Raw genomic sequence first — 279,151 nt, forward strand, 5'->3', positions numbered from 1 at the left:
CTGGAGAGCTACTGGGGCGGCTGGTTTTCGTTTCAACCAATCTCTCAGTTGATGTAAAGACACCTATAAACCCTGCTGGATAGGGGATCTCCAGGACCAGGGTTGGAGATCCCTGCTCTATACTGTACTGGAATTACATTGTAACTGCAGTTAGACTGTACTGAATTACATTGTAACTGCAGTTAGACTGTACTGGAATTACATTGTAACTGCAGTTAGACTGTACTGAATTACATTGTAACTGCAGTTAGACTGTAGTGAATTACATTGTAACTGCAGTTAGACTGTACTGGAATTACATTGTAACTGCAGTTAGACTGTACTGAATTACATTGCAACTTCAGTTAGACTGTAGTGAATTACATTGTAACTGCAGTTAGACTGTACTGGAATTACATTGTAACTGCAGTTAGACTGTACTGAATTACATTGTAACTGCAGTTAGACTGTACTGGAATTACATTGTAACTGCAGTTAGACTGTACTGAATTACATTGCAACTTCAGTTAGACTGTAGTGAATTACATTGTAACTGCAGTTAGACTGTACTGGAATTACATTGTAACTGCAGTTAGACTGTACTGAATTACATTGTAAATGCAGTTAGGGTGTACTGAATTACATTGTAACTGCAGTTAGACTGTACTGAATTACAATGTAACTGCAGTTAGACTGTACTGAATTACATTGTAACTGCAGTTAGGGTGGACTGAATTACATTGTAACTGCAGTTAGACTGGACTGAATTACACTGTAAATGCAGTTAGGGTGTACTGAATTACATTGTAACTGCAGTTAGGGTGGACTGAATTACATTGTAACTGCAGTTAGACTGTACTGAATTACATTGTAACTGCAGTTAGACTGTACTGGAATTACATTGTAACTGCAGTTAGACTGTACTGAATTACATTGTAACTGCAGTTAGGGTGTACTGGAATTACAGTGCAGGGATGGAAATAAGACTCCTATTGCACAGCAGTGTCACCTATTTCAGCATACAAGGTAAATTACCTTGTATGTTGGAGTGATATAAAAGTTTGTAAGCATTATTCAGAATGAACCCCCCTTGCTTACACTTGTTACTGCACTTTTGTTTGAATATAATAAGTGTTTGATGGTGTGAAAGGGTAGCGTTGCCGCCGCGTCTGACTGGCGGTAGGAATGACGATACGGAGGTGGAAGATTGCAGCTCAGCTGCTCCCAGTCCTCTCCCTCAACTAACCAGGGAGCTTTGTCCCAGCTCCTGATTCATATACACTGGGGCTAATAAAGCTTGTAGTAAAACCTGGAGTGGGTGAAACTGCTATGCAATAGGAGTTTTATTGTCATCTCTGCAATCTAATTGTAGTCCGACTGTAGTTACAATGTAGTTCCAGTACAGTGCAGTCTACTGATATTAAATTGCAGTTACAATGCAGGGATTCAAATAAGACTTCTGTTTCAAATCAAAAACACAGCTGTGCTATCACAGTGCAGAGGCAGGGAGCAGGGAGCACAACCTGCTGATCCCAGTCCTTTCCCTAAACCCTCGTCCTGGGGGACCCCTGTGTCTTATGGTTTTTGTTCCAGCTGAGCCCTCAATTACTGTACTTAATCGAGCCCTTAATTGAAGTAATAATTTGCTTAATTAGACCTTTTTAATTGTTTTCAAGTTATAAGTTTTTATAGGTAACTTTAAATCTGCAACTATTTAAGAGCTGAAAACAATTAAAAAGGTCTAATTAAACAAATTATTAGTTCAGTTGAGTAACTGAGTGCTCAGCTGGAATGAAAACCAGAAGACACCCTGCCCTAAACTAACCATGGAGCGGTCTCCCAGCTCCTCTTTCATACCATGGGACTGGGCATAATTTATCATCAATTAATCAGTTAAGAGCTGGCCACATTCTGAAACAAACATTATTTACAGGTGCAGGGCTTCATATATTTACATGAGAGTTTTCTAAGGGTTTATTGTAGCTGGTGCAAGTAGGCAAGGTCTGTCCTGGGGAGAAGCAATGTGGGGACTTGTAAGTATAAAGCTTAGGTGTTTTTCTCAGTGAGGGTGAGAGAGGGGTCAGGTTGGGGTTATTGAGACCTGCTGGCTTTTCCTGTTGAATCAAGCTGGTAGTGAAACCTGGAATTAAACTATTGTGCAACAGGTGTTTTTTTGCCATCCCTGCAATGTAATTCTAGCACAGTCCAGTCTAACTGCAGTTACGATGTAATTCCAGTACATTCTAGTCTAGTGATAATAAACTAGTTACAATGCAGGGATGGAAAAAAAGACAGTTTGATCCATTCCTTATTTCACTATGAGTTTAATACGACACACCTGAACTTGCTACCTGTACACACTGAGGCTGATCAAGCTCCTAGTAAAACCTAGAATGGGTGAAACTGCTGTGCAACAGGAGTCTTATTACAATCTCTGCACTAGAATGATTTAGTTAGCACCATGTATTTTAATAGGGGGGTGGTGGGGGGGGCAGGATCACCTTCTTTTGATTTCACTGCTTTTGCCTGTCAAGGTATACAAACCCTGTTCTTTCTTTTAAGAAATTCTGGTTGAAAAATTCAGGCACACAATGATTTGAGATGCTTTAAAAAGCTTTATTGCATAATAGGCTTTGCAAGTCCAAACTGCGATACAGTGTAGAACCTCACACACACACACACACACACACACACACATATACACGAGTACATGACATGGTTAGCTACAGTGCACAGGTCTGAAACGTGCCGCTTCGAAAGAAAGGAAAGGAAACCCCCGCAACTGACAATTTATTGGATACAAAAAGAACATTAAAAAAACAAAGTGTTTTAACTTAGCATTGCCTTCATCCAAGCTGAAATGTGACGGGGGGGGGGGGGGGGGTTAACCAATAAAGTATTTTTTAATATACTGGATTGCTTTTTTTAAATGTTGTTATAGCTTTTCTGAACCAATCAGAATTACAGAATGCTAAGACAAAAAACATTATAAATCCTCTGAAAATTTAGATGCTGCATTACGTATATATACCTGGATTCTGCCGAGTCAACACCCTGGGGAAAACAAATTGCTCAGCAGAGATTATAAAAAACAATGCATGGGGTAGTGTGAGATAAATGAGAATTGAATGCCCCCATGGCCTTCGCCCTCTGGGTTAATGTAACATCCCGCCCCTCGGGTGGGCATTCTCATATCACACACTACCCCGTGCATTATTCTGTATATATTATATTTGTAAAAGAAAAAATATATATAATAAATAAAATCGAGTAAATGAAGACAGATTGCATTAATGAAATATAATATAAAACAGGGTTTAACGGTTGAATTAAAATGAATCTAAATCCAATCGTACCGATTTGTTCAGTTCAGTTCCGTTCCATTGTAAGGCCACGCAGCCATTTAAGGCTGATAACTTGGACTGCAGTCACCATGTCGTTGTTAATAGCCTAGTGATCTTTGAAACTGATTTTACAATGCAGGGCAAAACCTTTAAGTCAAGCAGACGAATATTTCAGCTACTGGTGGTTTCGAGTGTCTTGAAGCTATGAATTAAACATTGTAATCTAGGGCTGGTTTCACATATTATGATTGCATTATGGCTGGTTTCACACATTCTGATTAGCATTACCGATGGTTTCGCAGAGCCTTACCTAATAAATGTGCACACTACTGTATCATGTAAAGAAAGTATCGTGACTCATCGATAACGTGGTGTATTCTTACTCCTCCTATTCTACCACTGCAGGACTATTTATTTATTTATTTCCAACAAGCAGAAACGGTAAAAGCGCTGTTATCATCCTCCGTCGCCCCTCTTGTCTTCAGCCTCGATGGTGAAATTTGCAGACGAAACCCTGCGGAGTAGAGCAGCTCAGGTCGTTCCACTGCAAGGGATCTGCAGGGGAACAAGTCAAAGCACAGCTAGCTCTGGAACAAGTCAAAGCACAGCTAGCTCTGGAACAAGTCAAAGCACAGCTAGCTCTGGAACAAGTCAAAGCACAGCTAGCTCTGGAACAAGTCAAAGCACAGCTAGCTCTGGAACAAGTCAAAGCACAGCTAGCTCTGGAACAAGTCAAAGCACAGCTAGCTCTGGAACAAGTCAAAGCACAGCTAGCTCTGGAACAAGTCAAAGCACAGCTAGCTCTGGAACAAGTCAAAGCACAGCTAGCTCTGGGACAAGTCAAAGCACAGCTAGCTCTGGAACAAGTCAAAGCACAGCTAGCTCTGGAACAAGTCAAAGCACAGCTAGCTCTGGAACAAGTCAATGCACAGCTAGCTCTGGAACAAGTCAAAGCTCAGCTAGCTCTGGAACAAGTCAAAGCACAGCTAGCTCTGGGACAAGTCAAAGCACAGCTAGCTCTGGAACAAGTTACTGAAGAAATCTTTTCACAACTCATTTGAAATACTGGTTAAATCAAACTGTCCAATAGAATATGATTAAGGCTGTATTTGTTTCACCGTTGTCACGGATATCATGATTTCCATGTAATATGTTGTTCCCTGTGAAAATTCCCATTTCCAAAAGAATAGTGTACATATAATAAAATGATATCACTTAAAAATAAATACAGGAAACGCTTGCCTTATACACTACCTGTTAGACTGCTTCTAGGAACCTGGCAGCCGGTTTAGTTTGCTTCCTTCCAGTAAATGATTGAACACACACTGCACAGAGCTGCACGATTTCTTTAAAACGTCTTCAATAAAAAAAGACACCAGCTGCATCAAAAATCTGAAATATTTCTGCTAAAGATTTGCTCTGTCCAGTCCAAGGTGACATTTCACATGTCTATTGTTATTTTTACATGCATTTATGTTTTTTATTTTGTTTGATAATTCACTGATGGTGAAAACAGAATGCCTTTAAAAGGTGGATATAAAATCTGAAATATTTTACAATTTTGCATTTATTGTTTTCAGGTAAGCCTTTAAGTATTTAGGAACATTTGTTGTATAATAACACTAAAGAGAAAATGATCAAAAAGTTATTTTTCTGCTTTAATAAATATTATGTTTAATTGTGAAATATCTTGAATGACCTATTTTTAGACCATGAAATAAGCGATTTTTTTACATCCCTAAATATGGTATATTATAATATTCTATGTGGTGCTGTGCAGGGATGGAAATAAGACTTCTATTGCATCACACCCATATAGAAAGAAAGTATATTTTAAATATATTTAAGGAATTTTATTATTCATATTTTCATACTACAAAAAGCTGCCCATTTTGGTGTATGAAATATATGGATCATATAATTCCTTATATATATTTTCTTTGGCCAGTTTCACTATGAGCTTGATTAGTCACAGTGTGTATAGGTCACAAGCTCAGGTGTGTCTTATTAAACTCTTAGTGAAACCAGGAATGGATCAAACCGCTATGCAATGGGAGTATTATTTCCATCTCTGCTTCAGTCCACAAGAGGTCAGTGTGGCTAACTTCGAATAAAGTATTGTAAACATCATAGACCCACTAAATTATGTATATGGCCTCCGAAGGCTTTTAGAAAAACAAATCTGCATTCAATACTGGAACATTTAAAGACACTGAGAAAAACTTCTAGTCGTTTCTAATTGAAATTACACTGAAAACAAGGAGAAAGACTTCTAGTCGAAACATTTGCCATTGAAATTACATTGAAGATACTGAGAAAGACTTCTAGTAGAAATGTTTGTCATTGAATTTATACTAAATACAACGAGAAAGACTTCTAGTGGAAATATTTGTCATTGAATTTACACTGAAGACGCCGAGAAAGACTTCTATTGGAAACATCTGCCATTGAATTTACATTGAAGATGCTGAGAAAGACTTCTGGTGGAAACGTTTGTCATTAATTTTATTAAGCTTCTTTTAGTATTTCGAAATTCAGCACTATTGAGTGTTCAGTAGTTGTGGATGCCCTCTAGAAGCCAACAGGACTTTAGAATCTTGAAAGTCACTTTAAACTGCGACATAAAAGGACAGACACCAGGGGGCGCCTGGCTTCAGAAAGACACTCACTGTATTCGGTGAAATGAACACAATCCTCGTTGCTGTGCCAGTTGTCAGGCTGGTGTGCTGCCCAGTAATTATAATCCCATTTTGTCCCATCAGACCATATGAAGAGGCTAGTCTGAGAAAAGAAAAGACAAATCAGATCAACATTCAAAGAATAACCAGGGATGGAAATAAGATCCCATTCACGCTGCTGGGCCGCCCCATATTTAGGTCTGCAACCCTGTTCACATTTGCGTTTTTAAGGCGCCTTTGCGCGTTCACATATGTGACTGAAAAGCAGGCCTGAAATGTGGCTAACTGCTTGTTTTTTTTATGGAATGATAGCCTGCACTCAGAATGGAAGAGCTACCGGGACATACAGTAATCTTTTTGCAGCAGATGTTCCTTATTAATATTTTTTTTCAATGCAGCACAGTAGCAATGTTATGGTATATATTAAAAAAAAAAACATATTAAATATTTTGACTTACTGTTATGGTGTGTAACAGGGTGACAGTCTGAGCTTACCCACACACACAATCACATTATTCTCTTAAGAACACAGAGGTATTTTGAACGCGGTGAACAGCAAGTTGCTAGTGTTGACACGTATAAATATTTATTTTTGTAATGGATACTTCACTCAGATTGCAAATCACTATCAGGTTGTACACAATGACTGACAGTCGCAAGTCAAAGTCACGATTGATCACATAATTTACATCTGTGAAGGCTGGCCCTGGTCCAGGATTGCAGGGCTTCATCGAAACGGTGGCCTCAATCTATGCCGGCCCTGGGCTGCCTTTTCTTTTTTTGGAGCGTTCACAGCTCTGGGCTGCCTTAAATCACAAGTGTGAATGGGGTCTAATACCACTCTCACACAAATGCTGCTACTGAGCCGTCTCAGATACGTTAAAAAAAATATTTAAAATACCCATTCAAACAGCACGAAATTGCGCAATCTATACTGGTATAATACCGTCATAACCCTTTCACAAAGCCAAAGAGATCATGTGAGTACAACTTTCAAACCTGTCAGTCAACAGATCGTTTTCATGACAACGGCAACGGAAACTAAAGCAGAACAACATGGGTAAGCTACTTGAAAAACAAAAGGAATGTTACATAGGCCTATATATATATATCAATTTCTTATCTTTTAATTATTATTATTTTACTTCTTAGCAGACGCCCTTATCCAGGGTGACTTACAATTGTTACAAGATATCACATTATTATTAATCAGTGGTGCTGGAGAACTGTATACTTCCCTGATCTCACTTTGTCCTCTCTATTAATCATATGTATATATATATATATATATATATATATATATATATATATATATATATATATATATATATAATGTGGAAAATTGAAATACAAATATTTAAGTGAGGATGCATTATTATTATTTTCATTCAGCCGTCTGATACCAACTGCAGTGTATTAAACGTTGTAGGCTTGTCGACCATCAAAAAAAAAAAAAAAGTTCTACCTACTGCATATACTGTCAACAGCTACAGAAAATTGCAGATGCGTTGTTTAAATGTTTATATACATTAACTGGATTTGCGCAGGGTCTGTGCCCCCAGATTCTACTGCACAGCTCAAAGTGCCGCATCTGTTCAGTAGCTGCCACTATTGTAAAGTTAACAATTTTTTAACTTCTTCAGGTCTCCAATTACTATCTCGTTTTTGATCAGCCATTGTATTTTAATGCAGTCACCTGGGATTTTAATCCACGGCCACTATAGTGCTTCAGTGCCGTCTTAGCCTTTCACACAGGAGTTGTGATGCTTCAGTGACGGCATAAAATATGACGGCTCTGTGATGGTAAAGGCAATTCACACAGACCAAAATGCCGCATCGCTGCCGGTTCTGAGCCGTCATAACTCGTCTGTGTGAAAGGGGCTAAAGACTCCTACTGCATAGCAGTTACACCCATTCCAGGTTTTATTATGAGCTTGATTAGCTCCAGTGTGTACAGGTAACAAGCTCAGGTGTGTCTTGTTAAACTCATAGTGAAACCAGGAAGGGATCAAACTGCTAGGTAATGAGAGTCTTATTTCCATCAGGATAAGGCATTGAAACAGGGAGCTTCCTTTAAAAATGAAAAAGAAAAACATGAGTGTGCGATATCGTATTTCTTTTAAAAACTTTTAAAATTGAGACCTAGAGGTGGAGGCAATCTAATCCCAGTCCAGTCTAACTGCAATTACAATGTAATCCTGGTCCAGTCTAACTGCAGTTACAGTGTAATCCCGGTCCAGTCTAACTGCAGTTACAGTGTAATCCCAGTCCAGTCTAACTGCAGTTGCAGTGTATATCCCGGTCCAGTCTAACTGCAGTTACAATGTAATCCCGGTCCAGTCTAACTGCAGTTACAACGTAATCCCGGTCCAGTCTAACTGCAGTTACAATGTAATCCCAGTCCAGTCTAACTGCAGTTACAGTGTAATCCCGGTCCAGTCTAACTGCAGTTACAATGTAATCCCAGTCCAGTCCAACTGCAGTTACAATGTAATCCCAGTCCAGTCCAACTGCAGTTACAATGTAATCCCGGTCCAGTCTAACTGCAGTTACAATGTAATCCCGGTCCAGTCTAACTGCAGTTACAATGTAATTCCAGTCCAGTCTAACTGCAGTTACAATGTAATCCCAGTCCAGTCTAACTGCAGTTACAGTGTAATCCCAGTCCAGTTTAACTGCAGTTACAATGTAATTCCAGTCCAGTCTCACTGCAGTTACAGTGTAATCCCAGTCCAGTCTCACTGCAGTTACAGTGTAATCCCAGTCCAGTCTAGTCTAGTGATATTAAATTGCAATTACAAAGCAGGGATGGAAAGAAGACTCCTGTTGCATAGCAGTTTGATGCATTCCTGGTTTCACTATGAGTTTAATAAGACACACCTGAGCTTGCTACCTATAGAGCTAATGAAGCTCATAGAAAAACCTGGAATGGGTGAAACTGCTATGCAACAGGAGTCTTATTTCCATCCCAGAGATCTCTGTAGCTGACAGAAATGCAAAAGGATTTGTGGAATTACTCTGCTAGCTACAGTTGGTTTTAGTGGCCCATTGTCCTATCACAGTTTTAACTGCTCTTGCCCATTGTCCTATCACAGTTTTGACTGCTCTTGCCCATTGTCCTATCACAGTTTTGACTGCTATTGCCCATTGTCCTATCACAGTTTTGACTGCTCTTGCCCATTGTCCTATCACAGTTTTGACTGCTCTTGCCCATTGTCCTATCACAGTTTTGACTGCTCTTGCCCATTGTCCTATCACAGTTTTGACTGCTACTGCCCATTGTCCTATCACAGTTTTGACTGCTCTTGCCCATTGTCCTATCACAGTTTTGACTGCTCTTGCCCATTGTCCTATCACAGATTTGACTGCTCTTGCCCATTGTCCTATCACAGTTTTCACTGCTATTGCCCATTGTCCTATTACAGTTTTGACTGCTCTTGCCCATTGTCCTATCACAGTTTTGACTGCTCTTGCCCATTGTCCTATCACAGTTTTGACGGCTCTTGCCCATTGTCCTATCACAGTTTTGACTGCTATTGCCCATTGTCCTATCACAGTTTTGACTGCTCTTGCCCATTGTCCTATCACAGTTTTGACTGCTCTTGCCCATTGTCCTATCACAGTTTTGACTGCTCTTGCCCATTGTCCTATCACAGTTTTGACTGCTCTTGCCCATTGTCCTGTCACAGTTTTGACTGCTCTTGCCCATTGTCCTATCACAGTTTTGACTGCTATTGCCCATTGTCCTATCACAGTTTTGACTGCTCTTGCCCATTGTCCTATCACAGTTTTGACTGCTCTTGCCCATTGTCCTATCACAGTTTTGACTGCTCTTGCCCATTGTCCTATCACAGTTTTGACGGCTCTTGCCCATTGTCCTATCACAGTTTTGACTGCTCTTGCCCATTGTCCTATCACAGTTTTGACTGCTCTTGCCCATTGTCCTATCACAGTTTTGACTGCTCTTGCCCATTGTCCTATCACAGTTTTGACTGCTATTGCCCATTGTCCTATCACAGTTTTGACTGCTCTTGCCCATTGTCCTATCACAGTTTTGACTGCTCTTGCCCATTGTCCTATCACAGTTTTGACTGCTCTTGCCCATTGTCCTATCACAGTTTTGACGGCTCTTGCCCATTGTCCTATCACAGTTTTGACTGCTCTTGCCCATTGTCCTATCACAGTTTTGACTGCTCTTGCCCATTGTCCTATCACAGTTTTGACTGCTATTGCCCATTGTCCTATCACAGTTTTGACTGCTATTGCCCATTGTCCTATCACAGTTTTCACTGCTCTTGCCCATTGTCCTATCACAGTTTTGACTGCTGTTGAAGTAAGTCTTGGGATTTGTATTTTGTTGTTTTTTTAGAACGGGCAGGAGTGAGCCCAGTTTGGGTTTCCGTGACCTTTACCTTGGGAAACCTGAGCCCCCCAATCCAGCCACTCGGGTTTGTGGGGTTCCCTTGCCGCACAAGATTAAAGACCAAGTTGTTCTCCCTTGAACTGTGGATTGAAGCCAGGTGTCCTCCACACCCTCGACTTCTGCAAAACTCCTACAGATAGAAGAAAAAACAGAGGAACTGAGCTTCCCAAAACATTTTGGCAAATTCATATTACATGAAAGTAATTCAGAAATAAAAACACAGCTATGTCTGAAAGTGTCTGTAATGCAAACATTTAGTATGACCACTCTTAGCATCAATAACAGCTTTTTCATCTTTTTGGTGTTGTATCTATGCACTTTCTCAAAATCTCTGGTGTAAAGACGACTCAAGCCATGTTAAACCACTTTCTGCTTTAATTAGGCATCTTAAACAACCTCTAAAAAGTCTCCTGCATTTTACCACTTGTGGCTCTGTGTTCCTTTTCTCTTCCCATTTGAAATGAATTGCATGTTTTGCTTATTAAAGTCATCAATATAATAAGACAGTCAATGATTTGTCTATTTTGACAATTTACCAGGGCGTTGGTTTGATTTCTGCACAATGAATCAAAACTACATAAGCAATGGGGTGTTCTAATAAATGTGCACACTACTCTATACATATATTATTATTATTATTATTATTATTATTATTATTATTATTATTATTAGCTGATTTAGCAGACAATTTCATACAGAGATACTTACAGGGACTAGGGGGTGAACTATGCATCACAACTGCTGCTGCAGAGTCGCTTACAATAGGACCTTGGTTTTACGTGTCAAAGTGATTTGCTCAGGGTCACACCGTAAGTCAGTGGCTGAGGTGGGATTACAAGCCCTTGAATTTAACCACACATATATTATATTTTCATAAACATATAATATAAATAGAATAATTGCTGGCTCAGTGTATATATATATATATATATATATATATATATATATATATATATATATACAGTACTGTGCAAAAGTTTTAGGCAGGTGTGAAAAAATGCTCTAAAGTAAGAATGCTTTCAAAAATAGACATGTTAATAGTTTATATTTATCAATTAACAAAATGCAAAGTGAGTGAACAAGAAAAATCTACATCAAATCAATATTTGGTGTGACCACCCTTTGCCTTCAAAACAGCATCAATTCTTCTAGGTACACTTGCACACAGTTTTTGAAGGAACTTGGCAGGTAGGTTAGCCCAAACATCTTGGAGAACTAACCACAGTTCTTCTGTGGATTTAGGCAGCCTCAATTGCTTCTCTCTCTTCATGTAATCCCAGACAGACTCGATGATGTTGAGATCAGGGCTCTGTGGGGGCCATACCATCACTTCCAGGACTCCTTGTTCTTCTTTACGCTGAAGATAGTTCTTAATGACTTTCGCTGTATGTTTGGGGTCGTTGTCATGCTGCAGAATAAATTTGGGGCCAATCAGATGCCTCCCCGATGGTATTGCATGATGGATAAGTATCTGCCTGTACTTCTCAGCATTGAGGAGACCATTCATTCTGACCAAATCCCCAACTCCATTTGCAGAAATGCAGCCCCAAACTTGCAAGGAACCTCCACCATGCTTCACTGTTGCCTGCAGACACTCATTCGTGTACCGCTCTCCAACCTTCGGCGAACAAACTGCCTTCTGCTACAGCCAAATATTTCAAATTTTGACTCATCAGTCCAGAGCACCTGCTGCCATTTTTCTGCACCCCAGTTCCTGTGTTTTCGTGCATAGTTGAGTCGCTTGGCCTTGTTTCCACGTCGGAGGTATGGCTTTTTGGCCGCAAGTCTTCCATGAAGGCCACTTCTGACCAGACTTCTCCGGACAGTAGATGGGTGTACCAGGGTCCCACTGTTTTCTGCCAATTCTGAGCTGATGGCACTGCTGGACATCTTCCGATTGTGAAGGGAAGTAAGCATGATGTGTCTTTCATCTGCTGCAGTAAGTTTCCTTGGCCGACCACTGCGTCTACGGTCCTCAACGTTGCCCGTTTCTTTGTGCTTCTTCAAAAGAGCTTGGACAGCACATCTGGAAACCCCTGTCTGCCTTGAAATTTCTGCCTGGGAGAGACCTTGCTGATGCAGTAGAACTACCTTGTGTCTTGTTGCTGTGCTCAGTCTTGCCATGGTGTATGACTTTTGAAAGTAAACTGTCTTCAGCAACCTCACCTTGTTAGCTGAGTTTGGCTGTTCCTCACCCAGTTTTATTCCACCTACACAGCTGTTTCTGTTTCAGTTAATGATTGTTTTTCAACCTACATATTGAATTGATGATCATTAGCACCTGTTTGGTATAATTGTTTAATCATACACCTGACTATATGCCTACAAAATCCCTGACTGTGTGCAAGTGTACCTAGAAGAATTGATGCTGTTTTGAAGGCAAAGGGTGGTCACACCAAATATGAATTTGATTTAGATTTTTCTTCTGTTCACTCACTTTGCATTTAGTTAATTGATAAATATAATCTATTAACATGTCTATTTTTGATAGCATTATTACTTTACAGCATTTTTTCACACCTGCCTAAAACTTTTGCACAGTACTGTATATATATATGTATACAGTGCCATCAAAAAGTATTTGCCCTGTCTGATTTTCTTCATTTTTGCACATTTTTCACATTGTATTTGGTCAGATTTTTTGGTGGGTTGTAGTAGTATATAGAGGGAGTCTGAGAGAAAAAATGACACCAAAGTTTGGTGCTTCTTTAATTTGTATGGTGTGCAAGGTAATCAAACATGCAATCTTCAGGTGTGAAAAAGTTATTGCCCCCCCCCCCCCCCCCCCCAGTTAACTCAACCCAATTAAAGGGATAATTAGGGTCAGCTGTTTGAGAACTTTGGTTAACAACCAGGCCTGATTTGGGCCAGCCATGCCCAATATAAATCTGACTAACTTTGGCCCTTACCATCAGAGTGAAGTTGTCAGCACACAGGTTCTAGAGGCACATCATGCCACGAACAAAAGAAATTCCTGAAGACCTCCGGAAAAAAGTTGTTGATGCCTATCAGTCTGGAAAGGGTTACAAAGCCATTTCTAAGGCTCTGGAGCTCCACCAAACCACAGTCAGAGCCATATTGTCCAAATGGAGAAAGTTTGGGACAGTTGTGAATCTTCCCATCAGTGGCCGTCCTCCAAAATCTCTCCAAGAGCAAGGCGTAAAATCGTCCAGGAAGTCACAAAAAACCCTAGAACAACATCCAGGGATCTGCAGGCCTCTCTCACCTCGGCTAAGGTCAGTGTTCATGACTCCACCATCAGAAAGACACTGGGCAAAAATGGGATTCATGGCAGAGTAGCAAGGCAGAAACCATTGCTCACTAAGAAGAACATGAATGCTTGTCTCAAGTTTGCCAGAAAGCACCTGAATGATCCTCAAGAGTTCTGGAACAATGTTCTATAGACTGATGAGTCAAAAGTGGAACTTTCTGGCCGACATGGGCCCCGTTATGTCTGGTGAAAACCAAACACTGCATTCCACAGTAAGAACCTCATATCAACAGTCAAGCATGGTGGTGGTAGTGTCATGGTTTGGGGATGCTTTGCTGCATATGGACCTGGACGTCTTGCCATCATTGAAGGAACCATGAATTCTGCTCTGTATCAGAGAATTCTACAGGAGAATGTCAGGCCATCCGTCCGTGAGATGAAGCTGAAGCACAGCTTCGTCATGCAGCAAGACAATGATCCGAAACACACAAGCAAGTCTACATCAGAATGGTTGAAGAACAAGAAATTTAAAGTTTTGGAATGGCCTTGTCAAAGTCCAGACCTAAACCCCATTGAGATGTTGTGGCAGGACCTGAAACGAGCAGTTCATACTCGAAAACCTACAAATGTCACTGAGTTGAAGCAGTTCTGCATGGAGGAGTGGGACAAAATTCCTCCACGGCGCTGTGAGAGACTAATCAATAAATACAGGAAGCGTTTGGTTGCAGTTATTGCTGCTAAAGGTGGCGTAACCAGTTATTGAGTCTAAGGGGGCGATTACTTTTTCACACAGGGGCATTGGTTGTTGCATAACTTTCTTTAATAAATAAATAAAATATGTATCAGATTCTTGTGTTATTTGTTCACTCAGGGTCCCTTTTATCTAATATTAGGTTTTGGTTGAAGATTTGATAACATTCAGTGTCAAAAATATGCAAAAATGCAGAAAATCAGACAGGTGGCAAATACTTTTTTTCACGGCACTGTGTGTATGTGTATATATATATATATATATACACACACATCAACGTTTGATATATATATATATGGATTGATGTTCACTATATATGGATTGATGATTGTTGGTATCAATGTTTGATATATATGTATTGACTTCAAGCAGGCACATTGTTAGTAAGATCAGCGGGGTCCTGATACTTACTTTTGTAATACATGTAGCCTAACATTCATTTACCAAAGCGCTATTAAAATTGTATATTTTTTAAAATGAAAAAATAATAAATAATTAATATATACCGGTATATTATTTCGAATTAGGCTTTCCGTTGGACTACTAAGGGGCTTTTGACTTTACCTGCTAATCTGTAATGAATAATAGGAGAGTTGCGTACAGTATTTGTGAACCGCTGCATAGCGTCAAAAATAAAGAAATATATACACACCCTTAAAAAGTAGACGGAAGAAGGAGAATAACAATTTTACCTTAGTTTGACGACTTATATCTCATTGTGTATAAGAAGTATGTACGTTTTTTTTTTCACATTTGATGTAAGAAAGTTTCAAACTTTTGGTACTGGTACAGATGGTAATTCTAAGTGATTTAGTTTTGCCGCTGCAACATGGTAAAAACAGCTAAACTCTTTGAGCTGTACAGAGAATTTAGGTAGTTTCAAACAAGTTTTTCTAACTTGTACGAGGAACTACCGTTCCTCTCAATAATATATATATATATATATATATATATATATATATATATATATATATATATATATATATATATATAAAGCAAGCCTGCAAATTGAGACAATTCAGTTTGTTTAAACAATAATTATTTATTATTCATACATTTATCCAAAAAAAAGTTTTTTAGAACTTTTTAGTTGCAAACTTTCAGTCATGTTAACGCTGTGTAATAGATTTTCTGCTTATGCATAACCACTGTTTGTCTGCTTGGAGCTTTCCAATTCTTTTCTTTTTTTAATTACTGCTTTTATTATTATTATTATTATTATTATTATTATTATTATTATTGCGTGTGTGCATTTTCATATTATACTGTTATTTAAATCTGTTAAATGGTCTGATTGCAGTAGATGTGTGTGTAATATGCTATACTAATGTATTGTGTGTTTTTTTTCTGCTATATACTGTACAGTGCTTTGAGATTCTGATGTATAGAAAGCGCTATATAAATGCAAATAAATACAATAAATAAATAAATCATCTGTGTTTCGTGGTCCTTTATTTCAGGTACCGGTAATAATAAACAGGACTGCATACATGCCATATAGTAATATCCATTTTTAACTGCAGTTTTAACAAAACCCTACGTATGGATTTTGGGAAATAATGATTCTATATTACTGTACATTTGAATATTATTTGCTTTGTTTACAGAATACCAGTGATCTGCCTTGCACTTGTCTGTGGGACAATCAGAAAAAAATCCCTTAAAATCTAACCCTGTTCCACACCTCACTGTGTGTTTTATTACAGTGTGCTGTGCTTTTACTGTGGGAAACTTGTATAAGGGTTACTTTACCATACCATGCTTTACAATACCTCTCTCTACTTTGCAATGCTTCCCTATGCTTTACCGTACCTCTCTGTGCTTTACAATGCTTCCCTATGCTTTTCCATACCTCTCTGTGCTTTACAATACTTCCCTATGTTTTACCATACCTCTCTCTGCTTTACAATGCTTCCCTATGCTTTACCATACCTCTCTGTGCTTTACAATGCTTCCCTATGCTTTACCATACTTCTCTGTGCTTTGCAATGCTTCCCTATGCTTTACCATACCTCTCTGTGCTTTACAATGCTTCCCTATGCTTTACCATACTTCTCTGTGCTTTGCAATGCTTCCCTATGCTTTACCATGCTTTCACTGTGCTTTATTACACTTTTTTAGTGTGGGAAACCTTGAGGGTTGGTTTACCGTGGCGCAGTGTACATATTTTTCAAATTACAAAACTGCATTGCAGAATGTTCTTTTATTACAAAAATGCATTGCAGAATGTTCTCTTATTACAAAAATGTACTGCAGAATGTTCTCCTGTTAAAAAAATGCATCGCAGAATGTTCTCCTGTTACAAAAATGCATCGCAGAATGTTCTCTGACACTAAATACAAGCAGGAAACTTAACTGTATGTTTTACACATTAACACCAAACCCATGCGGGTGTCTAACAGGTTTTCTTGTTTGTTTCACAGCTTTGTAGATGTGAGCTCATTAGCATATCCTGTTTTAAAAAATTGTTTGGTTTAAATATATATATATATATATATATATATATATATATATATATATATATATATATATATATATATATACAGTACTGTGCAAAAGTTTTAGGCAGGTGTGAAAAAATGCTGTAAAGTAAGTGCTTTCAAAAATAGACATGTTAATAGATTATATTTATCAATTAACTAAATGCAAAGTGAGTGAACAGAAGAAAAATCTAAATCAAATCCATATTTGGTGTGACCACCCTTTGCCTTCAAAACAGCATCAATTCTTCTAGGTACACTTGCACGCAGTCAGGGATTTTGTAGGCATATAGTCAGGTGTATGATTAAACAATTATACCAAACAGGTGCTAATGATCATCAATTCAATATGTAGGTTGAAACACAATCATTAACTGAAACAGAAACAGCTGTGTAAGGAATAAAACTGGGTGAGGAACAGCCAAACTCAGCTAACAAGGTGAGGTTGCTGAAGACAGTTTACTTTCAAAAGTCATACACCATGGCAAGACTGAGCACAGCAACAAGACACAAGGTAGTTCTACTGCATCAGCAAGGTCTCTCCCAGGCAGAAATTTCAAGGCAGACAGGGGTTTCCAGATGTGCTGTCCAAGCTCTTTTGAAGAAGCACAAAGAAACGGGCAACGTTGAGGACCGTAGACGCAGTGGTCGTCCAAGGAAACTTACTGCAGCAGATGAAAGACACATCATGCTTACTTCCCTTCACAATCGGAAGATGTCCAGCAGTGCCATCAGCTCAGAATTGGCAGAAAACAGTGGGACCCTGGTACACCCATCTACTGTCCGGAGAAGTCTGGTCAGAAGTGGCCTTCATGGAAGACTTGCGGCCAAAAAGCCATACCTCCGACGTGGAAACAAGGCCAAGCGACTCAACTATGCACGAAAACACAGGAACTGGGGTGCAGAAAAATGGCAGCAGGTGCTCTGGACTGATGAGTCAAAATTTGAAATATTTGGCTGTAGCAGAAGGCAGTTTGTTCGCCGAAGGTTGGAGAGCGGTACACGAATGAGTGTCTGCAGGCAACAGTGAAGCATGGTGGAGGTTCCTTGCAAGTTTGGGGCTGCATTTCTGCAAATGGAGTTGGGGATTTGGTCAGAATTAATGGTCTCCTCAATGCTGAGAAGTACAGGCAGATACTTATCCATCATGCAATACCATCAGGGAGGCATCTGATTGGCCCCAAATTTATTCTGCAGCATGACAACGACCCCAAACATACAGCGAAAGTCATTAAGAACTATCTTCAGCGTAAAGAAAAACAAGGAGTCCTGGAAGTGGTGGTATGGCCCCCACAGAGCCCTGATCTCAACATCATCGAGTCTGTCTGGGATTACATGAAGAGAGAGAAGCAACTGAGGCTGCCTAAATCCACAGAAGAACTGTGGTTAGTTCTCCAAGATGTTTGGGCCAACCTACCTGCCGAGTTCCTTCAAAAACTGTGTGCAAGTGTACCTAGAAGAATTGATGCTGTTTTGAAGACAAAGGGTGATCACACCAAGTACTGATTTGATGTAGATTTTTCTTCTGTTCACTCACTTTGCATTTTGTTAATTGATAAATATAAACTATTAACATGTCTATTTTTGAAAGCATTCTTACTTTACAGCATTTTTTCACACCTGCCTAAAACTTTTGCACAGTACTGTATATATATTATATATATATATATATATATATATATATATATATATATATATATATATATATATATATATATATACTGTATATGCTGCATAAATTATCTATTAATTTCTGCAAACTCATCTTACATGAAACTAATTCGGAAATAGAAACACAGCTCTGTCTGAAAGTGTCTTTCATGCTAATATTTAGTATGACCACTCTTTGCATCAATAACGTTAGGTTACCTACCATAACCCTGGTTCCCTGAAAGAGAAGACGACCACCAACATTATGTATGGGATATTCCCTGCCTTTGAGGTAGGTAATGCTGAGCTCTCTATATCAGAGCTTCCTGAAGTCCCCATTCCTGTGATGACGCACTCGGTCCCGCCTACCAAGGGTATAAAACCGTCACTCACCGGAAGATGTCCCTCTTTTTCCGCCGAACCCGTGAGGGCGACCGAAGCGACCTCATGGTTGGTGGTCGTCTTCTCTTTCAGGGAAACAGGGTTACGGTAGGTAACCTAACGTTCCCTTTCAAATCGAAGACGACCACCAACATTATGTATGGGATATATACCAGAGCCGTCGCGAGGGAGAAGGAATGGCAGCATATGAGGGACGCACAACACTGTCTAACCCAGAGGATCTACCACATTAATGCGGTAGAATCTGGTGAAAGTATGCGGCATAGCCCAGCTAGCCGCAGTACAAATATCAGACATCGAAGCACCCTTAAAAAGAGCCCAAGATGTAGCCAACCCTCTAGTTGAATGTGCAGCTACTGTACCATGTGGGTTGACCGGAGGGTTGTGGGTTCAATCCCCAGTGGGGGACACTGCTGCTGTACCCTTGAGCAAGGTACTTTACCTAGATGGCTCCAGTAAAAACCCAACTGTAAAAATGGGTAATTGTATGTAAAATAATGTGATATCTGTATAATGTGAAATAATGTATAATGTGATATCTTGTAACAATTGTAAGTCGCCCTGGATAAGGGTGTCTGCTAAGAAATAAATAATAAAAAAATAATAAACCAGCACCATTATATGCGGTCGACACCCTGTCCGCAATCCAGTGTGACAGACGCTGCTTAGAGATGGGCTGTCCAATAGTCCGTGTACCATAACAAACAAAAAGCCGGTCTGATTTACGCACATAATGCACATAATGCCTCAATGCCCGCACTGGGCAGAGGAAGTTTAGCCTCTCATCCTCGGATGAAGTAAATGGAGGCGGATGAAAAGACTCCAGTTCCACAGATTGGTTAATATGAAAATCTGTGATCACCTTGGGGAGGAAAGCGGGGTTGGTGAGCAGCGAAATTCTGCTTCCATCCTACCACACACGCATGCAGGAGCTGTGCACGGACAGCTTAGCAGAGGTGATAGCTAAAAGGAAGGCTGTCTTCATAGACAGGTACTTCAGCTCTATGGAGTCTAAGGGCTCAAACGGGGCCTTTGTAAGAGCCTCCAGTACAATGTTAAGGCTCCACTCGAGAAGAACAGTCCTCCTAGGAGGATGTAATCTCCGTGTGCCTTTAAGAAAGCGCGTAGCTGGCAGCAACGGTATAGGAGGAAAAGCGTACAAAAACGCTTTGGGCCAAACGTGCGCTAGGGCATCTACGCCGAGTGGACCGCCTAAGCGATGGAGGGAGTACCATAGGGGGCAATGTGTCATCTCTGCCGAAGCGAACAGATCGACCTGCGCCTTCCCGAACCGTTCGCAAATGCGCTCCACCTTCTGAGGGTGGAGATGCCACTCTTACGGATGCGGACCTCTCCTGGAGAGGAGATCCACTGCCAAGTTCGCCGCTCCCGGAATGTGCGTCGCCCGCAGGGACAGCAGGTTGGCCTGGGCCCATACTAATAGCCTGAAAGCTATGCGATGCAACCCCGGGGACCGAAGGCCTCCCTGGTTGTTGATATACGCTGCTACTGTTGTGCTGTCCGTCCGGATCAATACATGTGTGCCGCTCAGCACTGGAAGAAAGTGCTGGAGAGCAAGGAACACCGCCTGCAATTCCAACATGTTTACGTGCAGGGGTGCCCAGCGTTCCGACCAGGATCCGCGGACTCCCCTGCCCACAAAGCACAGATACTTCCTGTGCTCTGGACGAATGGGAATATGAAAGTATTCGTCTCGTAAGTCCACAGTTGTGAACCAGTCGCCCGGCCGGACAGACTGGAGGATGTGACGGTGTGTCAGCATTCAGAGCCTCAGATCTAAGATGGGGCGAACCCCTCCATCTCTTTTGGGTACCTTCCTGGAAGAAGGGGTCTACTCGACGAATGGCTTGCTTGCACAGCAAGGCAGCCACTTCTTCCTGAAGTACAAAGGCCTGCAAGGGGTCTGTCACGAAGGTGCTTATGACACCTCGAAAGGGAGGAGGTCCCGAGCGAAACTGAAGCGCATAGCCGGTTTGCACGGTAGCGAGCACCCAGGCATCTGTGGTGCAAGCGCGCCAGTACTGCAGCTGTTGTGCCGAAAAGGGGGTCTGAAGCCGCCAGCCTTCAGGGGCCCTGCTGGGGCTGCTGAGGCTGGGGCTGAGCAGTTTGGGGTGAGCGCGTAGTGTGCTGGCCCTGAAGACGACCTCTGAGACGCTGGTATGTGGATCGACCGCGACCTGCGTTCCCTCTACCTGCCGGTTGGGCTTGGTTACCTTGAAGGCGATGCCTTAGGTCACCCCGCGGAGCTGTGGGGACTGGAACTGTTCTGGTGACAGTTCGAGTCTGGGGAGCCCACCAACAGCCTGACCTACTCCACACCGGAGCGCGGGGAGGGAGCAGCGCAGCCACCTGACGGGAAGCCTCCCGTTCCCGAAGAGATTTCTGTAGAATCTCTTCCACAGCTGGCCCAAACGTATGTCCCGGGTATATGGGCGCATCCAGCAGCGCAATTTTATCTGCATCAGGGACCCTGGCTTGTGACAGCCCCAGCTGTCTACGCGCCACAATTAAGCCCGCCAGGCTTCAGCCCAGGGCTTGCCCCTGCAGACCGGAGATCTGCAGCAGTGTATCGGACAGGAGACGCAGCTCTGAGGCCACCAGCTCCACTCCATCCAAATACGCGGTCAGCACACTCGCTGTGTTAGCCAAGCGGGTTGCCTGCGCCTCTGCTTTGTACGCTCGCTTTAAATGCGTCCATTTCACCCTGCACTGAGGGTTAGGACACATCGGGTCTCTAGCAAGCCCCCCCACCGGCGGGGCCCTCACCAGGGCCGCGATGGTGGAGTCTACCGGGGGAAACCCCGCCTGGCTGAGCTTATCTGCTCCCTCCAAGGATGAGAGAGGTGGAGCCTGCTTGGAGACGCTAGGAGCCGAAGCTGGTCTATCCCAGGAGGAGCGTACTTCCTCCACAAAGTCTGGGAAGGCTGGGAAACACTGCGGGCGGGGAGCCAGCACCTGCGTCCGGAACATGGAACGGCGCGGCTGTGCCGCCGGTGTCCAGGGAACCGACAGGAACGCTGCAGCACGTTCCAGGAGAGCCGAGACCGAGCTTGGCAACGGGGTGGTATTGGCTTCTGACACACACTCAGAGCTGGGTTCCTCCTTTGTAAGGGTGTCCCCCACCTGCATGTCGGAGGAGAACGAAGCTGCATCACCGGAGGCCGTTATGGACAGCGTCTCCTCCTGTGCCAGCTGAGGCGCCCACCCCCTTTGCACTCTCTGCAGGGAGGGGGGATATGGCGCCTGAGGCTACAGTGGGGCCTGGACAGGGGCCGCTGCTGTGGCCTGCTTTGATAGTAGCTCCAGGACCTGGGCCATCTGAGCCTTCAGGTCCATAATGTCCCTCGCCTGCTTTGAACGCTTCACCTGCTTCGCGGCCGGAGACGGGGAGCGGTTACACTGCGCATTCGGAATGCTAGGCGGGGAACCTAAGGCCGCTGACGACCCCGCCGCGTACGACGCAGAGCTCTCCTTTCTGCCAGACGAGCCTCTTTCACCCTAGGCTGAAAGGCCTCGCAGATGCTACAAGCCATGTCCCTCTCGAGGGCCATTGTTGCATGCGGGACACCCAAGCACCGCACGCAGAGGGTATGATTATCCTCTTGTGGGATGTTGGTGTTACAGGCCGTACAGGCATGGAACCCCAGCATGGGTCTGTTCTTGTGCATAGTCCCCCTTTTTTTATATATATGGGGACTAGTGCGCAACAGACTACGCCTGCACTGCGGCACCACGAGGTATGCGCTAGTAGCTCAGTGCCTACTAAACGAGAGCAACGTGCACAGCACTGCTTGCCTCAAACGTTCCAAACGCCGTGGGCAGTGGGAGTGTAGACTGCATACCCTGCACGCTGTGCGTAACTTTGACTAGGAAGGAGTAACGAACACCTGCGCACTATGTGCGCTGTGAATATCGCTCTGCGTACACTGCATACTGGGGCACACACCAAGTACCATGTTACGCTATACTCCTACTCTGGCGTTGAATAATACGCAGCCTGCGTTGCGCACTTGCGCATCCAAGAGAGAATCAGGCTATGCATGCGCCGCGGTACCGCAGCACCGGAGAGGACGCTACGCAAAGTGCGTACCCAGACCGCGTGGTCAACACACACACCTGGTCAGAGTGGAGCGTATACCAGGGGGGGACAGAGGCCGAAGCCGCGGAGGGTGAAGTTTTTTGTTCAGCAAAAATTAACACTTTTTACAATAAGGAAGGAAAGAGAGAGAGAGTACACCAAACGCACACAAACCGACTCACCGCAGCGGTCAGGTTCGGCCGGCGGCTCCGCTCGGCCTCATTAGTGTGTCTAACGATACTGATTAGGCTGCAGAAGTGTGACTTTTTGGTTATTGGAATCAATAAAGGAAACGTGTTCAGTTCTACTTCAATCCTTGCTGTGTGCACTCCTTCACACCGGCATATATGCTTAATTAAGATTTCTTAGAACCGTTTTCTGGAAAAGAAAGTTGTGGTGGAAAAACCTGACAACCCCTGAACACTTCAGCTTACAGAAAATCATATGGAGTTGGTACTAGGAAGCAAGGATAGGGCATCTAAAGAAAATTAAAATGCCTCAATGAGTAATGAAGAATTTGAGGACTAAGGAGCATGGCCACACACTTAACAGACCCCAATTAGCTCTAATCTTCGATTGCCTTACCTAACATTAGCGACTGGTTTCACAGACCCCCGATTTAGGACTAATCTTGGACTATTCAGTGTTCATTTAGATTAATAATCAAAGGAAAAAGTCCTAATTGAGAGTCTGTGAAACCAGCCGATAAAGATTTATTTTTTTTAATTTGAAAAAAATAATAATAACTCTAAAAAAGGATTACTATTATTTATTTCTTAGCAGACGCCCTTATCCAGGGCGACTTACAATTGTTACAAGATATCACATTATTTTTACATACAATTACCCATTTATACAGTTGGGTTTTTACTGGAGCAATCTAGGTAAAGTACCTTACGCAAGGGTACAGCAGCAGTGTCCCCCACCTGGGATTGAACCCACTACCCTCCGGTCAAGAGTTCTGAGCCCTAAACACTACTCCACACAAGTATGCCTTAAACTGAACAAGTCACAGCATACAGCATAAAAGTTCCCCACAGTAAAAGCACAGCAAAGTGTAATAAAGCACAGTGAATGCATGGCTAAGCGCAGGGAAACATTGTAAAGCACAGAGAGGTCTGGTAAAGCACAGGGAAGCATTGTATCAGAAGAGAGGTATATTAAAGCATAGGGTATGGTAAATGCAAGCATGAGATAAGCAATAGGAAAACTGTAAAGTTACCTTGCAGTTTACTGCGGCAAACTTTTATAAGGGCATTTACAGTGTGGAAAGCAGATGCATCTTTAAAAACATGGTAAACTGTGGTAGATGTGCAGCATATCCAGAGGGAATACTGCAGAATTTATATAAAGATCTAGAAATGCCCTTACCTGAAAATTCAAATGCAGTCAATCAGTCTTTCACTCCAACCGAATGACAATCGATGGCTAAAGCAGTGCTGTCTTTATATACCCTCCCAGCTCTGCACAGCAGCAGAGGGGGGCTTGTGAGTGTTTACAGCAGGCTTTAGCAGTTTGACAGGTAAGCTATGTGTGGTTAAAAGGCTTCCTGTAGGCTTCAGTAGAAAAGAAGCAAAGATACTCTTTATACAGACTCAAAAGAACAGGGGTCTAGCTTGTGTTGCTTTGGGGGCGGGACATTTGTTATCTCTGTCTAAATAAAAATACACATAAATAATAAACATGTGCAGTAGTGAGCACATTGATTCACTGACACGGGAGACAGAAATGGTAGTTGACAACACCACACAGGTGCTCGGTTTTATTATTTTCTTTTTGTACTCTGGTGAGGTGTACTGATTTCTTTGAGCCCGTAGAGGGCGCTTGTGGTCCGTGGTCTGGCTACCAGCTATGGTATCCAGAACCAACGGGGAATACCACTGCAGGGTACTCAGCTACAGTCCGGCACTCGCAGGTGCTCACAAATTATAAAAACGAAAAAGGCAAAAAGAAACAGGGAAAATAAAACACAGTAAGGAAAAACTACAAAATAAATGTGCTGCACTTCGCAGCGTGAATCTCCCCAGTCGCCGCTACCCGTACGACCCGGGACTCCGTCCTACACTCTGCTGTCTCACTGTACAACAATACTGGGGCTGCCCAACGATCCCCCACTTTTCCCTTTCTTTCTTTAAAATTATTTTCTTTGATTTTTCTTTCCGGGCATTTGTTATCCTCCCGTCTTTCGGTAGTCAAAGCGAGACCGCCTTGCTCGCTGTTCCAGTTTAAAGGGGCAGATCTGAGGAAACAACAGAGTGTTACTTTATAGGTTAGCAATCCCATTAAAGTCCGCCTCCCAGCCACTCGGAGAGGGGAAAAGCACACACACCCTCTTCCCCACCTCTCCGTGTCACCGCCATGACTGGCAGGCAGACCCCACGGGACTGCCGCCCCCTTCCTGCAGCATCGTGCATGCGTCAGACGGCCAGTCCAGGTCTCTCCCTGTTACACATCCTCCCCCTCAGAATGGCACCACCGGTCCATTCGAAATCCTACACCCCCATGCCTTCCCGAGAGAAAAAATCAGCATTTAGATGGAGCTTTCCTGCTCGGTGGACAACCCTGAAGGCATAGGGCTGCAGGGCCAAGTACCACCGCGTGATTCTGGCATTGTTATTTTTCATCCGGTGAAGCCATGCCAAGGGGGCATGATCTGTCACCAGGGTGAAGTGTCGCCCCAGGAGGTAGTACCAGAGTGACTCGACTGCCCATTTTACCGCGAGACACTCCTTCTCGATGGTACTATAGTTCTTTTCACGGGGAAGGAGCTTCCTGCTGATATACAGGACCGGGTGCTCGCTTCCCCGCACCTCCTGAGACAACACTGCCCCGAGACCTGTCTCTGACGCATCCGTCTGCAGGGTGAACCTCTTGCTGAAATCAGGACTGCACAGCACTGGCTTGCTACACAGCCTCCGCTTCAGAGCGAGAAAGGCCCTCTGGCACGGCTCCGTCCACTGAACCGTATTTGGGGCAGCCTTCCGGGTGAGGTCTGTCAAGGGCGTAGCGAGCGTGGCGAAGTTCGGAATGAACTTCCTATAATAGCCCGCTAGTCCCAAGAAAGAGCGCACCTGGGTTTTGGTCGTAGGGACCGGCCAGTCAGCCAAGGCTTTCACCTTAGCAATCAGCGGTCTGATCTGGCCGCCCCCTACTCGATACCCCAAATACTCCGACTCACTCTTCCCAATGGCACATTTCTTTGGGTTAGCAGTGAGCCCAGCCTCCCGCAAGGATTGCAATACCGCCGCTACCTTACACAGATGACTCGGCCAATCCTCACTGTGGATAACCACGTCATCTATGTAAGCAGCGGCGTACTGCTGATGGGGCCGCAAAATGCGATCCATCATCCGCTGGAAAGTGGCTGGTGCTCTGTGCAACCCAAAGGGCATGGTCCTAAATTGGTATAACCCGAAGGGAGTCGAAAACGCCGTCCTCTCTCTGGATTCCGGGGTCAGGGGTATCTGCCAGTACCCCTTCGTTAAATCCAGTGTCGTCATAAAATGAGCCGTGCCTAGACGCTCCAGCAATTCATCTACCCGGGGCATGGGATAAGCGTCAAACCTCGATTTCTCATTAACTCGCCTGAAGTCAATACAAAATCGTGTGGACCCGTCTGGCTTATCCACTAAAACAATCGGACTGTTCCAGTCACTTTGGGACTCCTCTATTACCCCCAGTCTGAGCATTTCGTCAATTTCCGTTTTTATTACCTGTCTTTTGCGCTCAGGTATGCGGTACGGCCTCTGGCGAACTAGCGCCCCCGGCTCAGTCTCAATGTGATGGTGGGCTACTCGAGTCTGCCCCGGGACGGGAGAAAACACATCAGGAAATTCCGTCACAAGTGCCCGAGCCTGACATTTCTGTGTTGGTGTCAGATTTTCTGCAATCTGTACCGACCCTGTTTTCGCCACCACAGAAAGATCAGGTCCCAGGTCTGTGACGTCATCTGCCTGCGCCACTACCAATGCCTCCGGTTGCAGCCAGGGCTTCAAGAGGTTTATATGATAAATGTGTTTCTCTCTCCGTCGCTCCGGCTGGCAGATCTCATAGTCCACCTTCCCAATCCGGCGTGTAACCTCAAAGGGTCCTTGCCACTTAGCCAGAAGTTTCGACTCAGAACTGGGTAATAATAGAAGTACTTTATCCCCCGGCTGAAATGTGCACAACCAGGCTCCTCGGTTGTATTGCGTCTCCTGTCTGTGCTGAGCCTGCTGCAAATTGTCATGCGCCCATTTTCCCACAGACTCAAGACGTTTGCGCAGGTCCAACACATACCGGACTGTATTAGTCGAATTGTCCTGCTGTTCCTCCCACATCTCTCTGACCAGATCGAGCACACCCCGGGGTCTTCGCCCATACAGCAGCTCGAATGGCGAAAAACCCGTGGAAGCCTGGGGTACCTCTCTGATCGCAAAGAGAAGGGGAGGAATCAGCTGGTCCCAGTAACGCACATCACTATTAATAAATCTGCGCAACATGTTCTTAAGGGTTTTATTAAAGCGCTCCACAAGACCATCGGTCTGAGGATGAAACACCGAGGTCCTAATGGTCTTAATCCCCAAAAGTTTACATGTTCCGCGGATTAGTCGGGACATAAAGTTGGTGCCTTGGTCGGTTAGTATTTCTTTGGGAATCCCCACTCGGGAAAAGACCTTCACAAGCTCGTTGGCAACAGATTTGGCTGAGGCAGAGCGAAGGGGAATGGCCTCGGGATAACGCGTGGCGTAATCCAGAATGACCAATAGGTGTGTGTATCCCGCCGCACTCCTCTCCAGCGGCCCAACCAAATCCATTCCAATACGCTCAAACGGAGCTTCCACTAGGGGCAACGGCACCAGTGGGGCTCGTGGGACGGCTCTAGGACTAGCCTTCTGACACTCCCCACAACGTTCGCAAAAACGTCTGACGTCACCATCCAGCCCCATCCAGTAGAACCGTGACACAAGCCTTGCTTTAGTCTTATCCCTGCCCAAATGACCAGACAAAGGAATAGCGTGAGCCAGCCGCAGTAAATCCTCCTTAAAGGGATGAGGAATCAGCAACTGGTGACGCACTTCCCCGGTCTGGGGCAATTTGTCAACACGGTACAGGAGGTCTCGAGCGATTTCAAAGTGAGGGTACGTGGCGGCGCGTCTGGGCTCGACCACCCGACCATTAACCACCGCTGCTTGGTCAAAGAGCCTGCCCAGCACGTCGTCACGCCCTTGCTCGAGTCGGAAGTCACGGGAACGAGCTAAAAAATCAGCTCCCATGGCTTCCAGCTCGGGATCAGGTCGGTCCTGAGCGGAGGCAGCCAAACCAGACCCCTGCGCTGGCTCCGCGGTCTCCCCCCCAGACTCTTCACCAATCGCCCCCACCTGAAACTTCTCAAACCCCTTCCACTGCCAGCCCTCATTCTTAGCAGCCCGGCGCTCCCGTTTAGTTTTACAGGGTTTAAATTTATGACAAAACCACTCCGGGTCGCGAAAGGGAAAGATCTCTCCAATTACTTCCTCTTTCTTAGCCAATAGGGAGGACGGGGCCGTCAGGGCAGCCAACCAACTCTTGAATTGCCCACAGTCCCGTCCCAGAACTACCGGGACCGGCAATCGAGGACACAACCCCACCTGCACCTGTGTCATCTGCTGGCCAATTTTCATCGTTATGCTAACCTTAGGATAAGAGCGTACATCCCCATGAATACATTTAATATGCACCCGACCCAATATTTGTTTATGCCCCGGTGAGATTAGGCTATCCTGTATTAGGGACTGACCACACCCTGAATCCAGGAGCGCCTGGGTTTGTGTACCATCCACGGTTACAGGAATAACAAAACCCGTCTGCTGGAGTGATTGAGGTAATTGAACATGCTTACCTGGTTGGCTGAGGTCACATTCCATCACGGGGCAGTCCCGCGCGATGTGGCCCACCTCCCTGCACGTCCAACACCTTGGTGGGCTGGTTTCTCGCCCCGACGCTTCAACAAGGGGTGGAAACACTGGAGCCATCAAAGGGGCTCGACGGTAAGGTGGCCGCGCGAGACCCCGGTCCGACACCGCGGCAGCCCGTGGGTAACCCCACCCTGCCCCAGTTCCCGGGCCGGGAGCTCCCGCTGACACCCCCCCGTCCAAATACCTGTCTACCCCTTCCCCCCAGTCCCTTCGCCTTCTCCGGGGCCAGTGGAGGGGGTGATACAGCAATTGTACTCCTTCCAGGCAGTCTTGCTGGCGTTGGCTCTGCTGCCTGGTACTGTTCCGCCAACTCGACCGCCCGATCTAGAGTGGCAGGTGCCTGCCGTTGCACCCACAGCTGAGGTGCCGGTGCCAAGCACTCCAGGAAGCGCTCCACCACGATCACCTCCACTAACCTGGCTTTGGTGCTCGCGTCCGGGTTCAGCCAGCCCATGGCGTAATCCTTCAAACGATGCGCGATCATTCTGGGATGCTCCTCTGCTGAGAACTGTTCCTCCCGGAACTTTCGCCGGTACCCCTCTGGGGTAGCCCCCACGCGGTTAAGGATGGCCGCTTTCAGCACGGGGTAGTCCATCATCCTCTCAGGGGATAGCGTTCTCGCTGCTGCCTGTGCCTCTCCCGTCAGCTGGGGCAAGAGGTAGCTGGCCCACTGTGCCTGAGCCCACCCGGCCGAGGTCGCCATGGCCTCAAACATCTCCAGGTAGGCTTCGGGTTTATCCTCGGCTGCCATCTTTGTGGGTCTCTGTAACCTGGGGTCAGGACCTGCCGGTCGAGCAGCCCCCTGCACCGCAGCAGTTAGGGTCTGGCGCAGGAGGTCCATCATGGCCGCAAATTGGACGGCATCCATTTCTTCTCCGTTGGTGGGTGCACTGCTTTGTTTGGGCAGTGCCAGTGATCCCACTTCTGACACCACGTGTGGGAGGGTGCGGGTATTCACTGACACGGGAGACAGAAATGGTAGTTGACAACACCACACAGGTGCTCGGTTTTATTATTTTCTTTTTGTACTCTGGTGAGGTGTACTGATTTCTTTGAGCCCGTAGAGGGCGCTTGTGGTCCGTGGTCTGGCTACCAGCTATGGTATCCAGAACCAACGGGGAATACCACGGCAGGGTACTCAGCTACAGTCCGGCACTCGCAGGTGCTCACAAATTATAAAAACGAAAAAGGCAAAAAGAAACAGGGAAAATAAAACACAGTAAGGAAAAACTACAAAATAAATGTGCTGCACTTCGCAGCGTGAATCTCCCCAGTCGCCGCTACCCGTACGACCCGGGACTCCGTCCTACACTCTGCTGTCTCACTGTACAACAATACTGGGGCTGCCCAACGATCCCCCACTTTTCCCTTTCTTTCTTTAAAATTATTTTCTTTGATTTTTCTTTCCGGGCGTTTGTTATCCTCCCGTCTTTCGGTAGTCAAAGCGAGACCGCCTTGCTCGCTGTTCCAGTTTAAAGGGGCAGATCTGAGGAAACAACAGAGTGTTACTTTATAGGTTAGCAATCCCATTAAAGTCCGCCTCCCAGCCACTCGGAGAGGGGAAAAGCACACACACCCTCTTCCCCACCTCTCCGTGTCACCGCCATGACTGGCAGGCAGACCCCACGGGACTGCCGCCCCCTTCCTGCAGCATCGTGCATGCGTCAGACGGCCAGTCCAGGTCTCTCCCTGTTACAATGTGTCATTTACTGTGCTTTGTACACAAAAACATTTATTCATACAGAAATCATTCATTTTTGCAAACTCATCTGACATGAGTCTGACAGTGTCTTTAATGCTCATATTTAGTCTGGTCTCCTTTGGCATCAATAACAGCTTGACATCTTTTTGGCATTGTGTCTGTGCACTTTCTCAAAATCTCTGGTGTAATTTGATGTTAGACCACTTGCTGCTTTGAATTAGGCATCTTAAACAACGTCTAAAATTTCTCCTGCATTTTCCCATTTGTGGCTCTGTGTTCCTTTTTTCTTCCTATTTGAAATTAATTGCATGTGTGGCATATTAAAGTCATCAATATAATTAGACAGTTAATGCCTCTGACAGTTTTTCAGGATTTTTCAGTTCCTGTGGTTGGATTTTATGATCTTTTATAAGGGTTACCTTATACCTCGCCGTGCTTTACAAACCTTACATATGCTTTCCCTGTATATATATATATATATATATATATATATATATATATATATATATATATATATTTTAGCTCAAAGATGTAACATAGCAGGCAGGGGGTTAAAATCCTCCCTGCGTAAGACATGTGTGCAGGCACATTTTTGTTAGTTTGTTTTATTGCTTAATTAGTTTTGTTAATTATTGTATTGGTGATTATCCCCTGCACCTGGTGATTATTATTAAATTAGACCCAGGTGCAGGGTATAAAAGAGAAGCAGTCAGTCTGCTCAGGGCTGCTGAGGAGAAGGAGGCAGAAGGGGTGCTTTGCTTCCAAGCAGTCGTGACAAGGACAGTAAAAGTGTAAGTTTACAGAACGGAGTGTTTTGTTGTTGGGCAGGTAAACGGCTTAGCCGTCTTGCGGGTTAGTTTAGGTTCCTGTTTGTGTATTAGTTATTTGCTCAAAAAAAGAGCTAGGTGTTTATTTTGTTTATTTTGATTTTGTGTTTGGTGAATTAAAAATAGCGCATCCGTGCTTTAAAAACTCCATTCCTGTGTCCTGGGTCTGTGCTTTTAAAGGGGCAACGAACCCGAGTGGGTGCGGTTCATTTACTATATATATATATATATACAGTGCCTATAGAAAGTCTACACACCCTTTCATTTTTTTTCACCTTTTGTTGCCTTATAGCCTGGAATTCAAATGCATTAAAATATATTTTTTTGTCATTTATCTACACATCCTACCCCACAACTTCCAAGTGAAAAAAAATATTCTAGAAATTTGTAGAAAATTAATTAAAAATAAAAACTGAAATAACTTAGTTGGGTAAGTATCCACCCCCCTTGTAATAGCAATCCTAAATTAGCTCAGGTGTAACCAATCGACATCAAAATTACACACCAAGTTAAGTGGCCTCCACCTGTATTAAATTGTAGCGGTTCACATGATTTCAGGATAAATTCAGCAGTTCCTGTAGGTTCCCTCTGCTGGGTAGTGCATTTCAAAGCAAAGACTCAACCATGAGCACTAAGGCCCTTTCAAAAGAACTCCGGGACAAAGTTGTTGAAAGGCACAGATCAGGGGATGGGTATAAAAAAATATCAAAGGCCTTGAATATCCCTTGGAGCACGGTCAAGACAATTATTAAGAAGTGCAAGGTGTATGGCACCACCGAGACCCTGCCTAGATCAGGCCGTCCCTCCAAACTGGATGACCTAGCAAGAAAGAGACTGATCAGAGAGGCTACCAAGAGGCCAATGGCAACTTTGAAAGAGCTACAGGCTTTTATGGCCAAGACTGGTCAAAGTGGGCATGTGACAACAATATCCCAAGCACTCCACAAATCTGGCCTGTATGGTAGGGTGGCAAGAAGGAAGCCATTACTCAAGAAAGCCCACTTTGAATCCCATTTGAAGCATGCAAAAAAACTCAGGAGATTCTGTAGCCATGTGGCAAAAAGTTTTGTGGTCTGACGAAACTAAAATGCAACTTGTTGGCCTAAATGCAAAGCATTCTGTTTGGTGCAAACCCAACATAGCACATCACCCAAAGAACACCATCCTTACTGTGAAGCATGGTGGTGGCAGCATCATGTTATGGGGATGTTTCTCATCGGCAGGGACTGGGGCACTTGTCAGGATAGAAGGGAAAATGAATGGAGCAAAGTACAGAGAAGTCCTTGAGGAAAACCTGCTGCCCTCTGCAAGAAAGCTGAAACTGGGATGGAAGTTCACCTTTCAGCATGACAACAACCCAAAGTACAGAGCCAAAGCTACACTGGAGTGGCTAAGGAAAAAAAAGGTAAATGTCCTTGAGTGGCCCAGTCAGAGCCCTGACCTAAATCCAATTGAAAAGTTGTGGCATGACTTGAAGATTGCTGTCCATCAACGCTCCCCAAGGAACTTGACAGAGCTTGAACAGTTTTGTAAAGAAGAATGGTCAAATATTGCCAAATCTAGGTGTGCAAAGTTGGTAGAGACCTATCCCAACAGACTCACAGCTGTAATTGCTGCCAAAGGTGCTTCCACCAAGTATTAACTCAGGGGGGTGGAGACTTATTGTGACAGTCTGGCTCGCAGTGGTGAGGTTGATGACGTCACGGACCAGGAACTAACTGAAACCAAACAGTGGATGGGCGGGTGAAGCTGAGTGCAATGCACATGCCCCACCTTGTGCGCAGCACACATGGCCTTTTCGGCCACCTCCCCCCTTATTCCCTAAAGTCCCGCTTAGCAGTCCCGGCGCAGGAACAGGGGCAGCAACGGGCCAAAGGTGGCGGCCACGGTGGGATGTCCTCCTCCCACCCAAACAACTGTAGCGTCCTAGTGGACCACGCACAGGCCGGTTCCTCTGGCCAGAACAATTTTGGGGGTGGTCTCCAGACCTGCCCCCCCTTCTTCATGGCTGGCAGCTGCCCTTCACGGGGCTCCAGCCACAGTATTTCCTGCCGCGAAAGTGCGGCTGGGGGAGCTGGTCCCCTGACCCCCCCCCCTTTTCCATGGCTGGCAGCTCCCCTTCATGGGGTTCCAGCCATAGTATTTCCTGCCGTGAAAGTGCGGCTGGGGGAGCTGGTCTCCTGACCTCCCCCCCCTTTTCCGTGGCCGGCAGCTCCCCTTCATGGGGCTCCAGCCACAGTATTTCCTGCCGCCAAAGTGCGGCTGGGGGAGCTGGTATTCTGACCTCCCCCCCCCTTCTTCGTGGCCTGCAGCTGCCCTTCATGGGGCTCCAGCCACAGTATTTCCTGCCGCATGGCAGGACTGGTAGCGACCCCAGGCAAAACAGGACCCTCGGGAGGCGAAGGTAGCAGCTGCAGACCTTTGACAGGCAATGGCAGCAGCAGCGGACCCTCGGGGGGCGATGGCAGCCACAGCGGACCCTCGGGGGGCGATGGCAGCAGCAGCGGACCCACGGGAGGCGACGGCAGCAGCAGCGGACCCTCGGGAGGCGACGGCAGCAGCAGCGGACCCTCGGGAGGCGACGGCAGCAGCAGCAGCGGCAGCGGACCCTCGGGAGGTGAACTCGGGAGGGGAGCCCCTGGCCATGGAGGCGGCAGTGGGAGCTCCACTTCTCCCTCGTTCCCTGTAACTGGTGGCTCTACAGGCGATGCGGAGCAACAGGCAGCCCCAGGCGATGCGGAGAAACAGGCATCCTTGGGCGAAGCGAGGCAGGCATCCTTGGGCGAAGCGAGGCAGGCATCCTTGGGCGATGCGAGGCAGGGCAGGAGCAGTCCTTCCCATGACGATGGATGTGGAACCAGCAGGTATTCACCCTCTGCTGGTGGAGCTGGGAGTGGCAAGCAGTTCTCCCACGGCGGCTGAGGCGGAACCAGCAGGCATTCACCCTCTGCTGGTGGAGGTGGCGGAGGCAGAGGCAGCTCTTGCTGCTCTGCTCCTGGCGATGGTGGAGACAGAAGCAGCTCCTGCTGCTCTGTTCCTGCTGGTGGTGTTGGAGACAGAGGCAGCTCCTGCTGCTCTGCTCCTGGTGGTGGTGGAGACAGAGGCAGCTCCTGCTGCTCTGCTCCTGGTGGTGGTGGAGACAGAGGCAGCTCCTGCTGCTCTGCTCCTGGTGGTGGTGGAGACAGAGGCAGCTCCTGCTGCTCTGCTCCTAGTGCTGGAGACGGCAGCAATGGCTCCTCTCCCTCTGGCGTTGGAGATGGCAGCAATGGCTCCTCTCCCTCTGGCGCTGGAGAATGCAGCGATGGCTCCTCTCCCTCTGGCGCTGGAGAAGGCAGCGATGACTCTTCTCCCTCTGGCGCTGGAGAAGGCAGCGATGACTCTTCTCCCTCTGGCGCTGGAGAAGGCAGCGATGACTCTTCTCCCTCTGGCGCTGGAGAAGGCAGCGATGACTCTTCTCCCTCTGGCGCTGGAGAAGGCAGCGATGACTCTTCTCCCTCTGGCGCTGGAGACGGCAGCAATGGCTCCTCTGCCTCTGGCGCTGGATGCACGGGCTCCCCCCCTCTGGGAGATGGATGCACGGGCTCCCCCCCTCTGTGCGATGGATGCATGGGCTCCCCCCCTCTGGGCGATGGATGCACGGGCTCCCCCCCTCTGGGCGCTGGATGCTCGCGCTCCCCCCTTCCGGGCGCTGGATGCTCGCGCTCCCCCCTTCTGGGTGCTGGATGCACGGGCTCCCCCCTTCTGGGACCTGGATGCACGGGCTCCCCCCTTCTGGGCGCTGGATGCTCGCGCTCCCCCCTTCTGGGAGCTGGGTGCTCGGGCTCCCCCCTTCCAGGCGCTGTAGCAGTTCCACCTCCTGCCATGGAGGGGGTTGGTCTGGTGGTTTGTGCCCGACCTTGCCGACGGCAAAGCACCACTCCTCCCTTTGAGGAAGGTGAGGCAGGTTTCCTGATCCACCTGCGGCGATGGTATGGCCTTCAGGTGGATCCACTCCTCTGCAGTCTCCACCTCACCTCGATCAAAGGCCTGCACAAAGAGGGGGTCTTCATATGGGCACACCTCAGGGAGGTGCCCATACTCCAGGCAGGCGAGGTACCACGCAGCCCCTCCTTCCTTTAACTCCCTCTGATGCTCATGCCACCTCTTCATGTATGCATCAACTTTATCCATTTTTTTTTTTTTTTTCAAACACAAAAAACACTATTTGAAAAAGAACAAAAAAAAACGTCCTTTCCTTTCCTGGTCCGGCTGTTGGAGGCGTTGTTTGTCCCACGCAGGACACCATATGTGACAGTCTGGCTCGCAGTGGTGAGGTTGATGACGTCACGGACCAGGAAGTAACTGAAACCAAACAGTGGAAGGGCGGGTGAAGCTGAGTGCAATGGCACTCAGCGTGTTTAATAAACAAAACAAAAGATTTAAACAATGAACAAAACACAAAACAAAAAGGCGCGATGGCCAAACAAATAGAAACAAGTATATTTTTTTAAATATAGCAATTGTTAATTTTATATGTTCTCACGCTCTCTCTCTCCGCTCTCCCGTACTCTCCTCTCTACACTCAACCCCGAGTGCAGAGAGCTGCAGGTTTATATACTCTGGCCGAGGGATTAACTAGTTGTTAATTATCTTATTACCCCTCGGCCAGAGTCTGCACGCGTTTGGTAAGGATGCATGACTGTCAGCTAGTTAAATAAGTAGCTGATCAGCCACGCATCCTCACAGGGTTTTAAATTATAATAATAAAAGACGCAGCGCTTTTATCCGCGCCGCAAACAAAAATACAAATAATAATAAATAGGGGCGGGACACTCCGCCACACTTATCCAATTATGATCTTTCAGTTTTGTATTTTTAATATATAGTTTTTTTCTCAATAAAAACTTTTTTCCCCTTAACAGTGTGGAGTATGGTGTGTAGATAAGTGGAAAAAATCCTCATTTAAATGCATGAAACTCTGAGGCACTGACACAACAAAATGTGAAAAAAGTTCAAGGGGGTGTAGTCTTTCTATAGGCACCGATTATTTATTTATTTATATATATATATATATATATATATATACATATATATATATATATATATATATATATATATACACACAGTTCCGTGAAAAAGTATTTGCCCCCTGTCTGATTTTCTGCATTTTTGCACATTTTTCACATTGTATTTGGTCAGATTTTTTTTGTGGGTTGTACTAGTATATAGAGGGAGTCTGAGAGAAAAAAATGACACCAGGTGGGGTAATCAAACATGCAATCTTCAGATGTGAAAAAGTTATTGCCCCCCCCCCCCAGTTAACTCAACCCAATTAAATGGATAATTAGGGTCTGCTGTTTGAGTACTTTGGTTAACAACCAGGCCTGATTTTGGCCAGCCCTGCCCAATATAAATCTGACTAACTTTGGCCCTTACCATCAGAGTGAAGTTGTCAGCACACAGGTTCTAGAGGCACATCATGCCACGAACAAAAGAAATTCCTGAAGACCTCCGGAAAAAAAGTTGTTGATATCTATCAGTCTGGAAAGGGTTACAAAGCCATTTCTAAGGCTCTGGGGCTCCACCGAACCACAGTCAAAGCCATATTGTCCAAATGGAGAAAGTTGGGGACAGTAGTAAATCTTCCCAGGAGTGGCCATCCTGCCAAATTCCCTACAAAGTCATCCAGGAAGTCACAAAGAACCCTAGAACAACATCCAGGGATCTGCAGGGCTCTCTTGCCTCAGCTAAGGTCAGTGTTCATGACTCCACCATCAGAAAGACACTGGGCAAAATAGGATTCATGGCAGAGTAGCAAGGTGGAAACCATTGCTCATTAAGAAGAACGTGACTGCTCGTCTCAAGTTTGCCAAAAAGCACCTGGATGATCCTCAAGAGGTCTGGAACAATGTTATTATTATTATTATTATTATTATTATTATTATTATTATTATTATTATTATTATTATTTATTTCTTAACAGACGCCCTTATCCAGGGTGACTTACAGTCGTAAACAAATACATTTCAAGAATTACAGTACAAGTAATAATACAATTAAGAGCAAGATAAATAGAATGACTTTGGTTCAAGCAAGTACAAGTGTGACAAAATACAATTCAATAATACAGCAGATAACAGTGTCAGTGATAGTTACATCAGGATATAATTAAATACAAAATACTACTCATGGACAGATGAGTCAAAAGTGGAACTTTTTGGCTGACATGGGCCCCATTATGTCTGGCGGAAACCAAACACTGCATTCCATGGTAAGAACCTCATACCAACAGTCAAGCATGGTGGTGGTAGTGTCATGGTTTGGGAATGCTTTGCTGCATCAGGACCTGGATGCCTTGCCATCATTGAAGGAACCATGAATTCTGCTCTGTATCAGAGAATTCTACAGGAGAATGTCAGGCCATCCGTCCGTGAGATGAAGCTGAAGCACAGCTTCGTCATGCAGCAAGACAATGATCCGAAACACACAAGCAAGTCTACATCAGAATGGTTGAAGAACAAGAAATTTAAAGTTTTAGAATGGCCTAGTCAAAGTCCAGTCCCAAACCCCATTGAAATGTTGTGGCAGGACCTGAAACGAGCAGTTCATGCTCGAAAACCCACAAATGTCACTGTGTTGAAGCAGTTCTGCATGGAGGAGTGGGCCAAAATTCCTCCACGGCGCTGTGAGAGACTAATCAATAACTACAGGAAGTGTTTGGTTGCAGTTATTGCTGCTAAAGGTGGCGTAACCAGTTATTGAGTCTAAGGGGGCGATTACTTTTTCACACGGGGGCATTGGGTGTTGCATAACTTTCTTTACTAAATAAATGAAATATGTATCTCATTTTTGTGTTATTTGTTCATTCAAGGTCCCTTTTATCTAATATTAGGTTTTGGTTGAAGATCTGATAACATTCAGTGTCAAAAATATGATAAAATGCAGAAAATCAGACAGGCAAATACTTTTTCACGGCACTGTAGCTACATATTTATAATTTTATTTTTTAAAAAAAACTAATTTATTTCAGTTCACAATTACATTTAAAAGTAGATGGTGCTGATCAAGCTTGAACTGCACATTTTATTGTGTTGGTTGTATTTCTAATTTCTAAATTATTGCCCCTAGTACATTTTGGTGGTGGTCTCAATGGGTGAATTTCCTGATTAAATAAATACATAAATACATTTTAAACAATTTTATTACAGTTAAGGATAATAAAAACAATAGCATCAGTAATAAAACAAATTTAAATTCAATGGATGTAGTAATTGTAACAATTTAATATGCAATTAAAACTTTTTAGATGTAACGAATGGCTTCATATGCTGGATTAGACTGATAACTAACCTTTTCCTCAAATGCTATCTGAACATCTGGTCCGTTTTGTAACACTACCAGTGAGCACACAGACCAAATTCCACCTCCCTGTGACAAAAATACAGAAGAGGTTTATTGCTCTGCTGGTGTTACAGGCTAATTCTCACCACGGCGTTTTGTGGCATCCTGGTGATATACATGCTTATTTGAAGGAGTGAAAACTGACAAAAAGGCAATATATATATACAGTAGTTCCTCGTACAAGTTAGAAATACTTATTTGAAACTACCGAGAGTCTCTATACAGCTCAAAGAGTTTTGCTGTTTTTACCATGTTGCAGCGGCAAAACTAAATCACTTAGAATTACCATCTGTACCAGTACCAAAAGATTGAAACTTTCCTACATCAAATGTGAAAAAACCGTACATACCTCTTATACACAATGAGATATAAGTCGTCAAACTAAGGTAAAATTGTTATTCTCCTTCAGCTAAATAACTGGACATCTACCAATCATGTGATTTCACATGTTGGTCAACATCAAAATAAACCAGGGAATGCAAGCAGTTTGATATCCACACCGTTTATATTAAACCATTTATTTATATTTTAAAACAGCACATATCGCACAAAAAAAAAATACCGTTGTTTGAACTTGCAACATGAGGTCCTTCAAGAGAACACGGCCTTAGTCTGCGCTGCGCTGTTGTTGAAATGCGTTAATTTTTTAAGCTTAAATCCAAGCCTGACCAGCTTTCGCTGAAAACCTGAAGGTTCTGCTCGAGTAGAAATTTTCCATTTCCTGTTTGAAAATATTCCTCATTTAATTAATAAATAAAGGAAAAATGTATTAGGTAGAAATAAATAAATAATTTAAATCAATGTATAGAGGAATGAATATATTTAGAAATAAATATTTTTAAAGAAATAAATGTAGAAATTAATACATGTTTATATTACAAATGTATTAATAAATAGCAAGCCAGAAAAAATGTCATATTAATTGATTTGGCTGATGCTTTTATCCAGAGCAATTGGCATTTGTATACCTATATAAAAAGTACGTGTTTCATGTCAAAAACAAAAAAAATAGTTATACAACGAGGCACTAGTGATCCTTCACTTACAGCATCTGTGGAGTATTGATTAGAGCACTGTGCTCCTGACTGGAGGGTTGTGAGTTCAATCCCAGGTGGGTGACACGTTGCTGCTTTACCTAGATTGGTCCACTAAGAAACCCAACTGTAAAGGAGTAATTGTATGTACAAAAAAAATAATGTCAGAATTGTAAATTGGCCTGGATAAGGGTGTCTGCTAAGAAATAAAATAATAATTTTCAGGCCTGGTTGGTACTTGGATGGGAGACTGCCTGGCACAACCAGGTACTTTAAACTTTTCTTTGGAGTTTTACTTGTTTACAATAACAAATAGTAGATTAAACAACAAAAATGAACTGATTTACTTTTAATTTATTGATGCCAGCAGCTTTGCTCGCCTTAAATTCCCAGCTTGCTGCGCTCCTCTTAAATAATTCCCACCTCGCTTCGCTCGCCTAAAAAAAAAAAAAAAACCTGGATGACAGATTCCTAATATTGTGAAGGTGGCTCTTTTGATAAATTAATAAGTAATATTAATATTTTGTATATTAACTTTTAAATGTTTGGCCGTGCTGTTTTGAGAATAGGCCTATACAGTGTATATCTTAGTGGTAATATATTTGTTTTAATTCATGGCCTCAAAGGAATCAGTATACTCCCATTTGGCCCCGAGAAAAATATTCTTGATAACACCGTGACCTGCAATGCCTGGACTGTTTTGTTGGATTTGCTATGAAAACAAAAGTTGTTTATCACACTAGGCTATGTTGTGGGAAAGTGTATATTGAAACTGGAGATTCTGTGAAGGCTTCAGGCATTTTCTGGATTCTACCAATTTTATGTCGAGCAGCAACATACAGCAAGTTCAAATATTTCTCACTATTTACTGTGTTTGATTTTATTCTGATATTGCTAGGTTATATTGCTGTAAAACAAGACCATTTTACCAGCAAAGCATGGTGCTAATTTTGCATTTATTATAAGTCTGCATTATTAATGTGCCATATATTTATTGTGAATTTGTGATTGTGTAATCTAGCACTGCAGAAGCGCAAATTATTAGTTGACGGAAAAATGTACCCATTTCTGTCGTTTTCCACATGTTTTACTGCAACGGTGCCAATAAGCACAGCTGGGACATTATCAGATGTTATTCATTTAAAGTACAATTACATTATTTGCTTCTGTAATTACAAGAAGACCCCAAACAGCTTTTCTTTCAGTTTACGGTGTGCACAATTCTACAAACTGACACATGCGCTTTTAGGCATTAATATACTGTATACGTATTTTATTTAGTTCCAATCCGTATACTCTATTGAACCAAAATCATGAAAATACTGTTAATATATCAATGCAACTGCCTTATCGATATAAACAATTTAAACATGTTTAAACAGGAAAGCATGCATAAAAGCTGCAGTTATTTTATCGCTGATCATTAATTCATTTAAAAAAAAAAAAAAAAGCATCAAAGTCCCGGCATGCAGTATATTCGTTGGGCCGGGGGCATTTCAATTTGATGATAATAAGCAGAGCGTGACATTAACAGAAGTGACGTTAAATATGACTGTATTATGGCTGCATCTTCTTTTCTTTTCATACATTTAAACTGTAAAACCACAGAACGTTTGAAACGTTTAATATCTAAATGGCATGTGTGTATAGTACAAAAAAGAATGTGTTTATACGTAATTAGGTGTAACACTGGTGTTTAGTCATTTGAAACTCTAAATAATTGTTAAACGTTATGTGTTTAATCTGTGCCATTTTTATTATTATTATTATTATTAGTTTATTTAGCAGACGCCTTTATCCAAGGCGACTTACAGAGACTAGGGTGTGTGAACTATGCATCAGCTGCAGAGTCACTAACAACTACGTCTCACCTGAAAGACGGAGCACAAGGAGGTGAAGTGACTTGCTCAGGGTCACACTGAGTCAGTGGCTGAGGTGGGATTTGAACTGGGGACCTCCTTTTCTTTAACCACTGCTATACTTTAACGTTTAGATTTTAAACACCAGCCCTGTTATAAACACATATGGATGTTTAAAAAGTGTTACAAATCATAAACACGTCCAAGAGTTTATAAAATAAACGCCACACGGTGTTTAATTCCTAAACACATTTAAAATCATAAACCCAGTGACGTGTTTGAAAAGTGTGACAAATAAGTGTATTACAGTTCAGTTTTACAGTGTAGCTTTTCTACTATTCGTTCTATTATTTCACAAACACAACATTTTACCCAAATGCATGAAGGTCAGACACCTGGTTTTGTTTATTACACACTCTTATCTTAGCCACTGTACTTTCTTCTGTGCTTCAACAATTTTTCTGTTTTCTTGGATTATTTGAAGTATTTTTTTCTTTATATCATAGTTCCCCTACAAGTCTGCAAAACCATTACTTTGTATCCAGACTTGGGGCCAGCAGTGTGGAGTAGTGGTTAGGGCTCCGGACTCTTGACCAGAGAGTCGTGGGTTCAATCCCGGGTGGGGGACACTGCTGTTGTACCCTTGGGCATGGTATTTTACCTAGATCCAGTATAAACAACTGGATACATTGGTAATTGTATGTAAACATAACATTATTGTAACAATTGTAAGTCGCCCTGGATAAGGGTGTCTGCTAAAAAAATAATTAATAATAATTTAAATGCAATCTGCTGAACTATTTGCATTTGACTTGGTATTTGTATATTCTCAAATATAAGAATTTGCATTTGAATTTCAAATCATGGGAAAGCTTCAAAAATATTTCACTTTCAAATGCATTTAAATACTTTTCAATAATAATGCTCATAATAAACTAGAGAGACTTTTCAGGATTGCTGGTAAAATTGATCAACCTGAAAGATGCAAACTAAAGGACACTTTTGAGAGCTTCATGTTTATTAAACGTAACAATCAAAACAAGTAAAAAGAATAAACTGTGCAATGCACACATATATAAATATATACATATATATCATCATTTATGGCAGTTTTTCACAAACCTGGTCCTGGAGACCCACTGTGTCTGTTGTTTGTGTTCCAACTTAGTTCTCAATTATTAAATTGATCCCCCAATTGAACTAACAATTAGTTACTTAATGCAATGTTAGACATAACTTGAAATATCCAACTCTTTTGGCTGCTTTCACAAACCTTGATCATCACAAATCTTGGACTACCTTACCTGAGTTAACATTAGTTAGTCCTAAATTAGTGCTAATTGAGGCCTGTGCAGCCAGCTATTTAAGAGCTAAAAATAATTCAAATGCTCTGATTAGACAAATTATTCGTTCAATTGAGGGTTCAATTAAGTAATTCAGAGGTCAGCTGGAATAAAAACCAGCAAACACTGGGTCCTCAGGACCAAGATTGGGAAACACTGTTTTATGTAACTTGCTTCCTATATTGGTACATACGTGTTAATTTTTGATTACTATATGATTACTGTGTTTATGTTGCTATTATATAAACTGTTCTCCTTGTGCGTCACCTTCGATAAAGGCCTCTGCCAAAGTCATGATAATAACTCAGTCAATTAACATATGTTGTATGGGAAAGTATTTGAAATGCATTTAGCATTTGTCACACATTTGCATTTGTATTTAGTTTGGTAGTAAACGTATCACATTTGCATTTGCATTGAGCAAATTCAGAAATTCAGAATTTAAATCTAAATGCATTTGACCACGTGTTTGTTTATATCACATTATGCTTATGGATACTCGTATAATAATATTAATGATTACAATTTCTTTCATACAGGGGGGCTGAAACACTGGAACCATCATGCCTTTCACCACGAAACGACAAAGAAAACAACAACATAAATACTACATGAACAGGATAGGACAGGATAAGGATCAACAAATATGCAGCCCACTCACAACAACTACAATAACACATCAGAAACCAGAGACACAGACACAACCACAATTTCAGCAATCTCCAGACCGATCACAGCACGTTGAGAGTTACTATGTGCAACTGTCCATGTAGCATCTCCTGGCCAACCACAGCCCGTTGAGGGTTATTATCACGCAACTGTCAATGTAAAATATTCCCAACGAAATTCGAAAGTCCAAAACAGTTTGGGAAGACATTGTGGATGTCAATAAAGTTTATAATGCTTCACGGAAGTTGAAGGAAGTCAATCCTTTTGGGAAACCAAACCAGACAAGACCGTTACAAAGCGACACAATGCCAAGTTTACTGCTGTGCATAAGAGCAAAATTACTGTGGACAACAGGAATTACCAGTTACCTTCCATTATCATACACCAAGGATAGGGTGTTACTTCAGGACACTATGTGTCTGTTCTTGCTGTGGGTGCTACTGGAAAATGGGTGCATGCAAATGATGCACTTATTGAAGTCAAACCATGGCCAAGAAATGCAAAGGACATGTATATGGCCTTTTATGAAGAGATCTAATGTTTAACAAATTTGTGATAACCTTAAAAAAAATACTTATTTTAAAATCATGTTCCCATTGAAACCTATTAGCATCGACTGCACTGGTAATTTTCACATTTCGCGTCCTATTTTGAGGACAGTCAGGTTAGACGTGCTCCAGTAATCAGTCCACTGAACACTCACGCCAGCTATGAATCTCAAACACATAGAAAATAAGAACATAAGGATTTCATCAAGCAGCTTCTTAAAAGTTCCCAGTGTGTCAGCTTCAACAACCTTACTGGGGAGTTTGCTCCAGACTCCCACAATTCTCAATGTAAAAAAGTGCCTCCTATTTTCTGTTTTAAATAGCCCTGTACCTAATTTCCATTTGTGACCCCTGGTCCTTGTTTAATTTTTCAGGTCAAAAAACTCCTGAGGGTCTACATTGTCTACACCTTTTAAAATTTTGAATAGCTGAATCAGATCCCTCCATAGTCTCCTTTGTTCAAGACCAAACAGATTTAGTTCCTTTAGCCTGACTTTGTATGACATGCTTTTCAGACCAGGAATAATTCTGGTTGATCTTCTTTGCACTCTTTCTAGAGCAGCAATGTCTTTTTTGTAGCGGGGTGACCAAAACTGAACACAGTATTCTAGGTGTGGTCTTACTAATGCATTGTATAGTTTTAGCATTACTTCCCTCGATTTAAATTCAACACTTTTCACTATATAGCCAAGCATTCTGTTGGCCTTTTTAATAGCTTTCACCACATTGTCTAGATGAAGATATTATTGTATCGACAAACTTTTTCATAGGTCCCTGTAACAGAGAAAGAATGAGCTTGGTTATAAATCTCCCTCCTGACCTTTGAGGGCGCTGTGTAAAGGGAACAGAGTGCCCCGGACTGGATGGTCTGACAATTCATTCCAGGGAAAGGTGGAAGTCGGCCACCTAGAAAGGGGGTGAAACTACGGTACATCAATTCATCGCTCCAGAAGGGAAGCGATGTGGCAACCGCGGATTGGAGGAGAAACGGTTGCACTCGCTAACCAAGGGGGTACAAAAGGGAACGTGGCTAAGCGATCTGTTCCTTTGTTATGGTTGCGAGCGAACCAAAAGGAGAATAAAAAATGTACCATGAGTGTTTAGTGTTTTGTTTGTTTGTCATGTCTAATTATACTTGTTTCTTCTTGTTAGACGGCTAACACGATCCGGAGCTGTCGCTTAAGGCCAGCACCAAACCCGGACAACACTTCACCACTGTGGCAGATTTCAAAGCAAGTGCAGGCAAATTTACTTGGGACTTTTATGTTTTAAACAAAGCACAGGTTTTTTTTTCCCAAGTCAAAGGAGGCTGAATGACTGAGCAAGCTGCAAAAATGCATTTTAATAATAACAATAAAATAAATATAAGTACTACATTAACCCGTATTTTCCTGGATGTTTAAATCTGTGTTTCTGCCACAGTCACGATTTCAAAGGTAAGTTAAATTTAGCCTTTTTCCTTGGTTGTTTTTCTGAAAGGAGACTCCACCCCCAATTATATACATATTTGCTTCCACATAAATAGCTCTCTCCCCTTTGTTCCCTGTTATTTCTTTTGACCTCCTCCTCCCCTGCCTCCACCTTGCAGGATGCCTTGTCCAGGGGGATGGTGGCCTTGTGTGCCACTTTTTTGCCTGCTGGCTTAGTTATAAATTATTTTCAGATTTTCCTAGTTCAGCTGGTATAGTATGGATCAAAGCATTTCATGTTATTGCACTGTCATAAATATATAATTGTTAATTCAATAATTAATTTATTGTATAATTTAGTGGATGTCTCCTTTCTGAAATGTATAGTACCGTTTTAAATCCTTTCAAACTATAACAATGAGTATTGCATTACTGTGCTGTATCCTTGTATTATTCTCCAGATTGAGGCTGTACACATTTATTAACCACTGGAAACTCATTTTCAGAGTCATTGACTTTTCAGATGTACGAACAACCTCCATTCTCAAGGTGTTCAGAACTATGAGGTTCTACTCTATTTGCAGAATTAACAGTACATTTAGACTTTTGCGCTTAACAAAGTGTAAGTTATCATAACAATATAGGTAAAGAGAAAATTAAAATAACAGGTAGATGCCACTTAAAAAATTGCTCCAAAAAATTACAAAATAGCCTGTCCTCAAATGAGGACAATGGCACTTAATGAGTTAAACCAGACCGACGTGGCAAACTTTGAACCCTTGGTTAATTCCTTTAGGAACTAGTAGTATCATGAATACAAAAAATGAAAAGTGCCCCAGTTGTGTAGCTAGCATGACTATCAACAGGAAAGGTTTTGTATTCTGGTACAAACTACAAGAAAACAAAGTCGAGCCAACAAACATGTCAGCTGTTGGATTTTCAGTGGTTTACCTTATTTGGAAGTGTTCAAAAAGTCTTGAGATGGTGGGTGGAGTTTTTATCATGAATAGGCAGTTTGAAAGTTCCTCATTGATTAGGGTATAAAAAGGCTGGCTTGGAGGCAGCCATGATCTGCTGTCGAGAATCACACTGAAAGAACGTCGGACGGCCCACCCCAGCTAAGAAATACTGTACTGATATTGAAACGTTGGTATCTCCTATGGTTTTACCGCCAGTATTTTATAAGAGATTGGTCTTCAATGGGGAATCAGAAAAAGAACAGCAGATTAATACCGAAGCACCTTTACGAGCGTCCCGTTCAAATTTCAAAATTCAAATCTTCAGATTTCTTTATTTTCCCAGCTCCCTGGAGATATACATCTCAAATTTCAAGGGGGTCCTGGCAAGAGAACGAGGCAAGAAATAATGTTAAAAAATCAATAGCAAAAGAGATATTCAAAACAGGACAAAAATAGATAATACAATAATAATGCAAAAAAAAAACACATTAATACAATTAAAAGCATAAAAAGTAAAACAATTACAATTTACTTGATCCTGATCACAGTCGATATTTACAGGATTTGCGACCCTGAGTTTAGGAACTGTTGATAGTTCCCTTGAGTTAACAGCATCAATTAATTAGCGCACGTCGCCAAGCAATTGTAAGCAGGGTGGAGCTCACCCAGGTGTTGAAGGTGAGTCTTAAAAGAGTTTGTTATAACAGGGAGTCATTTGAATTGATAGAGAAAAGCGTCCATGTTTTGATTGCATTCCTTTTGCAATTATTGTTGAGGATTTCTAGTATATATTTTGACAAATGCATTTGTATAATCTGTCAAAGGCATTTGCAAAGTCTCAGTTGTGCATTTGTATTTAGATGCAACTGAAGTGCATGCATCTATTTGTATTTGCATTTGCGTTGGTAAGATTTGCAGGTATTTGCGTTTGCAGTTAAATGCACTTGAACTCCACTGGCTCCAGTCGGAATCGATTCAGTTCCTTCAACATGCCTTCGTAAAACATTCATTTTAGTCTAGTTGTTTTTTGTTGAGATTCAACAAAACTGAGTTTCTAAACCTAATTTAGTACCAAAGATCATTTTTTAAATGAAAATCCATGTGTGCTATGTGGTTCTTTCAAAACTGCACATGTGAGATCTGTGTAGTGAGAGGTGCAGGACAGGCAAGATTTATAGCATTATCATGTCAGCTACAATATCTTTAACCCTTTGCAGATGGCCCATTATAATTCTGATTGAAAATATACAGTAGAGTGCAAATTTATTAGAATTATATATGTCTATAGGAGGCTGTGTGGTCCAGTGGTTAAAGAAAAGGGCTTATAACCAGGAGGTCCCCGGTTTTATAACCAGGAGGTCCCCGGTTCAAATCCCACCTCAGCCACTGACTCATTGTGTGACCCTGAGCAAGTCACTTAACCTCCTTGTGCTCCATCTTTCGGGTGAGACGTATTTGTAAGTGACTCTGCAGCTGATGCACAGTTCACACACCCTAGTCTCTGTAAGTCGCCTTGGATAAAGGCGTCTGCTAAATAAACAAATAATAATAATATTTAGAACTACATACAAGTACAAAGCTTGTCTGAAATCATATCAAAATTGGCACAACCCCCCCCCCCCCCCCCCCCCCCCCAAGAAATTTACAAAATATTAACCTTAGTGAAATAGTGACAGTAGAAACTTCAGGGATGACACCCCAATGGAAACACCAATAGAGATCCTTTTTTTTATTTGGTGCAGCGTGACGTTGGGGTGAAAGTTGAACTCTGCTCAACATAGCCATAATATTTAGGTTTGCAAAATATGATCTGGAAGTACTGAAACCAAACGTCAATAACCTTTGATTTAATGTCCACTTTTCTCCCAAGCCCTGTGAAGAAGCAAAATGAAGGCTGCTTTTCTTCTTTCTCTGCTTTGCAGTTTGACACTCACCTTGGCTTTCGGTAAGTTACCAGACTTTCAGAGTGAAAAAAAACAGGACACTTATTTGTTTTCTTTAATTCATTACTGCCGTACCAACTCTGGAGCAGTTAATTATAAAGTTACATTTTATTTTGTTATTATTATTATTATTATTATTATTATTATTATTATTATTATTATTATTATAAAGAAAGATTCCATGCATTCTAAATACGGTTGAGCTAGAGGGATATAATCCCTGATATATGCCTTTAGAATCTTTGTAACCGCATCACAAAAACAAACCAAACAAGATCACTCCATCAGCTATTAACAAAATGTTGTTTCAAGTAAATTTCAACCTTTTTAAATAAGGTGTCAATTGAGGAATGGCTAACTCAAAACATCCAGGAAAATACAAGCACCTCTGAGATGATGTAGTCGCTATATTTAATACAGAGAGAAGTACTGTCGGACAAACGAAAAACCTACCATCAGCACAAGTACAAGCAGTGCTAGACATGGGAGCATTACCCAACACTGACTTAACTGAACTGAAATAGAAAGAACTGAATAAAATACCAGAAAACAAAGCTTGGGTAATCAGTGTTTTTCAAGACTGGTTAAAGGAAAATAATACAAACACAAACTTTGAGGAAAAACACTTGCCAGAGTTTAAATTTTTGCAACTGTCAAAAATAAAGGGACAACAGAATATATATATATATATATATATATATATATATATATATAGGACATATTTGTTAATGTGGATTGAAGGAGGAGAAGCATTGGCAGCAGATTCTAAGCAATTCCCCAAACACGATCTTTATAACCAGAGAAAGAAAGATGAATTGTTGTGGTGGGAACAATTCAACTGTCTTCGGCAGTTGATGAGCAAAAGATAAAATTCTCTCGGGTGTGTTTCATAGGCGTCATTTCAGAATGATCCGGGGGTGGGGGCAAAGTTGTGTCAAATAGCACCACTGTCCCAAATAGCATCATGAATGAGAGAACACAGGGCTTTGTCAACACTGTTCTTTTTCTTCAAATAAATTATACAGCATGTGTAATGCAGGTATCTTTAAAAGCACGGCAATGGTTTATAACAAACCCTAAAATGAGTTTCCACTATGTCTCATTTTATGCTGATAATGTGTCTTGGGGGGGGGGGGGGGGGGGGGGGGTCAAAAAGCGGAAAAAATAATGGAAAATAATATAGACCTATGACAAATCTGGGGATGCAAGCCAAGGTCTGTGGGGGGCAACTGCACCCCCACCCCCAGCCACATACCAGCTGATGCGATGATGCGTTTGAACCCTCAGTCCAGCCAAATCAACAGAATCCTGAGAGCGTAAAACTACAGCCTTATAACCCAATCCTTTCTGCAAGAGCCCTGAAATAAGGAGGTAGACTTTTAAAATAACACAAACATTGTTTTTCTCTTTTAGTCTGTGGACCTCTCCCAAAAGAGAAATTTGAGACGTGTGACAGCAAAGGATTGAGCAACTGCACCAAAATCGGACGCTCGTGTTACCAGTACTTCCGAGGGCCTCTGTCTTTTTATTGTGCCAATGTAAGAATCTTGATTCTGTGTGTCTGTCTGTCTGTCTGTCCCTGCAGTCAGCAAATACTACAGTACAGCTTAAGTGTCTGCAAATTTGTTTTAACACAATTTATTTCCCAGCATTATTATTATTATTATTATTATTATTATTATTATTATTATTATTATTATTATTATTATTATTATTAATAGCGATGTAGAGTAGCCAGTGGTTTCATGAAAATTCAAACGTTGAGAAGCACTGCTGTGCTGAATTAGCTTTAAATGTCATTTTGTTATTTTTATTTATTTTTAAAGTTACACTTCTCCTTAGTATTTAATAGTGTTCTGCTCCAGTCATTCTCAATGGTTCTGGGTTCTGTTGCTTCTCCAATATCAAGTTCTTATTTGAAATCTGCCTTTACCCAGCTTTAAGCTGCTTTCAGCTTGTCTGGACAATCCTATCTGCGCTATACAAACCTCATCCCCACCCTTCCATATCTCTCTCTCTCTCTATTTTATATATATATATATATATATATATATATATACAGTATATATATATGTATATATATATACATATATATATATATATATAGAGAGAGAGAGAGAGAGAGAGAGAGAGAGAGAGATAGAGAGAGAGAGAGATGTATATATGTGTGTGTGTGTGTGTGAGTGTGTGTGTGTGTGTGTGTGTGTGTGTGTGTGTGTGTGTGTGTGTGTGTGTGTGTGTTAAGGTAAAAGTTCAAATCTAGTAAATCTTTAGTTTTACCGGTGACTGTCAACATATAACAAGTAATGTGGTAAATGGCTGGAATTCTCAAGAAAGCTATTGCTTGATTAATCCACTGCTGGATGAAGGCATCCCCAAGATTCTTCCACAAAAGCTTGTCTGCTGCGTCCCTCATCCACGTTGCTCCAGCGAGTTTCCTAATTTCATCTTGCCATCTTCCTGGAGGTCTTCTTCTTGGTCTCTTTATATCTCTTGGGATCCAGCGATGGTCTCTTCTTCTTGCTACATGTCCGGCCCACACTGCCATTCCAAGGTTTTCGCTCTTATAATAACATTGCATACTTTGAGCTCTTATCCATTCCTTCCTTTTCCTGTCTCTTCTTGTTATTCCCAGCATGCATCTTTCCATACTCCGTTGAGTCGTTTATCATTTTTGAGTCATTTTTGCATTGAGGGTCCAGGTTTCACATCTGTAAGTTAGCACTGGCAGCACGCATTGGTTGAAGACTTTCCTTGTGAGGCATAAGGGTAGTTTCCCTTTCAGAACCGTGCTTAATCTTCCAAAGGCACTCCAGCCCATTTTTGCTCTTCTGTTGATTTTGCACATTTGGTTCTCCGTTGCCAAAACTAACTGTCTTAAGTATGCGTAGTTATTGACTTCTTCAAGCTTGATCCCATTCATGGGGTTTCCATGCTGGTCAATTTACACATGAAATGGTGATGCGCGTGCACATTTGGGAGAATTACTCGTGTAAATCAGGTTTGTGGATGGAAAAAACAGCCAAAGAGAGGGACAGGTTGAATCTCATTTACATGTGTAAATGACGACAAACACGGGAAAATCCATGCCCAGTTTCTCATGGAAACCTGGATTTCACATGTAAGTGTTAGTGAGCTTGTTTGTTCTTAAGTGACATCACTATAAATATTGCAAGGGAGCAGGTCAGCTGTCACTGTGGATTCCGAGATGGCAGAAAGTAAGTGGCTGCTGCGTGGTTTTATGGTTAGCAGTGGTGTAGTTCACCTTAATGATAATGCGAGCGGCTTTTTTATTATTGTTTTTTGCAGTGTCTGTCCTGTCATGTTGTATATTTCTTGTGGGTTTGTTCTCTGCAAATTCGATTAGTCTGTCGCCCCTCTCGTTCCTGTCGCCATGTCCAACTATGCTGACCGAATTCTCGTCCTCTATTTTGGCGTTGAAGTCACTGATGATGAACTTATATGGCTCTTCCCATTTTTGTGTAATTTTTGTACTTCATAAAAATCTTCAACTTCATCCGAATAGCTTGTTGTTGGTGCATATACTTGGATGACCTGAAGTTCATACTTCCTTGAAACTTTGACTATCAGTCTTGTGGACCTCTCCTCCTGTTCGTCTATCTGTAGTGCCTCGGTAGAAGAGAAGATGTCCACTCGAGTTCTACTAGTCCTTAGTCTTTTCACCGTACTTCGTTTAGTCCTACTATGTCCCACTTGATTCTTCCAAGTTCTTCCAACTCTTGAAGTCTTGCTTCACCTGAAAGAGAGCTGCAGTTGTACGTGGCCAGGGTCAGTGTTCTGTGGCAGCCTAAAATCGTGGTTCTTAGCACCATCTGCCTTCATGCCTAACTGGCCACTGCTTGGGTCGGTGGCAATCCAGCCTCCGGGGAATGAGGGCCATGTTTTTGTCTGTGCTTTCATCATGGGGTGGTTGGCCATAACTCACCACACTGGCCAGGCAGGTTGGTTAGTGCCCCTTCCACTTTGGCTGAGTATGTTACTCAAGCTTTCACAGCATGGTTGAACCTGCCAGAGTCAGGGGACCCCACTGTACTTCATCTTGAGAACTCGTTGCCACCCTCGTGCCACTTTGAGTCAGTGGAAGTTGGACTTTAGGAGGGATTATATAGAAGACATCACACTTTGTGGGATGGTTCAATGCTATGGAACTAATGTTGTCAGGAAACAAAAGGAATGTGTACTTATTTTCAAACTAGGCTCTTTGGAGCCATTTGGAATGAACATTCTATTCTGAGGTCATCATCATCATCATCATCAACATTCTGGAATTTTGTTTAAAAAACTACTTGTTTGTTTTTTATCAACTTCTTAAAGCACTGTTTTTTTGTTTTTTTGTATTCAGCCGATGAAGGACTTGTAGTCCGAAACGTCCTGATAATTGATTATTCTACCTTCTACCTTCTACCTGATTATAAGTATCTGAAATATCCTTTTCTCGGTTTTCTTTTTTCTTATTGATCATTTTGGTACACAGCACTTTTTCTCAAACTATATATATATATATATATATATATATATATATATATATATATATATATATATATATATATATATATATAGGATCTATGCAGGGTCTTGGTGGTGCCATACACCTTGCACTTCTTAATAATCGTCTTGAGCATGCTCCAAGTGATATTCAAGGCCTTTGATATTTTTTTATACCCATCCCCTGATCTGTGCCTTTCAAAAACTTTGTCCCAGAGTTCTTTTGAAAGTGCCTTGGTGTTCATGCTTGAACCTTTGCTTTGAAATGCACTACCCAGCAGAGGGAACCTACAGGAACTGCTGAATTTATCCTGAAACCATGTGAATCACTACAATTTAACACAGGTGTAGGCCAGTTAACTTGGTGTGTGATTTTGAAGGCGATTGGTTACACCTGAGCTAATTTAGGATTGCTATTACAAGGTGGGTGTACACTTATCCAACCAAGCTATTTCAGTTTTTATTTTTAATTAATGTTCTACAAATTTCTAGAATATTTTTTTCACTTGGAAGTTGTGGGGTAGGATGTGTAGATAAATGAAAAAAAAACGATTTTAATGCATTTTAATTCCAGGCTATAAGGCAACAAAAGATGAAAGTTTTGAAAGGGGGTGTAGACTTTCTATAGGCACTGTGTGTGTATGTATGTATATATATATATATATATATATATATATATATATATATATATATATATATATATATATATATATACTGAGCCAGCCATTATTCTATTTATATTATATGTTTCTGAAAATATAATATATGTGTGGTTAAAGTCAAGGGCTTGTAATCCCACCTCAGCCACTGACTCACGGTGTGACCCTGAGCAAATCACTTTGACACGTAAAACCAAGGTCCTATTGTAAACGACTCTGCAGCAGCAGTTGTGATGCATAGTTCACCCCCTAGTCCCTGTAAGTATCTCTGTATGAAATTGTCTGCTAAATCAGCTAATAATAATAATAATAATATTAATAATATATGTATAGAGTAGTGTGCACATTTATTAGAGCACCCCATTGCTTATGTAGTTTTTGATTTGTTGTGCAGAAGTCAAACCAAAGCCCTGGTAAATTGTCAAAATAGACAAATCATTGACTGTGTGATTATATTGATGACTTTAATAAGCCACACATGCAATTCATTTCAAATAGGAAGAGAAAAGGAACACAGAGCCACAAGTGGTAAAATGCAGGAGACTTTTTAGAGGTTGTTTGAGATGCCTAATTAAAGCAGAAAGTGGTTTAACATGGCTTGAGTCGTCTTTACACCAGAGATTTTGAGACAGTGCATAGATACAACACCAAAAAGATGAAAAAGCTGTTATTGATGCTAAGAGTGGTCATACTAAATGTTTGCATTACAAACACTTTCAGACATAGCTGTGTTTTTATTTCTGAATTAGTTTCATGTAATATGAATTTGCCTAAATGTTTTGGGAAGCTCAGATCCTCTGTTTTTTCTTCTATCTGTAGGAGTTTTGCAGAAGTCGAGGGTGTGGAGGACACCTGGCTTCAATCCACAGTTCAAGGGAGAACAACTTGGTCTTTAATCTTGTGCGGCGAGGGAACCCCTCGAACCCGAGAGGCTGGATCGGGGGGCTCAGGTTTCCCAAGGTAAAGGTCACGGAAACCCAAACCGGGCTCACTCCTGCCCGTTCTAAAAAAACAACAAAATACAAATCCCAAGACTTACTTCAATAGCAGTTAAAACTGTGATAGGACAATGGGCAATAGCAGTTAAAACTGTGATAGGACAATGGGCAATAGCAGTTAAAACTGTGATAGGACAATGGGCAATAGCAGTGAAAACTGTGATAGGACAATGGGCAATAGCAGTGAAAACTGTGATAGGACAATGGGCAATAGCAGTGAAAACTGTGATAGGACAATGGGCAATAGCAGTGAAAACTGTGATAGGACAATGGGCAATAGCAGTGAAAACTGTGATAGGACAATGGGCAATAGCAGTGAAAACTGTGATAGGACAATGGGCAATAGCAGTGAAAACTGTGATAGGACAATGGGCAATAGCAGTGAAAACTGTGATAGGACAATGGGCAATAGCAGTGAAAACTGTGATAGGACAATGGGCAATAGCAGTCAAAACTGTGATAGGACAATGGGCCACTAAAACTAACTGTAGCTAGCAGAGTAATTCCACAAATCCTTTTTCACTTCTGTCAGCTACAGAGATCTCGGGGATGGAAATAAGACTCCTGTTGCATAGCAGTTTCACCCATTCCAGGTTTTTCTATGAGCTTCATTAGCTCTATAGGTAGCAAGCTCAGGTGTGTCTTATTAAACTCATAGTGAAACCAGGAATGCATCAAACTGCTATGCAACAAGAGTCTTCTTTCCATCCCTGCTTTTAATTGCAATTTAATATCACTAGACTAGACTGGACTGGGATTACATTTTAACTGCAGTTAGACTGGACAGGGATTACACTGTAACTGCAGTTAGACTGGACCGGGATTACATTGTAACTGCAGTTAGACTGGACCGGGATTACATTGCAACTGCAGTTAGACTGGACTGGGATTAGATTGCCTCCACCTCTAGGTCTCAATTTTAAAAGTTTTTAAAAGAAATATGATATAGCACACTCATGTTTTTCTTTTTCATTTTTCAGCTTTAGGGTAAATGAAGCTCCCTGTTTCAATGCCTTATCCTGATGGAAATAAGACTCTAATTACATAGCAGTTTGATCCCTTCCTGGTTTCACTATGAGTTTAACAAGACACACCTGAGCTTGTTACCTGTACGCACTGGAGCTAATCAAGCTCATAATAAAACCTGGAATGGGTGTAACTGCTATGCAGTAGGAGTCTTTAGCCCCTTTCACACAGACAAGTTATGACGGCTCAGAACCGGCAGTTATGCGGCATTTTGGTCTGTGTGAATTGCCTTTACCATCACAGAGCCGTCATATTTTATGCCGTCACTGAAGCGTCACAACTCCTGTGTGAAAGGCTAAGCCGGCACTGAAGCACTATAGTGGCGGTGGATTAAAATCCCAGTTGACTGCATTAAAATACAATGGCTGATTAAAAACGACCAGCAAGTACAGAAACCAAAACAGTGGATGGGCAGGTGAAGCTGAATGCTATGGCACTCGGCGTATTTATTAAATAATTAAACAAAAACAACAGATTTAAACAAACAACAAAACCAAAAGGCATGTTCGCCAAACAAATAAACAGCAACAAGTATATTTTAAATATAGCCATTGTTTTTTCGCTCGCTCTCCCGTGTTCACCCGTACTCTCCTCTGTACACTCAACCCCCCGCAGCACGGACAGCTGCAGGTTCTTATACTCTGGCCGAGGGGTTAACTAGCTGTTAATTATCTTATTACCCCTCGGCCACAGTCTGCACGCGTTTGGTAAGGATGCGTGACTGTCAGCTAGTTAAATAATCAGTAGCTGATCAGCCACGCATCCTCATGGGTTTTTAAATATACAAACAATAAGAAATACGCGGCGCTGTTATCCGCACCACAAACAATAATACAAATAATAATAAATAAATATATAGGGGCGGGACACTCCGCCACAGAAGCCCAGAGCTGTGAACGCTCCAAAAAAGAAAAGGCAGCCCAGGGCCGGCATAGATTGAGGCCACCGTTTCGATGAAGCCCTGCAATCCTGGACCAGGGCCAGCCTTTACAGATGTAAATTATGTGATCAGTCATGAGTTTGTCTTGTGACTGTCAGTCATTGTGTACAGCCTGATAGTCATTTGCAATCCGAGTGAAGTATCCGTTACAAAAATAAATATTTATATCTGTCAACACTAAATACCTCTGTGTTCTTAAGAGAATAATGTGATTGCGGGTGCGGGTAAGCTCGGACTGTCACCCTTTTACACACCATAACAGTAAGTCAAAATAGTCAATATGTTTTTGTTTTTTTAATATATACCACAAAATTGCTACTGTGCTGCATTGAAGAAAAAAAAATGAATAAGGAACATCTGCTACAAAAGGATTACTGTATGTCCCGGGAGCGCTTCCATTCTGAGTGCAAGCTGTCGCTCCTTTAAAAAACAAAAAAAAAACAGTTAGCCACATCTGATTTGTCTTTTCTCTTCTTTTCTCAGACTAACCTCTTCATATGGTCTGATGGGACAAAATGGAATTATAATTACTGGGCATCAAACCAGCCTGACAACTGGCAAAGCAACGAGGATTGTGTTCATTTCACCGAATACAGTGAGTGTCTTTCTGAAGCCAGGCACCCCCTGGTGTCTGTCCTTTTATGTCGCAGTTTAAAGTGACTTTCAAGATTCTAAAGTCCTGTTGGCTTCTAGAGGGCATCCACAACTACTGAATACGCAATAGTGCTGAATTTCGAATTACTAAAAGAAGCTTAATAAAGTTAATGACAAACATTTCCACCAGAAGTCTTTCTCAGCATCTTCAGTGTAAATTCAGTGGCAGATGTTTCCACTAGAAGTCTCTCAGTGTCTTCAGTGTAAATTCAATAGCAAACGTTTCCACCAGAAGTCTTTCTTTTCTTCTGCAATGTAAATTCAATGACAAATGTTTCCACTAGAAGTCTTTCTCATTGTATTTAGTATAAATTCAGTGACAAACATTTCTACTAGAAGTCTTTCTCAGTATCTTCAATGTAATTTCAATGGCAAATGTTTTGACTAGAAGTCTTTCTCATTGTTTTCAGTGTAATTTCAATGAGAAACGACTAGAAGTGTTTCTCAGTGTCTTCAAATGTTCCGGTATTGAATGTAGATTCGTTTTTCTAAAAGCCTTCAGAGGCCATATAAATAATTTTAGTGGGTCTATGATGCTTACAATACTTTATTCTAAGTTAGCCACACTGACCTCTTGTGGACTGAAGCAGAGATGGAAATAATACTCCCATTGCATAGCGGTTTGATCCATTCCTGGTTTCACTAAGAGTTTAATAAGACACACCTGAGCTTGTGACCTATACACACTGTGGCTAATCAAGCTCATAGTGAAACTGGCCATAGAAAATATATATAAGGAATTATATGATCCATATATTTCATACACCAAAATGGGCAGCTTTTTGTAGTATGAAAATATGAATAATAAAATTCCTTAAATATATTTAAAATATACTTTCTTTCTATATGGGTGTGATGCAATAGAAGTCTTATTTCCATCCCTGCACAGCACCATATAGAATATTATAATATACCATATTTAGGGATGTAAAAAAATCGCTTATTTCATGGTGTAAAAATAGGTCATTCAAGATATTTCACAATTAAACATAATATTTATTAAAGCAGAAAAATAACTTTTTGATCATTTTCTCTTTAGTGTTATTATACAACAAATGTTCCTAAATACTTAAAGGCTTACCTGAAAACAATAAATGCAAAATTGTAAAATATTTCAGATTTTATATCCACCTTTTAAAGGCATTCTGTTTTCACCATCAGTGAATTATCAAACAAAATAAAAAACATAAATGCATGTAAAAATAACAATAGACATGTGAAATGTCCCCTTGGACTGGACAGAGCAAATCTTTAGCAGAAATATTTCAGATTTTTGATGCAGCTGGTGTCTTTTTCATTGAAGACGTTTTATAGAAATCGTGCAGCTCTGTGAAGCGTGTGTTCAATCATTTACTGGAAGGAAGCAAACTAAACCGGCTGCCAGGTTCCTAGAAGCAGTCTAACAGGTAGTGTATAAGGCAAGCGTTTCCTGTATTTATTTTTAAGTGATATCATTTTATTATATGTACACTATTCTTTTGGAAATGGGAATTTTCACAGGGAACATGGAAATCATGATATCCGTGACAACGGTGAAACAAATACAGCCTTAATCATATTCTATAGGTATTGGGCAGTTTGATTTAACCAGTATTTCAAATGAGTTGTGAAAAGATTTCTTCAGTAACTTGTCCCAGAGCTAGCTGTGCTTTGACTTGTTCCAGAGCTAGCTGTGCTTTGACTTGTTCCAGAGCTAGCTGTGCTTTGACTTGTCCCAGAGCTAGCTGTGCTTTGACTTGTTCCCCTGCAGATGTCTCACGCTGGAACGACCTGAGCTGCTCTACTCCGCAGGGTTTCGTCTGCAAATTTCACCATCGAGGCTGAAGACAAGAGGGGCGACGGAGGATGATAACAGCGCTTCTACCGCTTTCTGCTTGTTGGAAATAAATAAATAAATAGTCCTGCAGTGGTAGAATAGGAGGAGTAAGAATACACCACGTTATCGATGAGTCACGATACTTTCTTTACATGATACAGTAGTGTGCACATTTATTAGGTAAGGCTCTGTGAAACCAACCGTAATGCTAATCAGAATGTGTGAAACCAGCCATAATGCAATCATAATATGTGAAACCAGCCCTAATGCTAATCAGAATGTGTGAAACCAGCCCTAGATTACAATGTTTAATTCAGAGCTTCAAGACACTCGAAACCACCAGTAGCTGAAATATTCATCTGCTTGACTTAAAGGTTTTGCCCTGCATTGTAAAATCTGTTTCATAGATCACTAGGCTATTAACAACAAGAGGGTGACTGCAGTCCAAGTTATCAGCCTTAAATGGCTGCATGGCCTTACAATGGAACAGAACTGAACTGAACAAATCGGTACGATGGGATTTAGATTCATTTTAATTCAACCGTTAAACCCTGTTTTATATTATATTTCATTAATGCAATCTGTCTTTATTTACTCGAATTTAATTATTATATATTTTTTTCTTTTACAAATATAATATATACAGAATATATAGAGAATAATGCAGGGGGTAGTGTGTGATATGAGAATGCCCACCCGAGGGGCGGGATGTTACATTAACCCAGAGGGCGAAGGCCGTGGGGGCATTCAATTCTCATTTATCTCACACTACCCCATGCATTGTTTTTTATAATCTCTGCTGAGCAATTTGTTTTCCCCGGGGTGTTGACTCGGCAGAACCCAGGTATATATACGTAATGCAGCATCTAAATTTTCAGAGGATTTATAATGTTTTTTGTCTTAGCATTCTGTAATTCTGATTGGCTCAGAAAAGCTATAACAACATTTAAAAAAAAGCAATCCAGTATATTAAAAAATACTTTATTGGTTAAACCCCCCCCCCCCCCATCACATTTCAGCTTGGATGAAGGCAATGCTAAGTTGAAACACTTTGTTTTTTTAATGTTCTTTTTGTATCCAATAAATTGTCAGTTGCGGGGGTTTCCTTTCCTTTCTTTCGAAGCGGCACGTTTCAGACCTGTGCACTGTAGCTAACCATGTCATGTACTCGTGTATATATGTGTGTGTGTGTGTGTGTGAGGTTCTACACTGTATCGCAGTTTGGACTTGCAAAGCCTATTATGCAATAAAGCTTTTTAAAGCATCTCAAATCATTGTGTGCCTGAATTTTTCAACCAGAATTTCTTAAAAGAAAGAACAGGGTTTGTATTCCTTGACTGGCAAAAGCAGTGAAATCAAAAGAAGGTGATCCTGCCCCCCCCACCACCCCCCTATTAAAATACATGGTGCTAATTAAATCATTCTAGTGCAGGGATGGTAATAAGACTCCTGTTGCACAGCAGTTTCACCCATTCCAGGTTTTACTAGGAGCTTGATCAGCCTCAGTGTGTACAGGTAGCAAGTTCAGGTGTGTCGTATGAAACTCCTAGTGAAATAAGGAATGGATCAAACTGCTGTGATATGCTGTAATCTTTTTTTCCATCCCTGCATTGTAACTAGTTTATTATCACTAGACTAGAATGTACTGGAATTACATCGTAACTGTTTAATGTGATATCTTGTAACAATTGTAAGTCGCGTCTGCTAAGAAATAAATAATAATAATAACTGCAGTTAGACTGGACTGTGCTAGAATTACATTGCAGGGATGGTAAAAAAAACCTCCTTTTGCACAATAGTTTAATTCCAGGTTTCACTACCAGCTTGATTCAACAGGAAAAGCCAGCAGGTCTCAATAACCCTGACCCGACCCCCCTCTCACCCTCACTGAGAAAAACACCTAAGCTTTATACTTACAAGTCCCCACATTGCTTCTCCCCAGGACAGACCTTGCCTACTTGCACCAGCTACAATAAACTCTTAAGAAAACTCTCATGTAAATATCTGAAGCCCTGCACCTGTAAATAATGTTTGTTTCATTCTAATTGTGTATTATTTTGAATTACAGTTTTACAGGGATGCGGTTAACATGTGCAGAATGTGGCCAGCTCTTAACTGATTAATTGATGATAAGTTACGCCCAATCCCATGGTATGAAAGAGGAGCTGGGAGACCGCTCCATGGTTAGTTTAGGGCAGAGTGTCTTCTGGTTTTCATTCCAGCTGAGCACTCAGTTACTTAATTGAACTAATAATTTGTTTAATTAGACCTTTTTAATTGTTTTCAGCTCTTAAATAGTTGCAGATTTAAAGTTACCTATAAAAACTTAGAACTTGAAAACAATTAAAAAGGTCTAATTAAGCAAATTATTAGTTCAATTAAGGGCTCAATTAAGTACAGTAATTGAGGACTCAGCTGGAACAAAAACCATAAGACACTGGTCCCCCAGGACAAGGGTTTAGGGAAAGGACTGGGAGCAACAGGTTGTGCTCCCTGCTTCCTGCCTCTGCACTGTGATAGCACAGCTGTGTTTCTGATTTGAAACAGAAGTCTTATTTGCATCCCTGCATTGTAACTGCAATTTAATATCAGTAGACTACACTGTACTGGAACTACATTGTAACTACAGTCAGACTACAATTAGATTGCAGAGATGACAATAAAACTCCTATTGCATAGCAGTTCCATCCACTCCAGGTTTTACTACAAGCTTGATTAGCCCCAGTGTATATGAATCAGGAGCTGGGATAAAGCTCCCTGGTTAGTTGAGGGAGAGGACTGGGAGCAGCTGAGCTGCAATCTTCCACCTCCGTATCGTCATTCCTACCGCCAGTCAGACGCGGCGGCAACGCTACCCTTTCACACCATCAAACACTTATTATATTCAAACAAAAGTGCAGTAACAAGCGTAAGCAAGGGGAGTTCATTCTGAATAATGCTTACACACTTTTATATCACTCCAACATACAAGGTAATTTACCTTGTATGCTGAAATAGGTGACACTGCTGTGCAATAGGAGTCTTATTTCCATCCCTGCACTGTAATTCCAGTACACCCTAACTGCAGTTACAATGTAATTCAGTACAGTCTAACTGCAGTTACAATGTAATTCAGTACACCCTAACTGCAGTTACAATGTAATTCAGTACAGTCTAACTGCAGTTACAATGTAATTCAGTACACCCTAACTGAAGTTACAATGTAATTCAGTACAGTCTAACTGCAGTTACAATGTAATTCCAGTACACCCTAACTGCATTTACAATGTAATTCAGTACACCCTAACTGCAGTTACAATGTAATTCAGTACAGTCTAACTGCAGTTACAATGTAATTCAGTACAGTCTAACTGCAGATACAATGTAATTCAGTACAGTCTAACTGCAGTTACAATGTAATTCAGTACACCCTAACTGCAGTTACAATGTAATTCAGTACAGTCTAACTGCAGTTACAATGTAATTCCAGTACACCCTAACTGCATTTACAATGTAATTCAGTACACCCTAACTGCAGTTACAATGTAATTCAGTACAGTCTAACTGCAGTTACAATGTAATTCAGTACAGTCTAACTGCAGATACAATGTAATTCAGTACAGTCTAACTGCAGTTACAATGTAATTCCAGTACACCCTAACTGCAATTACAATGTAATTCAGTACACCCTAACTGCAGTTACAATGTAATTCAGTCCAGTCTAACTGCAGGTACAATGTAATTCAGTACAGTCTAACTGCAGTTACAATGTAATTCAGTACACCCTAACTGCAGTTACAATGTAATTCAGTACACCCTAACTGCAGTTACAATGTAATTCAGTCCAGTCTAACTGCAGTTACAATGTAATTCAGTACACCCTAACTGCAGTTACAATGTAATTCAGTACACCATAACTGCAGTTACAATGTAATTCCAGTACACCCTAACTGCAGTTACAATGTAATTCAGTACACCCTAACTGCAGTTACAATGTAATTCAGTACACCCTAACTGCAGTTACAATGTAATTCAGTACACCCTAACTGCATTTACAATGTAATTCAGTCCAGTCTAACTGCAGTTACAATGTAATTCAGTACACCCTAACTGCAGTTACAATGTAATTCAGTACACCCTAACTGCAGTTACAATGTAATTCAGTACACCCTAACTGCATTTACAATGTAATTCAGTCCAGTCTAACTGCAGTTACAATGTAATTCAGTACTCCCTAACTGCATTTACAATGTAATTCAGTACACCCTAACTGCAGTTACAATGTAATTCCAGTACACCCTAACTGCAGTTACAATGTAATTCAGTCCAGTCTAACTGTAGTTACAATGTAATTCAGTACACCCTAACTGCAGTTACAATGTAATTCAGTCCACCCTAACTGCATTTACAATGTAATTCAGTACAGTCTAACTGCAGATACAATGTAATTCAGTCCAGTCTAACTGCAGTTACAATGTAATTCAGTACACCATAACTGCAGTTACAATGTAATTCCAGTACAGCCTAACTGCAGTTACAATGTAATTCAGTACACCCTAACTGCATTTACAATGTAATTCAGTCCAGTCTAACTGCAGTTACAATGTAATTCAGTACTCCCTAACTGCATTTACAATGTAATTCAGTACACCCTAACTGCAGTTACAATGTAATTCCAGTACACCCTAACTGCAGTTACAATGTAATTCAGTACACCCTAACTGCAGTTACAATGTAATTCAGTACACCCTAACTGCAGTTACAATGTAATTCAGTACACCCTAACTGCATTTACAATGTAATTCAGTCCAGTCTAACTGCAGTTACAATGTAATTCAGTACTCCCTAACTGCATTTACAATGTAATTCAGTACACCCTAACTGCAGTTACAATGTAATTCAGTACACCCTAACTGCAGTTACAATGTAATTCCAGTCCAGTCCAACTACAGTTACAATGTAATTTAGTACAGTCTAACTGCAGTTACAATGTAATTCAGTACACCCTAACTGCATTTACAATGTAATTCAGTCCAGTCTAACTGCAGTTACAATGTAATTCAGTACACCCTAACTGCAGTTACAATGTAATTCCAGTCCAGTCTAACTGCAGTTACAATGTAATTCCAGTACAGTCTAACTGCAGTTACAATGTAATTCAGTACAGTCTAACTGCAGTTACAATGTAATTCAGTACAGTCTAACTGCAGTTACAATGTAATTCCAGTACAGTATAGAGCAGGGATCTCCAACCCTGGTCCTGGAGAGCCCCTATCCAGCAGGGTTTATAGGTGTCTTTACATCAACTGAGAGATTGGTTGAAACGAAAACCAGCCGCCCCAGTAGCTCTCCAGGACAAAGGATGGAGACCCCTGGTCTAGTCTAATGATATTAAATTGCAGTTACAACGCAGGGATGAAAATAAGACTCCCATTGCACAGCACTTTGATCCATTCCAGATTTCACTATGAGCTTAATAAAAAAAAAAGTGTCTTGAAAACCAAAACAGTTTCAAACCTACGATGTTGAGGCAAGCTTCTCGCTAAATTCACGCTCGGATTTTATTATAATTTATGTGTAAAGTAAATATAAATGATTTAAAATGTATTTTTAAACAAGAATTCTAGTAGTTGATTAATGAAAGATACGTGGACTAGCTGACACCGATGTATTATTCTACAGTGCATTTTAACAATTGTGCTTCATCTCTGCAATATACAGTAATATAATAATAACAACGAACATGATAAAATGACATGTCTATACACACATTGTGCTGCTTATTTTTTATTAGTAGCCTATTATTTGGACAGTTTCCTACAAAACGGCATGTCTTGCCATTTAGGGACCAGCAAGACATAGAATCGACGTAACGAAACTGCAGTTTTCTCTTTCTCAGGAAGTTTCTGAATGGTGGTTGCAGTCTGCAGCACAACACTAGACCACGCTGTTTACGCTTGTTTGATTTACATTAAAAATGACGTCTTACAATTCAATTTACAGAGGTTTCAAAACGCACTAATGCCGTTTGCCATTGACTCGCCCGCTTGTTTAGAAACACCTAGCAGCGGATGTGATGTAAAGAGGCGCATTGGCCTCAGGTGCTTCCTAGTTCCCTTGCAGTCCCGAAGCATTCTGGGAATTATAGTCCTACAAACCCTCTCACACTACAATTTGTCTCCTCCCCCTTCTCTGCCACACAATCTATATGCAGCATCAGAAGTTCTATTAGGTTAGAAATCAGAGCAGCACTTGTAGGACGCTCAGTCCAACATTACAACATGGAGTTTAACACAGTGTAGTGCATATACTGTTTGACTACTGCAACTCCCTCCTGGCTGGCCTCCCTGTGTCCGCCACCCGTCCGCTCCACCTCATCCAGAACTCCGCTGCTCGCCTGGTGTTCTCTCTGCCTCGCTTCTCCCACGCAACTCCACTGCACAGCTCACTCCACTGGCTCCCGATCACCGCTCGCATCCAGTTCAAGACTCTTGTACTCGCCTACAGATGCCTTGACCAGACTGCACCCAGCTACCTCCAGACCCTCATCTCTCCCTACACCCCCACTCGACCTCTCCACTACTCCAGAAGACTGGCTGTACCTCCTCTACGCTCCCCTGCCTCCAGAGCCCGTTCCTTCTCCGCCCTTACCCCGCAGTGGTGGAATGACCTTCCTACAGATGTCAGGACTGCCCAGTCCCTGACCACCTTCCGGCGCCTCCTCAAGACTCACCTCTTCAGACAGCACCTGTAGAAACTCCTCTTTTCCATCTGGACACTTTATCACTCTTCCTTAAATGCACTTTTTTTTTAAATGCACTCTTATCCGCTCCCTATTTTACTGCATTTAGCCCTGTACTTTAGAGTACTGTAATCTGTCAAGTATCATTTCATCTGTAGTATTTTGTATTTAATTATATCCTGATATAACTATCACTGACACTGTTATCTGCTCCGTTATTGAATCGTATTTTGTCATATACTTGTACTTGCTAGAACCAAAGTGATTGTATTTTATCTTGCTCTTAACTGTATTAATACTTGTACTGTGATTCTTGAAATGTATTTTTGTTTACGACTGTAAGTCGCCCTGGATAAGGGCGTCTGCTAAGAAACAAATAATAATAATATTTGGAGTAGTGGTTAGGGGGGCTCTAGACTCTTGACCGGAGAGTCGTGGGTTCAAATCCCAGGTGGAGACACTGCTGATGCTGTATCCTTGAGCAAGGTACTTTATCCAGATTGCTCCAGTAAAAAAAAAAAAAAAACTGTATAAATGGGTACTGTAAGTCGCTTTGACTAAAAGCATCAGCCAAAATAAATGTAAGTCAATACAAAACAAAATAAAAAATGAATGTCTTGTACTGTACTGGGGATCTGAGCTCCACTGACTGTACTGGGGATCTGAGCTCCATTAACTACAGCACAGTCGAAAGAGCTGTATCTTTGTCTCCCCCTTGTGGAAAAAGCTGGTATGTCAATCTAACCCAGCTCGTCAGTGGAGAGACGGAATGTGAAATGGAGGGAGAAAGACGCAAACTCATAAAGGCGCACATGTCCATAGCAGGTAAGAGATTTTAAAGAAGGGAGGGATCAGTGATCATGTTAATACAGCTAATAAGATGTAAGATAGTGGATTTTAAAGAGAGGGGTCAATGATGATGTTAATTAAGACAATAGGAGGTGAGAGGATTGTTTTGATTGGTGTCTCTGCATTTAGGGTCCAGTTAGTACACTGTGGTCCCATTCTACCAGCCTCTCCCCACTGCAGCTGCACTGTACTACCATTGCCCCCTTAGTGTCAACAGTGAGCTATTTAGACTGTGCTGTAGTTAATGGATCCCAGATCTACAGTACAGTGCAGTTAATGGATATCAGATCCCTAGTACAGTACAGTTAATGTTGTAGCTTGCAGTATGTATGATTTGATGAGTATGATTTAGAGTAAAATGTGGGACCCAATAGAACATGAAGGAGTGGTGTTAGCTACACCCTTCACATATACAGTCACCTCCAAAATTATTGGCACCCTTGATAAAGATGAGCAAAAAAGACTCTATAAAATAAATAATCCCAGTACTGAGCTATAATGTAATTTTCCAACATGTGGAATATATTTGACTTTATTAATGATTCAATGGAATCAACCAAAATTACACATTTCTCAAATTATAAATTTATTTCCAAAAAATGTGTCACAATTATTGGCACCCTTGTTTTCAGTACTTTGTGCACCCTCCCCTTGCAAGGATAATGGCACTGTCTTCTATGTTTAATGAGATTGAAGAACACATTGGGAGGGATCTTAGACCATTCCTCCATACAGAATCTTTCCAGATCCTTGATATCCTTCGGTCTGCACTTATGGACTGCCCTCTTCAATTGAAACCACAGGTTTTCAATGGGGTTCAAGTCCGGAGACTGAGATGGCCATTGCAAAATGTTGGTTTTGTGGTCAATTAACCATTTCTTTGTGGATTTTGATGTGTGCTTGGGGTCATTGTCTTGCTGGAAGATCCACTTGCGGCCAAGTTTCAGCCTCCTGGCAGTGGCAACCAGGTTTTTGGCTAAAATGTCCTGGTACTGGGTAGAGTTCATGATGCCATTGACCTTAACAAGGGCCCCAGGACCAGTGGAAGCAAAACACCCCCATAACATCAAAGATCCACCACCATATTTTACAGTAGGTATGAGGTTCTTTTCTCACACGCATCCTTCTTTCGACGCCAAACCCACCGCTGGTGTGCATGGCAAAAGAGCTCTATTTTCGTCTCATCTGACCATAGCACCTGGTTCCAATCGAAGTGCCAATGCCGTTTAGCAAACTCCAGGTGCTTACGTTTGTTGGTTGCTCTCAATAAAGGATTTTTCTGTCAACCCTTCCAAATACCCTATTGGCGTGGAGGTGGCGTCTAATTGTAGATTTGGAGACTTGGTGACCACAAGATGCAACCAAGTTCTGTAATTCTCCAACTGTGGCCCTTGGATTTCCCTTTGCTTCCCGAACCATCCGCCTCACTGTGTGTGGGGGTAAGATACACTTGCGTCCTCTACCAGGCAAGTTTACCACTGTTCCAGTGGTTTTGAACTTCTTAATTATTGCCCTAATAGTGGTAAGTGGTATATTTAGTTTTTTAGCTATTGTTTTGTACCCATTGCCTGACTTATGAAGGTCAACAACCATTTGTCTCTTTTCATTTGTGAGTTCTTTGCCTTTCCCCATGGTGATGGATGACAAATGGATTTCATATGCGTGTTACCTCATTTTTATACGCCAGTGAAACAGGAAGCCTTGAAAGGCCACAATACAGTTCCTTAAGAATGGGATGAACTTAAAGAAGTAGAATGTTAATGCATATTTAATTTTTTTTTAATTTTATTTATAGGAATATTTAGGGGTGCCAATAATTCTGACACCTATCTTTTTGAGAAAATGTTTTATTATTTATTTCTTAGCAGACGCCCTTATCCAGGGCGACTTACAATTGTTACAAGATATCACATTATACAGATATCACATTATTTTTACATACAATTACCCATTTATACAGTTGGATTTTTACTGGAGCAATCTAGGTAAAATACCTTGCTCAAGGGTACAGCAGCAGGGTCCCCCACTGGGGATTGAACCCACAACCCTCCGGTCAAGAGTCAAGAGCCCTAACCACTACTTCACACTGCTGCCCTATTACTTGTTAATAAAAAAAAACCTTTTTTCTCTGAGCAATTGTATTAGAATAAAAGAATATAGTTTTCCCATATATTTGAGCATAAAATATAGCTCATTACCTGTGTTGTTTATTTTATACAGCCTTTTTTGCTCATCTTTATCAAGGGTGCCTGTATATATTACATGCAGAATGAGACTTGCGTGGTGATTTCTCAGATGTCTTTTGCCTCAGAGTTTTCTTTGTTCTGTTCTCTGACTAAATAAATACCACAGTATATTTGCCATTTTTTCTGTAATTCTAAGTGACAGAGATGAAAAAAAAGATTGTTGAGTGATTTAAATGCTGTTTCAGTTGTATGTTGACATTTTTACCTACAGAAACACTGTTTAGATCATTGTTACTATTAAGGCGTAGTAATATTAATAGATCAGGTAAGTAAGTTGGTCTATGATGTCATAGCCGTGCGGTAAGACAATTATTACCACAGTCATGTGATTTTGTTCAGCCAATCACAGCACTTAATTTATCCAAGCAATTTTATAAGGGAAGCTATATTACAGTACATGGGAAATGTATGAGATGGGATTTTCAAATACAGTGGTTAGTAATGTGAACATCCTGAAGTTAATACATCTGAAAGGTGTTTGAATGAACCCCCTTATTAGACAGACTGGCCAATACAATACAGTACAGTACAATACCATACAATACAATACAATACCATACAATACAATACAATACAATACAATACAATACAATACAATACAATACAATAGCAACAGCAAACATGAGTGCTGCGTAAATAGGAAACAAAGGCATATTTTATTTATTTATTTCAAAAAAACATCATTCCCATTTCATTTATGATGTTATGAAAACTAAGACTCATGCTCACCTGTGATTTACATTCTTCATTTTCCCCAGTCTTTAACATTATTGCAGAGTATCTGTAAGCTGTAAGGTTCAGCAAAGGTTATTGCTGATTAATTCAAAGATCATTAATTGACGTCAGAACTAGATTTAAACAAGAGTACTCAAGTAGAGTATTTTAAAAAAAAAAATCATAAAATGATAATAAAACAGTAGATTACATGCTGAATAATTCAGAGCTGCTTATTGACATTTTTTCTGTTTATGCAAAGCTGACAGCTTAGAAATGGATTTAACAAAGTGTACAAAGAGTATGATTTGAATTTTCATAAATACAAAAAGCAACTCTGTGATAGCGCTGACTGGGTGATACTTCTTGTATCTGGGACACCAGCCTCCTGCTGCTCCCAGGCTCTCTCCAAACAAAGGAATCAACTTCCCCATATACCAAGTGACTATTCTCCGATTAGCAATCAATTAACCAATTGAGTAATGGACTCAGCGTGCTTCAGGTGTGACAGGTGATACTCTACATTCTCTCTTGAAAGGGTTTTGCAGCCATCAGCATTTGAGCAAACGCCTCCAACAGCAGAGTTCCTTTTATTTGGTTAATTTTCTCCCCCTCGAAGTAGTTTGAAACCACAAGGACATTGCACATTGAAATTCTCATCTCCTTTGCTAACATTTCAATCTGAAAGAGAAATGAATAAAGTATTAGTTTAGAAAGAACAGCACATTTCAATGCCTGCTGCATGTGTCGTGTGAAACATGTTGTACTTGATGTCCTCCAGAAATACTCCACTGCGATTTTCATTTTTATTTTGCAGCTTTTCTCTCTCTATATTTCTTTGTTTTATTGCCACACAAACAATCGCTGTTGTATTAAAAATAAACACTTGAACATTTGGGTTGACCCTTGACCCATCCAAAAAGGATGACCGTTTTCTGGACGTTTGGATTTTACTGCATTTCACCAAAATCAGTTGATGTTTATAAGAAATGATTTTAACTTCATACAGTTATTCTTTCCTGTATCTAGTGTTTACTTGAAAAGAAAATCACCCATTTATCAGTTCAGGTCTAGTGCTACTTGGACTCTGGGAAACTAAATCTTCTTGAAGAGCCCTGGATTTTATTAGCGTATGTTACAATCCATGTTGATATTGTTTTGACTCACCTTTTGTTTTATATCTCTTCTCCTGTACAGACTTTTCAAATCCTCAGTCTTCTCAAAAAGTTCATCAACGCATGTAACAAGCAGCTGGCATGGTACTCCTGAAAAGTGATACATTATAAGTGTTTGTGTTATATAGCGTCTAGAGTGATAGTGGATAGAAAAAAAAGATCATGTTTCAGGTCAATCATCTCATTTAACAGACTTGATTAACACTAATCATCAACAACCTAATATTCCTTCACCCCTGTAGGAGGGGTTACCCAAGAAAAATGCTAATCAGGATCACTGAAAACAGGCCTATTTTTTTTTTTTAAATTTAGTGCCCAATTATTTTACCCCTAATTTGGAATCTTCAACTATCATCGTTTCTCCTCACCGAACAGCGATCTCCACCCAGCAGAGCAGATCTGAAGGTTCAGTGGGTATCCTCCTATCCCACAACCAAGCCAACTTCCTTTTCACACCCAGCAAACCGAGAGCGGATATCAGTGAGGTACTGACCTCTGGAGGACAAAGGCTAGCCCTGCAGATCTCTGCCCAGGCTTACCAGCTGTCTGGCCTGTAGAGTTCACTGTGGCTTGATGAGGACAGACAGTCCCTGCTGGTTTATCCCTCCCTAACCCGCTGGGAGCGTCAGATCCAATGCAACGCCCCCTTGGAGTCCCCATCACAGACCGTCTAACTGCGCACAGGCAGGATTTGAACCTGCTCTGTAGGACTCATCCTGCACGCCGTGTGGTACTGCTTTTGCCAGATGAGCCACTCGGGGACTCTCCACCAGACCTATTTAAGCAGTAATGTTCAACGCAGCAGTCATTACCAGCTAGATAATCTACCACAGTGAGCTGAAGGAAGGAGCACTTAACCAAACACAAGGTAAGTTATCTTCAGGTAATGACCACTGCAGAAGATATATTAAAACAATTGTTGGGGAAATGAGAAACTGTGGTGTACTTGTAAGGTGTGGTTTAAGGGTTTTACAGTAGTTTGGTCTGGGTCTGTTTAAAGCGAGTTTTAAGATCCTGTTAGTCTTTACAGGGTGTCTAACTGTGATAACACTTTACATGAAGTGACTCTAATTACTGTGTATTTATGTAGTAGATACTTAGTAGCAATGCATGTGTACTTACATGTATGCATAATATAATCCTAACCCTATCTCATCCTATCATCAACCCTAATCATAACTACACCTTACCCTAACACACCTAACCCGTACCCTTTTCTGATACAATTGTGCACTTGTATCAAGTACATTGTAGTTATGGACACTGTAATTGTGTAAGTACACAGACGTTTATTAGGTAACTACAATGTAAATAAACAAGAGTCACACTTAGAGATGGATTTGCTAAGTGGCACGTACAAATTCTAATTGGCATACAAATTGGGCATGAGCACAGTATTTATTCTATTCTCAACAGGTGAAGATGTTTACCTGGTGGCAGCTGCAGGGATATATAATATATATGAGAGAGAGAAAGCAAGAGAAGGAGGAAAAGAAACAAAACAAAATAAAAAACAAAAAAATTGTATATCGAGCACATAAAGTATATATATATATACACACACACACACGCACACACACACACACACACAGGAATTGGCACACACAATGCTAATGATATATTACCAGTCTCTGTGAGCATTCCAATGAATTCTTTATAAAACTGAATCAAGGCCAGATTTTCAGCGCTGTGAATTGATATAACCAACACAACACAGTGGATTTTGTCTCCTTCCATTGAGCTTTTTGTTTTCAGAATATCGTCAAACTAAAAAATAAAAACAAAAATAAGTTTTAGAAAACAGTTACCATTTCTCAAAAGATACTTAAAATATTACCAAGAAAAGTCAATTTTAAAAGAGATTATTACAATTTTCTTTTTAATGCCTCCAGTTAGTCATCTATATGCATTGAGAAGCCGATTAGCTATTCAGGGACTGAGGTCTATTAAAATGACCTGCTGGGAATAAATGAACTGACTTATTAAGTATGGTTAATTGCTGTGGTTTTAACTCACACAGTTTTAGCAATAGTTTAAGTAATAATAGGGAGAATTACCCCCCCCTCCCAAAAAAAAAGCATGATGCAAAGATACGTGTAAAAAAATCAAGTCCAGCATGCTACATTTGCCATTAAAAAATTAGTTAAGGCTGTTTGAAAGTTGTATCTACTTCTGGCATGAATCTGAATTTTAAAAGGAGCTGAAAGTCACAATATATGGGCAGCAGTGTGGAGTAGTGTTTAGGGCTCTGGACTCTTGACTGGAGGGTCATGGGTTCAATCCCAGGTGGGGGACACTGCTGCTGTACCCTTGAGCAAGGTACTTTACCTAGATTGCTCCAGTAAAAACCCAACTGTATAAATGGGTAATTGTATGTAAAAATAACGTGTAAAAAATAATGTAATTGTATGTAAAAATAATGTGATATCTTGTAACAATTGTAAATTGCCCTGGATAAGGGCGCCTGCTAAGAAATAAATAATAGTAATAATAATAAATGAGCTGAAAGCATTAGTTGTGAATGCATGGTGTGTTTGTTTCTCTGTATGCCACTGTAAATGATGGAAGAGAGAACTGTATTCACTTGCATTGCATCATACTGTGTAAAAATAGTATTCAATGATGTTACAGCTGCTGAGCCACTCAAAGGAGCCAATGCACTTTCAAAATGCTTTCTACAAGTCTTTTACACATCATTGCATTAACATTACTTACATACCTTTGAGCCTTCAGCCACTTCACCATCTATGATCTTTAATATTTTCATGGCATTTTCTGTTTTCTCCAATTCAAATCCTGCTGTATCAAAGATTTTGATCTTCTCAGTGAATTTGTGGCATCTTAGCTGCAAAGAAATTATACAATGCTCATATTTATTATCCTTATGCATTGATATTATGTGCAACTTGCTATAGGTATAGGTAAATTAACACACAAGCCCAGAAAACCCAAATTAACAAAGTGATACAAAACTTGCTCGACTGCACCACCCCCAGGTTAAATATAGAGCAGAAGGAACTCAATCTGGTCTTTTAACATGAAGTACTTAACCACATTCCGACAACTGCAAACACTTTTCAATGAAATAAAAAGTAGTGAGACATGAATTACAAAAGTGCAATTTTTTTTTACAAGTAACAAAAGAATGCATTTAGCATAAACTGTTTTTTTTTGTTTGTTTTCTTTAAAAATCAAACACATATATGGTGGATTATGAGTTACAAATTTAAAAAAAAAAACTGTTATGAGGCTCGCTTCAGAACCATAGACAAAAATGAGTTAGGGACACGTCAGGCACAGATCTCCTATCACCAAAGCAGGGGCGGATCCAGACTGTCATGAAGGGGGGATACCTGATACAAAACATACCGTTAAAGTAAATAATATATTGACATTTTTAATGAAAGAGGAGGGTCCGGACCCCCAGGACCCCCCCCCCCCCCCCCCCATGCAAAGGTGCCTAAATGAAGAAAGAAACACACCGTGCAGCAATCAAACAAAACAGAAAAAACAAACGTTAATACAAGCTAGAAAAATCAGTGATCCAAAGAATCTAAAACGTGACAAATCAAAATGAATAAATCATGCAAACCATACGTAATAAATACCAAAAATAAATGAATAAAAATAAACAAAGCAACACCCTTCACTACAGATCCCCACACCTGCGAGAGAAGGGAAACGTGCGCCCGAAAACTGGACTGGAAACACCTCGGTTTATTCTATGCAGCAATACAGACAAACACTCAGTTTAGCGAGACTTCACTATTTATCGGGTGTTCTCGATTTACAGACCTAAACACAAGCAAGAGCACACAATAGAATTATATATCGCACACATTTTTGAAAAATATACAAAACAAAAATAGAACCCTAGAAAACAGTGTCTGGTACTAATCCTTATTTCCTGGAGGCTTTAGGTCCGGTATCACCACACGTCTTGTCCTGACAACGCAAACCCTCACCTCAGACCTGTCAACTCTCTCTTATTTACCGGGAGTCAGTCCAAGACAGCTCCCAGGACAGACTTTTTCCTGTATTTTACACATAATTTGAAAAGGAATTTTCTTTGATAACAGTTCAAGTTCTAAAATCATGGTGACCGCAGTGCAATACCGGAATATATTTTTCAGGATTTGGGACCCAGGGGATCCCAGTGGCATGCATGCATTCAGGGTGCGAGTGAGCACGGTGCTGGAGCTAGTCATAGTAGTACACGTTACCACTTACAATGGCTTTCTGTGCGACAAGTGCAACTGCTCCGGTTAAAAAACACAAGTATTAACACTAGAACCGCCATAGTTTCTGACTAACTAGAACCGCTGCGCACGTCAATTTGATGTTTACATTTTTAAACAGCTTTGATATGAAAATTAAAGAGAAACTATCGGATAAAACTCAAAAGACTTATTCATGAACATCATATCTAACATTTGCAGAGCAGAAACACCGTATTTAAACATAAAAGGCCCGCTAAATCCTAAAACATCCAATATATCACTCTCCAAAGCTAAAATATAATTCCTATACCTTATAGCAATGCATCAATATAAATGAGATATAAATTCAAACTTGTTCTTACCTTCCACTGTATTAAATGAGTCGGTGTGATTTTCTTGATTATTAAAAAGTTGCCTGGACATATTGTAAGCCTAGTGCACAAAGAAAACCACTTACAGGAGTTTAAAACATCTCTGTACTCCTTAAACGTCTCCCCTGAGTTTAAGAGTGTGCTCAGAGCAATAATAGAGCTCTGTGAAGTTGCCCCCCCCTACAAACAGCACAAACTTTGAGTCATATATCATTCGTTTAAAACAAATGTTTGTGCCACTATAGTTTTTAAGATATTAACAATTATTTTTTTGGGCAGTGACGTCACTCAGCCCCCCTGCAATACCAGAATTGAACCAAACTTTCCTCATTCGTTTGTGCCGGTTTGTGCTGTTGAAACAAATGTTTTTGCTATTATTGTTTCTGAGTTATTAATAATATGCTTTTCGGGCTGACGTCACTCAGCCACCGCCACACAACGTGCTGCAATAAGCGCAGCACCTGCACATTCTGAAGTGAACGCCAGTAAGCCTGGCCAGGCATTCTAGTTCACTGTCAATGCATCTTTTTCAGCTCCATATATTCTTTTTGTTGTTGCCTAGTTTTTTTTAACTCCTTTGCCATGAGGTATAATTCATGTTTTACTATCTTATTATATTAGGGTTAATACGGTAATTTTCTGGCTATGCATGGTTGTATGTGGCCCCGTCTTATCCGTAGTTGGGGGTGGAGATTCCTTTGTTTTGGGAGCATGTTACTGGTAAGGTATAAAAGCACAAAAAAGCCAGGTATGGGGACTCCCTGTTCCTTCTATGGATGACAAACGTAGTTGGTTTCCAAAACCTTATAAAAGTGTTAGCCTGTGTTTTGCGTGCAGCTATTTTTTTTTTTACTTTTTTCCCCTATGTTTTCAGTATGTGTTGGGACTAAGAATAGCGCTGCAAACATGCAGTTATACCAACACGCAGCTCTTGTTTCACGTGCCGTTCTAACAACCCCTCGGTTTGATTTGCTACTTTGTATCACTGTTCAATTGCTATGGACCAAGAATAAGTTTCAACCTTATGAGATTTCCGGTGTGATATGAACTGGAGGAGCTGCACAGCAGATTCACTGTGACCGGGTGAGATCAATCCTTTTTTATTTCTGCTGGATATTGGATATTACAAATATATATTTTTGATTGGCCATTCTGTTTTTGTTTGAAGAGTGGTTTTCTTTTTGTTGTTTTATTGGATATCTTTTTGTTATTTTTTGGGAACTGTATTGGACTTTTTTTTTTTTTTTTGTACTTTTTGCTATAAGACCGGGACTAAAACATTGATGTGCAACTATTTCTGTGTAGATGTAAAGTGCAGCCGTGTAGATTTTTGAATAAGCAGTCTAATTATTTAGAGGCATATCTTTAGTTTGCTTCTGTTTCTGTAGTAATGGTTTGCAATTAACGGTCCTTCTAAACGGTATTATGCATGTAGCTATTAAAACACATGATATATAAATGTATCTTTTCTACCAGCTGCAATGATTGGTTTATTTAACATTGAAATGGTGGTTTGTGCTTGAAAGTTTTCTGATACTGTTTAAGTCCTACTATACTGATTTCTCCATGTACACACATTTCATTACTGCTATATTTGCTAATAGTAGTATCTAATAAACAGATCCTGTTGAAGTTTACTCTCTTGGTTCCTGTGAAATCCTTGTTTTATGCTGTACTGATTTACTTGCTGGGGCCGCAGTATTTGGTGTTTTATCCTCTGTGTCAGTATACTCCTATGACCTAGGTGTTTAGTTATTTTATACTAGGTAAGTTTGTTACAGATTGATAAGTGAGTCTAAATGCTAGTTTGCTAATGACTTCAGCTGCTGTTTGTAGTAATACATTTTCTAAACTGTTTGAGCTGTGGTAGATTGAAATCTATTTTGATAGCGTGTAAACTGGACCAGCTCTAGACCTGCAGGACAGTATAAATTGGCAAACAGTGTCTTAGAACGCCAGCCGTTCTAAGCGCCAGCCAGTCTAAGGGCCACACGTCCAAGGGCAGTCTGAGCTGTGACAGTCTAAGGGCCACATGTCCAAGGGCAGTCTGAGCTGTGACAGTCTAAGGGCCACACGTCCAAGGGCAGTCTGAGCTGTGGCAGTCCGAGCAAGGACCTTTTCCCAATCTCTCCCAATGGCGACTACAGGCCTCATTCCTACTCTGACACCTAACGTCTGGATCCCCTGGACAAAGCGTGCTCACTCTTTCTCCTCTCCTAGAATAAACACTGGTAAGTACCTGCTCCAGATACCGCTACTAACTCCTTCTCCCCTACACTGCCTGCTTTTTCAATTGTCATCCTCTGACTAACAAATCTCTGCTTCTTACTGAACTTGTAACTGATGCTAATCTTGATCTTCTCTGTCTAACTGAAACCCGGCACTCTATAAACGATGTGCACTTACTACATCTAGCCACCCCAAATGGCTATTCTCTCTTTGACAAGCCTCGTCTCACTGGCCAAGGCAGGGGCTGTTATTGCTAAATCTGTGCTCGCTTTCTCAGTTGAGCAATTTGAGCATCTCGTAATCAAGCTCTCCTCTCCCATGTCCGTCACTTATCTACCGTCCACCAGACAATTACGGCTTTTATTGCTGAGTTTTCGGTATTCTTCTCCCTCGTCTGCACTTCTACTGACAAAATCCAACTCCTAGGTGACTTCAACATTCATGTCGACTAGCCTTCTTCACCTCTAGTGACTGACTTCATCAAGCTCCTGGACTGTCTTGGGCTATCTCAATCTGTCAACGTCCGCACTGACATCCGTGGATACACCCTGGATCTGCTCATCACCAGAGGACTTAACCTCTCCAATCTCTCCATCTCAGATATCTCACGCTGACTATTTCTTAATCAGTTTTAATATTAATCTTAAAGCACCTAAATCCTCTAAAACCCGCAGAATGTGTCTCTTCATACCCTCTAACTGGCACTCTCCCATCCTTGGTTGACAATGTGGTGACCCTCTACAACGCCCCCTTACTCAGATCATTGAAACCATTGCCCCGCTTACAATAAGAACGGTGAGGAAAAATCACACCTGCCCATGGTACAACTGTAAGTCGCCCTGGGTAAGTGCGTCTCCTAAGAAATAAATAAATAATAATACACCCTTGAACTTCGAGTGCTTAAGTCTGCCTGCCGCAAGCTTGAGTGCAAGTGGAGGTCATCTGGATTAACGGTTCACAGAGAGATCTGGACCGACCATCTTGGTAGCTACTGGTGTGCACTCCCTGCTGCCAGGGTGAAGTACTTCTCTGAAATCATAACTATGGGACACAGTAAACCCAATATTCTCTTTAAGACCATTGACCAAATCCTACATCCAGCCACCAACAGATCCATCTCCCATTCATCCTCCTCTCTTACCTGTCATGATTTTGCCTCCTTCTTTCAGAAACAAAATTGACAACATCTATTCTACGCTCTCTTGCCACAAACACAGTTTTGTACTTGACCACCTTGACTTGCCTCCAGTTACCCCTCCTGCTCTCTCCTCCTTCTATCCTCTCTCCATTACTGATGTTTCCGGCCAACTGTTGAAATCAACTACTGCCACATGCCCCTTGGACCCCTGGTAGACTAATCTGGTCTGTCTCTGTGTTTCTGATCTTGCTCCTTCCATTATGCACACTCTCAACCTGTCCCTGGATTCAGACTCAGTTCCTGCTGCCCTCAAGCTTGCCCGAGTAACACCAGTACTCAAACCCTCCCTTGACCCGGCTGTCTTATTTAATTTCCGTCCAATCCTCCTTTTCCCTCCAAAATTCTCGAAAGGGCTGTAGCCAGCCAGCTGATGAAACATCTCATGGATAACAATCTGCTTGAATCTCTGCAGTCTGTCTTCCTGCCGCATCAAGTACTGAAACTGCTGCTTTTGATACTATAGATCATAGCATTCTTCTTGACCGCCTTCAGAAGTATGCTGGTATCTCTGGAACCTGTCTCTCCTGGATGTCATCTTACCTATCTGGACGCATGCAGTTTTCTATGCTGGATGCAGTGGTGATGCAAACCCAGTCATTTGTCTGGCTCTCGGCTTGCATTCAAGACATCGATGCCGGAATGTCTGCCAGTTTTCTTCAGCTCATCAACAGATTGCAGCTAGTTCAGAATGCCACCGCCAGGATCCTTACCAGATGTAAAAAACGTGAACACATTACCCCCCGTCTTGCACAACTGCACTGGCTACCTGTAGGGTTCAGGATTATTTTCAAAATTCTCCTGCTCACATACAATGCCCTTCATCACACAGGTCCAGAGTATCTCTTCAACCTGCTGACCCGCTATGTCCCTGCCCACAAGCTGAGGTCCTCCGACTCTGGCCTGTTTTTTTTATCCACAAGCAAAAGGGCACCACACCATGAAAACACACTTTTAGCTTATTTTACTATATATATATATATATATATATATATATATATATATATATATATATATATATATATATATATATATATATATAAGAACATAAGGAAGTTTACAAACGAGAGGAGGCCATTCAGCCCATCTTGCTCGTTTGGTTATTAGTAGCTTATTGATCCCAGAATCTCATCAAGCAGCTTCTTGAAGGATCCCAGGGTGTCAGCTTCAACAACATTACTGGGGAGTTGGTTCCAGACCCTCACAATTCTCTGTGTAAAAAAGTGCCTCCTATTTTCTGTTCTGAATGCCCCTTTATCTAATCTCCATTTGTGACCCCTGGTCCTTGTTTCTTTTTTCATGTCAAAAAAGTCCCCTGGGTCGACATTGTCTATACCTTTTAGGATTTTGAATGTTTGAATCAGATCACTGCGTAGTCTTCTTTGTTCAAGACTGAATAGATTCAATTCTTTTAGCCTGTCTGCATACGACATGCCTTTTAAACCCGGGATAATTCTGGTTGCTCTTCTTTGCACTCTTTCTAGAACAGCAATATCCTTTTTGTAATGAGGTGACCAGAACTGAACACAATATTCTAGGTGAGGTCTTACTAATGCATTGTAAAGTTTTAACATTACTTCCCTTGATTTAAATTCAACACTTTTCACAATATATCCGAGCATCTTGTTGGCCTTTTTTATAGCTTCCCCACATTGTCTAGATGAAGACATTTCTGAGTCAACATAAACTCCTAGGTCTTTTTCATAGTTCCCTTCTTCAATTTCAGTATCTCCCATATGATATTTATAATGCACATTTTTATTGCCTGTGTGCAGTACCTTACACTTTTCTCTATTAAATGTCATTTGTCATGTGTCTGCCCAGTTCTGAATACTGTCTAGATCATTTTGAATGACCTTTGCTGCTGCAACAGTGTTTGCCACTCCTCCTATTTTTGTGTCGTCTGCAAATTTAACAAGTTTGCTTACTATACCAGAATCGAAATCGTTAATGTATATTAGGAATAGCATATATATATATATATATATATATATATATATATATATATATATATATATATATATATATATATTACACACATACAGTGCCGTGAAAAAGTATTTGCCCCCTGTCTGATTTTCTGCATTTTTGCACATTTATTTGGTCAGATTTTTTGTGGGTTGTAGTAGTATATAGAGGGAGTCTGAGAGAAAATAATGACACCAAAATTTGGTGCTTCTTTTATTTGTTTGGTGTGCAAGGTAATCAAACATGCAATCTTCAGGTGTGAAAGTTATTGCCCCCCTAGTTAACTCAACCCAATTAAAGGGATAATTAGGGTCAGCTGTTTGAGTACTTTGGTTAACAACCAGGCTTGCCCAATATAAATCTGACTCTGATGGTAACTTTGGCCCTTACCATCAGAGTGAAGTTGTCAGCACACAGGTTCTAGAGGCACATCATGCCACGAACAAAAGAAATTCCTGAAGACCTCTGGGGAGATGTTGATGCCCATCAGTCTGGAAACGGTTACAAAGCCATTTTTAAGGCTCGGGCTCCACCGAACCACAGTCAGAGCCACATTGTCCAAATGGAGAAAGTTTGGGATAGTAGTGAATCTTCCCAGGAGTGGCCGTCCTGCGAAAATCTCTCCAAGAACAAGGCGTAAAATCGTCCAGGAAGTCACAAAGAACCCTAGAACAACATCCAGGGATCTGAAGGCCTCTCTCACCTCGGCTAAGGTCAGTGTTCATGTCTCCACCATCAGAAAGACACTGGGCAAAAATGGGATTCATGGCTGAGTAGCAAGGCGGAAACCATTGCTCACTAAGAAGAACATGAATGCTCGTCTCAAGTTTGCCAAAAAGCACCTGGATGATCCTCGAGTTCTGGAACAATGTTCTATGGACAGATGAGTCAAAAGTGGAACTTTTTGGCCGACATGGGCCCCGTTTATGTCTGGCGAAAACCAAACACTGCATTCCACAGTAAGTACCTCATACCAACGGTCAAGCATGGATGGTGATAGTGTCATGGTTTGGGGATGCTTTGCTGCATCAGGACCTGGACGTCTTGCCATCATTGAAGGAACCATGAATTCTGCTCTGTATCTGAGAATTCTACAGGAGAATGTCAGGCCATCCGTCCGTGAGCTGAAGCTGAAGCGCAGCTGGTTCATGCAGCAAGACAATGATCCGAAACACACAAGCAAGTCTACATCAGAATGGTTGAAGAACAAGTAATTTAAAGTTTTGGAATCACCTAGTCAAAGTCCAGACCTAAACCCCATTGAGATGTTGTGGCAGGACCTGAAACTAACAGTTCATGCTCGAAAACCCACAAATGTCACTGAGTTGAAGCAGTTCTGCATGGAGGAGTGGGCCAAAATTCGTCCACGGCGCTGTGAGAGACTAATCAATAACTACAGGAAGCGTTTGGTTGCAGTTATTGCTGCTAAAGGTGGCGTAACCAGTTACTGAGTCTAACGGGGCGATTTACTTTTTCACACGGGGGCATTGGGTGTTGCATAACTTTATTTAATAAATAAATGAAATATGTATCAAGTTGTTGTGTTATTTGTTCACTCAGGGTCCCTTTTATCAAATATTAGGTTTTGGTTGAAGATCTGATAACATTCAGTGTCAAAAATATGCAAAAATGCAGAAAATCAGACGGGGCAAATACTTTTTCACGACACTGTGTGTAATTATATATATATATATATATATACATACAGTACCAGTCAAAAGTTTGAGTACACCTGCTTGAAACCAGGTTTTTCATGATTATCTATGCTTTTAACTGTATAAACTTGTCTATAAACACTTAATATTTCATTATATGATACGTGTACTTATTTAAGCTGATAATCATAAGTGAATTGCATTCAAAAATTTTATTTTTAAATGAAAATGTAAATCTTGTCAATTTCAATGAAATGGTCACCCAAAGCAAGGGGATTTCAGTCTGAAGCCCAAGTCAGTTAAAAGTCTGAAATGTGTATAACACGGTGTTAGAACACTGGCCTAAGTATAAAAGTGTCTTTGTTAGATGTTCTCCGAGTTAACTAGCATGTTACCCAATTAACCTTTTGTCACCAATTATTGTTAACAGGTGAGGGTCCATGATTACTATAAATATAGGTAGCATAGGCACAAGTTTGTCATTCCTGAATGTAAGGAAGCAGAAAATGGCAAAATACGCTCAGTTAAGCAAAGAAAAAAGTCTGTAATTACTTTAAGATATGAAGGTCAATCTTTAAGACAAATCGCAAGAACTTTGCAAGTGTCTGTAACTGCTGTGGCCAAGACCATCAAACGATTTGAAGAAACTGACACTCATGAGGACCGAACAAGGTCAGGCAGGCCAAGGGTGACCTCAGAATCAGAGAACAAGTTCATTCGAGTCATAAGTCTGTGAAACCGGCGATTAACTGCCCCTGAAATACAAGCTCAGCTAAATGCTACTAGAAGTACAGATGTTTCAACATCAACTGTTCAGAGGAGATTGCGTGAAGCTGGCCTAACTGGAAGAATTGCTGCAAAGAAACCATTGTTAAGAGTGCAGAATAAGAGGAAGAGACTTGCCTGGGCCAAAAAACACAGAAACTGGACGTTTGAGGAGTGGAAGTCGGTCTTATGGACCGATGAGTCAAAATTTGAAATATTTGGGTCCAACCGCCGAGTATTTGTAAGACGCAGAGAGGGTGAGCGCATGAGTTCTGCATGTGTGGTTCCCACTGTCAAGCATGGAGGAGGCAGTGTCATGGTCTGGGATTGCTTTGCTGGTGACAGAGTTGGCGATCTTTACCAAGTCCATGGCAAGCTCAACCAGCATGGCTATCATAGCATACTTCAGAGGCATGCCATTCCATCAGGATTACGGCTAGTTGGGCAGTCCTTCATTCTTCAGCAAGATAATGACCCGAAACACACCTCAAAGTTGTGCAAGAACTATCTGGCGAAGAAGGAAAGTGAAGGACAACTCAATCTAATGACCTGGCCTGCCCATTCTCCAGACCTCAATCCCACAGAACTTGTATGGGACGAATTGGACAGAAGAGTCAAAGCAAAGCTACTTCTGGGAGTTGCTGCAGAAGAGCTGGGAAGACATGTCGGGTGATTTCCTGTTGAAACTTGTTAACCGAATGCCTCGTGTTTATGAGGCTGTTATTAAGGGAAAGGGTGGCTATTTTGAGGAATCCAAGATTTAGAGACAATTTTCAATTTTCTTGAACATTGCTTTGATACTCCTTATGTTTTGTTTTGTATATTGTAACACGTGTTTTCATTTTCAAGTATTTACAGAAACATATACAATGTAAAACATTGTCAATTATGAAAAAAACCTAGTTTCCAGCAAGTGTACTCAAACTTTTGACTGGTACTGTATATATGTGTGTGTGTGTATATATATATATATATATATATATATATATATATATATATATATATATATATATATATATATATAAGACAGTGTAGTCTGGGGAGAACACAGAACTACACCTCCCAGAAGGACACAGGCTGAAAAGCCCTAATTTAATTGTTTTATTAGTTATCACCTGCACCTGGCTGTTATTGTAAATTAGAGCCAGGTGCAGGGTATAAAAAGAGAGCAGCCAGTCCCTTCAGGGCTGCTGCTGTGTGGAGGGGCCCGGTTGACTGTAAAATACAAAAGGTACTGCGTGAAACCTTTCAGTTGTGTTTGTGTAAACAGCTTAGCTGTCCGGCTTCGTTAGAGTGAATGTTTAGTTAGTGCTCCGAAGGAGCTAGGTGTTTGTTTTGTTTTATTTATTTTGTATAATTAAAAGTGCGAGTCAGAGCTTAAAATTCAAATTCTGTGTGTTGGGTCGTGATTTGGAAGGGAAAAGAACCTGAGAGAGTCTCTGGGTCACAAAAAAATAAATAAATACATTATATATATATATATATATGCTGTCAATTAATCGCAGTTAATTTATGTGATTTAACTAAAAAACCTAAATGCGTTAATTTTAACGCTTGTTAATCGCAGTCCTGTTTTGATCCTCTTAACTTCCCGTACTTCATTGTCTGCTGCTGCACTGTTGAGTGGACCAAAAGTGTGTAGCTGCAGAACGAAGGCTCCCACAGCATAGCTCTCGCAGGGAGCTCACACAGGGTAGTGCTGCGTGCGCAACTGGGAGCCTTCGTTCTGCAGCAATACCCCTCTCGAGTGGACTCGAGATCACAATGACTAAAATTAAAGGTGAAATAAAGAGAGACGTACCATCAATTTCCATTTGTTCTGTTATTTCTCGACATGTGCCGTACTTTTTATTGTCTTAATAACCACGGACACGGGCATCATAAAGCAATTATATTTTTTGACTTTAATAATTCTCTTGTTTTTTTTGTTTGTTTTAATTTCTGTGGTAATCTCTGCGTGAGCGAGACACTGACAATCTGACAGCCACTACCTTTGACCTTATTTCTGATTGGTCCATTGCGACGCGAACAGAGCGTAGCAAAATACAAATGAAACAAATGTATTTCTATATTTGCTCGCTTCATTCACGCCACTCTCTTTGCTTGCGTTGTGCATTACCTCATTTAAATCGATAGTTTTAATTATTTTTGATTCTCAAGCTCATGTCCGGTGTGCATAGCTCTTAACATGCAAACCCATGCCCATTGACGAGTTTGATTTGGCTTACACTCTGACTTAAGAATGTGTTTGTTAACATTTATGTATTTAGCTAAATCTGGACTTTTTTTTTTGTTATCTATGAAAAAATATGCGATTACATTAAATCCAGGAAAAAAATGACTGTTAAAACATTTTTTTTTTTTTACTTGTTGCCACTGTTCACTGCAGTTTTCAGTGACACACTCACCACTTCAAACATAATTTCTCCGGTTCTACAAGTGTACACAGTTGTGATTCGTGTGAGGTTGTGAGTGTGTTAAGATGGCAAGAACCAAGCAAACAGCTTGTAAGTCCACCGGAGGAAAAGCGCTCAGGAAGCAGCTAGCAACTAAAGCTGCCCAAAAGAGCGCTCCTGCTACTGGCGATGTGAAGAAACCTCATCGATACAGGCCCAGTACTGTGGCTCTGAGAGAGATCCGTCGCTATCAGAAATCTACTGAGCTGCTGATCTGCAAGCTGCCTTTCCAGCGTCTTGTTAGGGAAATCACCCAGGATTAAGACTGATCTGCGCTTCCAGAGTTCCGCTGTTACGGTGCTGCAGAAGGCAAGCAAGGCTTACTTGGTCGGTCTCCCCAAGGATAACAACCTGTGTGCTATTCACGCCAAGAGGGTTACCATCATGCCCAGACATCCAGCTGGCCCGCCGATTCCATAGAGAACACGCTTAAACCTGGTTAAAGAAACTACAAGGAAGCTGTGTGGTCCCGTGGTTAAAGAAAAGGGCTTGTAACCAGGAGGTCCCCGGTTCAAACTCCACCTCAGCCACTGACTCATTGTGTGACCCTGAGCAAGTCACTTAACCTCCTTGTGCTCCGTCTTTCGGGTGAGACATAGTTGTAAGTGCCTCTCAAGCTGATGCATAGTTCACACACCCGAGTCTCTGTAAGTCGCCTTGGATAAAGGCGTCTGCTAAATAAAAACAAATAAAAACAAAGTGATCATCAACGGTTCATTTGAAAGGCAAGAACTTGGCTGTCATTTACATATTTATATAAAATGTTTTATCCTTTTAAAAAATATGTATTTACAGAACTGCCCTTTAGTCATACTTTCGCCCCTGTGTGACTCTCCACGCCCCCAGTTTGCGGAACACTGTCCTAAATGACCAGTTAATGAGGTGACCAGGCCACACAGCGGAATTGAGTAAACTCTCTGTGCTGTGAATACCTGCAGTGTTTCATTCTAAACTGTTTCATAAATAGTCGGAGTGTGGGAAGAAGTGTTTTGTGTTTTGACCGTCATTAAGAAATGTTTGGACCGACAGTTTTGAGTATAGAGTCTACTGCCTTTTAGCCATTACTATTAAGATGTATCAGACGACTATACAACTTGGGAACCTTAACATAAAATATTTTCTAAGGAAGTGTCTAACTATTTTCCACTGGGTCATTCAAGGAAGATAATTGTCAAACTTTTTAATGTCATTCCACTTCATCTCGAGGCATTAATATATATTAGAGGTCGGCACGGGTAAAATAATTTGGGATCAGGTACCCGCCGTGAAATGCCCGTGTACCCGGATCCCTTTCGGGTAATTTTTTTAAAAGGAACAACACATATATTAAGTGCATGATACATATTTAAACACTATATAGTACACATACATTTAGTCCCTTCAGATCTGTAGATTTGTGTAACCTTTTTCAGTACTGGAAACATCGGAATAATAATAATAATAATAATAATAATAATAATAATAATAATAATAATAATATTAAATACCTTCATTGCTCATTTCTTGTAAAGGACGCCAACATATCTGAATTTTGTTCATCGCGGTTTTCTTTTGAAACTTCTCCAATCACAGGAAAATAATTTGTTATTTTCCTCATCTTGATTTAGCCATCTCACTGATGAATCAGTGAAATTGGCGGGGTATGGGATTTGTAGTTTTTAATGTGTGATTAACAGTGGGCAGTGGCCACCAATAAACTACATTCCCAGAGTACATTACGATTTGAGCTATGTGTTATAAGACTGTGCCTTTAAATGGGGGAATTCTGGGTAAAGTGAGGGAGGGGTGTCTGTGTTGTCAGGGAAGTGCTCTGAGTTTTTTCTCTCTCTCTCTCCTGGCCATGCTGTGAGTAAAACACGTGTTGAGCTTGTATTCTCTGGTAATAAACCGCAGATATTTTGTTCTAATTACTACAGTGGTCCTTGTTTGTTGTCATAAGGTGCATCGCTATTATCGTTATGCAAACTGTTTAGGGGTTTACCCCAGAGCTATATAAGTATATAAACTTGGAGTTTATTCTGCTCTGGCCCTTGGGGCTTGTTAGTTTTGCAGGTCCCTAAAGCTGATTACAAGAAGATAATCAGAAAGGTAACACTGGGGGCTCGTCCGGGATCATAGCGTGCATGTTTAAATTGTGTTTGTGTATATTTTTGCACTGCGGGTTTATTATTTGTTGAGTTATTGTGCAGTAAGTTGTTTACTGTTTGTTAAGCATGGATGGAAATTCTGTAGAGAGAAACAATGTGCGGTTTCCAGCAGTTTGGGCTCAGAATGGTTCTTTGCAGTATGTGGGTGCAAATATGAATGTGAATACGAACCCTTTTCTTTCTTCAAAAGCTGAAGTTGTATCTGTGTGTCCTGAGTTGTTTACTGCGGACAGTGTGAGACCAGTTAGTAGTGAACTTACAGTACTGAGTGCTGATTCTGGCATTGCATTAGGAATTAACTCCTCGATGTCTGGTGAGGAAAATACTGCTGTAAATAATGAATACGCTGCTAATGCAAGTACTTTGAATCCATTCAGTGGTTATTCTGTACCACAGCAGCAAAGTCAAGTGTGTACAAATCCATTTATAGCAAACAATCCTTTTGTAAATTATCAAACTGATACAAATCAAGTGTCGGGCTTAGAGAGCAGGCACACTGCTAACCCTCCGGTGAGTGTGGCCTACAGTCACCGCCAATCAACACCATTGCAGGACGGCGAATCATTTTTTGGGCCATACACACCAATAATGCCAGGTCGCCAGCACCATGCTGATTTTGTAGCTAGCAATAGCCATGGTCTGATGTATTCACAGCCGGTTGAGAGAGAGCAGGGTGCAGGCCGGTGTTATTTTGAGGGGTCTTTTTGTGATAATCGGAGGAAGCAATCACGCAATAGGATACGCAGGCAGGTGCATTTTGAGACATCGCCCAGCAGTAGCGATAGTGAGTGCTCGACCCACAAGGAAAGAATTCCTACTCTGCGGCCTGGACAGTTTGATGGCTCGGGATCGTGGAGAGATTTTCTCCGCCGTTTTGAAAATTGTGCAAAGGCCAATCACTGGTCAGAAAGAACCATGTCTGTACAGCTTAAGTATTGTCTGGTTGGGGCAACAGGTTGCATCGTGCACAAAAACCCCAGATCTGATCAGTGGGATTACAAGCGAATGGTTTCAGAGCTGGAAGCTGCTTATGGTCCTCTTTCTGATCATGCTGCAGCTCTTGGGATAGAATTGCGGCAAAGAATCCGGCAACCTGGGGAACCACTACATGTTCTCAGAGATTATATTTATGAGAAAGTGTCCATTGTGTATGCTGATCGTTCTGAAATTGACCAAGATGCTATTGGTGTTGAGGTTTTCACTAATGCTCTAGGTGATGCAGGACTTGTACAAAAGTTGTTAGAAAAACGACCACACAATCTGGCTAAGGCTTATGAAATAGCTCACAGGTTCGAAACGACCAGAAAGGCTGCTAAGAGTGTTACTCAACTAATGCAGTTAGGTGAGAGGGGCAAATTTGAGCGCAGAGCAAGGACTGTGGCTTTGAAAGATTTCTCTGAGGAGGAAACAATAGACAGTGAACAAAGTGAACCTAACTCGAGGGCCTTGCACCATGGTCAACCACCAAAACCTTTGCCTAGGAAACCTGAGATTAGCAATGCAGAATATAAAAAGAAAAATTCCACTGTAAAGAAAAAGAACTGGACTGAGATAATTTGCCACAATTGTTCAGGGGTGGGGCACATGTATCGGGAATGCCCTTCACCGAAGAGAATTGGTAAACAGCAAACAGCAGGGATTGTGCCAGGTAGCTCAGAACAACATCCTAGGCCAAGTGGTAATGTCCTCATAGTTAAGGGACAGGGGCCAGAAATGTGTATTCATGTTCTGATTTACGACATGGAAGTTCGTGCTCTTTTAGACAGTGGTGCACGGAGAAACATTCTGCCTCTCCAGTACTACCACACCATACCCAGTGATTTACAGCCTCCCCTTCAACAGTCAAGAGTGAAATCCCTGCAAGGCATCAGTCATGCCCAGGTGTTAGTGTTGGGGGAAGTAAACCTGCCTATTCAGGTTGGAACTCAGTCAGTAAGTGTCAATTTCTTGGTTGCCGATGTTGCGGAGAGTACTGAAGCAATATTAGGACACCCATTTTTGGAGCAGTCTAAGGCACGTTTGGATTTTGGCGAGCAGAGAATCATCTTGTTTGGCGAAATGGTGTCTTATTTTGACCCAAACCACAAACCCAGGGTGCATGTAGTTCGCATTGCACGTACAGCAGTTCTTGAGTCAGGACGAGAATACATTGTGCCTGGTAGTGTTCATTATCGCAGCCCGTTCGCAGGTCAAGCTGTTTTGAGCCCCACCAGGGGGTTTGTTGAGAAGCACCGGGTATTGGTAGCCCGAGTCTTGGTTGACACACGGTATGCACAAGGGAAAGTCCCTGTGAGAGTATATAACCCGGGAACTGTGGCCGTCACTGTGAAGCGGGGAGCTGTAGCAGGCTTGTTGCAGCCAGCAGATTTGGTGTCCACTGTTACGTCCACAGAAGTGCCAAGCATTTGTACTGCTCAGCGGCAATGCCAGAACAAACCTTATGCCGTACCTGCCCACTTGAATGCACTGTTTACAGAGAGCTCTAAAGAATTAGAAGACTCAGAACAATTAGAGCTGGCTCAGTTACTCCAAGCATATACTGATGTCTTTTCCACAGGACCTGGAGACTTGGGCCGCACCAGTCTTGTGCAGCATGATATTCAGACGGGGGTGGGGCCACCTGTGAAGCAACAACCACGTCGCATGGCCAGAGGAAAGCAGCAAGATGCAGATTCCCAGATTGAGCAAAGCCTAGAGGCTGGCCTGGCACGCAAAAGCAATAGCAGCTGGGCCTCACCAATAGTAATGGTGCGTAAAAAGGATCAAACATTTCGACTGTGTGTCGATTACCGAGCCTTAAATGAGCGCACAGTTAAGGATGCATATCCACTGCCACGTATCCAGGACACCTTAGATACACTGTCTAATGCCAAGTGGTTCTCCACTTTAGATTTGGCATCAGGGTACTGGCAGGTGGAACTGACCCCGAGAGCACGGAAAGCAGCCGCCTTCTGCAGCCGGAAAGGTCTCTTCGAATGGAATGAAATGCCATTCGGCCTATGCAACGCGCCGGCGACGTTTCAGCGTCTTATGGACCGGGTTTTGTCTGGCATGCAATGGGAGACATGTTTGGTGTACTTAGACGACGTCATTGTGCTGGGGAGCAGTGTTAAGGAGATGTTGACTAGGCTGCATCAAGTGTTTGATCGGCTGCGCAGTGCTAATTTAAAACTCAAGCCTGCAAAATGCTGTCTGTTTCGCCGGCAGGTGGAATACTTAGGACATATTGTCTCCGAGATGGGAATTGCTACTGATCCCCAGAAGGTTCAGAAAGTTCAAGAATGGCCTACCCCAAAAGATGTTTCAGAAGTTCGTCAATTTGTTGGTCTTGCATCATACTACAGACGATTTGTGAAGGATTTTGCTACTATTGCACAGCCACTCCATGCCTTGACAAAGAAATATGCCCGGTTTTCCTGGACTGATGCTTGCCAGGAGGCATTTGATGAACTCAAGAGCCGGCTGGTTTCTGCCCCTATCCTTGGATACCCACTAGATGGTGATGGTTTGATTTTGGACACTGATGCCAGTAATTATGGAATCGGAGCCATTCTCTCCCAGGTCCAGGAAGGGGAGGAACGCGTGTTGGCGTATGGTAGTAGAAGATTGTCCCCCACTGAGCAGAATTACTGTACAACACGAAGAGAGCTTCTTGCAGTTGTGGCATTTACATCTCACTTTAGACAATACCTACTGGGAAGGTTTTTCACAGTGAGGACCGACCACAGCAGCTTGCTCTGGTTAATGCGCATGAAGGAACCTGAAGGCCAGCTTGCTCGCTGGCTTGAGAAGCTTGCTGAGTACGACTACAAAATAGTTCACCGCCCAGGACGGCATCATGTAAATGCTGACAGCATGTCTCGTAGACCTTGCCCAAAGTCCTGTCCCTGTGCTATGCCAAACACTGTGCCAGAAAACAAGCAGTGCCATGACCAAGAGGTTCAGTGTGACCTGGGTTCCTCAGAAAACTGTCTACCTGAAGAATGTGGGAGCTCCAGGTTGCCAATGCCATGTCTAGTGGGGGTAAAAGGACCAGATGAAGATGCTGCTGATGATGTGAGCTCCGACCAACCTTCGAACTGGCCAGTAATGGATTCTTGTGACCACAGTTTGGAGCCAAGCATGCAACCAACATGCACAGCCAAAGTCTCTAACACAGTAGTGAACCCTTCAGACCTATTTACTGGATGGACCATGGAGCATTTAAGAGAAGTGCAAATAACTGACCCAGATATTGGACAGGTGCTAAAGTTGAAAGAGCAAGGAGGGGTCCAACCCAAATGGTCTACAATATCTCCGTTCAGCTCGGCCACTAAGGCGTACTGGACTCAATGGAAAAGACTGCAACTGAGAGATGGCATCTTGGTTCGCCTCTTCTACTCCCAAGATGGTTCCCAATTTCAGCCGCAAATCATTTTGCCCAGAGAATTCCATGCAGGTGTCATGAAGCAGATGCATGAGGGTCCTGTAGGGGGACATTTCGGGGTGGAACGAACTTTGTCTCGCATACAGACCCGATACTACTGGTACAAGATGCGTGAAGACATCACATTCTGGTGTCAGACCTGTACTAGCTGTGCAGCCAAAGCAAGGCCTCCTAAAACTCCACAAGCTCTGATGGGAACTGTTCGTGTTGGAGCTCCAATGGAAAGGATTGCCATGGACTTGATGGGCCCACTTAATGAGACTGATAGGTATAATCGCTACATATTGGTAGTGCAAGATTATTTTACAAAGTGGGTGGAAGCCTATCCTCTTCCTGATGACAAGGCGGTGACAGTAGCTGACACTCTGACCTCCGAGTGGGTATGCAGGTATGGCGCACCTTATGCCCTGCACAGTGATCAAGGCTCCAATTTTGAGTCAGACATTTTCCAGAGAATGTGTGAACTACTGGGAATCGAAAAGACGAGGACCACACCCTTCCGACCCCAATCTGACGGTCAAGTGGAAAGATTTAATGCCACTCTACAGAAGATCTTGGCCACCACAGCTGAACGGTGCCACTGGGACTGGGATATCATGATTCCTTTTGCTCTTATGGCCTACCGTGCCACCAAGCACAGCTCTACGGGAATTACACCTAACATGATGTTCTTAGGGCGTGAGATCACAGAGCCCATTGATCTGGTTGCAGGACGCCCACCAGATGACGAGTCCTACCTGACTCAGCCTGAGTACGTTATAAAGCTACGAGAGCAAATGGAGCAAGCTCACCGGATAGCTCGAGATGTCCTTGGTCAAGCTTCAGAGCGAGCAAAGAAGCAATATGACAAGAGAGCCCAGCAGTTTCAGTACCAGGTTGGTGACGCTGTCTGGTATTTGGTAAAAGGCACAAGGCGTGTGAAGAATCGAGTTCGCAAATTCCTGCCAGCTTACGATGGGCCATATTTTGTACTGGGTCAGTTGGACGACCTTGTGTACCGCATTAAAAAGACTCCCAAAACTAAAGCAAAGGTTGTGCACCATGACAAGCTCAAACCTTACAAGGCCCGAACACCGCTAGACAATGCCTGGGTGTTTAGAGAGGCTGGGGTGTGGAGCCCAGTAGAGGTTCCACCACCAATACTTGATCCAGACCCATTAGACACTGACCTGAATCTCTCAAACCTGTTTGACCCACCCGAGGTCTCACGTGATAGTCCGCCAACTCCAGCTAGCCCCCACAGAGATCAGGCTAGTGGGGGTAGTATTGTGTCTCCTAATAGTACTTCAAAGAAACCCAATGGCTCAGTTAACAAAGATAAAACAAGTGCGAGCCCACCATATGTTCAAAATAGATCCCAAAGAAGCAGAAAACCACCTAATAGATATGGTGATTGGGTAACTAACTGAGATAAAGTGTCAAGTGTGAATGACAAACTGAATTTGTTTTGTTTTCTTTGATAAAATGCTTCAATGTGATACCATTTGTAATCTGTTAAAATTGCAGTTCAGCTAGAGCATTTTAAAAACTGAAAAGAGGATATGAATGTTATTACTGCAGACATATAGCATGTTCAATATAATGGTTTTCCCCTTTATTTCAGTGTTGTATCTAAAAAAAAAAAAAAGTGCAAATGTATTGATCTGAGTAACTGCAGTTGTCTTCTTTAAATGCATGTTTACAATCTTGCCATTTTTATGCATGGTTCTGTATACTGTGTTCTAATGGTGTGATCTGAAAAAAAAAAAAGATTATAAATCTGTTATTTGTACTAATAAAGATAGTACTGCTATCTTGAAATTGCATAAACAATGCTGGAACTAATGGAAATGATTAGGTACAACTAAGTTATGAAGTATACTGACTAACTACATAATGTGTTGTATAATAATGTAATCTTGTTTCCAAAAGCCTAAAAGCTTTCAATAGGCACAACCTTCTGTGTCACTATGGACCAGTGATGCATCCTACTACGGGACAGCAGACGGATCTGCTGTTGAACATTGGATATTTGTTTTGATTTTTGTAACATGGACTGTGCAACTGATAGAAGTTTTATTTCAAGGATATGGATTTTGCCACCAACTTTTGGACTTGTTCTAAGGACTTTATCAGTTTGTATCTGGTATGCCCTGGATGTGCATGCTGGCACCTTTTTGATGGACTGTGGACATTGTTACTAAATAGAGGAACATTCCTACGAACTGTTGCAAAGCTTTTTACCAGCTTATACTTTTGCATTTACGACTACTACTGTTAATTCAAGAAACTGATGGGGAAAGACCTCTTTGGACTGTGCTATGTATTGCCAATGTTGTGAAATGATTGTTACACATGTTGATCAAAAGTTATGTATTGCTGTTTATACCGTGTTCTTGAACCAATTCTAATATGCTGGGTTGGTGTCAGGGGCTGACGACCACCCAGAGTGGGGGTAGTGTTATAAGACTGTGCCTTTAAATGGGGGAATTCTGGGTAAAGTGAGGGAGGGGTGTCTGTGTTGTCAGGGAAGTGCTCTGAGTTTTTTCTCTCTCTCTCTCCTGGCCATGCTGTGAGTAAGACACGTGTTGAGCTTGTATTCTCTGGTAATAAACCGCAGATATTTTGTTCTAATTACTACAGTGGTCCTTGTTTGTTGTCATAAGGTGCATCGCTATTATCGTTATGCAAACTGTTTAGGGGTTTACCCCAGAGCTATATAAGTATATAAACTTGGAGTTTATTCTGCTCTGGCCCTTGGGGCTTGTTAGTTTTGCAGGTCCCTAAAGCTGATTACAAGAAGATAATCAGAAAGGTAACATATGACAGTTTCGATGTGTGTGTTTTTTTTTTTTTTTTAATGTTTTATAATTTCAGCAAAAAAAAAAAAAAAGAAATCACGTTTTGATTTTTTTTTTTTTTTTTTTTTAATTGTCAACCTTTATCAATTTCTAGTGGCACACGTGCACCTAAATTTAAAATTTACGTTTGCACAAGCAAATGTTTAGTCTCATATCAGGGGCGTAGCTAGGATTAGATTTTTACTGAGGCAAAAAAAAAAAAAAAAAAGTTGAACAAACCTCTTGTAGATCCTGCTCATGTTACAAAGGTAAAAGAATAAGAATAAGTTATCAGCTTCGGCATTGACTGTTGAAATGTAGGCTTTTATATTTGTGCTTAAAAATACTGTGTGCAGTAGATTTGCGAAACGAAAACCGCATCATTGACAAAAAAAAAAGCTACGGTAACATTATAAAATATGTGAAATTTGTAATATATACACACACACAGAGTGTATGTGATTTTATATGGGACAGACTAAAACGAATGACAAAACGGAATGCCCATTGACTACAATGGGGGAGTGGAATGCCCATTGACTACAATGAGCAAAACAGAAGGACGGTCAATATCTCCAAATCCCAGACAGGAATCTTAAAATCCCGAATACACTTTTTTAAAAATAAACTAGTACACAAAATAAAAGTGGAATGACAGGGAATGACGGCTGCTTTCTATGGAATGACAGGCCTGGAATACCGAAAACACACTCAAAACATAGCAGAAATAGGAATGGCAGCCTATATCTCAAAATCTCTAACAGGAATCCTAAAATCCCGAATATATTTTCTTCAAAATAAACTAATACACAAAATAAAAGTCGAATGACAGGGAATGACAGCTGCTTTCTATGGAATGACAGGCCTGGAATACCAAAAACACACTCAAAACATAGCACAAATAGGAATGACAGCCTCTATCTTGAAATCTAACAGGAATATTTCTGGGGCAATTCTGGCATATGCAACAATAACTGGTCTTTTAGTCTGAATATGGTGGGAGTGGTACCTTCAGAACAAGATTTCAGCTCATTTATATAGGTGACTAGTTCAGAAAATGCCAGTGGATAGACTTCCCTGCCAGGTAAATCTTGACCACTCTTCTCATAATTAAGGTGGGCTGTGTCTCATTATACAATCCTGCCAAGCAAGCAGGATGGTACTTCAGATCCTGTGCCACAGCATCTCCACCATTGAGTTTTGCCAAGAACTTTCCATCATTCAGAGTCCTTGCACATTAATTTAGTCTATCATTGAGTTTCATGGTCATTGCTTGTCTCAGTGGAGCCTCTTTCTCACATAAAATGCATTAGGACAATTGAGAAGTACTAGTTCTCAATATTTTGCTGCGGCTAGGAACTGTGTCTTTTTCAACAATAGATGCTCTTTTTTGAGCTCGCTGTAACTTGATGTTGTTGAACATCAGTCTACAGGTTTGATGATATTTTGCTTTGTTCCTTATTAATGTGTCTTCTATACCAGCACCTTCATCTAATCTGGCTGGATCCAGGATGATGGGTAAAGCATTGACAGCATGAAACAAAGGAACATTTATTGAATTGTTTCTATAACCATTTTGTTCTGCACTGTAGGAACTTGGTGGTGACTTGAGCTCTTCTGTTTTGTCCAGTTGACAAAGGCAACATTTGCTCCAGTCAGTCTTCCATTTAAATTGAAAGTTAGCAGGAATGGCCATTTTGAATGTTTGAAGTAAAATAGCAAGTCAATGAAATCTTAAAAAACTGGAAAAACTGCAAATATCACAGTGATGTGAAAATTAATAAATGATCATGAATTAACACAGGATATAGGGTATGAAATGCTGCAACTCAATCAGGTATACATAAGAATTTAAGTTTTGACAAAATTATTTAATCAAGGGGGGGGAGCTAATACTGAGGAAAATAATAATAATAAAAGTTCTACAAAATAAAGACTTAAAAAAAAAAAAAGGTCAGAAAATGTTTATTTGGCAGGCTATTGTGGAGAAACTTAGTGTTGTGTAGACCACAGATACATACTGTTCACGTTAAATCTGGACCAAATAACACATCAGCTACACCACCATTCCAAACACTAGAGCTGAGTCTAAGTCTCTGAGCTGTAGAGTTGAATATATCCTTAAACAAAACCAACAATAATAATACAAAATATTTATTTAAAATTCTCACTAAACGCGCTATATCCTCTTGCAACAGTTTTTGTCCAGCTAATTTTATTTTCTTTGAACTGGTGATGAATAAACTGCATTTCATCAATATCAAGTGTCAGCTATTTTTTTTAAATTATATTCAGATTCCCTTGGAGGTTTTCTGATATGCTGAGTTCAGAAATGATGGTCATTATTTTTTTAAAAATGTCCCCTTTGACCTGTGGCCTTGCAAAGGTCAACCAAAAGGGAAAAGGGTCCTAGACCAAAAAAATCACCCTGGGCTTAACTTCGATGCTACCATCATGTGTAGCACCTTGAGTGACTCGTAATGCATAGAGCGTTAAAGAAAAAAATACCACAAGCACTTAACTCTCTTTTAGCAAGTCGTCAGATGTAAGTGACAATTTTTATTTCAAATTTAGCTCAACCCTGCAGGTAATGTTAATAATAAAATGTTAGTATTGCTGTAATAGATTTTGATGAGCTCTACAAGAATCAAGCAAAACATTTTGGTATCTGGGGGTTTGGGATTTTTTAAGTTGCATTCTGCCACTTTGGTGAGGCTAAAGTACCACATAGCTGTAATCAAACAGTTGATTCCACAGTTGTTATCAACACGTTTTAATATTTGGACCTCAGTTTTTGACTATCAAATGGAAGGAATGTACCTCTTTTTTATTTAAAGATGCAACACTATTTGTATGTATTATCATTCTATAGAAATCTATTGAGAAATATTATAAAATTTTTAAAAAAATCACCAAAATCGATTTCTTTACTAAGAACGCACCTTCTTTAACATGCAATAAGTTGAAATCCTGTCATCCTGTAGATGTAAGTTCTAGAATATATCCTTAAACAAAACCAACAATAATAATAATAAAAAAAAAACATTTTCAATGTTAGAGAAAAATTCAGTTTCTCTGCTGGACTAACTAGGTTGATTTCTTAGCAAGAATAGAGATAATTGGCGGCCATCTTGAAAAATGTCTGCCAACTTGGATTTTCAAGTGGCTAACGTATGTTTCTGAAAAGATACACCTATGTGAATATCTCTTGCAAGTTTCATACTTGTATCACAATTTGAACGATTCCTGTGAAAAAATGTTGTTATCTGCTCCACTATAGAGTGAGATTTGTTAAAACCAGGTCCATGTTGGATTGGCCAAAAAATCTGCAGAGATCTTTTTGTTTCAAACCGTCATGCTGATCGGCATAGAAATTGGCACAAAGGTCCTGTTTTCTTTTTTTTAAATGTCCAGCAATAAATTATTTTTTAATAATTTAATTACTTTCAGTACATCAACAAACTTTTTTATTTTTATTCTGTCATCTACATTTATGTACACTGCAGTTCAACCTTATCTGAAAAAATAAACTGTGTAAATGGGCAATTGTATGTAAAATAATGCTATATCTTGAAACAATTGTAATTCACCCTTAATAAAGTGTCTAAATCTAAGTGTCTGCTTAGAAATATAATAAAAAATAAGAAGAAATTAACAGCAATAAAGAGATGGACAGCATTACAATAATTAACTGATTAACTCTCTTTTCATTAGCTTTGCAAACAGAAAACTAAATTGTTAATCCATTTCTTCACAGTAATTGTCTATCATTAAGTAATTTCTATTTTAATATTAAATAAAGCATTTGGTTTTATTAAATCAAATATCAAGTATTGTGCTTTTTTTTTTTTTTTGCTGTAGATAAGGCTTGTTTAGTTTTGAAAGTAAATGAACCAATCAAACGAGAAAGGGGAGGTACCAAATGTTCAGTTGCAGCTAGTGACAGTTACAGTGTATGACACTACTCTTCGTGAAGGAAGCATTCAGAGACAGAGATTCAAAGAGATTCTGCTGTGATTTCATTTTCAAACAACTAATTTTCTTACAAAAAGTTGGTTATTAAAATATTAATATTAAACATTTTTTTTTTTATTTCTATTTTTTTATTTTACTTAATATCCCACAGGTTATTGTGGACCTGTGCTTAGGCACATTAAGACTTTCTGGGGTTTTTTTGATAAATTGTTATACATATTTTTTTTAACAATTCAAATTCTCAAATTGTACACAATATCTACAGGTTATTGTGTACACTGTAAAAAAAGTGCTAAGATGCATCAACACATTTTGTTAAAAAAAATGCTGTTGCTAGTTTTAATATAAAACTGTTAATTTGGTTTTCTTTGCATTGTGCAGTCTTAGTTAGATAAAAAAAAGGCTTGTTTTGGGGGGAAATAGTTTAAATGCAAGGATTTGTTTTATCCTCATCTAGTTTGTTTTCTGCTAACATTGATCTGTTTGAGCTCTTTTTTGTTTCAAGCTATTTCTTCTGAACATTCTTTATATTGTATTCAGCAAAGCAAGTAGCTGTCTTTAAGAACTATAACAGATTCCTGGTTAATTTGGATTAGTTTGTTCATAGAAAAAGAAGTGAATATATTTTTGTTTTATTAAGTTTTAAGCCTAAGAATTACTGGCTTAAAATGTTAGTAGAAAACCCCCCACCACAAAATAATACAGTTATACATCACATTAAAAAAATCCCTTGACAGAATTATTTACATTTTATAGTGTACTTTTACATACAATATAATGCGGAGAAAACATTGTAATATTATTTTCTCACAGATAAAAGAAAATAAACACATTTAAGTTAACCTGCTCAATTTAGTGGTATTTTATTGGTGCATTTGTATGGTATAAAGATTGAAGCACTGGAGAAAAATATACAAAATGACGTATTTTAATACTCCATATATGTTCAACCAAGACAGGGATCTGTCTATGGAACAGGTGCATGGCATTCTTACAACAACAGATTTTAATGATGCTAGAATCATAAATCTGCCTCCCGTGCAACCAAAGGGAGGAGAACTGTATGTGTATTGTTCAGTATCCTCTTCTACTGAGAATGCATTTGATGTCCGTTTTGACCAGTATAGATGGGTATCCAAAGGATCAAACTATCATCCTAGACGACTGAATGCTCCAGCTGTGTTGAAACGGTACTATTATTTAAAAGACAGCAAAGGAAAAGATTCGATTTTTGGTTTTCGCCGTCATATTTACTGTTTACGAGAGCCACAAAACAGACAAATGTATGTCATACATTACTTGGGAAATGAAGCTTTGTACAAACCATCACCACACGGTTTACAAAAACATTCTGAAAAACCATTCATCCCTACCATGAAGTCTACCCTGACGCATATTAAGGAGGCAGCAAAGTCACAGGGGGAGCCTCTTAAAATATATCAAAAAGTTCTCAGTACACAGTCCAACACAGGCTCTGACAAGCACATAGCTGTGGATCGCCCACGTAACTTGAAGCAAGTGAAAAATGTTATTTACCAAGAAACAAAAAAACAACAAATTTCCAATGACGAAATATTCAGCTTGTTTGAACTTGCAGTGCATCTGAAAGATTATGTGGAACATGACACTCTACCCAGATCTTTTGGTTTCATTTGGGCACCCTACTCTCATAAACGATGCTCAGGTCCTCATTGACATCTGCAGCAACGATCTTGCTCTTCCTCAGCTGATGTCATGTGATACAACATTTAATCTTGGTGATTTCTACATATCACCCTTTGTAATTCGCAATGTATCTTTGATTGGGGATCCAGTGTTTCCAGTTGCCTTCCTGTTACATGAAAGGAAGTTTAAAACCTATCATCAGAACTTTCTGAGATATATTTTGAACCTGCTGAATGGTGACAAAATACATGCCATTCCTTTTGTGAGTGACAGAGAAAGAGGAATTGTGGATTCCATTCAGCAAGGTTACCCAAACCTCCCACACATCTTCTGTTCTAATCACATCATTTCAGATGTAGACAATTGGATCAAACAGCATGGAGGGTTAAAGGATGACACAAAAGTTTTAAAAGATCATGTAAAACAACTCATCAATAGTTCTTCATTGGATTCTTTTCAGGAGCTGTATGACCATTTTGTCTGGAATGGAGCATTCCATTTCAAGAGTATTTTGACCAACAAATCAAGGATCCTATTGCACAGCATGCTGCAAAATTTGTTAGAGAGGTTTGCTGCCTTCCAGAATAACATGACCGTGACAAACAATATCAGTGAAAGCATGCATAAAGTGATAAAGCAGCAAACTGATTGGAAAACCATGCCTGTCGACAGCATGGTACTGGCAATGTTCTACATGCAGATGTATTACATCCATGAGATCAGACATGCACACATTGGGCTTGGAAACTATGAACTCAAGAAGAAGTTTCAACACCTGGCCGAGAGTCCTATTCACATGCCACTTCCAGTGTTTTATCCTCTGGAAACAATCATTGAACAGATTAAAGGTAGTACTGCAACACAAGTGGCATGTGTGGAGAAAAGACAACAGTACCGGATATCACAAACATCTATGGCCAGATACTGTGTAGATTCTGGAAATGTTTCACTCTGTGCACAAAGTAGCACTTTTGTAGTAAAAAGCATAGATGGAACACATTTTCATGCAGTAAAGCTTCTACCTGAGCCTTCTACTTGCTCTTGTCCAAGTACTGGGAAATGCTACCACATTTTTGCTGCTCAGATGGCAATTGGTTACAGAGAAGCTGAAGATAAGCGCACATATTCACTCTCAGTGCTGCGCAAAAGTAAACGTGGAAGAGCAAACCAGTCTGGGAAAAAAAAGCCCAGGAAAGATGACTATGATTATGATGTGGAACCAGCGCCAGACTCTTCAAAGGGTGCAATGAAGAGAAAACAATGTGAAGACACAATGCATAATCCTAAACCCAAGCAGAATAGGACTGAGTAAATGCACAGCATAGGAAATGCACTACATTCTGCTTGCTTAACTCCCACACAGGAAATTAAGCAAGTACAATGTGAAACACTAAATTTCAGTGAAATAGCTGAATGTGCATCACACTTTGACTTCAGTGATGAAGATGAAAATCCAGTTAAACATTCCACACCAAAGCCAAGCAACAAAGTGAATAGCTTTCCATGGGACATGCCTGAAATCAAATATCAGGGAATTCCGCAAACTAATGACATGCAAGCATTACAGCCTGGAAATTGGCTCAATTCTTCGGTGATTGAAGATGCAATTTCTGCTCTTGTTTGCAATACAAAGCAAAACAGCAATGTTTTAGCATGCCCAACATACATATATCAGTGTGTGAAAGCTGATACACCTGACGTTTTCTATCCTTTTCTGGAAAGCACTGCAGCTCTCAACAAAGACATTTTGTTAATTCCATTCAACACTGATGTCTGGGGGACTGGATTTCACTGGTGTTTTGGTGCGGTAATCTTTTCTACACATGAACTAGTCATTCTTGATTCTATGAAAAACAAATCAAGATCCAAAGCACATGGTGAAGTGTTGCTGCGTATTGTTGCTGCCTGCTACCAGATAGCCGATGCAACTTTCAATAAAGATGAGTGGAATGTGATCCTGTGTTCCGATGCTGTGCAGCAAAGCAATTCAGATGACTGTGGGTTGTACACAATTTTAAATGCATTTACAATAATCACAGGTAAAACGTATGGATATATTGAGAGTACATCTGTACGTAAATGGGTTGCAGTGATTATTTCAGATCACAAACACTGCAAGTGCAGAAGGCAGGATAGGATAGCTCCACGTTCGTATTCAAAACTGCACAAAACCCTTGTGGCAAAAGATATGTGCATGCCTGTAACAGAAAAACCACTAATACACTACTTATCTACACTTCCTAACCATGATAACAGCAGATGGTATACCTGTGCAGATAGCTCGAGTTCTGGCAACTTTTCAACTGACGATTGCATGGTTCTTTGTTGTCAATGCAAGTGGTATCATGGAGCTTGCCTTTCAACAAACACCATAAAACTTCCAAAGTATTTCATTTGTGAGACCTGCATGTAAATCAAAATATTTCTGTTTTGTGAAAATCGACACAAAGTTAGTAAAAGTGATTGAAGTGATGGAAAATTGAAATATCAGCATTCAACTCCGAATAGTTTCTGAGATATAACTGTTTACACCTAGGGGGTACCAGCCCTTTATTGTTCAGCTGATTAAGTGAAAAAACACCCTCAGTGCTTTTTTTTTGTGTATTACTTTATTTTGAAGAAACAGTATTCAGGATTTTAGGATTCCTGTTAGAGATTTTGAGATATAGGCTGTCATTCCTATTTCTGCTATGTTTTGAGTGTGTTTTCGGTATTCCAGGCCTGTCATTCCATAGAAAGCAGCCGTCATTCCCTGTCATTCCACTTTTATTTTGTGTACTAGTTTATTTTTAAAAAAGTGTATTCGGGATTTTAAGATTCCTGTCTGGGATTTGGAGATATTGACCGTCCTTCTGTTTTGCTCATTGTAGTCAATGGGCATTCCACTCCCCCATTGTAGTCAATGGGCATTCCGTTTTGTCTCGTTTTAGTCTGTCCCATTTTATACAGCACTGTATATACACCACTGGAATCGGAATAAAGGAAATGATTATGTAATTCAGTTCACGTGCAGTCACGGTTTTGGTAAGTAGCATTTTCAAAAACATATCATTATGTGCAGTATTGAAATACGTTTAAAAAAAAATATAGAAAATCCACACAACCAACGAAATGTATTGTATATTTGACATTTTATTTTTAGTTTTCTGTGTAACATGGGCCATCGTTTACCCTTGAAAAAAATTAAATACAGTACCTGAAGCAGATACGAGTTTATCATATCAACAACACCAACGTGTGTTGTAAAAATAAATCAATTGCCTTGAAAACTGTCCAAAATATTTACTTGGGGTCTAAGAATGAAAAATGTAAACAAAAAAAATGCAATTTTCCATATGGAAATTGTCAAAATAAAGTGGAAGCTGGAAGGTAAGAATTTACCAGTCAGGACAATGGCATTCAAATACGACTACTTTTAAACGGTATAGGAATGTGGTTTCTTCTAGCAGTTTTCAAACTGGGGTACGTGAGAATTCTGAAATGGCAGATAACGCATTTTATTTAGTACCACTTGCCAATCTATTGCAAACTTTTGTCATGAAATCAACGTTTAATCGCTAACACCAGACTGATGTGCTGTGACGGAGCCTTCAGTGCACACATGACTAATTTACATATTAAATATGTACGTTTTAAATAAGCCCTGTTGTTTAAATGTCATATAAACAGTTGGTCTGTCAGAGATAGTTTTTTTTTACATATTTTAAAAAACAAAGACTAGTTTTTAACTCATTTTATTTCCTGTGTGCGTTCGTGCCTGCAAATCGATATTTATTTTTTTCAATGACCCGATTTAAAGTTTATTGTAACTTAAGCACTACATTTCAAAATACAGAATGGCCAATCAGAAACCAAAGCATTGCCATGCGGTCTAGTATTGCCATGCGTTAAGTCTGGTGTGAGAGTTAAGAGTTTTTAGTTTTCAATCCAGTGAAAAAATATGGATTGTTGGCTCAATACTTGAACATTACTAGCAAAGGGCGATCAAGACGAAATACCGTCAGAGATTAAAAACGCCCAAAATGTCTTGCGACTGAAGCTCTCTCCAATTTCCCCGCCCTCATCAGTGATTTGTGTGATAACAAGCAGGGACATCCATCACATACTAGGTAAGCGTTTTATTATTGTTTTTTAATTAGCATCAGTACTGTAGGTTTTAATCATCAAGAATTTAAAAATGCCAATAATATGTTTTGGTAATGAGGTCAGCTGTAGAGATGCGTGGATAGTGAACTTTTCTTTGCCGCCTTTTCTGTAATTTTATTATCAATAAAAATACATGACTGCCATTTGCTATCATGGAATTGTCCTATGTTATTTCTGAGTGATTTGAGGCTAGCGCGGAGGCTTCGTTGATTTTAATTAATTAATATTTACAATAAAATGATGATGTTTCCAACAACTAGGAACCTGTCTGAGGGACTATTTTTAGCCAAAAGTAAATTTAATATATATTTTTTCTTTTATAATACTGTAACTTTTCTAATTGTATCCATCACACACTCCAAGGCTTGTGTGTTTTGTTGTATCATGCTATTGTACAGACCTTTTTTCTGTTTTCATTTTATGACTATCTCAGTGGACTACATTTTTTGGAAAGGGTTACGCAGCTTAAAAAGATTGAAAACCCCTGTTCTAATGTGATCTGGTACAATGAATATCCTCTACTCAGTGATACACCAGCATCACTGTGACACATTTCCCAATATTGTCCCCAAAAGTGACAGTGAGTATTGCAGAGACACCTTGGTTGTATCTACAGCTTTACAATTTTATTTTTTATTCAGAAACAAAATGTCAGTAAACTGCTGGCATATTTAAAAACAAACAAAAATAAGAAATGGTGGTTGGTTCTGAATCAAACATATTGACCCTCTCACTGAAGAAAATGTCCCCCTAAAATTGAGAGGGGGCCACATTGACCCTCAGTCTGTAAGTCCTGGAGCAAACACTGCTGGTAAGACTGGTGCCGACGCTGCTGGGACTGGTGCCGACACTGATGCTGACACTGCTGGGACTGGTGCCGACACTGGGACTGATGCTGACACTGCTGGGACTGGTGCTGACACTGACTGATGCTGACACAGGGACTGGTACTGACACTGGGACTGGTGCTGTTAGTGTACAGCTCTATAGTACTTTGACAAGGTATTCACCAAAATTAATAATAATAATAATAATAATAATAAATAATAATAATAATGCAGATAGGCAAGTTCCTGCTTAAAGTAATTTTTAAATTAACTACATTTGATAACTTTAAGGTGGTGTGTGATTAGTACCAGGTGAGTGGTTAAATTGAATAGAAGTTGATTTGCTATTTGATTGGTTTCCACACAGTTTAGTTGGTTCTTTTGCCACGCAGTTGTTATATATATATATATATATATATTTGGCAGCTTATTTCCGCGCCAGCAAGAAGCGCCAGCAAACCGAAGCGTCTCAGCAAAAGAGCCAGGAGTCTAGCTGTGGGAGTCCAGCGAGGGGAGGCCTGCGCCGAGACACTGTTCAAACCTAACAGCGCTCTGGAAGATGCCATCTACTAGTCAGGTCTGTACCCTCCACCCCACTGCTCCCACTGTGCCTATTTGTCTTGCCTGTCCTGCTATGACTGTCTCTCACATCCCTGTTCTGTCCTCTCGTCCTCGTCCTCGTCCTCTGCCCTCTCTCCGCTGCTGCTCCTCCAACCCCTCTAACCTCATCCCTCTGCCTCTCCCCCCCTCCCGCACACTCTCTGGTGCACTCTGGAACTGTCACTCTTCTGCTAACAAAGCTGATTTCATCTCAGCCTTTGCCTCCCACCTCTCTCTCGATTTCCTTGCTCTCACTGAAACCTGGCTGTCCCGATAACACTGCAACTCCTGCCGCCCTGTCCTCTCTCTACGTCCTGTCCCATACCCCGCGTCTCACTGGACGGGGAGGTGGGACTGGTCTTCTCCTCTCTCCCTCCTTACTCTTTTCTGTCCCCTCCGATCTCTCCTCACTCTGTTAATACCTTTGAATTTCATGCAGTCCAACTAACCTCTCCCTGTCAACTCCTGCTAATTGTACTGTACCGTCCCCCTGGGCCTCTCGCTCACTTTCTAGATGAACTCAACTATCTACTCTCCTCCCTCCCCTCTCTGTCTACCCCAACTGTCCTGTTAGGTGACTTCAACATCCATCTCTCCAACCCCAGCCACTCTGCCGGATTCCTCCCTCTCCTTCACTCCTTTGACTTCTGTCTCTCTCCATCCCCTCCTACCCACAAAGCTGGCCATCAACTGGACCTCACCTTCTCCAGGGCCTGCTGCCCCTCCACCCTCTGTCACCCCCCTGGACCTCTCTGATCACTATTTCATCTCTTTTTCTGTCTCTCCCCCTCTGTCCTTGCCTCCACTGCTCTCTTTCACCTCCCTCCTATCGACTCCTCACAACTCTCCATAGACTCTGCTACCTCCACCCTCTTCTCCTCCCTCGACTCCCTCTGTCCCCTCACCTCCCGACCTTCCCGCCCCTCCCATCCCCAACCCTGGCTCTCCTCTGCGCTCCGCAAGAATCACACTGAGATCTGCTGAAAAGAAATGGAAGAGAACCAAACTCCCTGCTGCCTTAGACCTTTACCGCACTCTCCTCTCCTCCTTCTCCTCTACTCTCTCCTCTGCTAAATGTACTTATTTCCAATCTGTAATCCAAGCCTCCACTAACAACCCACGTAAACTATTCTCTACCTTCTCCTCTCTCCTAAACCCTCCCCCCCTCCTCCTCCTTCCTCTATCTCCTCTGATGACGTTGCCTCTCCCTCCCTCCCCCGCACCCCCTCCTGCTCCAACCCCTACACCCACTGCATCCCCTACTAACTCACCCTCCTTCTCCAACTTCTCGCCCCTCTCAGACTCTGACCTCACCTCCTTGCTCCAGGGTCACAAACCCACCACGTGTGCCCTGGACCCCCTCCCCACTCACCTCTTTCAAGCTGCTGCTCCTGCTCTACTTCCCTTCATCTCCTCCCTTCTCAACACCTCTCTCCTTTCTGGTCTCTTTCCCTCTGCCTTCAAAAAAGCCTCTATCACTCCCCTCCTCAAAAAACCTACCCTCGACCCCACCTCCCTCCAGAGCTACAGCCCTGTCTCCCCTCCTACCCTTCCTCTCCAAAACCCTCGAGCGGACTGTACACCGCCAGCTCTCTGCTTTCCTGTCCAACCACTCTGCTCGACCCTCTCCAATCTGGCTTCCGCTCTGCTCACTCCACTGAAACCGCCCTCCTGTCTGTCACCAACTCACTAAACTCTGCCCGAGCTGCCTCGCTCTCCTCTGTCCTAATTCTCCTCGACCTCTCTGCTGCCTTTGACATGTCGATCACTCTATTCTACTATCCTCTCTCGCTGACCTGGGAATCTCTGGCACTGCTCTGGCCTGGTTCTCCTCCTACCTCTCCAACTGCACTTACCAGGTAACCTGGCGTGGAGCAACCTCCACACCTCGGCCTCTCTCAACAGGAGTCCCCCAAGGGTCAGTCTTGGGTCCTGTCCTGTTCTCTCTCTACACCCGCTCCCTGGGCCCCCTCATCGCATCCTATGGTTTCTCATACCATTTCTATGCTGATGATGCTCAGATTTTCCTCTCCTTCCCCACCTCTGACTTCACCATCCCCTCCTGTATCTCTACCTGTCTGTCTGCTATTTCCTCCTGGATGCACTCGCATCACCTCAAACTCAACCTCTCTAAATCTGACCTCCTTTTCTTTCTCTCCTCCTCCTCCCCCTCCTCTGATCTCTCTATCTCTGTTCCTCTGGAGTCTACCACACTCTCTCCCTCCTCCTCAGCTAAGAACCTCGGAGTCACCCTGGACCCCTGCCTCTCTTATTCCCAGCACATCTCCACTCTGGCACGCACTTGCCGATTTCTTCCTGAGCAACATCCGAAGAATCCAACCCTTCCTCACCAACTACGCCACCCAGCTCCTGATCCAGGCCTTGGTACTCTCCCGCCTAGACTACTGCAACTCCCTCCTGGCTGGCCTCCCTGTGTCCGCCACCCGTCCGCTCCAGCTCATCCAGAACTCCGCTGCCCGCCTGGTGTTCTCTCTGCCTCGCTTCTCCCACGCAACTCCACTACTCCGCTCACTACACTGGCTACCGATCACCGCTCGCATCCAGTTCAAGACTCTTGTACTAGCCTACAGATGCCTTGACCAGACTGCACCCAGCTACCTCCAGACCCTCATCCCTCCCTACACCCCCACTCGATCTCTCCGCTCCGCCTGCACTAGAAGACTGGCTCTACCTCCTCTACGCTCCCCTGCCTCCAGAGCCCGTTCCTTCTCCACCCTCGCCCCGCAGTGGTGGAATGACCTTCCTACAGATGTCAGGACTGCCCAGTCCCTGACCACCTTCAGGCACCTCCTCAAGACTAACCTCTTCAGAAAGCACCTGTTCAAACTCCTCTGTTTTTCCCCTGGGACACATATCACCCTTCCTTAAATGCGCTTTACTTGCTCTTATCTGCCCCCTATTTTACTGCATTTAATCCTGTACTTCAGAGTACTGTAATCTGCCAAGTGTTTAATCTGTAGTATTTTGTATTTAATTATATCCTGATGTAACTATCACTGACACTGTTATCTGCTGTATTATTGAATTGTATTTTGTCAGACTTGTACTTGTTTGAACCAAAGTCATTGTATTCATCATTGTATTTATCTTGCTCTTAATTGTATTATTACTTGCACTGTGATTCTTGAAATGTATTTTTGTTTACGACTGTAAGTCGCCCTGGATAAGGGTGTCTGCTAAGAAATAAATAATAATAATACACAGTTTCTCACTCAATTCTAATATTCTTTTGTCAATATAAATCGACGATAAGAAGCAGTACAGTACTTCAGGCAGGGGAAACCAGTCGCAGAGGTCCCGGTGCTGCCTAGCGCACAGGCCGGGTCGCTATACATGCAAATACACAGCCACTATGCTGTAATAAAACGCTATGCTATAGCAGGTAGGCTGATACTTGCACAAGCTGACTGTCCAGTTAAAGTGATGAGAAAAAAAAAAAAACATACAGCCAGCTATCCCGGTTTACCTACACATTTAATGTCATCATAAAAACAGGTTCTTGGATTTTTGCTGTGCTGACGTTAAAGCATTCTACATGAAAAAAAAAAAAAAAAAGATTTATCAAAATGTATAGCAGCTAAACATCATTGTGTATGGGGGAAAAAACAACAAATATAAATGATAAATTCACTGAACATTGATTCTTACCAAGAGTTGGCTTCTTTAGAAAGAAATGTGTAATTGGTTGGTTTTTTCTCTGTTTCATGTTAGCGCTGCACTGTAAACCAGAGTACAGAGTAACTTGGGAAACTGACTAATGAGAAACGTCTTTGTGGCGCAAATTTGACATACCCCAGTGTCTGTACAGCCCGAGATCACAGTAATGTGAAGAAATTAAAAATAATATTTTATATATCTCAATTTTACACTCTTAAAAACATAAAGTGGGTACTTTTTTTTTTGTTGTTTTCACAATGAAGAACTGCCTACGCGCCTGCATATGCGAACAAATTAGTCGCACTGTAGAGCTCTGTTAGGATGTTTTGTTTCCAATTTAGTTCCTGACAGGAATAGTTGCCGCAGTTATTATTATTATTATTACTGAGGTGTACTTGCCGCTCGCTGTGTAGGTGTTATTGTTTTCTGTAAAACATTGATATCCTGTCAGTTAACCCCTCCCTGCCGACGTTAAAAGCTTGTTTTAACGTTGTCTTTATTATGCTGACCAGAGACTAGCGCTTACAACTGTTTTGTCAATTTTCTACATTTTCTTTAAATTTTCAAATCAGTAAACCTAAACCTGGATAGTAGAACGAGACCCGGGTAGCGTCGGGTAATTTAGTTTACGGGTACCCGTGTCGACCTCTAATATATACCACCCTGAAAAAAAAAGATAAGGAGTCCCCCCTAACTGTCGTTTTTGTTCGGTTTCACATTCATTTTCTCTGCCATTTGTTTTTATTTGGCAGTGAAGCAGGTAGTCACATGACTTTCCCACAACTTTCATTGGTTGAATAATTTTATGATGTAATGTTGCTTCTACAAAATCAAAAGTCCTTTGAAGTTGCTTGCAACAAAGTTGCTCGAAATTGTAGCTTCCACATCACTTTCTACAAAGAATATCTCCCTTTCTACATTTTCCTAGCAACATGTAGACTAGTGCCCACTCGGCTTAAAGCACCTAAACCTCAAGCGCCTAAACCTCAACTTGCTGTTTTTTCTCTGCTGTTACTGCCAGTGAGATGACAGGACACAGTAATTAAGCACACTAGATGAGAAGTGTAGGAGGTGTTGGAATTTAAACACTTACATGTTGTGTGACGCTTGTTTGTGCACCTGGTCTCACGGCTTCAATGTTTTGCATTCTGCCGTTGAGTTCTTCTCTCCTGAGTTCTGAGAGCACAGAATTTAGAAAGCTTGACTTTCCGGAACCCACATTGCCCGTAATAAGAATATTAGTTGTGGAAGCCTTAGGGTGTGGTTGGTGGTTTTGTATTTCTTCTTGAAGTTTCATGTAAGCTCTGTAAAACAAGTGAAAACGAAAAGAAATGTCAAACTTTAAAAAGCTCAGTTTTACAAATATTTCAAAACATACAAAAATAATAAAAAAAAAACTGATCATTTACTCATCACTAAATTCATCTTCACGCCACGGCTCTGGTTTCGGCTCATCTGCAAAATGGGGAGAGATACATAAATACGCACAGCTCTGTTTCTTTCTGTGGTAAAGATGAGGCTTTTAATATGACTTACCTCTTGCCGGAGCAGATGACTGTCCTCCAAGACTGCCAAAAGAAAAACTAAATAGAAAAAGACAATGATAATTAATAAAGAAGAAGAAAATCTCCATTTAAAAGAAGGGGCAGATTTTTTGCTGACATTTTGAGTTTTTTCTCATCTTATTTGGAACTCCAGTTGTATTTTTTTACAATTGAAATTTGAGATGGCGAGCCAGGAATCTGGCTGCGTTGGTTTAGAATTTCAATCAGAGAACCCGAAAGGACGTTTGAAGTGGAGATCTACGTTTTTTTGTTTCTGCGTGCTATGGTCTAGACTCAACCCGAGTAGTACTATTGAATTCAAATATCCTAGGATATATCAAGCAAAACTGGGAATCTGGTTGAGTCTTATTTGTTCTGTGGAATGATTACAACGCTGTGTACTGTGTAAATTGTATATCTGCTATAACCAGCAGCAGCATTTGCACTGCAGGAAGTTCTGGATTTGCTGTGGCATTTGCTGGAGTCTGCCTCCGTCAGCACATCTGCTGACAGGAATGCCGTTGCCAGCAGTACCGTTGCCAGCAGTAACGCAGCCAACATTGTCAATGGCAGCATTTCCACTGCCGGAATTGCCCCAACTGGAGGAGCCAGTATTGGAGCTGTCAGCATTTCTGCCGATGGCATTGCCATTAGCAGCATTTCCGCTGCAGGAATTGCCCCAGCTAAAGGAGCCAGCCGGGGAGCCGTTGGCTTTTCCACTGACGGCACTGCCACTGACAGCATTTCCACTGCTAGTGGTGCCACGGGAGGAGGAACTCTCCCAACCGTCAGCATTTTCGCTGACAGCAGTGCCCTTAGCAGCTTTTCTGCTGCAGGAATTAACTCGGCTGGTGGAGCCAACCTGGAAGCTGTCGGCCTTTCCGCTGACAGCATTGGTATGGGGAACATTGCCGCCCATGGAGCCCTTAAGGTCTCTGTGTCTCTGGCTCAGGACTATGGGACTTTTGGGCTTTTAAGGGGGAAGTGGCCGGCCATGTGTGCTGCGCACAAAGGGGTGGGGGGGGTATGTGGCAGAGTGCCCCGCCCCTGTGTGTAATTTGTGTTATATGTTGTATGTAGTGTGTTTATTGTTGGTGTATATGTATTTTTGCACGGGATATAATGGGGCTATGCTGATTAAAATGGGTAACTGTATGGAAGCACAGGAAGTGCACACATTAGTTCATGTGCTGAGATTCAAGTGAGTGATTAATTAGTAATTGAATCCCGGCACAGATGTGTGTGTGTGTATATATAGATGCACAAATCACTCTTGAGGTTGGAGAGAACGGGAGAGAGTCAGGAGAAATATAAATAAATTACTAACAAAAATGCTACGCGTGCTGGGTCTACACCCGCCCGCTACCTGTTAGAGGTCAGTGTTTTGTTTGTCTGTTTGTTTGGCCATTGTGCCGTTTATTTTGAGTGTTTTTGTTTTGTTCAACTGTTTTATTTGTTCATTTATAATTAAATCCACGCATTGGCGCATTCAATCACCATTGTCTGTCTAGTTCCTGGTCTGACATCACCGCCCAAGCAATCCGTCACACTGCACATGAGAATATAGATTCTAGTTTTTGACAACACTCATTTTTTGTTTAAGGTAATAAATTGTTACCAGAACGAATCCCACTTGTGTGTTGCAATTGAATTAGTAATAATTAAAACTATAGTATTCCGCCAGTCTATTTCTGAATCTAGGAGAAACATTGTTAACTGCTATAAAACAGTAGTTACAGCACTATTTTTGTTTACACTATATTTTTATTGATGCTGTTTTGTTTATTTGATTTACTGTTTTATGTTCACTGTTTGCTCTCTTTCTCTCTCACTCTCATGGAATGGGTTTAATTATGTGCAAGACTTACCTTTATAATTTCACCTTGTGAATGCAATTCATCCTTTTTGTATTGGTAGCCAAATAGAACTTTTCTTACATGACCAGACCTATTTTATTTGCAATCTATTTGAAAACCCAGACTTTTTTTGCGTGGTGTGCTTTTTAATGTTAGCCTTTAGGCGTAATTCGGGGGATGACGTAGAGGGCTCTCTCCCGCTTTGCGCTGCTTTTTCTTATCCTATATCCTTTTCTTTAGCCTGTCTTACCTTCCCTCCATGGCGTCCTTCCCGGTAATGTCCGCCGATCTCTTCCGGGTGGAAGCTGATCCCAGTTCAGCCTCATTTAGTATTTCCAGCCAACCACACAATGCAGCGCTCGCCTCGTCAATTATTAGGGCATGTATGTTATTGGCTGCCCCTCCTGTCTATCTCTCTCTTTTTCTACTTTAACCCAGCACTATTTCCGCTTCCTTGTCTGTGTTTGTTTTTTGTTGTTCACTCCTTTCACTGCAGGCCATTTCTTTGCTCAGCGCTCGCAAGATAGTTTCAGTTATTTTCCTACCTGCTCAGTCTGCGCCGTTCAAAACACAGCGTCATTCTCAACTTGGTCCTCGTTTTCATCAGAAAGACTGTTCTAACGTCACCGCTGTACTGCAACTCTTTCCCACTGGTGCCTCGCACACCACGGTTACCACGGCAACGCCTCATCGAGTGACTACTGGGAGTGGTAAGTTGCCATGGCGACCAGGCAGCTTTAACAGGCAATGCGAGCCTGTGCCTCACTACTGCAATCTTCTGGCTCCTGCTGCTGCGCTTTTGCAACATGAGAGCTTCAACGAATTGTGACATCTAAATACTGCAGGCTCCTCTTCTAGACCTACGTTAACTTACTTATATCATCACTAACTGTTCTAAAGCTAATGTTTTATACATAGACAAGGATTTTAATCGCAATAACCAAATATATGCTACCCTGCTTCACTGAAGCCAATAGTTTCAATTCCAATCACAACCTCTAGATGGCAGCATAACACCACAAGCTCTATATAATTTAAGCTGATTTGCTATTGCTGTGAATCTTGCACACTCCAAACTTTCTATCAATTCCTGCAGTTCATTGTCATTCCAAGGGATTCTCAGTACCCTCCTGAATTTTTCAAATCCAAACCCCATCCCCTCGAGGACCTCGTCATGAAGCCAAGCTTATCAGCTTTCTGAGATGTTAAGAATCCACCGTCACATTAATTTCCAGCTTCCCTGCATCAGGCCATTCCTGCAACCTTCTTGTTCCTGGATTTGCACTTCCTCATTTGCCCCCAACTTCATCAAGGCACTTAATATAACTTTCAAAGTCCATTTCATTCAATTTGAGCTACCAGTCACATACGGAAACTATGTGCTACGATTATAAACATTTCAGTCAAGCGTCGTCCTACCCCGCAATAGACAATACACTCTTAGACTGCTCCTGATCATATCAATAGGTTTTGCAGCAGCCTCCGAGCAACGCATTCCCATCCTCTCAGGTTCTGCAGCGGCCTTAGATATATGCATTCTTCATCTCTGCCCAAAGGCAGCCCCATCTCCGACATCATCTAAAAACGCCTTAACTCTCAAATACCAATTTTCACCGCATTCAGCAGCTCTCTGCTCTCTACAGCAAGCCGCTGCACACTACTCACAGCATTCCATCGGCTACTCCCTCAGATCTCTGCCCGTTCAGCAGATATTGCCTCTACTGTTAATATCTCCTCATTACAGCAAATCTAGGCTCCCTCTTCAGATCTGCTCACTATTGCAGCATACAAAAGTGGCTTTAGTTTACTGTTTAAATCTGCAACTGCTCTCCTCTAGAGCTTCCAACGCTCCAGCTTTCCTCCAATACTTGGATCACAAATATATATTTATTTATTTATTTATTATTTATTTCTTAGCAGACGCCCTTATCCAGGGCGACTTACAATTGTTACAAGATATCACATTATTTTTACATACAATTACCCATTTATACAGTTGGGTTTTTACTGAAGCAATCTAGGTAAAGTACCTTGCTCAAGGGTACAACAGCAGTGTCCCCCACTGGGGATTGAACCCACAACCCTCCGGTCAAGAGTCCAGAGCCCTATATATATATAATATATATTATTATTATTATTTATTTCTTAGCAGACGCCCTTATCCAGGGCGACTTACAATTGTTACAAGATATCACATTATTTTTACATACAATTACCCATTTATACAGTTGGGTTTTTACTGGAGCAATTTAGGTAAAGTACCTTGCTCAAGGGTACAGCAGCAGTGTCCCCTACCATGGATTGAACCCACAACCCTCCGGTCAAGAGTCCAGAGCCCCTAACCACTGCGCCACACTGCTGCCCATATATATATATATATATATATATATATATATATATATATACACACACACAGAGAGCTTGACTTCCTCAGCAATTTAGTCATATGTCCGCTCATCCTCTCAGATACTACAAGCTTTAATACATGGTACAAGACCGGAAATCCATTTATGAATTAAGGAGAATGATTGGAGTATTGAAACCCTAATCTCTGATTTATGAGTTCACCTTTTCCATTCCAAACAGACATGATGGTAGCAAACCGCTGATCAATCCTGTATTAACTAACACAGGACGGTCGGCATTTCATCTCTCTGCCTTCGTTTTTAGAAACAACTCGGCAGTCAATTTCATATATTTTTTCAGGTCCAGCTGCCACCTCAGCCCTCAAACTCTGCAACACCAACATCTGCTGTTCAACTAAATACAACAACCTTCTGCAATCTGCTCATCACTACATGGCCACACTTAGCCCCAGCGACCAAATCTTCATTTACCACTGGATGGAAAACATTTACAACTTTCTGCACTCAAAACAAAATACATCCCATTCAGATTTAATGAGCAGCGGATTCTAGCCTCTATCGCCCATGCAAGGGATTCTCTTCACTTAGCCCCCACTACCGTTAAAGCCTACATCTCCGGAATTCAGTATTTCTGCCGCCTCGTCTCCGTCCCTTCTCCAACGCTCCTATCCATCCCATCAGTTTGCTGACACTCGGAGAGATCCTCAAGAGCCCCCCCCCCCCCCCCCCAGCTGCTCCCTCCTGGCTCCCTATATCAATAGACATCCTTCACTCTTTAATCTCTACCCTCAGAAAAAGCTGCTCTGTCTATGCAATGTCCTGACCATGGAAGTATTATGTCTAACTGCTCTTGTGAAGCACTTCCTCTGCAAGACTCCTGAAGGAACAGAGTGCACCCTGTGAATTTACTGTGACAACACCAGTGATTTACCGGTTTAAAAAAAATAAATAAAAAGCAAGAGTTACCAGAACATCAAGGGGAATACAATGGATAGACTCGGAGCATTAAGCCATTTGAACTATGAGGTTTTGTGAACCATTCCGTGCACCCAGATACTGGACTTTGGCCAGCTGTAGTAATTTTACTACAGAATACTACCCCTTGCAGTAAAAAAAAAAAAGTTAACCAGAAGCAGACCCCAACCCGTGGCAAGTTCCTCCTTTCAAACAGCTGGTGTTCCACTAAACTCCACACTCTCCAGCCTCCTCCAGTCAGCCTGCAGCTTCAGGGAGAATTGCCTTCGCCCCTTCCACTCGCTCTTCTTATTCTACTGCCTGGTCTTCCTTCACCAATTCTGTGCCCAGATTCATCTCTCTCTCTCACCACCTATAACCTTCAGCACCTCCTTGCCTTTATGACAGACCTCAGGCTATCCCTTAACCTGGCCCCTTCCTCCATCAGGAATTCTCTCAGGTATCCAGTAACAGTTCCTCCTCCGTCCCGTCCCCCCCCCCGTCCCCCCCTGCTCCTTTCAATCCCGGAGGTCCGTCTGAGAGTCTTGCATCCTCCTCTCCATCAAGACAACCAACCTCCTCGGAATCTCCAGTTTCCCAGCCATCAGCCTGCGGCACTTTGACCTCACTCAAGTCCCCGGAAATAACTTCCTCCTATTCATCAGGACTCAAAACAGACAGTTACATCAAGATCCAGAAGTTCCGCAACCTGGTCCCAGGAGCAGACCCCAACCCTCGTCTCGTACCACCCTTCAGCAAAACAATATTCAACTGAATAACTCTCTCTCCGGCCTCCTTCAATCACCACATGGATTCATGGAGTACACTCTCGCCCCATCTACCCTTTCCTCCTACTCAACTGCCTGGTCTTCAGTTACTCACATTTGCGAGCAAAAACAGATCTCTCATACTTCTTTCAACGTACAGCACCTCCTTGCCTTCATCACTCACCTCAGGCTGTCTCTACATTTAGCCCCCTCCTCTATTTAGATGCTACCTAGCGGGCATTCAGTATCAATTTCGCCTTCAATCTATCTCCTCTCGTCCGTTCTAGAGATGGCGGATCTCTAGAGAGAATGCTCAGAGGCATGGAGAAAAGCCTGCTCCCCTCCTCTCCATCAAGTTAACCAATCTCTATAGACCTTCTCCTTTATCTCATCACTGCTATCCAGCAAGGATGCTTCAACCTATTCAACAACATAGTCATGGAAACCCTGTGCCTGACCGCTGCCTTTGGATTCCTCCGCTGTGCAGAATTCTCAACTCCATCAACTTCCAGCTTCCCAGCTCTAGGCCTTAAGCGCTCCGATCTCTCTCAAATCCCCGGAAGCCACTTTATCCTCCACATCAGATCTTCAAAAAACGGTCCATTTAAGCCAAGGATTCTGTGTCTTCCATCGGATCCCCTCTTCATCGACAGCTCCAGATCTATACTTACGAGACACTGGTTCTCATCCCGTTTATGCACCCTCTTGTCACGGATTGGGCTTCAAACTATTTCTCCCCCCATTCATTCCGGATCGGAGCAGCTACCTCCACGGCCAGGGCAGGAATCAATCAACACTTGATTAAGTCTATGGGGTGCTGGATCTCTTTAGCTGTTGAACTTTATATTAGATCATCCTCTGCAGACATCGCCACAGCTCACCAAGCACTCGTTAGCTTGCCCGGAGTGGGGGGCGCCCTCTCTGCCAGGCCCACCTGAGGTTTCCTCCCTCACTCCCCCGGCTGTCCGGGTGAGCCTCTCGTCTCAACCATTGCCGCACGGCTGTTCCTCGCCGGCCTGAGGGGGCCCCCGGCCACATCCTATTCTTCTGCTCCTTATGCGCTAAGCCTTCCAGGCCTCAACCTTGTTGTCCCATCTCCTCTCTTCCATTTCAGGTCCAGGACCATTTCAGCCCCCTCATGCAGTAGGCCGTGCCTCCACCTGCCGAGCGGGCCCCGACCGAGGGGGGGGGGGGGGGGGGTGTGTTTCTCTGTTTTTCGTCTCTCCTAAACGGATCTAAGACACTTTTCCTAAGCTCTCCACGCCACCCAGCTGCCAGCTTAGCTGCCTGAGGATGCTGCACTGAGTTGCGGAGGATCTGTCCTTTTGTCCTGTTCGTCCCCTTCCTGTCTCTTGCTCCACTAAATGCCCAGCAGCCAGAGGATGCTGCCTGCCCCGTCGGTAGCGAGAGTCAGTTTGTTGTATGTTATGTGTCTAAACTTTGCTCTCTCTCTCTCACTTTTATGTCACCCAGCAGTCGGAGGATGCTGCCTGACCCGGCGGAAAGTGTTTATATCTAATCCTTTGCTCTTCTCGTGTCTCCCTCTCTACGTCGCCCAGCAGCCAGAGGATGCTGCCTGACCCGACGAGAAGGGAAAACTCTTTGTTCCCTATCTCGTCCTGCTATCAGTATCTAACCTCAATGTTACTAAGCACCATTCCCAAACTCCATCCCCAATCTCGCCATCCCTCTCAAACTCGTTTCACTCTTAAACTCTCAAATCTCTCGCCCCTCTCAAGCCTCCTAACCAACCGGAGAAATCCTCTCATCTTGTCGCATTCTTAATATCTCACTCCCAATTTCGCCTCCTCTCAAGCCCTCGTAGGCATCCAGTGAATAAATAATGATTTTGCTATTACTACTTCACCAAGTCTCAACATTAAACCTTTTAACTGTTGTGCTCAGTGGCTTTGGTCTCCATATATATATTTAAAGAAATAACAATGTTATTTGTTGTTTAATTATGTGAAAAAGAATACCTGTAAAATGGGCTAGCCAGAGGGAGGGGCCAGGAGAAGACAGGTGTTTAAGGTTGGAAGCAGCTTCTTCTTTTGTGTGTTTTCCTGGTGCAAGTTGCAGGGGCTGCAGATACAGGACAGTCTGCTTTCCTACAAGGATAGGGCCTTTCAGCTCGCTAAGCTTATGGTTCCCTGGAGCACAAATCTCCAGTGGTGCACATATAGAATAGGGATCTGTATGGCTGTGGTCCCCTGGAACACTAGTATCGGATGAGATAGATGTGTTTAACAGATTGAATTGGACATACTTAGCTAGGAGCAGCTAAGGTGAGAGGATTGACAGGACAAAGCAGGAGAAAAACAAGTACCCTGTTAAGGTGAACCAGATGTTCTAGAATGACTGGTCAGTCTCCAGAGTCTCATGTGCATGGGGGGTTTCTTTAGGATCCGTATAAAAAGGGGGTTTCTTTGTCTGTAGTTTGTTCAGAATCTACCATCCATCTTGAACCCAGGCACACTGTCTGTAATCCCCGTGAACTGTTATGTTCAGAGCCTCACAACTCTGAAACTAGACTTTGTGTTCGTAATCTTTGTATGCTGTTTCTTCTTAATAAAACTCTAAAAAGACAACCAGAGAGGTTTCGTGTTTCATCCAGGTCTGCAGCGTGCGGGAACAGTCTGCACTCACAGCTCAGCAGAGCAGCAGCAGCATTAAGGGCTATTCAGGGTCCAGGACACGCAACCTACTCGCAGAACAATCGAAGAATAATTGGTGCGCGTCTTGAGATGTGTGAAGCGCAAGGTGTAGACGCGAGCATCAAATCGTTAAGTTGAAATTTTGTAACTTTTTACTTGCATTTCTGTAGGGAGACATGGATGTATATACAGGACAGATATGTTAAATAAGAAAAAAATGAGGGGAAAGAGTGGGGACGCAGGTGGAAGTAAAAAAACACCTTTGAGCTGCTAACTGAATTTATCAAACACAGGGACACAGATTTAAATGTGCCAGAGTAGGATGATGAGGTATGTATTGAAATAAATAAATAAAACAAGTACAGTATATGCAGGCTTGCCATAAGGAAATAAGGAGTAGGAGTAATAAGAAATAAACAAATACGTTAAATATTCATGAACAGAAAATAATTCTAGCTTGACAGAATCTTTACCCCATCTAGCGTTCATTTCTTTGTCACAAAATAAAAACAGACATATTTATTTCATGACATATTGCATATAAGTTTGTATATATAGGCTAGATATAATTACACATTCACAGATGAACTTGAAGATATCTTATTGTTATATGTGTTTGATAGATACAATCATGTTAATGTCTTATTCATTTTTAGTTAAAAGTAATATACTTTGACATAACAATGAAGTTTGAAACCTTTGTTTCCAATGTTTTTTTCTTATGATTATTATTTTATTACAAGTAGCCTATGCTGTGAAGAAGTTATGATTATTATTTTAGAACCCAGCACCACCAGACAATGCTGAAGAGAGTGAAAGTATTTGCAGCAACACAGAAAGTGCATCTGTAGCTCAGCTAGATTACACACCTGTTCCAGAAGTTGGTCCACCTGCTAGGAAGAAGAAAAAGAGTTTAGATCCTGTGGAAGAAGCTTTGCTAGACAGGCTAAAACATATAGATACATCAAAAGAAAAAAAAGGATGAATCTTTTGCAAAATTCATCTCCGTTTCTCTCAGCAAACTCTCTGAGTGAAGTAGATCCCTGGCAAGGTTCTGAATTCATCAGCTTCTCTATGACATGTTGCAGATGGATTGCACCCAGACCTTGGCGCATACTCCCTCAAATGTGCCATTAAACTCCAGTACGTCACACACCTCTACTTCATATTTCCCTGAGGAATCCTCGGAAGAGCATCTTTCCCAGACCGGTCTGCACTTACCACATGCAACAAATTGTCATTACACTGACTTATAAATATCCTACAAAAACTAATCATTGGAATGTAAATGCTGCCACTTGTTGACATTCACTTACTAAATTATAAAACTATATTATTTGGTGTTTTGGGTATAATATTGTTACTGTAAAAGACTGGGAACTATTGCTGCTCTAGGGTACTGTGGAGCAGTGTTAGTAAAGCGTAAGTAAAACCTAATAGTACTTACCTTGACTTGCTGCTAGGGGACCCGCTGTCCGTGTCCTTGTATAGGAAACAAAAAAAGGGGAAAAGTTGAGTGTTTTAACAAAATTGAAGACCATGGGATATTGCATGGGAAAAGGGTAGCATTGATATGAAATGTTGTATCTCTTTATTTTTGTAAAGACTGCCCAATGTTTTCTGCAGTGTTTTAAAAGTTAAGTTTAATTTTCTTTTGAGTGGCAGCTTCTCGTATTGTTGGCTGCATGGCTTCATGAGAAAGAACGTGTGCACGCATGTGTCCACCCTGGTATTTAGACCTGCAGGGGTGTGTGCCCATTGATGAATAGGACTGGGAACTACTGCTGCTGTAAGGGTGCTGTGACTACTAGAGTTTTTTTTTTCTCTTACAGGCCAGTTTGAATGCATGCTCTATGCATTTATTAATTTTATTTTTTTGTTTTGTTCTTGTTTTGCCTGTAAATAGTTTGACTGTCCCTTGCTTTTAAACCACACTAGCTGTGGTCCTGAGGAGCTCTCTCTGTTTTGTAAAGATTTTTTTTTCAAATAAATAAAAACAGTTTTTGGACTTCTGTTATGTGAGAACTCTTCAGTCTTCAGCACCATCAGGACCCTTCCTTTAGCCTGCTGATCCTTAACTATACAGGATAACACCCACTAATTTACAGAAGAAGTTTTCACAGAAACATATTGTACATTTCATCTTGAGAATTACAATGATGATATTCTGCAGTAGATGTGTTCTATTTCCAGTGCAGTATTTATCACACCTCGATTGAGTGAGTCACTGCAGCTCAGTTACAGAGAAGATCTACATACTGTAGCACTAGTGTCTGATTAGCATGTTACAGAAAAGCAGCCAGAATCTGTGCACATTACCTTGTACAACAGAAAGCCAGATCGCATGAAAGCAGTTAATGAAAGAAATGTCACTCTGCTTTCTGTCTGGTGTTAAACAGGATATATTATATATTCTTTATTTCTCAGCCTCCTGAGCCCCTTTCCAATTACCCTTTTATCTAAACTCACCTAACCAAAGACAGAGTAAGCAGATCAGACAATGTAATGTCTGTTGCAGGCAGCTAGAACAGCAGAGCAGCTCCTAAACACAGACTATCAAACAATAAAGAATGACAATTATATTTGAAGCTTCTTACTGTTTGCAGCTCTCTTTTTATTAAGCGAACAAGCTTCTTCACAGACTCCTTGTTTTCCTCACAGTCACACAGTTGTTGCTTACAGTCATTTTCAAACCAGTAGCATGCAACGATGGGTAACTCATTAGGGATCCCCAAGGGCAGGGGTGTGGAGTAGAGATCACTGGAGTCTGGTTTTTCATATGGTGTTAATTTCCTAAATATAACCACTGCAGCATAGGAATCTTAAAAACAAAACAAAACAGAACTTGTTTTTAATTTTAAAAATGTACAATCCATCCACATTTTCTACAGTCAGCACTCACATATCCGACCCTATAACATTTTGACTTCAGTGACTAATAAACAAGTGTGACGCATATCTGATCATTTCATCTGATTTGACATGTATGTAGGTGAGCACGTTGTAACCACAACCCCCTGCCCTACACAAATACACAAACACATTTCATATGGAAAGAAAAAATATGTCTTGGGTTTGAGGACTGCACTGGGAGATGTATATTGAAGTGTGTTTTCTTCTTTTCTTTGGCACTGTTGCCGTTTTCTTTTTCTTATTTTTTTCTTATATCTGACATAACACATGAGATGGCTCATGATGATGGTAGATCGTTCATGGAAGATTTGATTCAGCAGGGTCAAGGCAGGATATTTACAGCAATCTGTCTCGAATCTTTAACTATCTGAAGACGGTTCTCCTGTTAGTTTTATTTTTCATCAGGAGGGGTCTTTCACTGATTCTGTCATTGAAATTTGTTTGCGCACGAGTTGGGGGAATAACACAGCAGTAAAAGACAAAGACTTGTCAGTTTTTTCAGGGAACACAAAAAAGATATAACGTCAAATACATAACTGAAAGGACTGTGTTTTAAAATACAGTAAGTATTTTGATGTACTGTAGTTAATTTTGTTGGTACAGTACTATATTTTAAACAGAAGTATTTTAATTCAGAACGATATGATTCTGAAAATATCACTTGCCAAAAGAGACGACATGTTGACTGTAATACAGGACATACTTTTAAATCCGGTACGTATTGTAGCAGTATATAAAATTCCCCAATTAGCAACCCAACAGCAAAATTAAATTAAAATGTTACCCATACCATAACTGCGTAAAACATAAAAGGCAATGCAATTTAGCAAAAGATTAAAAGAAACACCAGTTTCCAGAACTAAAACAGTATCCAAAGTCAGTATTCAAAATTGCAGAATATAGTGCTCGATAAGGCCCTAATGTCACAGTTCACTTCCAAATGAAAATGCACAAAAGCAACTAAAGATCACAGATTTTAAAAAAAATGCATCACAGTCTCTAAAACTGTTTAATGAGTAACTTTTACATTACTGGTCTTATTCGCTTTGTTTTGGCTGCATTTTCATCAGGTGAAACTGGAGGAAGCGCTGTGTAACTGCACAATAATAAAGACCAAAAAAAAACGCGGGTTGTGACGGATAATGAAATTAATTGTAACATTGAAGAGATGGGCTTTGTATCAGAAAACTGGTGAACGAGCTGGAAATCGTGTGTGATGGGTAAGAGCATTCATTGGTTATATATATATTGTGAAGTAGCGGGTTATGAGAAACAGCAGGGAGGGGGTTAAAACCTCCCTGCGCGAGAATCATGTGCGGAATGCACATTTGGTTTAATTGTTTTATTATTTTGTTAATTTGTTTATTGATTAATTATCACCCGCACCTGGGTACGATTGTAAATTAAAACCAGGTGCAGGGTATTTAAGACGTGCAGCTTGTCTGCACAGGGCTGCTGAGTAGAAGGAGACAGAAGACGTGCTCTGTTTCCGAGCAGTCCTGAGTAAGTGCTGTGTTAAGTTCGTTTGGTTTTTGCTAGCAGGTAAACGGCTTAGCCGTCCTGCAAGGTAGTGAGGGAAAAACCTGTTTAGTTAGCGCTCCAGTGGGAGTTAGGTGTTTATTTTGTGTTTGTTTATTTTTGTGTGTATTAAAAAAGAGCACGTCTGCGCTTAAAAACTCCATTTCCTGTGTGCTGGGTCGTAATTTTAAAGGGGCAACGAACCCGAGTGAGTGCCGGGCCGTCACAATATATATATATATATATATATATATATATATATACACAGTGCCTTGCAAAAGTATTCAGACCCCTGACCAATTCTCTCATATTACTGAATTACAAATGGTACATTGAAATTTCGTTCTGTTTGATATTTTATTTTAAAACACTGAAACTCAAAATCAATTATTGTAAGGTGACATTGGTTTTATGTTGGGAAATATTTTGAGTGGCACTGAAATATCTTGCTTGCATAAGTATTCAACCCCTGTGCTGTGGAAGCTCCCAGTTTATACCGATGAAAGAAATTGTCCTAACAAGGACACAATTACTCACCATTTCCTGTGTGCTGGGTCGTAATTTTAAAGGGGCAACGAACCCGAGTGAGTGCCGGGCCGTCACAATATATATATATATATATATATATATATATATATATACACAGTGCCTTGCAAAAGTATTCAGACCCCTGACCAATTCTCTCATATTACTGAATTACAAATGGTACATTGAAATTTCGTTCTGTTTGATATTTTATTTTAAAACACTGAAACTCAAAATCAATTATTGTAAGGTGACATTGGTTTTATGTTGGGAAATATTTTGAGTGGCACTGAAATATCTTGCTTGCATAAGTATTCAACCCCTGTGCTGTGGAAGCTCCCAGTTTATACCGATGAAAGAAATTGTCCTAACAAGGACACAATTACTCACCATTGGCCTCCACCTGTGAACCATTAAAGTTGCTGTCACATTTTCTGGATAAAAACCCCACTGTTGAAGGATCATTGGTCAGGCTGTGAATCTGAAGGAAAATGAAGACCAAAGAGCATTCTACAGAAGTTAGAGATAAAGTAATACAAATGTATAGATTAGGGAAAGGGTACAAAATAATATCCAAGGGTTTGGATATCCCAGTGAGCACAGCTGGATCAATAATCAGGAAGTGGAAGCTGCATCACACCACCCAGGCACTGCCAAGAAAAGGCCGTCCCTCAAAACTCAGCGCTCAAACAAGAAGGAGACTTGTGAGAGAAGCCACAGAGAGGCCAACAATCACTTTGAAGGAGCTACAGAGTTCAATGGCTGGGAGTGGAGTAATGGTGCACCAGTCAAATGGTGCACCAGCTCTGCATAACACTGGCCTGTATGGGAGGGTGGCAAGAAAGAAGCAGTTACTCAAAAAGTACCATCTGAAGGCACGTCTGGAGTTTGCCAGAAAGCATGAGAGTGACCCAGCTGCGATGTGGGAAAAGGTTTTGTGGTCAAATGAGACCAAGATAGAGCTTTTTGGCCAAAACTCAAAAGCGCTATGTGTGGCGCAAACCTAACACTGCCCATGCCTCAAGACACACCATCCCTACAGTGAAGTATGGTGGTGGCAGCATCATGCTGTGGGGATGCTTCTCATCAGCAGGGACTGGGCATCTTGTTAAAATTGAAGGAAGAATGGATGGAGCAAAATACAGGGAAATACTGCAAGAGAACCTGCTTCAGTCCGCTAAAAAACTGAAGCTTGGGAGGAAATTCACCTTTCAGCGGGACAATGATCCCAAGCACAAGGCCAAAGCAACATCGGAGTGGCTCAAGAACAAAAAGGTGAACGTCCTACTGTGGCCCAGTCAAAGTCCTGATCTCAATCCCATTGAGAATCTGTGGCACTATTTGAAAATTGCGGTCCACAAGGGTCGTCCAACCAACCTGAACAACCTGGAGCAAATCTGCCAAGAAGAATGGGCCAAAACCACTCCGACACTGTGTGCAAAGCTGGTACATACTTACCTCAAAAGACTTAAAGCTGTTATTGCAGCGAAAGGTGGCTCTACCAAATATTAATGTGTGGGGGTTGATTACTTATGCAAGCAAGATATTTCAGTTTTATTTTTCTTAAAAATATTTCCCAACATAAAACCAATGTCACCTTACAATAATTGATTTTGAGTTTCAGTGTTTTAAAATAAAATATCAAACAGAACGAAATTTCAATGTACCATTTGTAATTCAGTAATATGAGAGAATTGGTCAGGGGTCTGAATACTTTTGCAAGGCACTGTATATATACAGACGTGCTCAAATTTGTTGGTACCCCTCCACAAAAAACGAAGAATGCACAATTTTCTCTGAAATAACTTGAAACTGACAAAAGTAATTGGCATCCACCATTGTTTATTCCATATTTAATCGAAATCAGACTTTGCTTTTGATTTTTTTATTCAACATAATATTGTAAATAATAAAACAAATGAAAATGGCATGGACAAAAATGATGGGACCGCTAACCTAGTATTTTGTTGCACAACCTTTAGAGGCAATCACTGCAATCAAACGTTTTCTGTAGCTCTCAGTGAGACTTCTGCACCTGTTAACAGGTAGTTTGGCCCACTCTTCCTGAGCAAACTACTCCAGCTGTCTCAGGTTTGATGGGTGCCTTCTCCAGACTGCAAGTTTCAGCTCTTTCCATAGATGTTCGATAGGATTCAGATCAGGACTCATAGAAGGCCACTTCAGAATAGTCCAATGTTTTGTTCTTATCCATTCTTGGGTGCTTTTAGCTGTGTGTTTTGGGTTATTATCCTGTTGGAGGACCCATGACCTGCGACTGAGACAGAGCTTTCTGACACTGGGCAGTACGTTTCGCTCCAGAATGCCTTGATAGTCTTGAGATTTCATTGTGCCCTGCACAGATTCAAGGCACCCTGTGCCAGGCGCAGCAAAGCAGCCCCAAAACATAACCGAGCCTCCTCCATGTTTCACTGTAGGTATGGTGTTCTTTTCTTTGAAAGCTTCATTTTTTCGTCTGTGAACATAGAGCTGATGTGACTTGCCAAAAAGCTCCAGTTTTGACTCATCTGTCCAAAGGACATTCTCCCAGAAGGATTGTGGCTTGTCAATATGCATTTTAGCAAATTCCAGTCTGACTTTTTTATGTTTTTCTGTCAAAAGTGGAGTCCTCCTGGGTCTTCTTCCATGGAGCCCACTTTCGCTCAAAAAGTGACGGATGGTGCGATCAGAAACTGACGTATCTTCACCTTGGAGTTCAGCTTGTATCTCTTTGGCAGTTATCCTTGGTTCTTTTTCTACCATTCGCACTATCCTTCTGTTCAATCTGGGGTCGATTTTCCTCTTGCGGCTGCGCCCAGGGAGGTTGGCTACAGTTCCATGGACCTTAAACTTTGTAATAATATTTGCAACTGTTGTCACAGGAACATCAAGCTGCTTGGAGATGGTCTTGTAGCCTTTACCTTTACCATGCTTGTCTATTATTTTCTTTCTGATCTCCTCAGACAACTCTCTCCTTTGCTTTCTCTGGTCCATGTTCAGTGTGGTGCACACAATGATAGCAAACAGCACAGTGACTACTTTTCTCCATTTAAATAGGCTGAATGACTGATTACAAGATTGGAGACGTGTGATACTAATTAAAGAAACTAATTAGTTTGAAATATCACTATAATCCAATTATTTATTATCTTTTCTAAGGGGTACCAACAAATTTGAGCATGTCTGTGTGTATATATATATATATATATATATATATATATATATATATATATATATATATATATATATATATATATTTATATATATATATATAAATGGGATTGATTTTATTCTTAATACAAGGCTGGTAAAACGTGACTGACGTGTATCTGGGTAACGGATATCCGAGTGCTGACTGTATTAACATGACATAGTTTTTCCTGCCATGCACTCCTTGCTGATTTGTGGTGTCAAGTTTAGATACTACAAGCTCCAGGTTGGGTTTACTACTGTTAAAAGTTTAGCCATTCACTGAGTATTTAAACTAACCCAGAAAGCATTATCTTTCTGTTTTTCTTCTTTCAGCTTTGGTACTAAAGGGCGAGCTCTGCTTTGAAAGGACTTGCACACACAGCTTAGTTCATCAGAGGATGGCTAGCCACCACCAGACATGGATCGATATTGCATGCCAGAAAGTTTTACTGTATTACGAGCCCCACAGAAATCCTGTATCCTGGTAAAGGTAGACATATATGGGAGGTGAAAGTAACAAAGATTAAATAATGAATGACTATTCATGAAATGTTAAATTTAAGCAAGTATCGAATATTGAATTTTAGCCTCAAATAATAAATACGAGCATTAAATATTAAATTCATGTATCAAATATTACATTTTAACATCAAATTTTACATTTTAACATAAAATAATAAATTCAACATTGAATATTAAATGCAAACATTGACTGTTAAATACTACCATTGAATGTTAAATGCAACAGTCGAATGTTAAACAACAAGACAATTTTTAATTTCTACAGACGGCACAAGACAGCTACCGTATTTCAGTTTGAAAATCGAAGCCTCTCATTGGCTGAACAGGTTAACAGGTAACAAGGAGGAACATCGATCTCCCCGATGTGGAAGGGGTGGGAATGGGCGGGGCGGATGGGATTGATTGACAGTTTGCAAGTACAAGCATCGAATGGATAAAAACCACATCGAACGACAAAGTGCACAACAAATGCATAAAAGACACACTGACTGGATAAAGCCTACATCGAATGGATGAAAGGCACACTGAATGTATAAAGCTTATATTTAATGTTTGATGCTAGTATTTAACATTTCACTGTTGCATTTAACATTCGATGGTAGTATTTAACATTCAATGCTTGCATTTAATATTCAATGTTGAATTTATTATTTGATGTTGAAATTTAACATTTGATACATGACTTTAATATTTAATGCTAGTATTTATTATATGGTGCTAAAATTAAATATTCGATACTTGCTTAAATTTAACATTTAATTAATTCATTATTTAATTTGTTACTTTTACCTCCCATAGACATACACAGTAAAGCATAGTTTATTTAAATTACAGGTACTGGTATTTCATTTTATTTTTTAAAAGCTCTGTACCAGCATAGTGTATGATGAAGCAAATAAAGCAGTTTTATATCAATCCAGGCTGTCTTTCCAATATAAATGCAGTACCTAACTTGGGTATTTGATTTAATATAGATTTATTTCTATTGAAGTCAATCTCAGTACCAGCTCAACAGTGGCACCAGCCAGATTTAAATGAATTTACATTTTCTCTGCAGGGGGGGAGGTTGGGGTATTTAAAGTGGCAGTATAAACGAGTGTTCAGTTGCTTCCTCTTTCTAGCAATAATTTGCCAATAAGAGGCAATAACAAGGATTTGAAAGCCTTGGATATGAAACTTTAAAAAAATGTAATATATTAGTCTCATCCATTTCCAGTTCAGCTATGTGACAGGTATGGTTATGCATTTTGCAGCTTTATTAAAGAGATGTTCAATTAACATGGCTAATATACTTACTGATATTTCCAGCACTATTCAGTGCACTCTTAATGTCATGAAAAACCCGGGTAACTTCATGAACATAGAGAAAAGACTTAATGTCAGTACGAACTGATACTTTAAAATATCCTTTTTCTTCAATCTTCCTTGTAAATTGTTCACAGATCTCTGTATTTCGTCCTCCATGTTCATACACTAAAATTCAGAAAAAAAAGAAATACAGCCGATTGATATAAATGTACAACAGTTTCTTACAGCACAGCCAATTTCCTTTCCGCACCTTTCCTCTTAATTGTAATAACTTTCCTTTTTACTATTATGTTCAGCCAGGGAGATGTATATTGGTCAATTATCTACATCCTCAGAATTGACTCTTGTTTTATTATTATATCTCCAGGATGTTTCTATTCCTGAGTCAGCTCTCCACCTGCCCTTGAATTTGGGCTTGATTCTGATCAGACAAGAAGGGAACATTTACAGAGCTGAATCCAGCTACTCCAAAAACAAACCCAATATAGTTTTATTTTATGAAGTACATATAAATGATATTACCTTTAAACTCTCTGGTTTGAACCCATGCCATTTTGTTCTTCCTCTCCTATAAAGAAAAAAACACAAACTGCATTTCCCCTCAATGCTAATCATGAAGAATATGTAAGACAGGGTTGCCACCCCGCCGGTATTTTACCGGACTGTCCGGTATTTTTATGTACTTTGAACCCCTGTCCGTTTATTTTGGAAGATGTCCGGTAATTCTAAGCATTCTAATGTATTGGATATGTTCTTAAAAAAATGTGTTACAATAAACAATTTAATATAACATGTTGTGCTTGTATGAGTGAAGAATCAAATACTATAACACAGCGGTGTGTAAATGCACCAGAATGAATTGAGGTAACAACGTAAGCCACCAAAACGCTGTACCGTGATGTTTTTCTTGTGTGCTCACCGCTGTGTGTTATCTGGTGTGAGCATGTGCGCTGCTGTTAAGTTTGACAGCCCTTTGAATGAAGAAGCGCGAAACTATTAAGTAGCATACTGTAACGCTAAGCGCGAAACTATGAAGTAGCATACTGTAACGTTAGTCACAATGGCAGAGACAAATGAAGAAGAAGACAATAGGAGGGGATAGGGCGTCCGGTATTTTGTATCTCAAAGGTGGCAACCCTAATGTAAGAACATTACAACTCTTAATACTACTGAATTAAACTAGATGCCATTCATATGAAATGCTACATCTCTTTATTTTTGTAAAGACTAGCCAATGTTTTCTGCAGTATTGTAAAAAATGAAGTTTCGTTGTCTTTATCTTTTGAGCGGCAACTCACATTGTCAGTTAATTTATTTCTAAATGTATTTATTTGTCTCTATTAGAGTCGTGCTATCTCCGCTCTTTTGGAATTGCCAATAAAATTGCTGATTTAAACTACTTTGAATAACAATATGGACATATTCATAATATTAACTATGATATTTTCTTTTAATTTTCCAAGGGTCTGAAACACTGCTACTATCAGCCATTTACCTTAAAATTCAAAAGAAAACAAAGCCATGAGTATTATATGAAGCACAAACAGGGAAAGGATAATTGCACACCAACAGTAAGTCACCAAAAACAAGAAACTCACCGCCGGATCGACCAAAGCCCATTCAGCAGTACTACCATGACCCAGTCAATCAAACACAGCACCAGGATCAGCCATGAGCCACAGGACAAACTTCCTAATTGTCATTAATATACACAAAAAAGCACAAAAGAGTGGAGATAGCACGACTCTATCAAGAACCAGAGCCACAAAAAATGAAACTACAACAGCACACCCATCATGCCTCAGTGTTTCAGTACAACCCAGAGGCAAAGCAAAAACAACAGCAGCAGGAATGTCATTGTAAGAACCCAGAGTCAAAGCAACAACAGCTAGAACACAGCCATCAGGATCTACACTCTCAAAGACAACAGCTAGAATACAGCCATCAGGAATCCACACTGTCAAAGACAACAGCTAGAACACAGCCATCAGGATCCACACTCTCAAAGACAAAAGCAGCAAAAACAGGATCAACGGCACTTGGAGACAAAGCGACAAGAGCAGCGGGAACGTTACCGTGACAACCCTCAGCCAAAGAGTGAATAGCAGCGGAAATGTTATCATGAGAGCTGTTACAGGTGTTGATTCAGACATACATACATACATACATGAATGAACAGAAGAGTCATGTGACGCTACCAACAATGATAGCACGCAGAGGACATACAGCACACAGTACAGAAGGCAAAAATAAAACAATACAAAAACTACAAATAAAAGATGACGTGAAGACGGCTAGCGCTGCTCCCTAAAACAGGAGGTCCTGCTGTGATCTCACTACACAGGCGGGCATTATATCCTGGAGCTATTCCCTGCTCTTACCCGACCCTAGATATACACTCGCTCACCAGCGGTTGCAGTTTCTTCTTCTGTAAACACTGCCACTCTGACCCTGGTTAAACACCCAGCCGTCAGCGGTCTTCAGTTCCTGTATTTCACCAGGGGGATTCCAATCCCTCTGGAGCAGCCCAGCAGACTGTCACAAGTCCTGTGGCTTTTCAGCAGCCCAGAAGAACCTCTGCAGCTTGTTTTTAAGCTAACCGCAACTCCGCCAATACACGGCCACCTGCTGGTTAGGGATCGGCACAGCCAATCACACGCTGCCTTTCTCCGCAACCAAACACAACAGCTAGGCTGTCCCCACGGAGCGCCCGGCTTTCAAACAATTAATTAATTAATTAATTCACACAACACCAAAACACAGTTTAAACACCCACAAAATACACACATTTTCCAGTGCCGTGCTACACATCCCACAGCTAAAGCTAGAACAGCAGTGGAAACATTACAGGGTTCTCCCCAGCCTTTTCACCTGGGCTGGCCGCCCAGCAAAGCGTCTGTCGCCACCCGGCTGAAAAAAACAGATCCGCCCGTCTTGCAGATGCTAATGTGCTTTTAACAACCGATCCGCCCGTCTTGCATATGCTAATGTGCTTTTAACAACCGATCCGCCCGTCTTGCAGATGCTAATGAGCTTTTAACAACCGATCCGCCCGTCTTGCAGATGCTAATGAGCTTTTAACAACCGATCCGCCCGTCCTGCAGATGCTAATGAGCTTTTAACAACCGATCCGCCCGTCTTGCAGATGCTAATGAGCTTTTAACAACCGATCCGCCCGTCCTGCAGATGCTAATGAGCTTTTAACAACCGATCCGCCCGTCTTGCATATGCTAATGAGCTTTTAACAACCGACCCGCCCGTCTTGCAGATGCTAATGAGCTTTTAACAACCGATCCGCCCGTCTTGCATATGCTAATGAGCTTTTAACAACCGATCCGCCCGTCTTGCAGTTGCTAATGTGCTTTTAACAACCGATCCGCCCGTCTTGCAGATGCTAATGAGCTTTTAACAACCGATCCGCCCGTCTTGCAGTTGCTAATGAGCTTTTAACAACCGATCCGCCCGTCTTGCATATGCTAATGAGCTTTTAACAACCGATCCGCCCGTCTTGCATATGCTAATGAGCTTTTAACAACCGATCCGCCCGTCTTGCATATGCTAATGAGCTTTTAACAACCGATCCGCCCGTCTTGCATATGCTAATGAGCTTTTAACAACCGATCTGCCCGTCTTGCATATGCTAATGAGCTTTTAACAATAAGGATTGATTGCGCTTCTGTTCTGGCATTGCATATAGAGAATACATATATAAAGAAAATCATATATATATATATATATATATATATATATATATATATATACAGTATATAGATAGATAGATAGATATAATAAAAGGCTTAAAAAACACACAAATTTAAACCAGTTGGCATTATTTACTGTTTTGTATTTAAAATTTCTGTATTTAAAAAACTGAGAAAAAATATAATATATATATATATATATATATATATATATATATATATATATATATATATATATATATATATATATATAAACACACACACACACACACCAGCCCCAAACTGCAGGAGGCCCTGCTGAATTTATTCAACCTGGTACTAAAGGTAGGCTGCTTCCCTGACATCTGGAACCAAGGGCTTATATCCCCAATCTACAAAAGTGGAGACAAATTCGACCCCAACAACTACCAAGGCATCTGTGCAAGCAGTACTCTGGAGAAGGTATTCTGCAGTATCTTCAATACCCGAATACTGGCCTTCCTTACCGAACACAGTGTCTTGAGTAAGAGTCAGACTGGATTCCTACCAAATTACTGCACTTATCATATTTACACCCTACACACCCTAATCAACAAACATGTACAACAAAAATATAAAGGAACATTTCTCTTGTTTTATAGACTTTAAAAAAGCATTTGATTCCATTTGGCATGAAGGTTTAAATTATAAAATTCTACAAAGTGGTGTAGGGGGTTAAGTTTACGACATAATAAAGTCAATGTACTCAGAAAACAAGTGCGGAATAAAAATTTGCAACAAAAGAACAGAATTCTTCAAACAGGGTAGTGGGGTGAGACAGGGCTGGAGTCCAACACTGTTCAGTATTTACATCAATGAATTAGCAACGGTGTTGGAGCAGTCTGCAGCCCCTTGCCTCACTCTACACGACACAGAAATGAAATTCCTGTTCTACACAGATGACCTGGTCCTGCTGTCACCCACAGAGCAGGAGCTACAGCAGAGCCTGTCACTGCTAGAGCAGTACTGTCAGACCTGGGCCCTGACATTAAACATGAAAAATACCATAATGATGATCTTCCAAAAAAAGGCCAGATCTCAAGGAAGCAGGTACCCCTTCACTCTACACCACTCCACCCTAGAACACACCACACAATATACAAACCTAGACATGACCATCAGTGCGTCAGGGAGCTTTAACCCGGCAATGAATGCATTAAAAGAAAAAGCCTGCAGAGCTTTTTATGCCATCGAAATGAGGCTTTATAAAATAAATACACCTGTTAGAATCTAGGATTCAAATATTTGACAGTGTTATCCAGCCCATTGTACTATATGGAAGTGAGGTGTGGAGTCCAGTCAGTCAACAAGACTACACAAAATGGGCTAAACATCCAGTAGAAACACCTGCATGCTGAATTCTGCAAAAGCATATTACAGACTTATATATTCTTTATTTCTCAGCCTCCTGAGCCCCTTTCCAATTACCTTTTTATCTAAACTCACCTAACCAAAGATAGAGTTGTGGGGAGCTGTAAATGTACACTATCTCTTTAAATCTGTAAATAGCTGTCTGGTTATAGAGACCAGGGCCACCTCTCATGTGTACTAGCACTTAACTGTATTCTGATATTTTGCAACCACGGTAAGTCTGCTAAGCTAATTAATAATAACAATAATAATAATAATAATAATAATAATAATAATAATAATAATAATAATAATCAGCAGCAGCCAGACACATGCAAAAAGACCTGACCAGCGGGTTTGTGTCATTAGTAAAAACAAGAAATATACCAGAAATAAGTTCTCTAGAATCTAGAATTGACAGAGGCTAAATATTTCCTTAATACTTTAACATTTCAAAAACAAAACAGTTTCTGTCCAACTAAGCCCTAGAAGTTCTGAAATCTTAAAACCTGAGTGGAAATGCTATCAGATGATCCCAAAATAGTAGTTTGTCTGAATTTATCAGCGTTTTTTTTTTTTTTTTTTTTTAATGCAATCTGTCAAATTTCAACCAACCCAAAGCACCCAATAAGTATAAGTAGATAAAGTGTGCCCTACCTTCTTCTCTTGCTCCTCTCTGCAACTGGAAATACAGGATTCTGGTGACAATGTATTGTGTGTTCACAGCATCAGATCCTACATATAGCAAACAGACAGTCATTTACTAGAAGAATCTTACCATGCCCCTCCCATTTAACCAAATATAGACTGGATTTAGATTTCCTTTCGTCAGGGGGTGTCACCTCATCTACCATATATATAGTTTGTTTTTCTTTAATAGCATCATTACTTCTGTAACCTCAGAGCACCTACCACAATACATATCCTCATCTCAACATCTGCTGCAATGGGAGGATCACCATCATGCGGTAAATCATATTAAAAGCCTCATCTTTACCACAGAAAAAAACAGTTGTGCGTATTTATGTATCTCTCCTTATTTTGCAGAACCGCCGAGACCAGAGCCACTTCTCCCTAATCCATGGCGTGAAGTTGAATTCAGTGATGAGTAAGTGATCAGTTTTTAGGGGGCCAAGCAACGTAGTTGCTGGACATCTATTGTTGTTATTATTATTATTATTATTATTATTATTATTATTAGGCTTCCAAGCCGTAGTCTGGGGAAACCTATTGTTTTTGTTAGGATTATTATTATTATTTTTTTTTCTTTTTGTGAAACGCTATTGAAGCTAAACAGAAGGTACTCGAAAAAAAAATGCATCCTTTAAACCAAAAGACAATCGAAACAATAACATGTCTGATACATGAGCTTTACAAGTCACACTAATACAGTTTGTTTAAATAAAATTATTTTTACTGACTTAACTGATAATAAAACAATCACAAATCCTGAATGTGTTGTAAGGAAGCCGCGCGTGTAACCTATTTAAAAGACTACATGAGACGGGGTGGCGCAACATTGTGAGCGCATCTTTCATTGAGCTAATCTCTACTGAAAACTATAGACATAACTCTTCAGAATCGCTTGCTCTATGAAATAGAATTGTATCTGTGAAGATCGTACGGCTATTCACAGAGAATCCTCCCAAAAAACGGACATTTTACTATAAATATTCTCTAAAACACTGTGTATCATTATTTAATCGCTGTTTAGCAGCTCAACGTGAACTGCAGATGAAAACATACACATTTCACGTCCACATTTTCCACCTGTACACTTGAACAATTTCGATTGACTGGCTTTTATAATTAATAATATAGGTCATTTTAGGTAACAAAAAAGTATACACAAAACTCTTCAGAATCGCTTGCGCTATGAAATACACTTGTAACGGTAAAGCTCCCTCGGAGAATCCCCCCAAAAAGCGGACATTTTAGTATAATTGCAGCTGACCAGAGTAATGTTGTTTGTTTACTTTAAATATCCTCGTGGACATGCAGGCATATGCAGAACTGTAGGCGACACATACGGACACACACACTGTAAGTAGGGTTGCCACCTTTTCCGCAGACCAAACCCAGACATGCTTCGGAAACAAATTCTGGAAGTGATCACGCAATAACTATAGAGTTTAGTAAGACTGTCTCTCAAATCTCACATTTCTCTCTCCATCCTCTTTGTTTTATATGCATGGTGACTAACTTGTGAATACTTTTTAGCTAAAGCATTTAACTGTAATCATTTCTTAAAAACCCACGACTAATTTGGTATTATATACTGCCCCATGTAAACGTTACATGAAAGCAGTTCAGTAATGCTACTTTTATATCTGAATATTAACTTCAGCTCTTTCTTAAACCTACTATAACCCTGTATTAAATACTGTCCCTTTTAAACGTTATACTGAAATATCTCAGTGTGTTGTGCATGTATGATTTTTACAGATAGTAGTTTTGAAATACTCACTATTTATATATAGTATTTATGTTTTATCATTTAATATAGGATGTGTGTTGATATCAATTGGTTTTGATTTGTTGTGGATTGAACAGAATTGCAAGGTTTGTATGTTTGTAATTTATTAGAAGTGACTGTTGTTGTTTTACAAAACTGGTGTGTTTATATGAGCACTATAGGTAATGCAAGTAGTGTAATGTGTAATACATAAATAGGTTTATATAGTATGGTTAAGTTCTGCTAAAGGTCAAATTTAAAGCTGGCTTTAAAACTTCCCATCATTTCTTATTGACTGCAGATGGTTGTTATATAACATGCAGAGTTCTGATTGAAGCCAAAATTAGCATAAATGATCTACGTATGATTATCTTTTACAGTTGTTCAAGGGAAGTTGCTATGGTACAAAACATGGCTGTTGTGGGCCAGTAAGATTTCAGTATTGATCATCTAACCAGTGATTCCAATATTTTTGCCAAAATTGAGAGTCAGCTGTGTCCAAAATGATTTGTGATGATAACGTTCCATCTATAACAGCCAATACGCTTAAATTTCACGCTAACTGCTTGGAAGCCGTAAAGTTGCTTGCAACTCTAGTTATTATTATTATTTTTCTTTCTTCCGAGACCTCATGGCAGGCTTATGAAATCGGGTATGTAGGTAGCTGGCTATGTGCAGATAATGTCCCCAAATGAAAAAGTCACATGGTTCGACCGCAATATTGGATCTCGTGGAAATTTTGTGAATTTTTCAAAACTCTTGCCGTTAAAAACAACTTAAGGTGGAACTGTGACAATGGCAGCAGATAGTGCAGCAATGGCCTATAAAAAACATATGTTCAATCGAGGTCGATTGAACAATTACTTTGCCCGCTACGCTGGATTGGCGCCAAATATTCAATAATCTTCTTGTCTTAAACCGCAACGTCAATCGACACCTAAACTGGCACGCATGTTCACGGCAAGGTCCTTTTTTACGCTTGTTCAATGCAAAATTTTTTGTTAAAAAACATGGCCGCGGCTTGCAAATAATTGACAGCTCTATTTTCATACATTTGTGCATAAATCCAAAGTGCAATACCCTACAGTCATGAAACTTTATATGACCATATAGACTCACGTGAAGTACTGGTGAAAATGACACATTTTGGTCACATGGTTTGGCGGCCATATTGATAATTGTAAAAAAACTTTTGCAACCCATAACAAGAACACCATTGCACTTCAATGTCAACACAATTGCACAGACCACTGGAAAGTAATAACTGATAAATTGGCACACTTTGTTCAAGGTAAGTCGCTGCATTAAAAAACATGGCTGCCACAATCCAATCAAATATCAGCTATGGTCTATATCCATATATTTCAGTATAATCTTATGGTAGAATATAGTAGACTGATGAAACTTGACAGAATAGTAGAAGACTGTGAGAAATAAAGTCTATGAATGAATTAAGATGATTGGGCAATATTTCAATATGGCTGCCAAACTATGTGACCAGATTTGTACGTTGCTGCTTCCATACAGCCATATGTCATATTTGTACAGCCATACCATATCCATACAGCCATATCCATAGTCATATATCATATCCATACAGCCATATCCATAGTCATATATCATATCCATACAGCCATACTGCCATACTTGGCCCCCTACATTGCTGCTTGCAGCTATATTTTTATTTTTGTATTTTCTGAAATATTTGTAAGACTGAGCTTTTTAAAGTTTGACATTTCTTTTCATTTTTTACTTGTTTTACAGTGCTTACATGAAACTTCAAGAAGAAATAAAAAACCACCAACCACACCCTAAGGCTTCCACAACAAATATTCTTATTTCGGGCAATGTGGGTTCCGGAAAGTCAAGCTTTCTAAATTCTGTGCTCTCAGAACTCAGGAGAGAAGAACTCAACGGCAGAGTGCAAAACATTCAAGCCGTGAGACCAGGTGCACAAACAAGCGTCACACAACATGTAAGTGTTTAAATTCCAACACCTCCTACACTTCTCATCTAGTGTGCTTAATTACTGTGTCCTGTCATCTCACTGGCAGTAACAGCAGAGAAAAAAAGCAGCAAGTGCACATGAGGTTCAGGTGCTTTAAGCCGAGGGGACACTAGTCTACATGTTGATAGAAAAATGTAGAAAGGGAGATATTTTTCTTGTATACATATATCCTGCCAATCGGGACTGTAACTACAGTTAGCTGCAGTATTATGTGAACACAAGTATATAAATCGATATTATTTCAAACCCATCATGTTGCAATTTTAATATAAACTGTGAACGCTTACCTTCCACTGTTTGCGTGATTTAATACTTGTGTTTTTTAACCGGACCAGTTGCACTTGTCACATAGAAAGCCATTGTAAATGGTAATGTGGGGTCATCCTAAAACCCGTCCAGGAGCCCGGAGCATATTATTATTATTATTATTATTATTATTATTATTATTATTATTATTATTAATAATGACAATAATAATCACATATTTATGTATTTATGTATCGGGAAACAGACAAAGCAAGTACCTTTCACGTTCTTTAGCCTGCAACAAACCTGCAACCAAACAAAGAACATCAGCTTCCTTCTATGTGTTTCATTGCCTCTTACTTTTAATAATGATTTAGGCAACTCGATACAACATTAACAACACAACACACGTTCATGAAGCAGTTGGCTTCACTTACAGGTTTGCTAGCATGCTTCTGTCAGATCTTTTTCTTTCTCTCTAAGCACTTTACTTCTGCTGTTACGTCTCTCTGTTCTGTCCACAGCTGTGGCCCAGTACAGAAACACTGTTTCCCGATGTATTAATATATAAATACGTGATTCTGTATAAGTCCAACTCCGAAATGTCAATGTGTCCAGTTTAAAACAAACCGCACACACACACGTTTTGTGTATTTATTTTAAATGTACAAGTCATTGTGCTAAAATGACATAATGTACGAATGTAAAGCTGTTATTGGCTTATACAGTACGGCAGTAAGCTACACATCAAATAGTACACTTTCTGTTTTATTTATTTGAGTCTATAAGCTACCAGTTATAAATCAAATACAAATCCATCGTGCTGATACGCTGTACACATTGTTGTATGACACATAGATAATAAAAGGTGACTTAAAATATTTTAGTATATTTTCTTTTTAGCCTATTTCGTCTACAATTAGCCCAAAATAGATGATAGTGCCGCGTTACACGTGACAGGAAATATAGCCGACTGCAAACACTTAGATATAAAAACATTTTACAATTTCCAGACACTTTGTAAAACACATCTGTTGAGTTTACACCTCCCTTATGAATCCTGTTCTTTGTTAGTGGTTTGTGAGCTGCTTATATCTGTTCTTTCGTTTATTTTCTTCTATTTTGTGTCAGTGTAACAACCGTCACTTAAACTGTTGCAAACTACTGAAGGCGCTGTGATTAACTGAAATAAACTCCAGGGGCTGGCTGCACAAAACACCTGAACTATTACATTTAAGCACAACACATAAGGATACATTTCCCCTTAACTGGGGTATTGACTTCAATGTGTTGTGTTCCTGAGCTTCTGAGCGAGTGAGGTAGGCTAGGTAGATATGTATACATATACGTATATATATTAGTGAGACAGTATCTCCCGGAATACACTGATTTATTTATTTATTTATTTATTTATTTATTTATTTATTTATTTATTATAATTATTATTATTATTATTTATTAGCAGACGTCCTTATCCTGGGCGACTTACAGTCGTAAACAAAAATACATTTCAGGAATCACAGTACAAGTATTAATACAATTAAGAGCAAGATAAAATACAATGACTTTGGTTCTAGCAAGTTCAAGTATATGACAAAATACGATTCAATAACGGAGCAGATAACAGTGTTAGCGATAGTTACATCAGGATAATACAAAATACTACAGATTAAATAACACTTGACAGATTACAGTACTCTAAAGTACAGGATTAAATGCAGTAAAATAGGGGGCAGATAAGAGCAAGTAAAGCGCATTTAAGAAAGAGTGATAGTGTCCAGAGGGAAAAGTGGAGTTCTACAGGTGCTGTCTGAAGAGGTGAGTCTTGAGGAGGTGCCGGAAGGTGGTCAGGGACTGGGCAGTCCTGACATCTGTAGGAAGGTCATTCCACCACTGCGGGGCGAGGGTGGAGAAGGAGCGGGCTCTGGAGGAAGGGGAGTGTAGAGGAGGTAGAGCCAGTCTTCTAGTGCAGGAGGAGCGGAGAGGTCGAGTGGGGGTGTAGGGAGAGGTGAGGGTTTGGAGGTAGCTGGGTGCAGTCTGGTCAAGGCATCTGTAGGCGAGTACAAGAGTCTTGAACTGGATGCGAGCGGTGATCGGGAGCCAGTGGAGTGAGCTGTGCAGTGGAGTTGCATGGGAGAAGCGAGGCAGAGAGAACACCAGGCGAGCAGCGGAGTTCTGGATGAGCTGGAGCGGACGGGTGGCGGACGCAGGGAGGCCAGCCAGGAGGGAGTTGCAGTAGTCTATGCGGGAGAGTACCAAGGCCTGGACCAGGAGCTGGGTGGCGTAGTTGCTGAGGAAGGGTCGGATTCTTCGTATGTTGCTCAGGAAGAATCGGCAAGTGCATGCCAGGGTGGAGATGTGCTGGGAATAAGACAGACAGGGGTCCAGGTTGACTCCAAGGTTCTTAGCTGAGGAGGAGGGAGAGAGTGTGGTAGATTCCAGAAGAATGGAGATAGAGAGATCAGAGGAGGGGGAGGAGGAGGAGGAGGGAAAGAAAAGGAGGTCAGATTTAGAGAGGTTGAGTTTGAGGTGATGCGAGTGCATCCAGGAGGAGATAGCAGACAGACAGGTAGAGATACGGGAGGGGATGGTGGAGTCAGAGGTGGGGAAGGAGAGGAAAATCTGAGCATCATCATCATAGAAATGGTATGAGAAACCATAGGATGCGATGAGGGGGCCCAGGGAGTGGGTGTAGAGAGAGAACAGGAAAGGACCCAAGACTGACCCTTGGGGGACTCCTATTGAGAGAGGGTGAGGTGTGGAGGTTGCTCCACGCCAGCTTACCTGGTAAGTGCGGTTGGAGAGGTAGAAGGAGATCCAGGCCAGAACAGTGCCAGAGATTCCCAGGTCAGCGAGAGAGGATAGTAGAATAGAGTGATCGACAGCAGAGAGGTCGAGGAGAATTAGGACAGAGGAGAGAGCGGCAGTTCGGGCAGAGTTTAGTGAGTTAGTGACAGCCAGGAGGGCAGTTGAAGTGAGCAGAGCGGAAGCCAGATTGGAGAGGGTCGAGCAGAGAGTGGTTGGACAGGAAAGCAGAGAGCTGGCGGTGTACACAGGACACAGGACACAGGACGTCATGGACAAAGTGGGCTGTGGCAATGAAACGTAACAACGTAAAATTGTTAGCTAGGTTTTACATTTTAGTGACATACTATATCCTAAATTGTAAAACTATTTCTGGTACAGAAATAGTCTACACATTTTAAAAAATGGACCTATTCTTAATGGAAAAATTATCCTAATGTTAAAAGGGGTGTTAGTGTTGTATTGTTATTTCATTTATAATACACACAGTACATGGTGCTGTAGATTTTTTTGACTGGAATGTAAGAGCAGGAACTAGAAACATAGTGTGTCAATATAGATATTGTTTGAGAAGTTTCTGTACTGGGTCACAGCTGTGGACAGAACAGAGAGACATAACAACACGTGTGTTGTTGTTAAAGTTGTATCGAGTTGCCTAAATCATTATTAAAAGTAAGTGTCAATGAAACACATAGAAGGAAGCTGATGTTCTTTGTTTGGTTGCAGGTTGGCTGCAGGCTAAAGAACGTGAAACGTACTTGCTTTGTCTGTTTCCTGATACATTAATACATAAATACGTGATTATTATTTTCATTAATAATAATAATAATAATAATAATAATAATAATAATAATAATAGACTCCGGGCGTCTCCGGGCTCCGCCAGGCATCTCCGGTGCCTCCGGGCGCCTCTCGACGGGTTTTAGGACGACCATGGTAATGTATACTACTACGACTAGCTCCAGAACCGTGCCCTGAATGCATGCATGCCACTGGGTTCCCCTGGGTCCTAAGTCCTGAAAAATATAGGGCTCTATACTCAACCATCAGTAATTGAGTGTGTTTTACCAAATTTTACCGAAGCAATGTTTTACCATTTTGTCGGAAAGTCCAAGTGATACACAAACATAATCCCCTAATATAAAACAATTTGGTGACCACACATTCCCCCTTAAATCCATCAGTGCAATCCGTCAATGAAGGATTTCATCTGTACAAAGGAACTGTATTAAAGACAGGGAGTAACAGGCAGATAAGAAGACGAAACCCGATCGAATGTCATCATGAACTACGAGCTAACAATATGAGAGGGGAAAGTAACAAAAAGTAAATAATATAATGTAAACTCATCTATTAACAAAAATACATCTATTAACAACAAAATAGCATACCATAAATTGACATTCAGTTTACTCAAGAACAAAAAACAGCTTCCCTTAAATTGAAATTCAGTTTACGCTAGGGTGCGCAAGACTTTTATTTGAGCTGTGTATTTCAGCTCCACAGTTTATTTAAATATGTTTTATTTGAACTGTGCAAGCACAAAGTGTCAATCATTCCTCTCAGCCTCGCCCACTTCCACTTAAGGAAATCGGGGCTTGCTCTTCCTGTCTGCCGACACGTTCAGCCAATCACAGCTAACTTTAGTTGTAACCCAAAACTGACACTCAACAGACGAGTTCTGGATGGGGGTACCGAGCTTTACAGAAGGACCGGGATGAAGTTACTTACTTATTCCCGATTCGAGTGCTGAAGTTAGTTACTTATTCCCGATTCGAGGCTGAAGTTAGTTACTTATTCCCGATTCAAAGGTTGAAGTTAGTTACTTATTCCCGTTTCAAAGGTTGAAGTTAGTTACTTATTCCCGATTTGAGTGCTGAAGTTAGTTACTTATTCTGGATTCGAGGCTAAAGTTACTTACTTATTCCCGATTTGAGGTTGAAGTTAGTTACTTATTCCCGATTCAAAGGTTGAAGTTAGTTACTTATTCTGGATTCGAGGCTGAAGTTAGTTACTTATTCTGGATTCGAGGCTGAAGTTAGTTACTTATTCCCGATTCGAGGCTGAAGTTAGTTACTTATTCCCGATTCAAAGGTTGAAGTTAGTTACTTATTCCCGTTTCAAAGGTTGAAGTTAGTTACTTATTCCCGATTTGAGTGCTGAAGTTAGTTACTTATTCTGGATTCGAGGCTAAAGTTACTTACTTATTCCCGATTTGAGGTTGAAGTTAGTTACTTATTCCCGATTCAAAGGTTGAAGTTAGTTACTTATTCCCGATTCGAGGGCTGAAGTTAGTTACTTATTCCCGATTCGAGGCTGAAGTTAGGTACTTATTCCCGATTCAAAGGTTGAAGTTAGTTACTTATTCCCGATTCAAAGGTTGAAGTTAGTTACTTATTCCCGATTTGAGTGCTGAAGTTATAGTTACTTATTCTGGATTCGAGTGCTGAAGTTAGTTACTTATTCCCGATTCGAGGCTGAAGTTAGTTACTTATTCCCGATTCAAAGGTTGAAGTTAGTTACTTATTCCCGATTTGAGTGCTGAAGTTAGTTACTTATTCTGGATTCGAGGCTAAAGTTAGTTACTTATTCCCGATGTGAGGTTGAAATTAGTTACTTATTCCCGATTCAAAGGTTGAAGTTAGTTACTTATTCCCGATTTGAGTGCTGAAGTTAGTTACTTATTCTGGATTCGAGGCTGAAGTTAGTTACTTATTCCCGATTTCAGGTTGAAGTTAGTTACTTATTTCCGATTCGAGTGCTGAAGTTAGTTACTTATTCCCGATTCGAGGGCTGAAGTTAGTTACTTATTCCCGATTCAAAGGTTGAAGTTAGTTACTTATTCCCGATTTGAGGTTGAAGTTAGTTACTTATTCCCGATTCGAGTGCTGAAGTTAGTTGCTTATTCCGGATTCGAGGCTGAAGTTAGTTACTTATTCCCGATTGGAGTGCTAAAGTTAGTTGCTTATTCCCGATTCGAGTGCTGAAGTTAGTTACTTATTCCCGATTTGAGGTTGAAGTTAGTTACTTATTCTGGATTCGAGGCTGAAGTTAGTTACTTATTCCCGATTCGAGGGCTGAAGTTAGTTACTTATTCCCGATTCAAAGGTTGAAGTTAGTTGCTTATTCCCGATTGGAGGTTGAAGTTAGTTACTTATTCCCGATTCGAGGGCTGAAGTTAGTTACTTATTCCCGATTCAAAGGTTGAAGTTAGTTACTTATTCCCGATTCGAGGGCTGAAGTTAGTTACTTATTCCCGATTCAAAGGTTGAAGTTAGTTACTTATTCCCGATTTGAGGTTGAAGTTAGTTACTTATTCCCGATTCGAGGGCTGAAGTTAGTTACTTATTCCCGATTCAAAGGTTGAAGTTAGTTACTTATTCCCGATTCGAGGCTGAAGTTAGTTACTTATTCCCGATTCAAAGGTTGAAGTCAGTTACTTATTCCCGATTCGAGGCTGAAGTTAGTTTCACAGTTCAAAACAACATGTGACTTTTTAATTAAATATCTGCTATTAAACAAGGCCTTTTTTTCTTACAATTCATAATAAATGCTCTAAATTTCATACTAAATAGCACTTAATAGTACTGTATATGCCACTATGCATCATACTGTATTCGCAAGACAACTGCTTAACCTTCAACATCACACCCAGCTTGAGGTGGCAAAGCCCTCACAATGTGTGTTAATATGCAGAAAAAGAAGGGTGTGTGTGTATATTTCACAGCATAGCCTGTGAATGCCTACTTGTGCCACTCTGCAATCTACTTTATGTTGAAAAGAAATGCTCAATCTTTAAAATGATACCTTACTTGAGGTGGCACATGCAGACTATCTATGTGATTTCCCCCTTAGAATGTGAGCTAATATTCAATACATAACTGTGCGAATCAGTAACTAACTTCAGCCTTGAATCCGGAATCAGTAACTAACTTCAGCCCGTTCCTTCTGTAAAGCTTGTGACCCCATCCAGAACTCTTCTGTTGAGTGTCACTTTTGGGTTCCAACTAAAGTTAGCTATGATTGGCTAAACAGGAGATGTGTATGTCAAGTTACCCGAGGAAATGCATCAGGCATTTTTACATTTCATGAACTGCGTTCTCCATTTTAATTGGTTAACCATTCTTAATTATTGCAAGACAAGTAGAGTTAATTTGAGTTTCAAGAAAGCCAAAACCCACTAAAAATACTAATGACAAACATTAAAAAGAAGATATATGTTACCACATATAAATATGTAAAGTAATATGACTGACTTTTTCAACTTAGTTGAAAAATTATGATGTTAAATGACAGGACAAAATTTGACAATTTATTTTCAACTTCACAATAAAAATAACTACAAAAATGATTTTTTTAAATGCTTTTATTGCACCAGAAACATACAGTAAGTTCCCATGAGGTCTATATTTAGATACTATGTAGGCCTACCTTTCATTGTAGGTCAATGGGGGCAGTGCTAACTAACTTCTTTTTCTGGAACTTGATATGAGCTGTAGAGTCCTACACCTCCCTGCTGGGTGCAACTTCTCAAAATCTATCTAAAAACAAACAGATCTTGCCTGCCAGTACAGACTCAGAATTGGTCCTGCAGCTGCCGCTATTGGTTTCTTCATTTGTCAGTCAGAAATATTCAGACTGCGACGGCTGCTGGTAGTTATTTTAATTTTCAGCATTGACTGGAATCAGACAATTCCGTCTTGTGACTTTGACTTACGATGGCGGCTTCAGGGTACACCGTACGTGTAGCGATGACACGTTTAAACAAATACTTCAACTTCAACTCTGCCAGCGCTACACACTTCATACACCTGACAACACAATTAAATAATATACATGTTACGCACTTTTCCCTGGGACCGGGCCCTAAAGCCCCCACACACTCTGTGCCTATCCAGATGTTGTTTATCTTTATCTCTGTAATAAGATTTATGCAGGTCGATGCACCGTATTGTTTAAAATAATTTTATATGTTAGCTTGCGTGGTTCAGGGGGCGTGGAGCTGGGTGCTTCCAATCTTTCAATCTCCCAATTTTCTAATTTCCTGTTAATTAGCATCTATTTTCTATTTAAGCCCTGATCACCTGCACCTTTTCTGTCTAGTGTTTCGTTTTGTAGCAAACGCTCAGACGCCGTCGTTTCGTGCTCCACCGCTAAATATCTAAACTTCGTTGCCTCGCTCTGCAGGTCATTTCTCTGCACAGCGCTGCCAAGATATATTATCAATCATTTTCCTACCTGCTCAGGTGATCCTTCTTTTCAGACAGCGTCTCTTTTCGGCTTCAAGAGCTCCAACGTTTGTCTTTCCTGTTCCATCCAGCAACAGCGCCGTTCAAGCGCAGCGTCATTACTCAACCTGTCTGCAACTTTTTCAGAAAGACTGGTCCTCTGCTAAACTTTCAAGCTCCTTCGACAAGACATCGACATTCACGTTGTCAGCGATTGCCCTACTTTAAATCTATTAAATCCACCATTAAGCTTTGGCTGCGGAATCTCTCTTTACTCCTCGCCTGCAATCAGACGCCCCTCCCCTGCTCCCACAGAGCCAGCACAGTTACCGTTCCATCGGAAGATCCTGCCCTGGACCTCAATTAGCTACGTTCAACCTTTTAAAAGACGTATCCTGCCCACTTTAACCAGTGTCGGCTCGTGGTTTGACTGGTCACAACATGCTCCAACGATAGTGCTGCACTGCAACTTTTCCACCGGCGCCTTACAGACCACGGTTACCACGGTAACGCCGTCATTGAGTGACTGCGGGGAGTGGTAAGTTGTCATGGTGACCAGGCAGCTTCATCAGGCTCTGCGTGCTCTGTGCTTCAGTACTGCTGTCTTCCGGCTTCCTGTTGCTGCGCTTTCACAACTGGTGGAGACGAATTCAACGCGCCGAATCATGACGTCTAAGTACTGCGTTTACTTATTTATATACATGACTAACTGTCCTAACATCTCTAGAACATTTATTATTTAAATCTAAGGGAATAAGCAAATGTTGTTCTACATAGACAAGGATTTTGATTGTAATAACTTCATAGATTCTACCCTGCTTCACTCAAGTCAATGGTTTAATTCCAATCATAACCTCTGGATGGCAGTATAATACCACAAGTTCTCTCTCTATATATTAAACGAGTTTGGTATCGCTGCGAAGCTCGGACACTACTGCTTTTCTATTTATTCTCGCAGTTATTCTCGGGAGTTCCACTCCTGCCTCATCCTTTGTCTATCTATATCAACTGACATTCTTCAATTTCAACTCTACCTGCCCCCCCACCACCCTTCGAGGACATGGTCATGAAGCCACGCACTTGTCGGCTTTCTGAGATGCTCCGAATCTACCGTCACATTAACTTCCAGCTTCCCTGCACCAGGCTTCCATCCCAGTGACCTCTTCCTGTTCCCGGATTCGTGCTTCCTCATCTGGCTCCTCTCCTTCAAACCGACAAATTTCACCAAGGCACTTTATTCAACCTTCAAGTTTTCATTTCAGCAACGTGAGCTGCCAGTCAGAAACGGAAACCATGTCCTACAACTATCATCATTTCAGTCAAGTGTCCTCCTACCCTGCGATTAGACAATACACTCAGACTGCTCCCGACCAAATCAATAGATTTTGCAATAGCCTCAGAGCAACACATTCTTTATCCTCTCAGGTTCTACAGCGGCCTCAGCTCTATGCATTCTTCATCTCTGGCTTTATCTAAATCACTTTTCACTCAAAGACCAATATCCACCGCATTCAGCAAATCTCTGTGCTCTACAGCAGACCACCACACTACCGATGGCAGTCCACCGTTCACCATTACAGATCACTGCTTCAGCAGATCTCTGCGCTCTGCAGCAGACCACCACACTCTACCAATGGTAGTCCACCATTCACAATAACAGATCACTGCTTCAGCAGATCTCTTTCTGCAGCAGACCACTGCTCATCATTGACCGCGCTTCATCGTTACTTCTTTAGATCTCTGCACCGTTCAGCAGATCCCGTCCTCTCTGTTAATTGCTCCTCACTGCAGCAGATCTCTGCTTCCTCTTCAGATCTACTCACTATTATAGCATGCAAAGTTGCTTTAGTTTACAGTTTAAATCTGTACCTGCACTACTCCAGAGCTTCCAACGCTTCCGCTTTCCTCCAATATGCAGATCACCACAGCATTCCACAACCAAGGCTAATGCTAATCCCCATCTAATCAAAATACGAGGTGCTTGACCTTCTCAGCAATCTATTCGGATGTCCTCACATCCTCTCAAATATTACAGCATTAATGCATGGTGAGAGACGTGGTATGAGACTGGAAATCCGTCTTGATTATGAGTTAAGGAGTTCCACTACTAGGAGAATGACTGGAGTTGTGAAACCCAATCTCTGAACGTGAGTTCACCTTTTCCATTTCAAGCGGACAGGATAGTAGCAGACCGCTGATCGATCCTGTATTAACTAACACATAGGATGGTCGACATCTCCTCTCTTCCCTTGTTTCCAGAAAATGGAGCACAAAGGGTGCTGAGCTTCCCCAGCAGTCAATTTACAATGTTCGTTCAGTTCCAGCCGCTACCTCAACCCTCAATTCCAGCTCCCCTTCGGCCTCTACTTTCGGTATCCAAGTTCCGTCAGCTGGTCCCGTCTGCTGCCCCCCCCCCCCCCCCCTCCAGACTCCCCAGCTTCATCAGCTGCTATTTGACTGAATCCTACTCTCAGTAACCTGCTTCAATCTGCTCCGCATTTCATGTCTGCATCCCTCGCCCTTCTTCGAGAGCTTCATATTCGACAGCTTGATCAGCGTGTTCAGCCTTCTGTGCCCAGAATCAGATTCATCCTATTCCTTCAAACAAAACCAGATCCTGGCTTTCATCATCCATGGTAGGGATTCTCTCTCTCTCTCCCCCCCCCCCCCCCCCATTTTCTCCATACCAGCAGTTCGCCTGACCCTTCGTGAGATTCTTAAGAGCCTTCCCTTCTGCCTCCCCTTCCCGCCTGTCTACATCAATGAACATTCTCTGTTTGCTCATTCTACTCTTCGGAAATGCCACTTCACCCCATACAAGGATCTACCTATGGAGATCATCTGCATCTGAGCCCTCTTCTGTCTTCTCAGGAGCTCATAATCCACAGTTTCTTCTACTTCTAATTTTACTCCATCATTCAGTTGTGTACCTCCACGACGGATCCATTTCAGCGTGGTCACTTCATTCAGCGGTCAAGCAGAGTCCCCTATCTGCCCATTCTTTTTAATGTCAAGGTATTTCTCTGCATCTCAGCCTTCTTCAGTCTCCTCAGAACTCGAAGTTTCTTCTGCTTCTAATGTACTTCATCATTTGGCCGTACCTCCAAGATGGATCAATTTCAGCATGGTTAGTTCATTTAGCTGTCAAGTAGAATCCCCTATCTTCCCTTCTTTTCAACATCAAGGTATCTCCCCAGCAAGAAACCTTAACCCCCCCCTGCCCCCTAGACCCTCAGTTCATTGATTCCTCTCACTCCTATCACCTCTCATCGCTGGTTCTCAACCCACCTCTCCACCCTCCAGAGCAAGCCTCCTTCCTCTACCCCCCCCCCCCCCCCCCCAAGGACCCTCAGTTAATTGATTCCTCTCGCTCCTATCATCTCTCATCACTGGTTCTCAACCCACCTCTCCACCCTCCAGAGCAAGCCTCCCTCCTCTACTCTACCCCACTCCTCGGATCACTCGTCACTGGATCTCAACCTACCTCGCCTCCAGAGCACGCCTCCCCTACCCCACCCCCCAAATCATTCTGTAGGCACAGCCCCCTCTGCTGCAGGGGCCAACATCAATCACAGTCAGATCATGAGTGTGGGGAGTTGGCCCTCTTCTGCAGTGGATTCTTTCATTCATTCATTCTCCTCTCATAAAGTTGCAGCCCATTTTAAAAATCGCTAGCATGCCCGGAGTGGGGGCTACCTGTCTGCCGGAGCCACCAGAGGTTTTCCCCTAATTGGCCTCAAGGGGTTTTTTCCTCTCCACTGAGCGGCAGGTATACACATAGTCGCATCCTACTAACAAATTACTAATCTCCCTCTGTTTGTCCTGTTGTCCTTCTGGTCTTTTGTTTATGTTATGCGTAGGCATGTACTGTCTCTTGTTTGTCGCACGGTGTGGGAGTTTTCGTGAGGTGCCGGGGGTCCATCCTTTGGGGGGCAAGTGAGTCTCACTTCCCCGACCTCAGGGCTAGGCATCCGCCTCCCTTACCTTCAGGGGGGTTCTCACCATGTGAGTCAGAGCGGACCCCCGGCCAAACTCTGTCCTGTCGCAGCTCCTGCGCTCATCTTGCCTTACTCGAGGCTCTGTTCTATTCTGCCTCTCTTTCAGGACGTGGTCACTCGTGCTGAGTCCTATACTAACCTCAATGCTTTGTCCTTATTTCAGGTCCCAGGCAGCGTGACGTCTCGGCCTATCAGGGGTTTTACGAGCGCCTCTTACAGAAGTCTCAGATGCTGGGTACCTCTCCAATCTCCTCTCGAGGGGCGGCTTTTCGAGTCATAACCCTCATTAGTGTTTTCGGTTGCTGGGTCCTCTGCCCCTGGGATGTGTCGGCATCGTCGCCCTCAGTCAGCGACCTCTTTTCTATCCTGTCCTCGATTGCTGGGTCCTTCGCCCCTGAGATGTGTCGGCATCGTCGCCCTCAGTCAGCGATCATCTTGTCTATCTCATTTCGGTTGCTGGGTCCTCTACCCCTGGGATGTGTCGGCATCGTCGCCCTCAGTCAGTGACCACCTTCTGTCCTACTAACAGCTCCCTGCTGCTTCTTCTGCCTTACTCTTCAACCCAGCTCACGCCCCGTGAAATGTTAGCTTGCGTGGTTCAGGGGGCGTGGAGCTGGGTGCTTCCAATCTTTCAATCTCCCAATTTTCTAATTTCCTGTTAATTAGCATCTATTTTCTATTTAAGCCCTGATCACCTGCACCTTTTCTGTCTAGTGTTTCGTTTTCCTCCTCCTCCCCTCCTCCTCCTTCTTACATGCCTTCGCATCGGTCGTCTCTGGGGGGCAAGTGAGTCTCACTTCCCCGACCTCAGGGCTAGGCATCCGCCTCCCTTACCTTCAGGGGGGTTCTCACCATGTGAGTCAGAGCGGACCCCCGGCCAAACTCTGTCCTGTCGCAGCTCCTGCGCTCATCTTGCCTTACTCGAGGCTCTGTTCTATTCTGCCTCTCTTTCAGGACGTGGTCACTCGTGCTGAGTCCTATACTAACCTCAATGCTTTGTCCTTATTTCAGGTCCCAGGCAGCGTGACGTCTCGGCCTATCAGGGGTTTTACGAGCGCCTCTTACAGAAGTCTCAGATGCTGGGTACCTCTCCAATCTCCTCTCGAGGGGCGGCTTTTCGAGTCATAACCCTCATTAGTGTTTTCGGTTGCTGGGTCCTCTGCCCCTGGGATGTGTCGGCATCGTCGCCCTCAGTCAGCGACCTCTTTTCTATCCTGTCCTCGATTGCTGGGTCCTTCGCCCCTGAGATGTGTCGGCATCGTCGCCCTCAGTCAGCGATCATCTTGTCTATCTCATTTCGGTTGCTGGGTCCTCTACCCCTGGGATGTGTCGGCATCGTCGCCCTCAGTCAGTGACCACCTTCTGTCCTACTAACAGCTCCCTGCTGCTTCTTCTGCCTTACTCTTCAACCCAGCTCACGCCCCGTGAAATATATATATATATATATATATATATATATTTATGTGTAACCCATTAATTGCAGGTTGATGCATTATATAAAATGTGTACTGTATATTATTATTATTATTATTATTATTATTATTATTATTATTATTATTATTGGGGGTCCAGACCCCCCTCTTTTGTTAAAAATGTCAATATATTGTTTACTTTAATGGTATGTTTTGTATCAGGTTTCCCCCTTCATGACAGTCTGGATCCGCCCCTGCTTTGTTGATAGGAGATCTGTGCCTGACGTGTCCCTAACACACTCCTTTCATTTTTGTCTACGGTTTTGAAGCGAGTCTGCATAACAGTTTTGCATGTGTTCTGATTTTTTTAATTTTGTAACTCATAATCCACCATTTATGTGTTTAAAAAAAAAAAAAAAAAAGTAAAAAATAAACTGTTTATGCTAAATGCATTATTTTGTTACTTGTAAATAAAACTACACTTTTGTAATTCATGTCTCACTACTTTTCATTTAATTGAAACGTGTTTGCAGTTGTCGGAATGTGGTTAAGTACTTCTTGTTAAAAGACCAGATTGAGTTCCTTCTGCTCTATATTTAACCTGGGGGTGGCGCAGTCGAGTAAGTTTTGTAGCACTTCAGGTAAATTGGGTTTTCTGGGCTTGAGTGTTAATGTACCTATACCTTTAGCATGCTACACATAACATCAATGCATACACATAATAAATATGATCATTGTATAATTTCTTTGCAGCTAAAATGCCACACATTCAATGACAAGATGAAAATCTTTGATACAGCAGGATTTGAATTGGAGAAAACAGTAAATGCCACGATAATATTAAAGAAGATCATAGATGGTGAAGTGGCTGAAGACACAAAGGTATGTAAGTAATGTTAATGCAATGATGTGTAAAAGACTTGTAGAAAGCATTTTGAAAGCGCATTGGCTCCTTTGAGTGGCTCAGCAGCTGTAACATCATTGAATACTATTTTCACACAGTATGATGCAATGCAAGTGAATACAAAAACACCATGCATTTACAACTAATGCTTTCAGCTCCTTCAAAATTCAAATTCATGTCAGAAGTAGATACACTTTCAAACAGCCTTAACTTTTTTAATTTTTTAATGTCAGGTGTAGCATGTCAGGCTTGATCTTTACACACACACACACACACACACACACACACACATCTTTGCATCGTGTTTTTTTTTAGGGGGAGTGGGGAATTCTCCCCATTATTACACTGAAAGAAAACACAGCTTATTTCAATTGTACTAAAACTGTGTGAGTTAAAACCACAGCAATTAACCATACTTAATAAGTCAGTTAAAACATTCCCTCTCAGTAAAAATCATAAATCACAAACATAAAATGTATTATTAATCATCGTCATCAAATTCATTGGATATCCAGCAGGTCATTTTAATAGACCTCAGTCTCTGAATAGCTGCTCTGCTTCTCAATGCATATAGATGACTAACTGGAGGCATTAAAAAGAAAAATGCAATAATCTCAGAAAAAGGGTACTTTTCTTGGTAATATTTTAAGTGTCTTTTGAGAAATGGTAACTGTTTTCTAAAACTTATTTTTGTTTTTATTTTTTAGTTTGACGATATTCTGAAATCAAAAATGGAAGGAGACAAAATCCACTGTGTTGTGTTGGTTCTATCACTTCATACCGCTGAAAATATGCACCCAGCATTGATTCAGTTTTATGAACAATTCATTGGAATGCTCACAGAGACTGGTAATATATCATTAGCATTGTGTGTGCCAATTTCTCTGTGTGTGTATTTATATACTTTATATACTCATATATATACCTTCACCTGTTGAGAATAGAATAAATACTGTGCGCTAGCTTCAGACTGTTATCATGTGCAATTTGTATCTTGTGTGTGTGTGTGTGTGTGTGTGTGTGTATATTTATATACTTTATGTGCTCGATATACAATATTGTTTTTTTTATTTTGTTTTGTTTCTTTTCCTCCTTCTCTTGCTTTCTCTCTCTCGTATATACTATATATCCCTGCCACCTCCACCAGGTAAACATCTTCACCTGTTGAGAATAGAATAAATATTGTGCGCTAGCTTCAGACTGTTAAAATGTGCATGGATTAGGGAGTGGTTAACATGTAGAAAACAGAAAGTACTGATTAGAGGAGAAGTCTCAAAATGGAGCGAGTTAACCAGTGGTGTACCACAGGGATCAGTGTTAGGTCCTCTTCTATTCCTAATCTACATTAATGATTTAGATTCTGGTACAGTAAGCAAACTTGTTAAATTTGCAGACGACACAAAAATAGGAGGAGTGGCAAACACTGTTGCAGCAGCAAAGGTCATTCAAAATGATCTAGACAGCATTCAGAACTGGGCAGACACATGGCAAATGACATTTAATAGAGAAAAGTGTAAGGTACTGCATGCAAGCAATAAAAATGTGCATTATAAATATCATATGGGAGATACTGAAATTGAAGAAGAAATCTATGAAAAAGACCTAGGAGTTTATGTTGACTCAGAAATGTCTTCATCTAGACAATGTGGGGAAGGTATAAAAAAGGCCAACAAGATGCTCTGATATATTGTGAAAAGTGTTGAATTTAAATCAAGGGAAGTAATGTTAAAACTTTACAATGCATTAGTAAGACCTCACCTAGAATATTGTGTTCAGTTCTGGTCACCTTGTTACAAAAAGGATATTGCTGCTCAAAAAGAGGAGGCTGTGTGGTCCAGTGGTTAAAGAAACAGGTTTGTAACCAAGAGGTCCCTGGTTCAAATCCCACCTCAGCCACTGACTCATTGTGTGACCCTGAGCAAGTCACTTAACCTCCTTGTGCTCCGTCTTTCGGGTGAGACGTAATTGTAAGTGACTCTGCAGCTGATGTATAGTTCACACACCCTAGTCTCTGTAAGTCACCTTGGATAAAGGCGTCTGCTAAATAAACAAATAATAATAATAATAATAAAAGAGTGCAAAGAAGAGCGACCAGAATTATCCCGGGTTTAAAAGGCATGTCGTATGCAGTCAGGCTAAAAGAAACAAGGACCAGGGGTCACAAATGGAGATTAGATAAAGGAGCATTCAGAACAGAAAATAGGAGGCAGTTTTTTACCCAAATAATTGTAATGTTGTTGAAGCTGACACCCTGGGATCCTTCAAGAAGCTGCTTGATGAGATTCTGGGATCAATAAGCTACTAACAACCAAACGAGCAAGATGGGCCGAATGGCCTCCTCTCGTTTGTAAATTTTCTTATGTTCTTATGTTCTAATTTGTATCTTGTGTTTGGTTAAGTGCTCCTTTCTTCAGCTCACTGTGGTAGATTATCTAGCTGGTAATGACTGCTGCGTTGAACATGACTGCTTAAAAATAGGTCTGGTGAAGAATCCCCGAGTGGCTCATCTGGCAAAAGCAGTGCCGCGCGGCGTGCAGGATGAGTCCTACAGAGCAGGTTCAAATCCTGCCTGTGCGCAGTCAACCGGTCTGCGCTGGGGAGTCCAAGGGGGCGTTGCATTGGCTCTGACGCTTCCAGCAGGTTAGGGAGGGAAAAGCCGTCAGGGACTGTCTCTCCTCATCAAGCCACAGTGAACTCTACAGGCCAGACAGCTGGTAAGCCTGGGTGGAGATCTGCAGGGCTGGTCTTTGTCTTCCAGAGGTTGGTACCTCGCTGATATCCGCTCTTGGTTTGTTGGGTGTAAAAAGGAAGTTGGCTTGGTTGTGGGATAGGAGGATACTCACTGAACCTTCAGATCTGCTGCACTGTGTGGAGATCGCTGTTTGTTGAGGAGAAACGATGATAGTTGGAGATTCCAAATTGGGGGTAAAATAGTTGGGCACTCTAAATTAAAAAAAAAAATAGGTCTGTTTTCAATGATCCTGATAAGCATTTTTCTTGGGTAACGCTACCTACAGGGGTAAAGGAACATTAGGTTTTTGATGATTAGTGTTAATCAAGTCTGTTATGTGAGTGATTGACCTGAAACATGATCTTATTTTCTATCCATCATCACACTATACTTATAACACAACACTTCTAATTCATCATTTTTCAGGAGTACCATGCCAGCTGCTTGTTACATTCATTGATAAACTTGTTGAGAAAACTGAGGATTTGAAAAGTCTGTACAGGAGAAGAGATATGAAACAAAAGGTGAGTCAAAACAATATCAACATGGATTGTAACATACACTAATAAAATCCAGGGCTATTCAAGAAGATTTAGTAAGAAGAGTCCAAGTAGCACTAGACCTGAACTGATAAATGGGTGATTTTTTTCAAGTAAACACTAGATACAGGAAAGAAGAACTGTATGAAGTTATGTGGCAAAGTGGTTAACAGTGTGCAGGTGCAGGTGATCAATAATCAAACAGACAATGATAATCCAGGTGTAAGGGTGTTTTATTTTGTAATCCAATTGCTTGATGGCGAAACAGCAGTAAATAATAACAATGTTAACAGGCAATACAGCGGCAAGATTGGCTGGCAAGACCTATGGTCAATGGAGCAGAGCAGGATCAGTTTCCTCATCAGGTCAACATATGATGTTCTCCCATTAACACAGAACCTAAACCTCTGGGTAGGAGAGGATCCCTCGTGTCCTTTGTGTTCATCACCTGCAACATTATTATTATTATTATTATTATTATTATTATTATTATTATTATTATTATTATTATTATTATTCATTTCTTAGCAGATGTGGCTCTTAGCCAAGGACGGTTTACTTGGTGCCATGACCAGGTGCTGCGATGTTTGGCCTTAGCATTGGAAGACAAGCGTAACATGACCAATAAGTTGCCACCAGTTCCATCAAAACATTACACACAAAAGACAACATTCCTCCGCCCAGGAGGGCAACCGCCAAGAAAAGGTGTTAAACTCAATCCTCGCCCACGACAACTGGAAGCTGCTAGAGACTGGAAAATGCTGGCAGATGTTGGTCAACGGCTTATTTTGCCACCACTAACCTTCGACCAGATATTGTCTTGTGGTCTGGATCAGCACGCCTTGTTCACCTGGTATAGTTAACAGTGCCATGGGAGGATGCTGTAGATGAGGCGTATGAGAGGAAGAAATTGCGGTATGCTCAACTAGCCACTGAAGCGGAACAGCGAGGATGGAGAGTCCGGGTTTACCCAGTGGAGGTGAGTTGTCGAGGATTTGTGGCACACTCTACAACCTGGCTTTTCAGAGACGTTGGATTCAGTGGCCAAGAGTTGCGTTGCACAGTGAAGAACTTATCTGAAGCAGCAGAGAGAAGCAACAACTGGCTGTGGTTGAGACGGAAAGATTGTGGTTGGGGATGTCAAGCACAATAGAAAGAAAGAAACGCTGATGTGTTGGTAAGTAAGCTGGGCTGAGTTGAGTGGGGGACGGAGGAGAGTGATGCTAGGACACCAGAATCACTGTCGAGCCCTCTTGAGGTGTCGTGGGCTAGTTGACGAAACACAGAGGATGGAAGGTGCCCACTTGAAGAGCCCAGAGATGTTCCCTACTTAGCTCAATCCAGATGGCTGTCATGCTGATGCGCTGGGGAGACCGCACTGTGGTTGATCCCCGGAGCCAGCATCGCAGCTGTTGTGTGTGCTGATGCGCTAGGGAGGCAAAATAAGCTGATCCCTGGAGCCGGCATTACACTTCAGCCATCAACACCAGGCAGAAGGATATCTACATCATCATATGGAAGGAAACGCAAATGGATGGAGACACAGATGGATCACATTAGTTTACTGTAAAGCTACGTCTTAGTTGGTGCTTATCTTGGCGAGAGCCGAGTTCAAATCAGCATGAAGTTTAACATCTACTCTCGTGTAATGGAAATTACGGTCTCCTTCTGGTGCATATCTAACCACACAAAGGAACAGATTGCTTGGCCACTTCCCCTTTTATACCATCAGTCTTGCCTCCTTTGGTAAGGAGTGCAATCGCTTTTCCTCCAATCAATGATTGACACATCGGCGACCATTTTGGGGCAATGACTTGTAGTATTGTGGCTCCGCCCCCTTTCTAAGATGGCCGACTTACAACCCTGGGAATGAATTATCTGGCCATCCAGTCCAGGGCACTCTGTTCCCTTTACACAGTGCCCTCACAGGTCAGGAGGGAGATGTATCACCAAGAATCATTCTGTCTCTGTCACAAGTTAAAATTATTTCTTATAAACATAGATTGATTTTGGTGAAATGTGGTAAAACCCAAACGTCCAGAAAACAGCCATCCTTTTTGGATGGGTCAAGGTAAACCCAAATATTCAAGTGTTTATTAATACAACAATGATTGTTTGTGTGGCAATAAAACAAAGAAATATAAAGAAAAAAAGCTGTAAAATAAAACTGAAAATCGCTGTGCAGTATTTCTGGAGGACATCAAGTACAGCATGTTTCACACGACACATGCAGCAGGCATTGAAATGTGCTGTTCTTTCTAAACAAATACTTTATTCATTCTCTTTCAGATTGAAAACATAGCAAAGAACATGAGAATTTCAGTGAGCAACGTCCTTGTGGTTTCAAACTACTTTGAGGAGATGAAAATTAACCAAATAAAAGGAACACTGCTGTTGGAGGCAGTTGGTCAAATGCTGATGGCTGCAAAACCCTTTCAAGAGAGAATGTAGAGTATCACATATCACACCTGAAGCACGCTGAGCCCATTCACAAGTTTAATTGATTTCCAGTTGGAGAAGGCTGTGGTCCCAGATACAAAAAGTAACACCCAAACAGCTCTATCACAGATTTACCTTTTGTATTTATGATTTTTTGTATTATGAATCCTCTACTTGTATATTCTTTGTTAAATCTATATAAATAAATTTAGAATCAGACATTTTTTCACCATTTTTTTTCCCAATTTGGAATTGGCACTTCTTATTATTCAAACCCTACACTGACTGGGAGCGATGAAGACAGGCGGTGGCATAGCCCGTATTCAAAGCAGGTTATAGGGCACTACTGCTGTCAGCTTTGCATAAACAGAAAAAAATTATCAATAAGTGGCTTTGAATTATAACCTTCGCATTATATGTTGGAAGTTCCTTTAACCGGTTCCTTATTAATAGCAGCTAAAAAAGCTAAAACTAACAAATGTTCTGCGATAATGTAAAAGACTGGGGAAAATCATGAATGAAATGTGAATGATGTTTTTTGAAATAAATAAATAAAATCTGCTTTTGTTTCCTATTTATGCAGCACTTTCACTCATGTTTGCTGTTGCTATTGTATTGTACTGTATTGTATTGTACTGTATTGTATTGTATTGTATTGTATTGTATTGTATTGTATTGTATTGTATTGTATTGTATTGGTCAGTCTGTCTAATAAGGGGGCTCATTCAAACACCTTTCAAATGTATTAACTTCAGGATGTCCACATTACTAACCACTGTATTTGAAAATCCCATCTCATACATTTCCCATGTGCTGTAATATAGTTTCCCATAATGCATTGTTTTTAATAATAATAATCCTTGTTTTAAATCAGTTTGATATTGACATGTTTGTGTCTCTTTCTACTATGTTGGTTCCTAATCTGTATTATGCATTGCAGTTACAGGGTGGAAGAATAAAGAGCTTGATTGATCCAATGTCTGTTGCAATCTTGTAATTTCTGGGTACACCCACAGCAGCAAAAATGTCACAATACTAATAGTATTTTATAATTTATATGATTTGCTTTTTGTTTGTTTGAAGTATTACTATGTAATGTGTTCAAGAGCACTTTAGGTATACCAGCAGTATATGTATAGTTTAGTTTTAGTTTACTTAAAGTTGTATTATTTTATACTTAAGTAAATTCAACCTACAATTTAGGTATACTAATAGTGTACTTCAAGCTACTATTGAAAAACATCTGAATGCCATCAAACTTCTTTAAACACCCCAGTGTTTATTTACAATATTTGCCAGTAGCCCCAGCGCCTATTTGAGACCCGCTGTTTATTATGTAAGATCACTAACATCTTCAAATACTTGAGATGCAACCATGATGAAGCTGCTAACACACAACCTGATAGCAATGACATAACTAAATGACAGCATTACAGTAACGTACTGTTAAAAGGTTGTATGTCAGTGGGTATTAAGCAACAAGTTTTACTTTAGAACAAAATTCCCATTGTATTGTACACCCCCAAGTATAAAACGAAAGTATTCATTTTGTTTTTTTTATAGATTTGTAAACAAGGATATGCAAAACGTTGGAAAATAAATAAGCAGAAGAACGAATCTGCATTGAAAAACTCAATTGTATCTACCACTGTTCATAAAAATAATAATAATAATAATAATAATAATAATAAATATAGCAGCAATGACCGGGGTCCAAGCGCCAGACCATGTGTCCTATGACCGTATTTCACACGTGGCATAGTAGCCCATTGTCCTCTACTAATCTGTGTAGCATATTGTACCATTTGAGCATATATGGGTTACTAGATGTGTTCCATATTAAATATGCACTTAAATTAGTTATAAGCAAGTTTTGCATTTATATGTATATATATAGTGATTTGCAGAAGTATTCACTCCCTACCAATAATGTCACATTTTGTTTAATTACAAATAATGTATGCACAGTTTTTCAGACAAACCTTTTTTATTCGAAGCTGTAGTAGTTAAACTGAACACTGTTATATGAGGAGGAGGTTAAATGTCAGCAAAACTTGCAAAGAAAATGTACAAAATGAAATTTATTGGTTGCATAAGTATTCAGTCCCTTAAGTCAGTACTTGGTAGAAGCACCTTTTGCAGCATGGTGACATTTTTCCCCATTCTTCATGGAAAAATTGCTCCAGTTCTGTTAATTTTGTTGGGGATCATCGATGGACTGCAATCTTCAAGGAATTTCCTCCCCAGTTTCAGTTTTGGCTGACTCAAACAGGTTTTCCTCAAGGATTCACCTGTTATTATTTATTATTATTTGTTTATTTAGCAGACGCCTTTATCCAAGGCGACTTACAGAGAGTAGGGTGTGTGAACTATGCATCAGCTGCAGAGTCACTTACAATTACGTCTCACCTGAAAAACGGAGCACAAGGAGGTTAAGTGACTTGCTCAGGGTCACACAATGAGTCAGTGGCTGAGGTGGGATTTGAACCGGGGACCTCCTGGTTACAAGCCCTTTTCTTTAACCACTGGACCACACAGCCTCCAACTTTGCACCATCCATTCTCCCCTCTGTCCTGACAAGCTTCCCAGTCCCTGCTGAAGAGAAGCATCCCCATAACATGATGCTGCCACCACCATACTTGACAGTTGGGATGGTGTTGACTGGGTGATGTGTTGGGCTTGCACCAGACGTAACGCTTGGATTTAGATGGAAAAGTTCAATTTTCGTCGACTTTTCTGACCACAAAACCATTTTTCACATGTCTGCAGTTTCATCTATTCATCTACATGCTTTTTCGCAAACTTCACACATGCTTTAAGATGAGGCTTTTTGAGTAATGGCTTCTTTCTTGCCAGCTGTCCATACAGCCCAGCTTTGTGTAGGGACTGGCTTATTGTTGATGTGTGAACACTGACTCCCATCTCAGACACAGAACTTTGCAGATCTCTAGATTTCTCAAGGTCCTTATTGGCTTCAGAGTGACATCCCAAACCAGTTTCCTGCTTGCCCGGCTGCTCAGTTTGGGAGGGCAACCTGATCTGGGTAGTGTCTGGGTGGTATGATGCATCTTCCACTTGATGGACTTCACTGTGCTGAGAGGGATAATCAGCACCTTTGAAATGTTCTTGTACCCTTCTCCAGCTCTGTGCCTCTCTACCACTTTATCCCGGACTTGTTTTGAAAGATCCTTGTACCCTTCTCCAGCTCTGTGCCTCTCTACCACTTTATCCCGGACTTGTTTTGAAAGATCCTTGGTCTTCATGGTTGCTTTATTGGATCACTATGTGAGTTGTAGCTTGAAATTCTTTATATACCTGAGGGAAATTATCTACAAGTTAAACCACTTTGAGTACACACAGGCTAAAACCATTTCACTAATTTTATGATCTTTCAAACAAATCATCTGCACCTGAGCTGATTTAGGGCTGCAGTAGCAAAGGGGTTGAATACTTATGCAACTGAGATTAATCTGTTTTTCTATGTAAATCTTGCTTATTTATATTCTATATGCATTTATTTAACTTTATCAATGTGGAGTAGTTTGTGTAGATTTGTCGTGGAGTACGCTCAGGTGCCAACAAAATGTGAAAACTTTGCAGGGGGGTGAATACTTCTGCAAACCACTATATATATATATATATATATATATATATATATATATATATATATATATATATATATATTAGTTCTCTTATGTTTTCTCCCATTTCCCTATGTTTTTTTTATAAATTTAACTATACATTTCTCTTTCTCCATTTGTTTTTCTCTCGCTTCTATCTGCAAAGTATCATTTACTGTTGTTACTTCAATTTCTATTTCCCTTAATGTTCTGTTTAATATGTCTCTTCTGAATATATGTATTGCATTTCTTGAGTATATGTTCCACTGTTTCTTGTTCACTACAATTACTACATAACCCATTCTCATGACTCCCAGTCCTGTAGAAATGATGGTGTAATGCTGTGTGTCCTAAACTTTGTCTATTAATATTAGTTTCTTGTTTGTATTTCCCTACTTGAGTGATTTTTATAATATAATCTTGTTTCCACTGTTTTCCCATTGTTCTTGCCATACATTCATTATGTTTGATTTAGCCACAGCATTCATCTCTGCAGGACTCAAAGGTATTGTTATATCGATTTGAGATGCTTTTTTTGCTTCAAAATCCACAATTTAATTTCCTAAGATACCAGAGTGACTTGGAATCCAGGCTAACAGAATGAATATATATATATATCTTTTTTACCATTTTTGTAGTTAGTATGTAATTTCTGGATAATTTTGTTTATAATATCTATCCTATTTCCTGTTTCTGATTCTAATGCCTGTATCGAGCTTAGAGAATCTGTAAAAATCACAATATCATTTTCTTTAAATTCCTCTATTTTGTCTATGGCCATAAGAATTGCCACACACTCTGCAGTAAATCCTGATAAACGATCTGATAATCTTCCCCTTTTACATGTGTGTATATAGTAAGCATATTCTGTTTTCCCAGATTTAGGGTCTTTTGATCCATCTGTGTATATATGTAACATCTCTTCCTTATTTTTAACATATTCCTGTCCTTTTATCTTAGTTTACATTGTATCTCTTTTCTTGCTAATTATCGTGGTTAACAGTTTACATAGTTTTGGTTTCTTATACATCTGTTTTGGCATCAATATTTGATCTTGATTTTCCATTCTTTTTATTTCCTCAATCTTAATCTCTTTTGGTCAGTTTGTCATATGGAATGTGAATGTTCCATCAGCTTTTTCCCATGTTATATTCCATTACCAATTTGATACCAATTTGTTTCAATACTCCCCCTCACTGGATGTTCCTCACTAAAAGATTGAATCTTATTCCAATATATTATATTAAGTAATTTTCTCCTTAATCTTAGTGGCATCTCTCCTGTCATTACTTGCAAAGCCTCAATTGGTGATGATCTCATTGTTCCTGTACATATTCTTAATGCCTGTGCCTGAATTGCTTCTAAACTCTTTAATTGACTCTTAATTGCTGCCTCTATAACTTGGCTTCCATAATCTATTACCAGGGGTTCACATATTTGTTTTTCATTAGGTTCTCACATTAGTACCAGCAGAAGTGGTTTGGTACTCAGCAAAATTAGGCGTCTTCATTCAAGTCACTGTCTAGCTCCACCTCCTCCTCTGTCAGTTCGAACAACTGAGATGCAACACTGCTTAATGGCAGTGTAAGAAACAACAACAATAGCTGATGAATGTTTAAGAAGGAATCTGGATTGCCGGTTATCACAATATTTATGTTGCTATTTTTTTTTTTTTTTTTGCCTGGTCTTTTTGCAAATAGCAGCTCAGCAGCCTAACAACACAGCGATTGAATATCTCACAGGATGGAACTGAACGATCAGCTGATTTTGAGCAATTTTCTAGCGTATGTGCAGAGCACAGAATATGAACAAGGGAATCCCCTATGGCAACCATGCTGCGTAGGTTCTGTACATTTACAACATTTACTCGGGCCCCATCCGTGCATCCCCTAATCCTGAAACGTCAAACAGGTTCACAATTCCACTCACAATATCCTGAGCTGACCGCTTTTCATCTAGTTGAATAAGACCAAGGAAGTCGGAAGAAAATTCCCCTTTTTTCGAAACACCAGACCCCAGAAATCGGTGGATTTCAGTTTCTCTTGCAATGCACAATTAATCACGTCTGCAATGGTATCTGTGCACCCCCTGTATTGCTGTGATAAGCACTTCCAATGTTTACACCCAGCCACTTTAAAAGTACAACATCTTCTTCATAGTTGCGAATAGGACGTGCATGTTAGGCCTCATGAAATGCAAGAAAAAAAATATTCTTAAGAGCTACGTTCTGTTCTTCTTTTGCTTTTTGTTGCCATCGGTCGAGTGGACGACTTGATTTTTCTTCAGGACTGAGATTTGCAGCCAACATAACTTCAACAACTTTTACGTGTTCAGCACTCTCTGTGTTTTTCAAACGCTGGATGACTGAAGGTTTTTGCAGCTGTGTAGTAAACGCTTGTTTTATCAACAAGATTTGGGTGAACACAATTATATAAAGGCAAAGGCTGTTTTAATTAGCTAACTAAAATAGCGGCATATTTAAGTAGGCCTAAATAATCCACAACATTTACTATTATTGTTAAGTCTGAAAGGCAACGATTGTGTATGTTTTCCGATTTTGGCATTGAAGTAAATAAATCAGACTATTATTATCAAGGATACATACCTACAGGAAGTAAGTGAAGACAATCCTGCTACCCTAAACTGTCCACGTCATGGACGCCTCCACGTCGCATAAGCAACATGGAAGTATGCTGCTTATTTAGTGCATGCATACCTGCGTACCAGTTATGTGAACACCTGAATATATGGAAAATATTTATTGTAGTTTGAGTGCTTGTTAATTTGCTTGGCGAACATAAACCGTATTTTGTTGACCTGCCCATTAATTCAGCATCTTTTAGGTCACAGGTAGGACACCAGCAGAAATACAAACTGAATTTCCCTCTTCGAATTTTCTGAAAGCATTTTTCCTTTTAGAATATTACACAAGGCTTTTGTAGTCTGTCTGAGACATTAAAACTGCATATTCCACTTTCTTTACGTTTCCAGGTTATACTCGATTAAAGAAAGCTCTACACTATCACTTGCAACGTCATTTCATGTTGATAGTGAAACTGTCCCCACCTTTCAACACCTTCAAGCAGCTCCTTACCCTAATGCCCTGAAAGACACTGCTGAGGGGAAATTATGGTAAACAAGTGGGTAAGACATTCATACAACAAAAACTGTTGAAAATGACCTCTATTTAGTGTCCAGCATTTATCAATGAGGATCTGCAATGTCACAGCATCAATCACACCAATCCCCTTGGAAACTGCTTGCCTCAGCTCATTCATATTACACAACATTACACATTGTCAAGCACAATGGCACACACACAGTTTCCAGTAACACGCAGTTTAGTCTTACCAATTCAGTAAAGATGAACATGAATCAAAAGGTTAATCTTGAATGTTTTTGGATCACAGTGTTTTATGACAGCTGAATAATAAATGATGTTGAAATATGTTACAGACCTGGGATAAGGAACACATTTGGTTTGGGTTTTGATTAAAATCTGCTGCCTACAGGGTTTTTGTTTCTTCATTATTTTATTTGTTTTTGCATTCATTGTTATTTGCACTAAAGCAATGAATGCACTGAAATCTGATATGACAGGAATCTTGCCCGGAAAGTGTTTTTTATGATTAAAACAATCAATAACAGAAGACACCATTGCACACAGTGCCTTTCAATATAGCACAATAAATACAGTTTACATTACTATAAACGTGTAGTACATTGATATGGTGCAATATAGTGAGAAAATAAAATCAAAGACTGTGGAAAGTTTAGAAAGATGAGCACATTTCATGGGCTCAAAGAAATTGATGTGATATTTTTTTAGTGAAACAACCAAAATTAAATAAGAAAAAATCTTATCTGCATCTAACATAACTCTCTATCCTCCTCTATCTCCTACTAACTCACACTCCTTCTCCACCTTGTCGCCCCTCTCAGACTCTGACCTCTCCTCCCTGCTCCAGGGTCACAAACCCACCATGTGTGCCCTGGACACCCTCCCCACTCACCTCTTTCAAGCTGCTGCTCCTGCTCTACTTGCCTTCATCTCCTCCCTTCTCAACACTTCTCTCCTTTCTGGTCTCTTTCCCTCTGCCTTCAAAAAAGCCACTTCAATAAATTAAAAGTAAATCAGCAATAAATTAAAAGTTAATCTATTATTTGTTAATAATACAAGTAAAACTTCAAAGAAAAGTTTGAAGTACCTGGTATTGCCAGGCAGTCTCCCATCCAAGTACCAACCAAACACACATATTATTATATATATATATATATTTTAGCAGACACACTTATTATTATTTCTTTCTTAGCAGACGCCCTTATCCAGGGCGACTTACAATTGTTACAAGATATCACATTATTTTTACATACAGTTACCCATTTATACAGTTGGGTTTTTACTGGAGCAATCTAGGTAAAGTACCTTGCTCAAGGGTACAGCAGCAGTGTCCTCCACCGCGGATTGAACCCACAACCCTCCGGTCAAGAGTCCAGAGCCCTAACAACTACTCCACACTGCTGCCCATTTTAGAATTTGGAATGCACCTGAAAATGAACGCATTTCAACAACTGTGCAGTGGGCTAAGGTCGTGTGTTCAAGAACGTCATGTTGCAAGTTCAAACCACAGTATTTTTTTTCTTTCTTCCTGCGATATGTGCTGTTTTAAAACATAAATAAATGGTTTAATATAAATGGTGTGGGTATGAAACTGCTTGCATTCCCTGGTTTATTTTGACGTTGACCAACTTGTGGAATCACATGATTGATAGATGTCCAGTTATTTAGCTTTTCTGTTTGAATAGTCGCTACGCATCCTTAAAAAGTAGATGGAAGAGGAAGAAGAATAACAATTTTACCTTAGTTTGATGACTTATATCTCATTGTGTATAAGAGGTATGTACATTTTTTTTCACATTTGATGTAAGAAAGTTTCAGACTTTTGATACTGATACAGATGGTAATTCTAAGTGATTTAGTTTTGCCGCTGCAACATGGTAAAAACAGCTCAACTCTTTGAGCTGTATAGAGACTCGGTAGTTTCAAACAAGTTTTTCTAACTTGTACGAGGAACTACCGTTCCTCTCAATATATATATATTGTAGCACTCTGTGTCATATGGTTTTGTGACACTGTTCCGTGTTTGGTCTATGTCCTGAGTGCCTGTGCATGTGAGTGAGTGCACCTGTGGGGTGGTGGGGAGCGTGATCGAGTCGTGACCTCAGTGTGCTTATGAATGTTAGTAGTAAAGGCGGTACAACATCTGTCACTTTTTAAGCCCCGCCCCTTTGATTAATTTATGAACATTAAGCCCCTCCCCTTTCCCCACGCTTTGATTGATTTATGGCCCTTAAGCCTCTCCCCTTTTTCCCACGCTTTTGAGTGATTTATGACCCATCCCTTTTTACCGGACATCCGTCAAAAATAGCCCTCCCCTAAAAATGGCGTCTGTTGTACCCTTAGTTTATAGCCTATTACAAAGAAAAGACAGAAAGAAAGAAAATAAAGCAAGTTGTATTGTAGTGCATTTTTTTTTTACTATGTTTGAGACCCTCCATAATAATAACAGAGGTTATTAACAAACAGAGTCCCTAAACATATAAAAGAGTCTCATAATCAGTACATTATACACATATTACACTGAAAATTAACCCATACTAACCTCATCCCTCTGCCTCTCCCCCCCTCCCGCACACTCTCTGGTACACTCTGGAATTGTCACTCTTCTGCTAACAATGCTGATTTCATCTCTGCCTTTGCCTCCCACCTCTCTCTTGATTTCCTTGCTCTCACTGAAACCTGGCTGTCCCCTGATAACACTGTAACTCCTGCTGCCCTGTCCTCTCTCTACGTCCTGTCCCATACCCCGCGTCTCACTGGACGGGGAGGTGTGACTGGTCTTCTCCTCTCTCCCTCCTTACTCTTTTCTGTCCCCTCAGATCTCTCCTCACTCTCTGTTAATACCTTTGAATTTCATGCAGTCCAACTAACCTCTCCCTGTCAACTCCTGCTAATTGTACTGTACCATCCCCCCGGGCCTCTCGCTCACTTTCTTGATGAACTCGACTATCTACTCTCCTCCTTCCCCTCTCTGTCTACCCCAACTGTCCTGTTAGGTGACTTCAACATCCATCTCTCCAACCCCAGCCACTCTGATGGATTCCTCCCTGTCCTTCACTCCTTTGACTTCTGTCTCTCTCCATCCCCTCCTACCCACAAAGCTGGCCGTCAACTGGACCTCACCTTCTCCAGGGCCTGCTGCCCCTCCACCCTCTCTGTCACCCCCTTGACCTCTCTGATCACTATTTCATCTCTTTTTCTCTGTCTCTCCCCTCTCTCCCTGCTCCTCCTACCCCCACTGTCACCTCTCGCTGTAACCTCCACTCTCTCTCCCCCTGTCCTTGTCTCTACTGCTCTCTCTCACCGCCCTCCTATCGACTCCTTTTCACAACTCTCCGTAGACTCTGCTACCTCCACCCTCTTCTCCTTCCTCACCTCCTCCCTCGACTCCCTCTGTCCCCTCACCTCCTGACCTGCTCGCCCCTCCCCTCCCCAACCCTGGCTCTCCTCTGCGCTCCGCTCAGCAAGAATCACACTGCGATCTGCTGAAAAGAAATGGAAGAGAACCAAACTCCCTGCTGCCCTAGACCTTTACTGCACTCTCCTCCTTCTCCTTTACTCTCTCTTCTGCTAAATGTACTTATTTCCAATCTGTAATCCAAGCCTCCCCTACTAACTCATCCTCCTTCTCCACCTTCTCGCCCCTCTCAGACTCTGACCTCTCCTCCCTGCTCCAGGGTCACAAACCCACCACGTGTGCCCTGGACCACCTCCCCACTCACCTCTTTCAAGCTGCTGCTCCTGCTCTACTTCCCTTCATCTCCTCCCTTCTCAACACCTCTCTACTTTCTGGTCTCTTTCCCTCTGCCTTCAAAAAAGCCTCTATCACTCCCATCCTCAAAAAACCTACCCTCGACACCACCTCCCTCCAGAACTACCATCCTGTCTCCCTCCTACCCTTCCTCTCCAAAACCCTCGAGCGGGCTGTACACTGCCAGCTCTCTGCTTTCCTGTCCAACCGCTCTCTGCTCGACCCTCTCCAATCTTGGGTCCTCTCCTGTTCTCTCTCTACACCCGCTCCCTGGGCCCCCTCATCGCATCCTATGGTTTCTCATACCATTTCTATGCTGATGATGCTCAGATTTTCCTCTCCTTCCCCACCTCTGACTCCACCATCTAATCCCGTATCTCTATCTGTCTGTCTGCTATTTCCTCCTGGATGCACTCGCATCACCTCAAACTCAACCTCTCTAAATCTGACCTCCTTTTCTTTCCCTCCTCCTCCCCCTCCTCTGATCTCTCTATCTCTGTTGCTCTGGAATCTACCACACTCTCTCCCTCTTCCTCCGCTAAGAACCTCGGAGTCACCCTGGACCCCTGCCTCTCTTATTCCCAGCACATCTCCACTCTGGCACGCACTTGCCGATTCTTCCTGAGCAACATCCGAAGAATCCGACCTTTCCTCACCAACTACGCCACCCAGCTCCTGGTCTAGGCCCTGGTACTCTCCCGCCTAGACTACTGCAACTCCCTCCTGGCTGGCCTCCCTGCGTCCACCACCCGTCCGCTCCAGCTCATCCAGAACTCCGCTGCCCGCCTGGTGTTCTCTCTGCCTCGCTTCTCCCACGCAACTCCACTACTCCGCTCACTCCACTGGCTACCGGTCACCGCTCGCATCCAATTCAAGACTCTTGTACTAGCCTACAGATGCCTTGACCAGACTGCACCCAGCTACCTCCAGACCCTCATCTCTCCCTACACCCCCACTCGACCTCTCTGCTCCGCCTGCACTAGAAGACTGGCTCTACCTCCTCTACGCTCCCCTGCCTCCAGACCCCGCTCCTTCTCCACCCTCGCTCCGCAGTGGTGGAATGACCTTCCTACAGATGTCAGGACTGCCCAGTCCATGACCACATTCCGGCGCCTCCTCAAGACTCACCTCTTCAGACAGCACCTGTAGAACTCCTCTGTTTTTCCCCTGGGACACTTATCACCCTTCTTTAAATGCACTTTATTTGCTCTTATCTGCCCCCTATTTTACTGCATTTAATCCTGTACTTCAGAGTACTGTAATCTGCCAAGTGTTTAATCTGTAGTATTTTGTATTTAATCATATCCTGATGTAATTATCACTGTCACTGTTATCTGCTGTATTATTGAATTGTATTTTGTCACACTTGTACTTGCTCGAACCAAAGTCACTGTATTTATCTTGCTCTTATTGTATTATTACTTGTACTGTAACACTTGAAATGTATTTACTTACGATTGTAAGTTGCCCTGGATAAGGGCGTCTGCTAAGAAATAAATAATAATAATAATAATAATAATAATAATAATAATAATAATAATAATAATAATAATAATAAAGGATTTAGGATTTTTTAGGAGCCTACCCATAATGCCCTTCTGGTGTCCTTCCCTGGCAGAATAGGGGGCACTGCTTGGCACCGAGACCACGCAGGAAGAATCGTGGCTGTGACGCCTCCTCGGGGTCCGGGGCCACCCTCTGCTCCTCCCAGATGGCGCTTTCTTCTGGGTGCCGGCTGCTCTCTCGGTCTGGATCTCGATCACGATCAAGGGCTGGGGATGAGGTCGTCTAGGTCATCAAAGGGTCATCAAAGGTCATCTGGATGGTAGGTCCTCCTTCTCTCGAACTCCAGGAACGTCTGGAAAAACTTGAACCGCCTGAAAAAGAAAAAACTGGAACCGCCTGAAAAAGAAAAGCTGCTCTCAACAGTCAACAAAATCTTGAAAGATCCTCGGCCTGGATTGGGCAAGCCAAAATCAGCCTGAGCATTAGTCTTCCAAAAAGTTGCCGAGCTGAAGAGAAGCCAGTCAAAAATAAAAAAAGGTCTGATCCTCCTCCCTTGAACAAACCTCTCACAGACCCTCGGAGGGAGCGGGCAATGCCACTGCCCTCTAAGCCTTAGTCCTTAGAAAGATTTATTCAAACTGAAGAGAAGCCAGAGCATTCGAGAGACGCGGTAAAGATGTTATCATTAAGGATGTAGTTTTTTTTTTTTTTTTTTTTAAAAGCTGTTTTTTAAATATATGACTAGTTAGGATGTATGTAATACATGTGAAATTGACGTGTATATTTCGAACGTTAGACATTGAAAATAATTCATTATTTTTTCTTTCTTTTATAAATATATACAAGAGTCTTTTTGTATGTTTCATGAATGTAACCTACATAAGGGGTATATACTGTAATTCTTGATATGTATTTTTGGTATACAACTGTAAGTCACCCTTGGGTAAGGGCGTCTGCTAAGAAATAAATAATAATATATTTTTTAACGTTTTATTTGCTGAACAGAGCGCGGCTGCTTTTTCCAGGGAGATAATTTTATGTTTTATTTAATTACAGAAAACCAATGGGACAACATTTCCAGGGAGCTTGTGCTTAGAAATGGATTTAACGTATCTATTGTTTGCATCAACCAGGTCATACTGTCCTTACACCCACCCTCACCACCAACTGTTTTTATGCTAATATTCACACTGTGTTGTTACGTCTGTGGTACAGAGACAAAATAAACAAGTCTAAACAAGTTTAAACTACTTTGAAAGCCCCAGCATTTTGATTAAATACATAAATGTAATTACAATTGGGTAGTTTTATATTTATGAGGCTGTTTCTAATGATGACGTTTGGGGGTAGTGATTGCTGTGTGTGTGTATGTGTGTGTTTGGCCTGTTAATATAAAGTTTATGAAGGAGGGGATAGTGATGGTGTACACTATAAATAAGAGTACAATAAAAAAAATGGCTAAAACAGATGAAGCACAGATTACAACAGAAATAAAAATAATTACTGAAATGTAATTTCTTGTAACTTATTTTTAAACAAAAAAAGCTGTCATGCATCTTCAAAAATATTAATACTTAAAATTACTATTTAAATAAATACACTGTAGCCAAGTAATATTTGGATGAATTTAAATAAATAAATAAATAAGTGGTGTTACGCTTTCTGTTTTATAACAGCTATGTTACTGTTTATTTAAGTGCTCTTACTGTAGTTACATTTTTCCTACAAAAATCAAAATATGTTCCATTAGTTTGAATTTGAACTGTATGGTGTTCAGAATAGCCGTTGAGAAACATGATAATGCTATAAATAATGTTAAATAAAGAGTTATATTATGTACTGGCTATGAAAGTTTTTCAGAGCTTCTCTGAATTTACTATTCATAATCATAGTGAACTATTTCTGTTCTGTACTGGTGATACTTTATTAATACATTTGATAAACTCCTCAGTCTTAAATGAAATGGTAAAAGAAAAATAAACGTGAAGGATAACGTTCATGGAACTGTCCCTGTTAAATCTGTTTTGACCAAGTAAGTTAGATGCAGTTCTGTACTTGGCCCCGATGTGCTCCTGCATACAAGCTTACTGCATAGAGTTTGCAAGCATCATCTATTACATGCACATAAAACAACGTGTATTTTAATCATGATAAAAAGTGATTAAGGGGAACGGTGATACTCGTGGGTGGCCAAATGTATTCCTACCCTAGCGGTGTACCTGAATCCTGCATGCTCTGTAACAGCCTCTTCTAAAATATCACCAGATGGATGATTTCATACCTTTTGCAAGAGAGAAATAGGTCATTTTGTTACGTGCACAAATTGTTTACTATCCGACATTTTATTTTGCTTATTGAGTTTCAACACAGAAGACGGTCTGTGATAGTACTTGTAAAAACTTCTGACGCGCAGAATTTTAAAATGAAAAAACTTGCTTATAGTAATCGTTTACTAATTTATAAAAATATAGTATAGCGATTGTTTTTAGGAAATATATTATCTACTATCTACTCATGTCTTAAAAAAAATAAATAATAAATAGAGGGTCTTTAGTAAACTGAAATCTAAATTGAAGAAGGCCTATAAGATAGAGACGTGAACCTACTCCACTTTATTACGTCCTTCTAATTTATTTTACAGTAAACAGGTCTACTGTATTTGATTTTGCATGACAGCAAAGCATATACAGAGGCCTTGCTTCCTTTTTTCTTTCTTCAAACTCGCACTTGAAGTACTAAAAATAACCCAGCCAAAAACGAAAAAAAAATAAGTTAGTTTTACTTTTCTAAATAAAAAAACCCCCAAAAAAACATCTTTATTGTTTTACTTAATTTATTAATAAAAAATTCCGTGTACAAAAGGTGTTTTTCGGAGCGAGGGGCGAGCTTCTCGAACGAGCAGCCGTCATAGAGAGATAAATATGGAAGCTTGCCTCGCGTAATGAATGAAGCCAGGCTTGCCCCAGGGGCGCCCTGTGGCCAGTACAGCCGTGGATTACAGTAACCACACACCTACATGCCATTTGCAGAAATGTAAGGTTTGTTGACAAAAGTATGTAAGAGTTTTTTGAGCAAAATAAGAGAGAAAATCTGCCCCCGGAGTTAGAAATGACCAACAATTTGATATTTTTTTAGTATGTCCGAGGAGTTAGTCTCTGGCATCACTGAAAAACATAAAATATATAGATACGATAGATTGACTTAATTAAAATAAAGAAAGAAAGAAAGAAAGAAAGAAAGAAAGAAAGAATGAATACAAGTAACATACACTAAATTATACTGAAAGATCGCCTTTTAAAAACAAATGAACATCAACTGAAAACAAACACAAAATAAAGAAAACACAAAAACATTAAATTACCTATGGCGTTTCAAAGAGTCCTCCGATTGAAAGTGTACACCCCCGTTACTGAACGAACAAGTGGAGATACCTAGGGTGTGGGTGGAGGGTTCAAAAAAAAAAAAAATTAACATCGTTGTCATGGGTCAAAAACAGCCGGGGGGTTTGTTCGAGATCTTAACATGTAAATTAAGCAAAGGTGTTTTATGACGCTGCTTTACAAAGACAGAAAACATCCTCAATAGTTCAAAGTGGTGTCGGCACCCCTATTCAACTGTTCTGGACTTGTTTTGAGGCTGCCTGACCCGACGCCACAGACGTGTCAAACATAAACAGAAGAGCCGATACAAGGAATCTATTAACCCTAAAATAAAGTGCACGTGTATATGGGTACTGCTTCATTTTATGTTTTTCGCATGGCTTCTAAATATATTATTCTTTGGTGGTTGTATTCTTTAAGAATGTGAAACAGCTAGTTTAGAGATATGCTGCCTGTGGTGTTACATTTAACAGGAATCTTTCTGTTTTAAAACAGCTAGTTTAGAGATATGCTGATTTTCTTTATACATACCATGGTGAAGGTTGAAGTGATTCCCTTTGTAAAGGGTATTTTGTATCCTCTTTATGCAATATGCTTTGTTGTTCTCATTCATACTGTTTGTAAATTCCCAGTCATTCTACAAGGTAATGTATGCTTGGTTTAATCTCTCTTCTTTTATAACATATCTATGATAATTTGACAGCAAAAAATCTTAATCTGACAGAAAATAAACAATTCCAAAATAAATGAGGCCCAAATGACTTCTGTAGAGAATTATTTTTCTATCCACATGTATGAAATATACCACAAAGGTGTTTGATAAGATTTTCAGGTATTTTAAGGATGTCATTTTGTTTCAAGATCTAAAATGAATATGTTAAAATAATGCAAATACTTAGTTAAATACAGTAAAATCTTGAACATTATAACATACAGGCAATATCATGTTAAGTTAGATCATATAAAGTGTATCATAAAAAGACAACCATATCACATTTGCAGCTGCCTATCCACCCAGTAAAATCAGAAACACGGCACTAAAAACATGTTTGTTTGTTTGTTTTACATAATGTCCGACCATTTGTGATTGTAAAACAATTTCTGACCTCCATTCAATCAATTCAAAGATAAGCGTCCATAGTTTGTTGCTGCTTACATCTGAACTAAAATATTTGTAACAAACTTGAACACTGTCTACAATTATAGACTATAATTGAACAGCAGACATGTATTTATTTATTTGTGTATTTATTAATTTCATCGCTTTGTAAATGTTTTCATCTTAACTAAAATAATTGTAATTATTAAAGAATTGAATTTACATACAAACAAACAGCCGACATTGAAAGATTTTCATTTATTTTTTGTTTTTAGAACTTTAATTTGAAAATAATTAGAGAACCTGTATACAATAGATAGAAAGATCCCATATTCGAATATCAGCCAACAGCCTTGTGGGAACAGTCCATGCATTACCCTTGAGCAAGGTACTTTACTCAGATTGCTCCAGTAAAAACCCAACTGTATAAATGGGTAATTGTATGTAAAAATAATGTGATATTTTGTAACAATTGGAAGTCGTCCTGGATAAGGGCGTCTGCTAAGAAATAAATAATAAAAAAATAAATAATTACACGGTGAACAGCCCACCCCAAGTTTACCTCCCCGAAAAAAGAACAGGCTCAATAGACTTTTCACAGTTAGATAAGGTTCTTTTTCAGTGTAATAGTTTAAAATATTACATATTGATTAAAAAGCTTTTATGTAAGATGTATTCTTCTGAAAGACAGTAGTTAAGACTCTTATTTAAGAAAAATCTCTTACTAAGTAAAAAACTGTTGTTTTTTTTTGTTTTTTTCTAATTTTATTTTTTTATTTTTTCTTCTCTAGGGCTGCTTTTTTTTTCTTGGCCAAAAGACATGGTCTGTTCACCATGTTCCCCATAACCCTGCTGCTTGGTCAAAAAACAGACTCTCTTCCTTCTTTCTCTATAATTTCTTACTAGTCCTGAGAAACCCCAAAATATATTCAGTTTTAACAGGAAAAGATTACCCTTACTCCTAATCACGTATTAAGCCAAAGAATGTAGTGGTCAAATTTTTTAGCTTCAAAAATAACATTAACTAGGTTTTTAGAGTTCTCTGTAATGTTAATAGAAACCAGTATGCAAATACAGGTGCATTATGGGTAGGCGCCTAAAAAAACCTAAAACCTTTACAATTCAGCCTGTGCTAACCTTTATTGTATTCAAAAACAACTTTAAATTGTTTTTTAGAATACGTTGTAATATTAAAATCAACCATTACATAGAACCATGCATATTATGGAATGGACACAGTTACCTACCAAGGCCTGAAAATCCAACAGAAATGTAGGGCCCCCAGCACATTTGCTGGATGCTGTTGTGGGTTATAGCTCAGTGTAATATTTGTGTAGTATACTGATGATGAAACTCTTTTACATGTTTAAGGACTCTTTGTTTGATAATAACTACAGTTATTATTACAGAGGATCTCAAACATAGTCCAAAAAAAATACATTTACAATATAACTTGTTTGCTTTATAATTTTTTACTAGTTCTGAGAAACACCCGAGGGTTTAAACATAAAATAGACACACCCACTCTGTAACATAAAAAAAAAAAAATTTACTGCCCAGAGTTTCAAACAGGGGTCTGCGAAAGCACAAGCGCACATCCCCCCACACACACCGCAACAAAAACAATATATGGCCCAGAGATTCGAACAGGGGTCTTCTAAAAGAACAAGAGCGCGCACACACACACCGTAACAAAAAAAAAAAAAGTACAGCCCAGAGATTCGAACAGGGGTCTTCTAAAAGAACAAGAGCGCGCACACACACACTGAAACAAAAAAAAAAAAGTACAGCCCAGAGATTCGAATAGGGGTCTTCTAAAAGAACAAGAGCGCGCACACACACACTGTAACAAAAAAAAAAAGTACAGCCCAGAGATTCGAACAGGGGTCTTCTAAAAGAACAAGAGCGCGCACACACACACTGAAACAAAAAAAAAAAAGTACAGCCCAGAGATTCGAACAGGGGTCTTCTAAAAGAACAAGAGCGCACACACACACACACCGTAACAAAAAAAAAAAAAGTACAGCCCAGAGATTCGAACAGGGGTCTTCTAAAAGAACAAGAGCGCGCACACACACTGTAACAACAAAAAAAAAAAAAAGTACAGCCCAGAGATTCTAACAGGGGTCTTCTCAAAGAACAAGAGCGCGCACACACACACCGTAACAAAAAAAAAAAAAGTACAGCCCAGAGATTCGAACAGGGGTCTTCTAAAAGAACAAGAGCGCGCACACACACACTGTAACAAAAAAAAAAAAAAGTACAGCCCAGAGATTCGAATAGGGGTCTTCTAAAAGAACAAGAGCGCGCACACACACACTGAAACAAAAAAAAAAAAGTACAGCCCAGAGATTCGAACAGGGGTCTTCTAAAAGAACAAGAGCGCGCACACACACACACCGTGACAAAAAAAAAAAAAGTACAGCCCAGAGATTCGAACAGGGGTCTTCTAAAAGAACAAGAGCGCACACACACACACACCGTAACAAAAAAAAAAAAAGTACAGCCCAGAGATTCGAACAGGGGTCTTCTAAAAGAACAAGAGCGCGCACACACACACTGTAACAAACAAAAAAAAAAGTACAGCCCAGAGATTCGAACAGGGGTCTTCTAAAAGAACAAGAGCGCGCACACACACACTGAAACAAAAAAAAAAAAGTACAGCCCAGAGATTCGAACAGGGGTCTTCTAAAAGAACAAGAGCGCGCACACACACACACCGTGACAAAAAAAAAAAAAGTACAGCCCAGAGATTCGAACAGGGGTCTTCTAAAACAACAAGAGCGCGCACACACACACACCGTAACAAAAAAAAAAAAAGTACAGCCCAGAGATTCGAACAGGGGTCTTCTAAAAGAACAAGAGCGCGCACACACACACTGTAACAAACAAAAAAAAAAGTACAGCCCAGAGATTCGAACAGGGGTCTTCTAAAAGAACAAGAGCGCGTACACACACACTGAAACAAAAAAAAAAGTACAGCCCAGAGATTCGAACAGGGGTCTTCTAAAAGAACAAGAGCGCGCACACACACACTGTAACAAAAAAAAAAAAAGTACAGCCCAGAGATTCGAACAGGGGTCTTCTAAAAGAACAAGAGCGCGCACACACACACTGTAACAAAAAAAAAAAAAGTACAGCCCAGAGATTCGAACAGGGGTCTTCTAAAAGAACAAGAGCGCGCACACACACACCGTAACAAAAAAAAAAAAAAGTACAGCCCAGAGATTCGAACAGGGGTCTTCTAAAAGAACAAGAGCGCGCACACACACACTGTAACAAAAAAAAAAAGTACAGCCCAGAGATTGGAACAGGGGTCTTCTAAAAGAACAAGAGCGCGCACACACACACTGTAACAAAAAAAAAAAGTACAGCCCAGAGATTCGAACAGGGGTCTTCTAAAAGAACAAGAGCACGCACACACACACTGAAACAAAAAAAAAAAGTACAGCCCAGAGATTCGAACAGGGGTCTTTTAAAAGAACAAGAGCGCGCACACACACACTGTAACAAAAAAAAAAAAAGTACAGCCCAGAGATTCTAACAGGGGTCTTCTAAAAGAACAAGAGCGCGCACACACACACTGAAACAAAAAAAAAAAGTACAGCCCAGAGATTCGAACAGGGGTCTTTTAAAAGAACAAGAGCACGCACACACACACTGAAACAAAAAAAAAAAGTACAGCCCAGAGATTCGAACAGGGGTCTTCTAAAAGAACAAGAGCGCGCACACACACACTGTAACAAACAAAAAAAAAAGTACAGCCCAGAGATTCGAACAGGGGTCTTCTAAAAGAACAAGAGCGCGCACACACACACTGAAACAAAAAAAAAAAGTACAGCCCAGAGATTCGAACAGGGGTCTTCTAAAAGAACAAGAGCGCGCACACACACACTGTAACAAAAAAAAATAAAAGTACAGCCCAGAGATTCGAACAGGGGTCTTCTAAAACAACAAGAGCGCGCACACACACACTGAAACAAAAAAAAAAAAAGTACAGCCCAGAGATTCGAACAGGGGTCTTCTAAAAGAACAAGAGCGCGCACACACACACTGTAACAAAAAAAAAAAAAGTACAGCCCAGAGATTCGAACAGGGGTCTTCTAAAAGAACAAGAGCGCGCACACACACACTGTAACAAAAAAAAAAAAAGTACAGCCCAGAGATTCGAACAGGGGTCTTCTAAAAGAACAAGAGCGCGCACACACACACTGTAACAAAAAAAAAAAAAGTACAGCCCAGAGATTCGAACAGGGGTCTTCTAAAAGAACAAGAGCGCGCACACACACACTGTAACAAAAAAAAAAAAAAGTACAGCCCAGAGATTCGAACAGGGGTCTTCTAAAAGAACAAGAGCGCGCACACACACACTGTAACAAAAAAAAAAAGTACAGCCCAGAGATTGGAACAGGGGTCTTCTAAAAGAACAAGAGCGCGCACACACACACTGTAACAAAAAAAAAAGTACAGCCCAGAGATTGGAACAGGGGTCTTCTAAAACAACAAGAGCGCGCACACACACACTGTAACAAAAAAAAAAAGTACAGCCCAGAGATTCGAACAGGGGTGCGCAGTGTAAAACATTTCAGGGATGAAATATCCCACTAAGATGTTTGATAAGATTTTCAGGTATTTTAAGTATGTCATTTTGTTTCAAGATCTAAAATGAATATGTTAAAATAATGCAAATACTTAGTTAAATACAGTAAAATCTTGAACATTATAACATACAGGCCATATCATGTTAAGTTATGAGGTATGGCTGTTCCTACCGCGTTTATACAGTTTAACAGAAAAAGATTATTCTTAGTCCTAAACTCGGTTTGTATGGTCTTAAAATACTCGTATTAAGTCAAATAATGTAGTGGTAACATTTATCAACGTCTAAAATAACAGGATTTAAAAAAAAAAAAAAAAAATACTGTTAAGTGAAGGCGGCATAAAAATCCCTTACATCGATTGATTCTTTGTTTCAAAGAGGCGACTAGCACCATTTGAATACAGTACACAGAACGATAAATTAGAGGTAATCTCGTTACACAGCGTCTTTTTTACAGCCCGCGGATGTAGGAGATTTGAAGCTGACGAAAATACTTTATTTATATTAAACACATTAGGGTTTTCGTTTTCAACAATAGAGGCTTTTAATTCATTACCGGTGGTAAAGTGCGCTATACTATATTTTTTGAAAATAATTAGAAACCGATGCTAGTATATTAAAAAACGAGCTACAGACAGGCATCTGCGGAATGGCTAATCCTACCGCAGTTATACAGTTTTTTAAAATAAAAAATATTAATCTTATACCTAACCACGTCTTGTATGGTCTTAAAATAATCACATTAAGACAAAGAACGTAGTGGTAACATTTATCAACGTCTAAAATACCTTTAAATCGTTTTTTTAGAGTATGTTACACATATCCAGGTCAAGGCCACGGCAATATTAAATTCAGCCAGCAGATGGCAGTATGCGTCAAAAAAATAAATAAATAAATAAATACATAAAAAACAAACTCTTTTCTCTATAATTTCTTACTAGTACTGAGAACCCCCAAAATATATTCAGTTTTAACAGAAAAAGAGGATTCTTATACCTAACCACGTATTTTTCTTCTTAAAATAGTCACATTAAGCCAACATATTCAATATGTGTCTGCTGCAATATTAAAATCAAACAGCAGATGGCAGTATGCGGTATGGCTGTTCCTCCAGCATTTATACAGTTTTTTAACAGAAAAAATATTAATCTTATACCTAACCACGTCTTGTATGGTCTTAAAATAATCACATTAAGACAAAGAAAGTGGTGGTCAATTTTTTTAGCTTCAAAAATAACATTAACTAGGTTTTTAGAGTTCTCTGTAATGTTAATAGAAACCATTATGCAAATACAGGTGCATTATGGGTAGGCTCCTAAAAAATCCTAAATCCTTTACAATTCAGCCTGTGCTAACCTTTATTGTATTCAAAAACAACTTTAAGTCGTTTTTTAGAATATGTTGTAATATTAAAATCAACCATTAGATGGAAACGTGTATTATGGAATGGACACAGCTACCTACCACGGCCTGGAAATCCAACCGAAATGTAGGGCCCAGCGCATTTGATGCTTGCTAGTATGGGTTAATTTTCAGTGTAATATGTGTATAATGTACGGATTATGAGATGCTCTGTTTGTTAATAATCAGTTATTATTATAGGGAGTCTCAAATGTAATAATAAAAAAAGCACTACAATACAACTTACTTTCTTTTCTTTGTAATAGGCTATCAACTAAGAGTACAACAGATGCCATTTTTAGGGGAGAGCTATTTTTGACAAATGTCTGGTAAAAAGGGACGGGTCATAAATCACTCAAAAGCGTGGGGAAAGGGGGCAGGGCTTAAGGGTCATAAATCAATCAAAGTGTGGAAAGGTGTGGGGCTCAAGGTCATAAATCAACCACTAGGGGTGGGGCTTCTGTCAGAACTCAATCAAAAGGGGTGGTGCTGGGGGGGGTCATACATCAATCAAAGGGGCGGGGCTTAAAAAGTGACAGACGCTGTACCGCCTTTACTACTAATGTTGTCCAGTCGTGTTGTGTCTGTGCCACGTTCGATTTGTGGGGTCGACATTGTGGGTGCATTCACAGAGATCATTCAGTGCAGATTCTGTGCCGAATGATCTCCGTGCATGCACCCTGTATCTTGTTTGTCTAAATGTTACATGTCTTGGCAGGGTTTTGGGTATAAAGGGGCAGCTTGCACATTGCTGTGTGCTGTGTTGTGGTGTGCTGACATTGTGAATAAAGTCTGTGAATGAGATCTTACAGCGGTCGTCTGGCTGCTTTTTTTCATATTTTTTTAGAACTATATTTTCGCTGTGGGGGCGATTTGATCAATGTGGTCCAGTGGTTAAAGTAAAGGGCTTGTAACCAGGAGGTCCCCGGTTCAAATCCCACCTCAGCCACTGACTCACTATGTGACCCTGAGCAAGTCACTGACTCTGCAGCTGATGCATAGTTCACACACCCTAGTCTCTGTAAGTCACCTTGGATAAAGGTGTCTGCTAAATAAACAAATAATAATAATAAAATAATAATAAACGCGTACACTGTTTGTCGTACTCTTCATAAGGTCACTAAACTAATTGCAACGCTACACAAATCTTATGTTGCCATGCCAAATGAAGAGGAGCAGTGGGACATCTGCTCAGCCTGTTACACCAAAGCAGGAATAAAAGGAGTTGTTGGCGCTGTTGACTGCCACAACTATATTAGCATTGGAAGACAAGCGTAACATGACCAATAAGTTGCCACCTGTTCCATCAAAACATTACACACAAAAGACAACATTCCTCCGCCCAGGAGAGCAACCACCAAGTAAAGGTGTTAAAACCAATCCTCGCCCAGGACAACTGGAAGCTGCTAGAGACTGGAAAATGCTGGCAGATGTTGGTCAACAGCTTATTTTTCCACCTGAGATTGCCACCACTAACCTTCGACCAGATATTGTCTTGTGGTCTGGATCAGCACGCCTTGTTCACCTGGTAGAGTTAACAGTGCCATGGGAGGATGCTGTAGATGAGGCGTATGAGAGGAAGAAACTGCGGTATGCTCAACTAGCCACTGAAGCGGAACAGCGAGGATGGAGAGTCCGGGTTTACCCAGTGGAAGTGGGTTGTCGAGGATTTGTGGCACACTCTACAACCCGGTTTCTCAGAGACGTCGGATTCAGTGGCCAAGAGTTGCGTCGCACAGTGAAGAACTTATCTGAAGCAGCAGAGAGGAGCAGCAACTGGCTGTGGTTAAGACGGAAAGATTCTGGCTGGGGATCTCAAGCACAATAGAAAGAAAGAAACGCTGATGTACAGGTAAGTAAGCTGGGCTGAGTTGAGTGGGGGACGGAGGGGGGTGATGCTGGGACGCCAGAATCACCGTCGAGCCCTCTTGAGGTGTCGTGGGCTAGTCGAAGAAACACTGAGGATGGAAGGTGCCCACTTGAAAACCCCAGAGATGTACCCTACTTAGCTCAATCCAGACGGTTGTCATGCTGATGCGCTGGGTAGGCCGCACTGTGGTTGATCCCCGGAGCCAGCATCGCAGCCGTTGTGTGTGCTGATGCGCCAGGGAGGCAAAATAAGCTGATCTCTGGAGCCAGCATTACACTTCAGCCATTAACACCAGACAGAAGGATATCTACATCATCATATGGAAGGAAACGGAAATGGATGGAGACACATATGGATCACATTAGTTTACTGTAAAGCTACGTCTTAGTTGGTGCTTATCTTGGCGAGAGCCGAGTTCAAATCAGCATGAAGTTTTAACATCTACTCTCGTGTAATGGAAATCACTATATTACAACTATAAGACTGCTACAACCATAATACAGAGAACCCAGCAAAACAACCAGAAACACAGAGAATCCAACAATACAACCAGAAACACAGAGAACCCAACAATACAACCATAATATAGAGAAACCAACAATACAACCATAATACAGAGAACCCAACAATACAACCAGAAACACAGATAACCCAACAATACAACCATAATACAGAGAACCCAACAATACAACCATAATACAGAGAACCCAACAATACAACCAGAACATAGAGCATCCAACAATACAACCAGAACGCAGAGAACCCAACAATACAACCATAATACAGAGAACCCAAAAATACAACCAGAAACACAGAGAACCCAACAATACAACTACACCACAGAGAACCCAACAATTCAACCAGAAACACAGAGAATCCAACAATACAACTACACCGCAGAGAACCCAACAATACAACTACACCACAGAGAACCCAACAATGCAGCCATAATAAAGAGAACCCAACAATACAACCATAATACAGAGAATCCAACAATACAACCAGAAACACAGAGAACCCAACAATACAACTACACCACAGAGAACCCAACAATAAGAACATAAGAACATAAGAAAGTTTACAAACAAGAGGAGGCCATTCAGCCCATCTTGCTCGTTTGGTTGTTAGTAGCTTATTGATCCCAGAATCTCATCAAGCAGCTTCTTGAAGGATCCCAGCGTGTCAGCTTCAACAACATTACTGGGGAGTTGGTTCCAGACCCTCACAATTCTCTGTGTAAAAAAGTGCCTCCTATTTTCTGTTCTGAATGCCCCTTTATCTAATCTCCATTTATGACCCATGGTCCTTTTTTCTTTTTTCAAGTCAAAGAAGTCCCCCGGGTTGACATTGTCTATACCTTTTAGGATTTTGAATGTTTGAATCAGATCGCCGCGTAGTCTTCTTTGTTCAAGACTGAATAGATTCAATTCTTTTAGCCTGTCTGCATACAACATGCCTTTTAAACCTGGGATAATTCTGGTTGCTCTTCTTTGCACTCTTTCTAGAGCATAATAATACAGATAACCCAACAATACAACCAGAACACAGATAACCCAACAATACAACCATAATACAGAGAACACAACAATACAACCATAATACAGAGAACCCAACAATACAACCATAATACAGAGAACCCAACAATACAACCAGAAACACAGAGAACCCAACAATACAACCATAATACAGAGAACCCAACAATACAACCATAATACAGAGAACCCAACAATACAACCATAATACAGAGAACCCAACAATACAACCATAACACAGAGAACCCAACAATACAACCAGAAATACAGAGAACCCAACAATACAACCAGAAACACAGAGAATCCAACAATACAACTACACCACAGAGAACCCAACAATACAACTACACCAGAGAGAACCCAACAATACAACCAGAAACACAGAGAACCCAACAATACAACCATAACACAGATAACCCAACAATACATCCATAATACAGAGAACCCAACAATACAACCAGAAACACAGAGAACCCAACAATACAACTACACCTCAGAGAACCCAACAATACAACTACACCACAGAGAACCCAACAATACAACCAGAAACACAGAGAACCCAACAATACAACCATAATACAGAGAACCCAACAATACAACTACACCACAGAGAATCCAACAATACAACCAGAAACACAGAGAACCCAAAAATACATCTACACCACAGAGAACCCAACAATACAACCATAATACAGAGAACTCAACAATACAACCAGAACACAGATAACCCAACAATACAACCATAATACAGAGAACCCAGCAATACAACCAGAAACACAGAGAACCCAAAAATACAACTACACCACAGAGAACCCAGCAATACAACCAGAAACACAGAGAACCCAACAATACAACCATAATACAGAGAACCCAACAATACAACCAGAAACACAGAGAACCCAACAATACAACCAGAAACACAGAGAACCCAACAATACAACTACACCACAGAGAACCCAACAATACAACCAGAAACACAGAGAACCCAAAAATACAACTACACCACAGAGAACCCAACAATACAACCATAATACAGAGAACTCAACAATACAACCAGAACACAGATAACCCAACAATACAACCATAATACAGAGAACCCAGCAATACAACCAGAAACACAGAGAACCCAAAAATACAACTACACCACAGAGAACCCAGCAATACAACCAGAAACACAGAGAACCCAACAATACAACCAGAACACAGAGAACCCAACAATACAACCATAATACAGAGAACCCAACAATACAACCAGAAACACAGAGAACCCAACAATACAACTACACCACAGAGAACCCAGCAATACAACCAGAAACACAGAGAACCCAACAATACAACCATAATACAGAGAACCCAACAATACAACCAGAAACACAGAGAACCCAACAATACAACCAGAATACAGAGAACCCAACAATACAACCAAAAACTGATAACCCAACAATACAGAATCACGTCTCAGCTACTGCAAGACACTGACACATTAGAAACATATTCTAAATAAGAAAAAAGAAGAATTAAGCCAAATTGAGGAATCCGTTGACCAAAACACAGTTTGGGAACTATGGATGAAATCAAATACTTCAAAAATTGACAATCAATTGGCAATCAAAAATGGAAATATTTGGACAGATTACTGTGATAAACCACCAAAAATTAAATATAAATGAACTAAATCCGGAGGAAAATTCAATCTTAAAAAAACTAAAACAATTGGAAACAATAATTAAAGACAACCAGAACCCACTCGATTTCCCAATAACTGTACTGGAGCTGAAAGATAAACTCCAAGCCCTCAAGCCCAGGAAAGCATGCGGGCCCGACAGCATCAACAGTGAGATGCTGAAACACAGCAGTCCCAGGCTGCAGGAGGCTCTGCTCAAACTCCTCAATCTAGTATTGAGAGCTGGGTATTTCCCTGAGATCTGGAACCAATGACTTATAACACCCATATATAAAAGTGGAGACAAATTTGACCGGTGTTCTGCAGTATCATTAATGCTCGAATACTGGCCTTCCTTACCGAACACAGTGTCCTCAGTAAGAGTCAGATTGGATTCCTACCAAATTACCACACTTCTGACCATATTTACACCCTTCACACCCTAATACATAAGAAATAGTCTTGAAGCCCAGGTGTTAAATCAGGACAAAGAAAACAATGCAGAATCCATATGGGTCAGAATAATGGACAAACATTCAAAGGGCATAATAATAGGATCATGCTATAGACCGCCAAATTCAGACGCCGAGCAAAATAATCTGTTATACAGAGACATTCGAAATGCATGTAGAAAAGGAGAAGCCATACTAATGGGGGATTTCAACTTCCCCCGTATAAAATGGGAGAACCCGTTGGGGAGCACGATGGACGAAATTGATATGGTGGAAATGATAAATGACTGCTTCCTAACGCAATTTGTCAAGGCACCGACTAGAGGGGAGGCATGCCTTGATTTAGTCTTTTCAAATGACGAAGACAGAATAACTAAAACAGAGGTCAGAGAGCCATTGGCAAACTCAGACCACAACATGGTCTCATTTGAAGTATTTTTTTAAAACCCCAAAAGTAATGACTAAAGCTAAGGTTTACAATTTTAGAAAAGCAAACTATGAAGGTATGAAACAGAGACTAACAGAAGTAGATTGGTGTAAAATAGAGAAAACATCACAGAAAAAGGATGGCTGTTTTTTAAAAATGTAGTACTAGAGGTGCAAAACAATTACATCCCAAAAGTAGACAAATCTAAATCTAAAACAAAATGGACAAAATGGTTTAATAGATCAATTAAAAAAAATATTCAGCAAAAAAAGCACTTTACAGAGTGTTTAAAAGGGACCAAAAACAAAAGTACACAGAAAGAGTACTTGGAACTGCAAACACAAGTCAAAAAGGAAGTTAGAAAGACCAGGAGAGAGATAGAAATCAATATTGCTAAGGGGGCTAAAACCAATTCCAAAATGTTTTTCCAATATTATAATAGCAAGAGAACATTCAAAGAGGAGGTTAAATGTCTAAGAGACACAAATGGCAAAATCATAGATGAAGAAAAAAAAACTGATATATTAAATGATTGCTTTTCACAGGTTTTTACAAAGGAGGACACGGACAACATGCCCCACATGTCGACCTGTTCCTATCCAGTTCTAAATAACTTTAGCATAACAGAGGCAGAAGTGTTAAAGGGACTAGGAGCTCTTAAAATAAACAAATCCCCTGGGCCGGATGAGATCCTCCCAATAGTACTCAAAGAAATGAAAGAAGTTATTTACAAACCGCTAACCAAGATCATGCAACAGTCTCTTGACACAGGGGTTGTACCGACAGACTGGAAAATTGCAAACGTAATACCGATCCACAAAAAGGGAGACAAAACCGAACCAGGTAACTACAGACCAATAAGCCTGACTTCTATTATATGTAAACTTATGGGAACTATAATAAGATCTAAAATGGAAAATTACCTATATGGTAACAATATCCTAGGAGACAGTCAGCATGGTTTTAGGAAAGGGAGATCGTGTCTAACTAACCTGCTTGACTTTTTTGAGGATGCAACATTGACAATGGATAATTGCAAAGCATACAGCATGGTTTATTTAGATTTCCAGAAAGCTTATGACAGTCATGCATAAAAGATTAATTCTCAAACTGAACGCAGTAGGGATTCAAGGAAATGCATGCACATAGATTAGGGAATGGTTAACATGTAGAAAACAGAAAGTACTGATAAGAGGAGAAACCTCAAAATTGTGTGAGATAACCAGTGGAATACCACAGGGATTAGTATTAGGTCCTCTGCTATTCCTAATCTACATTAATGATTTAGATTCTGGTATAGTAAGCAAACTTGTTAAATTTGCAGACAACACAAAAACAGGAGGAGTGGCAAACACTGTTGCAGCAGCAAAGGTCATTCAAAATGATCTAGACAGCATTCAGAACTGGGCAGACACATGGCAAATGACATTTAATGGAGAAAAGTGTAAAGTATTGCATGCAGGCAATAAAAATGTGCATTATAAATATCATATGGGAGATACTGAAATTGAAGAAGGGAACTATGAAAAAGACCTAGGAGTTTATGTTGACTCAGAAATGTCTTCATCTAGACAATGTGGGGAAGCTATAAAAAAAAGGCCAACAAGATGCTTGGATATATTGTGAGAAGTGTTGAATTTAAATCAAGGGAAGTAATGTTAAAACTTTACAATGCATAAGTAAGACCTCAGGTAGAATATTGTGTTCAGTTCTGGTCAACTCGTTACAAAAAGGATATTGCTGCTCTAGAAAGAGTGCAAAGAAGAGCAACCAGAATTATCCCGGGTTTAAAAGGCATGTCGTATGCAGACAGGCTAAAAGAATTGAATCTATTCAGTCTTGAACAAAGAAGACTATGCAGCGATCTGATTCAAACATTCAAAATCCTAAAAGGTATTGACAATGTTGACCCAGGGGACTTGTTTGACCCAAAAAAAGAAACACTGCTAAAACAAATCTAATTAGAATTGACCAAATTGTAAAACACTTCAAACACTCCTGTCTGACCATTGGGATAAAAACACTAAAACACAAAACAAACTGGAGTGCTATCCGGCCCTAAACAGAAAATTCACCCTGGCAGAATACCTGGTCAGGGTGAAAGACACAAAGCAGAGGCAGTTCCCGACCAAGTACAGACTCAGTAACCACCACCTGCCCATCAAAACAGGATGGCACAGACAGTCCTGGCTGCCCAGAGACAGGAGGCTATGTGGTCACTGTGAACTGGGACAAGTCGAGAAAGAGATGCACTTTCTATTACACTGCAGTAAATACAGCCAAACAAGGGACATGTTCTCCCCAGAATTCTGCAGTTCGGTCCCAGAGTTCCCAAACATGCCCGACACACAGAGACTGTCAGTCCTGCTGGGGGAGGCCATAATCACAGCCCTACTGGCTGGCTAGTATGTAGAGACCTGCCCCAGCCTGAGGGACACACAGTGAACACGTCACACCACAATCCCATCACAGGGCTACAACTGAGAGTGAGGGAGGGTGGGAGAAAGACAGAACGCAATTAGGAGAAAGGAAGGGTGAAAGAGGAAAGGAGACGAGAGGGAGAAAGGGAGGGTGGAAGAGGGAAGGAGAGAAAGGCAGAAAGGGAGAAAAGGAAGAGGGAAAGAGAGGATGGAAGAGGAGAGGGAGAAAGGGAGGGTGAAAGAGTGAAGGAGAGAGGAAAAAATGGAGGAAAGGAACAGGGTAAGAGAAGAAGGAGGAAAGGGAGAAAGGGAAAGTGAAAGTGAACTGACCTGTATAGAGAGCATACAGAACCCACAGACAGCAATACTGTTACCAGTGAACTGACCTGTATAGAGAGCATACAGAACCCACAGACAGCAATACTGTTACCAGTGAACTGACCTGTATAGTGAGCATACAGAACCCACAGACAGCAATACTGTTACCAGTGAACTGACCTGTATAGTGAGCATACAGAACCCACAGACAGCAATACTGTTACCAGTGAACTGACCTGTATAGTGAGCATACAGAACCCACAGACAGCAATACTGTTACCAGTGAACTGACCTGTATAGTGAGCATACAGAACCCACAGACAGCAATACTGTTACCAGTGAACTGACCTGTATAGTGAGCATACAGAACCCACAGACAGCAATACTGTTACCAGTGAACTGACCTGTATAGTGAGCATACAGAACCCACAGACAGCAATACTGTTACCAGTGAACTGACCTGTATTGTGAGCATACAGAACCCACAGACAGCAATACTGTTACCAGTGAACTGAGCTGTATAGTGAGCATACAGGGTGGGAAAAGGACGGAAATAGAGTAAGGGAGAAAGGTAGGGTGAAAGAGGGAAGGAAAAGAGAGGGATGAAGAGAGGGAGAAAGGGAGGGTGAAAGAGCAAAAGAGCGAAAGGGAGAAAGGGAGAAAAGGAAGAGGGAAAGAGAGGAAGGAAGAAGAGAGGGATAAAGGGAAGGTGAAAGATGTTAAAGAGGGAAATGGTTTAGTAATGTTTAATGTTTTGTAATGTTTGTTAGACGTTGCTTTGGCAAAACTTGTTTATACTTGTCATGCCAATAAAGCTTATTGAATTCAATTGAGTGGGGATTGACAAGTGGGAGAGAGAGATGAGAACGAGGAGAGAGGGAGAAGGAAGAGGAGGAGAGATAGAAAGCGTTGTTTTATTTTCTATACTCACTGTGTCTGACTGATGAACACAATGAATAACGGTTTTGAAATGCAAACTTTATTTAATAAGACATTTTTGTGAACAGATTCATAAAATGAATATACATATTTCTGCCCTCCCTCTCTCCCTTCTCTCTCTTGACCTCTCTCTCTTCTCCCTTCTCTCCTCTCATCCCTGTTTCAACCCCCCTCCTCTCCCTCCCTCCCTCCCTCCCTCTTCAGTTTTAATCAGACCCCGAGGTGGTTGTCTGTACAATGAATGACTTACATGCTGCAGTTCAAATATTTATTGCACTTTTTCTTAAAGCATGAAACTCCAGCCATCAGCTCGGATCTCTGATCTTGTTGATCCGTTTTATATTATCTCTTTTCCAGATCTGAGAAAAGAAGAGTTCCCGGTGTTTATTTACAAACACACAGTTTATTCATTTTCATTTAGCTGACTCCTTTATCCAAGGGGGCTTGCTCACAGAGACCAGGCTGTAAACTGTGGATCACAACATGCAGATCACTTTACAACAGCACCTCCACCTATTATTATTATTATTATTATTATTATTATTATTATTATTATTAATTTGGCAGACTCCTTTATCTAAGGTGACTCACACAAAGTGTTCCAGGGTAATACAAGCAGGTTAAAATGCAAAAACGATATTTAAATTAATACAGTCTTGTACATAAGTGCAGATGATTGTACTAAAATACACAAAAGAACAGAGAGCAGTAGCGAGTCTAGCTATTAGAGGCAGGAAGCACTTAAGGGGGAGGGGGGCTGACATAAAACTGGAGAATGCTTTCAGACACACGTGACTTGTTGTTAATGCTGTGTCATCCTGCACGCTACAGACTCTCCTTCATGGAAATGTTCCTTTTACTGGAAATCACAGGAACAAAACCGACCAATCAGCGCTGTCGATATCAGTCACGCCCAGGTAAAAGTGTTTGCAAGTGAGAAAAAATAAATAAAAAGATTGAAGCATTTCTTCACAGATTTAATTGTCATAATGATTTTAAATGTTCAATTTGTGATGTGCGTTATCAATAAATTCTATCTTCTTAAAAGTTCTTATTTGTAAGAGGCAAGCACATAACGGTTTATTTCGTTACAAACACTTTTATTCAAGTAGCTGATATTTATTGAAACCTTTCTGTGAGCGCAGGGTGATTAATTGTTACTGAAGAGCCATTGTGTTTGTTAACTGGAATACAAACTAACAAGTTAAATATAATGAACCTTCGTTTTATTATTATTATTATTATTATTATTATATGTTTGAAGTAATACGGGTCAGGCGCGCATGCAGAAATCTTTCCCATGGTCCGCACAACTGAACCACACCGACATCCCATCTCATGCCGATAACGACTCTGCATCACCATGCAGTAAAGAGTTTCAGTAATCAGAGTTATGCATTTCTGTTCTTTCCAGTTTCCCTTTCTAAAAATGAATAAACACAGTGCGCTGCACTCGAGACAGAACTGTTACCAGTGAACTGAGCTGTACAGTGAGCATACAGGACCAACAGCAATACTGTTACCAGTGAACTGACCTGTACAGTGAGCATACAGAACCCACAGCAATACTGTTACCAGTGAACTGACCTGTACAGTGAGCATACATGACCCACAGCAATACTGTTACCAGTGAACTGACCTGTACATTGAGCATACAGGACCCACAGCTATACTGTTACCAGTGAACTGACCTGTACAATGAGCATACAGGACCCACAGCAATGCTGTTACCAGTGAACTGACCTGTACAGTGAGCATACTGGACCCACAGCAATACCGTTACCAGTGAACTGAGCTGTACAGTGAGCATACGGGACCCACAGCAATACCGTTACCAGTGAACTGAACTGTACAGTGAGCATACAGAACCCACAGCAATACCGTTACCAGTGAACTGAGCTGTACAGTGAGCATACAGAACCCACAGCAATACCGTTACCAGTGAACTGAGCTGTACAGTGAGCACACAGGACCCACAGCAATACCGTTACCAGTGAACTGACCTGTACAGTGAGCACACAGGACCTATAGCAATACCGTTACCAGTGAACTGAGCTGTACAGTGAGCATACAGATCCCAAAGCAATACTGTTACCAGTGAACTGACCTGTACAGTGAGCATACAGGACCCACAACAATACTGTTACCAGTGAACTGAGCTGTACAGTGAGCATACAGAACCCACAGTCAGCAATACTGTTACCAGTGAACTGACCTGTATAGTGAGCATACAGGACCCACAGCAATACTGTTACCAGTGAACTGACCTGTACAGTGAGCATACAGAACCCACAGCAATACTGTTACCAGTGAACTGACCTGTACAGTGAGCATACATGACCCACAGCAATACTGTTACCAGTGAACTGACCTGTACAGTGAGCATACAGGACCCACAGCTATACTGTTACCAGTGAACTGACCTGTACAATGAGCATACAGGACCCACAGCAATGCTGTTACCAGTGAACTGACCTGTACAGTGAGCATACTGGACCCACAGCAATACCGTTACCAGTGAACTGAGCTGTACAGTGAGCATACGGGACCCACAGCAATACCGTTACCAGTGAACTGAACTGTACAGTGAGCATACAGAACCCACAGCAATACCGTTACCAGTGAACTGAGCTGTACAGTGAGCATACAGAACCCACAGCAATACCGTTACCAGTGAACTGAGCTGTACAGTGAGCACACAGGACCCACAGCAATACCGTTACCAGTGAACTGACCTGTACAGTGAGCACACAGGACCTATAGCAATACCGTTACCAGTGAACTGAGCTATACAGTGAGCATACAGATCCCAAAGCAATACTGTTACCAGTGAACTGACCTGTACAGTGAGCATACAGGACCCACAACAATACTGTTACCAGTGAACTGAGCTGTACAGTGAGCATACAGAACCCACAGTCAGCAATACTGTTACCAGTGAACTGACCTGTATAGTGAGCATACATGACCCACAGCAATACTGTTACCAGTGAACTGAGCTGTACAGTGAGCATACAGAACCCACAGCAATACTGTTACCAGTGAACTGACCTATACAGTGAGCATACAGAACCCACAGCTATACTGTTACCAGTGAACTGACCTGTACAGTGAGCATACAGAACCCACAGACAGCAATACTGTTACCAGTGAACTGAGCTGTATAGTGAGCATACAGAACCCACAGACAGCAATACTGTTACCAGTGAACTGACCTGTATAGTGAGCATACAGAACCCACAGACAGCAATACTGTTACCAGTGAACTGAGCTGTATAGTGAGCATACAGAACCCACAGACAGCAATACTGTTACCAGTGAACTGAGCTGTATAGTGAGCATACAGAACCCACAGACAGCAATACTGTTACCAGTGAACTGAGCTGTATAGTGAGCATACAGAACCCACAGACAGCAATACTGTTACCAGTGAACTGAGCTGTATAGTGAGCATACAGAACCCACAGACAGCAATACTGTTACCAGTGAACTGACCTGTATAGTGAGCATACAGAACCCACAGACAGCAATACTGTTACCAGTGAACTGACCTGTATAGAGAGCATACAGGGTGGGAAAAGGACGGAAAAAGAGTAAGGGAGAAAGGGAGGGTGAAAGAGGGAAGGAGAAGAGAGGGATGAAGAGAGGATGGAAGAGCGAAGGAGAGAAAGGGATGAAAGGAAGAGGGAAAGAGAGGAAGGAAGAAGAGAGGGAGAAAGGGAACGTGAAAAATGTTAGAGAGGGAAATGTTTTAGTAATGTTTAATGTTTTGTAATGTTTGTTAGACGTTGCTTTGGCAAAACTTGTTTATACTTGTCATGCCAATAAAGCTTATTGAATTCAATTGAGTGGGGATTGACAAGTGGTAGAGAGAGAGGAGAAAGAGGAGAGAGGGAGAAGGAAGAGGAGGAGAGATAGAAAGCATTGTTTTATTTTCTGTACTCACTGTGTCTGACTGATGAACACAATGAATAACGGTTTTGAAATGCAAACTTTATTTAATGAGACATTTTTGTGAACAGATTCATAAAATTAAAATTCATAATACTGCCCTCCCTCTCTCCATTCTCTCTCCCCCCCTCTCCTCTCGTCCCTGTTTCAACCCCCCTCCTCTCCCTCCCTCCCTCCCTCCCTCTTCAGTTTTAATCAGACCCCGAGGTGGGTGTCTGTACAATGAATGACTTACATGCTGCAGATCAAATATTTATTGCACTTTTTTTATAGCATGAAACGCCAGCCATCAGCTCGGATCTCTGATCTTGTTGATCCGTTTTATATTATCTCTTTTCCAGATCTGAGAAAAGAAGAGTTCCCGGTGTTTATTTACAAACACACAGTTTATTCATTTTCATTTAGCTGACTCCTTTATCCAAGGGGGCTTGCTCACAGAGACCAGGCTGTAAACTGTGGATCACAACAAGCATATCACTTTACAACAGCACCTCCACCTATTATTATTATTATTATTATTATTATTATTATTATTATTATTAATTTGGCAGACTCCTTTATCTAAGGTGACTCACACAAAGTGTTCCAGGGTAATACAAGGAGTTTAAAATGCAAAAACAATATTTAAATCAATACAGTCTTGTACATAAGTGCAGATAATTGTACTAAAATATACAAAAGAACAGAGAGCAGTAGCGAGTCTAGCTATTAGAGGCAGGGAGCACTTAAGGGGGAGGGGGGCTGACATAAAACTGGAGAATGCTTTCAGACACACGTGACTTGTTGTTAATGCTGTGTCATCCTGCACGCTACAGACTCACCTTCATGGAAATGTTCCTTTTACTGGAAATCACAGGAACAAAACCGACCAATCAGCGCTGTCGATATCAGTCAAGCCCGGATAAAAGTGTTTGCAAGTGAGAAAAAATAAATAAAAAGATTGAAGCATTTCTTCACAGATTTAATTGTCATAATGATTTTAAATGTTCAATTTGTGATGTGTGTTATCAATAAATTCTGAATTCTTAAAAGTTCTTATTTGTAAGAGGCAAGCACATAGCGGTTTATTTCGTTACAAACACTTTTATTCAAGTAGCTGATATTTATTGAACCCTTTCTGTAAGCGCAAGCTCATTAAAGTTATGCATTTCTGTTCTTTCCAGTTGACTTTTCTAAAAATGAATAAACACAGTGCGTTGCCATCGAGACAGAACTGTTACCAGTGAACTGACCTGTACAGTGAGCATACAGAACCCACAGCAATACTGTTACCAGTGAACTGAGCTGTACAGTGAGCATGCAGGACCCACAGCAATACTGTTACCAGTGAACTGAGCTGTACAGTGAGCATGCAGGACCCACAGCAATACTGTTACCAGTGAACTGCCCTGTACAGTGAGCATACAGAACCCTCAGCAATACTGTTACCAGTGAACTGATCTGTACAGTGAGCATACAGGACCCACAGCAATACTGTTACCAGTGAACTGACCTGTACAGTGAGCATACATAAATCACAGCAATACTGCTAACTGTGAACTGAGCTGTACAATGAGCATACAGGACTGTGACAGGGCGAGGTGCCCTGTACATTTTGTTTATTTATTTTTAGATCGGGGTCTCCCCCTCCGCCCCTGTGCAGTGTGTTTTTTTTGTTATTTGTTATTGGTTTGTTTATTTTTATGTCGGTGAAGCGCTGTATGTTATTGTTTTGTATTAGGACGGCGTAGCCGATTGTTTTGTTTAGCGTGGATGGGTAGCCCATCCACAACACAATTAGTAAACTCGTGCAGAAGGTGGCCATCTCCCGAATTAATTAGGTGATTTAATTTGTTGCTAATCGGGAGATGGTCACCTGTTATAAAAAGCCTGCAGCTCTCCAGCTCTTTCCAGTTTCCCTTTCTAAAAATGAATAAAGTTCGCTGCATTCGAGATAGAACTGTTACCAGTGAAATGACCTGTACAGTGAGCATACAGAACCCACAGCAATACTGTTGCCAGTGAACTGAGCTGTACAGTGAGCATACAGAACCCACAGCAATACTGTTACCAGTGAACTGAGCTGTACAGTGAGCATACAGGACCCACAGCAATACTGTTACCAGTGAAATGACCTGTACAGTGAGCATACACAAATCACAGCAATACTGCTACCAGTGAACTGAGCTGTACAATGAGCATACAGGACCCACAGCAATACTGTTACCAGTGAACTGAGCTGTACAGTGAGCATACATGACCCACAGCAATACTGTTACCAGTGAACTGAGCTGTACAGTGAGCATACAGGACCCACAGCAATACTGTTACAGTGAACTGACCTGTACAGTGAGCATACAGAACCCACAGACAGCAATACTGTTACCAGTGAACTGAGCTGTGCAGTGAGCATACAGAACTCACAGACAGCAATACTGTTACCAGTGAACTGACCTGTATAGTGAGCATACAGAACCCACAGACAGCAATACTGTTACCAGTGAACTGAGCTGTATAGTGAGCATACAGAACCCACAGACAGCAATACTGTTACCAGTGAACTGACCTGTATAGTGAGCATACAGAACCCACAGACAGCAATACTGTTACCAGTGAACTGACCTGTATAGTGAGCATACAGAACCCACAGACAGCAATACTGTTACCAGTGAACTGACCTGTATAGTGAGCATACAGAACCCACAGACAGCAATACTGTTACCAGTGAACTGACCTGTATAATGAGCATACAGAACCCACAGACAGCAATACTGTTACCAGTGAACTGAGCTGTATAGTGAGCATACAGAACCCACAGACAGCAATACTGTTACCAGTGAACTGAGCTGTATAGAGAGCATACAGAACCCACAGACAGCAATACTGTTACCAGTGAACTGACCTGTATAGTGAGCATACAGAACCCACAGACAGCAATACTGTTACCAGTGAACTGACCTGTATAGTGAGCATACAGAACCCACAGACAGCAATACTGTTACCAGTGAACTGAGCTGTATAGAGAGCATACAGAACCCACAGACAGCAATACTGTTACCAGTGAACTGACCTGTATAGTGAGCATACAGAACCCACAGACAGCAATACTGTTACCAGTGAACTGACCTGTATAGTGAGCATACAGAACCCACAGACAGCAATATTGTTACCAGTGAACTGACCTGTATAGAGAGCATACAGAACCCACAGACAGCAATACTGTTACCAGTGAACTGACCTGTATAGTGAGCATACAGAACCCACAGACAGCAATACTGTTACCAGTGAACTGACCTGTATAGTGAGCATACAGAACCCACAGACAGCAATAGTGTTACCAGTGAACTGACCTGTATATTGAGCATACAGAACCCACAGACAGCAATACTGTTACCAGTGAACTGACCTGTATAGAGAGCATACAGAACCCACAGACAGCAATACTGTTACCAGTGAACTGAGCTGTATAGTGAGCATACAGAACCCACAGACAGCAATACTGTTACCAGTGAACTGACCTGTATAGTGAGCATACAGAACCCACAGCAATACTGTTACCAGTGAACTGACCTGTATAGTGAGCATACAGAACCCACAGACAGCAATACTGTTACCAGTGAACTGACCTGTATAGTGAGCGTACAGAACCCACAGACAGCAATACTGTTACCAGTGAACTGACCTGTATAGTGAGCATACAGAACCCACAGACAGCAATACTGTTACCAGTGAACTGACCTGTATAGTGAGCATACAGAACCCACAGACAGCAATACTGTTACCAGTGAACTGACCTGTACAGTGAGCATACAGAACCCACAGACAGCAATACTGTTACCAGTGAACTGACCTGTACAGTGAGCATACAGAACCCACAGACAGCAATACTGTTACCAGTGAACTGACCTGTATAGTGCGCATACAGAACCCACAGACAGCAATACTGTTACCAGTGAACTGACCTGTATAGTGAGCATACAGAACCCACAGACAGCAATACTGTTACCAGTGAACTGACCTGTATAGTGAGCATACAGAACCCACAGACAGCAATACTGTTACCAGTGAACTGACCTGTACAGTGAGCATACAGAACCCACAGACAGCAATACTGTTACCAGTGAACTGACCTGTATAGTGAGCATACAGAACCCACAGACAGCAATACTGTTACCAGTGAACTGACCTGTATAGTGAGCATACAGAACCCACAGACAGCAATACTGTTACCAGTGAACTGACCTGTATAGAGAGCATACAGAACCCACAGACAGCAGTACTGTTACCAGTGAACTGACCTGTATAGTGAGCATACAGAACCCACAGACAGCAATACTGTTACCAGTGAACTGACCTGTACAGTGAGCATGCAGAACCCACAGACAGCAATACTGTTACCAGTGAACTGACCTGTATAGTGAGCATACAGGGTGGGAAAAGGACGGAAAAAGAGTAAGGGAGAAAGGGAGGGTGAAAGGGAAGGAGAAGAGAGGGATGAAGAGAGGAAAGGAAGAGGGAAAGAGAGGAAAAAAGAAGAGAGGGAGAAAGGGAACGTGAAAGATATTAGAGAGGGAAATGTTTTATTAATGTTTAATGTTTTGTAATGCTTGTTAGACGTTGCTTTGGCAAAACTTGTTTATACTTGTGTGACAGTCTGGCTCGCAGTGGTGACGTCACGGACCAGGAAGTAGAAACCAAAACAATGGATGGGCGGTTGAAGCTGAGTGCAACGGCACTCAGCGTATTTATTAATAAACAACAAAACACAAAACAAAAGGGCACGAGGGCCAAACGAATAAACAAACAAACAAGTGAGTGTCGTGCTGGATAATCCAGCACGTTTTAGCAATTGTTTTTTTAAATGTTGCTCGCTCTCTCCGCTCCCCGTACTCTCCTCTGTACACCCAACCTCGAGTGCAGAGAGCTGCAGGTTTATATACTCTGGCCGAGGGATTAACTAGTTGTTAATTATCTTATTATCCGTCGGCCAGAGTCTGCACGCGTTTGGTAAGGATGCATGACTGTCAGCTAGTTAATTAATCAGTAGCTGATCAGCCATGCATCCTCACAGGGTTTTTAAATATAATAATAAAAGACGCGGCGCTTTTATCCGCGCCGCAAACAAAAATACAAATAATAATAAATAGGGGCGGGACACTCCGCCACAACTTGTCATGCCAATAAAGCTTATTGAATTCAATTGAGTGGGGATTGACAAGTGGGAGAGAGAGATGAGAACGAGGAGAGAGGGAGAAGGAAGAGGAGGAGAGATAGAAAGCGTTGTTTTATTTTCTGTACTCACTGTGACTGACTGATGAACACAATGAATAACGGTTTTGAAACGCAAACTTGTTTTAATGAGACAATTTTGTGAACAAATTCATAAAATTAAAATTCATATTACTGCCCTCCCTCTCTCCATTCTCTCTCTCTCCCCCTCTCCTCTCATCCCTGTTTCAACCCCCCTCCTCTCCCTCCCTCCCTCCCTCCCTCTTCAGTTTTAATCAGACCCCGAGGTGGTTGTCTGTACAATGAATGACTTACATGCTGCAGTTCAAATATTTATTGCACTTTTTCTTAAAGCATGAAACTCCAGCCATCAGCTCGGATCTCTGATCTTGTTGATCCGTTTTATATTATCTCTTTTCCAGATCTGAGAAAAGAAGAGTTCCCGGTGTTTATTTACAAACACACAGTTTATTCATTTTCATTTAGCTGACTCCTTTATCCAAGGGGGCTTGCTCACAGAGACCAGGCTGTAAACTGTGGATCACAACATGCAGATCACTTTACAACAGCACCTCCTCGGTTTACAATACAGTTCTATATACTGTTATTATTATTATTATTATTATTATTATTATTATTATTATTATTATTATTATTATTATTATTATTATTATTAATTTGGCAGACTCCTTTATCTATGGTGACTCACACAAAGTGTTCCAGGGTAATACTAGGAGGTTAAAATGCAAAAACAATATTTAAATCAATACAGTCTTGTACATAAGTGCAGATAATTGTACTAAAATATACAAAAGAACAGAGTGCAGTAGCGAGTCTAGCTATTAGAGGCAGGAAGCAGTTAAGGGGGAGGGGGGCTGACATAAAACTGGAGAATGCTTTCAGACACACGTGACTTGTTGTTAATGCTGTGTCATCCTGCACGCTACAGACTCACCTTCATGGAAATGTTCCTTTTACTGGAAATCACAGGAACAAAACTGACCAATCAGCACTGTCGATATCAGTCAAGCCCGGGTTCCCTGGTAAAAGTGTTTGCAAGTGAGAAAAAAAAAATAAAAAGATTGAAGCATTTCTTCACAGATTTAATTGTCATAATGATTTTAAATGTTCAATTTGTGATGTGCGTTATCAATAGATTCTATCTTCTTAAAAGTTCTTATTTGTAAGAGGCAAGCACAAAGCGGTTTATTTCGTTACAAACACTTTTATTCAAGTAGCTGATATTTACTGAACCCTTTCTGTGAGCGCAGGGTGATTAATTGTTACTGAAGAGCCGTTGTGTTTGTTAACTGTGATCTGCTGAAAAGAAATGGAAGAGAACCAAACTCCCTGCTGCCCTAGACCTTTACCGCACTCTCCTCTCCTCCTTCTCCTCTACTCTCTCCTTTGCTAAATGTGCTTATTTCCAATCTGTAATCCAAGCCTCCACTAACAACCCACGTAAACTATTCTCTACCTTCTCCTCCCTCCTAAACCCTCCCCCCCTCCTCCTCCCTCCTCTATCTCCCCTGATGACTTTGCCTCCTTCTTCTCTTCTAAAATCTCAGATATCCGCAAACTCTTTAACACCTCTCCCTCCCCCGCACCCCCTCCTGCTCCAACCCCTACACCCACTACATCCCCTACTAACTCGCCCTCTTTCTCCACCTTCTTGCCCCTCTCAGACTCTGACCTCTCCTCCCTGCTCCAGGGTCACAAACCCACCACGTGTGCCTTGGACCCCCTCCCCACTCACCTCTTTCAAGCTGCTGCTCCTGCTCTACTCCCCTTCATCTCCTCCCTCCTCAACACCTCTCTACTTTCTGGTATCTTTTCCTCTGCCTTCAAAAAAGCCTCTATCACTCCCCTCCTCAAAAAACCTACCCTCGACACCACCTCCCTCCAGAGCTACCGTCCTGTCTCCCTCCTACCCTTCCTCTCCAAAACCCTCGAGCGGACTGTACACCGCCAGCTCTCTGCTTTCCTGTCCAACCACTCTCTGCTTGACCCTCTCCAATCTGGCTTCCGCTCTGCCCACTCCACTGAAACCGCCCTCCTGTCTGTCACCAACTCACTTAAGTGTGCCCGAGCTGCCTCTCTCTCCTCTGTCCTAATTCTCCTCGACCTCTCTGCTGCCTTTGACACTGTTGATCACTCTATTCTACTATCATCTCTTGCTGACCTGGGGATCTCTGGCACTGCTCTGGCCTGGTTCTCCTCCTACCTCTCCAACCGCACTTACCAGGTAACCTGGCGTGGAGCAACCTCCACACCTCACCCTCTCTTAACTGGAGTCCCCCAAGGGTCAGTCTTGGGTCCTCTCCTGTTCTCTCTCTACACCCGCTCCCTGGGCCCCCTCATCGCATCCTATGGTTTCTCATACCATTTCTATGCTGATGATGCTCAGATTTTCCTCTCCTTCCCCACCTCTGACTCCACCATCTCCTCCCGTATCTCTACCTGTCTGTCTGCTATTTCCTCCTGGATGCACTCGCATCACCTCAAACTCAACCTTTCTAAATCTGACCTCCTTTTCTTTCCCTCCTCCTCCCCCTCCTCTGATCTCTCTATCTCTGTTCCTCTGGAATCTACCACACTCTCTCCCTCTTCCTCCGCTAAGAACCTTGGAGTCACCCTGGACCCCTACCTCTCTTATTCCCAGCACATCTCCACTCTGGCACGCACTTGCCGATTCTTCCTGAGCAACATCTGAAGAATCCGACCCTTCCTCACCAACTATGCTACCCAGCTCCTGGTCCAGGCCCTGGTACTCTCCCGCCTAGACTACTGCAACTCCCTCCTGGCTGGCCTCCCTGCGTCCGCCACCCGTCCGCTCCAGCTCATCCAGAACTCTGCTGCCCGCCTGGTGTTCTCTCTGCCTCGCTTCGCCCATGCTACTCCACTACTCCGCTCGCTCCACTGGCTCCCGATCACCGCTCGCATCCAGTTCAAGACTCTTGTACTAGCCTACAGATGCCTTGACCAGACTGCACCCAGCTACCTCCAGACCCTCATCTCTCCCTACACCCCCACTCAACCTCTCCGCTCCGCCGGCACTAGAAGACTAGCTCTACCTCCGCTACGCTCCCCTGCCTCCAGAGCCCGCTCCTTCTCCACCCTTGCTCCGCAGTGGTGGAATGACCTTCCTACAGATGTCAGGACTGCCCAGTCCCTGACCACATTCCGGCGCCTCCTTAAGACTCACCTCTTCAAACAGCACCTGTAGAACTCCTCTGTTTGTATCCTGGGACACTATCACCCTTCATGTAAATGTGCTTTATTTTGCTCTTATCTGCCCCCTATTTTACTGCATTTAATCCTGTACTTCAGAATACTGTAATCTGCCAAGTGTTTAACCTGTAGTACTTTGTATTTAATCATATCCTGATGTAACTATCACTATTTAATCATATCCTGATGTAACTATCACTATTATCTGCTGTATTATTGAATTGTGGTTTGTCACACTTGTACTTTGCTTGAACAAAAGTTATTGTATTTCTTGCTCTTATTGTATTACTTGTATTGTAACACTTGAAATGTATTTGCTTACGATTGTAAGTCGCCCTGGATAAGGGCGTCTGCTAAGAAATAAATAATAATAATAATAATAATTGCTATCGGTTCTGTATGCTCTCTATACAGGTTAGTTCACTGGTAACAGTATTGCTGTGGGTTCTGTATGCTCACTGTACAGGTCAGTTCACTGGTAACAGTATTGCTGTGGGTTCTGTATGCTCACTGTACAGCTCAGTTCACTGGTAACAGTATTGCTGTGGGTTCTGTATGCTCTCTATACAGGTCAGTTCCTTGGTAACAGTATTGCTGTGGGTTCTGTATGCTTACTGTATAGGTAATAGATCTGTCTCGATTGCAGTGCGCTGTGTTTATTCATTTTTTGAAAGCGAAACTCCTGAAAGGAACAGACATGCAGCACTCTGATTGCTGAAACACTTTACTGCATGGTGATGCAGAGTCGTTATCGGCATGAGATGGGATGTCGGTGTGGTTCAGTTGTGCGGACCATGGGAAAGATTTCTGCGGGCGCGTTTGGCCCTTATTATATGGTTGAAGTAATAATAATAATAATAATAATAATAATAATAATAATAATAATAATAATAATGGCTGGGGCTGGATGGTGATGTCAGGCGTTTTTGCGAACACTGTGTGGAGTGTCAGAAGCTAGCCCTAGAGCCGTCCCACGAGCTCCACTGGTGCCATTGCCCCTAGTGGAAGCTCCGTTTGAGCGTATTGGAGTAGATATATTGGGACCACTAGAAAGCAGTGCGGCAGGATACACACACCTTTTGGTTATTTTGGATTATGCTACGCGTTATCCAGAGGCCACTCCCCTTCGATCTGCGTCTGCTAAGTCTGTTGCCAACGAGCTTGTGAAGGTTTTCTCCCGGGTGGGGATCCCCAAGGAAATATTAACCGATCAAGGCACTAACTTTACGTCCCGGCTAGTCCGCAGAACATGTAAACTTTTTGTGGATTAAGACGGTCTTTCACCCCCAAAACGATGGCCTTGTGGAGCATTTTAATAAGACCCTCAAAAACATGTTGCGCAGATTCATTGACAGTGACGTGCGCTACTGGGATCAGCTGATTCCTCCCCTTCTCTTTGCTATCAGAGAGGTACCTCAGGCTTCTACGGGGTTTTCACCATTCGAGTTGCTGTATGGGCGGAGACCCCGGGGTGTGCTCGATCTGGTCAGAGAGATGTGGGAGGAGCAGCAGAACAATTCAACCAATTCAACCGGTATGTGTTGGACCTGCGCAAACATCTTGAGTCTGTAGAAAAATGGGCTCATGAAAATTTGCAGCAGGTTCAGCACAGACAGGAGACCCAATATAACAGGGGGACTCGGTTACACACATTTCAGTCTGGGGATAAAGTGCTTCTATTGTTACCCAGTTCTGAGTCTAAACTTCTGGTGAAGTGGCAAGGACCCTGTGAGGTTACACGCCGGGTTGGGACGGTGGATTATGAGATCTGCCAGCCGGAGTGGCAGAGAGAAAAGCACATGTAAACCTTTTGAAGCCCTGGTTGCAACATGAGGTTTTCTTAGTGGCACAAGCAGATGACAGACCTGGGACCTGATCTTTCTGAAAAAGGGATTGGTACAGGTTACAGATAATCTGACACCAACCATTGAGAAGAGTGAGTCGGAGTATTTGGGGTATCGAGTAGGGAGTGGCCAGATCAGACCACTGATTGTTAAGGTGAAAGCCTTGGCTGACTGGCCAGTCCCTACGACCAAAACCCAGGTGCGCTCTTTCCAGGGACTAGCGGGCTATTATAGGAAGTTCATCCGAGCTTCGCCATGTTTGCTGCTCCCTTGACAGATCTCACCAGGAAGGCTGCCCCAAATACGGTTCAGTGGACGGAGCCGTGCCAGAGGGCCTTTCTTGCTCTGAAGCGGAGACTGTGTAGCAAGCCAGTGCTGTGCAGTCCAGATTTCAGTAAGAGGTTCACCCTGCAGGCGGATGTGTCAGAGACAGGTCTTGGAGCAGTGTTGGCTCAGGAGGTCAGGGGAAGTGAGCACCTGGTCTTGTACATCAGCAGGAAGCTCCTTCCCCGTGAGAAAAACTACAGTACCATCTAGAAGGAGTGTCTCGCAGTAAAATGGGCAGTCGACTCACTCCGGTACTACCTCCTGGGGCGACACTTCACCCTGGTTACAGATCATGCCCCATTAGCATGGCTTCACTGAATGAAGGATAGCAATGCCAGAATCACATAAGAACATAAGAACATATGAAAGTTTACAAACGAGAGGAGGCCATTCGGCCCATCTTGCTTGTTTATTTGTTTGTAGCTTATTGATCCCAGAATCTCATCAAGCAGCTTCTTGAAGGATCCCAGGGTGTCAGCTTCAACAACATTACTGGGGAGTTGGTTCCAGACCCTCACAATTCTCTGTGTAAAAAAGTGCCTTCTATTTTCTGTTCTGAATGCCCCTTTATCTAATCTCCATTTGTGACCCCTGGTCCTTGTTTCTTTTGTCAGGTCAAAGAAGTCCCCTGGGTTGACATTGTCTATACCTTTTAGGATTTTGAATGTTTGAATCAGATCGCCGCGTAGTCTTCTTTGTTCAAGACTGAATAGATTCAATTCTTTTAGCCTGTCTGCATACGACATGGCTTTTAAACCCGGGCTCTTCTTTGCACTCTTTCTCTTTCACCCAAACAGCTGTCCCTCTGGCTAGTACCCGAGACGGCCGTAGTACTTTCTGCTTCATCCTCTCTTGACAGCAGAGAACTCTACCTTGAATGTCCGGTCTAAGCAGGTCCCATCTGGTTCTCACTTGCCTACCGAACATCATTTCAGCTGGAGAGAGTCTGGTTGTTGCATGGGGAGTTGTGCGATAAGAAGCCAAAAATCTGAGACAATCGTGTCTTCAGGGTGCCTTCCTTTATTTCTTTAAGTGCAGACTTCACAGTTTGTACTGCTCTCTCCACCAAACCATTTGTGGCTAGATGGTAAGGTGCTGAGGTGATGTGCCGCACACCATTAGCTGACAGAAAACCCACAAACTCTGCACTTGTGAAGATGGCAACGTTGTCCGAGACCATGGTGTGGGGTAACCCATGAATGCTGAACAGCTGTCGCATGTGCTCTAGAGTAGCAGCTGAAATGACTGACTTAACTGGTAACACATCCAGCCACTTGGAGTGGGCATCTACCACCACCAGGAAGGTATCCCCCATAAATGGGCCTGCATAGTCAATGTGAATTTGTGTCCATGGACAGAGCGTTCCGCAACTGCTGACATAACTCGCAAGACTTCACTCGTTCTTCCACAGCGGCATCTAAGCCAGGCCACCACATGTATGCTCGAGCCGTGGCTTTCATCCTTGAGATCCCTGGATGTGTCTCATGGAGCTCCTCCACAAGAGTTTGGCAGCCAAGTGGTGGCACAACTACTCTCAGACCCTACAACAGGATGCCATCTTCCACACACAATTCACTCTGCTTGTTAAAATAAGGCTGTAACTCCACTGATGGGCACACATGGTGCCAACCCTCCCTTACAAACTGACACACCTTGGCAAGCAGGGGGTCTTGAGCTGTCCATCACTTAAGCTGCTGACTGGTGATTGGAGCTGACTGCAGCTGTTTCAGTAAACACACCAGCTCAGGGGGTGCAGGGGGATCTGCGGGTATATACGGTAATGGCAACCTGCTAAGTCCATCAGCATGGGCAACTGTGGGGCCCGGTTTGTACAACAGCGTATACTGATACTGCATCAGCATGAGAGCCCATCTTTGCAGACGACCTGATGCCGTAGGTTGGATGTTTTTCAGCTCCCCAAGAAGCCCAAGCAATGGTTTATGGTCTGTTTGAATGGTAAAGCTGCAACCATAAATATACTGATGAAACTTTTTGATTGCAAATATTATTGCAAGACCTTCCTTCTCTAATTGAGAATAACACTTCTCTGCCGGAGCTAACAAGCATGATGTGAAACTGACCAGCTGATATGTGTTGTCATCCATTGTCTGAGACAATACTGCCCCTACTCCCACAGGGGATGCATCACTGGTAATCACCAGCGGTTTTAACGGATCAAAATGGACCAGTAAAGCAGCAGATGAAAGCAAGTCCTTTGACTTCTGAAATGCCAACTTCTGTGGAGTGTGCCAGGCCCACTTCCTCCCATTTTTTAGAAGCTAATGCAGTGGGGCCAACGCAGAGGCCAGAGCTGGTAGAAAACGACCATAATAGTTTAGCAGACCCAAATAAGCGCGCAGCTCTCCTACGTCTTGTGGCTCCGGGGCTTCCTTAATCGTCTGTACTTTTTTATCCACTGGTTGCAGCCCTTTTTCAGAGACCTTGTGCTCCAGATATTCAACTTCAGGTATCTGGAAAGCACACTTTGATTTCTTCAGTCTCAGCCCCGCATCCTCCAGGCGGGATAACACCGCTTCCAGGTTCCTTAAGTGTACCTCCTCAGTGGTGCCAGTCACAAGAATATCATCTAGGTATACTACAATGTGATCAATTCCAGCCAGGAGTCCCTCCATGGCCCTCTGGAAGATTGCACAAGCGGAAGAGATTACGAAGGGTAACCGGGAATACTGGAACAAGCCCTTGTGAGTATTGATAGTGACCACACTGCGTGACTCCTCAGCCAACACCAGCTGTTGGTAGGCATGTGACAAGTCAAGTTTGGAGAAGCAGGCTCCACCGGCGAGCTTAGCAAACAGCTTGTCGATCCGTAGGATGGGGTACTGTTCCAGCCTTGATGCCACATTAGCTGTTAGCTTGTAATCTCCGCAAATTCTGATTGACCCATCACTTTTCAGGACTGGCACAATGGGCGCAGCCCACTCTGAGTATGTTACAGGTCTAATAATTCCTGCTGTTTGCAGCCGCTCAAGCTCAACCTCCACTTTCTTCTGTAAAGCCATGGATACAGGTCTTGCTTTACAGAACCGGGGAGGTACTGAAAGATCCAGTTGAATATGGACTTCTGATCCTTTGAGCTCACCCAGTTCATCACGAAAACACTGCACTGTGTTTCTCCAGTATAGCAGGTAGTCTGCTCTCTGATACTTTAAGGATCTTACTGAACAACTCCTGCCAGTCTAGTTTTAGCACCTTCATCCAATCTCGTCCCAGCAGGTTTGGACCATGACCCGGTACAACTAAAAGTTTCAACCAGTAGATCTGGCTACTGTACAATGCTTGGACATGTAGGGCACCCAAAACTGAAATGCGCTCTCCTGTGTAAGCTCTAAGGACTGCTGATGAGGGCTCTAGTTTTAACTTGGGGTTCTTGCCCTGCAATTCCTCAAATGTCTCATGTCCAGTGACTGAAAATGAGGCACCGATGTCCACTTTTGCACAGTGAAAAGAGAGTACGCTGCCACCTCCTCTCCCCCTGAAGCAGGGATTTGGGGTTCAGTAACTTGGTGTGCACTTAACCCGACTTTATGCTTGGCAAGGGGTATTTTATTCTTGTCCAGTGCTTTCCTGCGGCACATTCGAGCAATATGCCCCCGTTTTTTTGCAAAAGTGGCACTCAGCCTCTTTGAAACGGCAGACATCTGGTGCATGATTTTCTCCACACCGGAAGCATTGTATCGACTGTACGGAGGGCTTGGACCTTCCCCATTTTCTCTCTCTAACCTGGTCTGATGGTGGAAACATAGATATCTTCTTGACTTCCTTTGAGCCTTGAAGGTCCTGAGCTCCAATGCCTTCTGCCATGTCACATCTGGTAGTGCAAGGAGACGCTTCTGTGTTGTTTCATCTCCTATACCCCAGACCAGCTGATCCCGGAGACGCTCTTCTAGCGTCCCACCAAACTCACACCTGGCTGCTTTCAACTTAGCCACAAAACTGGCCACTGAATCCCCAGTGATCTTGGTGCAAGACTGGAATTTGAACCTCTCTACTATCACAGAAGGTTTGGGCTCAAAATGATCTCCCAGAGTTTTGACAATGTCATCAAAAGAAACTTCATATGGCTTCAATGGTGCTACTAGATCTCTCACTAATCCATAAACAACACTGCCACAGACACTTAGTGGAATGGCTAATTTTTTTTCTTCCTCTGTCACTTCATTTGCTTCAAAATAAAAATTCAGTCTCTCCACATATTATTATTATTATTATTATTATTATTTATTTCTTAGCAGATGCCCTTATCCAGGGCGACTTACAATCATAAGCAAATACATTTCAAGTGTTATTTTTATGAAGCATAAAAATGTGTGATGCCAAATGGATTCAGTGGGCCTATAGCATGCACTGCAGTGCCCCATGTGATATGTGTGTGTTTTTCAATAAATATGATGCTTTAATTAGTATATTATGGCATTTAAGTGCTTTTTAGTTATAGTGTTATGTGTTATAAATATATATTTATTAATCACTATTCATATTGTGCTTTATACAAAGCGCTTTACATAAATGATAAAACTATACAAAACAGTGAATAGTATAGGTGCTAGGATGAAGTATGTGCCAGTGGCAGGGAAGGTTGAGAGATAATTTATATATTGAAATATACATTTTGACAGCAGATATTGTCTGCTAAATATTGTGTAGTTATGTCTGTACTAAAGATAAGTTACATTTGATCATTTAGATGGCAGGGATACCTTCAGGTGTGTTCTACAGGAAAGCACAGACTAAATACATACAGTGCCGTGAAAAAGTAGGTTCTAGAGGCACATCATGCCACAAACAAAAGAAATTCCTGAAGACCTCTGGAAAAAAGTTATTGATGCCTATCAGTCTGGAAAGGGTTGCAAAGCCATTTCTAATGCTCTGGGGCTCCACCGAACCACAGTCAGAGCCATATTGTCCGAATGGAGAAAGTTTGGGACAGTAGTGAATCTTCCTAGGAGTGGCCGTCCTGCCAAAATCTCTCCAAGAGCAAGGCGTAAAATCGTCCAGGAAGTCACAAAGAACCCTAGAACAACATCCAGGGATCTGCAGGCCTCTCTCGCCTCGGCTAAGGTCAGTGTTCATGACTCCACCATCAGAAAGACACTGGGCAAAAATGGGATTCATGGCAGAGTAGCAAGGCGGAAACCATTGCTCACTAAGAAGAACATGAATGCTCGTCTCAAGTTTGCCAAAAAGCACCTGGATGATCCTCAAGAGTTCTGGAACAATGTTCTATGGACAGATGAGTCAAAAGTGGAACTTTTTGGCCGACATGGGCCCCGTTATGTCTGGCGAAAACCAAACACTGCATTCCACAGTAAGAACCTCATACCAATGGTCAAGCATGGTGGTGGCAGTGTCATGGTTTGGGGATGCTTTGCTGCATCAGGACCTTGACGCCTTGCCATCATTGAAGGAACCATGAATTCTGCTCTGTATCAGAGAGAATGTCAGGTCATCCTTCCGTGAGCTGAAGCTGAAACGCAGCTGGGTCATGCAGCAAGACAATGATCCGAAACACACAAGCAAGTCTACATCAGCATGGTTGAAGAACAAGAAATTTAAAGTTTTGGAATGGCCTAGTCAAAGTCCAGACCTAAACCCCATTGAGATGTTGTGGCAGGACCTGAAACGAGCAATTCATGCTTGAAAACCCACAAATGTCACTGAGTTGAAGCAGTTCTGCATGGAGGAGTGGGCCAAAATTCCTCCACGGCGCTGTGAGAGACTAATCAATAACTACAGGAAGCGTTTGGTTGCAGTTATTGCTGCTAAAGGTGGCGTAACCAGTTACTGAGTCTAAGGGGGCGATTACTTTTTCACACAGGGGCATTGAGTGTTGTATAACTTTCTTTAATAAATAAATGAAATATGTATCAAATGTTTGTGTTATTTTTTCACTCATGGTCCCTTTCATCTAATATTAGGTTTTGGTTGAAGATCTGATAACATTCAGTGTCAAAAATATGCAAAAATGTAGAAAATCAGACAGGGGGCAAATACTTTTTCACAGCACTGTAGCTGTACCTGCAAGAGCTCATCTGATGCTAGCATTGAGTCAGATGAGAAAACTCCAGATTATGAAGTAGGAAGTGAAAGTGCAGGTCAGCTTCCAGATATTGGACTTGAGGTAGAAGTGTTTGATGGGGAACAGAATGATACTGAGGATGTACCTCAGCCAGAAGTATACCATTTCAAAATGTTCCATATTTTGTTTGCAAATTATATAGTATTATATTTTTAAAAACTATTAATTGTTTTTTTAACCTTGATATGTTAAAAATTTAAGAATCCCTTTCTAATCTTGTCTTTGGCAACATAAATTTATAGGTGGAATTAATGTCAAAACTGTGCCTTTTTATCAAGTGTCATGCTTTCTAAAGATAAGACATACAAGCAGTAAATCGCTATTCTATATTTCTCTTAAACTCCAAGGTTGCTAAATACTTAATTAATGTCTTGACAAAACGAGTGGACTGACCTATTTCATGAAGCAAGGGAGCCATCTACTGACGATACAAGGATACTTTCTTTATCCTGCCTTCAAAAAACCCCTAACCCTTTAATTTTCATATCAGAAAGTACATTTCATATTTGAAATCGTCTAGTACATGTCCAGCATATCAGCACGTTTCTAGCAGGATTCAAATTCTGTGCCAGGTTCAGCTCTAGTTGGTTCTGTAAACACCACAACAGGTCCCTTTCTCCAAAGTTTCGCATCGCAGGTGTGGGTCACCATGGTTTTGACTTCATACCTACAAGATACTTAGACACGTTTAGCTGGGATACCTTTTACAATAGTTCAGGATCTGTACACATTATTTCTATATATTTCATTTTGTTCACACAGGATCACTTTGCGAGGTGTGCCATCCAGAATACTGAAGGAGGCCAAAACTCACTGTTCGTATTTTCAGGCACCCAGTTGCTGCTCTGCTCCACATCATCAGTTGGCAGACTTAACATAACTGAATCTGAATCAGTTGATGAACCGTGGACTGTAGCTTACTGAGATCCTCCATGCAAAGGGCTCTACTGTTTTACTGCACAGAATAACTGGTTCAGCATCACCTGCAACACTTTCCCTTTCGCTGCTTAGCGCCCTCACCGGAGATTTACAACCAAAACTCATATTTCTGTCACAGGATGCCACAGACATTTACTTTTGCACTGTGTGTGTGTGTGTGTGTGTGTGTGTGTGTGTGTGTGTGTGTGTGTAGTGACTTCGATTCTAGCTGACATTGAAACGATTATGGTAGAAGACACACAAAAGTGAAAAAGTGCTAAATGTAAATTATTATTATTATTAGTTGGTATATTGGGATTTGGTCGTGAGTCACTCAGAAGAATGCTTGTAACTTATTTTTAGATGAAATTACATCTCTTAAAACACAGCCTAGAAGGGGGTGGAATTCGATCGTAATACATTATATTACTTAGTTATAAACTGTAAACTGTACCATGATTGTGGCATAGTCAGTTCAACTGATGGACAATTTGTTTCAGTATTTCCAGCAGTTTCTAAGATACATCTTGGAATGATTTTGAAAAGGACAGAGAGAGATTAACAGATGGACACTTTTAGGCTGCAAGCCCCATTGTGACCAAACATTCACTCACCCCTGTATGTGGAAAACAACAACATGTTTATTTAAGTGCCGGGTGTGTCCTGAAGCCTGACGCTTGTCACAACCTGAGCAATTAAGATCACAGAGAACTCTGTTGCTGAGCAGAGATACCAACAACCAAGGATAAATTAACCACCCTAAAACTTAACATATAGATATTTTGAATACGGCTTAACCATAGGCAAGCACTAGGTCAAATGCATTGGTTCAAATACACAAGGTTAACATTTTGAAATGATGTGGTTAAGAGACGCATGATACTGAAGAAAATATAAAATGTAGGGATATCACAGATTCAAATGACAAGTGTCAAACGTGTAAACATGGTGGTTATCATTTATGATCAAACTTGATTTTGCTATGAAACTAATATGAACTATGAATATGCCTAAAGGAATTGCGACAAATCCCCATGAGAAAAAGCGTAGTTTATATTCATTAAGTTTACCCATAAGTAAACAATTCACAAGCACACCTTCAAAATGTAGAGTTATTTTCTTGTTCCAAATGGACCGACAGTCTTTTTTTAAATGTCTTGCATGGAAACTGCTTTGTTTCACTGTGTGACAGAAATATAATGAGTTCTGGATGTAAATCTCCCTCCCGCCCTGTGAGGGCGCTAAGTAGCGAAAGGGAAAGGCTTTGGACGGGTTGGCCTGACAGTTCACTTCCTGGGTCGGGAAGTCGGTCAGCCTGGAAGAAGGCAAGACTCCGTTGCAGGAACGTATTGACCCGGAAGGGAAACGAGGTAGCAGCTGCAGGCAATAGAGTCATCTGCAATCGTTTACCTAGGGGTCATGCATGATCGCTTAAAGGGGCCGGAGAATTGTAAATCTTTTCCTTCGCTTGGTTTTTATTGAGAGACTGGAAGGACCGTGTGAGACGCAGAGAAAGCTGTGGGTACTAAAGCAATATATTAAAAGGACCTCCAAAAAGTGTAGGGGATAAGGAGATACCTTCGGTGGGACCTCTACAATAAACAGTGTCCTATTATAATGTACAAACCCGTTTTTAATATCGCTCTCTGAAAACGATGGCGGATTTACACGTTACAAAAAGCCAAAAATAGACCACATTGTTCAAAGACTGTTCAAAGTTCATAAATCGTGTTTGTTCAACATGAGCGAATGATTCAATACTGGGAATCTCTTCTTAGAAAGATGGTATTTATTAAGCATGCAACCAAAATAAGTTTGAAAATCACACAAAACAGTTACACAATTAATGTCACATTAAAAGCATTACAATGAGAACTAAGGTTTAAAACAACAATTTACCAAATAAGTACTAGTACATACTGACACAACAAGGGGTCACACAATACCTGAATAGATATTTAATCTATCTAGTATTGTAACCTAGCCTGGAAAGCAGTCACTTTCAGCGTTCTGTTACCTTGTGTTTCTCCGAGTGTCAGGGCTCCCAACCTTGATGGATAAATACTGAGAGCTGAGGGCTCCAGGTGCAGTCTTGTAGTTTCTTTAAATCTGAGCGAGCAGGGATCAGCGGTCAGGGGATAGCGCAGAGGGGAGCAGGCGCCAACTCAGAGGAATAGAGCAGGGCCAGGGAGCTAAAGTTTACAGTTGGCTTTTATACTTTTCAAACAAAGAGATTATTTGAATTTCCCGCTGCATGCTCCAATTGGCTACTTTGTAGCGAATGGGCTTGAAACCTTGATTGATTGCTCCCCCCTTCCTCTGTCTGATTAGTTCATTAATATAATGTGGAAAAGGGAAACTTTTAAAAACGTGCATAACTTTTGCTAAATAATTCAGATTCTATTTTGAATTCCCGTTATTTTTACCATAAGAAATTACATTTCTTACCAAACATGTCAGGTTGCGACTTTGGTTAGACATTGCAAAGAGTTTAATTCTCTTAGGGATTTATTACCTGGGTTATCCTATACTTGTTAGGCAATTTAAGAATAAAAACGCTTGCATCTTGTACTCATAGTGGTACTAAATCAATATGATGTGAAATTTGTCTTAAATCTCTAAATCTCTAAGCTATTTTCTGTCTTTCAGACTCCTATGCTAAACCACCTCTCTCTCTCACTAGACGGGTTAATTAAATGTCCAATTTGCTTACAACTAGCAAAATAAGAAAAAAAAGAAAATACAATTCGGTAACTCCGAGGGATTATCCATCTGGGTAGATTACCCTTTTCATGGGTGAACACAGGTAGTCCTGTTTTAAGGGAGATTCTTTGCTTCTGACTTGCCAGGATTTTCACTTCAGGATCATCGAACAGGTTCGCTTCAGCATCTTGGACATCGTTGCGCATTTGCAGATTGTAGCATCCCCTTCTTGCATTTCTACCAAGTCTGTGGGTAGCTCTTCGTTGTACAAGGTGGCCGTCACCTGCGGTGATAGGGCTATATTTTGTCCTTGTTTGGCTTGTCTGCGGGTGATGGCATGGACCATTACTTGGAGTTCTGGGCTGAGTTCCCAGTTTTCTCCGTTCGAAGCGCCCTCTTTTGCCAGCCTGTCTGCTTGGTCGTTCCCTTGTTTTTCGGGTCAAACAACAAGCGAGTGCCCCACTACCTTCTTCCAGTAGATCTTGAGGCCATGTTCAGAGACAAGTTGATCGATAGCCAGTATCAGCTCTGGGTTTGCAACTGGTTTACCGTCGGGTTTCCTCATGCCTTTTCGTTTCCAGCCAAGCAGGTAGCCTGTCACACAGCCCCTCCTTCCTTCAACTCCCTCTGATGCTCATGCCACCTCTCCATGTAGGCATCTACTTTATCCATTGTTTTTTTTTTTCCCAACCATAAAACACTTATTAAAAAAAAAAAAAACACAAAAAAAAACTCCTTTTGCTGTTCCTGGTCCGGCTCCTGGAGGCGTTGTTTGTCCCACGCAGGACACCACATGTGACAGGCTGGCTTGCAGTGGTGATGTGTGGTGACGTCACGGACCAGGAAATACAGAAACCAAAACAGTGGATGGGCGGGTGAAGCTGAATGGAGTGGATCCACCTGAAGGCCATACCATCGCCGCAGGTGGATCAGGAAACCTGCCTCACCTTCCTCAAAGGGGAGGAGTGGTGCTTTGCCGTCGGCAAGGTCGGGCACAAAGCACCTGACCAACCCCCTCCATGGCAGGAGGTGGAACTGCTGGTCCCGAAGAAGGGAAGGAGGGGCGGCGCCAAGAAGGCGAAGAAACAGGCTACAGGGCCCGGAAGGGGGGAGTGCGAGCATCCAGCGCCCAGAAGGGGGGAGCGCGAGTGTCCAGCACCCAGAAGGGGGGAGCCCGTGCATCCAGCACCCGGAAGGGGGGAGCCCGTGCATCCAACGCCCATGAAGGTAGAGCCCGAGCGTCAAGAGCCCAAGAGAGGGAAGCTCAAGAGTGGACGCTGGGATGGCTACTTTGCCTGGTCGAGGCCTCAAGTTGGTGCCCTTCCTGCGGGAAGGGGGGTCACTCAGTCGTCAACTGCCCCCACCCTGGAGAGGAGGAGGAGGGATGACCGAAGGGCAGCTGGGAAGCATACCTCGGCGCACTTGAGGCCATGAACTGGTGCACTGCCTGTGGGGAATGGGGCCACTTTGTGGTCAACTGCCCCATTCTCCAGGAAGAGCAGGAGAAGTAGAAGCACCGGTTCCCTGCAACAGGAGGAGACTATATGCTATCCCCACCTCCACCGCTTCCACCAGCAGGAGCAGAGCAGCAGGAGCTGCCTCTGTATCTACCACCTCCATCTCCACCTCCACCAGCAGAGGGTGAATACCTGCTGGTTCCCTCTCCACTTCCACCAGCAGAGGGTGAATGCCTGCTGGTTCCGTCTCAGCCGCCGTGGGAGGATTGCTTGCCCCTCCCACCTCCACCAGCGGAGGGTGAATACCTCCTGGTTCCACCTCCATCGTCATGGGAAGGACTGCTCCTGCCCTGCCTCGCACTGCCCAAGGATGCCTGTTTCTCCGCATCGCCTGGGGCTGCCTGTTGCTCCGCATCGCCTGGGGCTGCCTGCTGCTCCGCATCGCCTGGGTCTGCCTTTTGCTCCGCACAGGGTACAGGGTACGAGGGAGAAGTGGAGCACCCGCTGCCGCCCCCATGGCCTGGGGCTCCCCTCCCGAGGTTGTCTCCCGAGTGTCCGCTGCTGCTGCTGCCGTCGCCTCCCGAGGGTCCGCTGCTGTCGCCTTCGCCACCCGAGGGTCTGCAGATGCTGCCGTCGCCTCCCGAGGGTCCTGTTTTGCCTAGGATCACTACCAGTCCTGCCATGCGACAGGAAATACTGTGGCTGGAACCCCATGAAGGGGAACTGCCGGCCACGAAGAAGGGGGGGGAGGTCAGGAGACCTGCTCCCTCAGCCGCACTTTCGCGGCAGGAAATACTGTGGCTTGAGCCCCATGAAGGGGAGCTACCGGCCACGAAGAAAGGGGGGGAGGTCAGGAGACCAGCTCCCCAAGCCGCACTTTCACAGCAGGAAATACTGTGGCTGGAGCCCCATGAAGGGCACCTGCCAGCCATGAAGAAGGGGGGGCAGGTCTGGAGACCACCCCCAAAATTTTTTTGGCCCGAGGAGCCCGCCTGTGCACGGGCCATCGGAACGCTACAGCTGTTTGGGTGGGAGGAGGACATCCCACTGTGGCCGCCACCGTTGGCCCGTTGCTGCCCCTGTTCCTGGGCCGGGACTGCTAGCCGGGACTTTGGAGACTAAGGGGGGAGGTGGCCGAAAAGGCCGTGTGTGCTGCGCACAAGGGTGGGGGCATGTGTGGCGGAGTGTCCCGCCCCTATTTATTATTATTTGTATTTGTTTGCGGCGCAGATAAAAGCGCCACGTCTTTTGTTATTGTTTTTTATATTTATAATTTAAAAACCCCGTGAGGATGCATGACTGATCAGCTACTGATTATTTAACTAGCTGACAGTCATGCATCCTTACTAAACTCGTGCAGACTGTGGCCGAGGGGTAATAAGATAATTAACAGCTAGTTAACCCCTCGGCCAGAGTATAAGAACCTGCAGCTGTCAGTCCTGCGGGGTTGTTGAGTGTAGAGCGGAGAGAGAGAGAGCGAGGAGAATATAAAAAGAACAATTGCTATATTTAAAAATATACTTGTTTGTCTGTTTATTCGTTTGGCCCTCGTGCCCTTTTGTTTCTGTTTTGTTTGTTTAAATCTTTTTGTTTTGTTTATTTGATTTATTAAACACGCTGAGTGCAATTGCATTCAGCTTCACCCGCCCATCCACTGTTTTGGTTTCTGTATTTCCTGGTCCGTGACGTCACCACACATCACCACTGCAAGCCAGCCTGTCACATATGGTGTCCTGCGTGGGACAAACAACGCCTCCAGGAGCCGGACCAGGAACAGCAAAAGGAGTTTTTTTTTTGTGTTCGTTTTTTCAATAAGTGTTTTGTGGTTGGAAAAAAAAAAAACAATGGATAAAGTAGATGCCTACATGGAGAGGTGGCATGAGCATCAGAGGGAGTTGAAGGAAGGAGGGGCTGTGTGACAGGCTACCTGCTTGGCTGGAAACGAAAAGGCATGAGGAAACCCGACGGTAAACCAGTTGCAAACCCAGAGCTGATACTGGCTATCGATCAACTTGTCTCTGAACATGGCCTCAAGATCTACTGGAAGAAGGTAGTGGGGCACTCGCTTGTTGTTTGACCCGAAAAACAAGGGAACGACCAAGCAGACAGGCTGGCAAAAGAGGGCGCTTCGAACGGAGAAAACTGGGAACTCAGCCCAGAACTCCAAGTAATGGTCCATGCCATCACCCGCAGACAAGCCAAACAAGGACAAAATATAGCCCTATCACCGCAGGTGACGGCCACCTTGTACAACGAAGAGCTACCCACAGACTTGGTAGAAATGCAAGAAGGGGATGCTACAATCTGCAAATGCGCAACGATGTCCAAGATGCTGAAGCGAACCTGTTCGATGATCCTGAAGTGAAAATCCTGGCAAGTCAGAAGCAAAGGATCTCCCTTAAAACAGGACTACCTGTGTTCACCCATGAAAAGGGTAATCTACCCAGATGGATAATCCCTCGGAGTTACCGAATTGTATTTTCTTTTTTTTCTTATTTTGCTAGTTGTAAGCAAATTGGACATTTAATTAACCCGTCTAGTGAGAGAGAGAGGTGGTTTAGCATAGGAGTCTGAAAGACAGAAAATAGCTTAGAGATTTAGAGATTTAAGACAAATTTCACATCATATTGATTTAGTACCACTATGAGTACAAGATGCAAGCGTTTTTATTCTTAAATTGCCTAACAAGTATAGGATAACCCAGGTAATAAATCCCTAAGAGAATTAAACTCTTTGCAATGTCTAACCAAAGTCGCAACCTGACATGTTTGGTAAGAAATGTAATTTCTTATGGTAAAAATAACGGGAATTCAAAATAGAATCTGAATTATTTAGCAAAAGTTATGCACGTTTTTAAAAGTTTCCCTTTTCCACATTATATTAATGAACTAATCAGACAGAGGAAGGGGGGAGCAATCAATCAAGGTTTCAAGCCCATTCGCTACAAAGTAGCCAATTGGAGCATGCAGCGGGAAATTCAAATAATCTCTTTGTTTGAAAAGTATAAAAGCCAACTGTAAACTTTAGCTCCCTGGCCCTGCTCTATTCCTCTGAGTTGGCGCCTGCTCCCCTCTGCGCTATCCCCTGACCGCTGATCCCTGCTCGCTCAGATTTAAAGAAACTACAAGACTGCACCTGGAGCCCTCAGCTCTCAGTATTTATCCATCAAGGTTGGGAGCCCTGACACTCGGAGAAACACAAGGTAACAGAACGCTGAAAGTGACTGCTTTCCAGGCTAGGTTACAATACTAGATAGATTAAATATCTATTCAGGTATTGTGTGACCCCTTGTTGTGTCAGTATGTACTAGTACTTATTTGGTAAATTGTTGTTTTAAACCTTAGTTCTCATTGTAATGCTTTTAATGTGACATTAATTGTGTAACTGTTTTGTGTGATTTTCAAACTTATTTTGGTTGCATGCTTAATAAATACCATCTTTCTAAGAAGAGATTCCCAGTATTGAATCATTCGCTCATGTTGAACAAACACGATTTATGAACTTTGAACAGTCTTTGAACAATGTGGTCTATTTTTGGCTTTTTGTAACGTGTAAATCCGCCATCGTTTTCAGAGAGCGATATTAAAAACGGGTTTGTACATTATAATAGGACACTGTTTATTGTAGAGGTCCCACCGAAGGTATCTCTTTATCCCCTACACTTTTTGGAGGTCCTTTTAATATATTGCTTTAGTACCCACAGCTTTCTCTGCGTCTCACACGGTCCTTCCAGTCTCTCAATAAAAACCAAGCGAAGGAAAAGATTTACAATTCTCCGGCCCCTTTAAGCGATCATGCATGACCCCTAGGTAAACGATTGCAGATGACTCTATTGCCTGCAGCTGCTACCTCGTTTCCCTTCCGGGTCAATACGTTCCTGCAACGGAGTCTTGCCTTCTTCCAGGCTGACCGACTTCCCGACCCAGGAAGTGAACTGTCAGGCCAACCCGTCCAAAGCCTTTCCCTTTCGCTACTTAGCGCCCTCACAGGGCGGGAGGGAGATTTACAGCCAGAACTCATTATATTTCTGTCACACAGTGAAACAAAGCAGTTTCCATGCAAGACATTTAAAAAAAGACTGTCGGTCCATTTGGAACAAGAAAATAACTCTACATTTTGAAGGTGTGTTTGTGAATTGTTTACTTATGGGTAAACTTAATGAATATAAACTACGCTTTTTCTCATGGGGATTTGTCGCAATTCCTTTAGGCATATTCATAGTTCATATTAGTTTCATAGCAAAATCAAGTTTGATCATAAATGATAACCACCATGTTTACACGTTTGACACTTGTCATTTGAATCTGTGATATCCCTACATTTTATATTTTCTTCAGTATCATGCGTCTATTAACCACATCATTTCAAAATGTTAACCTTGTGTATTTGAACCAATGCATTTGACCTAGTGCTTGCCTATGGTTAAGCGGTATTCAAAATATCTATATGTTAAGTTTTAGGGTGGTTAATTTATCCTTGGTTGTTGGTATCTCTGCTCAGCAACAGAGTTCTCTGTGATCTTAATTGCTCAGGTTGTGACAAGCATCAGGCTTCAGGACACACCCGGCACTTAAATAAACATGTTGTTGTTTTCCACATACAGGGGTGAGTGAATGTTTGGTCACAATGGGGCTTGCAGCCTAAAAGTGTCCATCTGTTAATCTCTCTCTGTCCTTTTCAAAATCATTCCAAGATGTATCTTAGAAACTGTTGGAAATACTGAAACAAATTGTCCATCAGTTGAACTGACTATGCCACAATCATGGTACAGTTTACAGTTTATAACTAAGTAATATAATGTAATACGATCGAATTCCACCCCCTTCTAGGCTGTGTTTTAAGAGATGTAATTTCATCTAAAAATAAGTTACAAGCATTCTTCTGAGTGACTCACGACCAAATCCCAATATACCAACTAATAATAATAATAATTTACATTTAGCACTTTTTCACTTTTGTGTGTCTTCTACCATAATCGTTTCAATGTCAGCTAGAATCGAAGTCACTACACACACACACACACACACACACACACACACACACACACACACACAGTACAAAAGTAAATGTCTGTGGCATCCTGTGACAGAAATATGAGTTTTGGTTGTAAATCTCCCTCCCGACCGGTGAGGGCGCTAAGCAGCGAAAGGGAAAGTGTTGCAGGTGATGCTGAACCAGTTATTCTGTGCAGTAAAACAGTAAAGCCCTTTGCATGGAGGATCTCAGTAAGCTACAGTCCACGGTTCATCAACTGATTCAGATTCAGTTATGTTAAGTCTGCCAACTGATGATGTGGAGCAGAGCAGCAACTGGGTGCCTGAAAATACGAACAGTGAGTTTTGGCCTCCTTCAGTATTCTGGATGGCACACCTCGCAAAGTGATCCTGTGTGAACAAAATGAAATATATAGAAATAATGTGTACAGATCCTGAACTATTGTAAAAGGTATCCCAGCTAAACGTGTCTAAGTATCTTGTAGGTATGAAGTCAAAACCATGGTGACCCACACCTGCGATGCGAAACTTTGGAGAAAGGGACCTGTTGTGGTGATTACAGAACCAACTAGAGCTGAACCTGGCACAGAATTTGAATCCTGCTAGAAACGTGCTGATATGCTGGACATGTACTAGACGATTTCAAATATGAAATGTACTTTCTGATATGAAAATTAAAGGGTTAGGGGTTTTTTGAAGGCAGGATAAAGAAAGTATCCTTGTGTCGTCAGTAGATGGCTCCCTTGCTTCATGAAATAGGTCAGTCCACTCGTTTTGTCAAGACATTAATTAAGTATTTAGCAACCTTGGAGTTTAAGAAAAATATAGAATAGCGATTTACTGCTTGTATGTCTTATCTTTAGAAAGCATGACACTTGATAAAAAGGCACAGTTTTGACATTAATTCCACCTATAAATTTATGTTGCCAAAGACAAGATTAGAAAGGGATTCTTAAATTTTTAACATATCAAGGTTAAAAAAACAATTAATAGTTTTTAAAAATATAATACTATATAATTTGCAAACAAAATATGGAACATTTTGAAACGGTATACTTCTGGCTGAGGTACATCCTCAGTATCATTCTGTTCCCCATCAAACACTTCTACCTCAAGTCCAATATCTGGAAGCTGACCTGCACTTTCACTTCCTACTTCATAATCTGGAGTTTTCTCATCTGACTCAATGCTAGCATCAGATGATCTCCTGCAGGTACAGCTACAGTGCTGTGAAAAAGTATTTGCCCCCTGTCTGATTTTCTACATTTTTGCATATTTTTGACACTGAATGTTATCAGATCTTCAACCAAAACCTAATATTAGATGAAAGGGACCATGAGTGAAAAAATAACACAAACATTTGATACATATTTCATTTATTTATTAAAGAAAGTTATGCAACACTCAATGCCCCCGTGTGAAAAAGTAATCTCCCCCTTAGACTCAGTAACTGGTTACGCCACCTTTAGCAGCAATAACTGCAACCAAACGCTTCCTGTAGTTATTGATTAGTCTCTCACAGCGCCGTGGAGGAATTTTGTCCCACTCCTCCATGCAGAACTGCTTCAACTCAGTGACATTTGTGGGTTTTCAAGCATGAATTGCTCGTTTCAGGTCCTGCCACAACATCTCAATGGGGTTTAGGTCTGGACTTTGACTAGGCCATTCCAAAACTTTAAATTTCTTGTTCTTCAACCATGCTGATGTAGACTTGCTTGTGTGTTTCAGATCATTGTCTTGCTGCATGACCCAGCTGCGTTTCAGCTTCAGCTCACGGAAGGATGGCCTGACATTCTCCTGTAGAATTCTCTGATACAGAGCAGAATTCATGGTTCCTTCAATGATGGCAAGGCGTCAAGGTCCTGATGCAGCAAAGCATCCCCAAACCATGACACTGCCACCACCATGCTTGACCATTGGTATGAGGTTCTTACTGTGGAATGCAGTGTTTGGTTTTCGCCAGACATAACGGGGCCCATGTCGGCCAAAAAGTTCCACTTTTGACTCATCTGTCCATAGAACATTGTTCCAGAACTCTTGAGGATCATCCTGGTGCTTTTTGGCAAACTTGAGACGAGCATTCATGTTCTTCTTAGTGAGCAATGGTTTCCGCCTTGCTACTCTGCCATGAATCCCATTTTTGCCCAGTGTCTTTCTGATGGTGGAGTCATGAACACTGACCTTAGCCGAGGCGAGAGAGGCCTGCAGATCCCTGGATGTTGTTCTAGGGTTCTTTGTGACTTCCTGGACGATTTTACGCCTTGCTCTTGGAGAGATTTTGGCAGGACGGCCACTCCTAGGAAGATTCACTACTGTCCCAAACTTTCTCCATTTGGACAATATGGCTCTGACTGTGGTTCGGTGGAGCCCCAGAGCCTTAGAAATGGCTTTGCAACCCTTTCCAGACTGCTAGGCATCAATAACTTTTTTCCGGAGGTCTTCAGGAATTTCTTTTGTTTGTGGCATGATGTGCCTCTAGAACCTACTTTTTCACGGCACTGTATGTATTTAGTCTGTGCTTTCCTGTAGAACACACCTGAAGGTATCCCTGCCATCTAAATGATCAAATGTAACTTATCTTTAGTACAGACATAACTACACAATATTTAGCAGACAATATCTGCTGTCAAAATATATATTTCAATATATAAATTATCTCTCAACCTTCCCTGCCACTGGCACATACTTCATCCTAGCACCTATACTATTCACTGTTTTGTATAGTTTTATGATTTATGTAAAGCGCTTTGTATAAAGCACAATATGAATAGTGATTAATAAATATATATTTATAACACATAACACTATAACTAAAAAGCACTTAAATGCCATAATATACTAATTAAAGCATCATATTTATTGAAAAACACACACATATCACATGGGGCACTGCAGTGCATGCTATAGGCCCACTGAATCCATTTGGCATCACACATTTTTATGCTTCATAAAAATAATTAAAATTATTTTGAAAATAATAAAACACTTTTTGACACTAGGTACAAACATCTATAAAACATGTTTGTAGAAAAATAACTATAATATTTGTTTTAAATACTGTTCAAATAATTGAAATAAAGTTGGAAGAATAGGAGGATTTACTAAGCTTCAGTTCATGCATTCTAAGTCACATGACCATGCAACCACCCTTTCTCTAATACCCCTTGCCATTGCTCCAGATTTTAACCAATACCTGCCTTTATTGACACAATTTTATGTTGACACAAAAAAATTGACCTCAAATACTGAAATCTAAGACCCTAAAACAGTGATTCCAATTGGCATCTCTGGGCTGGAAAGGGTTAAAAGAGGCTCCGTAATAACTGACACTGTTTGTAGGTTGTAATGGTCAGGGAAATAGAAATTAGACACAAAGGCCAGGTATTGTAAATTAGTAAAAAATAAATGATTAACCCTTTTTTAGACAGAACAATATTTGAAACTAAAAAGATCTATTTGATTTCATAGGAATATGTTTTAAGTATTTTGGTCTAATAAGAAACATAATATTTAAACTGTCGAGTGTTATTGCTTGTTCATGACTTTACTGTAGTGATAGAGGACTGAAGAAGCTGGAGCAGTATGTACTTTAATCAATTTAAGGATGGGTTCAGTTTCTTTCTCTAACTAAATAAAAAGTTCTTTAGACATTATAATATCCACCAAATTACAGAATATATAGGTATTATGCTATGTTCTTTGTGTTAGTTTGTAATAATATACTATTAAGATAACAGACAACTCCGTTGCTGAGCAGAGATACCAACAACCAAGGATAAATGAACCACCCTAAAACTTAACATATAGATATTTTGAATGCCACTTAACCATAGGCAAGCACTAGGTCAAATGCATTGGTTCAAATAACAAGTTTAACATTTTGAAATGATGTGGTTAACAGACGCATGATACTGAAGAAAATGTGTCTTTGACAGAAAATATAAAATGTAGGGATATCACAGATTCAAATGACAAGTGTCAAACGTGTAAACATGCTGGTTATCATTTATGATTAAACTTGTTTTTGCTATGAAACTAATATGAACTATGAATATGCCTAAAGGAATTGCGACAAATTGCCATGAGAAAAAGCGTAGTCTATTGTGGTAACTAAAGGGTTAAAGTGTGTGTGCGTGTGCGTGCGTGCGTGCCTCAGGGGAGTAGATAAAAGCCCAGTTGAAAATGAATAAACAGTTCAGTTACCTTCAGCATGGTGTATGTGTGTTACCTATAAGAGCCTCCGATGTAACATACTGGCGACGAGATAAATGGATTGTGAATTTAAAAAAAAAAAAAAAGTAGAATCCTCGGCACCCAAGCACTATACGATTTTCCTAAACCGGAACCCGGGCTGGCAACAGACGCCCGAAAACTACAAGCTGATTCTCCACGCTCCGTTCACTACAGGTCAGTGCAGTACAGGCCTTGCTACGCGCAACAATAAATAAAGTGCAAGAGAGTCTACTGAGACACGGATCCGCCGCTGCCCCCTCGCGTTTGAAGGGGCAAACAGCAACTACCACAAATAATAAGAAGGACTGTAATGTACTGAATTTGGTTGCTTATAAAGTTGCCTGAAGCTAAACCAATTAAATGGCACACTTTGGGAAAGTAGAAATTTATGACCCTAATCAAGAGCCTTGGAGCAGATATGTAGAACTCCTCTGTATTTCCCCTGGGACACTTATCACCCTTCTTTAAATGCACTTTATTTGCTCTTATCTGCCCCCTATTTTACTGCATTTAATCTTGTACTTGAGTACTGTAATCTGCCAAGTGTTTAATCTGTAGTATTTTGTATTTAATCATATCCTGATGTAACTGTCACTGTTATTTGCTGTATTATTGAATTGTATTTTGTCACACTTGTACTTGCTTGAACCAAAGTCATTGTATTTATTTATTTACTTGTACTGTAACACTTGAAATGTATTTGCTTACGATTGTAAGTCGCCCTGGATAAGGGCGTCTGCTAAGAAATAAATAATAATAATAATAATAATAATAATAATAATAATATGTGGAGAGACTGAATTTTTATTTTGAAGCAAATGAAGTGACAGAGGAAGAAAAAAAATTAGCCATTCCACTAAGTGTCTGTGGCAGTGTTGTTTATGGATTAGTGAGAGATCTAGTAGCACCACTGAAGCCATATGAAGTTTCTTTTGATGACATTGTCAAAACTCTGGGAGATCATTTTGAGCCCAAACCTTCTGTGATAGTAGAGAGGTTCAAATTCCAGTCTTGCACCAAGATCACTGGGGATTCAGTGGCCAGTTTTGTGGCTAAGTTGAAAGCAGCCAGGTGTGAGTTTGGTGGGACGCTAGAAGAGCGTCTCCGGGATCAGCTGGTCTGGGGTATAGGAGATGAAACAACACAGAAGCGTCTCCTTGCACTACCAGATGTGACATGGCAGAAGGCATTGGAGACTGCAGATAAAGGAGCTCAGAACCTTCAAGGCTCAAAGGAAGTTAAGAAGATATCTATGTTTCCACCATCAGACCAGGTTAGAGAGAGAAAATGGGGAAGGTCCAAGCCCTCCGTACAGTCGATACAATGCTTCCGGTGTGGAGAAAATCATGCACCAGATGTCTGCCGTTTCAAAGAGGCTGAGTGCAACTTTTGCAAAAAAACGGGGGCATATTGTGGGGGCGAGTGTGCCGCAGGAAAGCACTGGACAAGAATAAAATACCCCTTGCCAAGCATAAAGTCGGGTTAAGTGCACACCAAGTTACTGAACCCCAAATCCCTGCTTCAGAGGGAGAGGAGGTGGCAGCGTACTCTCTTTTCACTGTGCAAAAGTGGACATCGGTGCCTCATTTTCAGTCATTGGACATGAGACATTTGAGGAATTGCAGGGCAAGAACCCCAAGTTAAAACTAGAGCCCTCATCAGCAGTCCTTAGAGCTTACACAGGAGAGCGCATTTCAGTTTTGGGTGCCCTACATGTCCAAGCATTGTACAGTAGCCAGATCTACTGGTTGAAACTTTTAGTTGTACCGGGTCATGGTCCAAACCTGCTGGGACGAGATTGGATGAAGGTGCTAAAACTAGACTGGCAGGAGTTGTTCAGTAAGATCCTTAAAGTATCAGAGAGCAGACTACCTGCTATACTGGAGAAACACAGTGCAGTGTTTTCGTGATGAACTGGGTGAGCTCAAGGGATCAGAAGTCCATATTCAACTGGATCTTTCAGTACCTCCCCGGTTCTGTAAAGCAAGACCTGTATCCATGGCTTTACAGAAGAAAGTGGAGGTTGAGCTTGAGCGGCTGCAAACAGCAGGAATTATTAGACCTGTAACATACTCAGAGTGGGCTGCGCCCATTGTGCCAGTCCTGAAAAGTGATGGGTCAATCAGAATTTGCGGAGATTACAAGCTAACGTGGGAGAGCTGCGCGCTTATTTGGGTCTGCTAAACTATTGGCCGTTTTCTACCAGCTCTGGCCTCTGCGTTGGCCCCACTGCATTAGCTTCTAAAAAATGGGAGGAAGTGGGCCTGGCACACTCCACAGAAGTTGGCATTTCAGAAGTCAAAGGACTTGCTTTCATCTGCTGCTTTACTGGTCCATTTTGATCCGTTAAAACCGCTGGTGATTACCAGTGATGCATCCCCTGTGGGAGTAGGGGCAGTATTGTCTCAGACAATGGATGACAACACATATCAGCTAGTCAGTTTCACATCATGCTTGTTAGCTCCGGCAGAGAAGTGTTATTCTCAATTAGAGAAGGAAGGTCTTGCAATAATATTTGCAATCAAAAAGTTTCATCAGTATATTTATGGTTGCAGCTTTACCATTCAAACAGACCATAAACCATTGCTTGAGCTTCTTGGGGAGCTGAAAAACATCCAACCTACGGCATCAGGTCGTCTGCAAAGATGGGCTCTCATGCTGATGCAGTATCAGTATACGCTGGTGTACAAACCGGGCCCCACAATTGCCAATGCTGATGGCCTTAGCAGGTTGCCATTACCGTATATACCCGCAGATCCCCCTGCACCCCCTGAGCTGGTGTGTTTACTGAAACAGCTGCAGTCAGCTCCAATCACCAGTCAGCAGCTTAAGTGATGGACAGCTCAAGACCCCCTGCTTGCCAAGGTGTGTCAGTTTGTAAGGGAGGGCTGGCCCCATGTGTGCCCATCAGCGGAGTTACAGCCTTATTTTAACAAGCAGAGTGAATTGTGTGTGGAAGATGGCATCCTGTTGTAGGGTCTGAGAGTAGTTGTGCCACCACTTGGCCGCCAAACTCTTGTGGAGGAGCTCCATGAGACACATCCAGGGATCTCAAGGATGAAAGCCACGGCTCGAGCATACATGTGGTGGCCTGGCTTAGATGCCGCTGTGGAAGAACGAGTGAAGTCTTGCGAGTTATGTCAGCAGTTGCGGAACGCTCTGTCCATGGACACAAATTCACATTGACTATGCAGGCCCATTTATGGGGGATACCTTCCTGGTGGTGGTAGATGCCCACTCCAAGTGGCTGGATGTGTTACCAGTTAAGTCAGTCATTTCAGCTGCTACTATAGAGCACATGCGACAGCTGTTCAGCATTCATGGGTTACCCCACACCATGGTCTCGGACAACGTTGCCATCTTCACAAGTGCAGAGTTTGTGGGTTTTCTGTCAGCTAATGGTGTGCGGCACATCACCTCAGCACCTTACCATCTAGCCACAAATGGTTTGGTGAAGAGAGCAGTACAAACTGTGAAGTCTGCACTTAAAGAAATGAAGGAAGGCACCCTGAAGACACGATTGTCTCAGATTTTTGGCTTCTTATCGCACAACTCCCCATGCAACAACCAGACTATCTCCAGCTGAAATGATGTTCGGCAGGCAAGTGAGAACCAGATGGGACCTGCTTAGACCGGACATTCAAGGTAGAGTTCTCTGCTGTCAAGAGAGGATGAAGCAGAAAGTATTACGGCCGGCTCGGGTACTAGCCAGAGGGACAGCTGTTTGGGTGAAAGAGAAAGAGTGCAAAGAAGAGCCCGGGTTTAAAAGCCATGTCGTATGCAGACAGGCTGAAAGAATTGAATCTATTCAGTCTTGAACAAAGAAGACTACGCGGCGATCTGATTCAAACATTCAAAATCCTAAAAGGTACAGACAATGTCAACCCAGAGGACTTCTTTGACCTGACAAAAGAAACAAGGACCAGGGGTCACACATGGAGATTAGATAAAGGGGCATTCAGAACAGAAAATAGAAGGCACTTTTTTACACAGAGAATTGTGAGGGTCTGGAACCAACTCCCCAGTAATTTTGTTGAAGCTGACACCCTGGGATCCTTCAAGAAGCTGCTTGATGAGATTCTGGGATCAATAAGCTACAAACAACCAAACGAGCAAGATGGGCCGAATGGCCTCCTCTCGTTTGTAAACTTTCATATGTTCTTATGTGATTCTGGCATTGCTATCCTTCATTCAGTGAAGCTATGCTAATGGGGCATGATCTGTAAGCAGGGTGAAGTGTCGCCCCAGGAGGTAGTACCGGAGTGAGTCGACTGCCCATTTTACTGCGAGACACTCCTTCTAGATGGTACTGTAGTTTTTCTCACGGGGAAGGAGCTTCCTGCTGATGTACAAGACCAGGTGCTCACTTCCCCTGACCTCCTGAGCCAACACTGCTCCGAGACCTGTCTCTGACGCATCCGCCTGCAGGGTGAACCTCTTACTGAAATCTGGACTGCACAGCACTGGCTTGCTACACAGTCTCCGCTTCAGAGCAAGAAAGGCCCTCTGGCACGGCTCCGTCCACTGAACCGTATTTGGGGCAGCCTTCCTGGTGAGATCTGTCAAGGGAGCAGCAAGCATGGCGAAGCTCGGATTAACTTCCTATAATAGCCCGCTAGTCCCTGGAAAGAGCGCACCTGGATTTTGGTCGTAGGGACTGGCCAGTCAGCCAAGGCTTTCACCTTAACAATCAGTGGTCTGATCTGGCCACTCCCTACTCGATACCCCAAATACTCCGACTCACTCTTCTCAATGGTTGGTGTCAGATTATCTGTAACCTGTACCAATCCCTTTTTCAGAAAGATCAGGTCCCAGGTCTGTCATCTGCTTGTGCCACTAAGAAAACCTCATGTTGCAACCAGGGCTTCAAAAGGTTTACATGTGCTTTTCTCTCTGCCACTCCGGCTGGCAGATCTCATAATCCACCGTCCCAACCCGGCGTGTAACCTCACAGGGTCCTTGCCACTTCACCAGAAGTTTAGACTCAGAACTGGGTAACAATAGAAGCACTTTATCCCCAGACTGAAATGTGTGTAACCGAGTCCCCCTGTTATATTGGGTCTCCTGTCTGTGCTGAACCTGCTGCAAATTTTCATGAGCCCATTTTTCGACAGACTCAAGATGTTTGCGCAGGTCCAACACATACCGGTTGAATTGGTTGAATTGTTCTGCTGCTCCTCCCACATCTCTCTGACCAGATCGAGCACACCCCGGGGTCTCCGCCCATACAGCAACTCGAATGGTGAAAACCCCGTAGAAGCCTGAGGTACCTCTCTGATAGCAAAGAGAAGGGGAGGAATCAGCTGGTCCCAGTAGCGCACGTCACTGTCAATGAATCTGCGCAACATGTTTTTGAGGGTCTTATTAAAATGCTCCACAAGGCCATCGTTTTGGGGGTGAAAGACCGTCTTAATCCACAAAAAGTTTACATGTTCTGCGGACTAGCCGGGACGTAAAGTTAGTGCCTTGATCGGTTAATATTTCCTTGGGGATCCCCACCCGGGAGAAAACCTTCACAAGCTCGTTGGCAACAGACTTAGCAGACGCAGATCAAAGGGGAATGGCCTCTGGATAACGCGTAGCATAATCCAAAATGACCAAAAGGTGTGTGTATCCTGCCGCACTCCTTTCTAGTGGTCCCACTATATCTACTCCAATACGCTCAAATGGAGCTTCCACTAGGGGCAATGGCACCAGTGGAGCTCGTGGGACGGCTCTAGGGCTAGCTTCTGACACTCCACACAGTGTTCGCAAAAACGCCTGACATCACCATCCAGCCCCAGCCATTATTATTATTATTATTATTATTATTATTATTATTATTATTATTATTATTATTATTACTTCAACCATATAATAAGGGCCAAACGCGCCCGCAGAAATCTTTCCCATGGTCCGCACAACTGAACCACACCGACATCCCATCTCATGCCGATAACGACTCTGCATCACCATGCAGTAAAGAGTTTCAGCAATCAGAGTTATGCATTTCTGTTCTTTCAGGAGTTTCGCTTTCAAAAAATGAATAAACACAGCGCACTGCCATCGAGACAGATCTATTACCTATACAGTAAGCATACAGAACCCACAGCAATACTGTTACCAAGGAACTGACCTGTATAGAGAGCATACAGAACCCACAGCAATACTGTTACCAGTGAACTGAGCTGTACAGTGAGCATACAGAACCCACAGCAATACTGTTACCAGTGAACTGACCTGTACAGTGAGCATACAGAACCCACAGCAATACTGTTACAAAGGAACTGACCTGTATAGAGAGCATACAGAACCCACAGCAATACTGTTACCAGTGAACTGAGCTGTACAGTGAGCATACATGACCCACAGCAATACTGTTACCAGTGAACTGACCTGTACAGTGAGCATACAGAACCCACAGCAATACTGTTACCAGTGAACTGACCTGTACAGTGAGCATACAGAACCCACAGCAATACTGTTACCAGTGAACTGAGCTGTATAGAGAGCATACAGAACCCACAGCAATACTGTTACCAGTGAACTGACCTGTACAGTGAGCATACAGAACCCACAGCAATACTGTTACCAGTGAACTAACCTGTATAGAGAGCATACAGAACCGATAGCAATTATTATTATTATTATTGTTTATTTCTTAGCAGACGCCCTTATCCAGGGCGACTTACAATCGTAAGCAAATACATTTCAAGTGTTACAATACAAGTAATACAATAAGAGCAAGAAATACAATAACTTTTGTTCAAGCAAAGTACAAGTGTGACAAACCACAATTCAATAATACAGCAGATAATAGTGATAGTTACATCAGGATATGATTAAATAGTGATAGTTACATCAGGATATGATTAAATACAAAGTACTACAGGTTAAACACTTGGCAGATTACAGTATTCTGAAGTACAGGATTAAATGCAGTAAAATAGGGGGCAGATAAGAGCAAAATAAAGCACATTTACATGAAGGGTGATAGTGTCCCAGGATGCAAACAGAGGAGTTCTACAGGTGCTGTTTGAAGAGGTGAGTCTTAAGGAGGCGCCGGAATGTGGTCAGGGACTGGGCAGTCCTGACATCTGTAGGAAGGTCATTCCACCACTGCGGAGCAAGGGTGGAGAAGGAGCGGGCTCTGGAGGCAGGGGAGCGTAGCGGAGGTAGAGCTAGTCTTCTAGTGCATGCGGAGCGGAGAGGTTGAGTGGGGGTGTAGGGAGAGATGAGGGTCTGGAGGTAGCTGGGTGCAGTCTGGTCAAGGCATCTGTAGGCTAGTACAAGAGTCTTGAACTGGATGCGAGCGGTGATCGGGAGCCAGTGGAGCGAGCGGAGTAGTGGAGTAGCATGGGCGAAGCGAGGCAGAGAGAACACCAGGCGGGCAGCAGAGTTCTGGATGAGCTGGAGCGGACGGGTGGCGGACGCAGGGAGGCCAGCCAGGAGGGAGTTGCAGTAGTCTAGGCGGGAGAGTACCAGGGCCTGGACCAGGAGCTGGGTAGCATAGTTGGTGAGGAAGGGTCGGATTCTTCAGATGTTGCTCAGGAAGAATCGGCAAGTGCGTGCCAGAGTGGAGATGTGCTGGGAATAAGAGAGGTAGGAGTCCAGGGTGACTCCAAGGTTCTTAGCTGAGGAAGAGGGAGAGAGTGTGGTAGATTCCAGAGGAACAGAGATAGAGAGATCAGAGGAGGGTGAGGAGGAGGGAAAGAAAAGGAGGTCAGATTTAGAAAGGTTGAGTTTGAGGTGATGCGAGTGCATCCAGGAGGAAATAGCAGACAGACAGGTAGAGATACGGGAGGAGATGGTGGAGTCAGAGGTGGGGAAGGAGAGGAAAATCTGAGCATCATCAGCATAGAAATGGTATGAGAAACCATAGGATGCGATGAGGGGGCCCAGGGAGCGGGTGTAGAGAGAGAACAGGAGAGGACCCAAGACTGACCCTTGGGGGACTCCAGTTAAGAGAGGGTGAGGTGTGGAGGTTGCTCCACGCCAGGTTACCTGGTAAGTGCGGTTGGAGAGGTAGGAGGAGAACCAGGCCAGAGCAGTGCCAGAGATCCCCAGGTCAGCAAGAGATGATAGTAGAATATTATTTATTTATTTCTTAGCAGACACCCTTATCCAGGGTGACTTACAATTGTTACAAGATATCACATTATTTTTACATACAATTACCCATTCTTACAGTTGGGTTTTTACTGGAGCAATCTAGGTAAAGTACCTTGCTCAAGGGTACAGCAGCAGTGTCCCCCACCTGGGATTGAACCCACGACCCTCCGGTCAAGAGTCCAGAGACCTGACCACTACTCCACACTGCTGCTTTTGGTAAGTCTGTGTTACTTTGAGTTCTGGGGCTCCTCTTTATTTCAGTTATATATATTCAATGGCAAAAACTTTGTTAAAGTTGTAACGATCACTCTGCACAACTGAGAAGCAGTTGCACTGTCCTCCCAAAGGAGATACTACTGGCCCTATTCCTATAGCTAAATAAGTCAGCAAGAGTGACAGACAGCAAAAGCAGGGACGTCAGAGGTGTCAATTTCACGAACAATCAGTTTATTATTGTGAACAATAATGTCAACAAATGAAAAAATGAACAAATGAATGAGATGAATAATAAGAAAGAAATTCAAATAATTGCAGGTAACAGGTAAGAAATAAGATGGTACAGATAAGTATGTAGGGACAAACAGGAGGCTAAACAGATTCACAAAGTAGAAAATGAATGGTGTCCGGAGGGTCTCCAATAAACCCACACTCACAAACACAACACACACAGATAAAGACCAAGGATAAATAAATAGATACAGGTGGGGAAACAATTACATTTAACAGTCTCTGTGGCAATGGTGGGAGAATGACAGGTAGGCCCAACAAGTCCAGTAAAGCAGGGTAATTGAAATCCATACAAAGTAACAAAATAACAACAAATACAGGACACAAAGTATCAAATTAAAGTAGAAAAAATCCAAACAAAAAAGAAATGATCTCACCCACAAATAAGGCAGTCCAGCAAAGTGTCCCGAAATGATGGTGATTGTAGAAAGTTGAAAACATTGAGTACGTTGAAATTGTTGAGACTGTCCAGTAGTGTTGAGTTGAATGGTGAACAGTTGTTTGGAAAAAATCAGGAGGATCAGGAAAAAATGGAGGCTGTCACACATAAAACAACAAACACTAAACAGACCTTGAAAAACAGCTAAACTTAAACAAGTAACAGTGAAAACAAAAAGAGCAGTTTAGACAAAGCGCAGCGACAAAAGAGATCCCCAGGTCAGCGAGAGATGATAGTAGAATAGAGTGATCAACAGTGTCAAAGGCAGCAGAGAGGTCGAGGAGAATTAGGACAGAGGAGAGAGAGGCAGCTCGGGCACACTTAAGTGAGTTGGTGACAGACAGGAGGGCGGTTTCAGTGGAGTGGGCAGAGCGGAAGCCAGATTGGAGAGGGTCAAGCAGAGAGTGGTTGGACAGGAAAGCAGAGAGCTGGCGGTGTACAGTCCGCTCGAGGGTTTTGGAGAGGAAGGGTAGGAGGGAGACAGGACGGTAGCTCTGGAGGGAGGTGGTGTCGAGGGTAGGTTTTTTGAGGAGGGGAGTGATAGAGGCTTTTTTGAAGGCAGAGGAAAAGATACCAGAAAGTAGAGAGGTGTTGAGGAGGGAGGAGATGAAGGGGAGTAGAGCAGGAGCAGCACCTTGAAAGAGGTGAGTGGGGAGGGGGTCCAAGGCACACGTGGTGGGTTTGTGACCCTGGAGCAGGGAGGAGAGGTCAGAGTCTGAGAGGGGCAAGAAGGTGGAGAAAGAGGGCGAGTTAGTAGGGGATGTAGTGGGTGTAGGGGTTGGAGCAGGAGGGGGTGCGGGGGAGGGAGAGGTGTTAAAGAGTTTGCGGATATCTGAGATTTTAGAAGAGAAGAAGGAGGCAAAGTCATCAGGGGAGATAGAGGAGGGAGGAGGAGGGGGGAGGGTTTAGGAGGGAGGAGAAGGTAGAGAATAGTTTACGTGGGTTGTTAGTGGAGGCTTGGATTACAGATTGGAAATAAGCACATTTAGCAAAGGAGAGAGTAGAGGAGAAGGAGGAGAGGAGAGTGCGGTAAAGGTCTAGGGCAGCAGGGAGTTTGGTTCTCTTCCATTTCTTTTCAGCAGATCACAGTTAACAAACACAACGGCTCTTCAGTAACAATTAATCACCCTGCGCTCACAGAAAGGGTTCAATAAATATCAGCTACTTGAATAAAAGTGTTTGTAACGAAATAAACCGCTTTGTGCTTGCCTCTTACAAATAAGAACTTTTAAGAAGATAGAATTTATTGATAACGCACATCACAAATTGAACATTTAAAATCATTATGACAATTAAATCTGTGAAGAAATGCTTCAATCTTTTAATTTTTTTTTTCACACTTGCAAACACTTTTACCAGGGAACCCGGGCTTGAATGATATCGACAGTGCTGATTGGTCAGTTTTGTTCCTGTGATTTCCAGTAAAAGGAACATTTCCATGAAGGTGAGTCTGTAGCGTGCAGGATGACACAGCATTAACAACAAGTCACGTGTGTCTGAAAGCATTCTCCAGTTTTATGTCAGCCCCCCTCCCCCTTAAGTGCTTCCTGCCTCTAATAGCTAGACTCGCTACTGCTCTCTGTTCTTTTGTGTATTTTAGTACAATTATCTGCACTTATGTACAAGACTGTATTGATTTAAATATTGTTTTTGCATTTTAACCTCCTAGTATTACCCTGGAACACTTTGTGTGAGTCACCTTAGATAAAGGAGTCTGCCAAATTAATAATAATAATAATAATAATAATAATAATAATAATAATAATAATAATACTAATAACAGTATATAGAACAGTATTGTAAAACGAGGATGATGCTGTTGTAAAGTGATATGCTTGTTGTGATCCACAGTTTACAGCCTGGTCTCTGTGAGCAAGCCCCCTTGGATAAAGGAGTCAGCTAAATGAAAATGAATAAACTGTGTGTTTGTAAATAAACACCGGGAACTCTTCTTTTTTCAGATCTGGAAAAGAGATAATATAAAACGGATCAAGAAGATCACAGATCCGAGCTGACGGCTGGAGTTTCATGCTTTAAAAAAAGTGCAATAAATATTTGAACTGCAGCATGTATGTCTAAGTCATTCATTGTACAGACACCCACCTCGGGGTCTGATTAAAACTGAGGAGAGAGGGAGGGAGGGGAGGGGGAGAAACAGGGACGAGAGGAGAGGGGGGGAGAGAGAGAAGGGAGAGAGGGAGGGCAGTAATATGAATTTTAATTTTATGAATTTGTTCACAAAAATGTCTCATTAAATAAAGTTTGCGTTTCAAAACCGTTATTCATTGTGTTCATCAGTCAGACACAGTGAGTACAGAAAATAAAACAATGCTTTCTATCTCTCCTCCTCTTCCTTCTCCCTCTCTCCTCTTTCTCCTCTCTCTGGTAACAGTATTGCTGTCTGTGGGTTCTGTATGCTCACTATACAGGTCAGTTCACTGGTAACAGTATTGCTGTCTGTGGGTTCTGTATGCTCACTATACAGCTCAGTTCACTGGTAACAGTATTGCTGTCTGTGGGTTCTGTATGCTCACTATACAGCTCAGTTCACTGGTAACAGTATTGCTGTCTGTGAGTTCTGTATGCTCACTATACAGCTCAGTTCACTGGTAACAGTATTGCTGTCTGTGGGTTCTGTATGCTCACTATACAGGTCAGTTCACTGGTAACAGTATTGCTGTCTGTGGGTTCTGTATGCTCACTATACAGGTCAGTTCACTGGTAACAGTATTGCTGTCTGTGGGTTCTGTATGCTCACTATACAGCTCAGTTCACTGGTAACAGTATTGCTGTCTGTGGGTTCTGTATGCTCACTGTACAGGTCAGTTCACTGGTAACAGTATTGCTGTCTGTGTGTTCTGTATGCTCACTGTACAGGTCAGTTCACTGGTAACAGTATTGCTGTCTGTGTGTTCTGTATGCTCACTATACAGGTCAGTTCACTGGTAAAAGTATTGCTGTCTGTGGGTTCTGTATGCTCACTATACAGGTCAGTTCACTGGTAACAGTATTGCTGTCTGTGGGTTCTGTATGCTCACTATACAGGTCAGTTCACTGGTAACAGTATTGCTGTCTGTGGGTTCTGTATGCTCACTATACAGGTCAGTTCACTGGTAACAGTATTGCTGTCTGTGGGTTCTGTATGCTCACTATACAGCTCAGTTCACTGGTAACAGTATTGCTGTCTGTGAGTTCTGTATGCTCACTATACAGCTCAGTTCACTGGTAACAGTATTGCTGTCTGTGGGTTCTGTATGCTCACTATACAGGTCAGTTCACTGGTAACAGTATTGCTGTCTGTGGGTTCTGTATGCTCACTATACAGGTCAGTTCACTGGTAACAGTATTGCTGTCTGTGGGTTCTGTATGCTCACTATACAGCTCAGTTCACTGGTAACAGTATTGCTGTCTGTGAGTTCTGTATGCTCACTATACAGCTCAGTTCACTGGTAACAGTATTGCTGTCTGTGGGTTCTGTATGCTCACTATACAGGTCAGTTCACTGGTAACAGTATTGCTGTGGGTTCTGTATGCTCACTATACAGGTCAGTTCACTGGTAACAGTATTGCTGTCTGTGGGTTCTGTATGCTCACTGCACAGCTCAGTTCACTGGTAACAGTATTGCTGTCTGTGGGTTCTGTATGCTCACTAAACAGGTCATTTCACTGGTAACAGTATTGCTGTCTGTGGGCTCTGTATGCTCACTATACAGGTCAGTTCACTGGTAACAATATTGCTGTCTGTGGGTTCTGTATAGGTCATTTCACTTGTAACAGTATTGCTGTGGGTCTTGTATGCTCACTGTACAGGTCAGTTCACTGGTAATAGTATAGCTGTGGATTCTGTATGCTCACTGTACAGGTCAGTTCACTGGCAACAGTATTGCTGTGGGTCCTGTATGCTGACTGTACAGCTTAGTTCACTGGTAACAGTTTTGCTGTGGGTCATGTGTGCTCACTGTACAGCTCAGTTCATTGGTAACAGTATTGCTGTGGGTCCTTGTGACAGAGTGGCTGACTGGTCTGACTTCAGGCAGAAGCAGGAAGGAAAACTGACACCGAGGAGTACTGCAGGTAAGGTGGCGTTTGCTGTTTTTATTAAGCAAATCACAAACTGTGCTCACAGAGCAAAATAAAAGGTTTAAACATAAAACAAAATCTCGCAGCAAATACTAAATAAAACACAGGTCAGGCTGGGCAGGTTGCCTTCACTCTTCCTATGTCTAAGTTTAATTTTCTTTTTCCGCTCTCGTTCCTCTCGCTCACTCCGCTCCTAAAACACCCCACCCCAAGTTGGAGAGCTGCAGGCTTTTTATAACAGGTGACCATCTCCCGATTAGCAACAAATTAAATCACCTAATTAATTCGGGAGATGGCCACCTTCTGCACGAGTTTACTAATTGTGTTGTGGATGGGCTACCCATCCACGCTAAACAAAACAATCGGCTACGCCGTCCTAATACAAAACAATAACATACAGCTCTTCACCGACATAAAAATAAACAAACCAATAACAAATAACAAAAAAAACCACACTGCACAGGGGCGGAGGGTGAGACCCCGATCTAAAAATAAATAAACAAAATGTACAGGGCACCTCGCCCTGTCACATATCCCCCCCCCCCCCTTGTGCAACGCACACATGGCCCCAACGGCCACCTCCCCCCTCAGTCTCAACGTCCCTGAAGAGGGGGAAGCACAGAGTCCATAGGTGTGGCCATGGTGGGAGGTCCGGCACCCCCCAATTCTTCGTGTCCGACAGCTCCCTCTTCCGGGGCTCCCGCCACACACTATCCTGCCGCGAAAGTGCGGCTGGGGGAGCTGGTCTCCTGACCTCCCCCCCTTTCTTCATGGCCGGCATTTCCCCTCCGTGGGGCTCCGACCACACGATCTCCAGCAGCGAAACTGCTGCGAGGGGAGCTGGTCTCCTGACCACCCCAACCTTCTTCGTGGCCGGCAGCTCCCTCTTCCGGGGCTCCCGCCACACAATATCCTGCCGCAAAAGTACGGCTTGGGGAGCTGGTCTCCTGACCCCTCCCCTTTCTTCATGTCCGGCAGCTCCCCTTCATGGAGCTCCGGCCACAGTGTAGCGACCCCAGGCGACGGCAGCAGCAGCGGACCCTCGGGAGGCGACGGCAGCAGCAGCGGACCCTCAGGAGGTGACGGCAGCAGCAGCGGACCCTCGGGAGGCGACGGCAGCAGCAGCGGACCCTCGGGAGGCGACGGCAGCAGCAGCGGACCCTCGGGAGGCGAACTCGGGAGGGGAGCCCCTGGCCATGGAAGCGGCAGCAGGAGCTCCACTTCTCCCTCGTACCCAGTACCCTGTGCGGAGTGACAGGCAGCCCCAGGCGATACGGAGCAACAGGCAGCCCAGGCGATGCGGAGCACCAGGTAGCCCCAGGCGATGCAAGGCAAGCATCCTTGGGCGAAGCGAGGCTAGCATCCTTGGGCGAAGCGAGGCTGGCATCCTTGGGCGAAGCGAGGCTGGCATCCTTGGCCGGTGCGAGGCTGGCATCCCCGAGCGATGGCGAACTAGCATCCCCGAGCGATGGCGAACTGGCATCCCCGAGCGATGGCGAACTGGCATCCCCGAGCGACGGCGAACTGGCATCCCCGAGCAATGCACGACAGGGCGGCAGCGGTCCCTGAGGAGGCGACGGCGGCAGCGGACCCTCGGGAGGCGACTGCAGGAGGGGAGCCAGGACCAGCGACGGTGCTAGGGTTGGCCTTCTTCTCAGCCGCTGTGACCCGGCGGTTTTCCCCCTTGCTCGTTTTAGCAGCCTGTGCAAGGGCAGCTGCGGACCGCCAGCCTTCTGTTTCGGTCCATCCTGTCGTGAAGGGAGAGGCAGCTCCTGCTCCTCTCTCTCGGGTGGTGGTGGTGGAGAAAGAAGCAGCTCCTGCTGATCTCCCTCGGGTTGTGGTGGTGGAGGCAGCTCCTGCTCCTCCCCTTCTGGCTGCAAAGGAGGCAGCTCCTGCTCCTCCACTTCTGGCTGCGAAGGAGGCAGCTCCTGCTCCTCCCCTTCTGGCTGCGAAGGAGGCAGCTCCTGCTCCTCCCCTTCTGGCTGCGAAGGAGGCAGCTCCTGCTCCTCCCCTTCTGGCTGCGAAGGAGGCAGCTCCTGCTCCTCCCCTTCTGGCTGCAGCGGTGAAACCAGCAGGCATGCTCCCTCTGCTGGTGGCGGCGATGGAGGCGGAACCAGCAGGCATGCTCCCTCTGCTGGTGGCGGCGATGGAGGCGGAACCAGCAGGCATGCTCCCTCTGCTGGTGGCGGTGGGTGCGACAAGTCGTCCTCCCATGGAGGTGGAGGTGGCACCAGCAGGAACTCACCCTCTGCTGGCGGAGGTGGGAGCGACACACAGTCCTCCCAGTGCGGTGGAGGCGGAACCAGCAGGAACTCACCCTCTGCTGGCAGGTACCTGGGCTGTGGATGTTCGGCCTTCCCCCTCTTGGGTTGTGGACGCACTCACTCCCCCCTCTTGGGCTGTGGACGCACCGACTCCATCCTCTTGGGCTGTGGACGCACCGACTCCCCCCTCTTGGGTGCCGGACGTTCGGGCTTCTCCCTTTCAGGCGCAGGACGTTCGGGCTCCTCCCTTTCAGGCGCAGGACGTTCGGGCTCCTCCCTCTTGGGTGCTGGAGATGACCGGGTCTGGTCCACTGCCCAGAACCACTCTGCAGCGTCCCCCACCAGACCCTGGTTCCACGCCTCTTCAAACTGGGTGTCCCTGTAAGGGCAGTCCTCCCTGACGTGCCCAAACTCGCCACAGGCGCCGCACATGGGAGCCCCCTCCTTCCTCCACTGCTCCTGTTCAGCTGCCCAGTCCGGGGGTCCAAACTTAGTTGGCACCTGGGACCACCACCTCTTGTTCAGCTGCTGTGGTTGCTGTTGTTGCCGCTGTTGTTGGGGTGGTGGGAGCAGCAGTCTACCTCCCCCTGCCGGTGGTGGAGACTGAGGCGACCCCTGCTCCTCCCTCTCCTGATGGACAGGGCAGCGGGCCACGTAGTGCTCACCTCCGCAGATGGGGCATAGTTGGGGTCGCTGTCCGAGGGGGTACCAGGGGCAGTTGGTCCTGCAATGCCCAGGCTCAGCGCAGCAGTAACACCCGGGCTGCTGTTCCTCCGGCTGGTGTTGTGGCGGCTGCCTTCTCATCCTCCTCTTTCCTCCTATCCTTCTTCCTCCTCACTCCTTTTCTCCACACACAATGAAAGAAAAAAAAACACGAAAAAAAATTGCAGTACCTTACTTCTGCCTGAGTCCAGGAGGCGCTGGTCATCCCACTCTAACACCACGTGTGACAGAGTGGCTGACTGGTCTGACGTCAGGCAGAAGCAGGAAGGAAAACTGACACCGAGGAGTACTGCAGGTAAGGTGGCGTTTGCCGTTTTTATTAAGCAAATCACAAACTGTGCTCACAGAGCAAAATAAAAGGTTTAAACATAAAACAAAATCTCGCACCAAATACTAAATAAAACACAGGTCAGGCTGGGCAGGTTGCCTTCACTGTTCCTATGTCTAAGTTTAATTTTCTTTTTCCACTCTCGTTCCTCTCGCTCACTCCGCTCCTAAAACATCCCACCCCGAGCTGGAGAGCTGCAGGCTTTTTATAACAGGTGACCATCTCCCGATTAGCAACAAATTAAATCACCTAATTAATTCGGGAGATGGCCACCTTCTGCACGAGTTTACTAATTGTGTTGTGGATGGGCTACCCATCCACGCTAAACAAAACAATCGGCTACGCCGTCCTAATACAAAACAATAACATACAGCGCTTCACCGACATAAAAATAAACAAACCAATAACAAATAACAAAAAAAACACACTGCACAGGGGCGGAGGGTGAGACCCCGATCTAAAAATAAATAAACAAAATGTACAGGGCACCTTGCCCTGTCACAGTCCTGTATGCTCATTGTACAGCTCAGTTCACTGGTAACAGTATTGCTGTGGGTTCTGTATGCTCACTGTACAGGTCAGTTCACTGGTAACAGTATTGCTTTGGGTCCTGTATGCTCACTGTACAGGTCAGTTCACTGGTAACAGTATTGCTGAGGGTTCTGTATGCTCACTGTACAGTGCAGTTCACTGGTAACAGTATTGCTGTGGGTCCTGTATGCTCACTGTACAGCTCAGTTCACTGGTAACAGTATTGCTGTGGGTTCTGTATGCTCACTGTACAGGTCAGTTCACTGGTAACAGTATTGCTTTGGGTTAAGTATGCTCACTGTACAGGGCAGTTCACTGGTAACAGTATTGCTGTGGGTCCTGTATACTTACTTTACAGGGCAGTTCACTGGTAACAGTAGTGCTGTGGGTTCTGTATGCTCACTGTACAGGTCAGTTCACTGGTAACAGTTCTGTCTCGAGTGCAGCGCACTGTGTTTATTCATTTTTAGAAAAGTCAACTGGAAAGAACAGAAATGCATAACTCTGACTTCTGAAACTCTTTACTGCATGGTGATGCAGAGTCGTTATCGGCATGAGATGGGATGTCGGTGTGGTTCAGTTGTGTGGACCATGGGAAAGATTTCTGCATGCGCGCCTGACCCGTATTACTTCAAACATATAATAATAATAATAATAATAATAATAAAACGATGGTGGTCAATAACTGTCACAAGACAGGATGAATATGTTTGGAAGATCTCGGGGAAAAACTCAGGATCATTTTACAGAGCAGCTTGTTTTAAGTTTTTCATTTTTTTTTAGCTGTAGTTCCTGTTCATTATATTTAACTTGTTAGTTTGTATTCCAGTTAACAAACACAATGGCTCTTCAGTAACAATTAATCACCCTGCGCTCACAGAAAGGGTTCAATAAATATCAGCTACTTGAATAAAAGTGTTTGTAACGAAATAAACCGTTATGTGCTTGCCTCTTACAAATAAGAACTTTTAAGAAGATAGAATTTATTGATAACGCACATCACAAATTGAACATTTAAAATCATTATGACAATTAAATCTGTGAAGAAATGCTTCAATCTTTTTATTTTTTTTTTCTCACTTGCAAACACTTTTACCAGGCAACCCGGGCTTGACTGATATCGACAGTGCTGATTGGTCGGTTTTGTTCCTGTGATTTCCAGTAAAAGGAACATTTCCATGAAGGTGAGTCTGTAGCGTGCAGGATGACACAGCATTAACAACAAGTCACGTGTGTCTGAAAGCATTCTCCAGTTTTATGTCAGCCCCCCTCCCCCTTAAGTGCTTCCTGCCTCTAATAGCTAGACTCGCTACTGCTCTCTGTTCTTTTGTGTATTTTAGTACAATTATCTGCACTTATGTACAAGACTGTATTAATTTAAATATCGTTTTTGCATTTTAACCTGCTTGTATTACCCTGGAACACTTTGTGTGAGACACCTTATATAAAGGAGTCTGCCAAATTAATAATAATAATAATAATAATAATAATAATAATAATAACAGTATATAGAAATGTATTGCAAACCGAGGAGGTGCTGTTGTAAAGTGATCTGCATGTTGTGATCCACAGTTTACAGCCTGGTCTCTGCGAGCAAGCCCCCTTGGATAAAGGAGTCAGCTAAATGAAAATGAATAAACTGTGTGTTTGTAAATAAACACCGGGAACTCTTCTTTTTTTCAGATCTGGAAAAGAGATAATATAAAACGGATCAACAAGATCAGAGATCCGAGCTGATGGCTGGCGTTTCATGCTATAAAAAAAGTGCAATAAATATTTGATCTGCAGCATGTAAGTCATTCATTGTACAGACAACCACCTCGGGGTCTGATTAAAACTGAGGAGAGAGGGAGGAAGGGAGGGAGAGGAGGGGGGTTGAAACAGGGATGAGAGGAGAGAAGGGAGAAGAGAGAGAGGTCAAGAGAGAGAAGGGAGAGAGGGAGGGCAGAAATATGTATATTCATTTTATGAATCTGTTCACAAAAATGTCTCATTAAATAAAGTTTGCATTTCAAAACCGTTATTCATTGTGTTCATCAGTCAGACACAGTGAGTATAGAAAATAAATCAATGCTTTCTATCTCTCCTCCTCTTCCTTCTCCCTCTCTCCTCTTTCTCCTCTCTCTCTACCACTTGTCAATCCCCACTCAATTCAATTCAATAAGCTTTATTGGCATGACAAGTATAAACAAGTTTTGCCAAAGCAACGTCTAACAAACATTACAAAACATTAAACATTACTAAACCATTTCCCTCTTTAAAATCTTTCACCTTCCCTTTATCCCTCTCTTCTTCCATCCTCTCTTTCCCTCTTCCTTTCCTCTCTTCATCCCTCTCTTCTCCTTCCCTCTTTCACCCTACCTTTCTCCCTTACTCTTTTTCCATCCTTTTCCCACCCTGTATGCTCTCTATACAGGTCAATTCACTTTCACTTTCCCTTTCTCCCTTTCCTCCTTCTTCTCTTACCCTGTTCCTTTCCTCCATTTTTTCCTCTCTCCTTCACTCTTTCACCCTCCCTTTCCCCCTCTCTTCTTCCATCCTCTCTTTCCCTCTTCCTTTTCTCCCTTTCTGCCTTTCTCTCCTTCCCTCTTCCACCCTCCCTTTCTCCCTCTCGTCTCCTTTCCTCTTCCACCCTCCCTTTCTCCCTTTCGTCTCCTTTCCTCTTTCACCCTTCCTTTCTCCTAATTTCGTTCTGTCATTTTCCCACCCTCCCTCACTCTCAGTTGTAGCCCTGTGATGGGATTGTGGTGTGACGTGTTCACTGTGTGTCCCTCAGGCTGGGGCAGGTCTCTACATACTAGCCAGCCAGTAGGGCTGTGATTATGGCCTCCCCCAGCAGGACTGACAGTCTCTGTGTGTCGGGCATGTTTGGGAACTCTGGGACCGAACTGCAGAATTCTGGGGAGAACATGTCCCTTGTTTGGCTGTATTTACTGCAGTGTAATAGAAAGTGCATCTCTTTCTCGACTTGTCCCAGTTCACAGTGACCACATAGCCTCCTGTCTCTGGGCAGCCAGGACTTTCTGTGCCATCCTGTTTTGATGACCAGGTGGTGGTTACTGAGTCTGTACTTGGTCGGGAACTGCCTCTGCTTTGTGTCTTTCACCCTGACCAGGTATTCTGCCAGGGTGAATTTTCTGTTTTGTGTTTTAGTGTTTTTATCCCAATGGTCAGACAGGAGTGTTTGAAGTGTTTTACAAGTCAATTCTAATTAGATTTGTTTTAGCAGTGTTTCTTTTTTTGGGTCAAAAAAGTCCCCTGGATCAACATTGTCAATACCTTTTAGGATTTTGAATGTTTGAATCAGATCGCTGCATAGTCTTCTTTGTTCAAGACTGAATAGATTCAATTCTTTTAGCCTGTCTGCATACGACATGCCTTTTAAACCCGGGATAATTCTGGTTGCTCTTCTTTGCACTCTTTCTAGAGCAGCAATATCCTTTTTGTAACGAGTTGACCAGAACTGAACACAATATTCTACCTGAGGTCTTACTTATGCATTGTAAAGTTTTAACATTACTTCCCTTGATTTAAATTCTTGTTGGCCTTTTTTTATAGCTTCCCCACATTGTCTAGATGAAGACATTTCTGAGTCAACATAAACTCCTAGGTCTTTTTCATAGTTCCCTTCTTCAATTTCAGTATCTCCCATATGATATTTATAATGCACATTTTTATTGCCTGCATGCAATACTTTACACTTTTCTCTATTAAATGTCATTTGTCATGTGTCTGCCCAGTTCTGAATGCTGTCTAGATCATTTTGAATGACCTTTGCTGCTGCAACAGTGTTTGCCACTCCTCCTGTTTTTGTGTTGTCTGCAAATTTAACAAGTTTGCTTACTATACCAGAATCTAAATCATTAATGTAGATTAGGAATAGCAGAGGACCTAATACTGATCCCTGTGGTACACCACTGGTTACCTCACACCATTTTGAGGTTTCTCCTCTTATCAGTACTTTCTGTTTTCTACATGTTAACCATTCCCTAATCTATGTGCATGCATTTCCTTGAATCCCTACTGCGTTCAGTTTGAGAATTAATCTTTTATGCGTGACTGTCATAAGCTTTCTGGAAATCTAAATAAACCATGCTGTGTGCTTTGCAATTATCCATTGTCAATGTTGCATCCTCAAAAAAGTCAAGCAGGTTAGTTAGACATGATCTCCCTTTCCTAAAACCATGTTGACTGTCTCCCAGGATATTGTTACCATATAGGTAATTTTCCATTTTAGATCTTATTATAGTTTCCATAAGTTTACATATAATAGAAGTCAGGCTTATTGGTCTGTAGTTACCTGGTTCGGTTTTGTCTCCATTTTTGTGGATCGGTATTACGTTTGCAATTTTCCAGTCTGTCGGTACAACCCCTGTGTCAAGAGACTGTTGCATGATCTTGGTTAGCGGTTTGTAAATAACTTCTTTCATTTCTTTGAGTACTATTGGGAGGATCTCATCCGGCCCAGGGGATTTGTTTTAAGAGCTCCTAGTCCTTTTAACACTTCTGCCTCTGTTATGCTAAAGTTATTTAGAACTGGATAGGAACAGGTCGACATGTGGGGCATGTTGTCCATGTCCTCCTTTGTAAAAACCTGTGAAAAGTAATCATTTAATATATCAGTTTTTTTTCTTCATCTATGATTTTGCCGTTTGTGTCTCTTAGAAATTTAACCTCCTCTTTGAATGTTCTCTTGCTATTATAATATTGGAAAAACATTTTGGAATTGGTTTTAGCCCCCTTAGCAATATTGATTTCTATCTCTCTCCTGGTCTTTCTAACTTCCTTTTTGACTTGTGTTTGCAGTTCCAAGTACTCTTTCTGTGTACTTTTGTTTTTGGTCCCTTTTAAACACTCTAAAGTGCTTTTTTTGCTGAATATTTTTTTTAATTGATCTATTAAACCATTTTGTCCATTTTGTTTTAGATTTAGATTTGTCTACTTTTGGGATGTAATTGTTTTGCACCTCTAGTACTACATTTTTAAAAAACAGCCATCCTTTTTCTGTGATGTTTTCTCTATTTTACTCCAATCTACTTCTGTTAGTCTCTGTTTCATACCTTCATAGTTTGCTTTTCTAAAATTGTAAACCTTAGCTTTAGCCATTACTTTTGGGGTTTTAAAAAAATACTTCAAATGAGACCATGTTGTGGTCTGAGTTTGCCAATGGCTCTCTGACCTCTGTTTTAGTTATTCTGTCTTCGTTATTTGAAAAGACTAAATCAAGGCATGCCTCCCCTCTAGTCGGTGCCTTGACAAATTGCTTTAGGAAGCAGTCATTTGTCATTTCCACCATTTCAATTTCGTCCGTCATGCTCCCCAACGGGTTCTCCCATTTTATACGGGGGAAGTTGAAATCCCCCATTAGTATGGCTTCTCCTTTTCTACATGCATTTCAAATGTCTCTGACTAACAGATTATTTTGCTCGGCGTCTGAATTTGGTGGTCTATAGCATGCTCCTATTATTATGCCCTTTGAATGTTTGTCCATTATTCTGACCCATATGGATTCTGCATTGTTTTCTTTGTCCTGATTTAACACCTGGGCTTCAAGACTATTTCTTATGTATTAGGGTGTGAAGGGTGTAAATATGGTCAGAAGTGTGGTAATTTGGTAGGAATCCAATCTGACTCTTACTGAGGACACTGTGTTCGGTAAGGAAGGCCAGTATTCGAGCATTAATGATACTGCAGAACACCGGTCAAATTTGTCTCCACTTTTATATATGGGTGTTATAAGTCATTGGTTCCAGATCTCAGGGAAATACCCAGCTCTCAATACTAGATTGAGGAGTTTGAGCAGAGCCTCCTGCAGCCTGGAACTGCTGTGTTTCAGCATCTCACTGTTGATGCGTCGGGCCCGCATGCTTTCCTGGGCTTGAGGGCTTGGAGTTTATCTTTCAGCTCCAGTACAGTTATTGGGAAATAGAGTGGGTTCTGGTTGTCTTTAATTATTGTTTCCAATTGTTTTAGTTTTTTTAAGATTGAATTTTCCTCCGGATTTAGTTCATTTATATTTAATTTTTGGTGGTTTATCACAGTAATCTGTCCAAATATTTCCATCTTTGATTGCCAATTGATTGTCAATTTTTGAAGTATTTGATTTCAACCATAGTTCCCAAACTGAGTTTTGGTCAACGGATTCCTCAATTTGGCTTAATTCTTCTTTTTTCTTATTTAGAATATGTTTCTAATGTGTCAGTGTCTTGCAGTAGCTGAGACGTGATTCTGTATTGTTGGGTTATCTGAGTTTTTGGTTGTATTGTTGGGTTCTCTGTGTTCTGGTTGTATTGCTGGGTTTTCTGTATTATGGTTGTATTGTTGGGTTCTCTGTGGTGTAGTTGTATTGTTGGGTTCCCTGTGTTTCTGGTTGTATTGTTGGGTTCTCTGTATTATGGTTGTATTGTTGGGTTCTCTGTGTTTCTGGTTGTATTGCTGGGTTATCTGTGTTCTGGTTGTATTGTTGGGTTCTCTGTATTATGGTTGTATTGTTGGGTTCTCTGTGTTTCTGGTTGTATTGTTGGGTTCTCTGTGGTGTAGTTGTATTGTTGGGTTCTCTGTGTTTCTGGTTGTATTGTTGGGTTCTCTGTATTATGGATTTATTGTTGGGTTATCTGTGTTCTGGTTGTATTGTTGGGTTCTCTGTGTTTCTGGTTGTATTGTTGGGTTCTCTGTGGTGTAGTTGTATTGTTGGGTTATCTGTGTTCTGGTTGTATTGTTGGGTTCTTTGTGTTTCTGGTTGTATTGTTGGGTTCTCTGTGGTGTAGTTGTATTGTTGGGTTATCTGTGTTCTGGTTGTATTGTTGGGTTCTCTGTGTTTCTGGTTGTATTGTTGGGTTCTCTGTGGTGTAGTTGTATTGTTGGGTTCTCTGTGGTGTAGTTGTATTGTTGTATTCTCTGTGTTTCTGGTTGTATTGTTGGGTTCTCTGTATTATGGTTGTATTGTTGGGTTATCTGTGTTCTGGTTGTATTGTTGGGTTATCTGTGTTCTGGTTGTATTGTTGGGTTCTCTGTGTTCTGGTTGTATTGTTGGGTTCTCTGTATTATTATGCTCTAGAAAGAGTGCAAAGAAGAGCAACCAGAATTATCCCAGGTTTAAAAGGCATGTCGTATGCAGACAGGCTAAAAGAATTGAATCTATTCAGTCTTGAACAAAGAAGACTACGCGGCGATCTGATTCAAACATTCAAAATCCTAAAAGGTATAGACAATGTCAACCCGGGGGACTTCTTTGACTTGAAAAAACAAAAAAGGACCAGGGGTCATAAATGGAGATTAGATAAAGGGGCATTCAGAACAGAAAATAGGAGGCACTTTTTTACACAGAGAATTGTGAGGGTCTGGAACCAACTCCCCAGTAATGTTGTTGAAGCTGACACCCTGGGATCCTTCAAGAAGCTGATTGATGATATTCTGGGATCAATAAGCTACTAACAACCAAACAAGCAAGATGGGTTGAATGGCCTCCTCTCGTTTGTAAACTTTCTTATGTTCTTATGTTCTTATTGTTGGGTTCTCTGTGGTGTAGTTGTATTGTTGGGTTCTCTGAGGTGTAGTTGTATTGTTGGGTTCTCTGTGTTTCTGGTTGTATTGTTGGCTTCTCTGTGTTTCTGGTTGTAATGTTGGCTTCTCTGTGTTTCTGGTTGTATTGTTGGGTTCTCTGTATTATGGTTGTATTGTTGGGATCTCTGTGTTCTGGTTATATTGTTGGGTTCTCTGTGGTGTAGTTGTATTGTTGGGTTCTCTGTGGTGTAGTTGTATTGTTGGGTTCTCTGTGGTGTAGTTGTATTGTTGGATTCTCTGTGTTTCTGGTTGTATTGTTGGGTTCTCTGTGTTTCTGGTTGTATTGTTGGGTTCTCTGTATTATGGTTGTATTGTTGGGTTCTCTGTGTTTCTGGTTGTAATGTTGGCTTCTCTGTGTTTCTGGTTGTATTGTTGGGTTCTCTGTATTATGGTTGTATTGTTGGGATCTCTGTGTTCTGGTTATATTGTTGGGTTCTCTGTGGTGTAGTTGTATTGTTGGGTTCTCTGTGGTGTAGTTGTATTGTTGGGTTCTCTGTGGTGTAGTTGTATTGTTGGATTCTCTGTGTTTCTGGTTGTATTGTTGGGTTCTCTGTGTTTCTGGTTGTATTGTTGGGTTCTCTGTATTATGGTTGTATTGTTGGGTTCTCTGTGTTTCTGGTTGTATTGTTGGGTTCTCTGTGTTTCTGGTTGTATTGTTGGGTTCTCTGTGGTGTAGTTGTATTGTTGGGTTCTCTGTGTTTCTGGTTGTATTGTTGGGTTCTCTGTATTATGGTTGTATTGTTGGGTTCTCTGTGTTCTGGTTGTATTGTTGTGTTCTCTGTGTTTTTGGTTGTTTTGCTGGGTTCTCTGTATTATGGTTGTAGCAGTCTTATAGTTGTAATATAGTAATATAGTTGTGGCAGTCAACAGCGCCAACAACTCCTTTTATTCCTGCTTTGGTGTAACAGGCTTAGCAGATGTCCCACTGCTCCTCTTCATTTGGCATGGCAACATAAGATTTGTATAGCGTTGCAATTAGTTTAGTGACCTTATGAAGAGAACGACAAACAGTGTACGCATTTATTATTATTTTATTATTATTATTTGTTTATTTAGCAGACGCCTTTATCCAAGGTGACTTACAGAGACTAGGGTGTGTGAAATATTCATCAGCTGCAGAGTCAGTGACTTGCTCAGGGTCACACAGTGAGTCAGTGGCTGAGGTGGGATTTGAACCGGGGACCTCCTGGTTACAAGCCCTTTACTTTAACCACTGGACCACATTGATCAAATCGCCCCCACAGCGAAAATATAGTTCTAAAAAAATATGAAAAAAAGCAGCCAGACGACCGCTGCAAGATCTCATTCACAGACTTTATTCACAAGGTCAGCACACCACAACACAGCACACAGCAATGTGCAAGCTGCCCCTTTATACCCAAAACCCCGCCAAGACATGTAACATTTAGACAAACAAGATATAGGGTGCATGCACGGAGATCATTCGGCACAGAATCTGCACTGAATGATCTCCGTGAATGCACCCACAATGTCGACATCACAAGACACGTTATTGGACCCCACAAATCGTGGCACAGACACAACACGACTGGACAACGTTAGTAGTAAAGGCGGTACAGCGTCTGTCACTTTTTAAGCCCCGCCCCTTTGATTGATGTATGACCCCAAGCCCCGTCCCTTTTGATTGAGTTCTGACAGAAGCCCCACCCCTATTGGTTGATTTATGACCTTGAGCCCCACCCCTTTCCACACTTTAATTGATTTTTGACCCTTAAGCCCCGCCCCCTTTCCCCACACTTTTGAGTGATTTATGACCCGTCCCTTTTTACCGGACATTTGTCAAAAATAACCCTCCCCTAAAAATGGCATCTGTTGTACCCTTAGTTTATATCCTATTACAAAGAAAAGAAAGTAATTTGTATTATAGTGATTTTTTTATTACTACATTTGAGACGCTCTATAATAATAACTAATTATTAACAAACAGAGCATCTCATAATCAGTATATTATACATATATTACACTGAAAATTAACCCATACTCGCAAGCATCAAATGTGCTGGGGGCCCTACATTTCTGTTGGATTTCCAGGCCGTGGTAGGTAGCTGTGTCCATTCCATAATACACGTTTTTTTTTCGATTTAAAGTTGTTTTTGAATACAGTAAAGGTTAGCACAGGCTGAATTGTAAAGGATTTAGGATTTTTTAGGAGCCTACCCATAATGCACCTGTATTTGCATAATGGTTTCTATTAACATTACAGAGAACTCTAAAAACCTAGTTAATGTTATTTTTGAAGCTAAAAAAATTGACCACCACGTTCTTTGTCTTAATGTGATTATTTTAAGACCATACAAGACGTGGTTAGGTATAAGATTAATATTTTTTCTGTTAAAAAACTGTATAAATGCTGGAGGAACAGCCATACCGCATACTGCCATCTGCTGTTTGATTTTAATATTGCAGCGGACACATATTGAATATGTTGGCTTAATGTGACTATTTTAAGAAGAAAAATACGTGGTTAGGTATAAGAATCCTCTTTTTCTGTTAAAACTGAATATATTTTGGGGCTTCTCAGGACTGGTAAGAAATTATAGAGAAAAGAGTGTTTTTTATGTATTTATTGATTTATTTATTTTTTTGACGCATACTGCCATCTGCTGGCTGAATTTAATATTGCAGTGGCCTTGACCTGGATATGTGTAACATACTCTTAAAAAAAACGATTTAAAGGTATTTTAGACGTTGATAAATGTTACCACTACGTTCTTTGTCTTAATGTGATTATTTTAAGACCATACAAGACGTGGTTAGGTATAAGATTAATATTTTTTATGTTAAAAAACTATATAACTGCGGTAGGATTAGCCATTCCGCAGACGCCTGTCTGTAGCTCGTTTTTAATATACTAGCATCGGTTTCTAATTATTTTCAAAAAATATAGTATAGCGCACTTTACCACCGGTAATGAATTAAAAGCCTCTATTGTTGAAAGCGAAAACCCTAATGTGTTTAATATAAAGTATTTTCGTCAGCTTCAAATCTCCTACATCCGCGGGCTGTAAAAAAGACGCTGTGTAACGAGATTACCTCTAATTTATCGTTCTGTGTACTGTATTCAAATGGTGCTAGTCGCCTCTTTGAAACAAAGAATCAATCGATGTAAGGGATTTTTATGCCGCCTTCACTTAACAGTATTTATTATTTTTTTTTTTAAATCCTGTTATTTTAGACGTTGATAAATGTTACCACTACATTATTTGACTTAATATGAGTATTTTAAGACCATACAAGCCGAGTTTAGGACTAAGAATAATCTTTTTCTGTTAAACTGTATAAACGCGGTAGGAACAGCCATACCGCATAACTTAACATGATATGGCCTGTATGTTATAATGTTCAAGATTTTACTCTATTTAACTAAGTATTTGCATTATTTTAACATATTCATTTTAGATCTTGAAACAAAATGACATACTTAAAATACCTGAAAATCTTATCAAACACCTTAGTGGGATATTTCATCCCTGAAATGTTTTACACTGCGCACCCCTGTTCGAATCTCTGGGCTGTACTTTATTTTTTTTTGTTACAGTGTGTGTGCGCTCTTGTTCTTTTAGAAGACCCCTGTTCGAATCTCTGGGCTGTACTTTTTTTTGTTTTGTTACAGTGTGTGTGTGTGCGCGCTCTTGTTCTTTTAGAAGACCCCTGTTCGAATCTCTGGGCTGTACTTTTTTTTTTTTGTTACAGTGTGTGTGTGCGCGCTCTTGTTCTTTTAGAAGACACCTGTTCGAATCTCTGGGCTGTACTTTTTTTTTTTTGTTATGGTGTGTGTGTGCACGCTCTTGTTCTTTTAGAAGACCCCTGTTCGAATCTCTGGGCTGTACTTTTTTTTTTTTGTTACAGTGTGTGTGCGCTCTTGTTCTTTTAGAAGACCCCTGTTCGAATCTCTGGGCTGTACTTTTGTTTTTTTTTGTTACAGTGTGTGTGTGTGCGCTCTTGTTCTTTTAGAAAACCCCTGTTCGAATCTCTGGGCTGTACTTTTTTTTGTTTTGTTACAGTGTGTGTGTGTGCGCGCTCTTGTTCTTTTAGAAGACCCCTGTTCGAATCTCTGGGCTGTACTTTTTTTTTTTTGTTACAGTGTGTGTGTGCGCGCTCTTGTTCTTTTAGAAGACACCTGTTCGAATCTCTGGGCTGTACTTTTTTTTTTTTGTTATGGTGTGTGTGTGCACGCTCTTGTTCTTTTAGAAGACCCCTGTTCGAATCTCTGGGCTGTACTTTTTTTTTTTGTTACAGTGTGTGTGTGTGCGCTCTTGTTCTTTTAGAAGACCCCTGTTCGAATCTCTGGGCTGTACTTTTTTTTTTTTTTTGTTACAGTGTGTGTGTGTCTATTTTATGTTTAAACCCTGGGGTGTTTCTCAGAACTAGTAAAAAATTATAAAGCACGCAAGTTATATTGTAAATGTATTTTTTTTGGACTATGTTTGAGACCCTCTGTAACAATAACTGCAGTTATTACCGAACAAAGAGTCCCTAAACATGTGAAAGCGTTTCATCATCAGTATACTACACACATATTACAGTAAGCTACAACCCACAACAGCATCCAGCAAATGTGCTGGGGGCCCTACATTTCTGTTGGATTTTCAGGCCTTGGTAGGTAACTGTGTCCATTCCATAATACACATGGTTCTATGTAATGGTTGATTTTAATATTACAACGTATTCTAAAAAACAATTTAAAGTTGTTTTTGAATACAATAAAGGTTAGCACAGGTTGAATTGTAAAGGTTTTAGGGTTTTTTAGGAGCCTACCCATAATGCACCTGTATTTGCATACTGGTTTCTATTAACATTACAGAGAACTCTAAAAACCTAGTTAATGTTATTTTTGAAGCAAAAAAATTTGACCACTACATTCTTTGGCTTAATACGTGATTAGGAGTAAGGGTAATCTTTTCCTGTTAAAACTGAATATATTTTGGGGTTTCTCAGGACTAGTAAGAAATTATAGAGAAAGAAGGAAGAGAGTCTGTTTTTTGACCAAGCAGCAGGGTTATGGGGAACATGGTGAACAGACCATATCTTTTGGCCAAGAAAAAAAAAGCAGCCCTAGAGAAGAAAAAATAAAAAAATAAAATAAAAAAAAAAACAGTTTTTTACTTAGTAAGAGATTTTTCTTAAATGAGAGTTTTAACTACTGTCTTTCAGAAGAATACATCTTACATAAAAGCTTCTTAATCAATATGTAATATTTTAAACTATTACACTGAAAAAGAACCTTATCTAACTGTGAAAAGTCTATTGAGCCTGTTCTTTTTTCGGGGAGGTAGACTTGGGGGTGGGCTGTTCACCGTGTAATTATTTTTTTTATTATTTATTTCTTAGCAGACGCCCTTATCCAGGACGACTTCCAATTGTTACAAAATATCACATTATTTTACATACAATTACCCATTTATACAGTTGGGTTTTTACTGGAGCAATCTGAGTAAAGTACCTTGCTCAAGGGTAATGCATGGACTGTTCCCACAAGGCTGTTGGCTGATATTCGAATATGGGATCTTTCTATCTATTGTATACAGGTTCTCTAATTATTTTCAAATTAAAGTTCTAAAAACAAAAAATAAATGAAAATCTTTCAATGTCGGCTGTTTGTTTGTGTGTAAATTCAATTCTTTAATAATTACAATTATTTTAGTTAAGATGAAAACATTTACAAAGCGATGAAATTAATAAATACACAAATAAATAAATACATGTCTGCTGTTCAATTATAGTCTATAATTGTAGACAGTGTTCAAGTTTGTTACAAATATTTTAGTTCAGATGTAAGCAGCGACAAACTATGGACGCTTATCTTTGAATTGATTGAATGGAGGTCAGAAATTGTTTTACAATCACAAATGGTCGGACATTATGTAAAAAAAACAAACAAACATGTTTTTAGTGCCGTGTTTCTGATTTTACTGGGTGGATAGGCAGCTGCAAATGTGGTTGTCTTTTTATGATACACTTTATATGATCTAACTTAACATGATATTGCCTGTATGTTATAATGTTCAAGATTTTACTGTATTTAACTAAGTATTTGCATTATTTTAACATATTCATTTTAGATCTTGAAACAAAATGACATCCTTAAAATACCTGAAAATCTTATCAAACACCTTTGTGGTATATTTCATACATGTGGATAGAAAAATAATTCTCTACAGAAGTTATTTGGGCCTCATTTATTTTGGAATTGTTTATTTTCTGTCAGATTAAGATTTTTTGCTGTCAAATTATCATAGATATGTTATAAAAGAAGAGAGATTAAACCAAGCATACATTACCTTGTAGAATGACTGGGAATTTTCAAACAGTATGAATGAGAACAACAAAGCATATTGCATAAAGAGGATACAAAATACCCTTTACAAAGGGAATCATTTCAGCCTTCACCAGAGTATGTATAAAGAAAATCAGCATATCTCTAAACTAGCTGTTTTAAAACAGAAAGATTCCTGTTAAATGTAACACCACAGGCAGCATATCTCTAAACTAGCTGTTTCACATTCTTAAAGAATACAACCACCAAAGAATAATATATTTAGAAGCCATGCGAAAAACATAAAATGAAGCAGTACCCATATACACGTGCACTTTATTTTAGGGTTAATAGATTCCTTGTATCGGCTCTTCTGTTTATGTTTGACACGTCTGTGGCGTCGGGTCAGGCAGCCTCAAAACAAGTCCAGAACAGTTGAATAGGGGTGCCGACACCACTTTGAACTATTGAGGATGTTTTCTGTCTTTGTAAAGCAGCGTCATAAAACACCTTTGCTTAATTTACATGTTAAGATCTCGAACAAACCCCCCGGCTGTTTTTGACCCATGACAACGATGTTAATTTTTTTTTTTTTTTTTGAACCCTCCACCCACACCCTAGGTATCTCCACTTGTTCGTTCAGTAACGGGGGTGTACACTTTCAATCGGAGGACTCTTTGAAACGCCATAGGTAATTTAATGTTTTTGTGTTTTCTTTATTTTGTGTTTGTTTTCAGTTGATGTTCATTTGTTTTTAAAAGGCGATCTTTCAGTAGAATTTAGTGTATGTTACTTGTATTCATTCTTTCTTTCTTTCTTTCTTTCTTTCTTTCTTTCTTTCTTTATTTTAATTAAGTCAATCTATCCTATCTATATATTTTATGTTTTTCAGTGATGCCAGAGACTAACTCCTCGGACAGACTAAAAAAATATCAAATTGTTGGTCATTTCTAACTCCGGGGGCAGATTTTCTCTCTTATTTTGCTCAAAAAACTCTTACATACTTTTGTCAACAAACCTTACATTTCTGCAAATGGCATGTAGGTGTGTGGTTACTGTAATCCACGGCTGTACTGGCCACAGGGCGCCCCTGGGGCATGCCTGGCTTCATTCATTACGCGAGACAAGCTTCCATATTTATCTCTCTATGACGGCTGCTCGTTCGAGAAGCCCACCCCTCGCTCCGAAAAACACCTTTTGTACACAGAATTTTTTATGAATAAATTAAGTAAAATAATAAAGATGTTTTTTTTGGGTTTTTTTTATTTAGAAAAGTAAAACTAACTTATTTTTTTTTTGTTTTTGGCTGGGTTATTTTTAGTACTTCAAGTGCGAGTTTGAAGAAAGAAAAAAGGAAGCAAGGCCTCTGTATATGCTTTGCTGTTGTGCAAAATCAAATACAGTAGACCTGTTTACTGTAAAATAAATTAGAAGGAAGTAATAAAGTGCAGGAAGCTTGTATGCAGGAGCACATCGGGGCCAAGTACAGAACTGCATCTAACTTACTTGGTCAAAACAGATTTAACAGGGACAGTTCCATGAACGTTATCCTTCACGTTTATTTTTCTATTACCATTTCATTTAAGACTGAGGAGTTTATCAAATGTATTAATAAAGTATCACCAGTACAGAACAGAAATAGTTCACTATGATTATGAATAGTAAATTCAGAGAAGCTCTGAAAAACTTTCACAGCCAGTACATAATATAACTCTTTATTTAACATTATTTATAGCATTATCATGTTTCTCAACGGCTATCTGCACACCATACAGTTCAAATTCAAACTAATGGAACATATTTTGATTTTTGTAGGAAAAATGTAACTACAGTAAGAGCACTTAAATAAACAGTAACATAGCTGTTATAAAACAGAAAGCTTACTGTTAAAAGTAACACCACTTATTTATTTATTTATTTAAATTCATCCAAATATTACTTGGCTACAGTGTATTTATTTAAATAGTAATTTTAAGTATTAATATTTTTGAAGATGCATGACAGCTTTTTTTGTTTAAAAATAAGTTACAAGAAATTACATTTCAGTAATTATTTTTATTTCTGTTGTAATCTGTGCTTCATCTGTTTTAGCCATTTTTTTTATTGTACTCTTATTTACAGTGTAATTCTGTTCTTATAGGTTACAAAGCACCCCTGTTAACACCGTCACTATCCCCTCCTTCATAAACTTTATATTAACAGGCCAAACACACACATACACACACACAGCAATCACTACCCCCAAACTTCATCATTAGAAACAGCCTCATAAATATAAAACTACCCAATTGTAATTACATTTATGTATTTAATTAAAATGCTGGGGCTTTCAAAGTAGTTTAAACTTGTTTAGACTTGTTTATTTTGTCTCTGTACCACAGACGTAACAACACAGTGTGAATATTAGCATAAAAACAGTTGGTGGTGAGGGTGGGTGTAAGGACAGTATGACCTGGTTGATGCAAACAATAGATACGTTAAATCCATTTCTAAGCACAAGCTCCCTGGAAATGTTGTCCCATTGGTTTTCTGTAATTAAATAAAACATAAAATTATCTCCCTGGAAAAAGCAGCCGCGCTCTGTTCAGCAAATAAAAACGTTAAAAAATATATTATTTATTTCTTAGCAGACGCCCTTACCCAAGGGTGACTTACAGTTGTATACAAAAAATACATATCAAGAATTACAGTATATACCCCTTATGTAGGTTACATTCATGAAACATACAAAAAGACTCTTGTATATATTTATAAAAGAAAGAAAAAATAATGAATTATTTTCAATGTCTAACGTTCAAAATATACACGTCAATTTCACATGTATTACATACATCCTAACTAGTCATATATTTAAAAAACAGCTTTTTAAAAAAAAACAAAAAAAAAACTACATCCTTAATGATAACATCTTTACCGCGTCTCTCGAATACTCTGGCTTCTCTTCAGTTTGAATAAATCTTTCTAAGGACTAAGGCTTAGAGGGTAGTGGCATTGCCCTCTCCCTCCGAGGGTCTGTGAGAGGTTTGTTCAAGGGAGGAGGAGCAGACCTTTTTTTATTTTTGACTGGCTTCTCTTCAGCTCGGCAACTTTTTGGAAGACTAATGCTCAGTCTGATTTTGGCTTGCCCAATCCAGGCCGAGGGTCTTTCAAGATTTTGTTGACTGTTGAGAGCAGCTTTTCTTTTTCAGGCGGTTCCAGTTTTTTCTTTTTCAGGCGGTTCAAGTTTTTCCAGACGTTCCTGGAGTTCGAGAGAAGGAGGACCTACCATCCAGATGACCTTTGATGACCCTTTGATGACCTAGATGACCTCATCCCCAGCCCTTGATCGTGATCGAGATCCAGACCGAGAGAGCAGCCGGCACCCAGAAGAAAGCGCCATCTGGGAGGAGCAGAGGGTGGCCCCGGACCCCGAGGAGGCGTCACAGCCACGATTCTTCCTGCGTGGTCTCGGTGCCAAGCAGTGCCCCCTATTCTGCCAGGGAAGGACACCAGAAGGGCATTATGGGTAGGCTCCTAAAAAATCCTAAATCCTTTATTATTATTATTATTATTATTATTATTATTATTATTATTATTATTATTATTTATTTCTTAGCAGACGTCCTTATCCAGGGCGACTTACAATCGTAAGCAAATACATTTCAAGTGTTACAGTACAAGTAATAATACAATAAGAGCAAGATAAATACGATGACTTTGGTTCGAGCAAGTACAAGTGTGACAAAATACAATTCAATAATACAGCAGATAACAGTGACAGTGATAATTACATCAGGATATGATTAAATACAAAATACTACAGATTAGACACTTGGCAGATTACAGTACTCTGAAGTACAGGATTAAATGCAGTAAAATAGGGGGTAGATAAGAGCAAATAAAGTGCATTTAAAGAAGGGTGATAAGTGTCCCAGGGGAAAAACAGAGGAGTTCTACAGGTGCTGTCTGAAGAGGTGAGTCTTGAGGAGGCGCCGGAATGTGGTCATGGACTGGGCAGTCCTGACATCTGTAGGAAGGTCATTCCACCACTGCGGAGCGAGGGTGGAGAAGGAGCGGGCTCTGGAGGCAGGGGAGCGTAGAGGAGGTAGAGCCAGTCTTCTAGTGCAGGCGGAGCAGAGAGGTCGAGTGGGGGTGTAGGGAGAGATGAGGGTCTGGAGGTAGCTGGGTGCAGTCTGGTCAAGGCATCTGTAGGCTAGTACAAGAGTCTTGAATTGGATGCGAGCGGTGACCGGTAGCCAGTGGAGTGAGCGGAGTAGTGGAGTTGCGTGGGAGAAGCGAGGCAGACAGAACACCAGGCGGGCAGCGGAGTTCTGGATGAGCTGGAGCGGACGGGTGGCGGACGCAGGGAGGCCAGCCAGGAGGGAGTTGCAGTAGTCTAGGCGGGAGAGTACCAGGGCCTAGACCAGGAGCTGGGTGGCGTAGTTGGTGAGGAAGGGTCGGATTCTTCGGATGTTGCTCAGGAAGAATCGGCAAGTGCGTGCCAGAGTGGAGATGTGCTGGGAATAAGAGAGGCAGGGGTCCAGGGTGACTCCGAGGTTCTTAGCGGAGGAAGAGGGAGAGAGTGTGGTAGATTCCAGAGGAACAGAGATAGAGAGATCAGAGGAGGGGGAGGAGGAGGGAAAGAAAAGCAGGTCAGATTTAGAGAGGTTGAGTTTGAGGTGATGCGAGTGCATCCAGGAGGAAATAGCAGACAGACAGATAGAGATACGGGATTAGATGGTGGAGTCAGAGGTGGGGAAGGAGAGGAAAATCTGAGCATCATCAGCATAGAAATGGTATGAGAAACCATAGGATGCGATGAGGGGGCCCAGGGAGCGGGTGTAGAGAGAGAACAGGAGAGGACCCAAGACTGACCCTTGGGGAACTCCTGTTAAGAGAGGGTGAGGTGTGGAGGTTGCTCCACGCCAGGTTACCTGGTAAGTGCGGTTGGAGAGGTAGGAGGAGAACCAGGCCAGAGCAGTGCCAGAGATCCCCAGGTCAGCGAGAGATGATAGTAGAATAGAGTGATCAACAGTGTCAAAGGCAGCAGAGAGGTCAAGGAGAATTAGAACAGAGGAGAGAGAGGTAGCTCGGGCAGACTTAAGTGAGTTGGTGACAGACAGGAGGGCGGTTTCAGTGGAGTGAGCAGAGCGAAAGCCAGATTGGAGAGGGTCGAGCAGAGAGCGGTTGGACAGGAAAGCAGAGAGCTGGCGGTGTACAGCCCGCTCGAGGGTTTTGGAGAGGAAGGGTAGGAGGGAGACAGGATGGTAGTTCTGGAGGGAGGTGGTGTCGAGGGTAGGTTTTTTGAGGATGGGAGTGATAGAGGCTTTTTTGAAGGCAGAGGGAAAGAGACCAGAAAGTAGAGAGGTGTTGAGAAGGGAGGAGATGAAGGGAAGTAGAGCAGGAGCAGCAGCTTGAAAGAGGTGAGTGGGGAGGTGGTCCAGGGCACACGTGGTGGGTTTGTGACCCTGGAGCAGGGAGGAGAGGTCAGAGTCTGAGAGGGGCGAGAAGGTGGAGAAGGAGGGTGAGTTAGTAGGGGAGGCTTGGATTAAAGATTGGAAATAAGTACATTTAGCAGAAGAGAGAGTAAAGGAGAAGGAGGAGAGTGCAGTAAAGGTCTAGGGCAGCAGGGAGTTTGGTTCTCTTCCATTTCTTTTCAGCAGATCGCAGTGTGATTCTTGCTGAGCGGAGCGCAGAGGAGAGCCAGGGTTGGGGAGGGGAGGGGCGAGCAGGTCGGGAGGTGAGGGGACAGAGGGAGTCGAGGGATGAGGTGAGGAAGGAGAAGAGGGTGGAGGTAGCAGAGTCTACGGAGAGTTGTGAAAAGGAGTCGATAGGAGGGAGGTGAGAGAGAGCAGTAGAGACAAGGACAGGGGGAGAGAGAGTGGAGGTTACAGCGAGAGGTGACAGTGGGGGTAGGAGGAGCAGGGAGAGAGGGGAGAGATAGAGAAAAAGAGATGAAATAGTGGTCAGAGAGGTCAAGGCGGTGACAGAGAGGGTGGAGGGGCAGCAGGCCCTGGAGAAGGTGAGGTCCAGTTGACGGCCAGCTTTGTGGGTAGGAGGGGATGGAGAGAGACAGAAGTCAAAGGAGTGAAGGACAGGGAGGAATCCATCAGAGTGGCTGGGGTTGGAGAGATGGATGTTGAAGTCACCTAACAGGACAGTTGGGGTAGACAGAGAGGGGAAGGAGGAGAGTAGATAGTCGAGTTCATCAAGAAAGTGAGCGAGAGGCCCAGGGGGATGGTACAGTACAATTAGCAGGAGTTGACAGGGAGAGGTTAGTTGGACTGCATGAAATTCAAAGGTATTAACAGAGAGTGAGGAGAGATCTGAGGGGACAGAAAAGAGTAAGGAGGGAGAGAGGAGAAGACCAGTCCCACCTCCCCGTCCAGTGAGACGCGGGGTATGGGACAGGACGTAGAGAGAGGACAGGGCAGCAGGAGTTACAGTGTTATCAGGGGACAGCCAGGTTTCAGTGAGAGCAAGGAAATCAAGAGAGAGGTGGGAGGCAAAGGCAGAGATGAAATCAGCATTGTTAGCAGAAGAGTGACAATTCCAGAGTGTACCAGAGAGTGTGCGGGAGGGGGGGAGAGGCAGAGGGATGAGGTTAGTATGGGTTAATTTTCAGTGTAATATGTGTATAATGTACTGATTATGAGACTCTTTTATATGTTTAGGGACTCTGTTTGTTAATAACCTTGGTTATTATTATGGAGGGTCTCAAACATAGTAAAAAAAAAATGCACTACAATACAACTTGCTTTATTTTCTTTCTTTCTGTCTTTTCTTTGTAATAGGCTATAAACTAAGGGTACAACAGACGCCATTTTTAGGGGAGGGCTATTTTTGACGGATGTCCGGTAAAAAGGGATGGGTCATAAATCACTCAAAAGCGTGGGAAAAAGGGGAGAGGCTTAAGGGCCATAAATCAATCAAAGCGTGGGGAAAGGGGAGGGGCTTAATGTTCATAAATCAATCAAAGGGACGGGGCTTAAAAAGTGACAGATGCTGTACCGCCTTTACTACTAACATTCATAAGCACACTGAGGTCACGACTCGATCACGCTCCCCACCACCCCACAGGTGCACTCGCTCACATGCACAGGCACTCAGGACATAGACCAAACACGGAACAGTGTCACAAAACCATATGACACAGAGTGCTACAATATATATATATTGAGAGGAACGGTAGTTCCTCGTACAAGTTAGAAAAACTTGTTTGAAACTACCGAGTCTCTATACAGCTCAAAGAGTTGAGCTGTTTTTACCATGTTGCAGCGGCAAAACTAAATCACTTAGAATTACCATCTGTATCAGTATCAAAAGTCTGAAACTTTCTTACATCAAATGTGAAAAAAAATGTACATACCTCTTATACACAATGAGATATAAGTCATCAAACTAAGGTAAAATTGTTATTCTTCTTCCTTGAATAAATTAAGTAAAACAATTTTATTTAGAAAAGTAAAACTAACTTATTTTTTTTTTCGTTTTTGGCTGGGTTATTTTTAGTACTTCAAGTGCGAGTTTGAAGAAAGAAATAAGGAAGCAAGGCCTCTGTATATGCTTTTCTGTCATGCAAAATCAAATACAGTAGACCTGTTTACTGTAAAATAAATTAGAAGGAAGTAATAAAGTGGAGTAGGTTCACGCCTCTATCTTATAGGCCTTCTTCAATTTAGGCCGCTAAGATTTCAGTTTACTAAAGACCCTCTATTTATTTATTTATTTTTTTAAAGACGTGAGTAGATAGTAGATTGTATATTTTGCTAAAAACAATCGCTATACTATATTTTTATAAATTAGTAAACGATTACTATAAGCAAGTTTTTTCATTTTAAAATTCTGCGCGTCAAAAGTTTTTACAAGTACTATCACGGACCGTCTTCTGTGTTGAAACTCAATAAGCAAAATAAAATGTCGGATAGTAAACAATTTGTGCACGTAACAAAATGACCTATTTCTCTCTTGCAAAAGGTATGAAATCATCCATCTGGTGATATTTTAGAAGAGGCTGTTACAGAGCATGCAGGATTCAGGTACACCGTTAGGGTAGGAATACATTTGGCCACCCACGAGTATCACTGTTCCCCTTAATCACTTTTTATCATGATTAAAATACACGTTGTTTTATGTGCATGTAATAGATGATGCTTGCAAACTCTATGCAGGAAGCTTGTATGCAGGAGCACATCGGGGCCAAGTACAGAACTGCATCTAACTTACTTGGTCAAAACAGATTTAACAGGGACAGTTCCATGAACGTTATCCTTCACGTTTATTTTTCTTTTACCATTTCATTTAAGACTGAGGAGTTTATCAAATGTATTAATAAAGTATCACCAGTACAGAACAGAAATAGTTCACTATGATTATGAATAGTAAATTCAGAGAAGCTCTGAAAAACTTTCATAGCCAGTACATAATATAACTCTTTATTTAACATTATTTATAGCATTATCATGTTTCTCAACGGCTATTCTGAACACCATACAGTTCAAATTCAAACTAATGGAACATATTTTGATTTTTGTAGGAAAAATGTAACTACAGTAAGAGCACTTAAATAAACAGTAACATAGCTGTTATAAAACAGAAAGCTTACTGTTAAAAGTAACACCACTTATTTATTTATTTATTTAAATTCATCCAAATATTACTTGGCTACAGTGTATTTATTTAAATAGTAATTTTAAGTATTAATATTTTTGAAGATGCATGACAGCTTTTTTTGTTTAAAAATAAGTTACAAGAAATTACATTTCAGTAATTATTTTTATTTCTGTTGTAATCTGTGCTTCATCCAGTTTTTATTGTACTCTTATTTACAGTGTAATTCCGTTCTTATAGGTTACAAAGCACCCCTGTTAACACCGTCACTATCCCCTCCTTCATAAACTTTATATTAACAGGCCAAACACACACATACACACACACAGCAATCACTACCCCCAAACGTCATCATTAGAAACAGCCTCATAAATATAAAACTACCCAATTGTAATTACATTTATGTATTTAATTAAAATGCTGGGGCTTTCAAAGTAGTTTAAACTTGTTTAGACTTGTTTATTTTGTCTCTGTACCACAGACGTAACAACACAGTGTGAATATTAGCATAAAAACAGTTGGTGGTGAGGGTGGGTGTAAGGACAGTATGACCTGGTTGATGCAAACAATAGATACGTTAAATCCATTTCTAAGCACAAGCTCCCTGGAAATGTTGTCCCATTGGTTTTCTGTAATTAAATAAAACATAAAATTATCTCCCTGGAAAAAGCAGCCGCGCTCTGTTCAGCAAATAAAAACGTTAAAAAATATATTATTATTTATTTCTTAGCAGACGCCCTTACCCAAGGGTGACTTACAGTTGTATACAAAAAATACATATCAAGAATTACAGTATATACCCCTTATGTAGGTTACATTCATGAAACATACAAAAAGACTCTTGTATATATTTATAAAAGAAAGAAAAAATAATGAATTATTTTCAATGTCTAACGTTCGAAATATACACGTCAATTTCACATGTATTACATACATCCTAACTAGTCATATATTTAAAAAACAGCTTTTTAAAAAAAAAAAAAAAAAAAACTACATCCTTAATGATAACATCTTTACCGCGTCTCTCGAATGCTCTGGCTTCTCTTCAGTTTGAATAAATCTTTCTAAGGACTAAGGCTTAGAGGGTAGTGGCATTGCCCGCTCCCTCCGAGGGTCTGTGAGAGGTTTGTTCAAGGGAGGAGGAGCCGAGGGACTTTCAAGATTTTGTTGACTGTTGAGAGCAGCTTTTCTTTTTCAGGCGGTTCCAGTTTTTTCTTTTTCAGGCGGTTCAAGTTTTTCCAGACGTTCCTGGAGTTCGAGAGAAGGAGGACCTACCATCCAGATGACCTTTGATGACCCTTTGATGACCTAGACGACCTCATCCCCAGCCCTTGATCGTGATCGAGATCCAGACCGAGAGAGCAGCCGGCACCCAGAAGAAAGCGCCATCTGGGAGGAGCAGAGGGTGGCCCCGGACCCCGAGGAGGCGTCACAGCCACGATTCTTCCTGCGTGGTCTCGGTGCCAAGCAGTGCCCCCTATTCTGCCAGGGAAGGACACCAGAAGGGCATTATGGGTAGGCTCCTAAAAAATCCTAAATCCTTTATCATTATTATTATTATTATTATTATTATTTATTTCTTAGCAGACGTCCTTATCCAGGGCGACTTACAATCGTAAGGAAATACATTTCAACTGTTACAGTACAAGTAATAATACAATAAGAGCAAGATAAATACAATGACTTTGGTTCAAGCAAGTACAAGTGTGACAAAATACAATTCAATAATACAGCAGATAAGTGACAGTGATAGTTACATCAGGATATGATTAAATACAAAATACTACAGATTAGACACTTGGCAGATTACAGTACTCTGAAGTACAGGATTAAATGCAGTAAAATAGGGGGCAGATAAGAGCAAATAAAGTGCATTTAAAGAAGGGTGATAAGTGTCCCAGGGGAAAAACAGAGGAGTTCTACAGGTGCTGTCTGAAGAGGTGAGTCTTGAGGAGGCGCCGGAATGTGGTCAGGGACTGGGCAGTCCTGACATCTGTAGGAAGGTCATTCCACCACTGCGGAGCGAGGGTGGAGAAGGAGCGGGCTCTGGAGGCAGGGGAGCGTAGAAGAGGTAGAGCCAGTCTTCTAGTGCAGGCGGAGCAGAGAGGTCGAGTGGGGGTGTAGGGAGAGATGAGGGTCTGGAGGTAGCTGGGTGCAGTCTGGTCAAGGCATCTGTAGGCTAGTACAAGAGTCTTGAATTGGATGCGAGCGGTGACCGGTAGCCAGTGGAGTGAGCGGAGTAGTGGAGTTGCGTGGGAGAAGCGAGGCAGAGAGAACACCAGGCGGGCAGCGGAGTTCTGGATGAGCTGGAGCGGACGGGTGGCGGACGCAGGGAGGCCAGCCAGGAGGGAGTTGCAGTAGTCTAGGCGGGAGAGTACCAGGGCCTGGACCAGGAGCTGGGTGGCGTAGTTGGTGAGGAAGGGTCGGATTCTTCGGATGTTGCTCAGGAAGAATCGGCAAGTGCGTGCCAGAGTGGAGATGTGCTGGGAATAAGAGAGGCAGGGGTCCAGGGTGACTCCGAGGTTCTTAGTGAAGGAAGTCCAGAGGAACAGAGATAGAGAAATCAGAGGAGGGGGAGGAGGAGGGAAAGAAAAGCAGGTCAGATTTAGAGAGGTTGAGTTTAAGGTGATGCGAGTGCATCCAGGAGGAAATAGCAGACAGACAGATAGAGATACGGGAGGAGATGGTGGAGTCAGAGGTGGGGAAGGAGAGGAAAATCTGAGCATCATCAGCATAGAAATGGTATGAGAAACCATAGGATGCGATGAGGGGGCCCAGGGAGTGGGTGTAGAGAGAGAACAGGAGAGGACCCAAGACTGACCCTTGGGGAACTCCTGTTAAGAGAGGGTGAGGTGTGGAGGTTGCTCCACGTCAGGTTACCTGGTAAGTGCGGTTGGAGAGGTAGGAGGAGAACCAGGCCAGAGCAGTGCCAGAGATCCCCAGGTCAGCGAGAGATGATAGTAGAATAGAGTGATCAACAGTGTCAAAGGCAGCAGAGAGGTCAAGGAGAATTAAGACAGAGGAGAGAGAGGTAGCTCGGGCAGACTTAAGTGAGTTGGTGACAGACAGGAGGGCGGTTTCAGTGGAGTGAGCAGAGCGAAAGCCAGATTGGAGAGGGTCGAGCAGAGAGTGGTTGAACAGGAAAGCAGAGAGCTGGCGGTGTACAGCCCGCTCGAGGGTTTTGGAGAGGAAGGGTAGGAGGGAGACAGGATGGTAGTTCTGGAGGGAGGTGGGGTCAAGGGTAGGTTTTTTGAGGATGGGAGTGATAGAGGCTTTTTTGAAGGCAGAGGGAAAGAGACCAGAAAGTAGAGAGGTGTTGAGAAGGGAGGAGATGAAGGGAAGTAGAGCAGGAGCAGCAGCTTGAAAGAGGTGAGTGGGGAGGTGGTCCAGGGCACACGTGGTGGGTTTGTGACCCTGGAGCAGGGAGGAGAGGTCAAAGTCTGAGAGGGGCGAGAAGGTGGAGAAGGAGGGTGAGTTAGTAGGGGAGGCTTGGATTACAGATTGGAAATAAGTACATTTAGCAGAAGAGAGAGTAGAGGAGAAGGAGGAGAGTGCAGTAAAGGTCTAGGGCAGCAGGGAGTTTGGTTCTCTTCCATTTCTTTTCAGCAGATCGCAGTGTGATTCTTGCTTAGCGGAGCGCAGAGGAGAGCCAGGGTTGGGGAGGGGAGGGGCGAGCAGGTCAGGAGGTGAGGGGACAGAGGGAGTCGAGGGAGGAGGTGAGGAAGGAGAAAAGGGTGGAGGTAGCAGAGTCTACAGAGAGTTGTGAAAAGGAGTCGATAGGAGGGAGGTGAGAGAGAGCAGTAGAGACAAGGACAGGGGGAGAGAGAGCGGAGGTTACAGCGAGAGGTGACAGTGGGGGTAGGAGGAGCAGGGAGAGAGGGGAGAGACAGAGAAAAAGAGATGAAATAGTGATCAGAGAGGTCAAGGGGGGTGACAGAGAGGGTGGAGGGGCAGCAGGCCCTGGAGAAGGTGAGGTCCAGTTGACGGCCAGCTTTGTGGGTAGGAGGGGATGGAGAGAGACAGAAGTCAAAGGAGTGAAGGACAGGGAGGAATCTATCAGAGTGGCTGGGGTTGGAGAGATGGATGTTGAAGTCACCTAACAGGACAGTTGGGGTAGACAGAGAGGGGAGGGAGGAGAGTAGATAGTCGAGTTCATCAAGAAAGTGAGCGAGAGGCCCGGGGGGATGGTACAGTACAATTAGCAGGAGTTGACAGGGAGAGGTTAGTTGGACTGCATGAAATTCAAAGGTATTAACAGAGAATGAGGAGAGGTCGGAGGGGACAGAAAAGAGTAAGGAGGGAGATAGGAGAAGACCAGTCCCACCTCCCCGTCCAGTGAGACGCGGGGTATGGGACAGGACGTAGAGAGAGGACAGGGCAGCAGGAGTTACAGTGTTATCAGGGGACAGCCAGGTTTCAGTGAGAGCAAGGAAATCAAGAGAGAGGTGGGAGGCAAAGGCAGAGATGAAATCAGCATTGTTAGCAGAAGAGTGACAATTCCAGAGTGCACCAGAGAGTGTGCGGGAGGGGGGGAGAGGCAGAGGGATGAGGTTAGTATGGGTTAATTTTCAGTGTAATATGTGTATAATGTACTGATTATGAGACTCTTTTATATGTTTAGGGACTCTCTGTTTGTTAATAACCTCGGTTATTATTATGGAGGGTCTCAAACGTAGTAAAAAAAAATGCACTACAATACAACTTGCTTTATTTTCTTTCTTTCTGTCTTTTCTTTGTAATAGGCTATAAACTAAGGGTACAACAGACGCCATTTTTAGGGGAGGGCTATTTTTGACGGATGTCCGGTAAAAAGGGACGGATCATAAATCACTCAAAAGCGTGGGAAAAAGGGGCGAGGCTTTAGAGTCATAAATCACTCAAAGCGTGGAGAAAAGAGGAGGAGCTTAAGGGCCATAAATCACTCAAAGCGTGGGAAAAAGAGGAGGAGCTTAAGGGCCATAAATCACTCAAAGTGTGGGAAAAAGGGGAGAGGCTTAAGGGCCATAAATCAATCAAAGCGTGGGAAAGGGGGAGGGGCTTAATGTTCATAAATCAATCAAAGGGGCGGTGCTTAAAAAGTGACAGATGCTGTACCGCCTTTACTACTAACATTCATAAGCACACTGAGGTCACGACTCGATCACGCTCCCCACCACCCCACAGGTGCACTCGCTCACATGCACAGGCACTCAGGACATAGACCAAACACGGAACAGTGTCACAAAACTATATGACACAGAGTGCTACAATATATATATATTGAGAGGAACGGTAGTTCCTCGTACAAGTTAGAAAAACTTGTTTGAAACTACCGAGTCTCTATACAGCTCAAAGAGTTGAGCTGTTTTTACCATGTTGCAGCGGCAAAACTAAATCACTTAGAATTACCATCTGTACCAGTATCAAAAGTCTGAAACTTTCTTACATCAAATTTGAAAAAAAAACGTACATACCTCTTATACACAATGAGATATAAGTCGTCAAACTAAGGTAAAATTGTTATTCTTCTTCCTCTTCCATCTACTTTTTAAGGATGTGTAGCGACTATTCAAACATAAAAGCTAAATAACTGGACATCTATCAATCATGTGATTCCACAAGTTGGTCAACGTCAAAATAAACCAGGGAATGCAAGCAGTTTCATACCCACACCATTTATATTAAACCATTTATTTATGTTTTAAAACAGCACATATCGCAGGAAGAAAGAAAAAAAATACTGTGGTTTGAACTTGCAACATGACGTTCTTGAACACACGACTTTAGCCCACTGCACAGTTGTTGAAATGCGTTCATTTTCAGGTGCATTCCAAATTCTAAAATGGGCAGCAGTGTGGAGTAGTTGTTAGGGCTCTGGACTCTTGACCGGAGGGTTGTGGGTTCAATCCGCAGTGGAGGACACTGCTGCTGTACCCTTGAGCAAGGTACTTTACCTAGATTGCTCCAGTAAAAACCCAACTGTATAAATGGGTAACTGTATGTAAAAATAATGTGATATCTTGTAACAATTGTAAGTCGCCCTGGATAAGGGGAGCAGGGAGGAGAGGTCAGAGTCTGAGAGGGGCGACAAGGTGGAGAAGGAGGGTGAGTTAGTAGGAGATAGAGGAGGAGGGGGGAGGGAAGAGAAGGTAGAGAATAGTTTACGTGGGTTGTTAGTGGTGGCTTGGATTATAGATTGGAAATAAGAACATTTAGCAGAGGAGAGAGTAGAGGAGAAGGCGGAGAGGAGAGTGCGGTAAAGGTCTAGGGCAGCAGGGAGTTTGGTTCTCTTCCATTTATTTTCAGCAGATCGCAGAAACTAGGAAACATTTTTACACAGACAATTGTGGGAGTCTGGAACCAACTGCCCAGTAATGTTCTTGAAGCTGGCACCCTGGGATCCCTCAAGAAGCTGCTTGATGAGATTCTGGGATCAATAAGCTACTAACAACCAAACGAGCAAGATTGTCTAAATGGCCTCCTCTCGTTTGGAAACTTTCTTATGTTCTTATTGTGACAGAAATACAGTGATTCTTGGTGGTAACTCTCCCTCCCGACCTGTGAGGGCGCTGTCTAAAGGGAACAGAGTGCCCTGGACTCAGATGGCCAGACAATTCATTCCAGGGTTGCAGGTCGGAGGGAGGGAGGGAGGGAGGGAGAGTGGGTTAGGTCGGCCAGGGTGTCCTCGGCTCACCGCGCACCAGTGACCCCTGTAGTCTGGCCGGGCGCCTGCGGGCTTGCCTGTAAGCTGCGCAGAGCTGCGTTTATTGTGCTATATTGAAAGGCACTGTGTGCAATGGTGTCTTCTGTTATTGATTGTTTTAATCATAAAAAAAACACTTTCCGGGCAAGATTCCTGTCATATCAGATTTCAGTGCATTCATTGCTTTAGTGCAAATAACAATGAATGCAAAAACAAATAAAATAATGAAGAAACAAAAACCCTGTAGGCAGCAGATTTTAATCAAAACCCAAACTAAATGTGTTCCTTATCCCAGGTCTGTAACATATTTCAACATCATTTATTATTCAGCTGTCATAAAACAATGTGATCCAAAAACATTCAAGATTAACCTTTTGATTCATGTTCATCTTTACTGAATTGGTAAGACTAAACTGCGTGTTACTGGAAACTGTGTGTGTGCCATTGTGCTTGACAATGTGTAATGTTGTGTAATATGAATGAGCTGAGGCAAGCAGTTTCCAATGGGATTGGTGTGATTGATGCTGTGACATTGCAGATCCTCATTGATAAATGCTGGACACTAAATAGAGGTCATTTTCAACAGTTTTTGTTGTATGAATGTCTTACCCACTTGTTTACCATAATTTCCCCTCAGCAGTGTCTTTCAGGGCATTAGGGTAAGGAGCTGCTTGAAGGTGTTGAAAGGTGGGGACAGTTTCACTATCAACATGAAATGACGTTGCAAGTGATAGTGTAGCGCTTTCTTTAATCGAGTATAACCTGGAAACGTAAAGAAAGTGGAATATGCAGTTTTAATGTCTCAGACAGACTACAAAAGCCTTGTGTAATATTACAAAAGGACAAATGCCTTCAGAAAATTCGAGGAGGGAAATTCATTTTGTATTTCTGCTGGTGTCCTACCTGTGACCTAAAGGATGCTGAATTAATGGGCAGGTCAACAACATACGGTTTATGTTCACCAAGCAAATTAACAAGCACTCAAACTACAATAAATATTTTCCATATATTCAGGTGTTCACATAACTGGTACGCAGGTACGCATGCGCTAAATAAGCAGCATACTTCCATGTTGCTTATGCGACGTGGAGGCGTCCATGACGTTGACAGTTTAGGGTAGCAGGATTGTCTTCACTTACTTACTGTAGGTATGTATTCCTGATAATAATAGTCTGATTTATTTACTTCAATGCCAAAATCGGAAAACGTACACAATCGTTGCCTTTCAGACTTTACAATAATAGTAAATGTTGTGGATTATTTAGGCCTACTTAAATATGCCACTATTTTAGTTAGCTAATTAAAACAGCCTTTGCCTTTATATAATTGTGTTCACCCAAATCTTGTTGATAAAACAAGCGTTTACTACACAGCTGCAAAAACCTTCAGTCATCCAGCGTTTGAAAAACACAGAGAGTGCTGAACACGTAAAAGTTGTTGAAGTTATGTTGGCTGCAAATCTCAGTCCTGAAGAAAAATCAAGTCGTCCACTCGACCGATGGCAACAAAAAGCAAAAGAAGAACAGAACGTAACTCTTAAGAATATTTTTTTTCTTGCATTTCATGAGGCCTAACATGCACGTCCTATTCGCAACTATGAAGAAGATGTTGTACTTTTAAAGTGGCTGGGTGTAAACGTTGGAAGTGCTTATCACAGCAATACAGGGGGTGCACAGATACCATTGCAGACGTGATTAATTGTGCATTGCAAGAGAAACTGAAATCCACCGATTTCTGGGGTCTGGTGTTTCGAAAAAAGGGGAATTTTCTTCCGACTTCCTTGGTCTTATTCAACTAGATGAAAAGCGGTCAGCTCAGGATATTGTGAGTGGAATTGTGAACCTGTTTGATGTTTCAGGATTAGGGGATGCACAGATGGGGCCTGAGTAAATGTTGTACAGAACCTACGCAGCATGGTTGCCATAGGGGATTCCCTTGTTCATATTCTGTGCACTGCACATACACTAGAAAACTGCTCAAAATCAGCTGATCGTTCAGTTCCATACTGCGAGATATTCAATCGCTGTGTTGTTAGGCTGCTGAGCTGCTATTTGCAAAAAGACCAGGCAAAAAAAAAATAAAAAATAGCAACATAAATATTGTGATAACCGGCAATCCAGATTCCTTCTTAAACATTCATCAGCTATTGTTGTTGTTTCTTACACTGCCATTAAGCAGTGTTGCATCTCAGTTGTTCGAACTGACAGAGGAGGAGGTGGAGCTAGACAGTGACTTGAATGAAGACGCCTAATTTTGCTGAGTACCAAACCACTTCTGCTGGTACTAATGTGAGAACCTAATGAAAAACAAATATGTGAACCCCTGGTAATAGATTATGGAAGCCAAGTTATAGAGGCAGCAATTAAGAGTCAATTAAAGAGTTTAGAAGCAATTCAGGCACAGGCATTAAGAATATGTACAGGAACAATGAGATCATCACCAATTGAGGCTTTGCAAGTAATGACAGGAGAGATGCCACTAAGATTAAGGAGAAAATTACTTAATATAATATATTGGAATAAGATTCAATCTTTTAGTGAGGAACGTCCAGTGAGGGGGAGTATTGAAACGAATTGGTATCAAATTGGTAATGGAATATAACATGGGAAAAAGCTGATGGAACATTCACATTCCATATGACAAACTGACCAAAAGAGATTAAGATTGAGGAAATCAAAAGAATGGAAAATCAAGATCAAATATTGATGCCAAAACAGATGTATAAGAAACCAAAAATATGTAAACTGTTAACCATGATAATTAGCAAGAAAGGAGATACAATGTAAACTAAGATAAAAGGACAGGAATATGTTAAAAATAAGGAAGAGATGTTACATATATACATAGATGGATCAAAAGACCCTAAATCTGGGAAAACAGAATATGCTTACTATATACACACATTTGAAATATGTAAAAGGAGAAGATTATCAGATCATTTATAAGGATTTACTGCAGAGTGTGTGGCAATTCTTATGGCCATTAAACCAATTCTTATGGAATTTAAAGAAAATGATATTGTGATTTTTACAGTTCTCTAAGCTCGATACAGGCATTACAATCGGAAACAGGAAATAGGATAGATATTATAAACAAAATTATCCAGAAATTACATACTAACTACAAAAATGGTAAAAAAAAAAAAAAAGATATATATTCTGTTAGCCTGGATTCCAAGTCACTCTGGTATCTTAAGAAATTAAATTGTGGATTTTGAAGCAAAAAAAGCAACTCTAAATGAACAAATTGATATAACAATACTTTTGAGTCCTGCAGAGGTGAATGCTGTGGCTAAATCAGACATAATGGATGTATGGCAAGAACAATGGGAAAACAGTGGAAACAAGATTATATTATAAAAATCACTCAAGTAGGGAAATACAAACAAGAAACTAATATTAATAGACAAAGGTTAGGACACACAGCATTACACCATCATTTCTACAGGACTGGGAGTCATGAGAATGGGTTATGTAGTAATTGTAGTGAACAAGAAACAGTGGAACATATACTCAAGAAATGCAATACATATATTCAGCAAAGAGGCATATTAAACAGAACATTAAGGGAAATAGAAATTGAAGTAACAACAGTAAATGATACTTTGAAGATAGAAGCGAGAGAAAAACAAATGGAGAAAGAGAAATGTATAGTTAAATTTATAAAAAGCATAGGGAAATGGGTGAAAACATAAGAGAACTAATATATATATATATATATATATATATATATATATATATATATATAGTGGTTTGCAGAAGTATTCACCCCCCTGCAAAGTTTTCACATTTTGTTGGCACCTGAGCGTACTCCACGACAAATCTACACAAACTACTCCACATTGATAAAGTTAAAAAATGCATATAGAATATAAATAAGCAAGATTTACATAGAAAAACAGATTAATCTCAGTTGCATAAGTATTCAACCCCTTTGCTACTGCAGCCCTAAATCAGCTCAGGTGCAGATGATTTGTTTGAAAGATCATAAAATTAGTGAAATGGTTTTAGCCTGTGTGTACTCAAAGTGGTTTAACTTGTAGATAATTTCCCTCAGGTATATAAAGACTTTCAAACTGCAACTCACATAGTGATCCAATAAAGCAACCATGAAGACCAAGGATCTTTCAAAACAAGTCAGGGATAAAGTGGTAGAGAGGCACAGAGCTGGAGAAGGGTACAAGAAAATTTCAAAGGCACTGATTATCCCTCTCAGCACAGTGAAGTCCATCAAGTGGAAGATGCATCATACCACCCAGACACTACCCAGATCAGGTTGCCCTCCCAAACTGAGCAGCCGGGCAAGCAGGAAACTGGTTCGGGATGTCACTCTGAAGCCAATAAGGACCTTGAGAAATCTAGAGATCTGCAAAGTTCTGTGTCTGAGATGGGAGTCAGTGTTCACACATCAACAATAAGCCGGTCCCTACACAAAGCTGGGCTGTATGGACAGCTGGCAAGAAAGAAGCCATTACTCAAAAAGCCTCATCTTAAAGCATGTGTGAAGTTTGCGAAAAAGCATGTAGATGAATAGATGAAACTGCAGACATGTGAAAAATGGTTTTGTGGTCAGAAAAGTCGACGGAAATTGAACTTTTCCATCTAAATCCAAGCGTTACGTCTGGTGCAAGCCCAACACATCACCCAGTCAACACCATCCCAACTGTCAAGTATGGTGGTGGCAGCATCATGTTATGGGGATGCTTCTCTTCAGCAGGGACTGGGAAGCTTGTCAGGACAGAGGGGAGAATGGATGGTGCAAAGTTGGAGGCTGTGTGGTCCAGTGGTTAAAGAAAAGGGCTTGTAACCAGGAGGTCCCCGGTTCAAATCCCACCTCAGCCACTGACTCATTGTGTGACCCTGAGCAAGTCACTTAACCTCCTTGTGCTCCGTCTTTCGGGTGAGACGTAATTGTAAGTGACTCTGCAGCTGATGCATAGTTCACACACCCTAGTCTCTGTAAGTCGCCTTGGATAAAGGCGTCTGCTAAATAAACAAATAATAATAAATAATAACAGGTGAATCCTTGAGGAAAACCTGTTTGAGTCAGCCAAAACTGAAACTGGGGAGGAAATTCCTTGAAGATTGCAGTCCATCGATGATCCCCAACAAAATTAACAGAACTGGAGCAATTTTTCCAGAAGAATGGGCAAAAATGTCACCATGCTGCAAAAGGTGCTTCTACCAAGTACTGACTTAAGGGACTGAATACTTATGCAACCAATAAATTTCATTTTGTACATTTTCTTTGCAAGTTTTGCTGACATTTAACCTCCTCCTCATATAACAGTGTTCAGTTTAACTACTACAGCTTCGAATAAAAAAGGTTTGTCTGAAAAACTGTGCATACATTATTTGTAATTAAACAAAATGTGACATTATTGGTAGGGGGTGAATACTTCTGCAAATCACTATATATATACATATAAATGCAAAACTTGCTTATAACTAATTTAAGTGCATATTTAATATGGAACACATCTAGTAACCCATATATGCTCAAATGGTACAATATGCTACACAGATTAGTAGAGGACAATGGGCTACTATGCCACGTGTGAAATACGGTCATAGGACACATGGTCTGGCGCTTGGACCCCGGTCATTGCTGCTATATTTATTATTATTATTATTATTATTATTATTATTATTATGAACAGTGGTAGATACAATTGAGTTTTTCAATGCAGATTCGTTCTTCTGCTTGTTTATTTTCCAACGTTTTGTATATCCTTGTTTACAAATGTATAAAAAAAACAAAATGAATACTTTTGTTTTATACTTGGGGGTGTACAATACAATGGGAATTTTGTTCTAAAGTAAAACAGTTACTTAATACCCACTGACATACATCCTTTTAACAGTACGTTACTGTAATGCTGTCATTTAGTTATGTCGTTGCTATCAGGTTGTGTGTTAGCAGCTTCATCATGGTTGCATCTCAAGTATTTGAAGATGTTAGTGATCTTACATAATAAACAGCGGGTCTCAAAT

General features: G+C 41.7%; 3 protein-coding genes across 5 annotated transcripts; 2 read left to right on the forward strand and 1 right to left on the reverse strand.

Annotated features, from left to right (window-relative positions):
* Positions 1–45,654: 45,654 nt before the first annotated feature.
* LOC117965635 (galactose-specific lectin nattectin-like) lies at positions 45,655–59,784 on the forward strand. Its single transcript, XM_059008268.1, has 6 exons — positions 45,655–45,751; positions 48,554–48,628; positions 50,040–50,164; positions 54,611–54,751; positions 57,239–57,350; positions 59,160–59,784. The coding sequence occupies exons 2-6, from the start codon at positions 48,571–48,573 to the stop codon at positions 59,231–59,233; spliced, it is 510 nt and encodes a 169-aa protein (XP_058864251.1). The 5' UTR covers positions 45,655–45,751; positions 48,554–48,570; the 3' UTR covers positions 59,234–59,784.
* Positions 59,785–68,588: 8,804 nt separating this feature from the next.
* LOC131706680 (interferon-induced protein 44-like) lies at positions 68,589–136,230 on the reverse strand. Of its 3 annotated transcripts, none has more exons than XM_059008250.1 (14): positions 136,170–136,230; positions 135,915–135,992; positions 130,711–130,756; positions 130,177–130,353; positions 122,811–123,034; positions 121,661–121,695; positions 121,083–121,103; positions 111,609–111,655; positions 111,482–111,527; positions 111,166–111,376; positions 73,650–73,775; positions 72,556–72,697; positions 70,923–71,020; positions 68,589–70,436 (listed from the first exon to the last, which is right to left on the reverse strand). In XM_059008250.1, exons 3-14 carry the CDS (start codon positions 130,739–130,741, stop codon positions 70,275–70,277), a joined length of 1,320 nt encoding a protein of 439 aa, XP_058864233.1. In that variant the 5' UTR covers positions 130,742–130,756; positions 135,915–135,992; positions 136,170–136,230; the 3' UTR covers positions 68,589–70,274. The 3 variants fall into 3 exon arrangements, with proteins under 3 accessions (XP_058864233.1, XP_058864231.1, XP_058864232.1); XM_059008248.1 differs by having other exon boundaries at positions 121,083–121,106; XM_059008249.1 differs by lacking the exons at positions 135,915–135,992; positions 136,170–136,230 and adding an exon at positions 131,787–131,996 and having other exon boundaries at positions 121,083–121,106.
* Positions 136,043–160,380, forward strand: LOC131706686 (interferon-induced protein 44-like). Its single transcript, XM_059008263.1, has 7 exons — positions 136,043–136,225; positions 136,305–136,365; positions 139,477–139,687; positions 154,163–154,291; positions 155,021–155,162; positions 157,471–157,568; positions 159,873–160,380. The coding sequence occupies exons 1-7, from the start codon at positions 136,204–136,206 to the stop codon at positions 160,032–160,034; spliced, it is 825 nt and encodes a 274-aa protein (XP_058864246.1). The 5' UTR covers positions 136,043–136,203; the 3' UTR covers positions 160,035–160,380.
* Positions 160,381–279,151: the final 118,771 nt, after the last annotated feature.

This window comes from Acipenser ruthenus, chromosome 36 (genome assembly GCF_902713425.1).
Source record: "Acipenser ruthenus chromosome 36, fAciRut3.2 maternal haplotype, whole genome shotgun sequence".
In the NCBI taxonomy this organism is placed as follows: domain Eukaryota; kingdom Metazoa; phylum Chordata; class Actinopteri; order Acipenseriformes; family Acipenseridae; genus Acipenser; species Acipenser ruthenus.

Coding starts and splice junctions, on each gene's coding strand:
- LOC117965635 (XM_059008268.1), top strand. CDS start 48,571: ATGAAGGCTGCTTTTCTTCTTTCTCTGCTTTGCAGTTTGACACTCACC. Junction 50,165..54,610: donor TGTCTTTTTATTGTGCCAAT/GTAAGAATCTTG, acceptor TTCTATCTGTAG/GAGTTTTGCAGAAGTCGAGG. Junction 54,752..57,238: donor GGGGGCTCAGGTTTCCCAAG/GTAAAGGTCACG, acceptor TTCTTTTCTCAG/ACTAACCTCTTCATATGGTC.
- LOC131706680 (XM_059008248.1), bottom strand. CDS start 130,741: ATGGCATGGGTTCAAACCAGAGAGTTTAAAG. Junction 121,107..121,660: donor TCCCCTAGCAGCAAGTCAAG/GTAAGTACTATT, acceptor TCTTCTTCCTAG/CAGGTGGACCAACTTCTGGA. Junction 111,377..111,481: donor GAAGATGAATTTAGTGATGA/GTAAATGATCAG, acceptor CTTGTTTTACAG/AGCTTACATGAAACTTCAAG.
- LOC131706686 (XM_059008263.1), top strand. CDS start 136,204: ATGGGAGGATCACCATCATGCG. Junction 136,226..136,304: donor GGGAGGATCACCATCATGCG/GTAAATCATATT, acceptor CTTATTTTGCAG/AACCGCCGAGACCAGAGCCA. Junction 139,688..154,162: donor AAACAAGCGTCACACAACAT/GTAAGTGTTTAA, acceptor ATTTCTTTGCAG/CTAAAATGCCACACATTCAA.